Source organism: Choloepus didactylus, chromosome 19 (assembly GCF_015220235.1).
Source record: "Choloepus didactylus isolate mChoDid1 chromosome 19, mChoDid1.pri, whole genome shotgun sequence".
In the NCBI taxonomy this organism is placed as follows: domain Eukaryota; kingdom Metazoa; phylum Chordata; class Mammalia; order Pilosa; family Megalonychidae; genus Choloepus; species Choloepus didactylus.
In genome coordinates this window covers 35,053,590-35,315,869 of record NC_051325.1, presented here as the reverse complement: position 1 = coordinate 35,315,869, position 262,280 = coordinate 35,053,590, and the positions used below count along the sequence as shown (strand labels likewise).

At 45.3% G+C, this 262,280-nt stretch overlaps 8 protein-coding genes, 1 long non-coding RNA gene and 2 pseudogenes across 20 annotated transcripts in view; 3 read left to right on the top strand and 8 right to left on the bottom strand.

The window, feature by feature from the left end:
• Positions 1-12,620, bottom strand: part of MYLK2 (myosin light chain kinase 2) — a 12,746-nt gene extending 126 nt beyond the window's left edge. The window contains exons 1-11 of the mRNA XM_037811956.1: positions 12,569-12,620; positions 11,651-12,098; positions 10,503-10,804; positions 8,810-8,915; positions 8,186-8,279; positions 5,918-6,027; positions 5,692-5,833; positions 2,123-2,193; positions 1,912-2,040; positions 1,178-1,330; positions 948-1,080 (exon numbers count right to left, since the gene is read on the bottom strand). Of these exons, the coding sequence (XP_037667884.1) occupies positions 948-1,080; positions 1,178-1,330; positions 1,912-2,040; positions 2,123-2,193; positions 5,692-5,833; positions 5,918-6,027; positions 8,186-8,279; positions 8,810-8,915; positions 10,503-10,804; positions 11,651-12,098; positions 12,569-12,620 (1,740 nt within the window). The remainder of the gene's footprint in view (positions 1-947; positions 1,081-1,177; positions 1,331-1,911; positions 2,041-2,122; positions 2,194-5,691; positions 5,834-5,917; positions 6,028-8,185; positions 8,280-8,809; positions 8,916-10,502; positions 10,805-11,650; positions 12,099-12,568) is intronic.
• A 5,724-nt stretch (positions 12,621-18,344) lies between these two features.
• Positions 18,345-19,239, top strand: LOC119515276 (annotated as a pseudogene).
• Positions 19,240-32,254: 13,015 nt separating this feature from the next.
• TPX2 (TPX2 microtubule nucleation factor) lies at positions 32,255-80,793 on the bottom strand. 6 transcript variants are annotated; one of them, XM_037811953.1, is made up of 18 exons: positions 80,656-80,701; positions 77,947-78,050; positions 69,142-69,317; positions 67,354-67,476; positions 64,558-64,684; positions 56,373-56,501; positions 55,388-55,510; positions 53,745-53,866; positions 52,642-52,793; positions 51,450-51,621; positions 48,965-49,103; positions 48,052-48,268; positions 41,353-41,448; positions 40,062-40,238; positions 39,565-39,711; positions 35,447-35,558; positions 34,567-34,754; positions 32,255-32,770 (listed from the first exon to the last, which is right to left on the bottom strand). In XM_037811953.1, exons 3-18 carry the CDS (start codon positions 69,245-69,247, stop codon positions 32,663-32,665), a joined length of 2,238 nt encoding a protein of 745 aa, XP_037667881.1. In that variant the 5' UTR covers positions 69,248-69,317; positions 77,947-78,050; positions 80,656-80,701; the 3' UTR covers positions 32,255-32,662. The 6 variants fall into 6 exon arrangements, with proteins under 6 accessions (XP_037667881.1, XP_037667883.1, XP_037667882.1 ...); XM_037811955.1 differs by lacking the exons at positions 77,947-78,050; positions 80,656-80,701 and adding exons at positions 68,389-68,520; positions 75,773-75,893; XM_037811954.1 differs by lacking the exon at positions 77,947-78,050 and having other exon boundaries at positions 80,656-80,793.
• A 9,771-nt stretch (positions 80,794-90,564) lies between these two features.
• BCL2L1 (BCL2 like 1) lies at positions 90,565-139,703 on the top strand. Of its 4 annotated transcripts, none has more exons than XM_037811286.1 (3): positions 90,565-90,662; positions 92,200-92,875; positions 138,105-138,242. In XM_037811286.1, the coding sequence occupies exons 2-3, from the start codon at positions 92,312-92,314 to the stop codon at positions 138,240-138,242; spliced, it is 702 nt and encodes a 233-aa protein (XP_037667214.1). In that variant the 5' UTR covers positions 90,565-90,662; positions 92,200-92,311. The 4 variants fall into 4 exon arrangements, with proteins under 4 accessions (XP_037667214.1, XP_037667213.1, XP_037667212.1 ...); XM_037811285.1 differs by having other exon boundaries at positions 90,636-90,775; XM_037811284.1 differs by lacking the exon at positions 90,565-90,662 and adding an exon at positions 91,518-91,919.
• A 2,390-nt stretch (positions 139,704-142,093) lies between these two features.
• Positions 142,094-143,418, bottom strand: LOC119515714 (annotated as a pseudogene).
• An 8,122-nt stretch (positions 143,419-151,540) lies between these two features.
• On the bottom strand, positions 151,541-162,135 carry LOC119516079. Of its 3 annotated transcripts, none has more exons than XM_037812253.1 (5): positions 162,023-162,135; positions 160,833-160,914; positions 158,904-159,068; positions 155,204-155,335; positions 151,541-152,163 (listed from the first exon to the last, which is right to left on the bottom strand). In XM_037812253.1, exons 2-5 carry the CDS (start codon positions 160,912-160,914, stop codon positions 152,123-152,125), a joined length of 420 nt encoding a protein of 139 aa, XP_037668181.1. In that variant the 5' UTR covers positions 162,023-162,135; the 3' UTR covers positions 151,541-152,122. The 3 variants fall into 3 exon arrangements, with proteins under 3 accessions (XP_037668181.1, XP_037668179.1, XP_037668180.1); XM_037812251.1 differs by having other exon boundaries at positions 151,912-152,163; positions 155,204-155,427; positions 158,911-159,068; XM_037812252.1 differs by having other exon boundaries at positions 151,912-152,149; positions 162,023-162,128.
• A 22,872-nt stretch (positions 162,136-185,007) lies between these two features.
• Positions 185,008-186,248, bottom strand: ID1 (inhibitor of DNA binding 1, HLH protein). Its single transcript, XM_037811725.1, has 2 exons — positions 185,714-186,248; positions 185,008-185,451 (listed from the first exon to the last, which is right to left on the bottom strand). Exons 1-2 carry the CDS (start codon positions 186,134-186,136, stop codon positions 185,410-185,412), a joined length of 465 nt encoding a protein of 154 aa, XP_037667653.1. The 5' UTR covers positions 186,137-186,248; the 3' UTR covers positions 185,008-185,409.
• Positions 186,249-192,456: 6,208 nt separating this feature from the next.
• On the bottom strand, positions 192,457-194,938 carry LOC119515275 (SH3 and multiple ankyrin repeat domains protein 1-like). The gene is made up of 3 exons (XM_037811144.1): positions 194,752-194,938; positions 193,003-193,046; positions 192,457-192,772 (listed from the first exon to the last, which is right to left on the bottom strand). Exons 1-3 carry the CDS (start codon positions 194,936-194,938, stop codon positions 192,464-192,466), a joined length of 540 nt encoding a protein of 179 aa, XP_037667072.1. The 3' UTR covers positions 192,457-192,463.
• A 14,167-nt stretch (positions 194,939-209,105) lies between these two features.
• HM13 (histocompatibility minor 13) lies at positions 209,106-246,093 on the bottom strand. Of its 2 annotated transcripts, XM_037811024.1 has the most exons (13): positions 245,800-246,093; positions 237,177-237,275; positions 231,978-232,060; positions 226,639-226,727; positions 224,804-224,889; positions 224,604-224,729; positions 223,829-223,886; positions 220,813-220,896; positions 218,153-218,189; positions 216,589-216,691; positions 212,327-212,412; positions 210,240-210,443; positions 209,106-209,504 (listed from the first exon to the last, which is right to left on the bottom strand). In XM_037811024.1, exons 1-12 carry the CDS (start codon positions 245,980-245,982, stop codon positions 210,293-210,295), a joined length of 1,185 nt encoding a protein of 394 aa, XP_037666952.1. In that variant the 5' UTR covers positions 245,983-246,093; the 3' UTR covers positions 209,106-209,504; positions 210,240-210,292. The 2 variants fall into 2 exon arrangements, with proteins under 2 accessions (XP_037666952.1, XP_037666953.1); XM_037811025.1 differs by lacking the exon at positions 210,240-210,443.
• On the top strand, positions 226,645-236,226 carry LOC119515198. Its single transcript, XR_005212990.1, has 3 exons — positions 226,645-226,851; positions 227,588-227,677; positions 235,984-236,226. It is a non-coding gene; the product is annotated as an uncharacterized LOC119515198 (long non-coding RNA).
• A 12,782-nt stretch (positions 246,094-258,875) lies between the features above and the next one.
• Positions 258,876-259,630, bottom strand: LOC119515197 (charged multivesicular body protein 1b-like). Its single transcript, XM_037811026.1, has one exon. It carries the CDS (start codon positions 259,605-259,607, stop codon positions 259,008-259,010), a length of 600 nt encoding a protein of 199 aa, XP_037666954.1. The 5' UTR covers positions 259,608-259,630; the 3' UTR covers positions 258,876-259,007.
• Between the last annotated feature and the right edge of the window lie 2,650 nt (positions 259,631-262,280).

Sequence of the window (262,280 nt, the reverse complement as noted above, 5' to 3'; positions counted from 1 at the left end):
GTCCCAGTTAGCCCCAGGGCAGGCGACAAGCTGCGGAGGAGCTTAGTGTTTTCTTCATTCCAGGAGGGCGAGGGACAGTGCAGTGTCTAAAACGGCCACAGGAGGCGCCAAGCACTGCCTCGTCCAGGATGCCTTCATTCATTCAGCATACACGTAAGCCGGGCCTGGCCTGGGTGCCACGCTGCTCAAAACCCTCCAATGGCTACTTCTCCCCTCACCATGTCCTGCGGGTCCCTCCACAACCTGCCCCCCATTCCTCTCCAACTTCATCCTCCCACCCTCTCATTCACTGCCCTCCAAGCTGCCCTGCTGCCCACTTCCTGTTCCTCAAATCACCAACCAGACTCTGCCTCAGGGTCTTTGCACTGGCTGTTCCCTCTGCCTGGAACACTCTTCCCCCCAATACTGGCACAACTCCCTCACTTCTGTCAAGTCTTCGTGCACGCGCCCCTTCTCAGGAAACCCTACCCTGACCACCCTATTTAAAAGTGCAATCTCTCCCCAGGAACAGCTCACAGAAACTGTGACCCTTTGCAATAATTCCCTCCCACCCTCCACCCCATCCCCACCAAAAGTAAGTCCACAAAGACTGGGATCCTCGTCTCTTTTGTTCACCACTGTATCCCCAGTGCCTAGAAGTAATACAAGTTCAATAAATATTTGCAAAATGGAGGCAGGAAGCCTGTGATAGAGTCAGACACCTTTTCTTGAGCCCGAGCCCTAGAAACTCCAGCCCCAGGGGCCCCCGGCCTGGTTCTGGGGCACAGCAGAGGGGCTGGGAAGGCACTGCTCCAGAGCAGGAGCCAGCCCACAGCAACAAGAAGCCAATCTACCATTTTTCCAGACTGGGCCAGGCCTGGTCAGCAGGATGGGGCCTGGGATCAGGTGGCAGGACGCTTTCCCACCCTGCAGCCCCACCCTCTTCCCTACCCCGGTCCCAGTGGTACCTTCCAGCGCCTCTTCATGAGGTATTTCTTAAGCAAGATCTGGGACTTGAGGCGCCGGTTACAGCGCTTTGCTTTCTCCGCCAGGTTGTTGAGCCAGGGGTGGGCAAGGCACTGGGCAGCGTTCATCCGGGCCCTGCAGGAGGGGAGCAGCGTGCAATGGTGGGCGTGAGCTGAGGAGGCAGCAGAGTCCAGCCAGGCCCCCCGGGCCTGTGTCATGGGGTCAGCCTCACCTCTGGTCCTTGACGATGAGGTTGGAGACAAAGTCTTTGGCCTCGTCTGACACAGCCTCAAAGGTCTCTTCATCAAAGTACCAGTTGGCAGATAGGACATTGTTCAGTGTCTCCGTGTCATCATCTCCCAGGAAGGGGGAGAGCCCACTCAGCCTGGAACAGGGCAGAGGGCAGAGAGGTGAGACTGGAGATGTTGAGTCCCTTTGGGGGTCAGGTGATGGAAACCATATGCTGCAAAGACCCCCAGCCTCTCGAGTGGGACAGACCTGGGTTTGAATCTGGCTGGGTGACCTTGGGCAAGTCATTTCCCCTCTCTGAGACTCATTCTTCTCATCTGTAAAATGGGCATAACCATCCCAGCTTCCCAAGGTTACAGTGAAGATGAGGAATGACAAGTGTAAGGTACATGGTGAGTGCACCAAAAAATGCCCCCTTCCCCTCTGCCCCCACCCTGGGGTCATCAGAGATCTGTGTCCAGAGCCCTGGGCTAGGACACTTATGCTCTGGAGATACATGCATTTGGGGGCCTTGGTTTTTCCTCCTGTTAAAGGGTACAAATTTCCCCTTCCTTGGCTCTCCCTAGCACTCCCCCCACCCTACCTCCAGCAAACCCCTGACTGAGAGAACAGGGAGGCGGGACCAACTCTCCAGGACTCCAAGGCCAATCCCAGCCATGGCTGCTCACCCATGCCCCCCACCCCCACCTGTAAACACCACCTGCCCTCGGGGCTCACAGCATGTAGGTGATGACCCCCATACTCCACATGTCTGTCTTATCGGAGATTTGGTCGTAATTCACCACCTCAGGTGACAGGAACTCCGGGGTCCCAAAATTCACCTTCAGCTTCTCGTGGGGGTTGTACCTGGGAGTGAGGCCAAGAGTTCAGAGTGTCGCCCCTGGACCAGGCCAGGGCCTCTCCCTGCTCCCCACCACCCAGCTGGTACCTCCGTGCCAGGCCGAAGTCAATGATCTTCACCAAGTGGCCCGTGGTGTTGACACACAGGATGTTCTCTGGCTGAGGAGAAAGGGGGTGGCCTGGTGCCCCAGCTCACCCTTCATACCCTGCCCAGGTTCACCCAGGTCCCAGGCCCCCTGGGCAGAGGCCCAGGCTGCCCGAGTGCAGCCTCTCAAGGAGTATCTGGACCTTCCCACTCCAGGACAGACAGGAACCCAGGGCCCAGAGAGGGAGAAGGTCTCACAGTGGGGCCTTCATTTAAAGCCACAAAAAAACAAGGTTGTTCTGGCCTTTCTGAGGATGGGGAAACTGAGGCCTAGAGAGGAAAAGAGGTTCACCCCTGGGTGGGAGGCCAGTTCAAGGCCACCATCAGATACGAAGAGTTCCAGAGACCAGAGAAAGAGAATATTGGCTGAGGGCTGCTTGGCAGCAGGGGCTTCCCACTGTTACGAGTCCCCTCTAAAGTATTCTGTCTACCCCCCAGTGAGGGACAACGACAACAGCAACCCACAATCAGACCTCGTGTCAACCACTTTTCATGTGCTGGCTCAGTGGTCTTCCCAACAACCCTATGAGGCAGATATACTCACCATCCACCCCCATTTTGCAGTTGAGGAAACTGAGGCTCAGGCACAGAAGTGACTTGGCCACAGTCACCTAGCATGGCCTGGCTCTAGTGCCTGCCTCTTGTTGTCACCCTGCCTGCTGGCGAGCCAACAAGGACCCACAGTGCACTCTACAGCTGGGAGCTGGAGCAGCCGTTGTGCTGGTGGGTTGGTTCTTCCAGGGTGGGGACCACCTTCTTCTCACTTCCTTGCCCCCCTAGCCCACCCCGCCTCACACACATACCCCAGCAGATGCTCAGTCAAGACTCAGAGGAAACCTGTGCGCCTAAACACAGGTGAATTTGGGAATAAGGATTTTGCACCTCCGTTTCTTTGTCGTCGTATAACAGAAGGACACGGGACTAACTGAAGTTGCAGGGGGTACACAATTTATAGTTAATGATGGTTAAAAGGCAGGAGACTTCATGCAAGAACCTCGATTTCCAGCCCCTCTTGGAAAACCGTGTGGAAGTCCTGGCCTCACGGCCACGTGCTCGGATGAGTCGCCGCTGACCCCTGAGGTGGGGCCACAGCCCTCCAGGTGGCCCGTGCTCTCCACTAGCCCCTGTCCCAGCCTGTTTAACTCATTTCTGTTCCTATCTGGGCTCTGTGGGAATTTTATTTGAGGCTCTGAATGACCTTTCTGAAGTGACACATTCACTCAGAGCAGGACACCGATGACTTTAATAGCTCCACTTGATGTCCCACCAAGACAAGGGGAAGAAAAGAAGACCCCACATGTGAGGTCCTGAGAGCTTGGCAGCAGAGAGGCCCGTTAACTGGCCTCTCGGCCAGGGTTCCCCTGACCAACTTGACTATAAAATGCTTTTTTGGTGGAAAACTTATTACCATCCTGAAAAAACACATTTTTGGATACAGAGCTTAAGGTGGAGCTTCCTCCTAGGGCTTTGCATTTTAATTAGGGACTATGCTTTACCCCAAGGAAATTGGCTTTCATGGGGGAATGGCAGGCCCCCCACGCCACCAGGCAGGCACCGGCTACCCCACGCCCCCACCAGCTCTGTGAAGGGGCCGCCATCCACCCCCTTGTCCAAGCCAGCAACTCAGGAGTCACCCTTGGACCGCTCCTTTCCCTAACCTTCCACATCCAAATGACCAGCAAACCTGACTGGCTCTATTTTCAAAACATATCCGTCACCTGACCACGTCCCATTCCTTCCACCCTGGCCATCTTCTCCCTCCTGGATTACCGCACCAGCCTCTTTGATCCCCTGCTTCCACTTTTTCCCCATTTAAATCCATCCACTTACCCTCCTTGTTTTCTCCTGTCAGAACCGGGCCTGAGGCCTGGTAAGGGCCATGGGGGGGTGGTCTGTGGCCGCAGCACCACCCTGCCCTGCTCTGACCCTTGTTGACTTCTCCAGTTGCACCTTGTGCACTTTCCCCTTACTCTCGTGTACTTGCTAATTTACTTGGTGATTATTTTATGAATGTACCCCCCTCCTGCCCCACCCCCACGAATCTGCAGCTTCACATTCCCTGCCTTGCAGGCAGCAGGTACCTATTTACTAAATGAATGAATGAAAGTACTAGCCACTGGGCTCAGGGATCGGGCCTGCCCTCCTCAATGTTAACATCTCGTCTCCTCCATTAGACTTGCCACTTATCCCACAAGCATTAACACCTACCATAAGGGTGGCAACTGCCTGGCACTTGCAGTGCCCCTGCCTACTCTGTGCCATGGCAGATGGTGCTGAGCTCCGGTTGAGAGGAGTTGGTATAATCCATAAAATCTATTTGCTCTCTCTGACCCACTAATGTGCAAGGTACTGAGCAAGGTCAGAGAGGGACATAAATCTTCTCCTTTCCAAGATATCTTTGTCAGCATCTACCATGTGCATATTGCTGGGATGACACCAGAGGTATTTGCTTTTCTGACTCTGCCTCTCGAACATAAGTTCATTGCGGGCAGAGATTTTTTTTATCAGTTTTGTTCTTCCCTGGATCTCCACCACCTAGACTAGTGCTGTGCTGGTTTGGATGTATTATGTCCCTCAAAATGCCATATTCTTTGATGCAATCTTGTGGGGGCCGACGTATTAGTGTTGATTAGGTTGAAATCCTTTGACCGAGTGTTTCCATGGAGATGTGACTCAATCAACTGTGGGCAAGACCTTTGATTGGATAATTTCCATGGAGGTGTTACCCCACCCATTCGGGGTGGGTCTGAATTAAATCACTGGAGCCATATAAAAGAGCTGACAAACAGAAGGAACAGAGAGCAACTGAGAATGACATTTTGGAAGAGCTGCAGCTAAGAGGAGACAAAATGCCCCAAGAGCAACATTTGGAGAACGCCATTTTGAAACACAACCTGGGAGCAAGCAGACGTCAGCCACCTGCCTTCCCAGCTAACAGAGGTTTTCCAGACGCCAACAGCCTTTCTCCAGTGAAGGAACCTGTTATTGATGCCTTACCTTTGACAGTTTATGGCCTTAAGACTGTAACTTTGTAACCAAACAAATCCCCTTTATAAAAGCCAATCCATTTCTGGTATTTTGCAAAACGACAGCATTAGCAAACCAGAACAATTGCCAAGCATACAGCAGGCTCAACAGATATTTGTTGATTGCTGAATAAATGAACAGACATTGATTAGTGCCTTTCAGAGGCTAACACTGAGGTAGGTTTTTCTGCAACACTTAGCAACATCCATGCATCAGACACTGAGTGTGGGGCTCACAAGACTGGAAAAGACCCTTTAACAAGTGCTCAATACTAGACTAGAAGCTCCATTAGAGCCAGGACCACATCTCTTTTTTCCCCACTCTATTGTGTCCCTGGCTCCTGGCACTTAGTCATAAACCCTTTTTGAATCTATGGCTGGAAGGAGGGATGAGGAAGAGCAGAAGGGAGGAGTGTGGAAGGGACAATGGCTATAACCCTGGTGGGAGGCTGCTTCTGACCCACCCAGAGGCCCCAGCCCCAGTACCTTGAGGTCCAGGTGCAGGACCCTCATCTTGTGCATGAAGAGGATCCCGTCGCAGATCTGCCTGACAAACACCATGGTGTCCACCTCCGTCAGGTGATAGTCCTCATCCACAATCCGCTCGAAGAGCTCACCGCCCTCAATGCTGTGTGCACAGACCCCTCCACAGGCTTGCTTCTTGGGCCTGCTGGTACCCCCACCCAGCCCCCTGACCCCTGCCGGCACTCACTACTCCATGAACAGGACAATCTCACGCGAGGTCTCGATGGCTGTGTAGAGCTGGATCAGATTGCGGTGGTTCAGCTGGTTCATAACCTCGATCTCGAGCATCACCATTTCCTGGAGACCAAGCGAGTCAGGGGCACATTCTGAGCCCCATCACCCCCTGCCCTCCATCCTCTATACCTGTGGTGGGCCTCCCCAGACCCTGCCCAGCCTCCTCCTCACCAGTCCCCGTGTCACCCCCATCCCTTCCACCCCTGCAAGTCTGTTGTCCTCACCACCCCCAGGAGTGAGCCTTCTAACCCCGTGAGACCCTGTCCTTCCCCTACTTCAGCTCCTCTCTTCCTCCTGGGGCCTCCAGAACAGAGGCACACCCCTTGCCGGGGGAGGGTTCCCCCACTCCCTCGGCCCAGCCTTCCTGCTGGCACACCTTTCCGTTTCTCCTGACTGAAGACTGGGATGGCTGAGGGCTCCTCTCTCCCTGGGCATTCTCATCCCATCCCAGGAATTTACGTTCCACCCAAATATCACTGATTCCCAAATATATATACCTCCACCTCTGAACTCTCCCTGGATCTCACAGACTCCAATATATCCAACTGCCCACTTGCCATTTCCCTTGGATGTCTAACAGGCCTTGCAAATCTATCATGTGCAAAGTTAAACCCTCAATACCGCCCTTCCCTACAACTGAACCACCCTCAGCTTGACCTTCAGGAAAAGGACACCACGCTTCACCCAGGTGTGTGGGACACAAGTGTGGTGCTCTCTTGAGGCCTTGCATGCTCACTTCCTCACCCCCATATCCAATCCACCAGTAAAACCTTTGACACTACCCTCGAGCTGTGTTACCAACCCAGTCACCCCTCGCCTCCTCCACCACTGCCTTCTTAGTCTACGCCATCATTATTTGTCACTTTCAGAAAGTCTGCAAGCCAGTTGTCACATTGGTAGCTTGAAATTGGCTATGGTAGAAACATTTACACCAGGGAAACTGGCAATGCCACAAATCAGGCCTCCCCAGCCCTTCCAGAGCCAGCAGTCAGGTGCTGACCATCGTCTTCCTTGCTCCTGTCCCCCTCTCTATTCTGTTCCTCCATTCAGGTCTTACCTCACACACCTTCAGAGAGGCCCAATCTCACCGGCCCATTGAAAACGGGCCCCACCAGCTCCATGCTCCCTCCACCTTACCTGGCGTATTTTTCTTCCTAGCATTTCTCAGTACCTGACACCATGCTTTTTGTTTTGTTTTTTAGTTTTCTGTCCCTCCTCTCTCAGCTCCCTGAGGGCACCTGGCACAGTGCATAAAAGATGTCCCATAATCAATTAACCAAGAGCAGAGGCAAATTCACTTGGACAGCAAATCTGCATTATGCATCTACACTGAGTCAGTCCTGTGATAGAGGCCTTTCCTGGCCCGGTCAGGCGGAAAAGGCTGAGAAACACCTAGTCACATAGAGAAGACACACCTGACAAATGTGCCTAGAGTTACGTTAGGAAAATACAGGACCGCAGTGATCAGGAGCTCCTTCGGGATCTGGAGCACGTGCTGTGGCCTCTGCCTGGAATGCCCACAGCCTCACTCCCCCCTGCCCGCTGCCTCAGTGCAATGCGTTCCTGCAGGTACCTGCTGTTTCTGGCCCTCAGGCCTCCCTCCCTTATTTCCCTCCACCTGAAAGTCTTTTCCCTACCTTTTCCACTGGAAAACACCTCCTCATTCTTCAAAGCCCTCACTCAGTTGGCAGCTGGTCCAGGCTTCTGTGACCCCTCAGGCTGAGTCAGGAGCACCCTCCAATGGGCCCCACGCATTCCTGAGCTCCAGCTCTGATCACACTGGGTTGCTAGGTTATCATCACCTCTTCACACACCCGACTTCCTCACCCCAGGTGAGCCTCTGCCCACATTCATTCACTCCTTGCACAAATACTGCTGTTGGCCTTCTCTGAGCCAGGCCCCAGGCTGGGTGCTGAGGTAAAGTTCTAGACCGAGTTTTGTTTACCTTGGTGTCAGCTCCCTGAGGTAAGGAGCACGGTGCCCGGCACAGGGCCTGGCCCAGAGCCAGCACTCATCAGTGTTTGGTGAACTGAATCAAACAGAGGGCACGGATATCCCAAGGGGAAGTCCCCATGCCATGTTCCCTGCTGAGGAGGCTGGGTTATCAGACGGCAGGGCTGTCTGTCTGGGTGTCTTCGGTGCAACAAGGTGTGAGTGAAGGGAGGTAAGTACCACTCTAGGGAGCCCCCCCCCAACACAGCCAGCACCCACCCCTCACTACCTTGTCTTTGGGGGTCTGTTTCTTGATGACCTTGGCCGCCAGCTTGAGGCCTGTGGCTCTCTCTGTACAAGTACAGACTGCTCCAAACTTCCCACTGGAAAGAGAAGAGGGTGGGGATGAAGGGGCTCCAAAGGGCACTGGGGTGACAATGGGCCTGTGCTCTGTTCCTGTCTTGGCCCCAGACCCAGTGGGTGCCTCGAGATCCTCCTCTGTGAGATGGGGACCCTCACCCCAGTCAGCCCTGCCTCCCTCCTGGTGCTGCAAAGTGCACAACTGGGGCCATGGCTGAAGTCACGTTCTCTGAAGCACATGATGCGTGTGCACAGGAAGGGTAGAGTCATAGGAAGGACAGCCCAAGACAGGGCAGCCCCGTCACTCTGGCTTGTGGAGGCAGGGGAGGAAGGTACCCTCACACACAGGGAGGAAGGTATGTTAGGGGTACAAGCTGTGCCAAGGCTCCTTACACAGCAGGAACCACTCTGAGGTGGTCGGTATGGGGTGCCCAGGATCGAGGCAGACCGTGTAGGCTTGGGGGTGTCTTGGACTTTCACTGGGAAGCTGTGAGGCCCCAGGACTGTGTGCACGCCTGCCCCTGTGTCAGTGGCTTGGGGTCCCAGCTCTCACCCTCCCAGCGCCTCCTTGGAGTTGATGCTGAATTCACTGTTGACATTTCCCGTCCTCAGCTGCACAATGCGGTGGGGGAAGGGAGCAGGGGGTGGTGGGCAGTCATCTGGGGAGGCAGAGCAGGGTTGTACCAGTCAGAGCTGGGGGCTGCTGAGGACCCGCTGTGACCCACCCCCTCCTGCCTGGCCTGGGTCCCAGACAGGGAAGTTCACCAAGTGATACCTGGGGAGATGGCTGACCCCAGGACAGGGATTAGGGGGCCCAGTTTCCAATTATACAAAGTAGTCTTGGGGAACTTTCAGCCACTCTTGGAGGGAGATTCAGCTTCTCCCCTCAGAGCACTGAGGAAGGCTTATTGGACTTCTCAGGCCCTCCCACAGTTATAAGGATGAAGGCTGCCTCCCAAGCTACCTGCATTTCCATTAAAAAACAAAACAAAACAAAACAAAAAACAGTTTTAATGGTGGAATGCCAGATGCTGGGGTTGCTGTGTCTGAATGAAGGGCAGATGGTGGGAACAGTCTAGCATCCCACCTAACACCATCACGACACGGGCCAGACTTGGGGAAGGACCGTCCAACATGGGCATGGCCCATGGAGCTGGGCGGCGGGCAGGGGTGGAGATGTTTGGTGGGGAGAGACCACCACCTGGTGGCGGACATGGGGACAGCAGGCCCTGGCAGCTGGCAGGCTGAGTCATCGGGAATGGAAACCTCTTTATAAACAGCAAGAGGAGGCAGGGAAGCCACACTGGTGATAAATCAGACGGTCCTTGGAGGTTGCTCAGGTCCCATCACCCTGAGGATGTGATTTCTGGGCGGGGCAGGGCGGAGGTCCCTGCAGCTACTGGGGGGAGGAGGCAGGGCTCCTGGCACCGGCCCAGCCGCCAGGCCCAGCCACCCTGTCTGGATGGCACTGTGCCGCTCACCAAGCAGGCTGGCTTGTCTCCCAGGGCACCTCGGCCTGGAGGGAGGGGGTGTCAGGACACTCTGGGCTCTTCTGACCCCATCTCACCCCACCCAAGCCCAGGCGCTCTCCCTATTCACCTGCTTGCCAAGCTCGCTCATGCTCAATGGCTCCCCGCTGCACACCGAATAAACCACGGGCTCCTCATCTGGTCGTCAAGTTAACCCACTCCTCAGCCCTGCCCAATCTCACATGTCCAGCTTCCTTGGTCACACAGACACCTCTAGTCCTCAGCTCACAAACTCGCTATGGCTCCCACAACCCCCAGGATGTAGTTTAACTACCAAAGCGTGGCATTTGAGCCCCTCTACAGATTGACTCCAAATTCCTCTGTCTGGGGCATTTGTGTTGTTCCAGCGGTCAGGCTCCCCAAAGAACATGCCTGATTTTATTTTTATTTTTTATCCCATTGTAGCCAAAGTAGAAGAAATTGAAAAGTGAATTCTGGAGTCAGGCTGCCCTGGGTTCAAATCTTATCTCGGCTGCATTCTAGCCAGGGATTTTGGGGCACTCCATTTTCCCTTCTCTCTGGCTCTGTTTCCTGATTTATTAGAAGGGAATAGGAACTCCGATTTCCTGGGGTTGTGTGACGCTTAGATGAATTGGCCTGGAAGAGGCGCAGCTCAGGGCAGTTCAGCCCTCTGCATGGGGAGACTTGGGGCTGATGGCGCCTTCCCTCCTCCCCAGCCCCAGGGCACTCCCAGCTCCCCCCCTGCCCCTGGCCTACCCAAGATCTGGAAGCAGTCCTCCTCCCTGGCTGTGAGAGAGGGGGCCTGCCCCGCTGCCGATGTCTCGGAGGGAACAGCCTGGAACTCGATCCCTCTCGAGGTATCCCCTTGCACCTTAGCCTGGCCAGCCTGGCCTGGGGCTTTCTCTCCTGCTTCCTTCCGGCTCTCTGCCAGGATGTCCTTCCCTCCTTCTGCTGCCTTGGCTGGCCCCAGGTCCGTGGGTCCAGGGGTCACAGGCACCCCTTCAAAGATGAGCTCCAATGCCCCACTTGGGGGCTTCCCGGGCAGCAACTTCTCGGGGCTGGTAGGTGAGAACACAAGAAGTGAAGCCCTCAGCAGCCACAGCCCCGCGGCTGGGACAGGTCTCCATGCTTCTGGAGACTTATCTGCAGCCTGGAGCCAACACAAACCTGCCCCTCCACTCCCAAACACTGGGGCTCATTATCCAAACTCATTTTGTACAAAATCACCCCAAAGTGGCTGTGATCATAATCTTGATTAGCAAGGCACTCAGAGATCATAAATAACAATTAGTTGGATTGTTGATGCGGGTATTCAGCATATGGCTACATTTCGGGAGATTATGTAGCTCTTCATAAAGACGGTGGTGATATAATTTATATTAATAGATAATTATCAAACTGATACAATGAATATTATTGTGGTTTACAATATATCGTTAATGACCTCATTACTCTGTTTAACATTAAGATAAATATAGCTGATTATATAAGACTGGTGCAATGTTATGGTTATGAAAGTATTGGTTATACTCTACCAATATGGTTATCTATCATCTTTTCATATTATACCAATAATTATATCAAAAAGAAGGGTCATCCTTTCCTCCTGACATCTCGGCCCTGCCCTTTGCCAGACCCAAGCTCATAAAGGAAGGGTAACTCTGGACCCTGGATGTCTAGAGAAGAGGAGTTCAGCCTCAGTGGTCTTTGGGGACCTCTTCTGACATTCTAAGCTTCTAAGAACTACTGGAGGGTTAAGGTGGTGGGACTCATGACAGGGGTTGCTGAATGTCTAAATTACCCTCCCCAGAACTGAGTGTGATGCCTGGGACAGGGAAGCTAAGCACAACCCCTTGGGACAGAGCTGCAGGACTGCTCCCCACTCCCAAGCAGGGGGCATTCACCTCGAGATGATGGCAGGACAGCTAGGACTGTGCAGAAAGGCCGGGGAGCCCCTCCTGGCCGCTGCTTTACCGTCTCCTCCTTTCTTGCCCACCTTGGGCTCTCCAAGGACCTGGCTGCCTGAGGACCCCTGCTTGGTCTTGGGCTTCTTCACATTGGCCTCAGTTGTTGCGGTCTGCTGGGGCAGGGCTGCTGGTTGCCCAGCACTACCCTCTGCAGGCCCCCCACCCAGGTCACCCTCTCCCTCCGGGCCCTGGCCACTGGTTGAGGGTTGGGCCGGGATACCATCCACTTTCTCTGGGACAGGGGCTTTGGCATCTTTCTTCAGGGTGGAAGGATCAGGTTCTTTCTTTGGGTCTGGGGGGCCAGGGTCCATCTTTGGGTCTGGGGGGCCAGGGTCTTTCTCTGCAGCCGACGATCCCATGCCTGCTGCACCTTCAGGTGCCTTGTCTGCAAAGGAGGTGAGGCACCAGTCAGGATCCACCCTCCACACACCCACTCCCTCCCAAGCCAGGCTGGGCAAAGAGCAGCTCTGGGCCCAGGTCCCCATTCAGGCAACTACTTGCAAATGCTTGCCCTACAGAGTCTCTGGGGACCACTTAATGGAGTCCTAGAGATAGGCTGCCAGGGTCTGATCCTTTCCCACCACTATCCCACCTCTATCCCTTGCCAAGAGTGTTTAGATGAGCCCTCCTTAACCACCTGTGAAGGCGGCACATTTTCCCAGTCTCTCTGGCAAGGGCTTGGTGCAGGCCCTGGACCCAGCCCAACCCTGCCCAGAGAGGATTTTGATTTCTAGGTCCCCCGTACGCCATGCAGAAAGGACTCCAGCACAGAACTTCACTGAAGACTCTGCCCAGCACTGGATTCAAACACCCCTGCCCAAGCTCCTCCCTCCATCTCTTGCCCCAGCTTGGCACCTGTTGACAGGCTCTGGATTCCCAGCTCGACTGCTCCATTTTCTGCCGCCATGAGGTAGGGAAGCGTGTGCTTCTGCTTGTCTAACTTAAGTCCTTCAAGGTGCAGAAAGAAGAGTGAGATGTGTCAGGCTGTCGAATTCTTCCTCTTCTCTGGCTGTGGAGAGAGGAGGCCAGGGCTAGGTAGCTGAGGGGAGATACCTGGAGTAGAGAGGGTCAACCTGGTGGCCGTCTGTCTCACAGCGGCTGACCAGGAGCAGTCCTAGGGCACTTGTAAGGGACTGGGCCGGGTGGGCAGAGGTGGAGGCAGGGGCGCGGGCAGGGGAGGCGGGGACGGAGGAGAGGATCTCTTACACCAGGGGCCATGCAGCTCGGCCTGCCACCACCTGTCACTGTTGGCCCCCGTTCAGAGGACACAGCATTCTTCCCACAGCCCGACTGGGGGGAGTGGTGTTGGAACAGCAGGCAGAGACAAGGGAGGGGGCACCTGGGCCTGGGGGAGCAGCCCTTTTCCCAGGCCTTGCCCAGGATCCATGATTTGGTCAGGGTAAGGGAGGGGGCCTGGAAGAATGGGGGCTCTCAGACGGGGCTGAAGGGCTAGACTGCGCCCAGTCTGGGCCCCAGCTCTGCCTACCTGCCACGCCACATCTCTAGGGATCCCCCCAGAACCTCGTTAGAGCCAGTAAGCCCAAGGATGGTCACCCCAACCCCAGCACCCAGCTCTGTGCCCATGATCCCTGCCCCTGGCATCCGGATCTACTTGGATCATCTTTGGGTAAGAAATTGGCTCAGGGACATTTGCTCAATATCCATGGGCCTGAAAGCTTTTTCTTTTGAAAACGTCTCCTTCTTTGGGCTCCTCTCCAAGTGGCTGTGGGAGAGGGGCAGTGCTCTTGGATCCCTCTCCTGAGCCCATCAGGTTCTCTCCAATGGCCTGCCCAGAAGGAGGGGGTTGGTGGAGAGTGTTTTCCAAGGACCCTCCACACAATGATGACCCAAAGAGCAGTCCATCCCAGAGGTGCTCCAGCTGAGACAGGATGGGGAAAGCTGTGATCCAAAGGCCCTCCATCACCCGGGAGCTGTCTGCCCAGAACCCTTCTCTGAGGGGAACCTTGAGAACTAGCCAGAGCTGAGTGCATTGGAAATAGCCCTGGAGTGGGTGTGTGGGTTCAGGGCCCAACTCTTGCCATCCATCCAGGCTTCTGCTCCACCGCCCAACTCCTCTGACTCCCAAATGGGGAAAATTCACCACTGCCCTTGGAGGAGAGAAGGGAGGGGGGAAACAAAGCAAGAATGCGGCACATCTTAGCGGCTAAGTAGCTGTAAAGAAGATTGAGGAAGCTGTTAGTGAACTGATATGCCCTGACCTACCAAGTAAAACAAACAAACAAACAAAAAAACCCAAGGCATAGAACAGCATGTAGAGTATGCTGCTATTTGTGCCAAAGGGGAGAAATTAATCTATACATTTTCACTTGAATATAAATAAGAATTATTTGGTAGGAAATGCAAGAAACTGGGGAGCAGAAGTGGGGGAAGATGTCACTGTGTCCCCTTTTATGTTCCAACTTGAACCATGAACTATGTGAGTGTATTAACTATCCCAAATGGTGATTCTTTTTTTTTTTTTAAAGGGAGCAAATGTCTAGCCTTCTTGGTAGAGGCTAGTGAAGGCCAGAGTTGGCTCTCCTTCCCCAGGTCTTGACTACTTTGGCTCTGCCTGGCCCCCCTTCTCCTTCATTTCTCCCCTTTGAGGTCCAGTTGATCAGCCTGGAAGACCTGACCTCTTCCAGAAAGCAAAAATAATAGCTAATTAATGCTTATATAGCACTCGCCATGTGCCGGGCCCGTTCTAAGTGCTTTTATGTAGATTCACCCATGTGATCTTCCTAACAACCTAATGTGGTAAATACTATTACAGATGGGGAAACTGAGGCACAGGAAGTTTAAGTAACTTATCCAAAGTCATAAGGCTGGTAAGGGGCTGAGTAGGGATCTGAACCCAGGCTCTCCTGAGGAAAGAGGGCTTCTACACATTGAGCACCTGCTATTAGCTTTATCCATATGGTTTTAAGTAATCATCTTGATAACCCTGTGGGGAGCATACCCATTTCCTGGATGAAGATGTGAATGTTCAAAGGAGTGAGAGAGTTTGCCCAAAGTCACTCAGCGAGGCAGGAATTTGAGGCAGCAATGTCCTTCAAAACCCAAAGTACCGCCTTCCTTTCTACAAGGTCTCAGCCCAGGCCTCTCCCCCTCTCTCCGCTGGGTACCGTCTTCGTGGATCTTGTAGCATTCTACAGGTTGAAATGCCCCCTGTCCCTGTTTAACTTTGGGATCTCTTGGCCCTCTGTTTGGTCTTCCTCACAGCATATTCTGGTCTAGCTTGAAATGTTGGACACCCCTCCTCAGGCCTCCCTCAGTGCCCTGGGCTGGTGCCACTGATGATTGACATGGTCTGGGAGCCCCTCAAGGGCAGGAACTGTGTGATGATCATGTGCATACCCAGCACAGAATGTACCCGCCGATCAGTGTTTGACGAGTAAATAACTGAGTGAGTAGCAAGGCTCTGGACTGGGGTGTGTGGGATTACCATACTGTGATGGAGCTTGCTGACACCATTTGTCATTATTGAGGTGATCAATATCAGCCATTTATCAAGTGCCCAGGAAGGGATCAGGCCTGGCTATGCTAAGTGCTTTACCCAGCTCACTGGATTCTCACAAGGGACTCTTGAGGGCAAGTGTTAGACCATTTCCAAGGTCTGGAAGCATGCCCAGAGGATCAGTGCTTGTCCCCAAAGGCACACAGCTAGTGAGTGGGTTCAAACCACTCACATTCAAACCCAGAGCCACCTCCTGATGAGGTCAAAATCCAGGCCGGGACAACATAAGGGATTTTATTTGCTACTTTTGTTATCATTATACCTGCCAAATAATAACAACTAACATTTATCTAACTCTTACCAAAACACACCAGGCACTGGGGTAAGCAACTTCACAAGCGTTGTCCATTCAATCCTTACAACAATCCTACTGTGTAGAGGTTAGGAGAGCTGTCAGTGACTCTCTGTGACTAAGAGACATGTGGCTTGGGCAAATGCCTTCACTTGTTTCCTCACCTCAAAAATGAGCCCCTACATCACAGGGTAAAGAATGTAAAGCATTCAGAACAATGTGTGGACTCTTAGTGAATGCTATATAAATGTTAGCTATTTTGTCCCCATTTTACAGATGTAATAGGAAAACTGAGTCCCAGAGGCAAAGTCACAAGAGTTGGGATGAAACTCGAAAGTGAGGCTCATTGCCACTCTAACCACTGTGCTTGCTGCCTCCCTCTCACGGGGTAGCTGGGGCATTTAGTGAATACTGCACGGAGGTGGCTTATGGACACCCCAGGTAGAGGGCTCAGCCATTCTTGCTGCTGGGACGGAGGCTGGACTGGTTACGGATCCACAGGGTTGCCTGCAGCCTGCTTGCCTGCCTGCCTGCCTGGGGCTGAGCTCAGTTCCAGCCAGCTGCTCCCTGGGAGTCCCCAAGCTTCTTCCCCAATGCTCCCTTGGAAGCACAGAGGCGGGGCATGGGAAAGCCTCCTCCACCAAGCTAGGAACTGCCAGAGCCCCTGACCACCCTTAAGGAGGGGCTTCCCCACCCTGCACCAGCTGTGCAGCCATGCTCTTTGCCTCTATGGGGGCAGGGCAGGAAGTGGGATGCCAGTACCAATTAAACCTGCCAGGGGAATTAAGGTCAACAGGATGCAATTATGCCTGTTGGATTTAACAAGGCCAGCGAGAAAGGTTTCTTCAGCCAGAGTTCACGGCTCCTTAGGCCTCTTGCCCTGGGTGGCTCTGCCTTCCAGGAGCCTGGGCTCCCAGGCTCACCCATTCCTGGGAGAATTCCTTGGGAGCAGAGGGGTTAACTCCACCCAGGCACTGTTTCCCTGGCTCCTGGGAGGAAATTGATCCAGCCAAGAAGCTTTAAAAGGACCTTCTCAGAGGATTCATTCCCTGGCCTGACCCTCGCTCCTGCCTTGGCTGTGATGGAAAATCCAAAGGGGTTGAGCAATGACCTTTCTGACTCCAAAGAGAGAAGCCAACTCCCCTCACAAGTTTTCCTTTGGTCCTGATATGGGAGCCACTCAGGGCTGTAATAAGCAAGTCTCCTACCTTGGGCCCGAGCCCACAGCTTTGGCAGTGCCCTCTGGAGAGGCCTTAGGTAAAGCTGCTGCTCTTACCAGCCAAACACTTACTTTATTCCAAGGCTGGTAAGCAGGGATCTATGGGCATTCTGCATGGCAAATGGGATGTAGATTTCTCTGGAAGCCCAAATGACACATTATTTATAGTCCCAGAATTGTAGAATTTTGTTGCTAAGATTATTTAGTGAGTGTTTTACTCTGTGAAAAGAACTGATCACTTTGGAGGCATAGAGATGAAGTTGAGGGAGAGCTGTAAATCACCATACATTGCATCTCTTAATGAAATTTTATTGAGATATATACACAACATAGAAACCATCCGAGGTATACAAACACTGTTTCACAGTATCATCACATCACATATTGCACTTTAAGGAGAAAAAAGATTGCAAAATTGTTCACGAAGTGGGAAACTATTTGTTGTTAGAAATATTTAGAGAAAATGTCTGGAAGGATATAAATGGACATATTAACAGGTATGGGAGTGGAGAAAATTTTAATTTTTATTCTTCCAGATTTTCTGATTTTTTTTTTTTTTTTTTTTGCAATTAGCCTTTGTTACTTTTATCAGATTAAGAAATAATTCAAAACATTTCAATAAGGGCACAGATTTCTGCAATTCAAGGCTAAAAATGCTAAGAGCTCTATATGAGATATAAAGCAGCATGGAATTTTAGAGGCATATCAGGATGACTTTCCAGCTGAAGGTACAGCTGACCCCAGAAAGCTGACAATTCAGTTACTGCAGGGCTTCTCAATGCTTGAGCCCCAGGGAGTTTGGTTAAAAAGACACTTTCTAGGAATAAGGCCCCGGGAATCTGTAGCTATACCCAGCGTTTCAGGTGATTTTCATGCACACTCAATTTTGAGAACTGCTGAGTCCACCTAAAAACAACCCAAAAGCACCAGGAGGCCAGCTTTGAGGCAGTCTCCGAGCCCCAGTGGTGGGTCTGTGGAGCGCTTCAAGGGCCCATATCCCCACAGAGATGAGGGCCATATTCTCAACCCTGAGTGCATACTGGAAACAGCTGGAGAGCTTTTACAACTCCTGAAGCTTGAGCCCCTTCTGAGCTCAAAACAATTAAATTCAGAACATTTGGAGGTGGGGCCAGAAAACTGGCATTTTAAAATCTCACTGGAAGATTAAGATGTGCAGTTAGGGGTAGACTATATCCACTTTGTGCTCTGAGCTTGCTGCCATTCAGAACAGCTGCTGAATCCATTCAGAGAAGCTTCTGATTTCAGGGCAATGTGACTCGACTTCCCCACCCTGTAGCAGAGCCTCTTATGGACTTCAAAGCCAGTCCAAGCAAAACGGATGAAGTCCCTAATACTGAAATGTGGGAAAAAATAAATTCAGGTAGAAACAAAGAGAAAGAATTCAATACCAACATCCCAGAAGTACAAGAAATGTTGACAGATGTTCCACAAATTGAAAAAGAAACATAGTAGGTGGAATTCTGGAAGATGAAAGGATAAACACCACCAGGAATGGTGAAAGACCATTGGATCCTTACCAGAAATCCTGACATGTCCATCCAGTGAATTGTGTCTCTTCATGTCTAAGCCTTATTTTTCTAAGATGCCCGACTCGACCACAGTGACTGAAATCATGCTTACAAGATTTTCTGTTGTGTGGGAGCTCAGAGTCTTACATGTCATGCTCTTCCTACTAATGTACTTGGCAACTCTGACAGGGAATCTTCTCGTTGTCACAGTAACCACTTTTGATTGGAACCTTCACACCCCATGTATTTCTTTCTTAGGAATCTGTCTGTCCTGGATATGTGCTATATTTCTGTTACAATACCCAAGGCATGTGCCATTTTCCTCCATGACAACAAAGTGATCTCCATGGTAGGAACTGCAGCTCAGATCTTGCTTGTGATTTTCTCTGCTACAATTGCGCTCCTGCTCCTCCCATCATGGTCCATGACTACTATGTGGCCATCTGCCAGCTCCTCCACTACCCTGTGATCATGAACCCTCAGGTCTGTGTCCAGATGACTTGCCACAGTACTCAATTGTATGGTTTTTGAGGATTCCACACTGGCAACACATTCCAGCTGTCCTTCTGTCAGTCCAACATGGTCCATCAGTTCTTCTGTGATGTCCCCACTCTACTGTATCTCTCTTGCTCTGACACCTTAAGCAATGAAATTTCAATTTTTATCTCTGCAGTGCTGATCACTGGTGGCTGCTTTGCCTTTATTGTAATGTCTTATATTCGCCTATTTTCTACTGTACTTAAGCTTCCAACCAGAGGAAAGGCCTTTTCCACCTGTGTTCCTCACATCCTTGTGGTGACTGTATTTGTAAGCTTAGGTGCTGCTGTATATGTGAAGCCAACCTCCAATTCACCCATGAATCAGGACATGATCACCTCTGTGTTCTATTCTATAGTCCCTCCTTTCCTGAATCCTATTATCTATAGTCTTAGAAACAAGCAGATAAAGGAGGCTGTAAAGAGTTATTAGGAGAATTCTTTATTCAGGAAAAAGATATGATAGTTGTTTGAAGCCATTCCCATTTTGATGACATGGATTAAAATAAGATTCAAAATTAACTTTCCCATTTCCAACTTCAGTGACCTGAAATGACATCACAAAGCTGAATTCAATAGAAGACTCTGAGAAAGCTGTGGTTAGTGAAAGAGAGCAATGATAATGTACCTATTTTTTATATGGCAGTATAAACTTTAAATAATTATTTTTAACCCAATGTAATTATTAGTATTTACAAAATGAAAATTACTGCTATGTTGAGAAAGTTTGGGATTAAGATTGCAGGTTTACAGGCATTAAACTCCCCAAGGAGATAAAAAAATAGTGTTTTTTAATTTCTATTTCCACATATATTGCTTCTGATGCATCCTTTCAATATATTTAGATGATAAAATCATTAAGTTATGTATTTAAGTAGACTTTCTTAAGAGTGTCTCATTATGGCCCTTATACCTCTAATAATCATTGAATAGTCACAGTTCTCTATGGTGGATGACTAAATGGTTTGCAATATTAGATAATTTCCAAAACACAAGTAATCTTGCAGAGAAATTCACGAAAATATTAGTTTCAGTTTCTAGATATGTAAATTGAGTAAATGATTGCCATTAACTACAAGCAATACTCACACTTGTTAATTCTATAATTGCTATCACAAGGTGCTGATGTGATAAATGATCAAATATATTACTTTGCAAACTAAAAAAAAAAAAAAGGTGTGCAGTTAGGGTTGAGAGCCACTGCTCTGAGGTTGTCTCCCAGGACAGGAACTTCCCCTTCTGTTTCCTGGGAATGCACCTGGCAGGTGTTCCATCGTGACTGATTGTGTTGACCGTGTGCACAGTATCAGTACCTGGGACTCTGGGAATTCAGATGCCAGTTCCGAACAGACAGGGACCATGTCATGTTCAACTTTGTATCCCAAATACCTAGCAAATAGGGGTGCTGTTGATGTTCGTAGTGCTGACGTTCATTGTGTAGCTATCACGTTCTGGACACAGCTCTGAGCACTTTACAGTATTAACGCCTTTAATCTTCATAGCAACCTTATAAAGTAGATACAATGTTCATGCAACTTGCCCAAGTCTTCAGAGATGGGAAATGGTGGGACTAGAACTTAAACAAGTGGTCTGGCTCCAGAGCCCTCACTCTTAAATGCCCATTAAAAGATGGATTTCTGAGGGCTGAAGAATACTTAGACAATGTCTTATCAAGTTGGTAGCCCTGGGGCCTGACAATCAGTAGGTACTCTGTAAATGTTGAAGAATAAATGCTCCTACTCTGACAGGGCCCTGGGACCAGAGGAAAACAAGACCAGTGCCCCTCCTTTGCTGCTTCTTTTTCTCCCCCATCCCAGCCCAACTTCTGCAGCATAAACAGGGAAGCCAAAAATAGCCATCTAATGACGTCAGAGGAACAAGGTCATCTGAAAATTGTCCACAGACACTGGACACCTCCCTATAGGATCAAGTAGCAGGAGGGTACCCCAGGCAAAACAGCTGTTCCAAGAACAGGAAATGTCCTAGGAGCAGACTTGGAAGCACCACCATGTGAAGGTGGAGTGGGGGAACAAGTGCAAACACATAAAAGAGTAGAAGCAAGACCAAAGTGGGGAGCACAGATCCAGGAGTTAAGAGTAACTTGTCTGGACTAGAAATCACTTCCACCACACGATCCCAGGGAATGGCTCAAGAAGTGGGGAATGCATGTTCTGTCCTGTTGCACAGGACAACTTCCCAGCCTGCATTGTGCTATTTATAAAACTCCAGGCCCATTTGCTATAGTGGGTGACCCTAAGAACCAGGGGATGTGTAGCAAGCCTTGAGTGGCTGTCAGGAGACGAGGGCCCTGCCTAGGATGGTGAGGGGCATCCAAGTAAAGGATGAGGCGGTGGGCCTGGCTACAGTCCGGCTGGCACTTTAACCACCTTGGCTATCATTCAGGCTTGTGACTTAATTGTCTGGCAGCTACCACATCCCTGACAGGAACCCAAGCATCTGCCATGGTCCAAGGAGATGCCTGCTGTGCTGAGGGCAAGTAAAAGTGTGGAGAGAGGTGTAGTCTCCCAACCTCTGGGAAGCTTAGCTGGAGATTCCCACAGCAAGGTCAAGAGTTCAATGATGGCTCCAGTCTAAACTGCAGTGTTCACAAGACACTCGCTCCAAACTCCTGCTCCAGAGCCTTGCTGGCCCTGGGGCGTGACAAAAACAATCTTTTTCATCTTGAGGGTCTTTAATCAAGTGTCATTCAAATAGAAAAAGAGCCAGATCTTATCCTCCAGGAACTCAGTAGTTTCCTCACGTGTCATATGGCTTGTTGACAGGATATACAAAAGCATTCGTCCCTCCGCCTTCATTCTAGTCACGGAGTCTTGGTTAAGGAGAAAAATACCTACTCACCAAACTTGGCAGCTCTCCTCTGTGAAACACGAACACAAAGGTGCCTCTCAGAAAGCTCTGAAGGGGAGGAAAGTGTTCTGGTCCTCTAGATAGGTTTATGCTTAACCTGGGCACCGAGGTTCACAGGAGAGAAGGGCTTCTAGTTCCCTGCCCCTTGAGACCTTTGAGTTGGGAGACCTTTTGTCTATCAGAACTGACAGGGTTCTCACACTTGGGTGTGCTCACAACTCCCCAATGGGCTTGTTAAAACACATGTTGCTGGGCTCTGCTCCCAGAGTGTCTGGCTCAAGAGGTCAGAGGTGGGGCTCAAAAATTTTCACATCTAACAAGTCCAGGCAATGCCAGTCCACAGACCACACTTTGAGGACCATTGTCCTAGAGAAAAGTCCGACAGCCCAAGATGCTGGGCTTCCAAGTGGGCAATTCCTACTTTTTCATGAGGCCTCTGGGTATATGTGTGAGAAAACCACAGAAACACACTCAGATCCATGCATCAATACAATTGGCTGACTGCTCCGTGTTGCTTCCTTTTTTCTTTTCCTACTGATGTCCTAAAAAATTATGAGAGAGAGGCTAATATGCAAATAGAAAACATCCAATAAAGGAGGCCATTCTAAACTCAGTGAGCCTCAAGTGTAGAAGTCAACCTCCAACCAGTGGGAAGGGGGAGATTTCTACGAACTCTACTCAAGTCTATCCCTCGTCTTTCTTGCTTGCATAAACTCCATGGAACCTCCTCCCCAAGAAGTCTCCCTACTCGTTTCCGCTGGTGGTTGGCTAGCAGCTGCCGGCACTGGCCCCTGGGTTGTTGGCTGGCTGTGTCCTGTCAGGTTGTTAGCTTTGGGTAAACAGCAGGGGCTTTTGGCAATCCCTCGTGACACATACCCACTGACAATTAATACTGAATATGTGACTCAAGCATGGTCACAACTGAGACACACTGGCTGGCAGGGATGAATAAGGGCCCAATGTGACAGTCACCATTGCTGCCCAGAGGATCCTGTAGTCATTTTAAAGCTGGGGGGCGGGGGCAAAGTCTCCTCCACAGAGCTGGAGAGCTGCTGGAGATTCAAGGAGAGGGCCTTCAGAGAGAAACATTGTTCTAACTTTTAAGATGAGGAAATTGAGGCCCAGAGGGTTCAAATGACAAAGCTAGGAACAGGTCTCCCAATTCCCAAACAAAGGCTAATTCCCACTAAATAATTTTGTGCCCTTCCTGAACCCTGTGCCAGTTATCCAAAAACAATCCCAAATCCCCTTGACCATGAACACAGTAAAAACTTAACTGTGGCAGAGAAAAACAAGAGCAGCAAGGCAAGGCATCTGTTTTAATATGATGTCCTTAGACTGCCTCCAACAACAGAAGAACCACTTCCAAGATATCGTGGGAAAGCCAACGATAGGAGGGACTTCTCTGTGGTCGTCTGTAAGAATTCATTAAACATTCTGTGCAGTCTTTAACCAGTTCCAAGGTCAACAGAAACATCAAAAAATATGTGTGCACATCAGAGGACGACATTATTCAGGGATAAGTCCCCTGGAGTGATCTGGGCTGGATTTCCATTTCCAGAACAACCCTTGGAAAGTCCTCAACAAGATAGCACACTGGTCTCCAACATACTTCATTGAAGTACAAATGGAAATTCAGGGGGCAGGAGAGCTTGCTAGAGGTGCCCTCTTACAGCGATTGAGCAGCTGGCTATAGAAGAAATATAAATACTAAAGTAGGGTGGTTAGAACAGATTGCCTAGAAAAAAACGGGAAAAAATTCAAGCTAAAAGGAGCTTTATTAATCATTTTGTTCAATCTCCTTGTTTGGCAGATGTGGAAACTGAGGCCCAAAAAAGAGGAAGTAACTTGTCTTAAAGGTCATCCAATGTGTCAGAGACAGAAATGATTATGATCTCCTGCCCTTACCACCAATTCTTTCCAAAAGACACATCATAGCCCAGGTAGAGTTAAGAAAGACAAAGGGATTTTCCCCTTTCAAATCTGATCTGAAGACTCAGAAACAAAAATGTAGCATGTGAGTGTTTGAAAATGTAGAGTTCTAAGACTTTAAAATAATATAACTAGAAATACCTCCAGAAAGGCTTTGCTTTGTTAGGTGCCAATAAACTTTGCTGAGCATGAGTTCCAGTTAACATTGATATCACATCAGCCAAAGGTGTTTTCCATTTTGCAATGGAAATTTGGAGGGGTTTCCTTATAAGCTTATATTTTTAATTACAAAAGCTTGACTGACAAATAGTTTGAGAACAGCCATTAAAAGTTTAGAGACAGATGCAATATATTAAGGGGAAGCAAATACAGACAATTCTGTTCTATAAATAAGGTCCAGAAAAAATTCTGTTCTACAAATAAAATTCAGAAAAAACCTTTGCCAAAAAACAAAAACAAAAACAAAAACCCAAAACAAGACAACAAAAAAAACCTTTCAATGGGGAGCAAACTCAGAACAATGGGATAGTTAGTCTGCTGTTGTTAAAATTGGTATTTACAAGGTATGCAGTAACATTACGAAAACGTTCAAGTTACTACTATGCTAATGAAAAAACCAAAACACAAAAATATATATACAGAAAAACCCTTCTATGTATAAAAACAAACAAGTTTTATACAAGAACAAGTAATACAAAGAAACACTAAAATGCTCAAGATGGGTGATGGGATTACAGATTTTTTTTCTCTTTCCTCCTATTATTAAGTATTTTCCAAATTGTATGTAATGAACAATAAATCACAATTTAAAAAATGAAAACAAAAGCATTGCAAAACCCAACTGAGACTTCTGCATAAAGCAAGGTCAAAGTCACTTTCTTGTCACTTAGTTATCTGTGTGAGAGTATGCCCAAGTGCCTGTGAGTGGGGGAATATCAGTGCCAGGCTAGAGATTTTTCATCCTTCCTCACCACCAAGCAAATTTAAACAATGTTGCCCCAAACTGCTTTTTACATTACAAATTACAACCATTGACCATTCAGTATCTTCACCCACCAAAAACTACTTCTCCCAGTAGAAGACCCAAGAATACCAGTGCCAAAACAAGCTAGGCAACAGACTAGGCTACAATTCTTAGCACATTCACACACCTGCCTGTGATGCTTTGAGACACCAGTCCCATGACTACATGAGTTTCTGCAGATCAGACAGGCCAAATTATTATTTCCCCTTTGTCCGGTAAAACTTTAAGGAAAGGGGTGAAATAATGTCTACCTGATAAAACCAAATATTTTTCTAAGCCTTTCACTCTTGCCCTTCCAACTATGGTTTCTTCCAGTGAAATGTCAGCATTTGTCAAGACCTTTCAGGAAGTTGATACCTTCAGCACGTAAGTGTCATGTTTTGGTCTGAGCCAAGCCTCTTATTGTCTTGCAAGAAACTGTAAAAATCATCAGACATTTTCAATGTCAGCAACATCTACTATAGCACTGGAAAACAGAGTGGGAATGCAAGACAAAGGAAACAAGGAAAAGTGTGTTTTTGTCCCCAGGCTTCTTTTTGTTAAGGACTATACTGGCTTCAGCTGGATAACAAATTGTCCTGGAATTCTTGGCGTTGGAGCAAACATGTCAGTTCCCTGGTTACGCCTTTGTCACTGCTCAAAGCACCACACACTTTAACCTCCCTGCTCTTTCCATAGGCCTAGGCTTGTCCTGTATCCAGGAAACTTTATATGTTGTCTAAACTGAGCATCCCAGCAGGCTAAGAGGCAGGTGGCAGCTCAGGATTCAGAATGTTGACCAACTCTTACCTGGATCCACACCACCAAGCTGTAACTCAGCTGCCTGTGCAGAAATAGGAGCCCAGCCACATGGTTAACAACTTTTTTAACTGCTACTCTCAGCAATGAGGAACTTCCCCAGTAGACAAGATTCAGAGATACAGCCTATCTTCAAAGGGATTGAAAATGAAGCAATGTCAAAATTTATCTAGGGGGATACACAGGTTTAACTGGAAACTCAATCCAAAAAAACCCAAGGCTCAGCTGAGCCAGGAGGAGATGTTGCTGACCTGCCCTCGAGTCCTTGGGACCTGAGTCACTAGCCCAGGACATCAGGCAGAGGAACTAGACCCACTACAGGTCTGCCTCCACATCCCTAGATTCTCCTAAGAGGCTTCACACTTCAAACAGGGAGAAAGCCTGAACACACCCAAGGTGGCACCGGAACCATATCATTCAAATGCAAAGCACATGTGAAAAAAGCAAGGAACCAAGGATATAATATAATATTATTTGTGTAAAAATAAAAGGAGGGGGGTGGGCATATATATAGAGAGAAACCATCTCTGCAAGGAAATACCAGAAACTGGCAGCACTGGCTGCCTCTGAGGAGGGGAACTGAGCAGTTGGGGAAAAAAGGCATGAGGAAGACCTTTCTACTTTTGAACCATGTGAATGTATAACCTTTCTAAGAACAAATTAAAATGAAAAGCAAATGCAGAATATAGTGTTATTTACCTTTCTTTTCTTTTCTTTTCTTTTTTTACAGTGTTATTTAAAAAGATTTTGAAATGCTTTATAAATCTATGTATGCACATAGAAAAAATTCTAGAAGAATACACAAATGGTTAACAATGGGCTGCACGTAGGGAATGGTAGTAGGGGAAGTAAGGAGACTTTCATGTTTTATTTTGTTTTAATTGCTTCCAAAAGGCGGTACTACTTTCATAATCTTAAGAATTATGAAATATATATAATATATACATATGTATATATATTAAGACAATAACATTGAAAAAGAAAAAAAAAACATCTTTAAGAACTATAACCTCATCTCCAACAAGAATCTCTGAACTCCCACAGCACTTTATCTGTCCGTCTCATGTTAGTGAATTACATCCTATCTTGTATGATAATTATTTGTATACTGGTCTTATCCCTGTTAAACAACGGAACAATTGTAGCCAGTCTACCATTCAAGCTTCATTTAACAGGGAAAAACCTCTGTGGAAAAAGACAGCAATCATAAGGGTAATAATGCAATTACACAAGAACTCAATGATCAACCAAAGTAAGGGTGAACAGTAATCTTAAAAGTATATTAATTAGTACAGGAATATTAGCAATGGGAAACCATGACCCGGGCAAAACAACACTAAAAACAAAGTGTCCTTCCCAGAAATTGTGGGAATTCCAACAATCTGAATGTGTGCTTGTGTTAGGAGATTTGCAAAGTTGCCAAGCTAAGTGTGGCAGCCAGATTTCCTAGTAGAATTCAGTAAATTCCTATCAGAGGACACGTTATTTGTTTAGGAAAACTCCTTAGTGATCTTTGAGTGTTGAAAGATGATGTTGCCTCTAGGACATGGCCTGAAAGAATAAAGAATCTGAATTTCTGTGCAAAATAAAAAATGGAGCATTTGAGTTTCTGGGGAAAATAGGAGAGTATACTACAAAAATAAAGGTGATGTGAGGGTGGTTCAGAAAGAGAGGACTCAACATCAGGCAAGAAAGAGACTGTGGGCCTGAGGAGAAAAAGAGAGCCATTGGAAACACAGGTTTCTGTGTCTTAATTTTAAGCTATTTTCTCTGAAGTCATGTTACCCCTCTCTTTTGCCTCTAAAAGACTGTTACACACATTACTACCCTGAAGTGGGTGTGTATAGAGGGGCAAATGGAGTGGGATTGCATAGGTCCATACTTTTCAATAATACTCTTTCCAAACCCTCAACTTGGGTTAGATTTATTCTGCCTGAAACAACAAAAAGACAGATAAAATATATGAAGTGACAATGGAATAAGGGAATGAAAGACAGTGATCCTCGAGAAACAGGAAACGAATGAGGTGAGCCCTATGATAGCTACAACTCACTGCATTGAGGGAGTTTCCAGGAGGTTATGCAGGGAGGTGAACCCAGACAGAGTCCAGCAAACTCCCTGAGTTGAGGATATGGAGCTGAGTCTAGAAAGACCAAGGCTGCTTGAGTTTACAAAGCAGAGTCCCAGAGAGGAGAGAGCTGCAAATTAAGAGAGAATTCTGACGATCTGTAGAGAGCCTTCCTCAAGTATTCAGCTTAGTGCCAAAACAAAGCTCAAGAATACCTATAGGAAGACAAAAATATCCAGCACCCAACAAGGTAAAAGTCACAAAATCTGTCATTCAATCAAAGTGACCCCAGCTTAACTAATTTGTAGCCAGGAAGTGGTGATGCTGTTTGACTCCAAAATCTATGTTCCTAGAGCTTCTAGGTTATTTTAAGTTATGACTTATACCTGCTTTCCATATTATAAAATAATAATAGGTGACTAGTTAATGAAAAATCAATTTTCAGAGAATAAGATAGTGTGAAAAAACACAAGCTGTTGCATGGGCCAATTGTAAACTGGATTTTCTAGGAGCAATGACAACACCCCTTTGGAAATGTTACTCATAAGGTAAATGCAACTCCCTGGAAGCAGCTCAGAGGACCAAAGCCTCCCTGAGGACAGGGCCTAGGGCTTATTCACCCTGTTCCAGAGGAATGCTGGCACCAGCTTGTACCGCCTTGTACAATTAAATGTTCAAGAATTTTGTGAGCTGGTTGGTAAGCAGAGCTATTATTAAAAATGAAATTCTATAAACTCATAATTAAATAAACTATATTAGAAACAAAAGTTTTAAAAAAAGATTACTCAGCATTTAAAGAAGCAGGACAATATAATCCATAAAAAGGAGAAAAACCTATCAATCAAAACTGATCCAGAAGTGACACAGATGTTAGAATGAGTAGAGAAGGACATTAATATAGTTAAGTGGAGACATGGAAGATATTTTAAAAGATCCTACATAGAACTTCTAGAGATGAAAACTACAATTCCTGAGATGAAAACTACACTGGATGAGATTAACAGCAGATTAGATATTGCAGAATAAAATGTCAGCGAACTTGAAGACAGTAATAGAATATACACACAACTGGAGTTGCTGAAGGAAAAAAGAGAGGCGAACAGAAAAAAATATGTAAAGAAACAATGGTTGAAAACTTTCCACATTTGATGAAAACAATAAATCTACAGATCCAAAAGCTCAACAAACCACAAACAAGAAACATCAAGAAAAACTATACTAAGGTACATCATAATTACATTGCTCAAAATCAGAAATTTAAAAATCTTAAAAGGAGCTAGAAGGAAAAAAAAATACATGTTATATACAGAGGAAAAAATGATGATGGCAAATTTCTAGTCAAGAACAATCTAAGTAAGAAAACAGTGGTACAACAACTTTAAAATTGGAAAAAAACAAAACAAAACAAAACAAAAACACAAAACTCTCCTAGAATTCTATACCCAAGGAAAATATCTTTCCAAAACAAAGATGAAATTATGATTTTTTCAGACATATATCACCAACAGACCCATGCTATAAGATATATTATAGGAAGTCTTTCAGGCAGAAAGGAAATACCAGAAGGAAATATATGCATCCACAGTAAGGAATGAAAACCAGAAATGGTAACTTCATGGGTAAATAAGACTTTTTTTGTTATTAAACCTCTTTAAAAGATAAATGACTGTTTAAACAAACATAATAATGCATTGTGAGTTTTATAACTATATAAGTAAAATGCATGACAACAAAGGCATAAAAACTGGAAGGGGAAAAACAGAAGTATACTATTGTAAGGTTCTTAAACTATATGGGATGTTGTACAATTACCACTTGAATGTACACTATCTTAAGTTATAGATGTATATATACCATAAATCCTAAGGCAACTACTAAAATAACAAAATTATAGCTAAAAATCAAAGGAGATAAAAATATTTTTAAAATACTAAAATTCAATTCCCTTGTCCCTCTGACTTTTTACCACATGAAAAACCCCACCTTGGGATAAAGCCTCCTATCTGCTTTTTCTTTGGTTCCACCTGAACACTCATACACTGATGTCCAATTTCCGTAGCAGGGCAGATCCACAGCAAAGTTCACAATCCCCAGAGGGCCCTCAACACTGCCTAACAACTCTGCTCTACTTCTGGTCCTCAGTTTGCTCTCCCATTTGCCTATGACTGCTTCACCTCTTTCTCCACCATCTTCAAATTTCAGAACCATCACTCTACACTCTCATCTCCCACTCGAACAGAAAAACACTAACAGGAACTCTCTCAGTCTTCCATCTGCATTTTCACACGTGCTCCTCTGTCTCTTCCCTCTTGTTCCATGATAGAAGTTGACCCCTCTACGTCAGCGTCAGCACTTGTGATCCTCTCCAACTCAATGCATACCTTCCCATATGTTCTCTGTGCTTCTGAGTAATATTTATTAACGCAAGTTGGATCAGCTCATGGCTTCCCCCACCACCACCACACACATTACTTAAAGCCCTTCAGTGCTATCTAATTGTTCTTAGGCTAAAGACCAAAAATTTTAGCATAGCATGTAAAACCCTTCCTCTCTCTAGCTTCATCTTAAACTCATTCTCTCCTTCATGTTCTCCTCTCCAGCCACATTAGGCTTTCTTGGAACTTATCCTTCAGATTTCAGCTTAAGCATCACTGTCCCAGAGTACCCTTCCCTGACCCCCCATTTGGGTCAGGTTTCATTGTTACAAGCTTTCATAGGACTTTAGAGTTCTAATCTTGATTCATAACTATATTTATTTATTAGGGTAATTACATGGTTGATGTCTTACCTCCTAACAAGATGCTCAATGAGAGGAGGGACACTGATCTTCTGCTCAGTATTGTATTCCTGAGGCACAGTGCCTTCACATAGTAGATGTTCAATAAATACTTATGAAAGGAGAATAACAGCCCTGAGGAACCAAGAGCAATATATTAGGAGATGGGAAAATACGAAAAACCAGGTTATAATGTGAACAGTTTGAGGAGAACTGCCATTAAAAGGTAGGGAGGAAAGCTACATCACACAGACACAGAGAGGGGATCGAGAGATGAGCAGAAGTAGAAAAAACAAAGCAAGATGTGACCAGAACTGAAAGCTCCCAGTAATTCCTCAAAAGATGAGAATTTGGCTACAGCTAGATTTCTCATAATACAAGGGATGGAGAACTGTATATGTTGGGGCTGACACCTGGGTGTCCTCCTTAACTCTCATTCTCTACATCCAAACTGCTAGCAATTCTTCTCAATTATAACTTCAAAATACACTCGGAATCTAACCATTTTTCACTACCTCCACAGTTAACCACCCTAACCCAAATCACTACTACCTCTCATCTGGACAAGAACTGCCTCACCTTTGTTTCCAGCCTCACCCCCACTCCCAACACACACACACACACCCAGTTTATTCTCCACACAAAAGCCAGAGCAATATTTATTACCTGACATAACAGTACAGTTATTTCCTTATTTTCTGTCCCCCCTTCTAAAACATAAGTTCCATGGAGGCAAGGTCTTTTTCTGATCATTGATGTAATCCTGGAGATCAGAACAGTGCCCAGGTATACATAGTTAGCACCGAATAAATATCTGCTAAATGTACTAAATAGTTATGGAACTGTACACCTTTAGAAAATAAAGGAACTGCATTTTGAAAGACTTTGTGGGTCTTCAGGAGGGCTATGGATCTGCAAACCATACTTTGACAAACACTATCTTGCTTTGTTTCCCAACACTGACTCTACAATGGTTTGTATATAATATGAGATCCATAAATACTCAGAGCGAATAAACAAAATGAATATAAAATGGGTTTAATGTCATACATGGTGCCTAGTTCTGGCTTGGACAGGACATGGATGCTTTTGTATCTCCTAGCACAGAAGTAGATGATAAACAATGTCAACAATAAAATAAAATACACTATTTAACATGGTCCTAAGCAAATTCTGTGCCAGCCACAAGAAACAGAGATGACTAAGATAATTCTTGTCTCCAAGAAGCTTACATATCTGAGTCTCCACTAGTCTGTGAAAAGTATAAGTAACTCAGATACAGTATAACTGCTGTACTAGAGATACATACAAGAAACATTTGGGAGACATAAAGAAGGAAGTAACAATCCTTACCTGAAGAGGTGTGGTGGTCAAGGAAGAATTTTTTAAAAAGATTTTACTTTTAAGCTGCTTCTTACAAGGGAAAATGCATTTTGGGAAGAAGGTGCAGAGATATACAACATATGGTTGGGTGGTGACTGGGAGAAAGTTAGCAAGATATGGGAGGATATTCTGACAAAAGAGAGAAAAGAAGTTACACAGGACTTTCCTCAAAGAAGAGCTTGTGGTTTTAAAAGTTCCTGGACCCACCTCTCAAACTAACCGTTTCCCCAGTAAGATGTGTCTGTCCTCCAAACGGGCTTGATAAATTTAAAAATATCAAACAAAATCAGAGAGGGGAAGACAAATATATTTATTCCAGACAAGGTCACTGGAAGACTTTTTAAATAAATGCTGCACTGTTATCAGTAACAACAGAAGGGAAAATGTGCCTTAACAGTAGCTCTGCCCAAAGCTTGCCGAATGGCTGCTGTGAGGTTTCCCCATCAGTCCTTGAAGTCTTCTTCCTCATTAGTGCAGTTACTGAGGCTTCCTGGCATCTTAGCAAAGGGCTCCTGAACTCTAAATTCATTTTGTGCAGAGAAAAGAATGAATCTGATATACTGACTGTTCCTCATTTAAACCATGACTTAAACCCTATCTCAATATTTAACTAACTTTATTTTCTGATTAAAATAGAACAAAAAAGGGGGGGACAGGAGAGGAGGCAATTGCGTTTACACTGTATTGATACAGAGACTTTAAATTCTAGTCAGAGAGTTAAGACCTACATTAAAGTCCAACTGACAGTTTAAAGAAAATCACTACATGGAGTCTGGTATAGACCAACATGAGTTGAGTCTCATTATTAGCTTCAGTAATGTAAGAAAATCATTCTCAACAAAACTGGGTCCACAGTTGTCAAGTACGCTCTGTCAGGCATGAGTAGGCAAAAGAGTCTGAGAAATGGGTTCTTTTGGTGCCCCAGCAAAAAAAAATGAAGGCTCCTGGTTTGACATAAAGAGCAGCTCCTCTTCCCAGGTGGTGCCTGCAGCTCCCAGCTGAGTTTATCAGTGGAATCGAGTGGAGAACTTGGGAGATACAGGCACAGTCAAAGGCTGGTCACTTGACTTTACCTCCACACCCTGGTACTTGCGTATTGGATTTGCCTTATGCACCTGCAAAGAAAAGAAAGAAAAAGTTACCCCAATGGATATGTTTAAAGAACTACACTTCCAGTTTTTTAATTTCCTTTTTGAGAAAATGATCATGTAGTTTTACAGATCCCAGTCACTAATTTTTAAAAAAAGAAGGCAACATGGAAGAATGGAAAAGCTTATGAGCTTCAGACCCAAGTTAAGTTTCTATTCAGGTAATCGTATATGCTGAGTCCCTCATCTTCCACTAAAGAATGTCAAACCTATCACCAGCGTGACTATTAATTATTAGGAAATAATGGAGCTGAACTCAATTGCAGCAGAGAAGAGTCAAAGTCTTAAGTTTACTGTCTCTTAACAGTCACCAAATGCATGGATGGACAAGGAAAACAAGACTTGGGAAGGGATACTAGAAGGAGGCATGGTCCCATCCATCCTTCCAGGTAGTCTAAACTCTATCTTGGATCAAGTCAGATTAGTACAGAACTAACCAGCATTGACTAGGTTGTGCTTTAGGACACTGCCATCAGCCTACATTAAGAATTGCTATGAGAAACAGTCCCAAGGTGGGGCCAAACACAAGACGGCAGGTACTAAGTGTTGAAGACAGATCAAAGAAGTTGAGGCTAGAAAACCTGCTGATCTGGTGTCTGTGAAGTGTATCATCTTTTCATCTGGTCAGGAAATGGTAGCCTGGTTTTTGCCGAGAGGCCACTCCCTCAAAGAGTGTCCCTAGAGCCTTCCTGTGGGCACAATCACCTCTACCTAGAGTTGTATCAGCTGCTGGCCTAGACAAAACCTTGACGACTTAAATATTTCTATATTCACCCTTTTTTATTAATCATATGACATTCCATCTAAAATTGTCTTCTTCCTCATTGATGCAGTTAATGTGGCTTGCTGCCCTACTACTGAAAGGGGTCCTTAAGGTGAACAAGATTTCTTTTTAGATAACTAACATTTAATCATTATGCTAGTGTCAGCATGGAGGATCATCATTTGGATCCAAATACACTGTAACTCTAAGAAGTTTGGGTCAAGTATTAAGAGGAAAAGAAAAATACAGTTGCCACACAATTCTCATGTCCTCTTTACCTACCTATGTATTTTTGTCTACTTGTAAAACATATCATTTGAGAGAGAAAATAGATAAGTGGTTGCTTAGGGCTAGGGTGAAAGGGGAGAGGAGGTGATAGCTAAAGGGTATGAGGTTTCTTTTTGGGGTGATAAAATTGTTCCAGAATTGACTCTGGTGACAGTAGTAAGTGTCTGTGAATATACTAAAAACTATTGAATTGTTCACTTTAAATGAGTGAATTGTATGGTATATGAATTGTATCTCAATAAAACTGTTAAAAACAAACTAATCAAAGCGCTCGTTCTTTATAAGCCCAGAAGAAAATGATCAAAAATAAATAAGTAAAATAAAAGATGTCCTCTATATAAAGACCCCTGGAAAACAATCTCTCTGAATTCAATATCAAGGAAAAAAGTATTTTTTGGACAACTGGCTATAGAAGATAGAACAATTGTTCTATCTCATGAGCATTGTGAGTTTGATAACCTACAGGTTGTCTCCTTAAAAAGAACCAAAATTATGGCCCATACTAAGTAGATACATGGCTCATAATGCATACATCTTTAGCCCCATTCATGTTGTGACTCTGTCACCACCCTTGGTTTGTTGTGTTTACCCCCTTTCACTTCTTGTCTCTGATGCATCCTTACTGGTCACCTTAGAACCTTTCTGAAACAAGGCATGGTAAACCAAAACAGAGACAACTCTATGTCAGTCAGTGCTCATGCTGCCCAGTTACCAGTTCCTTCCGTAGCCTGGCCAGCTCTTCCTTCTTCTGCTCTTCTTCCTGTTGCCTGGCCTCCTCCAACTGCTGAACTTTCTGGGCTTCTACCTCAGCCATTCTTTTCTCCAGCTCCTGCCGCTCCTTGGCTCTTTTCTCAGTGGCCAGCTGAAAAGGTTCCTGAACTAGAGAACCAGAAAGGCCCTCTGAGTACAGAAACAGAGAGAATATTGGTTCACAACATTATGCAGGACCTGCATAAACCTAGCTCCCATGGAGCCAACAAGTGATACAGACGTGCATGACAACAAACAGGCTGAGCTCTAAGGAAGCCCTGTCAGGAGAAAGGTGGGATGGAGAAAACCACACACAAAGCATCACAGAATTTTAAAAAGGCCCCTAGGAATCATCTAGCATAATTAGGAGAAAAGCAAGGCCCACAGAGTTAAAGTACCCTGCTCAAACTGACAGTGATTTCGAGAAAGGTATAGAAGAATCCCAATTTTCTGACCTCACACTAGGTGCTGAAGGAATCAAAATGTTTTATATCCGAGGCTTGCTTCAGTGATGGACTCCAGAAAGACCTTATAGCTCTCGCTCCCTCACTTACTTGCTACTCTACAGGTGGGGAGAGCCTATAATGGTTATGAAATGCCAGCTGCCACTGCTAAGGCTCCTGTTATATGACTCTGGCCAGAATACATTCTACCACTCAATATAGCTTCTGTGTCAACAAAGACAAAAGACTGGGTCTAGGGAAAGAAATGCTATACTATCTTCTCAAGTCAAATGCTCTGACTGACACAAATTGTACTGACTCAACAGAGTCATGGACATTCCCCCTAGGAAGTCTGACAATTCCAACCCAATCCCCCAAGAGTACACCACATAATACTACCAGCAACTGTTTTTTTCTCTTTCTTAGGAACAAAGGGTTCCTGGCAGATGACAGTGTTTGGACGAGCCTTGAAGCAAGCTGCTTCTTTCTGCTGCTTCAGTTCCTCTTCCAGCTATAAGAAAGAAAGTCAGTCAGATAAATAACTATACAACTTTCCATTACTACCACCTCAATAACTCAAGTTCTAATATTTTTGAACTGCTTCATCAATAAAGATAGATGATTTAATGTGAACTCCAGTTAAAACTTCTCAAGCAAACTTTCTAACAAATAGATCAGACTAACACCATCTGAATCCACTGAGAACTAGAAAGTATCTTTAAGATACTTTTAAGACCCATCTTAAATCACACACAAAACAGCTAGACTTTATAAACCCTCTGAAGTGAATCTATACAATATCACCTATAAAATATACCTCTCCTCAAACCAAAATAACCTAACCAGAATTTAGTCAAGTCTGTAGATAAAACTATCCAGATAAGCAAACTGTGGTACATCTATACAATAGAATATTTCCCAGTGATAAAAAGAAATCAGTTATCAAGCAGCAAAAAGACATAGAGGAACCTTAAATGCATACTCCTAAGTGAAAGAGCCAGTCTGAACAGGTTACATATTGTATGTTTCTAACTATATGACATTCTGGAAAATGCAGAACTACAGAAACAGTAAAAAGAGCAGTGGTTACCAGGGGCTTGGGAGGAAGGGAGAGGGGAAAGGATGAGGACAGGGCATTTTTAGGACAGTGGAACTATTCTGTATGATACTGTATGATAGATACATGACATTATTCATTTGTCAAAACCCGTAGAACTGTACAACACAAAGAGTGAGTCCTAAGGTAAACTGTGAAATTTAGTTACTAATAATGTATCAGGACTGCTTCACCAAAGTAGTTGTTTAAGGCATGTAACCCACAGAGTACCACTACAAATACAAATAAGTGTTTGCTTGATATACTTCTAAGGTATGACACTGGTACAAAGAAATAACAACAGAGTGGTATATGGAAAAACTACCCATAACATATTAGAGACTATATTTAATAGGACTACCTTACCAGCACTACACTAATACTAGGCATGAATATTAGCAGCTGATAAGAGCTCTGGGATGTTTTATGTTAATTGTTTAAAATTGAGAGTGACTATTATTGTACAACTAAGTGAAGATAATTTGAGACACTGATTGTTTATCTTGGACAGAATATATGCCATGTGAAATTAGGAACCTCCACGTAGTAAGTCAAGCCCTGGATCTTGAGGCCTACTCTTGTGAAACTTAGGGCTGTAAATGGGAGGCTAAGCCTTCCTATAATTATTCCTAAGAGGCATCTCCAGAGAACCTCTTTTGTTGCTCAAATGTGGCCTTTCACTCTCTAAGCCCAATTCAGCAAATAAATCCATTAACTTCCTTTCTATGTGGGACATGTCTCCCAGGGAAGTGAATCTCCCTGGTGATGTGGGACACAACTCCCAGGAATGAGCCTGGCCCTGGCATTGAGGGATTAAGCCTTCTTGACCAAAAGGGGGAAAAGAAAGGTAACAAAATAAGGTTACAGTGGCTAAGAGATCTCAAGTAGAGTCAAGAGACTATCCTGGAGGTTAGTCTTATGCAAGCTCCAGCTAGACATCCCAAATGACCACAATATGCCAAGCCCTAACCAACAGTAGTCCCGAAATACCTAGGTCCCTATCTGAGAGTCTATAAAATTTCCACTCACTAAGTTTAACTCTCAGAAACTTAAATCCACCAGAGTGTCCCAATGCCAGATAAGTCCTAAAATCAGAGGCAATCGCCTCTTTAAGAACAACAACCAGATGCAGCACCCTTCTCCATAATGTCAACACCCCTTTTCAATATGAACGAGTTAGGGTGCTCACTGCCTAAACACCCCTGAAGATTGAAAAAGTGATTAAATGAAAGGAAGGGTCCTCAATAGACAAGATAGGATTTAACAAAGGATTACCAATACTGAATCTTTATATATATATTTTTCAGATGCTAGGGTATTACAATAGTTCGAAGAAAATAACTGAAATGGTGCAACTGTAACCCATAACATTCTTTGAAATTACCTATATAACTACTTGTTAAATTGTACTTTGAAAGTTATCACCTTTCTGTATATATGTTATATTTCGCGATAAGGAAATAACTGAAATTGTGGAACTGTAACCATATCATTCTTTGAAATTTGTTCTCTAACTACTTGCTAAATAGTACTCTGAAAGTTATCACTGTTATGTATATATGTTAAATTTCACAATTAAAAATGTATTTAAAAAAATTGCTTCATATACCAAACTAATGCAAAATAGTAATAATAGGGGAAACTGTGGGGTGGGGAAGAGGTATATGAGAACTCTCAGTACTTTCTGAGCAACTTTTCTGTAAACCTAAAATTAAAGTCTGTTAAAAAATTATTGGAGATTTGGGAATATCTGAATGCTGAGTATTCGTCAATAACAAGGAATCACTGTTAATTTTTTAAGTGTGATAATATGATAGTTATGTTTATTTTTTTTTAAATACTTATTTTCTAATGATACATGCTGAAGTATTTTTTGGATAATATAAAAATATCTAGGATTTTTTTCAAAATAATCCTGTGTAGGATTATTTTCAAAATATCCAGCATAGGCATAAGAAGTAAGATGTATAGAAGAAATAAAATTTTCTGTGTTTTGATCATTATAGAACCAGGTGATGGGTTCATGGAAGTTCATTATACTCCTCTCTCTAATTTTGTATATGTCTCAAAAACTTTAAAAAATCTTTTATTATGCAAAATAATCCATGCAGACGCTTTGTATCTTGGTCCTGAGAAAGGAAGATTCACTACTACTTCCAAAGCAACAGTCCTAAATTCTGCTAGAGAATAATGCCAACACAGGACCTCAGTTCAGTCATGTAGCAATCACATCGCTTGGGCTTCAAGAGGGGTGAGTTCCTACAAACAAGGATTAGTCCAGACCTCCTTCTGAACAGAGTTCAGAATCAGTGATTGTACTGGGCTGAATAGTGTCTCCCCAAAATCCATGTCCACTGGAAACAAGGAATGTGACTTTATTTGGAAATGAGGTCTTTGCAGATGGAATTAGCTAAGTGCAGTCATACTGGATTAGAATGAGCCCTAACTCCAATTAGCTTCATTATAAAAAGAGGACAGAACACACAGAGACAAACACACAGGGAGAAGGCCAATGTAATGATGGATGCAGAAAGATCAGAATCATGTGTCTACAAATCAAGGGATGACAAAGATTGTTGGTGACCTCCAAAAACTAGGAAGAGGTAAGAAACAATTCTTTCCCAAAGCCTTCAGAGGGAGCACAGCCCTGCTGATACCTCTTATTTCAGACTTCTAGCCTCCAGAACCATGAGAGAATAAATTTCTGTTTAAGCCATGCAATTTGTAGTCATTTGTTATGGTAGCCCCAGGAAATTAAAACAGATGACATAAAAATACTGACAAACTTTAAGGATTCAAGAGAATTATTTTCCAGATAGGTCAGACTTAGATCTCAATTAAACCAGCCAACAACTACTTAATTGCTTTTAATCACTGTCATCTATAAAGAGCAAAAAGCGCACCATGATGAGAAAACGCAAACCATTCTGAGAATCTGTTCTCACCAGACTGTTTCTCGTCAAAGCACCAACAGAAAGGAGCAAACATTTAATGAATGAGTCTAATAGACAGGATGGATGAGATCTTGAAGAGACTCTTGACTCAAAAATGCCTGTCCCTCTTTAGCGTTTCCCAGATGATTACTTAGAACAGGGGTTAGCAAACTTCAGCCTCAGGAAGAATCTGGTTTGCAATTTGCTTTTGTATGGCCTTTAAGTTAAGAATGGTTTTGACAGTTTTAAAGGGTCAAAAACACACAGACAGAATATGTGACAGAGACAATATGTAACCCACAAAATCTAAAAATTTACTATTTGGCCCTTTACAGAAAAATTTTGCTGATTCCTGATTCAGAAGTGAGAGTCTCTGAAATAATCCAATATGTGAGTTTCCAAATGAATTTTCAGTGTAATGCCTGCTCTAACAAACTAATCAACAAATCAAACAATTAATAATTTTGGCTACTCTCCTCATTCCCCACCTGGTACTTCCAAGTCTGTGCCTTCATAGCACCTCTTTTGTCAGTTTCCAAACTAAACGGCTCAATCTGGGTTACATTCTTCACCACCTTCTCTGGCAAGTTAATGGTGTCAAAATGAGGCAAGGGAAGAGCCTTGAACTTGGGAACCTAAATTGAAAAGAAAACATGAGATTTAAGATAATGCCTCTGTAGCCAGAAAGCAATCGCTGCTCCAGAATATTTCTATAAATGTGAAAAACAGGAAAGGCCAGTCAGTTTTCAAAGTGGTATTCCTTTTGGGGCTCAAAAGGAAATCCAGGTTTTCCTCCCTATAGTGCCAATAACTAAAATTCCTTATCCAGAATTGTTATTAAAATTATTTGCCCTATTTAGACTTGGTAGAGCTCTTAGAGAGATCAAACGAAGTCAGTGATATTATAGTTAAAAGTACTACAAAAAGATTATCTTTGAGAGATCAAAAAGCAGTATAGCCTATGTGTACAAATAGAAACACCTACTTCCCCTTTCTGCAGTTCTTTGATTTTCTTCTCCTTCTGCAGCTGACGTTCTTTGTCCCGGGAATCAAAGGAGAAAGGGCATATTTCCACAGTTCTTGCCTCTGGGATTTGGGGCTTAAAAGGCACCCCATAATGTGGCACAGGTTGAGCTCGTATTACCACTGGCTCCTCTTCTTCCTAAGGGAAAAAATGCAGTTTAGAAAAATGCAGTCTATCCTACATTCTCAGAACGTGGAATTAAGACATTATATGAGTGTTTGTCTTATAAAAAAAAACTCTTCAGCAAAAGGAAGAATGCAATAACAACAATAAACACCAAAAATCAAGACATTATATGAAGACAGTCATTAATTAAGGCAAGTCACTCAACCTATTAGGTGCCTTAGCTTCCTTTCCATCAAAGGGGATAATACCTAAGTCACAGTCACCTACCACCTGACAGGGGTCAGACCAACGTATAAGCTTATGGCAGAGCACTAACAAAACTATCCTTAAAGGATCTAAAGATTTTCACAGGGAAGTTTTAAAAACTAAAGAAGATCATTGTGAATAAAATGAAGAACAGGAGAAAGGCATGAAGACAAGCATATTACTTTAGCCTCTTGTTTGACCTGGCCTCCAGACTCCACTAAAACATGTGACTGGGAATTAATGGTTGACAATCCCAGAATAGGACTACGTAAATTGCTTGGGTTCAAACTGGTAACATAAGATTACTGGGTATTTTAGTTTCAAATGAACCTATAAAAAGGCTTATGCTTGGGATCTGCTATAAAATTACCCTAACTCTAGATATTTATAGATAAAATGGTAGGTGTAACAAGAAACTAGCCTGATCAATGACAGTTTATGTATTCCAATTTCATGAACCATCACCACAGAGTCACCTTTGCAACTCTGGGTTAATGGAGACAGTACAGGGCAAATGTAACTGCTTAGTATAAATTCTAAAAGTTCTTCTCTGAATAGTAACAATAACTTAAGCAAAATATGGTGCATGTAAAAAAGACAGGATTATTTTCAATGCTATAGAGATATACAAGCCTCCAATGCCTAACCCTCCCTCAGTTTCCAAAAGTTGCAACCAATTATCACTGAGAGCTTGAGGATTTACACCCTTATTATCTACTTTGCTCTCGGAAGAGCAAAATGATAATCAAATCTTCATATTCACGCTTAAAGACAACTCTAGACAAGAGTGGTTGGCTTTGAATCCAATAAATTTAAGAAAGGATAATGTTTAGATTGATATGCAGAAGGAAAAAGAAATTCCTTGCTCCCAGGAAATCACCTCATCTTCTTTGGTGAGCACACGGATTCTATTCTTCAAAGCAAAGGCTGGTGACTTGGGGACGGTGATTGGAAGTACCTTCTTTTCAGGAACACCCTGGAAAGAGTAAGCAACTCAATTAGACATCCCAGAACAACCCCTACAAGGCTATAAATTCCTTGTGGAATAGAATACTGATGCCTGGCACTGTATTGCCACACACACATAAATAAGTATGCATGTCTGCATGTGTATATTTAAGATTAAATGAATGAGCATGCAACCTGAAGATTAAACCCTCCCTTAAAGGGAAGTTCATATACTAGGATAAAAAAAAGCTGGTATATCTATTCTCTTAAACCTAACCCTATTCTACAATGAGAACTTATTCAAAAACATTACCCTCAAAAGTCAAAGGTCAAATAGGAAAATGTATTGGACAAAGGGTTGTTGAATTTCCCTTTGGCAAATAAATGGGCAAAGAACAAGCAGTTCTCTAAGATGTATAAGAGTCTCAATCTCATTAATAATTTTTTAAAAATGCAAATTAAAACAAGATATTTTTTACCTATAAGACTGAGTAATATTTGAAAGACTGATTAATACCAGTGTTGGCATATATGAAGACAAATGGGCACTCACATACTTTTTGGTAAGAGTTTAAAGTATAAATTGGTACAGGCTTTGGGAATTATCTATTAAATCTTAAATGGTTACACCTTTTCAACCAAAATAACTCTTCTAGTATTTAATCTCTTGCTTAATTTTATTTTATTTTTAGGCATATGTTCAATACAACATTTTTCAAAAGAGTAAAAAACAGCAAGTAACAATTAAGAAAGGATTCTTAAGTTGTGGTACAATAGAGTATCATACAGTCATTAAAAAGAACAGTTACTTTTTTAATTATTAATTTTTATTAATATTCAAAAGTAGCACAAGGAATACATTAATAGAGATTTGGTGGTAGTGATGGAGATCTTGTTTAGCTTTGTATTTTAGGGGGAGAAAATAAAATCAGAGGTTTGCTGGCTCAATTTGAATACTGAAGCTCACAGAAGAAGGATGATCATTGTTGAAATGGAACATGCTCTCCAGAGCGGGTTTTTAGTGACAGAAGATGAGCTATGGAGGGAGATTATGTGAAAACCCCCAAAGCTTGTCTATAATGGTTTGACTTGACAACTCTACCATTCACCTGTAAAATTGTTATTGTTATCTTAGATACTTTTGGTTATTAAATTGGATATTTTAGTTAAGCCATCTTGAGTTGACATTTAATAATTCATTTAGGAGTCATGCACAGAATATTATCTTGCTCACCAAATCCAAGATGAACCAAATTAGTTTTGTGCACTAAAAAGATCTTGATAAGAGTTTCTGTTCCTCTCCTTGCTACCTCCACCCTATCCTTCTTTCCTCCTCTTCTCCTCCCCTCATCTCTCTCCCTCTTCCTGTTTTCCTCTCCTCCTGTTACAGTCAGATGCAAGTCTCCTAGTCTTGCTTGTCCTCTCCAGCAAAGATAGATGCCTGGTCATGGTTTAAGGCTGTGGCTTTAAGCCTACTGGGTGCTGTCTCAAAACTGCAGAATGTGGGTGAGCCAGAATCTTTTTTTCCTTTAGTGCAATTGACGGTCTCTCAATTTAGGTGGCCTCTGATTAGATATCTTCCATGTACCCTCCCTTTAGAAGGAATTTTGCCTTTGTAAAGCCTGCACCAATAAAACCTTCAATGAAATAAAAAATCATGACCTTGCAGTGGTTAAGGCTATTTGTGGTAGGGCGACTATTTAGCCACAAGCTCTGAGATTCCCTAACACATGCCCATCTGGCCCAGAAGGTAGAGCCGCCAGACCCTGATCCTCCTTTGGCTATGGTACAGGCAATGCTATGTTTCCCACCACCCATTCTTGTGCATTCACGACTCATCAAGGGTGAAAAGGAGAGGAACAGAGAATTCACAGCTACAATGAAGCTAGAAGCAGCAGTAGGTAGGCAAAACTGTGTGGTACAGCATATGCACAGTTCATGCCTTCTCTTCACACCTCCAAATACAACAGGACTCCCTGTCAAACTCAAGCTTGGGAATGCAGGTTTCCGAGGAATACTTCCACCTGATGGTCCACCTCCCAGAACATTGCCTCTAGGAAAGAGCATCAGGCCAGACTGGGAAGGCACATGTTGCCTCAGATGAAGAACAGTTAATTTTTATTACTGACATAGAACAACAGTGTCCATAATTTGAGGGGACGGGGGCACCTGCTGAAACAGAGAATGATAATTTCGTGTGTTTTAAAAATGTATATATAATTAATCTAAGCATAGAAAGTAAAATCTGGAAAGAACACCAAACTCTAACTCTTATATCTCTTTGTGGGTAGTTTAAGAGAGGAATATAATTGTCCATATTCCACAATTCTAATACATTCAACTATTTATGAAGAATATTTCCTTCAAAGGTCCTAATGCACTGTCAACATTTCAAATTATTACAGATTGAATTATGTGTATCATACTGTGCACGTAATTCCAAATGAATACATTTTATTCAGAAAGCTATTTCGTAAGCATTTTCCGATTCTAAGAGCTGTTATACTCTACCACAAATTTGGCAATGAATCTTAACTACAAAGTGGTATCTCTTGGGCTATTGTTTTGAATGAAGTGTATGATCAAACCAATTTAATTTTTAAAAACAAAAATCAAAACTACACTGAGACATCCTCAAACTGTTTATTTATCATACTCAATCCACATCTGCCCCTCATCAGTTCTCTATTCTGCTTCCTTTCTAGCTCTTCTCTGCCATACTACAGGCCCATATCATCTGTTGGTTGCCTGTATCATTCCACTAGGCTCCTCACAGTCTTTTAGCTTCTCATCTTATTTGTCCAATTTATCTTCTATATACAGTCAGAATTATTTTTCTAAAGCACATCTGATCAAGTTACTTTCTGACTTAAAATTCTTCATTGGCTTCTACTGCCTACCTATAACAGTATTAACAAACAAGTTCCTTAGCATAAAATATAAGGAGCTTCATAATCTGGTACACTGTCTTATCCCTTGCCCCACCTTACACATCATCCTCCAACTACAATGAACTGCCAGCAACTCCTGAATGTACCACTGATTCTTATCTCAATACCTTCGCTTGCGCTCTGTCTCTGAAATGTCCCGACTACTTTGAAGTACTGAGTCCATCTTTTCAAACCTCCACTGAAGCATCTCTTGTTTTATAAAGCCTTTCAATAGATCTACAGAACTGACTCCACTCTCCCCTATATATAGGTCTACCATTGGATGGGGAGTGACAGTGGCAGACAGGTAAGCAGCACTCAGGCTCTGGGAGGCAGACTCTTCTGTTCTGCTATAGGAGCCCAAGACTAGAAGTTAAGAGACCCAAGTTCTAATCCCAGTTCTGACATCAACTTACAGAAACATTTCTATGGGGAAACTACATTCCCCTTTCAAAGCCTCCCTTTCTGAAAAATGAGAGGGAAGAACAGATATATCCAATACCTCCTTCTAGGCTTTCCTTCTCTAGGAGCAAGAGTTGAAGTGAAATCACTGAAAATTTTCGTAGGAAGAGCTGGAAACAACCAATGTCAAACTCAAAAACCATGTTTGCCAAAATAAACAATGATAACAGCACTACAGGGTAGAAAAGCATAATGCTTAGGAGATGGGCGGCTCAAATCCTGGTTCTTTCTCTTGCTAAACATCTCAATTTCTGTTCTCTCAGCTGAAAAACAGGGATAAGAACAGAACTTACCTCTTAGAGCTTTATATAAGTATTATCTATTATGTTGTCATTATTCATGGCAAGAAGTTCTGGTTTCCCATTTATATAGTTACTTAAAAATTCCCTTTAAAGTTACTTTAAGTTAAAAAAAAAAAGTGAGTTGATTTAAAAAATATATAAAAAATATATAAAATGAATATCGGTATATGAGATACAAAGATACAGTACAAATCAAGAGGGTGGTATGTGAATTAAAAAACAAAACAAAACAAAACAACAGAAACTTACAAGAGGGGAAAACCAGAAGCTTGGAAAAAAAGATGTTATTAAAAGTAAGGTGTCAAATTAACTCAAAAATTTTAAAAAGTAAGGTGCTGACCCTGAGTGAGTCTGAAGTATTTGGAGACTGTAATTGGTCACTAAGTTTCCCTGCACCTTTATACTTGCAATGAATTTGCTGCTTGGGTGAAGACAAGAGCCCAGCCTCCCTGAAATAAGGGGAGGCTGAGAAAGCAAACACAATGAAAAATCATGCCAGAATAGTGGACAAGGCAGTGCTTATATATAAGTTATTGTTTTCATACGGATGTGGATAAGAGAAATGCAAAAAGGGTTAAAATTAAATTAAATAAAAAAAAAAGTAAGGTGCCAAATGAATGTTACAGAAGCCTTGGGGAAGATATTTCTCTTCTCTGGGCCTCTGTCTTCTTATACGTAAAATGAAAACATTGAGGCCTTCTGGCTCCAAGATTCTGAGGTTTGCAAATAACCTACACTTCCCCTGCTGTATACAGAACACTGCTTTCTCAGTGGGTAGTGACAAAGAAAGAACAGCTGCAGGAGACTAACCACTTGGGTGAGGGAGGGGGAGGTTTCTTTAGAAGTTTATTTTGACAGCATTTGACCTAAGTACATGTGCCTCACAGCAAAAGAAAAAAGAAAAAAAAGCACTGTGAATAGAAGAGAGGTTTCATACACAGAGAGCTCTCAACTGAAAGAGGGAGTGGGGAGGGGAAAGAAGCATTATCTATTATCACACACTTTTTAAAAAAGTGTGGAAAATATAACTTCAGGTCACTTGTGACTTATGTAAGAAACCAGAATAAACAAAATTAGGAACCAAGTCCAGGGTATATATTGATACATAGTTTCACCTAAAACCAGCAACGCTAAAGGGAAGCAAAAAGACAGACAGAAAAACATGGACTTCTAGTACCTAGACACAAGTCAATTCAAATGGGTGGGAAGGCAGGGTTTCCCATCTGCATGGAAATATATCTTAAAAACACCTTCACCCGGCAGGTGAACTCACTGCCCTCCTCCCCCCATGGGACACAACTCCCAGGAGTGGAAATCTCCCTGTCAACATGGGATGTGACTCTCGGGCATGAGCCTGGAACTGGCATTGTGGGAGAGGATCTTCTTGACCAAAAAGGGGGAAGCGAAATGGAACAAAATAAAGTTTCAGTGGCTGAGAGATTTCAAACGGAGTCGAAAGGTCACTATGGAGGGGATTCTAACGTGCAAAATAGATGTCCCTCTTTAGTTTTTAGTATATTGGAATAGCTAGAAGGAAATACCTGTCGGACTGCAACCCAGTAGCCTTGATTCTTGAAGGCAATTGTATAACTATGTAGCTACATGGTGTGACTAAGAGTGAAAACCTTGTGGCTCACACTCCCTTTGTCCAATGTATGGACAGATGAGTAGAAAAATGGGGATAAAAACTAAATGAAGAATATGGTGGGGTGTGGGAATGGAGTGTTTTAAGTGTCCTTTTTTTAATTTAATGTTTATTTTTTTATTTTTAGAATGAGAAAAATGTTCAAAGGCTGATTTTGGTGATGAATGCACAACTATATGATGGTACAGTGAATTGTACTGTGATCGTACACTGTGGATGATTATAGGTTATGTGAATATACCTCAATAAAACTGTAAAACAACAACAACAACACCTTCACCACTTAAACAGGTGCTTTCTACTTTTATTTCTGATTGTGGCATCTCTTCCTGACAGCACGTTTTCTATAAAATAATGACTATGAGCCCATCAAACTAACAACCCACTTTTCTAGTTTCCAGTTATTCCCCTTTCTATATTTCTTTTCTCTAGCTAATCAATGTACTCACAATTCCCAGTAGCTGTCCCTTGTTTCCCACCTTCAGGCTCTTTCGCATGTTTCTCCTGCTGCCTGGAATGCTCTACCTCATCAATTCTGCAAATCCAAATTCTAGCACATATTAGAGAGGCAGTATAATGTGTTAACAGCCAGAGTACCTGGATTCTCATCCTTGTTCCACCATTTACTAGATGATAACTAAAGTTACTCATCTGAAGGAGTTGTGATTAAAATTCATGAGCTAATATAATATATATTTTTTAATCAACTGTAACAAAGGTACCCCACTAATGCAAAATGTTAATAATAGGGAAAATTGTGTGTGTGAGGAGGTGGTATACAGGAACTCTGCACTTTCTGCATGATTTTTTCCATAAACCTACAAGTGCTCTAATACAATTTTTTTTTTTTAATTAATGGGCTAATATTTGAAAAGTGTTTACAGGAGTGCCTGGAACATAGTAAAAGTATCAGCAATGATACTAAGGATTATTATTACTTCTACTACACAATGTCAAGGCTCAAGTCAAATGCTGCCTCCTCGACAAACCATTACCTGAACCTTCTATCTGGAAGAAATCATTCTCTCATCTGAACTCCTATCATGCATTTAATTGTCATCGCTCTCAGAACACTTCTGTCTCATTTTATTTTATTTACATACATTGTCTCCCCTAATGGACTTTGGTTTCTTGAGAGCACAATCTACTCCTGATACGTCTCTTTTCCACCTACAGCTCCTAACATGACTCTTTGCTCATAGTATCTACTCAGACATTTGTGAATGGACAGATACTTGGTCATGAACAAGACACTTCTGTCAGCAAGCACAGCCTTAACCACAATATCTTACCACAACATCTTCCAGGATCTTAGTAGGGCAGGGTCTGGAATGGAATTCAAAGTGTTCATCCTCTGATTTCTTCCTTGACTCTCGTTCCTGGATCCTTTTCTCAATTTCTAAATCAAAGCCAACAGGCTGAGTAGGTGGCTTCACAGCTGGTTTCTTAGGCAATATGGGCCCACCTTCAAGAATTCTAGGATCAATTTCACGTGCTTTGAATTTATATCTGTGAAGTGGGAGGTTAAATGACAATCACAAAAAAAATTTTTTAAAGAAAATGAAAACTATATAAAGTAGGCCAAAACAAGAAAAATACAAAACCAGAAAACCAGTAATCACTATGATTATACATCATGTATGGCAAAATTTCAACTCTCTCCACCGCCATTATCTCTACTACTACAGCAAAGAATTAATGAGACAGTCTTAATATTCACATCCCTTTAAAGATTAGAGGTTCTCTTCACACAATTTCTCCCTCTCAAAAGAAGCACAAAAAGGAATGGATAAAGGATATAGGAGATAGACTCCAGTCCTAATCACATTAACTTCCAGTTTCTTCCACTGATAATAGCGGTTAACAATCCCTTGGGTAACCATAAAGGGGTGGGTTCTACCTAAACTAATCTCAGAGGACACTTCCTAATGGTCTTCTTAAATGAAATTTTAAGTTTCTCTGCCCAACTTCTGCATTAATTTTGTTTTTGTTTTAACCAATACATACTGTAGAACATCTCTACATTCTCACCTTCAGTCCTTTAGTCATAGAGGCAGGGGCACACATGCAGAGCTTGCAGAGCCTGCAACTCAAATGCTGTAAATTTCCATGGAAAGAAAAATAGCAACTGTCCTCCCTTATAGAACTGAGAAGAAAATGATAGGTTCTTAGAACTCTTCCTCAAATATTCCCAGAGGGACTTACTGTTGTAGTTTCTCAAGTTCCTCAGCTTCCTGATCAGCTGCACTTTTGCAGGTCACAGGTCTTGCACGGTGTTTGGTTTGCAGTTTAGGAGTCTGTGGGTCTCTGCAGATCTTGGCCACAGCTTTGGAGGGTAAGAGGCCTGCAAACAGAGATCACTGACAATCACAGTCACCTAACTCCCCAAAGACCAGTTTACCTGTAAGTAGTGACTCAATCAAGCAGCCCAGAGATGGATAAACAAACCACAGAGTCGTTGGTCCTCTACATTCAGCTCAGCTCCTATCAGTCAGGCCTGGCAAAATTCAGTCCCTTCTTCCCTATCACTCTTTATTGAGGGGTATGGTGGTCTTTGGATAAACTTTCTATCACCTTCTGAACACAAACTCCAGTCACGTCTGATGGAGATGTACTTTTTTATTTTTGATGCCAACTATTTTGATTGTTATTGACAAATAAGATTTTTGCTTATCCCATCTTTAAAATAAGGCTTTTCTAAAGATGAAGTAATTATTACTAATTTTATCAACTCCCTAAATGCATCTACATCAAAGCATCAAGGCCACTTCTCAGAGAAAGTCAAATAGAGAAAAGAAAAATCTACATCAAAGCATCTATATTAAGACCACCACCACCACTCACAGAAAATAAATTACTGATTTACCTGGACAGGGGCAACCTAGTCAATTTGCATAATTATTTAGAATTATAAATTCCTCTAATTTAAATCTTATCATAAGACAATGGGAGGCAGAAAATCAAATCTATTTATTCTAGAAATAAGTCATGCTTCAAAGATACACATAACCAACATTTAGTTGTAATTGCACAATGTTTTTTTTAAAAATTACAGAACACTATTTTTCTTGATATTCACTGGGACCAGATTTTAAGAGCAGGGTATATCATGTATTACTTGCAAAGTTAAATTTATATCAAACTACAACCCAGAACCCATGAATCTCGAAGACAATTGTATAAAAATGTAGCTTATGAGGGGTGACAATGGGATTGGGAAAGCCATAAGGACCACACTCCACTTTGTCTAGTTTATGGACGGATGAGTAGAAAAATAGGGGAAGGAAACAAACAAACAGACAAAGGTACCCAGTGTTCTTTTTTACTTTAATTGTTCTTTTTCATTTTAATTATTATTCTTGTTATTTTTGTATGTGTGCTAATGAAGGTGTCAGGGATTGATTTAGGTGATGAATGTACAACTATGTAATGGTACTGTGAACAATCAAATGTACGATTTGTTTTGTATGACTGCGTGGTATGTGAATATATCTCAATAAAATGAAGATTAAAAAAAATAGATTGGGGTGATGAATGCATAACTACATGATGGTACTGTGAACAGTTGATTTACACCATGGATGATTGTATGGTATGTGAATATATCTCAATAAAACTGAATTTAATTAAAAAAAAAAAAAAAAAGACAACCCAATTAAAAAAAAAAAAAAAAAAGTTAAGTTTAACATTTAAATCATTTTGGCCAGTAGAACATAATGAGAATATTGAGAAATACTATACTTCAAGAAAGGTATCTGGCTAAATAATGCCTATTCAAAGGCTGAAAAAATTTAGGGTGCCTCAAAGGCAAAACAACTAGATTCTGCCTTATCTAGAAGCTAGCTTTATATTCTTGACAATGTATCTCCTCTGCTCCTCAAACTTCTTAACCTTCCCTCTGTAGTAGGTTCTTTTCACTAAGAATGAAGCTACTAAATTAGAATTTCTTCCTCTGCTCACCACTAAATCTAGAAATCCACCAGTATTTGCACGCATTCCTCTCAATCTTCTATGCTCACTTCAAAGAACAATCATCCACCTGTGCTAAGGGTCCTTATCCTACCTGCCTGCTCAGGGACTTAATCCCACTGGTTATCTCCTCTCTCTCCTATATCTTCAGCTTCTTTATCTCTGCCAGGTACTTCTCAGCATTCAGACATGCTGTACCTATCTCCTGCTCCTCTGCCCCTCACATATCCCTCCACACTCACAGTACTTACCATAATGTTTGTCTCTTTCATTGAATTAAAAACTTGATGTCAAGTAGCACCAAGTTCATTTTGTTCACTTGTATATCCCCTGCACTCAGCACAGTGCCTGGCTTGTAGTAGTAAAAAAAACTGCTAAATTGCTGAATAAAAAGCATACAATATTGAATGAAATGTCTTCATTCATTTTCTACTGGCAAGTAAATGCACTGTGACACTTTGAAACATGGTAAATACATCCTTAACATGTACTGACTCAGGTTACCTTGATCCCCCTTGCCAATTACTGATCAGAGGATCAAGATGGTTGGTGGGTATAAGTGGACAGATAGCTGCATGGTTTGAGAAAGGCTGAGCTACATATCAGCTGTATGCATATATTCTAGTTCAAAAGTTAGGATTTCAACTAAAGGCACAACCATGCCTAAGATTTAGAGCAAAGGGAATTCTAGGGTTATCTAAGATATTGACAGGGAACTTACTAATATCATCCTTCTTGCTCCTCAAGTGATATCTGTTAGGGGTTCGTTTATGGAAGGCTTCGACTTGCTGTGCAAGGGACACATACGAAGAAGCTGCTTCATCAAATGTTCTTTTCTTTCCTTGGGACAGGTTGAAGGGCTTAATAATGGTGCATCCCTTAGTCACTCGGGCCTGTAAACAAGAGAGGTTCCCCAAATGAAATGTCAGAAGAATTCAGATCTACCACAAGCCACAGAGGATCAAAGAAAAAGGGTCTGTGTAAAGCCAAGATTAGTCCTCTTAAGATTATCAGTCCTAGAAAAAGGGTTATCACCTTTCCATCTCTTAAAAAAAGGAACAAGAGATCTAGCACCTAACAAATTCAGTCTGCTCTACAATTACAAAAGGTGATTTTGCCAACATGTTTTAAAGGATTCAAGAGCAAGCTTTCTTAGAATTAGAAGGGAAAAAAAAATGCTGCAAAGGCATCCCGTTCCCAAACCCATTCAGAAAGAACAGCTGGGCTTCTAGGTTTGGAGCAGGTCAGACAGCTGCCTGAATCAGAATCTCTCTACAAATCCTCCCAAAAACGGACTGAAGAAGCCTACTCCTTGGTTCATTAATTTTGATGTAATTAGTATCTGACTGGAAACAAAGTCTTCAAGGGCTACATCTCAAAGAAAGAAGCACAATTCCAGAGTTTAAGACCGAAAAGAACTGACTTCAACTAATGATGATGCTGACTGAAAGGCAAGTAGAAAATACTAGCACTATAATTTTTATTTAGGATTATTACAGTTTTGTTAATGCTTTGGTAACCAAATTGTACAAAATTTGAGCGGTCTGCCCCAATGTCTGCTGTCCCATAAATCCTGTTACATCTGGCAGATAACTTTGCAGACATAGGTTTTTCTAAGAATGTTTTTTTAATAGCAGAAATGCCTATACCTACAATTTGTCATACATAATGCCATGTGTTTTATGTACAGTCTTATTTTAATTTTCCTAGCAACTTGATAAGATGGTTCCCAGAGAGTAGAGTGCTTTGTCCAAGATCACAAAGCTAATGGGGCAAAGTGAGGATTCAGATCTATCTTTACTCAAAAACATGCTCCTTTCAAATACACTATTAACAAGCAGAGACCACAAATGCTACATTTGAAATACCAACTGAAATAGTAATAATGGATTTACTTTAGTCTATCAACTTACAGGAGACGGAGGATGCTTTCGCAGTTCAGATGTAAAGTCCACTTCCTTATACTGCTCCTGGTTCTTAGGATGTTGTTTGATTCGCTCATCTGTGCAGAAGTGGAAGTCAACTACTTTGGTTACCTGACTGACTGATTTTTTCACAGGTTGCCCTGAGAAGCAGAATAAAACACACAAGTAAAACTAGAGATACAGAATATCAGTAAATCCCCTTTATTTCTATTTCCATAAATCTAACTTTGTTTGCTATTTACATCTAACCCAAAACTTGAAATAGTCCTCCGAGGCACTGATATTTGTGTCCAACTCACTGAATGTTACTGGGGTGAGGTCCTTTGGACAGATGCAAACTGTAAAGAGATAGTAGCACAGAGGAGAAGAATCCTACCTCCTAGATGTGGTTATCACTCTGGAAACAGAGTAACTGGAATATTTTTAATAGGAAAAACAATGGATTGACTTTAAAAGCACACCTAACAGTATCTCTAAGAAGGAAACCCTCCGAATTACAGGGGTGCTTTTCAACCTCTGTCCCCAGTAAGCAGGGATTTATAGCTTTGATGCCACCAATAACAACTCTATGCCAGAGCAAAGCAGAACTCCGGCCTCTTCAGCTCCCTCAGTCAGACTTTTCCTGCACAGCTACCACTGGATTTGATTCTGCTTTCTTTTTATCTGCTTATTGTCCTGCACAGTTGCTTTACCTTTCATCACAATTCTACTTCTTTCTTTTTGCAATACAAAGATAAGGGAAGAAAAAAGCAAAGAGTTAATTCTACTTGAAGAAATGAGAGAAGGCCTCATGGAGAAAGGCCTTAAATGATGAGTATGACGTCTACAGTCTGAGATGGAGAGGAACACCATGCTCTAAGAAAGGGCCAATGTATGTGAAATGTTCTCAGGAATGATCATTAGGATACAAATGCAACCCATATCCAGCCTTCTAAACAAACACATCTTTTTGTGCTGACTACTCATCTAGAAAGCCTTTTTTGCTTTAGAGCTTTCAAAAAACCCTACCAGGATTGTGAGAAGTACACCTCGCAAATCTGACCAAACCGGACTCCAGCCTGTTCCTGCCAGAGCAAGCTGACCAAGCTGACCTGCACCTGCAAGAGCAAGTTTCTTGAATTCTTCATTCTTTTTCCGCATCTCCACCACCTCCTGCTGCATTTTCATTCTCTTCTCCAACTCCTGCTCCTCAGTACTTTTCAGAACCTTTTGCCTAGGGGAAAAATCAGTCAAGGGGAAAAATCAGTCAAGGAGAAAAGAGAGAAAAATGGGGCTCAGTGATTTAAAAGAATCAAAAGGTATTATAGATTAGATTTTTAATGTGGTGATAAAATATCCATCAAAACCAAAAACTATTACCTAATAAATAGATGGTGACTTAATTAGATAACATGAAAAAAATTAAGGTGCACACTTTATACCAAAATATTAAAGAAATTTCAGAAAAATACAGCAAAAATAGACTACAGAAGACAATACAAAAGATTCACAGATCTGACTATATGATTAGCATCTATGCCACAAGATTAAACTAAAATATTAGTAAAATGGAGAAACTATTGCAACAAATATGGCAAAAGGTTAATAGATATAAAACATACAGTATGATAAACAGATGACAGACTTAGGAGTGAAGCCAACCAGAGTTCAAATCCCAACCCTATCATTTCATTTTTTACATATGTGATATTGAGAAAACATTCAACCTTTTATTCTCAGTTTTCTCCAATGTAAAATAGGGGAAATACTGCCAAGAACATTTGTGCCTATTATAACAGATGTTTCTGAAGTGCCTGACACATATAATAGTTCAATATAGAGTAGCCATTATTATTAATGAGAATATCACTAAAACCATTTATAGAAAAATGAAAAAAGAAACACAATTCACACAACAGGAAACATGGAAAAGTTTAAAATAACAATAACAATAATATAAACTTGTCAGCAATCAAATAAATAAAAGTTAAAATAATTTGATGCCATTTCATTTTATATCACCTAAATTTTAAACAATTTTAAAAGTAAAAAAAATCAATGCAGATGAGACTGAGGGAAAAAATACTGAGGGAGAAGAAAATGCTGATGGCATACATTGGTACATTCCTTTCAGAAATAATAGTGGCAATAAATATCAACAGCCATAAAGTCATTTATACCCTTTGGTCAAGGATTTTTTCTATCCTTATCCTAAGACTATCCAAAGAAAAGGCTCTGCCTACAAAGATGTTTACTGAAGTATTTCTTGTAATAGTGAAATGACATTTTCAACAGGAAATGGTTAAATATAGTTTGACAAAATATGGCTGCACACAAAAAGGATAAATATGAAGGTTTTGTAGCAGCATAGAAAAAAAGTGAAATGGTGTCATGTTGAGTGAATTAAGCAGAACCTAAAGGCCGTTTATACAATGAATATGAAAATATTATGTTTACTTGAATAAACATCAGAAGGGAGCTTGAAAAAATAAAAACTGTTAAATTTAGGTAATAAGAACCTTTATTAACTTTTTCCTTGTATATTTGTCTTAAATTTGCTTTAATAATGTATTTTTCCTAATGTTTCATACCTGAACACTGCCCCCCACCCCCACCCCCAAAGTATTAAACAATTTCCTCAAGCTTGTCACAGCTTTATGAGTTTTCCTGGGCATCATGTGTACCAACAGACTGCAGATGTACTCATTCGTAATTTTATTCTGGTCATTCTAAAGTTAAAATTCAGGAAACATACCTTATAGGTAGTGTACAAGGCATAGTATGTCTGCTCTTGGCTTTCTCTGAGGAAGGTTCTTTCTTTTGGGCACTATCTTGATGAGCACTGTCTTCTTCCTCTGGCTTCTTTTTGTTGTTAGAACTTGAGTTCAAAAGAACAAAAAATATCCTCTCAATTCCGTAAAGCATATCCCACACCACCCTCTTCTCCAAATCTACCACATGCCTTAAATTTTCTCATTCTTTAGGACAGCAACCATGTTTCAACCACAAGATTCTTCCAATAGTATCCTCAGACCATATATACCAAGGGCTACAATGATAAACTTTGAGAAAAATAACAGAAGTCAAGTAATAGTTATCCAGTGGTGGTGAGGAAGGAGAAGGAATAGGATTCCAACTTGCCCATCAACAAATGAACACATGTAAAGACAACTAGTTGTTTTCCCAATATATATTCCACCTTTCTTATTAACAGAACTCCAATTTTGCTTGGGGTGAGGTGGCAATGTACCAGTCTAAAAATACTATACTTGCTTCCACAAACTATATTGCAACTAGGGGATATTCAAGTGACAAAGTTTGGGCAAGTGAGATATAATCTAAGGGTTTTTGGAGAAGATTTCATTTTCCTGATAAGGGCGATGCTCCCTCTTCCTTTATCATACCCTCCTCCTCCTTCTCTTGAACATGGATGGGATACCGAGAGATACAGCAGCTATCTTGTGACAATATGGCAACAAGCACAAGGAAAAAGCTAAGAAACAGAGCAGCCATCTTGAGCAAAAAGCATGAAAAAAAAAGCTAAGAATCACAGAGATGCTAGCCCTAACACTGTTCAACAGCTAAACCAAAGCCAGTAATAAACTACTTTTTAGTCTTCTGTGAAACAAATAAATTATTGTCTAAATCCCTCTAGTCTAACAGACTATTACTTGCAGCAAAATACATGGGAGCAAACAAGGCTTAAATCTATGCCAAATGACAAAAGCTGTGCTACTTACAGTTTCATTTTTTTGGAGGCTGGAATTTCACTGATGATAGCAGGAGTAGCACATCTCTTGGCTTTCATTTTTGCATGGTGTTTTTGTTTTTGTTCCAAATCCTTCTGCGCAGAGAGCCTAATAGATCTTCTATGGTAGAATAATTAATAAAATTTGCCTGTTATGAATATATCTACTAAAGACATGTACACATTCCTCAGAAATGTAAAAGTATGTTAAACTACAAAGAGCTATCAAAAGTTTAGTGGTTATTTCCACTCTAAAACTTTAATCTCTTCCTGTCTTACCGACAGTTAATGAAATTTAATGATAAGATTTTGGTACTTAAATACATAGGTGTTTGTAAATTAGATCTCAATAAAATTGATTAAAATTCCAAAAAAAAAAAAGACAAAACAAAATGCACTGGCAATCACCTATTACAAATCCCCCCTATAGGGTAAGAATAAAACTCAAAAAAGATGAAATGACTTGACCCTATTACCCAGCTATCAGACTTGAAATTAGAGATCAGATCTCCTTCAAATTGACAAAGGTATTTATTTTCTTTTAATCTCTCCTGCTTCTTTTTTTTTTTTTTTTTGGTAAAATATTAAACATAGCAAAAATGTACAAAACAAAATTAGTTAGATGATTACCAAGTGAAAACTCATAAAATTACCATCTAGGACAAGAAATAAACACTGGCAGCAGCTAATATCTTGCCTTTTATAATAATCATTACCTTTTTAAAAACTTATTTACCATATAAGTATGCTTTTCATAAACATGGCACTTTAATTTTGAAGAAAAAGCTTTATATAATGTAATCAGGCTATACTGCAATTATTCTTTTCTGATTTATTTCACTCAACCTTATGTTTTTGAGATTCAACCACATTGATTCATGTAACTTTATTAATTCATTGATTTTCATTGCTAACAAAAGTTCTTCAAAGTGAGGGAAAAGGGCAACAGATTATAACTTCAGTCTACAGGAAGAAATGAAGAGCATCAGAAATGATAAACCATTTCAGTAAATACAAAAGACTCTATATATCTTTATTCTTTAAAAGACATATGATGATTAAAAGAACCACAGAGGTTTGATGGGTTGAGCCCTCTACCATAAGTTTTACCCTTGGGAAGACGGTTGCTGCAAAGGAGAGGCTAGGCCTCCCTGTATTTGTGCCTAAGAGTCTCCTCCTGAATGCCTCTTTGTTGCTCAGATGTGGCCCTCTCTCTCTGGCTAAGCCAACTTGAAAGGTGAAATCACTGCCCTCCCCCCTACGTGGGATCAGACACCCAGGGAAGTGAATCTCCCTGGCAACGTGGAATATGACTCCCAGGGAGGAATGTAGACCTGGCACCGTGGGACGGAGAACATCTTCTTGACCAAAAGGGGGATGTGAAAGGAAATGAAATAAGCTTCAGTGGCAGAGAGATTCCAAAAGGAGCCGAGAGGTCACTCTGGTGGGCACTCTTATGCACACTTTAGACAACCCTTTTTAGGTTCTAAAGAATTGGGGTAGCTGGTGGTGGATACCTGAAACTATCAAACTACAACCCAGAACCCATGAATCTCGAAGACAGTTGTATAAAAATGTAGCTTATGAGGGGTGACAATGGGATTGGGAAAGCCATAAGGACCAAACACCACTTTGTCTAGTTTATGGATGGATGTGTAGAAAAGTAGGGGAAGGAAACAAACAGACAAAGGTACCCAGTGTTCTTTTTTACTTCAATTGCTCTTTTTCACTCTAATTATTATTCTTGTTATTTTTGTGTGTGTGCTAATGAAGGTGTCAGGGATTGATTTAGGTGATGAATGTACAACTATGTAATGGTACTGTAAACAATCGAAAGTACAATTTGTTTTGTATGACTGCGTGGTATGTGAATATATCTCAATAAAATGATGATTAAAAAAAAAAAAAAAAAGAACCACAGAGGAAGAGGGGAAAGGGGACTATACTCTTACAAGGTTTCTATATTCTACCCAAAGTAAAGCAGTATTTAAGTAAAATGTGACAGTTAAAAGATGCATATTATAATCTCTGGAATAAAATTTAAAAGCTAATAGTTGCACGTGCAACAAAAGAAAAACAACAGATAAATGACTTCATTAAAATTAAAAACTTGTATACATCAAAAGAAATTATCAAGAAAGTGAAAGTATATCCCATTCTCCCTACAAAATGGGAGAAAATATTTGGAAACCATATACATATAATAAGGGTTTAATATCCAGAATTATAAAGAATTCAACAACAAAAAGACAAACAGCCCAATTTAAGATTTGTCAAAAGACATAAATAGACATTTTTCCATAGAAGATATACAAATGGCCAATAAGCACATGAAAATATGTTTAACAACATTATCCATTAGGGAAATACAAATCAAAACCACAATGAGATACCACTTTATACACACTAGAATGGCAATTATTAAAAAAATGGAAAATGAGAATTGGCAAAGATGAAGAGAAATAGGAACACTTGTACACTGTTGGTGGGAATGTAAAATGATGCAGTTGCTGCGAAAAACAGTTTGGCAGTTCCTCAAAAAGTTCAATATAGAATTACCATGTGACCCAGTAATTCTACATCTAGGTATATATCCGAAAGAATCGAAAGTGGGGGCTTAAACAGATATTTCAACACCAATATACGTTGCAGTTATGTACAAAATAACCAAAAGGTGGAAGCAACCCAAATGTCTATCAGCAGATGAATGAATAAACAAAATGTGGTATATAAATACAATGGAATATTACTTGCTCTAAGTTCTGACAGATGCCACTACTTGAATGAATCTTCTTGAAGACATCATGTTAAGAGAAATCATACACAAAGGGATAGATATTTTATGACTTCACTTATATTAAATACCTAGAGTATGCAAATTCATAAAGACAGAAAGTAGATTCCAGGTTACAAGGTGGGGGGGGACGGTTGGGGGGGGTGAAAGATGGAATGGGGAATTAATGCTTAATGAGTAGAGTTTCTGCCTGAGTGATGAAAAGGCTTTGTTAATAGATGGCAGTGATGGTAGCACAACATCCAAAATGGGAAATTTCATACTGTATGTATATCACCATAATAAAAAAAATTTTTAAATCAATAGATGAACTAAAATAAAACAGTAAAACATATTTGATTGATACAAAATATAGGAAAGGAAAATCAGGGAACAACAATAAGAACAACAACAAAAAAAACAAAACAGAAGAGACAAATAGAAAACAAAGAGCATAATGACAGTTCTAATCTAACCAAATCAGTAATTACATTAAGTGTAAATGGAGTAAACAAATAGAAGACAAAGATTATCAGATTAGTTCAAAAAGAAAGACTCAAAAAATGCTGCCTATGAAAGATAAACTTTTAAATCAAAGACAGAAATAGTTTGCAAGTAAAAGGATAGAAAAAGAAATACCATGCAAACAACCATAAGAGAGCTGAAGTAATAATAAAAATAAAAAGGGATATTTGATAATTGTAAAAGGGTCAGTATACCAGAAAAATATAATTATGACCTTACATCAGCCTAATAACAAGAATATAAAATACATGAAACAAAAACCAACAGAACTAAAGGGAGAAATAGACATATCTATAATCATATATGGTGATACTAACACATATCTCTCAGTGATTGCTATACAAAGACAAAAATTCAGTAAGGATATAGATCTAAAAGACACTACAAACATCTTAACCTAATTGGTTTTCATAGAACACTAAACCCAGGAATTGCAGAACACATTTTCTATTCAAGTGTGATAACCATTAAAGACAATGTGCAAAAGACAAAGAACGAGTCTCAACAGATTTCAAAAGATTGAATCTGACTACAAGAGAATTAAATCAGAAATCAATAACATTAAGATATCTAAAAAATATTTGTAACAAAAATTAACTCAAAATGGATCAAGGACCTAAATGTAAGAGCTAAACTACAAAACTCTTAAAAGAAAACATAGGTGTAAATCTTCTTGATCTTGGATGAGCAAAAGTTTCTTTGTGGTAACACAAAAGCATACAGAACAAAAGAAAAAGTAGATTAAATGGACTTCAAAAAACGTTGCCTCATTAAAACACTTTTAAAAAAATGAGTATGAAAGTCACAGACTGGGAGAAATATTTGCAATATATACATCTGAAAAGGATTATACAGCAACTAAATAAAAAAAGGCAGTAATGGAAAAACTGAGGAACAAAAAACCTACAACACATACAGGAAACAAAATGGTTTGTTACTTTGTTTCCAGTTATTACCTTAAATGTCAATAGATTAAACTCCCCTAATTTAGGTAGAGATTGGTAGATGGGATGAAAAAAACATGATCCATCTATATGCTGTCTACAAGAGACCAACTTTAGGTACAAACATACAAAGAGGATAAAAGTAAAAAGGCGATCTTTGTTGCCCAGCTGTGGCCCTTGTCTCTAGCTAAGCCAACCTGGGAGGTGAAATCACTGCCCTCCCCTCTACATGGGATCAGACACCCAGGAGAGTGAATCTCCCTGGCAACGTGAAATATGACTCCCGGGGAGGAATGTAGACCCGGCATCGTGGGATGGAGAACATCTTCTTGACCAAAAGGGGGATGTGAAAGGAAATGAAATAAGCTTCAGTGGCAGAGAGATTCCAAAATGAGCCGAGAGATCACTCTGGTGGGCACTCTTACGCACACTTTAGACAACCTTTTTTAGGTTCTAAAGAATTGGGGTAGCTGGTGGTGGATACCTGAAACTATTAAACTACAACCCAGAACCCATGAATCTCGAAGACAGTTGTATAAAAATGTAGCTTATGAGGGGTGACAGTGGGATTGGGAATGCCATAAGGACCAAACTCCACTTTGTCTAGTTTATGGATCGATGTGTAGAAAAGTAGGGGAAGCAAACAAACAGACAAAGGTACCTAGTGTTCTTTTTTACTTCAATTGCTCTTTTTTACTCTAATTATTATTCTTGTTATTTTTGTGTGTGTGCTAATGAAGGTGTCAGGGATTGATTTAGGTGATGAATGTACAACTATGTAATGGTACTGTAAACAATCGAAAGTACAATTTGTTTTGTATGATTGCGTGGTATGTGAATGTATCTCAATAAAATGATGATTAAAAAAAAAAAAAAAAAAAAAAGGAAATGAAATAAGCTTCAGAGCCAAGAGGTCACTCTGGTGGGCACTCTTACGCACATATAGACAACCTTTTTAGGTTCCAATGAACTGGGTAGGGTAGCTGACGGTAGATACCTGAAACTATCAAACTACAACTAAGAACCCATGAATCTTGAAGACAATTGTATAAAAATGTAGCTTATGAGGGGTGACAATGGGATTGGGAAAGCCATAAGGACCACACTCCCCTTTGTCTAGTTTGTGAATGGATGAGTAGAAAAATGGGGGAAGGGAAACAAACAAACAAACAAACAAACAAACAAAGGCACCCACTGTTCTTTTTTACGTTAATTGCTCTTTTTTACTTTAATTATTATTCTTGTTAATTTTGTGTGTGTGGTAATGAGGGTGTCAGGGATTGACTTTGGTGATGAATGCACAACTATGTAACGGCACTGTGAACAATCAAATGTATGATTTGTTTTGTATGACTGCATGGTATGTGAATATATCTCAATAAAATGAATTAAAAAAAAGTAAAAAGGCGAACCTGGGTGATTGCTGATTTTCCCACAAACATTGAGGACTGCCAATTTAGTGGGCGAAGCCCTCGCTATGGGGGCTTTCCTTTGTGAGGCTAGTTGTTGCAAGGGAGGGGCTAAACCCACTTTTAATTGTGCCTAGGAGTCCCCCCCAGAGAGTCTCTTTATTGCTCAGATGTGGCCTCTCTCTTTAAATCCACTTGGTAGGTGAACTCACTACTTCCAGGGGTGTAAATCCCCCTGGCAATGCAGAAAATGACTCCTGGAGATGAACCTGGACCCAGCACTGTGGGTTTGAGAGGATCTTCTTGACCAAAAGGGGAAAGAGACATGAAACAAAATAAGGTTCCAGTGGCTAAGAGATTTCAAATGGAGTTAAGAGGTCACTCTGAAGGGTATTCTTATGTTCTATATAGATACCACTTTTTAGTTTTTAGTGTGTTGGAATGGCTAGAGGGGAATACCTGAAGCTGTCGAACTGCAACCCAGTGACCTTGATTCTTGAAGACAACTGTATAACTATGTAGCTTGCACAGTGGGACTGTGTGACTGTGAAAACCTTATGGCTTGCACTTTCTTTAATCCAGTGTATGGACAGATGAGTGGGAAAACAGGGATAAAAATTAGTGAAGAATAGGGTGGGCGGGAGGGGATGGAAAGATTTGTGTTCTTTTTTGCTTCTGGTGATGAATGCACAAATGTATGATGGTGCTGTGAACAACTGATTGTACACTGTGGATGACTGTGGAGTGTGTGAATAAATCTCAAAACTATTTTTTTAAAAAAGTAAATGAACAATGGGGAGGAGGAGAGGAATGGGATGTTTTGGATGTTCTTTTTTATTTTAATTTTTATTTTATTTTTTGGAGTAATGAAAACATTCAAAGATTGTGGTGATGAATGCAAAACTATATAACAATATTGTGAACAACTGATTGTACATTTTGAATGATTGTATGTTATGTGATTATATCTTGATAAAATTGCATTAAAAAAAGTAAAAGGGTGAAGTATATGAAGTATATGAAAAGATGCTCAACATCATTAGCCATTAAAGAAATGCAAATTAAAACTACATGATACTGCTTCATATCCACTAAGATGGCTATTATGAGAAAAATGGAAAATAACAAGTGTTAGTGAGGATGCAGAGAAATAGGAACCCTCATACATTGCTGGTGAGGCCACTGTGGAAAACAGTTTGGTGGTGGTTCCTCAGAAAGATAAACATAGAATTACCATATGACCTGGCAATTCTACTCCTAAGAATATACCCAAAAGAGCTGAAAGCAGGGACTCAGACAGATACTTGTACACCAATGGTCATCACAGTATTATTCACAATAGTCAAAAGGTGAAAGCAACCCAGTGTCCTTCAACAGAAGAATGGACAAAAATATTTTTGTGTATCCATAAAATGGAATATTACTCACCCGTAAAAAGAAATGCAGCACTGGACATGCTACAACACAGATGAACCTTGAAGGCATCATGTTGAATGAAATAAGCCAGACACAAAGGGACAAATGTATGATTTCTCTTATATGAAATACTCAGAATAAGCAAATGCATAGAGAAAGAAAGCAGAATAATGGTTACCAGTAATGGGGGAAGGGGGAAATGGGGAGTTATTGCTAAATGGGTAGGAGTTGTGGTTTAAGATGATGAAAATATTCTAGAAATAGATAGAAGTGAAAGTTACACTGTATTGTCAATGTACTTACAACAAATTGTCCACTTAAAATGATTAAAATGATTTTTAAGTTTTATATATATATAACCACAATTATAAGTTAATAATTTACTAACAAAAAAGAACCTGCAAAATTTCAAAACAAATGTACTTTAAAATAGTTTAAAAATTTAAAAACATTTATGGCAAAGCACATGGATATTAAAAATAAATATAAAAATGACTTTTCCACCAAAAAAAAAGTTATACCTCAACAAAAAATCCATTTAAATTTAGACTAAAAATCATAAAAATTAGAAAGAAAGAATACAAAACACATGAAGAACATTTTGGTCCATTTCTTAAATTCAACATATGAAGTCAAGAGAACTGCTAGATGTCTTTAGGAAGAAACAGGGGATGAGATTCCAAAGGTTAAAACATATATTTGTGATGAAACAAACAGCTCCACAGGGAAATTATTATTGTATACTAAGGCCCTATTGACTGTTAAACTATTCTGTGTCAAATTGCATAATTCATCAAAACTATGTGAAAACGTAGTAGGGAATTTGATTATCTATATCTTCCTATTCTATCTGCTATTCCTTTCTAGATTAGGCATCTCTGGGCAGATCTGAGATAAATGGCATTAATGTTTTACTTATATTTTCCTAATGCAGTATATCAATTACAAAGTTCTATCACATGTCATCTTCTTTGACCCTTTCTTACAATAAACCTGACAGGCACGGTTATTCTGAGCAAACTGAAGTTTAGAGTGGTAGAAATACCTGGTTTAAAAGAAAACAAAACAGCACTGAAGTCTTCTGGCCTTTTGAGCCCTGAGACAGCTTACCTCTGAGGCTGACCTAGAGTATTTCCTGATGTGGCAACCTCAACTTCCAGGGAAGAACAAGCATTTGATGGGGTGGATTGTTCCAACAGGTTTTCTTTTTCTGCCTCCTTGTAGTAAGTCTTGTCAACTGTGGGAGACCAAAAAGCAGTCAGCACTAAAATCTCAGGGAAATGAATTGGGGAGACAGAATTCTAAATTGAAAATTTTATAAGCGCATACCCCCACACACACACAACCCCTCCCCCCAGCAGTGAAACCCTTAGTTTCAGTGAATATTAAACCTAAAATAAGTAGAAGACAGGAAATTATTAAGATCAGGATGAAAATCAATGAAATAGAGAACAGAAAAACAATAGAGAAAAATCAATGGACCCCATAGCCGGTTCTTAGATGAGATCAACTCTTAACACTGATATTTCTCTAGCCAGACTGACCAAGACAAAAAAGGGACAAAAGAGTGCCAGTATTAAGAACAAGAGATGTGAAATCATCATAGAATCTAGAGATACTAAAAGGATAAAAGGGGAATATTATTAAAATCTTTTTGCCTGTAATTTCAACAACGTAGGTGAAACGGACAAATTACTTAAAAGACAAACTAGCAAATCTCACTCAAGAAGTAGCAGATAATCTGAATAGTCTTATATCTATTAAAGAAATTGAATTTGTAGTTAAGAACCATCCTACAAAACAGTACTCCAGACACAGATGACTTCACTAATGAATTCAACCAAAAATTTAAGGAACATATAATATCAAGTTTACACAAATTCTTCCAAAATTGAAGAGGAGGGAATACTTCTCACCTCATTCTATGAGGCCAACATTACCCTGATAACAAAGCCAAATGAAGATATCACAAGAAAACTATAGACTGATATCCCTCATGAACACAGTTGCAAAAATTCTTGACAAAATTCAGTAAATTGAATCTAATGATATATAAAAAGAAAAACACATCATGACCAATTGGGGTTCATCCAATTTCATATGCAAGGTTGGCTTAACAATGGAAAATAAGTGTAATTCAACATATTAACAGATTGGGGAAAAAAAATCATGACATCTCAATTGATTTAGTAAAAGCATTTAACAAAATCCAAATATCCATCACTGATAAAAATTATCCACAAAGAGGAATAGAAGGGAACTTCCTTAACCACATAAAGGGTTATCTATGAAAAATTTAAAGTTAACATCATACTTAATGGTGAAAGCCTGAATTATTTTTTCTTAAGATCAGGAACAAGACAAGAATGTCTACTCTCCCCACCCCTACTCAATATAATACTAGAAGTTCTAGCCAGTACAAAAGGCAAGAAAAAGAAATAAAAGGCATATTTGCAGATGACATGATCATTTATGTAGAAATCTGACTGAAACTCTAAAAAATTACTAAAACTAATAAGTAAGTTTAGCAGGATGCAGGATACAAGATCAACATAAAACATATAACTGTATTTCTATATACTAGCAACTGAAATTAAAATAGAGGTATGAAAAGTGCTTTGAAAACACAGATAAGGGAAATAAATTATGGAAAAAAGGATATTTGAGCTGGACCTTGAATGATGAGTAGGAACTTAACAATTAGATAAGAGCACTTTAGGCAGAGAGGACAGCATTAATAGAGAGGTGAGAATACACAATAAGAAAGAATACAAAGGCTCCAAGGGGTCTGCACAGAAGTAATATACCTGGTCTTTACTACAAGATGGGCCAAGCAGAGGTCTCTGGTTTGGGGTTTATTGTTCTTTCTGATAACACAAGTCAGTGGATACAAAATAGTCTCAAAACTGAAAGCGGTTCAGCAACCTAGGTAATGTTACATGCCCTTTCAATTCAGGAAGAGAATGAAGACCATCACAAAAACAGAGAATTTACCAGTGTAATGAAAACTAATAAAGAAAAGCACTCAGGCCACAGGCAGATATTCTAAGCATGTCAGGTGAAACACGTCACACAGTTCTAACCCCTTGTGCAAGAAAGATGGATACAAAAGTTCAGAGTCCTTGTCCAGATCCCAGATTCAATGGGTTTCACCTGTACTCATGAATTAATCGAAACTCAGTCTAACAGTTCAAACTCTCAAACTAAACAAGTTCAATGAAAACATAGCTATTTTTCTGTAATGGTGTGACTGAAGCCAGTTTCAGATTTACCCATAATAATTTTTTTAATGTTCTAAACTAGATTGTGGGGATGGTCGCACAACTCTGTGAATATAACAAAAACCACTGAAATGCACAGTTTAAATAGGTGAATTGATGATATGCAAATGATATCTCAATAAATCAGTTTTTAAAAAATTCAATTTCAAGGACATTTATGACTCTTAAAGAATGCTTATCTTATATTCTGATCGAATAGACAATATTCTAAAACAAAACAAAACAAAACATATTTTGCAGATTGGGGAATCACAGTTTAAATGTTGATCTTTTAAAATCAGACACATGACTCAAAGAATTCTTGTACAACAGCAAGCAATACACTCTTCTCTACTGTTGTTTAGTTTCCCAACCAGATCCAGGTTAGGGTATGTTAAATCTTGTCATAAAAATAGTTATGTATCTGGTAATAAAATTTTATGTTAGCTTAAGTTCCAGATGATTAAAAAAAAAAAAAAAGAAAGTGTAGCACCTTGTTAGTTTCACATTCATCATGAGTTAGCCTATTTCACCAATAACTAACCAAGGGAACCAGACTGAGGTAATTTCCCCAGATTCCTCAAGCTCCTAATGTATTATCCCAACATTCTGCCAAGGAGGTTTTTTTTTTGATGTTCTTTCTTACCTGGTTTCAGAGGTGTGACAGTAGCTTTCTGAAGATTAGCCTTTCTCAGAGGAGTTCTCCCCTGAAAAAGCCCTCCTGTCCCATTCTTCCCAGGGAAGTTATTCTCTAAATTGGCCTTCTCATCTGTGAAAAGGTAAGATCCTCATTGTCCAAACAATCAGCAACAAAGCAATATAACAGTGCTATGCACTTAAAATGGGACCTGAAGCGCCCTCCAAGTACACTTCCAACTCATTTGGCAAGTACAAGCAAAGCAAAATACAATCAAAAGGAAATAAATACATATTACACATCAGAGACAGAGACTAAAAATTATCACAAAAAAACACTGGCAACATGGAACAATGTATTATAGAAAAGGAAAAGTACAGATTCTGCATTGTGAGTAGCTTATCTTTGCTTGATACATATTTAAGACCGTAGAAGCTTGAACTGGCCTTATCCACCACCTAAATACATCACGTTTCTCTTAAAGAAAACTGTAGCCACCAGGATCTGCAGGGCTTACATCTTATCATCTTACAGCAGTCCTTTTTCACAACAGAGGTGGTGAGAGGGGAGTGTGGGGTGTGAGAGTGGAACAGAGCTAGGCTCGCTCAAGGAATTTTATCTTAGGTTCTGCCATACCTGAAATGCAAGTGCAAAGCAGTGAAAGATGACATTATATTTTATCATAAAAACAGACTACTGACAGAACTTCAGCAGTAACAACTCTGTGCCTATACACTCTGATTGTAACTGCTTAAAGAGATGTGATTATTTGGGAGAAAACTGAAAAATAATATACTACTAAGGTTGTTTTGAAAACATAGTGGGATTTTTTTACTTTCAAACTGTATTTAACAGTATTGTTATACTAATATTTCCATTTTTTGTTTTAAAGAAAAACTTGGGAAAAGATTCTCAGACAACCCAGGCATTTTCTTGGGGTTCCAGGAGAGCAAAGGCAGGGAGAAGATCCTTGTAGGGCAGTTGGGTCTCTTACCCACCCATCCTCCCATGCAGACCCCTCCTTTCAAGATCCCCGCTGGATACCATTAAAGTTCTTTTCCAAGAGAGTAGCATTGGCCATCACATTTGGACACTGCATTTTAAGTAATAAGTTGGGCTGCAATGGACTCATTTTTGTCCCTCACCCTGGAATTTCTCTTAAGGAGGATGGGAGACCTGAGAAAGAATAAAATGAAGAGGCTCCAGCAACTCTAGCCTGACATATCACATGTTATTTCAAATAAAGGAAAAACATAACCACATCCATATTTATTGTTGGCCTGGTTTCAGAATTTGTGCGATATCATATGATCCAACTTTAGGCAATCCTATCTCAGTCTGGGGATTGGGTTCTGAGTAGCAAAATCCCTCTATTTAAAAAAAGATTGGGGGCTGGGAAGAGATTAAGGGGGTGAGAGGGAAATGACTACGATTATAAAAAAGGATAACACCTTGTGGGTGATGTTAAAACTTCAATATCTTGACTGATGGTGGATACACAAACCAAAACAGGTGATAAAATGGTACAAAACTTGACACATATACAAAAATTAGTACAAATGAAATGGGAAATCTGAATAAGATCAGTGGTTTCTATCAATGTCAATATTCTGGTTGTGATATTATACTCTAAACCTAATAACAGAGCAAGTTTTCATGTGGCTGCTGTCACTATGAACATGTCTCAGTCCCGTTTATATTTTAGATATTTTCTTGCAACCCTTTCTATTTTTTAAAGGTCCTCAACACAAAGGAAGCCACTGACCCTTAAAATGCCCAGAGAAAGCAGACACTTACCAAACCAGGAATCTATGTTTTGAGTATCTTCCTCATCATTCAAAGATGTGAAATTGATGAAGTTCGTGGGTGCATCATAGGAATAAGAGGTTTTGACTTGTGACATTGTCCCCTCCTTGGCACAGAAGAGCAGATTTATCCCAGTATTTCTATCACTTTTCTCAGCAGCTTGCCTTCTGAGGAAAGAAATGGTTCAGGCACTTGGTTATACATTAATCTAAGTAATTCCCTGGCAATTACTTTGGTTTTACTACTACATTTGCAATTTTGAAAACCACCTGGAAAATACGCCTTACTTTATCAAATCAAACTAAAAGTTAACTTCTTTTTTTTTGGGGGGGGGGGCTTGAGGACATTTCTTGAGGTGAATAAAGACCACGTTTGGAATTAGAGAAAGGCAAAGTCTGATGAGTACCTACAATGTACCACACACTGTGCTAGGTGTTTTACATTTCTTCTTTTATTATTTGTCCCAATCTACTGTTTCCTCAATGCTAACCTCTCTTCTACCTAATGTACTGCTTCTGCCTTGATAAATTTTCATGCCTACCAACCAATTCTTATTCAAAGCCCAATTCAAACCTCCATGAATGCTTTCCCAATTTCCACCCATCAGATATAATTGTTGCCTCTCCAAAGCCATACTGCTTTGTTTTTCTCCATTGCTTGTTTTATTTTAATCATTTTTAGGTATACAATTCAGCATAACCATCACCACTATTTCCACAACTACTTCACCATCTCAAACAGAAGCCCTGTACTCATTAAGCAATAACTTATCTTCCCCTCCCTTCAGTAGAGTAACCTCTACTCTATTTCTGTCTCTGAGTATTTTTTTACCTATTCTAGATACTTCATATAAATGGAGTCATACAATACGTGTCCTTTTATGTCTGGCTTATTTCACTTACCATGTTTTCAAGGTTCATCCACGTTGCAGCATTTATCAGAACTTCATAGCTTTTAATGGCAGAATAATATTCCATTGTGTACACAAACACACACACACACAGCATTTTGTTTATCCATTCATCTGTTGATGGACCCTTGCAGTGTTTTCACCTTTTGGCTATTGTGAATAATACTGTGATAAACTCTGATGTACAATTAATCTGTTTTCAATTCTTCTGGATATTTATCCAGGAATAAAATTGCCAGGTCAGGTCATATAGTAATTCTATGTTTAACTTCTCGAGGAATCACCAAACGTTTTCCACAGCAACTGCACCATTTTACAGTCCTACCAGCTATGCTTATGAGGGTTACAATTTCTCCACATCTTCACAAACATATGCTTTCTTTTTTTTTTTTTAATACTAGCCATCCTACTGGGTATGCAGTAGTATCTCGTGGTTTTGATTTGCATTTCCCTAATGACTAACGATTTTTAGCATCTTTTCATGCGCTTGTTGGCAATTTGTATATCTTCTTTGGAGAAATCACAGTGCTATAATATCATCCAATTTTATACATTAGTTAACTACGCAAGTGTCTCTCCCAGAAGACTCCAAGTTATTGAAGACAAAGATGGATTTACTCACCTGTGTATACCTCATCCATCAAAGTGCTTAGCATAGTACCTTATACATACGGTAAGAGTTTAATATATTTTTGCCCATACAGATTTTCTTTCCTTATTAATATTAATATTTTCATTAAAATATCACCCCTGGGCATGAAGAGAATGGCTCTGAAATACACATAAAAGGCAAAATAGGCAGAATAGGTAAAAGGAACGGGTCAAAGATATGGCCCATCTCTATTCCTATGTACAATGTTTTGCCCTATTCTTTGTGGAAACCTGTCTACACAAAGTGTAACCAAGTCACTCACCCGACTCCTGTCCTGTATGACTAGTAAGTGGAAGTGGTCTGAAAAATAATAAAGGCCACACTCACAAATTATTGGTGTATGAAACACACGAGCCATTTGTCTTCATAGAGGGAATCAATAACCTTAGAATTTTAACTATTACAAGTATTCTGTTATCTCGGAAGGAAAGTAGTTATCGGTAATTATTTGCATACACATTTACTAAAATTAAGTAGCTTTTCTAAAACCCTTATTTTTTATTATAAAAATACATGATGTGATTGTGCTGTTGTAATTTTGTAGCCCAGTTGGAAAGTTAACACCAAAGGTGATTTTTGTTTTTTTGCCTTGTAGAAAATCAATCAGTTTCATATCTAACTTGGCAATCTTATTTTTGCATTTTTTTGTGACTGATACATATACCCTGTACTTCAAATACTCTTTGATTCAGTTCTTTTGTTTCCAGCTGTCTCCCTCACTAGCGACTAAAATAAACTTTGACACCTGGTGATGGAGAAAAAAAAGATTACAAAAAAGCTTTTATAGAAAAAGCAAAAATATACTGTAAAGCCACACTATTCCAGAGTTATTCCCCCTCATATATATGTGAACTATTATTTTACTTTTTAAAATGGTCTCATTGACAACATTTTGAATCTGCTTCATATATTGTGAGAATTTTTCCATGTCAAGAAATACAGAGTCAATTACTGGCTGTACCATAAGTAAATTATTTTTACCCTATTTTTGGGCTTTTTCCAATAGTTTTACTTTAAAGATACTACTGATAAGAACACCCTGGTAGCTAAATTTCTGTACACATCCAAAATTCTTCCCTTAAAATCGACTGTTACAGGTGGAATGCTGGGTCAAAGGTTCTGGACACATACTGTGAAAACATTCCACAGAAGAGTAACACCCACTTCAAAGACCAGAGGAACATGCCAATTCCTCAAGCTTTTGCCAACTCTGAGCATTAACAGTCCTCAGTGCTCATATTCTCTCCTACCCCATACTCAGCTAAATCGTGAAATTAGTCACACCCAACTTACATTTTTACTCTGTGGTTTGGCCACATTTCATTAGTTTCTCTCAGCGGACTGGGATAATTCAGAAAATACTTCTGGGCCTTACATTATCTCAAAAACATTTGCCTTAACAAATATTTGGTTTACCTGGTGACATCAGTCTATATACCAGAGAACTTCATCATCCAATGGTTTCTCCTATGAACACTCTGCAGCCAGAACTCCTTTATAACTTTTATACCCTTATAACAATGCTCCAATTGAGGTACTAGCGTAGAAACACGACATTTCAGAGTTGGGAGGTATCTCAGAGAACAACTAACTTCTCCAGATTATAGACAAGGATTAAATAAAGCAAAAAGGGAGTTCTCCAAATTCACACATACTACTAAGACCACGGTAATAATAGCTACCAGGGGTGCTTATTACATGTCAGGCACCATGAAGCACTAGATGTGTACTGTTTCTAATGCTCACAATAATTATTACTTCCATCTTAGAGGAGGAAGCTGTAGGTAAAAGAGATTAACTGACTTGCCCAACATCCAGTTATGTAAGAGAGCCAGATCTAGAACCCAGTGAAATGCTCTTTCCACATCCTTCTGCCCTCTAATCCTGTGAAGTAGAGAATCATGTTAATGTAGTTAATTAGGTCCATTCCCCATAGTCTTTTGATCTGAATAGAGAGTTCTTTTTAATCTCCATTCTAAATTTTTCACTCTCTTTTATTTCTACTTTCATTAACTTGATGAGCTATTTATTAGTGATCTACTCACACTGCACACTTGCTAGGAGCCACAAGACATGGACTTGATGCTATCTGAGTAAATTTCCTACCAATATCCAAGGATGAGATGCTACATCCCAATAGAAGAAGTAGACAATCTTGTCCCAGGCACCAAGAAAATTAACATCTAGATAGGAGCTAAGGTCCTAGCACACTCAATATATAAGATAGTATATAATACTTAAATTATATAGTATGAACCATAAGTATAAAGAGAAATACAGATAACATGGCTGAAGTCAAATTGTGATTAAATACTTTTCATTGAAATTATCAGCAACAGTAAAAAGTACACAAAATGGAAATCTTCATAGCCACCTTCCAGACTTGGGGTAGCTATGGGAAAGTTCTGACCAATGAGAACAATGTAGTAACCTGCTGAGGAATTTGTAGGAAAGCTCTTATTTTCCTGATAGCATTTACCCCTACCCTTTCCCTCCACCCTTATTCCTGCCTTGAAGGCAGATATAATGGCTAGAGCTATAGTAGCCATTTGTGCACAAGTGGATGACCAAGAGAATTAACAGCGTTTTGCATAGACATTACTAAGCTACTGATCAAATACAAGCAACCACCTACCTCCACACTTCTTATGTGAGAAAAATAATATTATTTTTGCATAAGCCATTATAGTCACATTTTTTGTCCCTAAGAGCCAGAAACAACCCCAACTAACAGAGAAGTCAAGAATCCTAGCTCTGTCTCTGGCATTTGCCAGATGTACACAGCAATGGAGACAAGTCACTCCACCTCCCTGCCTACCTACTTCCCATGAACAAATGAGAAGGTATTTCAAGTGCTATGAAATACACTACTGTAAGGTATTATCGCACTACTTGACCTAAAGATACCAGTCCTCTCAGATCACATTTCTATTCAAAGGACCGTTAGGCATGCAAAGATTCCTCAATGACTATAGTTAAAATTCCCCTACTGCAAGGAGGAAGTTTTCCTTGCATTTTGAGAACAAAAAATGTTGAAAGGCATGGGAAAATTTTGGATTCCCATGATCTTAATGCTTAAGTCAGGTCACTGGGAACACTTCCCAGGCAGGAATGTAATGAAGACAACTAAAGCTGGGGGAGGGAAGAGGCAGGAATGCAGTATGCAGCAACCCCACTTAGCCTCCTAAAAACCATGATCCCACCAAAGCATGCTGCTGAAAACTAACTGGGAAGTGTCCAAATTAGATCTTGCCAAATGGAGAAAATTCTCTTACAGATGTATACGGGAGCACATGTGTAAGTACAAGAATGTTCACTGTACTACTGTTCATAAAAGCCAAAACACTGAAAACCCTAATTTCACCAACAGGAGATAGGTTGAATAAATTACGGCACAAACATAAAATGAAATATTAGGCAACTTTACTATTAAGGAACTGCGCGTATGTAGTGATATGTACAGAATGAGCTCCAAGATCTATTTAGTGGAAAAGCAAAATGCAGAATACCATGCTCTCATTGGCATTAAAAGGAGAGAGAAGGGGCGACATGCTCATATACACATTTGTATATACATACACAAATTGTGGAAGGAGACAAAGTAAGTTTAACAGCAGTTAAGTCTGGGAAGGGAGATCGGAAGTCTAAGTTGAGAGAAGATGTTTCACTATATGAACTTTTACATACTCTTTGAATGTTTTATTATATACAAATGAATACTTTTCTGTTTAACAAACTAAGACAAAAGCCAGACAGAAAAGGTCACAGATTGTATGATATATTTACAGGAAATACCCAGAAAGAGTAAATCCAGAGACAGAACATAGATGGTGGCTGTCAAGAGGCTGTGGGGAGGGGAAAATGGGGAGAAACTTCTTAATGGGTATAGGGTTTAATATTGGGAGTGATGGAAATCTTTTGGAACTAAATAGAAGTGGTGGTTGCATAACACAGTAAATGTACTAAATGCCACTGAATTGTTCACTTTTAAATGGCTAATCTTATGTTATGTGAATTTCACCTCAATAAATTTAAAATCCTATTCTAAATATAGAGAAAGGTCTGTGCTGAATTCTTCCATAAAATAAAATATCACCTCCTTAATTTCTCTTTCGTACTCTGTGTACTTTTACTTACAGAGTCGTTGTCATATATAAAATAAAGGTTAATCTGAACCTCCCCATAGATATTGCAGAGTAAAAGAGACTATAAAGAGGGTATTCAAGCATCGGAAGGAGGGATGTCCTGTAAGATGTAGAATTTTATTTGACTGGTGAAAGGAAAAGGCATGGGTACAAACTTAAGTATTACTTAACCTTTAGGGGAAATTTTAAAACCAAATACTCTTTTCCTAACATGACCTCTTTTTAAGAAGACTTTTGTGATCTCTTTTGATCCAATATGGCCAACTCAGGATGGTATCTCCCTCTCTCTCTAGCTCCCTGAAAAAAAGGGAACAAATAAACAAATATATATCCACTGAGAAACCTGACTCTTCTCAATGAAGGATGATAGCACAAGAACTTAAAGAAAATCAAAAGTTACTATTAGGTTATGACAGGTTCACCCCACAAATAATATTATTAGGATGTGAAACCATCAAAAATTAAAGTCCACAGGACATAAGTGGGAAATGGAACAAGCCAGGGCCAAAGCCAACTGTTTAAATGAGCCCCAGGCATGGTGGGAACTGGATGCCTTCCTGCACCCCTTAATCAAGATAGAATTTCTGTCAACAAGTCTCACTTAAAAAAAAAAAAAGGCACATGCGTCAACCACATTCCCCCAAACAAATCAAACTGCCAAGCAAGAGAATCAGCTTCACATGTCAAAATTATCTGAATCTGCCACATTTCAGACTGCTGCAAAACTAGAAACATTCTGGGTGGAGGATCAGCTATTTCTGACAAAAAGTCCTGCAATAAACCTAAGGAAAAAGCCTCTCCAAAATGTTATATATAAACTAGTTAGGTTACTTATAAAACTCCCTGTTAAATACAATCTATCATACAGTCCATTTTTATTTCCAAGAAACAAAGCTTGGATGGAAGGATACATACCTTAAGAATGCACAGTTGAACAAGGAATCCAGACAATTAGGATAGAGGATGAACCTTGCTGTAATGGACATAAACAGAGGGCACTACGAAAGTGCACAGAAGGGGAATAGGGCAAGGAAGGGTCAGAGAAGGCTTCCTGGTGGAAGTGACATCTGAAAGATACAGATAGACCCACTGGATTCTATAGACTCAGGATGAATTCTGATTTTTTCTGCTGACTTATCTCTGGGGAAGAGATAAGTGGAAAAGGAAAATGAATAGGGGAAAAGTACACAAAAAAGACTGTAGAAGAAGCAATGTAACCTGTGTCCACACTCATCTGAAATTAACCTCCCATTGCCTCCTGTCTCTCTTCACTCTCAAACCAAAAATAACTAGCCTTGACAAGCTCTATAAATCAAAAGGTGCAGGTTCAGAGGGGGTGAGGGAAAGCTGCAAGAGGGGACATTCAAAGCTGGGCTGAAACAGTGAACTAGCAACTTCTAAGCAAAACAAAGACTGGTGTGATAGATGCTATAGAGCACCTCACTATCTAGTTTGTGAGCTGTTTCTTGCCTATTTCTAGTAGAGGGAAAATCATGATAAACAAATCGGTAAAGTAATGCAATAAACAGAGTAAGTCAAGACTTTATTTGAATGTAGCTACTCAAAAAACTTTTTCTCTTCTGGACTTAAGAGTCATGTTCTAAGACTATTCTGTTTTAAAGTGCAATTTTTCAATGGTCACCCAAAAATGAAAACTTCCTATAAACCATGGCCAAGTTAAAGTTTTCAGAAGTAGGTAAAGACTGGTATTAAGACATTAGAAGCATATTAAGAGTCTGTAAACAGTCCAGGGAGAGTTAAGATGGTCCCATCCAAGGCAGTGCCATTTCCCCAGGGACACCCTCTTCTACATTCACAAGGGGTAAGAGATCCGATTACAGTACCACAAGTTAAATAGAGTTGAGTTATTTTCATCTTACCCAGGGAGAAAACACCTATAATTTTTTTTCTTGTACATAAGAGATTAGCAGGAGTCAGTAAATGGCAACATAATCCAGCATGCACTCTTAACTGTTAATCACAGTCACAAACTAAGTCTGATGGAAGTTTAATGGACTTTGTGTTTCCACATTCATGTCTGTCAACTTCTATGCTGAAATCGGATCTGTTTACAGAAACAGATCTATGAAGCTTCCAAATTGGATCAATTTAAAATCCAATGACAATCCCTCAGTGTCCAAACACTCACAAGTCAGCACAGGACACATGGACACTTGTTCTAATTTATCACTGTCTGGAAACCTTAAGCAAATATATTCTTCTATCATTGCTCTCCCAAACTTGTGAGTTTTATATTGCCCTTTTTAAGGATTACAAACTCAGTTCTGTTTTGTGTTTATCCATAGAACTCAACAAACAATAATCCACTCTTATATGACTAATAGGACCTGGATAGAAATCAAAGATGCCATCATTCACTACTGTGGAGATTAATATCCTTCAAAAGCTTTTTAGCCATAGTTAATCTGAGAGGTAGGAAATACACACACACACAGACATACATATAACCCCAAGAACCTAGTAAAAGTGTTTACTTGTCAGGTGGTGGGGAGGGAGGGTAGACAAGGACAGGGTTGCAGAAGAGTTAACTATAAATCTTTTTATATTGTTTTGATTTTTGCACCATATGAATGTATTACCCAGTCAAAAATTATATGTTAGTGCCTACATGAATATACATTTTAGTGGGTATGTAAACTAGCATAGTTTGCTCATAAGGCAATTTAACATTATATATCAAAAGAAGACGCATTCTTTTTGACCCAGTGATTTCACTGGGTAAAATATTATGGTAGGATCAACTGCAGAACACCATATAGCCATTAAAATTGTTGAAAATTTTAATGACAAGGAAAAAAAGGTAATGTTTCATGTATGGTTTTATTAAACAAAATGATAGGCATGGAATAACATTGGAAAGAAATCTATCAAAACATTAGCCATGGTTTATCTGAGAGGTAGGAAAGTAGGCAATTTTCTTCTTTTTGCTTTTCTATATTAAAACAATTTCTTTCCAAACATGTGTTACTTTAAAGATAAATTAAAATTACTTTAAACACTTATGAAGCTGGTAAATTAAAGTTCCCATTATTCCTTTTTAATGTAATTCACCATGGACACAGCCTTACCTGTGGTTTAATTGATCTATTCACAGTTTTCAAGTGCAAGGCTCGACTCAGAGTTGCAATATATTCTTTCACCTCTCTTCTGAAATCTGGCAGGTGCTTCAGAACTTGGAAGCAGAAAGGTAATGAAACAGGTTCAAGCTTTCTGATGTAAAAAGTTTAACAGAAAATAGGAAGGGGCTATAAAAGACAAAGGATACCCACTCTCAAAACCAAAAGATGCTTCTGAGAGCTAAGACCTAAAAAGCGTGGATCCCCCAACATGCCAAACTTCTTAAGAGACTGTTGTTTAAAAGTGTTAAGTTTTTTAGTATATATTTGCTGTCTCTTGTCTGTGATATCACATGTTTCTACTTTAAAGCAACTTTCCCAAACTTGCAATTTAGAAAGAGTGACACTTCTACCCATTCAAACATCAGGACAAATAGCAGATGCACTTAAAACATGACCAAACTTTTTATTACCTTCTTTTATTCAAAAAAGATTTTCAAAAATAACCTCCTTGATACAATTTACACCTTTCTCACTAATCTTTAATTTCCCCCTTTATCAAGTTTTCCTGTACAAACAAAAGCAAAACCCCTTCCCAGTTATCTATCTTTATCCTTTTTTTCCACAGATTACCTTGGGTTGCTGATCTCTGTACCTCAAACGCAGATCTATCCATGAGAACACTTGGACTATTCAATCTCCCTGTTTTCAATTCTGCCTACCTTTACCCATGGCAAAGAAAAAAATTAAGTTTGTGGAAGGGCATTTATATTTCCCCTTCTCCTTTCTTCTCCAGCAATCCAAATAGAATTGCAGAAGACCCCCAGGAAAGTCTGAAGAAAAAAAATACATAGGAAATGTAGAAGAAGCTTGAACTTCTCCTGATACCTAAACAAGAAATAAAGGCCCTCCCTACACAATCCCTTCTTTGGAGTAGCTTAATTGCAACTACAGAATACATTAATTTTATTAAGATAGGAAGACACAGATTTAAACATACAGCTGGCCAAAATAACCCAATTTTATTTAAATAATTTGAAAGCATAAACAAGTTTACCCAACCTAATCAAATACAACCTAGTTGTTATTTAAGCCTTTTTCATATCTGCAATTTTGTAGTAATCAATTTAAATAGTGTCCTCCTGCTTTCCAATTTGACAGATATTTAGTGTGTAAATTCTTAGGTGTCAGCACAGTTCTAGTCTCTGCCTAACTGAACCCTGTCTATTAAGAGCCATATCACATCCCACTTGCTTCAAAGCCATCCTTGACTATTTTAAGCTTCATTGTCTTCCAGATGTCTAAATTACCAGGGCACTTACAATTAATAAAAAACAGGAGAACACTCAGATGCTGTCCTCTTTGGTTCCGACTGTTACTTTTCAATTGTGTGTCATATCTCTTTTCACCTGTAATACCCAACACTAATCTGAGCACAGAGTACAACCCTGAAGGTCAATTAATTGGCTCAGCAAGCTGAGAGCCACAAAAATTTTGATCCTAGGAGTCACAACTTAATACTGAACTGACACACCAAACAATACTACTCTGAACCAAGCAAAGGTACCCAACTTTGATTTGGGGGTAGTTTGACAACAGATGAGATACTCTCAGACCACAACACAAAAATATCTTTATCACAGCAGCAAATAATCCTATTTTTCACAACATCTGATGAGTGAGAGAAATCCAAAGGACGTCAAGACAAGGTAAGGCTGAACCAGGGAGTACACCAAGGGATGACTTTGAAACAAAATCAGGGAGTCAAAATCTCCTTCTGTCTTAAAAGCAGCAGGACTGATTTGGGAGAATCTTTGGTACTAACCTACTAGAAAATTGTATGTCAGAAAAAGAAAACAGTTTTTCAAGAAAATAGGAGGCAAACCAATCCTAAAATAGTATAGCCTAGTTCACACTTTTCCTTCCCCCTCCAATATATAAATGCTCTAGAAAAGGAACATAGAAAGACAGTAATACCTAGTGATGCGTTGGAAAGCAGGAGAGCTGGGTAAATATGGATGAAATAAAATAAATTTAAATTCCAGGTAGAACGATGAGTGGAATTGAACTTTCCCTCCATTATGTTCTTACAGCACAGCACCTCATTTATCTTTTTTTTTTTATCTTATGCAGTAGTTTTGAAAAGTAGTCGTTTGTGACCTCATCTGTTTTCCTCTACTAAATGCCACACTTGAGGGCGGAGCTGCTATTTCGCCCATTTCTCGATATTTACCTGGATTCTGAGACTCAGTTTCCTCTACTGTAATATGTGGCTAAGAACAGTACTTACTTCATTGGCTTGGTGCCAAAATTAAATGAGAAAATGCACGAAAAATGCTTAATCCAGGAAATGCTTATTGCGTACTAACATGGTAATAATTGTTGTTGTTGCCGCTATTAGCCGATGGTCTCCGGCAACTTCTTCCCTCCCTCCTACTTCCCCACGGCCGGCCTCCACTTCTACCTCCAGGTACAACCCGCTAAACTCGGTCGATAGACTTCACGGGAAAATCCTGTCACCAAGAGAGGGATACTCCAAAGTCCCGCTCCCACGGCGACCGCCACCCCCACCCCCCCGCCTCCGCCAACAACCGCCTTAGAAGCGCGGGCCTGGTGGCGCGAAACGCGCTAGAGGCTGGGAAGCGACCTCGGGCCGTTCGGGAACCGGAGAGAAGAGAGCCCCACGCCCCATTTGCTCCCCCTTTCCTTCACACTGCTCACCTCCTCTCGCCTTAGCTCCAACAACCAAGCGCCCGCAGGACCAGCCGCGGGACACATTCAGTACCGTTGAATATTTGAACCTATGCTCTCCAGTCGAATGCGCCAATCAGAGCGCCCGGAATCAGCAATCCCAGCCTCCCGATTGGCTCTAGAGAGCGCAGCGGCTCCGGAAGTGAGGATGAGAGAACCAGCCAACAAATGGCCCTGGAGGCTCCTGGGAAATGTAGTCTCATGGGCCTGCGTGAGCCAATTGGAACAGCTCTTGGGAGGAAAGTACTGCAAAGCCCAGAATGCCGTGCTCCAAACTATTTGGGTAAGGTGATACCAAATAAAGAGGTGGGGGAGTCTATTTAGATAACAGAATTGAGCGCATCTTGGATCTTTCCAAAACTTTTACGTAAGAAAACTTTTTTTTTAAATTATTCTCCCTGGAGTTGTGCATTGTGCCTTTTAATGTACATAAGGATTCATTTTGTTTTAACATGGAGTCCCCTCCATGCAACATAGATTCGCCTTCATAGATTCCCTCCCAATCGAGCAGGAGCTGTTCAAATTCTTCATCCAGTCACCGCCCAGGTTTTAGGGGCCTAAAGCCCGCGGTTTCTGTGCTCGTCGTGTGGCAGTCGCTTTACGTCTTTCTCGTTTAATCCCAGCTACATAGCTGGCCTTATTATCCCCATTCTGGGAGAGAAAACAAAGGCTCAGAAAAGTTAAGTAAACTTGTCTAAAATCACATTAGTGGAAAAGATGTGATTTGAATTAAGAACGTCTGTTCTTACGTATCATCAGTAATCGATTAGAAAATATTAAAAACAATTAGAAAAACAACAAAAAGATCCCCGTTCGTAATAGTTTAGAAAAGCCTAGGACCTTCTCGGAAAATTAGAAATTGTAAAACTTTTAATGAATAACTCTGCAAAAATAATTAAACCTTGTTAATGGATGGGGAGATCTAATATAGTAAAGATGTTAATTCTCTAAATTAGAGGTTCAGGGCAATTCCAGTGAAAATCCCAATAGGTTTGGAATGGAACTTGTCAAGTACATTCTAAAATTCATGTGGAAGGAGAAAAGCACAAGAATTCAAAAGCATCTGAGTTTTGAAAAATAATAAGGGGGAATTGCCATACCACGTCTCATAAACATTTTAACATATGAAATTATAGTAATTTTTAAAGTATGGTTAATTAACACCATAGGAATGCAATCACCAAAATCTAGAGAGGAAAACTGCAGGACAAAGGATCTAGTTTCTTCAAAAAATAAACTGCAATGTTTATTTTTTTAAGAGTCCTTAAATTTTAGGGATACATATCAAAATATTAGGGATTTTGCTTCAAAAGAATAGGGAGTATGGAGAGGAGGCAGATAGGTGGGAGTACAGATGAAACAAGATTAGCCACCAGTTAATTGTTGAAGCTGAAAGATGAGTTCATGAAGAACCATATACTTTTGTATATGTTTGAAATTTTCCACAATTAAAAAGTTTTTTTATTAGAAATGAGAAAAAAAATCAATAGAAGGGTTTAAGAGTCCAGAAACAGATCCATGTATATCAGAATTTAGTAAATACTAAGAGTAGAATTTCAAATCAGATGGAAAGAGACAAATAATGGAAGTGGGACATTTGTTTTCCATTTGGGGAACATATTATGTTAGATTTTTATCCCACACCATTTACAAAAACACATTTCAGATGAATTAAAACTCTAAAGATATTTTTTAAATTAAAGTTTAAAAGTTTTGGAAGAACATGTTCATGACATTGGGATAAGAAATTTTTAAGTAAGATACCCAAACTAAGACATAAGGGAAAAGACTGACCAAGCCAAAATTTTAAAATTCTGTTTGACAAAAGAAAAATTAAAAAAAAGATGAGGTGAAATATTTCCAATACATACAACAAAGAATTACAACCTAGGATGTATACAAAACAAAACAAAGCAAAAATCTCCAATGAATCAGTGAGAAAAGGACAAAAACTCAATAGAAAAACATAGAAACTATAAGCAAGTCATAGAGGAAAAAACAAAACTGGCCATCAAACACATGGTCAGCCTCACTAGTAATAGTGAAATCTAAACAAGAAGTACCATTTTTCACCTATCATAATGATCAAAATGAAAAGTGTGGTGTTGTCAAGAATTGTAAGGTAGCTCAGTGGGTGGGGGTACAGATGGGTTCAGCCACCTTGGAGAGGAACTTGGCAACATCTATTAAAATGTCAAACGTATATGCCCTGTGACCCAGGACATCCAGTTCTAGGTTTAGCTTCAAGAGACCTACTCATCCATGTTCACACGGAGGTGCAGTCACTGCAGCATTCACTCTACAAGTGTTCATTGAGTTGTTACTGCGTGCCACTCAGCTGTACTGAGTGTGGGGATATGGCAGTGAAACAACAGACAAAAATCTCTGTCCTCATGAAGCTGCCATTCTAGTGGCAAGATCAATAAGTAAATGATGTAATATATTAAGAGGTGATAAATGCAAAGGCATTTGCTCATCAAGCCCTAAAGGGTAGATGGCAACAAGAGAAGGAAGGCAGGGGCTGGACAGAGACTGTGAGGTAGTGGAAGGGCAGGGGTCTGCCTAGTCTGCAGTGGCCCCACTTGCAGGAGATACATCATCCAACAACCAGGCATGTGCAGGGCCATAGAGTAACCAGACCTGGGTCAAAGGTGTGGGAGTGTAAGGGGACTTGCTTTATATTAGGAGCGAAGGGGCAGCAGAGCTGTGAGTTCAGGATCTAGCAGGCAGAAGATGCTCAGGGAATCAACGAATGAATGAATGAATGAGGTGATGCCAGGAGGCCATGATGTGTGCAAAAACTCTGCAAGTCCTTCCAAATTAACAAGAGGTTAGGGATCCCTCTCCTGTCATTCCTCCTACATCCATTACTTTCTAGCTGAGGGTCAAGTCCCCATTCTTTGTGAATGGGGAACTATGAAGTCTGAAATCACCAAAGCAGAATTTTAGAACTGGAAAAAAGCACAGACACAACTGGTCCACTCTGTCCACAAATTTCAGTCATTGCTGTTTTGGCCTTATCCATGTGAAGAGGGTTTGCAATTTTAAATAGGATAGTTTGGGGTATTTGGGCAAAGACCTAAAGGAAGTGAAAGAGTGAGTCATGCAGATACCTGAAGGAAGAGTGTTGAAAGCCAAGATACTTTAATATTTGAGATAGTTTCTACTTTTTTAAATGTTTTAAAATTACAAAAATAATGCACGCTTATGACAGAATGAGATGCTGTACACTTGGACACAGATCCATCTGGGTTCATATACGCATGTGAAGTAAAAAGTGAAAATGCCCTATGCCTCTCACCCCATCCTATTGCCAATCCTACTCCTCAGATACAACTGCTGTTAAAAGATGAGTGTGACAGTGGGATTGGGGGGGGGAAATACAATCAATGCCAACTAGAGACTATAATTAATAGAAACATTGTATTATGCTTCCTTTAATATAACTAAGGCAATATACCAAAGCTAAATGCATGTGGCGGCGGGGAGGGGTACAGGAAGGATATGGGACTCCTGGCGTTGGTGATGTTGTGACTCTTTACTCTACTTTAGGTTATTGCTGTCTTTCCTTTTGCTGCTTTCTAGCTGTCATGTTTTTGTTGTTGTTTTTCTCTCTCTCTCTTTTTGTCTTTCTACCTTCTTTGACCCTTCCTCCTTCTTTGTAGAAGAAATGGAGATGTCCTTACATAGATAGTGGCAATGGTGCTAAATACATAAATACGTGACTATGCAGGGAACCAGCAATTGTTTACTTAGGATGGAATGTATGGTGTGTGAACAAAACCATCTTAAAAGAAAGGGGTTGATGAAGAAACCTGAGGGCACTGTATTGAGTGAAATAAGACAGACACATAAGGACAAATATTGCAGGGTCTCACTGATATGAACTAATTATAATATGTAAACTCATAGACATGAACTATAAATTACCAGGATATAGAATGGGGCTAAAGAATGGGGAGCAGACTGTTCAACTGTTCAACTGAGCAGACTGTTCAACTAGGGTGAACCTAAACATTTGGAAATGGACAGGGGTGATGGTAGCATGTTGTGAGAATAACTAACAGTGCTGAAAGGTGTGTGAAGGTGGTAGAAAGGGTAAGCTCAGAGTCACGTATGTCACCAGAAGGAAAGTTGGAGGATAAAAGATGAGAATGTATAAAATACTGAATCTTGTGGTGGACAATGTCCATAATTAACTATGCAAATATTAGAAATCTCTCTCACAAACTAGAATAAATGTATGACACTATAAATAGAAGTTAATAATAAAGAGGCATATAGGAAAAATACATGTACCTATTGCAAACTATATACTACAGTTAAGATTCTTTCATCAACAGTAACAAATGTACTATACCAAAACTATGAATCAGTAATAGAGGGGGGGGTGGTTAGGGATATGGTAGGATTTGAGTTATCCTTTTTTATCTTTATTTCTTTTCTGGAGTAATGAAAGTGTTCTAAACATTGAAAAAAATTAATTGTGGTGATGGATGCACAGCTGTATGATGGTATCATGGACAACTGATTATACACTTTGGATCTTTGGATAGTTGTATGGTATGTGAACAATCTCAATAAAAAATATATATATAAAATTCAAAAAAAGATGACTGTATGTATCTTTCAGAGATCCTCTAAATGCAAACAGAGTTCCTTCATATATCTGTACCTATATATACACATGCATATATGTATATGTATTTTTATGTTTGTTAGATAGTTTATATATATTTATATGTTTTTTAAATTTCTCATTTCAAAAGTAATGCTTTCTAAAAAAAAAAGTAATGCTTTCTTATTTTCTGTATTTAAAAAATACAAGAAATAGTAAAGAAGAAAAAAATCTATAACCTATTGTACCAGTTTGGATATATTGTGTCCCCCAGAAAAAGCCATGTTCTTTAATGCAGTCTTGTGGGGGGCAGATATGTTAGTGTTGATTAGGTTGGAACCTTCTGATTGAGTGTTTCCGTGGAGATGTGACCGCCCCAACTGTGAGTGACACATTTGATTAGGGTGTGACCTCTTGATTGAATATTTCCATAGAAATGTGGCCTTGCCCATTCAGGGTAGGGCTTGGTTAGTTCACTGGAGTCCTATAAAAAGAGCTCACAAACAGAGGGACCTTAGAGAAACTGAGAGTGACAGTTTGGAGAGGAGCTGCTGCTAAAAGAGACATTTTGGAGAACGCCATTTTGAAACACAATCTGGGAACAAAGGAAGAAGATGTCAGCCACATGCCTTCCCAGGTAACAGAGGTTTTCTGGACGCTAACAGCCATCCTTCAGTGAAGCATTAGTAAACCAGATCACCTATCCTTTAGAAGAGACACTCCGCTATTAACATTTTAGTATATTTCTTTCCAGTCTTTTAAAAATTGATTTATTAGATATTGAATAAATACATACATATGTAGATATGTATGATGTATACATGTGTATGTATCTATGTGTGTATGTATATATATAAAACGTATGAAAGGTTAAAAGAATAATGAGGCAATAAATGTCTGTGTATATATACCACCCAGTTTAATAAGAAGAAAATTGCATTTTCTTTTAAGTCCCAATTTCATCTTGTTCCTCAGATTCACCCCAACCTCCCCCTGTTATGTGCAATGGCTATCTTGAATTTTGTGTTTATTATTCCCTTACATTTCTTTATAGTTTTGCCACATCAGTACATTAGTTAGTTATTGCCGCAAAACAAATTACTCCAAAATTTAGCAGCTTATGGTTGTGCCTAAGAGCCTCCTCCTGAATGCCTCTTTGTTGCTCAGATGTGGCCCTCTCTCTCTAGCTAAGCCAACTTGGCAGATGAAATCACTGCCTGCCCCCCTACGTGGGATCTGACACCCAGGGGAGTGAATCTCCCTGGCAAAGTGGAATATGACTTCCAGGGAGGAATCTAGATCCGGCATTGTGGGATGGAGAACATCTTCTTGACCAAAAGGGGGATGTGAAAGGAAACAAAATAAGCTTCAGTGGCAGAGAGATTCCAAAAGGAGCCGAGAGATCACTCTGGTGGGCACTCTTACGCACAATATAGACAACCCTTTTTAGGTTCTAAAGAATTGAAATAGCTAGCAGTAAATACCTGAAACTATCAAATTACAACCCAGAACCCATGAATCTTGAAGACGATTGTATAAAAATGTAGCTTATGAAGGGTGACAATGTGATTGGGAAAGCCATATGGACCACACTTCCCTTTTTCTAGTTTATGGATGGATAAATAGAAAAATGGGGGAAGGAAAACAAAACAAAACAACAACAACAACAAAAACAACAAAAAAGGCACTCAGTGTTCTTTTTTACTTTAACTGTTCTTTTTCACTTTAATTTTTATTCTTATTATTTTTGTGTGTGTGGTAATGAAAATGTCAAAAATTAATTTGGGTGATGAATGCACAACTATATAATGGTACTGTAAACAACTGAGTGTACGCTTTGTTTTGTATGACTGCATGGTATGTGAATATATCTCAATAAAATGAATAAAAAAAATTCAGCGGCTTAAACTATAAACATCTATTCTCATACAGTTTCCAAGAGTCGGGAATCTGGCTTAACTGGGTAGTTCTGGCTCAGAGATTCAAATTAAGATTGTAATCAAGCTGTCATCTATAGTCACCCAAAGGCCTCACTGGGGCAGGAGGATCCTCACCTGGCTAGGGGCAGGATGCTTCAGTTCCTTACCACATGCGCCTCTCCATAGGGCTGGTCACAACAGAGCAGCTGGTTTCCCCCAGAGTGAGTGATCCAAGGGCTGCGGTGGGGGCCACAGAGGTAGAAATGCAAAGACAGAGCTGCAACCTTTTATAGCCTAGTCTTGGAGGTGACATACCGTTCTCTCTCCCATTTGTCTTTGGTCCCACAGAAGTATCTGATGCAGTGTGGAAGGGGACTACCCATGGCTGGCTCCACCAGTGCCTATTTAGTGTCCTGCACGTGCAGTTCCACCTTTACACTCAGACTCCTCTCCCACCCCAATCTATTCCGCAAGCTCACACATTGTTCAGGCTGCTGTGCCTTACCTCAGGCAGTGCCTTCTGCCTGACATGCCCTTATCTCCTTTCTCTATCACACAAAACTCTGTCCTCTCAAGAGCCAGCTCAATAGAGCACAGGTCTCTGGGCAGAGGTGATGTGCCCTCTTCTGAACTTCCAGAGAACACTTTGACTTCTCTTTATGTTTCAAAAACATAAATCAGACTGTGTCCTGCCTCAGTGAAAAAGCCTCCCCTAAAACAGAATAGAAAGTTCAGAAATTGTCCTAAACACACTTGGGAACGAGTTTATGTTAATGGAGGTGTTGCAAATGAGTGGGGAAAAGATGATGGGATTGTATGTGGTACTAGGAAAACTAACAGGGTAGTTATTTGGAAAAAAATTTTGGATCCATTCCTCAAGCTTTATGCCAAAGCAAATTTATGATGGAGCAAGGTTTTCAATACAAAATATGAAACCATTTAAAAACTAGAAGAAAATATGGAGATTTATTTTTATAATATTGAACTGAAGAAGGTCTTTCTAAGTATGACAGAGACCTCAAGCCACAAAGCCTCTCAGTTTTTACCTATCTGGCAAGGATCAAGAAGTTTAGTGACACACTGTGTAGGTCAGGGTGTGAGGAAATAGGCACTCTCATATTTTACTGATGAGAGAGTAAATTGGTACAACTGTTACACAGAGCAGTTTGCCAACATCCATTTTAAAAAACACATATTACTCAGTAATTCCACTGCCAGGAATTTACCGTATGGATAAATATATGCAGAATAGTGAATGGACAAGTTATAGCATTATTTGTAATAGGAAAATATTGGAAACTACCTATAAGTTCGCAAATAGGGGAACTGGGCAAATAAATTATGGCATGTCCTTATAAAGTTGTGCATTAATTTTAAAAATTGAGGCAACTTCAAAATGTGGAGCTCAGCAAAAACATCAAGGTGCAGAAGTGTTTAAAGAATGCTACCACATGAATATGCTCATGTATATAGCAACCATCTCTGACAGGCTACATGGGAAAGGGATTAAGAGTGATGGCTTCTCCTTGCTCCCTAACTAAGCCACCTCAGCAGGTGAACTCACTGCCCTCCTTGTTATGTGAGACCTGACTCCACGGGGGTGTAAATCTCTCTGGCAACGCAGGATATGACTCCTGGGGATGAATCCGGACCCGACATCGTGGGATTGAGAATATCTTCTTGACCAAAAGGGGGATGCAAAATGAAACGAAATGAAGTTTCAGTGACTTGAGAGATTCCAAATGGAGTCAAGAGGTCACTCTGGTGGGCATTCTTATGCACTATATAGATAACACCTTTTAGGTTTTAATGTACTGGAATAGCTAGAAGTAAATATCTAAAACTTTCAAACCCCAACCCAGTAGTCTGGACTGTTGAAAACGATTGTATAACAATGTAGCTTACAAGGGGTGACAATGTGATTGTGAAAACCTTGTGGATTGCACTCCCTTTATCTATGGTATGGATGGATGAGTAGAAAAATGGGGACAAAAACTAAATGAAAAATAGGGTGGGATGGGGGGGATGATTGGGGCGTTCTTTTTTACTTTTATTTTTTATTCTTATTCTGATTCCTTCCGCTGTAAAGAAAATGTTCAAAATTAGATTGGGGTGATGAATGCATAACTATATGATGGTACTGTGAACAGCTGATTGTACACCAAGCATGATTGTATGGTACGTGAACGTATTTCAATAAAACTGAATTTAATTAAAAAAAAAAAAGTGATGGCTTCTGTGAGAGGAACCGAGGATTGGAAAGCAGAGGTGCGAAAGAGACTTACTTTTTTATTCTATACGCTTTTGTATATTTTTAATATTCAGTGTTCTTGTATACCTAATTTTTTTCCTGTATACCTATTTTTAATCACTTAAATTAACAAAATAAAACACCTTTCAATGCTTAGACTCAAGCCCAACTCATTCCACGGTCAACTTTCCAACCTTCTTTCACACCCATCTCTCCGTTCTTCAGCAGCTTCCAGTCACATGCTTCTCTCTTAATTTCTGCAACTGCCAAGATCTTCCTTCTTCAGGACATTTGCACATGCTGTTCCCTCTGGTGAGGTTGATGTTGTAAGGCTTTTCCTATAAGTTGGCACTTTCTTATCCTTCAAGTCTTGGGCTCAATGTCATCCCTTCAAAGAGGCCATCCCTTGCCACCCTATATTAGTAATAGTCCAATGCCTTTCTCCCTCCCTGGGCAGGACAGGGTAGGGCTTAAGTCCCTGACCACCTAGTCAAACGGAGCACTTCTTTCTTAACCTTCTTTATCACAATATCCTGCTTTATTTCCTTCATGGCACTGGTTATTATTCAAAATTAACTTGTGTTTTTTCTTGTTTGTTTACTCGCTCTCTCCACCTCTAGGGTGTAAGTCTCCCTGAAAGCAGGGACCAGGCCTGTCTTGTTCTTAACTCTTTCTTCAGCAAACACAACCATAAATATTCGTTAACTGAATTTATGCAGCATATGCTGTGGACCATACACTGTTTTACGGACTTTACAAATAATAATTCTCTTAATCCTCACGTTAACCTCACGAGGGAGGTTGGTACTACTACTCGTTTTACAGTTGAGGAATCTGAAGCACAGAGCAGTTGAGAAACTTGTCCACGTGGCAGAGTCGGAATTCCGGAGGCAAGGTTCTTAGCCACAATGCAACGCTTTTCGATATATAAATTAACAGATGGATGAAAGGGACTGAACGAAACGAAAAAAAGGTGATTCTTTGCGTCTCCGTATCCCCCGCTCTGCCGCAGTGGGGCGTTCTCTCCCAGGTCTTGACGCCAACCGCTCAAGGCGCGCACTCCCTTTGCGTCTCGGGTTCGCGCGCGCTGCCGCGGCACCGGAAGTGACTGAGCTTGCAAGTTCCCGGGTCTCTTCAGGGGAAACTGAGGCCGGCTCGTTCGGAAGAGACGGCGCGTGGAGTCAGCCAGGTAGGCCGGTCTGGGTCCGCGCCGCGGAACTCGGCCGCGAAGAGCCCTCGTATCTGGAAACTACGGGGCCGACCGAGGTGAATGTGGCCCCCCACAGTTCGCGGGGCTCGCAGGTGAGAGCGCCGCCTCCCCTGTGCGTGACAGGCGCTGCGCCCAATGGGAGCCCTCGCCGTCCCCCTTCCGTGCTCATTGAGCTCGCTGATTGGCTACAACGGGACGGGCCGCCGGGGGCGAGACCCCTCCTCCCAAAAAGGTCTAGGGGGCGCCCCTGAGGGAGGGCGGTTGCCTGGCAACGGGGCGGTGGCCGGGTGGGTACCCGGCCTAGCGCGCCGGGGGAGCCTCCCACCCCGGGCATCGGAAAGGTGCAGCCCCTGGCTTTCCGAGCCTTCCCAGGGGCGCCAGGAAGCCGCCTTGGGCATGTCCCGAGGAAAACGTCTCGGCTGTGGGGGGCCTCGAGCGGGCCGCGACCCCTCTCCCTGATCCGAGGAGAGGCCCAGCGCCTCACCCGCATCCCGTCTTTGTGCGGGGAGCTGGCGGCCATTGTGTCCCGGCGGGGAATGGAGGACCGGGCAATCCCCCACCGCCACCGCCACGTCCAGGGCTTTTGGGGAATTCAGAGCAAACCAGCGGCGTTTGTGGGGGGGTCCCTGGCTTTCACCATCCCGGAAAGGCCGGGGGATGGCCTTTCCGAAGCCAGATCGCAGATCCGAAACGGTTTTCTCTTCCCTCCGTCTCTCATCGAAACCCTGAGCCCCATTGAGAAGTCACTTCAGGGTTTCGGAAGCCTCACCCTGGGCTGGTCCTTAAAAAAAAATCTATCTATATATATATAGATAAATATCTTTATGGAAAAAAAAAAAAAAAACAAAAAAACCTAAACCTTATACCAGCCACCTCCAAGAGAGTTCTCCTGGCTCCCGGTAGGAGGCGGAGAGCCAAGGGGCGTGCAAGAGCGAGGGGGCTGGGCTCCAGGGTTGCAGGAGTCCGCGGCTGCAGAGCGGCCGCCCTCGATCCGGGCGATGGAGGAGGAAGCAAGCGAGTGGGCCGGTTCCTGAGCTTCGCAATTCCGGTCTCGCCTTCAGGGCTCCCAGCCTGTGGGATCGCATGATCCCTGCGGCTGGAGCTGCTTTTTTTGCCAGCCACCGCGAGGCCGGCTGAGTTACCGGCATCTCGGCTGCCACCTCCTCTCCCGACTTGTGATACAAAAGATCTCTCGGGGGCTGCACCTGCCTGCCGCTGCCTGAGACAGATTTGAATGTAGGTGGTGGTGGTGGAGGGGGGTTGCCCATCGGGGGTGACTTTCCGAGCAAAGCATTTCGGAGAAAAGGGGGTGGCTGGGGAAGGAGGCCAGTGTGATGATTCAGAGCCCACTGGTGCTTCCAGTTTGACTTCATTGAAATCTCTTGGAAGCTGGACCCAGACCTTCATGAGAACCACAAAGCAACCAGTTCTGGTACCTGGAAAGGCCAATGGGTTACTGCAGGGTAGGTGTTATATATATTAATTTTATTTCCTGAAGTTCTTTCTCTCTCTTCAGAACCTTATCTTGGCTTTGGATCCCAGAAGAGAACCACTAAACAGAGACCAGACTCAGTGAGTGAGCAGGTGTTTTGGACAATGGACTGGTGGAACCCATCCCTATTATAAAAATGTCTCAGAGCAACCGGGAGCTGGTGGTTGACTTTCTCACCTATAAGCTTTCCCAGAAAGGATACAGCTGGAGTCAGTTTAGTGATGTGGAGGAGAACAGGACTGAGGCCTCAGAAGGGACTGATTCAGAGATGGAGACCCCCAGTGCCATCAATGGCAACCCCTCCTGGCATCTGGCAGACAGCCCTGCAGTGAATGGAGCTACTGGCCACAGCAGCAGCTTGGATGCCCGGGAGGTAATCCCCATGGCAGCAGTGAAGCAAGCGCTGAGGGAGGCCGGCGATGAGTTTGAACTGCGGTACCGGCGGGCATTCAGCGACTTGACATCCCAGCTCCACATTACCCCAGAGACAGCATATCAGAGCTTTGAGCAGGTAGTGAATGAACTCTTCCGGGATGGGGTGAACTGGGGTCGCATTGTGGCCTTTTTCTCCTTTGGTGGGGCACTGTGCGTGGAAAGCGTAGACAAGGAGATGCAGGTATTGGTGAGTCGGATCACAAGTTGGATGGCCACTTACCTGAATGACCACCTAGAGCCTTGGATCCAGGAGAACGGCGGCTGGGTAAGGACCACGCCCCTTATATGTCCCTTTTCCTTGGTCTCTGGTCAGAGAGATCCATGTATCTCTCTCTGTTGTGCTGGGTGATTGTTGGAAACGTTGACTGTGAAGAGGTGACCTCATTTCACCTTAAGGGGTTAACTGGAACCCAGTTCTTGAAGGACCAGGCATCTTTCATTTTGGTCATCCTCATAACCCTACTCTTTCATACCGTGTTCCAGTTTCTCAGTGAAGTAAAACGTAGCCTGTGTGTTCGTTTGACCCAAACCTGTGTATGGGAAGTTAGTTAGTCTAGGGTTCCCTCACCCTGACACAATGGTCCTCAATTAAAGGGGTGATGAGCATAATGTCTGGAGAAGATAGTGAGCATCAGTGACCCACAGCCCCTCCATCCTTTCTCCCCAGCTGTGTCAATCCTATTCTGAGCTTCCCTCCCCCAAATCAAGTTCCCTTTATTTTGGAGTTTGCATGCGTAGTACTTGCTCTCAGAACAGAGAGTATGGCTGGGTAGGAGTTTGCACTGGCTTGGATAGCTGAGGAGTGTCTAATTTTTGGGCAGCGTAGGTTGTGCGAGTCTGTTTGCGCTGCACCCCTACGTTCACTTTCCCCAAAGTATGTAACTTTGTGCATGGCTGGCCTGTTTGCGGAGCTCTTGCTGTGTCACGCATTGAGCCTCTGAGCCTTGGGACTTTGCACCTCACTGCCTGAGGTCGGTTGGGAGCTCCACCTGCTCTGCCTGTTGCTTTCCGGCCAGGGCCCTGGGGCCTCTTCGCAGAGCACTGCTTGCTGGCAAAGCAAGAACCTAGCCTTTGGGGCTCTGTGGGGCATTGAGATTCGGTGACAGGCTTCCAAACCAAACTGACTCGTGTGAGTCCCAGCCCTGTCACTTAACTAGCTGTGTGACCTTGGACGGGCTGGTTTACTTTCTTGAACCTTTATTTTTTCTGCTAAAATATGTAGGAAGCCTTCCTTGCTTTGTAGAGTATGTAAATCTTGGAGATAATGTAGCACAGTGCCTAACACCAGCAAGTTTACTTTGGTAGGTATTGTTGGTCCCAAACACATTTTCTGGGCCCAGAAGTCATGCCTTACTCCTTTCTCAGAGAGGGAGAATTCTCCAGCCTGTCACCAAGTCAGGATGACGTAGTGGTGAGGGCTTCTCTACCAGTGGTCAGTGTAGGCAGTTTTTATTCTTCTGTAGAGAACTCAGACCTGTTTCCTTGCTTATTGCCTGTCTAGGGAAGGTGCTTGAGCTCCCATGAGCTCTGCTATCCCCTCAGAATCTCCAGGAAATTGAGCAGGCTGTGGAAAATAAGTCATCTATTGAAGGAGCTGAGGTGGAAGGGGCCATGCACCATGGACTCGGGAATGTCAGGAATGCAATTGTCCATAGGCTGGGCCTAGGGCGTGGCAGGCACTTCATTCTACCACTGGGCAGGAGACCTCCAGAGAGTTTGCCCTGGAACTCCACCCCCTTTCTCATTTCCCATTTCTTTGGAACTCTTCCTTCCTACAGCTCTTCTAAAATGCAAAGGGGTCAAGTCAATAGAGGTCAGATGACTTGGGTGGGTATAGAGGGGATGGAGGTGGAGGGCTCTCTGGAGCTGAAGCTGACCAGACTTGAAAGCCATTCTGTAAATGAACTCCCTGGGGGGATAAATGATTAAATAGTTCCTGTTGGTTTGTCAATGACCTCTCTACTTCCCTCCTGCTTTGATTCTCTTTTGGGGCAAATATTTGTTCAGCTGATTACAGGAGGGCAGGATTCCAGAGCTTCAGGCACACCCTCTGAGACATCTACAAGTAGGGACTCAGGCCATTTGCCCGCTCTGCCTGACTATTGCCTTTGGCCAATGGTCCTAATACCAGGTGTTTCGTTGCTAGCCATAAACAATGGGCAGTATGGGAGAGGTGCCTGGTCTGACAGCCAGCCCTGCAGGAGGCTACCCTAACTGGAGAATTGCTAGCTGCCCAGTGTTGCACATAGAAATAGAAAGAGGTCTTAAACCCAGTAGCGCTGGGAAAGTTTGGTAGATTTCCACTGGATTGAAATTCCATTTTCCATGTCTTTGCTCAAGAACTTTCAGATCCTGCTAGACAGCATACCCTATCACTTCCTCTTGGTGAATGGGGGTGGGGGAGTAAGTTGTGTGCAGAAGAGCCAGTTAAGTCAAAACCATTTCTGGGCATGCATTCTCCCCAAGGCCAGGAGGTAAAAAACAGTTGACTCGGGATCCTTTGAGCCTGGGTAGAAGGTACCTGCCCACTTCCCTCTCAGGTACCATCCTGTTCTGAGCCAGCACAGACTGGCTGCCACAGTGGCATCCTATAACCTTCCTGGAGGCCGCAGCTGGGGGATCCTTTCATGTAGGAGTTATGAGCTGCTCCTCCCTGGGTTATGCTCTCTTTAACATCCCTTCAGGAAAGGGGAAGGAAATTAACCTTCATTGAGTACCTCTTATGTTTTCAGCAGCAGCTACCATGTGGTGGGCACCGTGCTAGGTGCTGGCCATAGCCAGACATGTTACCTTCCCTCACAGAGATAATATGTTATTCCATATATTCTGCATAATAACTTTCCAAGGTAGGTGGTTTTATTCCTATTTTACATGTGAAGCTTTTAGTGGCTCAGTGGCTGGCCACAGATATGCCTCAGGCAGTTCAGTGTCTAAGTTAGAATTTATACCTAGGTCTGCCTGCCTCCAAAGCTTAAACTCTTTCCATCCACATAAGGTTGTCCAGGAAGTAATAAAGTGAAGCAGACAGACTGACACAGAAAACCAGAGATGCTGTTGGGCCAAACAGAACATGTCTGTGAAGGTACACACTGGGCTGCGTGTTCCAGTAGCTGCAGGAAGAACAGCACCTTTGCTGGCATTAGCGGATTCCCCAAAAAGCTTGTGTATTGCTTCATATTCTGGCACTGGTAAACCTCAGACATTGCAGGTGTCAAGTGGATAATAGGGTTTTTCCCAGTCAAAATGGGCTTTTTTTTTTAATTGCCAAAACTTCCTCAGGCCCTACCAATAGATGACAGTGGTATATATATGGGGAGAAGGTGACCTCCAAGTTATCTCTACTTAATTGTGGAGTGATGCTCCAAGGACTGGAATTCCAGACTCATAGCTACACTACTACTGCCTGCCTGAAGTCACCTGGCCAGACGCTGAACCTGTTTGTCTGTCCTGTCCATCTGTCTCTTCCACCTGTAAAATGGAATAATAATAGCCAGCTGCCAGAGCAGGACTCGAGTAAAGATCTAGAACAAAAGCCCTTCCCATGCCTTAATTGTAGGGTGGGAGCACCTCTTAATGAATGGGCTGCCTACCTCAGGGAACTGAACTTTGCCACCTGGAGTTATTCCACAAGAAACAAAGCCAGCCCCTGAGATATACACCTAGAATGGTTCAGGGTGATGGTGTGAACTTCCCCCAAAGGGACAGAAGTGTTACTGGGGCTTTCCATTGGGAGTGAGGACAGTTAGGGAAGAAGGACACAGGTGCTCCAGACTCTTCTGGGAAAACTGTCCTTAGGGAAACCCCTTAGCCTGATGGAAAAATCATTGTTAATAACAATGAACAGTGTGCAGAGGGAGAAACCTGAAGTTGGCCTTTGCCAGGCTGCGTGGCTCTGTTGTCTCCTAGTTTTTGTGGCTTCTTCAGCTGAAGCACCTCAGCTCCCCTTGCAGATCTTAGCAGCTGTTGGCAATTCTGTGGTTTTCATGGGGAAACCCCATTAGAAACCCCAAATGTGGAAATTTTTAGTAATCTCATTCAGGTCGCAAAATGAGGTAGAAGTGTCTCAGGGGCTCCCCCTCAAAACACCCAGTTCTTCTGAGTATACATTTTAGGTTGCTAAATGTAAGGTTTAAGAAATTCGGTCACCATCACTGGGTTTTCCAGACTTCCTAGGACTAATTTCCCCAGTAGCCCCATGTAGCATTTCAGTCTCTGGTTGAAAATTACCTAAGTATTTTTTCAAGGGACCCCAGTGGGACCTGGAGGGTTTTTTTTGACTTTTATATGGGCAGTCACCTGATTTGCTTGGGTTGTATGGAGCAGCAATGATTAGCTGTTCCTTCCTTCAGCAGGTGTCTGTCCTGAGGCCAGTAGACTTGAGTGTCCCACTCTGTGCTGGCCTGCTTGTTTTTTCCAGCATTCTCAGCCTTCCGTTGTGGGGCTTTCTTTTAGCAACGTGGTTTTGTCTGGGTTTAGCATGGGTAGATTTAAGGGTAATTCCTAGTGAGCTGCTCTTCTACAGAAACATAGTCTCCCACTACCTTAATGAGTGGTGTCCCTGCCCCCACCCTCACCCTCCAACCTATGGACTCCCTCTCTTCCCTTTGAAGGAATCGCTCTGCTTCTGGATCCTCTTCTCTTCTGTCCCTCCAGCCAACAGTCTGTCTTTCCCATTCCCATTTGGAAGATCTGAGTCAGATATCCCACTGGGTCTTTTTGTTTAGTCCAGGGAAGAGAAGAGCTAGGAGAATATGACCACTATCTTCAAATATCTGAAGGAAGAGCCTTTTTTCATTTATCCACTGAACTTGGATAAATGAGAGTAAATTAAGAGTGGTAGAGTTGAATGTAAAGAAGACAATTCTGAAAGAATTTACTATCTACCAGGTTTATGAGCTTTCTGAGGGTTGAGTCCTCATCTCCTCTATATTTGTTTATTCAGCACTTGATAGAGGTATTGGGCATAGCAGGTTACCAAATGACAAATATACCCACTAATTTTCTGAAGAAACAGACACTTATCAAACCAGAATGACTGTAATAGGGGTTGCCCTTTGCCTAATAATTCATTCACTGATTCAGAAAATCTTTATTGAGCTCCTACTATGTGCCAGGCACTGTCCTAGGTACTGGGAACACAACAGTAAACAAAACTACATTTTTATCCTTGTGGAGAGCTCTTATTCTAGTGGGGAGAGACAGATAAATACATATAACATATTTTAGGTGATAGTAAATGCTTTGAGCAAAATAAAACAGGGTGGAGCATAGGGCTTGCCTGGCAAGGGAGAAAGGGCTGCAATTTTAAAAGAGTTATCAGAGAAGTTACCACCAGAGGTGATATTTGAGCCAAGACCTGAAAGAGATGAAGGTAGCAAGCCACATGGGTGCCTGTAAAAAGAGAGTTTCAAGCAGAGGAAATGAATTGAGGAGGGATTGTGCTTCTTGGTGTGTTTAAGGACGAGCAGGAAAGCAAGGGAAAGAGTGAGAGGAGGTGAGGGGAGAGAAGTAACTGGGGGCCAGATCACACAGGGTCTTACAGACCATGATGAGGTCTTAGCTTTTGTTGAGTGAGAAGGAGGCCAAGAGAAGGTTTTGAGCAGGGGTGATGTAGTCTGAATTCTGCATGGGTGGCAGCAGGGAATTCAGTGAGGAGGCTGGTGCATCCACCAGGTGGGAAAGAATAGTAGCTTGGACTAGGAGGTGGAGGTGTTAGAGAGATTGGAGAATAAGAACCCACTTTGCACATGGATTATTGATGGGTCCAACCACCTTGGAAGTCACATTTTTTAACTACTTGGAGGTCATAGAATCAGGGCTGAACAAGCTAGATATTCTTCAGGAATAGTTCTCTCCAAATGTGGTATCCTGATGAGTGGTCCTCTTCCACTCTAGGAATATTTCTGTCTAAATAATTATAACTTGTATGGGTTCAAATCCTGGGTCTCTTATGTCTGGCTGTGTGACCTTGGGCAAGCTCTTTGACCTCTCTGAACCTCGGGGCAAATATCTTCCTTCACTAGGTTGTGGCAGAGAACCAATGAAGTATGCCTGAGATGTATAGAACCTGGCACATATGGTATCATAATTCTTTTTATCATGTTTGCCACAGACCTCACATTGGAGACCCATGCACTGAATCTTCACATCTGTCCTCCTTTTTCCAGACACCATAGTCTGCACATCCTCATGGCAGACTCCAGCAGCGTGTCTGTCATGGTAGGCACTCCACAGTGTCTGTGTACCATGGTGGTGCAAGCATTGGACTTGGAGTCAGGATCTTACTTCTACTGTTGGTCTGCTCTTGACTCACTGTCTCACCTGGGCCACATCACTTCATCCCTGGACCCCAGTTTCCCCATCTGTAAGATGGAGGGTTGGGAGGAGACAGTCTAGAATCCTAGTCTTCACTGGCCTTCGACCTTGTGGCAAATTCACCATTATGGCATATTTCACATTAGTTACAGTTTAGGATGGCTCTTTCCTGTTGAAAGATGTAGCACTTTTAATTGCAAAAATTAACCAACCCTGATGTTAACATGGGATAGTTCACCACTGACCCCACAGTAGTAACACTCCACATTTGTGCACAACTTTACAGCTTACAAAGCACTTTCATACCCACCTAGCCTTTTGATCCTCATAGTTGCCCAGGGAGGTGAGCAGGAGGGAAATCTTCATTTCCCAGGAGGAAAATCAGGCTGAGAAAGGTGAAGCATCTTGCCCAAGGCCACATCAGGAGGGAGAGGCAAGGTTTGGACTTTCAAATCTGGACCTGACCACTTACTTGCAGTGAGACCTTGGGCAAGTCTTTTAACCTCTGTGCCTGAGTTTTCTTATCTGTAAATGGCTATAATTGTGCTCACCTGGTAGAGCTGTTCTGAAGAATCAGTGAGTTGATTCATGTTTTAGGGTTTCCAGAATAGTGTCTGTGCCCATCAGCAGCAGCAGGGCTTCTTTAGTCACATCATCTGGCTTCCCATTTATTACATATTGATTTTTGCAAGCAGTAGAAAGAACTGCCTTTGGGCTTTTCTGCTACTTGGTTTCATCCCTGATGAAACTCTCAGACCAAGTCTGGAGCCTTATAGCATGCTCCAAGCTACAGGGCTTTTGGGGCAGACTCCAGAGCTCCCCTCGGAACTGAAGGTTTTTCTCTTGCTCTTCAGGAAATGCCATTGCAGTGACTTCCATGGGCTGCTTCCTGTCCCAGCCCTGCAGCCGGATTCCTGCCGGCAAGAATGTGGAAACTGGAAAGTAATGTCCCTAGAGCCCCCCAGCCACCCATCCCCCCAAAAAGACTACTTTTTTTGGGCCCTGTCCCTCCCTTTCCTCTTGTCGATTACTTTCTTTGCTCCCTCCCCCTTCCCCTAGCTTCTCCTTCTAGCCTGTGTTCATCGCTTTAAGATTTAAAAAATGCCTTTCCTCTTAGTTCTGTCAGACCTTTCCCCCCACCCCGCTAGGCTGTGGGGGTGGGGGGACTGTCAGTCTGAACTCCTGTGTTTTCCCCTTAGTTCTGTCATTCAGCAGCAGTTTCAGTCATGGGCTTCCCCTACAGGGGCAGTAAACCTGTCTCTTGCAGTGCCCTGTGTCATCCATTAACCCTGAGTTCCCCCAGGGTCCCCACCTCCCTCCTGCACAGGACAGAGACTCCTAAGAGAGATCTTAGAGGTTTGGCACATATAAATCCTGTCTCTTGGAGATTGATGACAGGGTGGAGGGAAGTAGAGTCTGCCCCCCCTGCCCCCCAGTCACCTTCCAGGAGGAGGTTGAAAACCTTGTTGGACAATCATCTGAGGAATGGGAGCTGGCCTGGGAGGGGATTGGAACGCACTCAACTATGCCTCAGATCCTTTGTTCCGCTCTTGAAAGGGAAACATTCCCCTCCCTCCTCCCTGGCCACACACACGTGCCTTTGTTCCCCTGAGTCAGGCAGGCCGGGAACACAGTGTCCCTTCCAGGGAGCCTGACTTGCCTCCCTAGAGGCTAGTCCCCTGGTCAGCGGACTGGGATTTTCTCTCAGGAGCCCCCAGCCTTGTGTCCTTTTCCTAGAAGAGTCCTTTCTCTCAGAAGCCTAGAACGTGCCTATAAACAGCCACCTGGGAACTTCCTTGGAATAATTCCATGGGATGCCCACGTCCCCAGATTAAGTAGTCCCTCCCTCTTATTCCACTTGGTGATTAATATTATTGTTAACAAAACTATTAATAGCAACTAACATTTGAGTGCTTGCTCTGTTCCAGGCATTGTTCAAAGTGCTTTACATGTATTAATTTATTCCATTTCTGTAGCACCACCCTGAAGATACTGTTATTATCCCCATTTTACAAATGAAGAAATGGTGGTTCAGAGGTAGCACAGTGAGTAAGTGGCAGAGCCCAGGCGAGTAGCTTCCAAGCATCTACTTTTAAACACCATACATATTTCCCCTCCCCCCAGTATCAATGATGTTGATACTTATCCAGTGCTTACTGTCTGACAGCCTTTTATCTACATCATCCGTGTGTCACTGTCCCAACCACCTTCTCATGATAGAAATCTGAGACTTGGGAAGGTTCATAGTGGGCAGGAGGCAGAGTCAGGATTTGAACCCAGGTCTGTCTTACTCCAAAGCCTGTGCTCTTAACCTCTTTCTCTATTCCTTCTGAAAAACCTTACAGGGTAGGTTTTATTATATTCATTTTATGGTTGAGAAAACTGAAGCTCAGAAAAAAGTGAAATGCCCAGGACCTCACAGGCTAGTACCAGGTAGTACCAGGAGGAGCTGGGATTCAAACTCAGTGTTGTTTGACTTCAAAACACTACACTTTTATCTCCTTAGTAGTCTGTAGCATAATGATAATTCCTTTTATATGCATGATGACATTTTCTAATTTACCAGTCTCCTTTATAAACATAATTTCACAGTGAGGTAGGTGAAAAGAGTATGTTCAGTCCAATTTCCAGGGAGGAAACTAAGGCAAGGGGGGCTTGCCACATGGTAAGTAGCAGAGGCAGACTTATAACCTGCATTCTGGCTTCTTAACCTGGTGTTATTGGGTACAGCTTGCCTCCCCTGTGGCTGGGTTCATTGCTGGTAGCCATCCTCAAAGTTCTGTTTCATTTGTTAAATCAGCAAATACTGATGAATGCATTGTATGTATTAGGTGCTGGGGATACTGCGGATGCTGTGGTGAGTGAGACTGGGTCCCATCCCTCAAGACTGAAGTCTCATCCCATGCTCCACACCTTTTGTCTTGCTGGTGTCAACCCTCAGACATCTGCTTCAGGCTGTGTTCATCACCCTCCATCCTTTTAGCTCCCAGACACTTCAGATGAGGTTCATTGTAGTTAGTATGAATTGATCACCTTTGACATACCCCCAGACAAAACTCTGGACTCGAATTTTGAAACTTAGCTTGACTCCTTGCTGTCTGCAGAACACTAGGTAAATTGGCTTCAATTTACCTCATCCATAAATCTGAGATAATAATACCAACCTATCAGAGTAAGCAAGGCTTAAATTAGAAAATGAAATTCAAAAGAGTTATTAGTAATCATAACAGATACTATGTGTTGCGTGCTTGCTGTGTGCCAGGCGCTGTGTTTAGGCCCTTGACATAATCATCTCATTTGATTCTCACAACTACTCTAGTGTGAAGATGGAGAAGCCAGGGATCAGAGAGGCTCTATTCTGTGTCCATAGATGCACAACTTGTAAGTGACACAGCTGGGTCTTGCATTCAGGTGTGTCTGGCACCAAGGCCTACCTTTGAGCCACCGCTTCGCAGGCTACACTGGCTTTTTGGGGAAGGGCTCAACCAGGGTCTATTCAATAAGCACAAGCGGTTATTATTATTAGATGCAGGTTGGGCTACAAAAAAAAAAACATATCTCTCTCCTAAGGGGGCAAACTTATTTGAAGCCATATGAATAGACCCAAAATTTTTGGTAAATGACTCGAAGCAAGCTGTGCCAAATCTGTGATATAGACCCCAGAAGCGGAAGAAGCTAGCGTTAGCCCTCAGGTGCCCTGGGTTCTGCTAAACATGCCCACCTCCACCATCAGCTGCCCATTTGGTTACTCAGCCCAGAGGCCTCCACCTCAGCCTGCACCTTTTCCCTGGCCATCTTCATCACCAACCTAGACCCTCCTCTGCACCAACTGTGGAAGGGGTCAGGAAGTGGAGAGCTCACTGGGGACTGGAATAATCATAGTTTTCTCAGTAACATGGCTTTGCACGATTCACACTGAGGCTCAGTTTCCTCACCTGTAAAGTGATGATATTAATAGTCTCTTCCTTACACATTTGCTGTGTTTCCTCTGCCTGTATCACGCTTCCCCTAGAACTGATCAGAGCTGTCTCCTTATTCAGAACTCACTAAATGTCACCTCCCCAGTGGCCACCCATGTTTCCCTGTTTACTGTTTGTCTCCTCCAATAAACTGTAAGTTCCCATAGTATAAGGGCCTTTTTCTTTCATCCCAGCATCTAGCAGAATGCTTGGCACATAGGAGATACTTGGAAAATATCTGTTGAATAAGTGAATGACAGACTGTGGAGACCACCAAGCACAGTGCCTGATATACAGTATGCTCAGTCAATGTTAGGCATTACTATTAGCTGTTAGGAAGATGTGGACCTTGAAGGCTTTAGATAGGTGAAAAGAATGTGGCAAGAACAGGCTTGAGGGGGCGAGAACCACCCAGGTAGATCTGGAAGGTGGAATGTGTGTGACACATTTGGGAGACAGTGAGGAGGCAGACTGGCTAGAGCAGAAGAGGGTCTGGGTTGGTGATACAGCTGGTCAGGGAAAGGGGATGGGTGGCTGAGAGTGGAGGCTTTCTGGCAAAGGGTTGGAGATGGCTGATGGAGGTGGGCCCAATGGGTGGATGCCCAGAGCACCCATGGGATGTAGCCAGGTCTCCAGTAACCCCTGGGAAAGAGAATCGCTTGCCAGCCAATGCTCAGCAGTCAGAGCTGCGAGGAGATAAAAGCACCTATGACCTGTGGATCAGGTAGGCTGTCCTGGTTATTTTGGGGATTGGTGCCAGGTGCAGATTCAAAGGCGTGATTGAAGTTGTTTGGCAACTCTGGCCTCAGCAGGGTAAACATCACCTGTCTCCTGCCACCTGAGGCAACAATGCCAGGAAGGTACCCTGGGCAGGCCCAAAGAGACCCAGCTTTCTTGCTGCTCTGGTGGGGCAAGAAACACCTCCTCAGGAGAGGCCACTCCTTCCCTGCCCCACAGCTCCCATTCTGAAGGGCTCAGGTGGCAATAAGGTGCCTCCTGCCCAAAAGGCCCACATGGTTCTGGCCCATGGAAGGCAGGGGCAGAACAGCCGGAGCCGTTGACAGCTGGGCCTGGCTTGGGGGAGGGGTCAGTCTGGGAGCAGGTGCAGATTTCAGGGAGGGCGGGGCCTGAAGGGAAGTAAGGATCCTGGGAGGCTCTAAAATTTCCCTCCCCATCCCCCATCCCCCAGCCACAGCTGGCTTCTTCAGGAACCTGATGACCTAGTTACAATGCTTAGAAATTGTTAGCTTAGCTTTGCAGTTAGGAGCTGTGCCAGTCTCTCCTGTATGAAGCTTCTCGGGCGCGAAATGTACCCTGGCATTCCCCAGAGGGGGCTGCATGTGAAGGACGTGCACCATATCACATGTACAGGCTTCTTGCCCAAGAGAGGAAAGAACCAATCGGGCCTCTTCCCTTCCTCCTTTGTGTGCCTCTCCCATCCCTGGGAGACAAGTCTTCCCCACCCCCACTCCTCTCTCTCTCTCTCTCTCTCTCTCTCTCTCTCTCTCTCTCTCTCGCTCTCTCGCTCTCTCGCTCTCTCGCTCTAGGGGTTGGGGGATGGCAAATGGAGGTCACAAACGTCTTCCCTTGAGGTTCAATAGAAAGAAGGAGAGAATTCTCTCACCCTAGGGATGACTTGAATATACTTAACTATTCCCTCCCTACTGCCCCATCTCAGTGTGATGTTAAGACCTGACAGAAGGGAGTGCAGGAGAATCTGTTGGGGGCTCTGGAGGCCCCAGCCCTATCAGGCAGCTGCCACTCCTGGTGTCTGCCCGCCTGACTCTCCAGTGCCTCTCTGGGAGAAATTCCGTCACTGTTGCGAGTCAGGTATAAAATTTGACAAACCATTTTTGAATCTCACTTGCTAAATATGTATCCTTGGGCAAATTGCTTAATCTCCCCCCAGTTTCCTCATCTATGAAAAGAGGATAATAATATATAGGGCCTTTTTTGAAAATAAGTGATAAGATACATGGAGCACTTAGCGTGGAGCCTGGCATATAGTAATTACTTGGTATGATAGCTACTGTTATTGCTATTATTATCGAGTTGCTGTGATCTCCATTGAAGCTACTCTCCAAGAGCAGATGGTAGGCCTGCAGAATATGTGAATGTCCTTTGGACCAAGGACTTAGAGATTTTTAAGGTTCGTGAAGCTTGGGACCTTGATTCACAATATGCTCCCCACCTCCCCCATAAGAGCCCCAAGTCCTGCCTTGCATGCAGTAGGGGTTTGCCGGTGTTGCCAGTAGGCATTTGGCAATGGGGCCAATTTTCTTCAGTCTTTGCCAAGTGTCTCCAAGAAGGCAGGGACCTCCTTGTCTGCCTTATTCACTGCTGTATCCCTAGACCCTACCACAGAACCTGGCACATAGAACGTGCTCAGTAATTATTTGTTGATTGAGTGGAAGGAATATTTAAAATGCTTAGGAGCATGCCTAAACCACAGTAGGTGCTTGATATATGTTTGAAGGATCAAATGATGCTTCGTGGGGGCTCTGGAGTTTTTCTAAGATGGCCCCACTCCTTGTTTGCTGCATGGACATCAGCCTCTTGCCCAAGCATTGCCTGTTGCCTCGTCTGTGGAAGAGAGATAACACCCGCCTGTCTTTCTCGTGGGCTAGCAGGGAGGCTCAAGTAGACGATAGATGAAAAAGCACTTTGAGAACTATAAATGTTTGGTCTTGTTGCTGTTTCTTCACTCAGGTCACAGCCACAGCTGTGTCATTCATTCATTCATACATTTATTAACAAACTAGCATTTTTTGTGGAATCAAGATCCTAGCTCTAATTGCTTATCTGGTTTCTTGAACTTTGACGAGTTACTTCTCTAAGCTTGGACATCTATAAAGTGAAAATAATACTCATTTTACAGGGTTGTTGGGAAGAAGACTAAGATGCGAGGGGCTCTGAACTTATTGAGTGTGGAAACAGTGCCTTATTTACTGTTACCAGCCACTTCTGAACCTAGACCTAGAACCTGGTGTCTGAGTTTTAGCGACCGAGTTAATGGATGGATAAATGGCGTATATGAAGTGTACCTGCACAGTGCCTGGCACAGAGTAAAATGGTGGGTCTTTCCCTTTCCTCTCGCTGTGAGGTTTCATCATTCATTGATTCAATCATTGGGTTCCTCTGCAGTCAAATTACAGGCATTGCCATTCCTCTGTGTGACTCAGATGGGTAGTAGAAATGAGTAGTACATCTCAGGACAACCTCATCTGTGTAGGCTGAATTGCCAAGTGGGAGCTCTGACGCAGCCAGGATCAGTGGTGCTTAAACATGAAACCCAGTGCACAGAGGGCCTCACCCCATGCTCACCCCTAATTCAGAAAAAGAACACCACCCCCTTATTCTATCCACTCTCTGTTTGCTACCCAGCAAGAAAAATTTCCCTTTGCTCACAGCACCCACATTCAGATGGAACCTTAGGGGTTACCACATCAGGGAAGTTTCCAAGGAGTCACTCAGAAATGGCTCTTTCAGAGCAGGTCCAGGGAGGGAGCCCAAGTCTTATGGCTCAGGGTCTCCTGGGACCCAGGCAAGCAGCAGGTGCAGGCATGAGACCCTGGGCTGGCAGCTGAATGATGAAACTGAGAGATGTCTAGGACCAGACAAGAAGTCAACCCAGAGGAAACTGCCTGCCTGTCCATGCAGGTGTCTGGGCACCTGGGGGGAGTTTCTGGGTCTGATTTAGTGGTAGACAATGGGGTTCCAAATTAGTACCCCCAAGCCACAGTAAGGGGAACGTGTGGAACTCTAGAGCAAAGCCTGCAGTTGACACCCAGGCCTTAAACCCAGGCCAGCACTTTTGAACCCTTCTCATACCCCTTCAGGGGTCCCTGCTGTGTGTTGGGAACTATGTTGGGGGCTTTTTACCAGAATGGGATCATTTTGATGTTTGAAATGTGGGCTCTGGAGGGGGCAGAATTGGGCTCCTTGACATACTTAGGGTTTGGTTGATCCTGGTCACATTCCTTCCCCTTCCTGAGCCCCAGTTCCTCTGTCTGAAAAATAGGGATGATAATAAAAGTAATATAATAATAATAATAATACCTGCCTTATAGGGTTTTGTAAGGATGAAATGAGGTCATATGTGTCAAGCTTAGCACAAATGTCATGGTAATTTTAATAATAGCTAACATTTATTGAGCACTCATACTCAGGAGTTTCATATGTGTTAATCCAATGAACTCTCAAAACAGTACCATCGAGTTGTGTAGTCTTATTATCCCTATTTGACAGAGAAGAAAAGTGAGGCATAGAGAAGTTAAGGAATTTGTCCAAAGGTACATGGGTAGTAAGAGGTAAAGCCAGGGTTTGAATCTAGGCAGTCTGACTCCACACGTCCAACGTCTGGATAAGAAGGGGCCCAATAAACGTTGCTGCCATTGCTATCATATCAAGCATTGTAGCTGTGTATGGTTTTTTGTCTATCTGCTGAATTCTGGATTCAGTGAATACCAGAAACCCATCTTAATCACATTGCATCCCCAGAGACCGACAGAGTACTCATAGTACTCATTAATATTTGCTTAATGGCTGGGAATATTCCCTCTCTTCATTAATCAATCAGTAGCTCTTTATCGACCATTTCCTGTAGGCTAGGCTTGAGCCAAGTCCTGGGAGGGATGCAAAGTATAGCAGTGCCTCTGTAAATTGGGCGTGGGCGGCAGGGAGAGAGGGCAGGGCACATTCCAGAGCATTATATCATTGGCAGAAACTTCCACACAGGAGGCAGAAACAATACAGCAGCTTGGGGATGATGCTTTCCAAGCTGGGATTCCCACCCCTCCCTGAGTGGGCCACTCCCTCCATCGCCTACAGAACCAGGTGACACAGATTCCCTACTCCTGCCCAGGGCAAGAACCATTCCTGTCTCTTCAGTGGCTCTCTTATGAGGAGGATACATCTTTCTTGTTCAGGCAACCAGTTAATAGGAGCCTAGAATTTTAGAAAAAGGTTAGAAGTTTGGAACTGGGAAGGGACCTTAGAAAATCACTCTTGTCCCTGTACTGCAGCCAAAGTGGTCCTTGAAAAACCAAATTCAAATCTTAATCACATTCTTGTTTACAGTCTCCCAGTGGCTTCCCACTATGCTTGGGAGTAAAACCTTACCAAGGCTTCTAAGGCCTGTGTGATCTGGTCACTGGCCTCTCTATCACTCATCCTCTCCCTCACTCTGCTCAGTGCTCCCTGAATACTTAATACTGCCAGGTACATTTCCTAAGAACAAGGACATTCACTTATGTAACCTGTTACCAAGTTTAAGAAATTTAATATTAATATAAAGCTTACAGTCTATATTCTGATTTTTCATACATCCCAATAATGTCCTCTTGAGCCATTTTTCCTCCATTGATAGATCCCAATCAGAATCATGTGTTGTATTTAATTGTCATTGTCTCTTTAGTTGCTCGTTTTTTTTAAATTGTGGAAACATAAACACACACACACACAACATGAACTTTCCCATCTCAACCACTCCCAAGCATTCCATTTAGTGGGAATATTCATACTTACCATGTTGCAGTCCCTCACCACCTGCCATTACTAAAACTTTCCCATCTCCCCAAACAGAAATTCTGTGCATTAACTCCCCATTCCCCCTGCCGCTCACTCCTGGCAACCTATCTCTGTGAGCTTGCATATTATCTTATATCTTCTTTGTAGTTACCATGGGGCTTAAATTTAACATCCTAAATTTACAACACTCTGGTTTGCCCAACACCAACTTAACTTCAATGGTATATATAAACTATGTTCTTATACCCCTCCATCCTCTCCACCTTTATGTCGTTCTTGTCATAAATTACATATTTATGCATTATGAGTCCAAAACCACTGATTTATCATTACATTTTATGCATTCGCTTTTTAGATCCTGTAGAAAGTAAAAAGTGGAGTTATGTACCAAAAATACAATAGTATTGGCATTTACATTTATCCATGCCGTTACCCTTACTGAAAGTCCCTATTTCCTCATGTGACTTCTATCTATTGTCTAGTGTTCTTTCAGCCTGCAGAACTCTCTTTAGCATCTCTTATAAGGCCAATCTAGTGGTGATAAACTACCTCAGCTTTTATCTGGGAATGTCTTAATCTCTTTCATTTTTGAAAGACAGTTTTTGCCAGATTTAGAAACCTTAGTTGGCACTTTTTTGCTTTTTCAGCCCTTTAAATCTGTTATCCCACTGTTATCTTGCCTCCCTGGTTTATGAAGAGAAATCAGCACTTAATCTTATTGAGACTCCCTTGTATGTGAAGTTTTGCTTCTCTCTTGTGACTTTTGGAATTCTCTTTGTCTTAGGCATTTGACAATTTGATTGTAATATGGCACAGTGTGAGTCTATTTGGGTTTATCCTGTTTGGAATTCATTGAGCATCTTAGATGTGTTTATTTGTGTCTTATTAAATTTGAGAAGTCTTCAGCCATTATTTCTTGCATATTTTCTCTGATCCTGTCTGTGCTGGTTTGAATGTATTATGTCCCCCAGAAAAATCCATATTCTTTGATGCAATCTTGTGGGGCAGACATATTAGTGGGGATTAAGTTGGAAAGTTTGGATTAGGTTGTTTGCATGGAAATGCGCCCCACCCAACTGTAGGTGATGACTCTTGATTAGATAATTTCCATGGAGGTGTTACCCCACCCATTCTGGGTGGGTCTAAATTAAATCACTGGAGCCATATAAATGAGCTGACAAACAGAAGGAACTCAGAGTGCAGCTGAAAGTGACATTTTGAAGAGGAGCTACAGCAAAGAGGGACACTTTGAAGAATGCATAGGAGCTGAGAGAGGGACTGCAGTTTACAGAGACATTTTGGAGATGGCCTTTGAAAGCAGACTTTTGCTCTGGAGAAGTTAAGAGAGGACAAACGCCCAAGAGCAACTGAGAGTGACATTTTGAACCCGAGAAGGCTTCAGCTAGGAGAAAGCTGGGAGAAATGGGAGAAAGCCATTTTGAAACTAGAACTCTGGAGCAGATGCCAGCCACATGCCTTCCCAGCTAACAGAGGTTTTCCAGACGCCATTGGCCATACTCCAGTGAAGGTACCCGATTGTTGATGCGTTACCTTGGACACTTTATGGCCTTAAGACTGTAACTGTGTAACCAAATAAAGCCCCTTTTATAAAAGCCAATCCATTTCTGGTGTTTTGCATTCCAGCAGCATTAGCAAACTAGAACACTGTCTCTCTTTCTTCCCCTTCTGGGGTTCCTACAGTTCATTAATTGGTACAGGTTCCTCAGTCTTTGTTTGCTTTTCTTCATTCTTTCTGCTCCTCAGACTGGGTGACTTCAATTGTCTTATCTTCAAGTTCACTGATTCTTTCTTCTCCCAGCTCCAATCTGCTGTTGATCTTACTAGGGAATTTTTAATTTCTGTTACTGTAATTTTAAGCTCTGTTTGGTTCCTTTTCATAATTTCCACCTCTCCATGGATATTCTCTTTGTGTTCATCTGTTGTTTTCCCAATTTTCTTTAGTTCTTTGTCCATGTTTTCCTTTAACTCTTTGAGCATAGTGAGTATTTTTAAAAAATCTTTGTCTTTTATTTCCCAGGTCTGGTCCTCCTCATTGATGGTTTCTAATGCTTTAATTTTTAACTTTGCTTGGGCCTCATTTCCTGTTTCTTTCTTTGTTATGTAATCTTTTGTTGAAACCTGGATGTTTTTATATTTTAATGTGTTATCACTGGAATTTAGACTCGGAGGAGTCTGTTTCTTAAGCTTGTATCCAGCTAGTGTTAGGACAGAGCTTTCCTTGAATGCCAGGAGCTAACAAAATAATTATTATTATTACAATAAGGAAAAGAGGAAGGACTAAAAATAAACACCTTTCCCAATCTTTGCAGATTGACCCGTGGGAGTGCTCTTCTTCAGAACTTATCCATATAATGAGTTTAGAGAATAGCTGGTGGCCAAAATGTAGGGGCCACCCTGATCCTTTCTGCTCAGGGGACTTGTCTTGGGCATGCATACACATAGCTTAGGAATTCCCTTTTTATACAGACATGAATGGCCCCTCTTCCCTAGGGGACAGTTTCCTCACAGACCCATCCCGGGCATTGCACCATATGACCTATGGCTAGCAATCCCTTGCCCCAGGCAGCCACTTGACTATTCTCCAGAGCTTCTGTAGGAGAGCCCTATGAACTGCCTTCTATATGCAGGACAAGTTCTGGGACAATAGGCATCCAAAGAATGTCTTGGTTCAGCCCCTCAGGCCATCACCAGAGAGATCAGGTCAGACATGCATGCTCCCAGTATGTGCACAATGGTTACTCTCCTCCTTCCGGAACTGGGACCAGGGATCCACACTTGGAGCAGTCAGCTGGTGGGCCAGACAGGACACCACAAGATCCAACCACTTTTAAGTGGCTTTTTTCTTGATTTGGAGCTCACCCTGTTACAGCAGTCCTTTAACTATTTTCTATAGCTTTGAGAAAGATGTTTCTGCCAATTCTTTCTTATTCAAAGCCTCTGTGGGGAAATGGAGCCCTAAAGCACCTCATTCCACCCTACCTGTAATATTTTTGATACTTAACTGTAATTGTTATGGCGAGCTGTTTGGAACATCATTTTTTCATACTTCCTGGTAGTATATAAACGAAAACTGAACTAATTCTTATTTTTAATTTAAACTTTGCTGTGTTTTACAAAGGGTTGGAGGCAATTCAGGAAAATCCATAAAACGAAGAGGATAAAGTAGCTGAGGGAGTCAGGTGAAAGGAAAATATGGATATGTAAAGAAGACCCAGGACTAAAAATAGTTTACACAGACATATACCTGACAAGTCCCTTTTAACTGAGCAATGCTTCCCTACCATTCTTTATGATTGATTATGCCCAGAATCTTGAAAATTATGATCTTTTAAAAATCTAATTACACATGTATACACATGACCGTGGGATTGTCCCAGATTGCCTCCAATAATCCAAGATTTGCTGGCTGTCTTCCTGCCTCATCAGCTGGGCTCCTCAACTCAGGTGCCATGATCTCTTCTTCCTTTCCCCCTGCCACAGGGGCCAGTCCAGCCCTCTCCATACCCAGCCAATTATTTTTCAAGAAACCCTTTTTTCCCAGAAGGTAAGATGTACATGAAAAGAGATCTTATGAAAGCCAACAGTAAATGCTAAATGCCAATTAAGGGCACAGAAGAGGCAAGATTTGAGCTGATTCTTACCACAGAGGCAAAGAGAAGATGGTCTGGTGCTCCCAGAGGGGTCCGTGTGAGCTAAGATGTGTGGGCTGGGACGGACTCCCAAGAAGAGACCCATGAGCAGTGGCATTCCAGTTTGGAGTATGTGTGGGGTCTCTTTTACTAGATAATGGAGTCAGAAAGGTCAACTAGAGCCAACTTCATAGTAGTCTTGAGTGCTAGGGAAAGATTTGGAGGCCCTCCTCAGCAATCCTGATATCCCAATAGATGAGTCATTGCCAGGCAGGGATGCTCATCCTGGCCACCCACCTGTCCCCAGGTGGCAGTGGCAGTATCCAAAAGGTCAGCCAGAACTTTGAACTGACAGTGAGCACTAGAGTAAGTGTGGAACCATTGTCAGTTTAGCCTTTAACCATCTCAGGTGCATTCATTCATTGGTGATTCAGCAGATATTTATTGAGCACCAACTATAGGCCAGGCCCTGTGCTAAGGACTGGGGGTGCTGTGGTGAACAAGACAGTTAAGGACACTGCTCTCATTGTGCTCGTTTTAGTGGGGGAGACATCCAGCCCACAAAACAAATAAATGAGATGATTTCAGATAGTGGGCTAAGTGCTGTAAAGAAAATGAAACTGGATAATGGAGTATCTAAGGAAGCAACTCATACAGGTTGGTCGGGGAAGTAGATTGAGGAGAAAAAGCCAGCCTGGGCATGAGTGGAGCAAAGATTTTGCAGACAGAACTGCAAGGCAGGACTGAACCTCATTCAGGTGCTCAGCTCTGACACTGGTGGACCCAATCTGTGCCTTTGTTTCCCTTTGTGTTATAGGTGAAGATGATCTTTCTCATCTTCCTCACAGAAATCTGAAGGGAATAATGGTGACTACTATTTATTGAGCACCTGTCCCATGCCAGCACTCGACCTGCATTTTCTTGTTTAATTCCCCCACCCAGCCTGTGTAGCAAGTGGTCTGTTAGCCCCCACTTTCATTTCCAGTGAGGAAACTGAGGTTCAGAGAGATGATGTCACATGCAGCTTGTCCATGGTGTAACCTGGATTCAGACCCAGTTTGGTCTGGGTCCAATGCCAGGCTTATTTCCACTGCCCTACTCTCAAAATAAATGAAGCATTGTTGGCTCAAGACATGCAGAAAGCTGTTTAGCAAGAGGAAAGTTAAGGAAGCATCTTGGAATGAGGGTCTTAAAGGACCCCTACTGTCCTCCCAACTGAGAGACCTCTTTCTGCTCATCTGCAGGAGGATGCTGCCTGAGCCTGGGGTTACTGTAGGCCTTTGCCAGAGTCATGTTCAGACTTAACCAGCTGAGTATCCCCCAGTTTCCTGCATTTACCATCTCAGCTGCTGGTCAGGAGGTTTGGGAAGGTGACATCATCTAGCTGAATCAGCTGCTGCTTCTAGACATATTAACGGGAACTGAAAGTCATTGCCCTTCCTTCCCACTCTACAGATCTCTTCAGACCCAGTCTGGGGTATGAGTATTACACCTGTCCACAGGGGTCATGCCTGGAACAGAGCCCCTTGCTTTTAAAGAGTTAGAAGGTATGTTTTCTAGGGAATGGCTGTCCTGAAACCTTCCTCAGTGGAGGGAACAGAATGCCCTTTAGAGACAGAAGGATTCACTGGAGGGTCCTGGTCCCTCTCCTCCACCTTCATTTAGCTGTGTGACCTTGGCAGGAACTCCTGACACTTCTTTTCCTCTTTGCCTAAGTCCAAGGCTCAGGCCCAGCAATGTAGGATGGGGGCAAACAAACATTATTTATGGACTTTGACGTTAAGGAATTTACAGTCTGATCAAGGGGACAGAAAGAGAGCTTACATTTCAGAGCAGATCAGCCACCTCACTATGATCTATTGGAGATCCCCTCCCTTGACCTGTGACCAAAAAAGAAAAAAAATTTAAAAAAAAATAAGTGAAATACTTGAAAAAGAAAGAACATCAAAAAGAGAGAAATAAGAAGATGGCTCAATGCTACGCAAGTAGGACACAGTTTACTTGAGTAGGACACAGTTTACTTGCTCTGTGATTTTGCCTTTTTCAGCTTCACTGTTTTCCTGCATAAAATGATGTCATGAGCACTTGCGGCTCCCTGGCTCTTTGGGTACTACATGAGCTAACACTTGTAGAGCATTCAGAAGTGCACCCAGCACCCAATAAATGCTCAGTGGATGGTAGCCATGAAGACAAGTTTTCGAAGACAGATAGCAATTGGATAAGGGTGGTTTGGGGAGGCTTCCTGGAAAAAGAAGGCTTAGAACTGGACCTTGGAGCCTAGACCTTGGATGAATGCTGGCTGGAAGCAGCCTGTTCCAGTGGGAAGAAGACAGGTTTTGGATGCCAGCTATCTGCCATGTAATCTTTTACAAGTAACTTTACCTCTCAGCCTCATCTTTCTTCTATGTAAAATGGAGCTACTGCTTACCTACCTCACAAGCCTGCTGGGAGGATCATTGAGGTGCTATATTGATAAATGGAAACCACTGAGTAGAGGGCCCAGCATGTGCTTTTGCCCTTTCTTATTTAGGTAGGGGAAATAGACTCAGCAAAGGCTGGAAAGTAGGATATGAGAGGGCACAGCTATTGCTCCTTCCCTCTCACATCTGCTTCATCTCTCATTTGGACAACTATACCCAAAGTCCTGCTCCTTGGTCTCCCTGCTTCTGCCCTTGTCCCCCTTTAGTCTGTTACCCACGTAGCAACCTGTGATCCTTCTAAAATGTTGGTCAGATCCTGTCATTCCTCTGTTCAAAACCCTCCAGTGGCTCTTCATTCATGATAATAAAAGCCAAACTGCATATATACACTGTGGGGATAGATGATGGGGAGACCTTGGTGGGGCAGCAGTGGCAAGGACAGTCACCTAGAAATAGTTTCTCTGGAGTCCACTGAACTTGAACTCCAACTGCCCAGAACCAGCCCTGCTCCAGCTCCCGTGTCCCTGAGTGTGCACATGTGTACACAAGCAAGTGATGACACAGTGGTGATGCTGTGCATGCAGCACATTGCATAATAGGGAAGAATATTGACCATTGCCTCAGGGCTACTGAAGGTCATCAGGGTTAAGAAAGCCAAGGGCACTCGCGCCTTTGTCCCTTCTGAATCTGAGTCATTTCCTGAGGAATGTTGTTCATTCATTCATTAACAAATGTTCATTGAGTACCTGCCATAGTCCAGGCACTGAGCTAGAGGTTGGGCATACCAAGTGAACAAACCAAAGTCCCTTTTCTCATTAAGTAGGCATTCCAGTGGGGGAGACAGATCCTAAGTAAATTAACATGTCAGATGGTCTTTAGTGCTATTGGGAAAAATAAACCACGGTAAACGGGGCTAGGGGTGGGAAAAGTTTGCTATTTTAGGTGGGATGGTCAGGAAGGTCACTCTGATAAGGTGGCATTGGATCTAATTTGAGTAAGGGCATAATCCTTGCAGATATTTGGGGGAAGAGTGTTGTAGCAGAGGGGCAAAAAGTACAAAAAAGAATCCCCAGCATGTTTAAAGTACAGCAAGAAGGCTGGAGTAGGGTAAATAGGAAAGCGGTAGCCAGGGGCCAGGTCTCTTAGGCATCGTAGGCCACTGAAAGGACCCTGCTTTTGTTCTGTGGGCAGTGGAAAGGCAGTGGAGGATTTTTGAGCCAAGAAGTGACAGGATCTGACTTAGGTTTTAGACGAATCTCTACAATCACTGTGGGGAGAACAAACTATAGGGGCAAGGGTGGGAGTAAGAGGCCAGGGAGCAGGTCAGGCAGGCAATGATGGTGGTTTATATGAGGGTGGAGGTGAGGCAGAAGTGGTGAGCAGTGGTCAGAACTTTGATATAATTTGAAGGTCGGGTCAACTGGACTTGCTGATGACTGGATATTGGCTGTGGACAAGAGAGAGACACGTCCAAGTTTTTGACCGGAGCAACTGGAAGTTGCTTGCTGCCATTTAATGAAATAGGGGAGACAGCCATGGCCAGCAGTGGTTTTCTGTGAGGGCTGTGGAGTCAGACTGCCTGCCTGCAAGGCCTAGTTTGCTTGCTGTTTGACTTGGGGCGAGTGTTTAATTTTACCAAGCTCAGTTTCCTTAAATGTAAACCTATTGCCTAGGGACCTAGGCAGGGTTTTGTGAAAACTAAATGGGGATTATTTGCATGAAGAATTGAAGACAGTGCCTGGCACATAGTCAGTCTTCGGTAACTGTAACCTCTGATCATTATTACTATTGCTGTAAGGCAGGGAATCCTAGGGCCTAACAGGTCTCCTAAAAGCAGGCAGCAGGTCCCACCCCACCCCACCTCCACCATCCCTCAAGGAGCCCACCCTTGGAAAGGAGCTCAGACACCATCTGTCCTGTAGAGAAAAGCCACAGGGAGACAGCTTTTGGGGGGCATTAGATAGATGAGTCCTTTTCAAGAAACCTAATCTCATTCTCAGCAGGTGCTAATCCCACCAGCCTCCCTTGGTATCTGAGCCCAGCCCACCCACTGCCGTCCCCACCCCCACCCTGAATCCCACATCCTACTCATCAACTCCAGGCTGCCTCCCTCAACTTCCTTACCAGATGGAGGGGCTCAGAAAGAAAGAGACCCACCATCTGACTGGGCCCAGGCACTCACATCTATCAGGTCACTAAGGGCTGCAGGTGCCACCTGTTCTGAGCACCCCCCCACACACACACACACACATACACACATGCACAGGTGCCAGTTCCTGGGCATGCGCTTGATCCAGGACGATCCAGGCTGGAGCCAGCTGGAGCCAGGGATTCCCACTGTGCCCAGCTGCCGCCTGCCCTCCCACCCACAGGCAGAGAAATAGTCTTAACCCTTTGCACCCTGCACACATAGCCAGAGTTAGTGACTGCAGTTCTGGCTTGGAGTATCATAGTATCATACTGTTCCAGTACACCTTCTTTTCTTTTCTTTTTTTCTTTTTTTATCGTAAGTATTACAGAGGATATCTAATGTGTATGTACAGTTTCAAAAATAGGAAAATGATCACTTGTAAACTCATCACCCAGTTTAAAAGGAATCAGTTTTGAGTACCTTAGAAACCCCCATGTGTCCCTTCCAATCACAGCCACTCCTAACCATTCTCCTGAGTTTTGTCTTATCGTTCCCTTGCTTTTTAAAACATAGTTACTGCGTACGTATATATCCCTAAACAATATAAAATATTCTTTTTCATTCTCTTAAACTTCTTTTAAGTATCATGCCTGTGTATTCATCTGCAGCTTGCTTTTTTTCATTCAACTTTGTGAGATCTATTCACATTATGTGTATCTGTAGTTCATTCGTTTTCACATCTCTTTGTATGATTGTCTCAAGTTATGTATCCATTCTACTGGTCAGTGGTTATTTGAGTTGTTCCCTTATTCTTGCTATTTCAGACAGTACCATTAGGAACATTCTGTATGTGTCCCCTACACATATTCAAGTTTGTCAAGGGCAGCGATTCCCAAACTTTAGCTTTAGAATCATCTGGTGGGCTTGTTAAAACTTAGATTGCTGGTCTCTACCCAAAAGTGTCTGATTCAGTAGGTCTGGCATGGGACCTTGAGATTTATCATTTCGAAAAGTATTCAGGTGATGCTGCTGCTACTGGTCCTGGGACCACGCTTTGAGAATCATTGCTATAGGGTATGCAGGAGTGGAATTGCTTGATCTTAAAGTAATAATGCCAGATTGTTTTTCTATAAATTTGCACAGCCATTAGCGGTATATGAGTTTCCATTGCTTTGCATCTTTGCTATGACATGATACGGTCAGACTTTTAAATTTTTATGGAACTGACAGGTATGAGATGGTATCTTGTGGTTTTAATTTGCCTTTCTCAGGTTACAGATGGAGTTGAGAAGCTTTTCTTACATCTATTGACCATTCATGTTTCTTCTTTTGTGAAATACTTGTTCAAGTCTTTTTCTCCTTTTTCTTCTGATTGGGATTTTTCTTACAAATTTGTAGGGGTTCTTTATATTCTGAATTCTAATCTTTTGTCTACATGTGTTGCAAATAGAGTCTCTCAGTTTATAGTTTGTCTTTTTTTTATTGTTTTGTTTGTAGTTTATCTTTTCATTTTCTTTATGTGATATCTTTTGATGACTAGAATTTCTTTTATGATTTACACCTTTACATCTTGTTGAAGAAATTCTTCCTTATCCTGTGGTCCTAAAGACATTTTCTTCTAGAAGTTTTAAGTTTTGCCATACACATTTAAGTCTTTAGTAAGTCTGGAATTGACTCTCATGTCATCTTAGTATTTTTGTTGGTGGAACACCATTATTTCTGTAGGTTTTTAAAGTCTGCAAATCTGAATTATTTATAATTTGAGTTGTACCTAGAGCTTATTATATCCGCTGCATTAATATTTCATATTGAACAAAGGTGCCCTCTTTAGGAAAGAGTCTTGATCACAACTTTCTGCATTTAAAACCCTTCCAAGATTTTTGTTGGATTTTTTTTTTTTAGGCATAATAATGGTATTGTGGTTATGTTTGTTTTCCCCTTCAAGATTCCTTATTTTTTAGAAGTATATACTTAACTATGTCTGGGATATGCTTCATAATAATACAGGGTGAGGGAAATTGGTTGGAGAACAGACAAAATAAGATCGGTACCCAGCTGTTGAAACTGAGTGATGGATACTTGGTAGTTCATTTTACCATTCTGCCTGCTTTCGTATATGCTAAAACATTTTCATAATAAAAAGTTTAAAAAATTTGAGGAATGTGAGGTAGAGCATCTTATGTTTTGTTAGCCATTTGTACAACTCCCAGAGTTCATTGGGTCTTCATCTACTTCAAGGAGTTTCTGATAGAGTGGTTTTAGCTTGCAAGGAGAAGATTAATCAGACAAATCATTAAGGAAAATAGGATAAGAGGGAGTGGTAGAGGGCTTAGGGGAGGAAAAGGAGGGAGGGAGGGAGGCTCTCAGGCCTGGTCACCAGTCCTTCCTCTGGAGTCTGACTGATCCACTCTCTCCAGGACTAGGTTTCCTCCCTTCCCTTTCTCTTTCAGGATCATTATAGGATCACTTTTAACTAGAATCTTCTTTCCCTCTTATTCTACCTGGACAGACTTAACCCAGAGGATAGAGGAACCTCATCATGGGTCCTGGCCTCTAAGGACAAAGGGTCAGAGATTGTGGCAACCATAAACCATAGCACTGTTGTTCACACAGAAGTAGTGTTATTTTGACATCACAGGATACAAATACCTAGATACCAAAGTTGTCACTTTCCTCTCATATTGTAATCCCTGGCCAAAGAGTCTGTCTCTGGAGAGATGTAACCATTTCCTCATGGATCTTTCTTTCCCTCCCTCCCTCTCTTTCAGTCTCATTTATGCTTCTCCCCTTTAAAATTTTATTTATTTTTTGAATATGTGATATACTCTATGGTTCAAAATTCAAAAGGAACAAATGTCTCTCTCCCACCCCTGCCTCCCAGCCACCCAGTTCCCTTCCTGAGAGAATAGACATTATAGATGAAGCAAATGCATATATGCTTCCCCCATTTGTACACAAATGATTGTGCGCTATGCACAGTTTGGTACCTTGATTTTTTTCATTTATCGGTATCTCTTGGAGATCATTCCATATCATCCATAAAGAGCTTTCTCATTCGTTTTAGTCCCTATGGTCATCAGTCTTATACTTGGCTTAACCAGTTCCCATTGGTGGACATTTGGGTTTTTTTTCCTACTCTTTTGCGATTATAATAGTGGTACTCAGTGAATAACCTTGTATGTTTGTAATTTGACACATGTGTCAATACATTGTATCTCTGGGGGATAAATCCCTAGAAGTGAAATTGCTGGGTCAAAGGGTGTGTACACTTGTGATTTTGATAGGTATTGCCAGCCTGGTCCTATAGCGGTGACATCAGGTTACAGGAACATCTTTTTCTTTGTGTGCCCCTTCCACTGGGGTCTGGGTCAGGATAGGGTTTGGTTCAGCACATGTATTGAGTGCCTTCTAGTGCCAGGCCTTGGATACAAAGATAATGCTCTCCTGTATCAAGAGACTTTGTTACTCTGTGCCAAGCACAGGCACATTATCTCATGGTCATCCTCACAACTATCTGACAGGGTTTTTAGATGAGAAAACTAAAGCTCAGAAAGGCTCTTAAAGAGCCACCCTTGACTGCCTCTCAGAAGGAATAACATACATTCTTTAGTCTAACACAGATGAGGAATTAGCCTCAGGGAGGGTTATTGACCACAAGAACATAACTGGGAAGCTGTGGAGTCCCGGCAGGAACCCATATATGTCTGATCTGAGGCCTGTGGTCTGTACTGAGACTCCTTCTGTCCTCCCATGGAGTTTCCAAATCTAACTAGGATTCCATCAGAGAACTTTCTCATTCTAGAGCTCCATTCACTATAGAGAGCCTTAAATCACTGATTCTTCGTATGCATCTGTCGTTGGCCATCAGAGGAACTCTTTGGCTTGACCCATCTAGAATAATAACCTTATGACAATATAGTTGCTGCCATTTATTGAGTACCTACCACATGCAAGATGCTGCAAGATACTCTGTTGTATCTTTAATCGTCACAATAATCCTGCTTGGAAAACATTGTCCAGATTAGAAAACTGAGGGTAGAACAAGTTAAGTAGTAGTCCCAAGGTCAAATTTAATAAAGACAGAATCCAAATCCAATCTATTGAACTCAAAAGCCCTCACTCTCTTTGGTGTCCAGTTGCTTCATGGACTTCCCTTGCCTCCCTCCCCCTCTTGCATTTTCCCGTATTGGTTGATGCCCTCTCTGGAGGATGACTGCTTTGCAGGATAGGGCTGTACCTTCCCTTTACCCCTTATCCCTCACCTCTACCCCCAGTGCTTAGCACAGTGTACCCTAAGGAGTGGGCTGCCACATGATGCCTGAGAGTTGGCAGATGATCATTGGTGATGCCCCCCACTGTTACCACCTCAGAAAGGACCCATCTCTCAGTTGTGGAACAGGTACTTTTTGAACACCTGTCATATACTTACCACTCCAGTGGGGAGAGAAGAAAAGCACAAAGTATAGGCCTAGTTCCCGACGACTTAAATCACGAGACTGAAAGTGCCAAAGTAAATGGAAAAGACTACAAATGTTAGAGGATTTCAGAGGAAAGAGGAAGCATAATATAATCATAATAACTAGCAAACATTTATTGAGCCCTATGAATTAGATCTTATTATACCCATTTATAAACATGGAACCTGACACTCAGAGATTAAGTACCAGCCCAAGATTGTACAGCAAATAAACGGCGGAGTTGGGACTCAGAACCCCTACACTCCACGGCCTCTTGGGGAGAGTGCTGTGGGCTCTGTGTTGGGTGGCCTGGAGGCTCCAGGTAAAGGGAGTCTGGGAGGACAGACCAAGTGTGGACAGGAAGAGAGAGGGCAAGATTTTGTAGGACAAAAGGTAGAGAAGTGGTACTGGAATATCCCCAAGATATTATGGCTGGCGCCTTCCATTCTCCTTTCGAATGGGTAGGGAAACCCAGGCTGTTAGATCACAGAGCAGTAACACAGGACACTTAAGTTTCCGTGTTTTTTTCTCAATACCATGCAGAACTTTCAAAGTACCATTTTTCCATGAAGGAGGAAAAAAAGCCTCCCTCTAAATGCCAGTTAGTTTACAATTAGAACAACTGTTTAGTTTGGGGAAGCTTTTTTCCAAATAGAATCTTGTTTTGCTTGCTCTCTTTCTTCCTTTCTTCTTTCTTTCCTTTTTTTTTTTTCCTGTGTGTGTTTTTGTTTGTTTATTTTAAATTATTAGTAAGGATAATATATTAGAGGAAGGAAGAGAAAAAGCTTCAGAAGAAAAGAGATTAAAAATTTGATAGTCTCTGAAATCTAGGGAGGTCCCCAAAGCTGGGAAATCATTTGTAGGCCAGCCCCCTTGCCTCTCCCAGCCAGTTCACCACCTGCCCTGCCCTCCTCACAACAGGCCTTCAGAAGGCCCAGCCTTCCCTTGGCAGCTGCATCTGGTGAACACCAACGGAAATCCCTGGTATTTTTCTTTGCATGCCACCAACCATGGAGATGTAGGTCAGGCATTGCTGACCTGGCAGTTACAACAGCTCTAGCTTTACCCCCTGCACCTGCAGCCACACTTGCTAAGGCCCATGGGGATGGGAAAAAGGATTGTCCTCTCCAAACAGGGATGGAATCCCCCAGGGCCCATGTGGGCGGAGCTGATGGGGACTGGGGAAGGTGCTGGAAGAGACTATCTGGAGCCTGTGGACTGGGAGGATGGCTCTTTCTCTTCCCTCCTTACCACCCAGTGCCTGGCATGACCACTGACAGGATTGGCAGTGCCTCCACTCAGCTCAGCTTAGAGTCTTAGTCACTGACAGGAGGCTGGGAAGGTCCCAATTGGGGCCCCAGCCTGCACCTGAACCCCCACGCCTGTCTTGTGTTTACGGGATTGAAGCTGCCACCCTTTGGGACCTAGCCTTGTTTTCATTTCTGTTCTCAGCTGTCTGGTCTCCACAGACCTCACCTACAGGTTTGTACATGCCCGTCCCCCACGATGCAGCCACACGAGGCTCTTCCAGCCTGGCATGTTCCTCCTTTGGCCTTTGTTCTCTCAGCAGAGCTGCCAGCTCTGGGCCTGACCCAAGGGAAGGCTTTCCTGGCTCCTAAGGCAGGCTCTGTTATTCCAACCCAGCTGCACCTTTCCCAGGATTCAGAATCTTTGTCCACACTCTGTGGGGAAGGCTGTGGGTCCAAGGGATTGGATAGGGCATGGCATGGGCACTCTGGCCTGGCCTGCAACTGACTGGCTGCCTCTGGGCTAAGCTTTCTTCCACCCTTGGCTTCTCCTGTGTTAAGGGTATTGATCGGTACATGTACCATTGAGCTTCATGATAACTTGTGATATACAAGTTATATCTTGTGATAAATGTGATATACAGATGAACACATTTTTATTTTAATAGTCAATGTATTTATTTTTATGTTGAGTTCTGTTTATAGCAAGTGTTCCGGTTTGCTAATGTTACTGTTTTGCAAAACACCAGAAATGGATTGGCTTTTTATAAAAGCCATAAAGTGTCCAAACTAAGGCACAACAATAGGGTACCTTCACTGAAGGATGGCCATTGGTGTCCGGAAAACCTCTGTTAGCTCAGAAGGCATGTGGCTGGCATCTCCTTGCTCCCAGGTTGTGTTTCAAAATGGCGTTCTTCAATATGTTGCTCTTGGGGCATTTTGTCCTCTCTTAGCTGCAGTTCCTCTTCAAAATATCACTCTCAGTTGCTCTGAGTTCCTTCTGTTTGTCAGCTTTTATATGAATCCAGTGATTTAATCAAGGCCCAAGCTGAATGGGTGGGGCCACACCTCCATGAAAATTTTCTAACCAGAGTCATCGCGTACAGTTGGGTGGGTCCATCTCCATGGAAACAACCTAATCAGAAGGTCCCAATCTAATCAACACTAATACGTCTGCCCCCACAAGATTGCATCCAAGATAATGGTGTTTTGGGGAACATAATACATCCAAACCAGCACAGCAAGTAGTACTGGTTTTCTTTTTATTGAAGTATTAATAAGTTGCCTATTCATTTAGCAAATACTCTCTTAAGTGTCTACTATGTGCCAAGCACCATTCTCGATACTGGGGATACCTGTCTTCGGGGAGTTTACATTCTAAGAGATCACAGAGCACTCTGTGTTATGTGTTTCTGTTGTTGTTTAGTTTTGTTAATAGAGGTGGAGGCATGTAAGCATAGTTCTGCATGACTTGCATGAATCACATAACAGTCTATGGTAAGAACATTCCAGGCCACAGGAACAAGTACAGAGGCCCCAAGATGGGGAGGTTGTTGTTGGCATGTTTGAAGAGCAGAGGAGATGAGCATGGCTAAAACAGGGTGAGTGGGGAGAAAGTGGTAGAAGATGAAGGTATGTGCAAGCCATGGTGAAACACTGGCTCTTCCTCTGAGGGAGATGGGAATGCAGAGGACAGAAAGGATCTGGCTTTTGGAAGGATATAGAGTGGTAAGGTAAGAAGCTGGGAGACCAGGGTTATGTAATCCAGGCAAGAAATGATGTTGGCTTGGACCAAATGTTAGTGGTGGAAATGGTGGAATTCTGGATAGATTTTGGATATTGATCCAATGGAATTTGCTGACAGATGAGAGCTAGGGAGGTTGTAAGGATGACTCCAAGGTGTTGACTTTAGCATCTGGAAAGATGAAGCCCCCAAATATTAGAAAGGCAAAAGATGCAGAAAGAGTGGTGTGCTGGTTTGAATGTATTGTGTCCCCCAGAGAAAGCCATATTCTTTGATGCAGTCTTGTGGGGCAGACATAATGGTGGGGATTAAGTTGGAATGTTTGGATTCGGAGATACGCCCCACCCAACTGTAGATGATAACTGATGGGATACTCCTATGGAGGTGTGACCCCACCCATTCAGGGTGGGCCTTGATCAGTGGAGCCATATAAAACATGCTGACTCAAAGAGACTGGACGGAGTGCAGCTGTGAGTGATGTTATTTGAAGAGGAGCAAGCTTGCTAGAGAGGAATGTCCTGGGAGAAGCCATTTTGAAACCAGAACTTTGGAGCAGACGCCAGCCATGTGCCTTCCCAGCTAACAGAGGTTTTCCAGACGCTATTTGCCATCCTCCAGTGAAGGTACCCGATTACTGATGTGTTACCTTGGACACTTTATGGCCTTAAGACTGTAACTGTATAGCCAAATAAACCCCCTTTTTATAAAAGCCAATCCATCTCTGGTGTTTTGCATTCCGCAGCATTAGCAAACTAGGACAAGTGGGTAATGGGGTGGGGGTGGGGGTGGTTAAAGCATTTTTAATACATTTATTTAAATTTTTTAAAGTGAGTCAGCTGATGGAAAAATATTAAGTAGATAATAAGATGGTACATGGATAAGGCCAAAACAGTGATGACTGAAGTCGTGGACTGGGTGGACCAGCTGTGTCTGTACTTCTTTCCAGTTCTAAAATTCTGCTTTTGTGACTTCAGACCTCATAATCCTCCATTCACAAAGAATGGGAGCTTGACACTCAGCCTTGAATGTAATGGATGCAGAAGGAATGACAGGAGAGGGATCCCTGAACCAGGCTTACCCCTTGTTAATTTTGAAGGATTACAGGGATTCTGGCACACATCCAGGCCTCCTGGAATTGCTTCATTCATTCATTCATTCATTCATTCATTCCCTGAGCACCTTCTGCCTACTAGGCCCTAGACATGTAACTGCTGCCCCTTTCCTCCTAATATAAAGCACATTCTCCAATACCATCACACCCCCAACCCAGGCCTGGCTACTCCATGGCCCTGCACATGGGTGATGTATCTGCTGCAAGTGGAGCTGCTGCAGTCTAGACAGACCCCAGTCCTCCCGTTGCCTCACCATCTCCATCCAGCCCCTGCCTTCCATCTCTTATTGCCACCCACCCTTTGGGACATGGAGAGTAACAGAGGGCAGCAGGAATAGTTTTGTCCCTTTCTTCATCTGGATCTCCATAGTTATCAAGATTGAAAAAGATCCTCAAGGGCCTCTTGGCCCTGCCTTTTGTAGATGGGAGAGGGCTAGAGAGGCACATAATTTCCATATTTCGCATCTGATCCATCAGCAAATCTTTTCAGTTCTGCTTTAAAAATAAATTCCGAATCTGATTGCTTCTCACCACCATCCTAAGCTCCCATCCTATTTGGTGACTGTATCAGCTCCTCACCAAACCTGCTTCTCCCCTTGCCTCCTGGAAGTCCCCATCAGGCAGCCAGAGGGACCCTGATAAAACCAAAGTCAGATCATGCCCTTCCCTTGTTCAGAACCCATGGCACTCATAGGAAAAGCCCAAGTCCTGAAATGGCCAGCCTGCAAGGCCCTGCATGATCTGGCTCGTGCCCATCTCCACACCTCATTGCCTGCCAATCTCCCCTCATTCACTCAGCTTCAGCCACACTATTGTCTTTCCCAAACATGTTCCTGCCTCAGGGCCTTTGTACTTGCTGTTCTCTCTACCTTTCTTCAGATCATTGCAATGCCCATGTCCTCATTTCATTCAGGTCTCAATCAAAGGTCATCTCCTCAAGAAACTTGCCCTGACGATAGATTCTAATCCTACACTCTTATGTGTCTCTATCTCCTTTCTCACATTTTCCTTTAGCACTTACCACCATCTGACACATTTGTTTATTGCCTGTCTCTTCCAATTAGATTATAAACTCATGTAGGCAAGAATTTTCATCTGACTTATTCATGACTTTATCCCCAGCACTTAGCACAGTGCCTGGCACTTAGTGGACACTTAATAAAGATTTGTTGAATGAGTGATTGTCCAGAGCTAAGCAGGGCAATTTGTCTGGTTCTTCCTGCAACCCCCAGAGCAACCTGGCTCATATGGGGTCATCTACTGTCTGAGAGAACTCAGCTAACAGCTCCACCAAAGCTAGTTGGCATTACTTTTGGTTCTAGATAATGACCAGAAAGAGGGAGGGAGAGACTCACCCTACACAGACTGGTTTGCAAGGACCAAGTGGTTGTTGAGGGTGAGCACAGAGCAGCCATCAGCATGCCCTTCCCTTTCCTACCCCTTGAGGCACCCAGGGATCCAGAGTCCCTGCTCTTAGAGTCATCTCTGACTTCCTTGACAGCCTTGGGACTCCGGGGCCCAGGCTGAGGTGACCAGAAATATGCAAAGGTTTGGCCACTACCCTTGGCCAGCAGTTTGGTGCACTCCAGAGTTGGCATCCTATTAAGTCTGTGTGTCTATTCACAGTTAAGTGGAGAAAGCAGGTGGGGCCAGCTGCCTTCCATGGATCTTTCCAGTCTCCACTTCAATTTTACCTCCTCCCCCAACTAGACTCCCTCCTGTCCTATCTGGCCATAACTCTCTGTTCTTTCCTACAGCACTTCTGGTGTTCATGTGTCATCAGTTAAACTATATCTGTCTTTCCTGTCAGTTTGCAGGCTCCATGAGGGCAGAAACCACTGTCTTTTCTTGCTCACATTTCAGCCCCAGGACCTTAGCAGTGGCAGATTCTCAGTAAATATTAGATGGATGGGTAGGTAAAGAGTGGGGAGTGGGGAAGGTGGAAAAGTAGGAAAGAAGGAAGGAAGAGAGGAAAGAAAGTTTCTCTTCACCTGTCCTATTTCATTGGCAAATTCAATATGCTATGGAGTCAGACACCCTTACTCAGTAACTGGGGACCTCAGGCAGAGTCTCATCACCTCTCCGAATCTCAATTTCCTTATTGGTAAATAGGGACGACCCCTACTTGTAAAATTTTGTGAGATTTCAAGAGAGGCTAGGTAAATATTAGCTGTTATTTTCTGTTTATAGCTACAAATGATGAAGGACATGAGAAGCACAAATGGGGCTACTCATTTTTAGCAGTTAAAAAAATAACAGCTAACATTTATTGAGCACTTACCATGGACTATTTAATTCTTGCTGCAAGCCTGTGAAGTTAGTATATCTGTTCTCATTTTACAGACAGTAAAACTGGGGCTTTGGGAGGTGTGAGAGGTCTTACCCCGGCTCCCACAGCCAGGCAGCTGCAGAGCAGGGACTGGAACCCATGTTTTCTGACTCCAGGGGTCAAGAGGCCTGCCACTAGCCCCTGTGGGTAGCCTTGGGGTGTCCCTTCACCTCAGGATCTCAGTTTCCCCATTTGTTCAGAGAGGAGTTGGTCTGGAGATCTTTGTGGCCTGCAAATTGTGACATTAAGATTTCTGGGCGGCCCACATGCTGCTTCTAGTCAGGTGAGATGTTTCTGGGTCTCCTGAGGGAGGAGGGTTGTCTTCTGCAATTTTCTTGGTGTTCTGGGTGTTGGCTGTGAACTGCAAGCCTCTGGGCAGCCTCCCTGGGCCTCAGCTGCAAATAGAATCTCCAGCTCTCCTGGTGCCATCTCAGATGTCTTGTTATTCTGCACCTTGATGGGGGGAGGGGAGGGGGCGGGGATGAAAAGAGAAGAAGTCTAGAAGGAACCGGAATGTAGGAAATACAACCCTGCAGGAGCCTTCAGCTCTGAGTTTTTGGTTACACGGGGAGTGCATTCACACATACGGGGAAAGGGGGTGGTGTGTGGGGTGTGTTGCAGGGATTTGCTCCCATCCCCAAATCCTCTGGAGCTCTTGCCTTCTGCTCTGGAATTCCAAACATTTCCGATCAGATAAAGGTGGCTGAAAATATCCGGGACTTGTCTGGACTAGTCGGAGACGTGCTGGGTGAGGAGGTTGAGGCCACAGGGGCAGAGCCCGGCAAGGTCTGGCCCCACTGAAGAGCTCTTGCCCTGGGTCATAGATGTGCCCATTGCCCTCTTCTCCTGGAATCCTGTTGGCTTGAGGACAAGGCTTAGCAGATTTCAAGATGGAGGAGGATCAGACCCTTTTGAGGCAACAAGTCCTTTCTACTTCAGAATGTCACCTCTCACCTTACATACTAATTACTGGATTCTTTGGGCTCCACACATCCTAGATACCCCCCTGAGAGAGAGAACCCAGGTAGACACTCATTTGTACTTTCATCCTTCCCACACTGCAGCACTGGTAGGAGCCCTTTGGGATGGTCCTCTTCATTTTATGGATGGAGAAACTGAGTCCCAGATAGAATGGACTCACCCCAAGCAAGTCAGTGATAGAGCTGGGAATGAAACCCATATTTACTGACTCTCAGCCAATGTTCTTTTCTCCACAGCATTCAGCACCTATAGATCAGCAACAGATGAGGGAGTGGAGATAGCTTTGGACAGAAAGGAGAGGGAGAGGCTTCTTTGGCCCTGGAGCACTTGGGGATAAAGACCCCAGAAAGAAGCAGTTTTAGGGAGGGAGTTGGCCCCAGAGACCAAGCCCCTGTTCATTGTAGGTTGCCACCACAGTCCCTCCTGCCTGCTGCCTCTGCACAATGCAGAAAATGCCATTTCCTTCTTCCTCTTCCTGAGCCTGGGAGAACTTGGTTTCTAGGGAATACCAGGCACTCTGTCCAATCCCTGGTGTTTTGGGAACTCCTTCTAGTTTGCCAGGCAGTGAGGAAAGGGATGGAGAGAGAGGGAATTGGCCTTTCTTCTCGTCCTTCCTCACTGGCCACCAATCAGTCATACTCATTAGCACCTTCTCTGGACCCAGTACTGAGCTGGTCCAAGGGGACAGCCCACAGTCAAATGAGGGAGGAAGTGAGCAGCTCGCCAAACTGTGGCAAGTGAGGTAAAGGAGAGTTGGGGGAGATGGGGACGCCTCCTTGAAGGAGTGGCCTGTGAGTTAACAACTAAGAGGTGAGCAGGTGAGAGCTCAGCAGAGGGCCGAGCATGGGCAAAGGTCCTGAGGTTGAACAGAATGTGGCATGTGAAGAATGAAGCAGCCTGGCCCTAGACAAGGCTGAGGAAACCTGGAGGGTCTTGCAGACCATGGAGAAGGATCCAAGACTCTAATAATAGTTGACAGTAGGTGACATTTACTCCAAGTCTTCTATGTGCCAGGCACGTTTCTAAAAGTTTTGCGTATATTACTACTGAACCCGCACAGTGCTTTGTTTTTTGTTTTTTTTCTTTTTTAATGATTTAAGGTTCTTTATTTTAAAATAAACTTTAAAATTTTCAGATGTGAAATTATTTTTTATAAGTTCATTCAGCAGTTTCAGGCAATTTTTTTTTTCTCTAGGCCAAGCAAATCTGCTATACCGGGATTTTTTTAAGTGTTGTTGTAGGTTTACAGCAACATCATGCAGGAAGTACATAGTTCCCATATACCCCCCTCGCAAACACAGTTTTCCTCATTATTAACATTTTGCATTATTGTTTTACCTTAGTTACAGTTGATGAAACAATGTTATTATAATTATGCTATTAACTTTAGCTCACTGTTTACATTGTGTTGTGCAGTTCTCTGGGTTTGTGTGTGCGGTAACTTATATACAACCTAAAATTTCCTCTTTTTTCTTTTTTCACATATACAGTTCAGTGGTGTTAATTACTTACACAGAGTTGTGCCCCCATCCCCATCATCCATTCCTAAAACTTTTCCAACACCCCAAACAGAAACTCCATTCCAATTAAACAGTAACTCCCTATTCCTCTTTTCCTACTTGGCCCTGGTAACCTGTATTCTAGTTCTCATAGTATTCTTTTGAAATAAGTACCTTTTTTTTAAATCCATTTTACAGATAAGGACCAAAGCCAAACAGCTTAATGTAGCTGTAAGACTTAGCCTGTACCTGCCTCCTCTGTGTTTTGGCAGCCCAGTTTGGAGGGGAAATAGAAGTTAATTTGTCACTAGCCTTGACCTCACCCAGACCAGTACTTCCATTTCACAATGAGGAAACTGAGAGGAGCAGGAGGACCTGGTCCAGGGCCTGGAGCAAGACTGGCAAAGGCTCCTCTGCCCGTGTCCTAACTCTTGGGATAGAGTTGGAGGAGAGCAGTAGAGGAGAGAGGACCAGAACTAAAGTCAGCTGGTGGGGGAAGTCAGAGGGAGAGAGACGTTGGCTCCCCAACAGGGAAAAGTTTTCCAAGAGTGCTGTCCAAAGAGGGAATGCTCTGCCCCAGAGAAGAGTGACCTAATCACAAGCCTGTGAGTAGAGAACCATAGATGGGTGAGAGGTGCCCTAGAGATGACTGTGAACTCCCACGGGTCTGGACCCTCTGGTGTGACCTTGGCATTCCACCTTTCTGAACCCCATCTGTGACATGGGGATGTTAGGGGTGAGCTTGAATACACATGCAAGGTTGGATGGGTTTGTCATCCTGGACATTGAGAAGGAGTTCTGTAGCCATCTACTTGTGAAAGAATAGGGAGTCACCAGGGACGGGATGAGAAAGGGCTGAGACGATGGGAAGCCTCAGAATCCCAGGGAATGTGCAGACATAATGTGTAGCAGCTGCCCAGGAGTGGTTAAGAGCTTGGGCTGTGCAGCCAGACTGCCTTGATTCAAATCCTGACTCTGTCACTTATGAACTCTGTGACCTTGCGAAAGCAACTTGACTTCTCTGTACCTGTTTTCCTGAACTGTAACCCAGAGAGCACTCACTTTTTGGGGTTATTGTGAGGATTCAGTGAATTAATAGACACCGGGTTCCTAGTGCAGTGCCTGGTACATGGCAAGTGCTCGGTAAATATCAGCTGCTTTATCACTGTCATTGTGAGGAAAGGAGGTCATTAGCGTCCAAATGAGCATCTGTGCCCCCAACAAATGTGCTTCCGAATTAGTTCCCTCTGCCCCCAAGCCCAGGATCCTGGCTCTGAGCTGGGGAGCCCACACTTGCACTTCTGGGCCTGACAGCTTTCTCGATTCCCCAGCGGAGGTGTTATCTCCTCCTGACACAACCACTTCCTTTTCTGAGAAATGAGCACATCTGTCAGGCTTAGCTTCTTAGAACTAATGGTTGGGGGTTGGTGGGAGGGGGTAAGGAGAGGCTGGCAGCTGCCAGGGGCAGAGTTAGAGGAAGATGACCACAAAGTTAGCTGTGAGGTGCCTCGAAATATTCCCTAAAGTCCAGATAGCTTGAGCCTTTATGTCAGCTTGTTTCTACCAAGTGCTTTCACCCCCTGATCTAAATCACTTCCTTATGAGGTCAAAACAAGAAACTGAGGCTCAGAAGTAAAGAGGTTTGCTATGGCTCCAGCCACAGCTGGCTGGCTGGACTGAGGTGTTGATCCCTGTGCAGTCTGCCCTCCCATCTCTTTGCTCCTGCCTGCCTGAGCTGCTTCTCCTAGTCATCCACTTCCAGGCCAACAGCTCCCTCGGGAAAGCCAAAGGAAGTGGATTTCAACCACAAACCTCACTTCTTCTTCCGAGTTGCCGCCTGCAGCTCCCTGCTAGGAGAGTGATAAGGCCTCTCCATTTGCCCCATCCCCCTTCCTGCCATCTCCCAGGGATCTACTAACAAATTCAGCAGGCATTTATCAGCCTCTCTCTCAGGGAAACTGAGGCCAAGAGCAGAAAATGACTCTGCTAGTGACTCATGGCCTGCCTGTACAGGACCATGATGAGGCTAGGGCAAGGTACAGTCCTGATGTCCCTGGCACTTTCCCTGGGCCGCTAGGAGCCCCTTCCTTTTCTCCACCTACCTCTTTCCCAAAATAACCCAGCAGGAAGGAAGTGGTGGGCCTGGCCCCTCCACAGTCACCCAAGAGGAAGGAAAGGCCGTCTGGCACTGGTGCTTGTTCTCCACTGAAGCCAGGACGGAAGGGTTTCACTTTCCCTCCTGGTCTTCGTCACATCCTTTTCCTGTGACATCCAGTTCCCCTCAGCTGGCTGGGGGCCAGAGTGCATTCATTCAGCTGGTGGCCTCAGGCCACCTTCCCCTCCTGGAGGGACCAGGGCTGTAGCTCTGGCCCAGGATATGGCTTTGCTGCCCATATTGCTGGGACTTGAAACTGGCTTCACCACCTACTCATTTTGGGCATGTCTCTTGGTATCTCTTGCACCTCAGTTTACCTGGGGTTAGTGTGAGGACCTCCTTCAGTCACAGAAGTACGTGCACCTGACCCATGATGGGGCTCAAGAAGTATTGTCCCTTTGAAGCCAAGCAGAGTGCTGCATCGAGGCGAGGAGTGAGGGCAGGAGGCACATTGTGGGTCTTGGCAACCCAGCCAGGGCACCAGTTCACTCTGTGACCTTGGACAAGTCATGTCCTGACTTGTCTGGGCCTCAGATCTATCATCTCTATGATGAGCTAACAAAAGTACCCACCCCACAGAGCATGGAAACAGTTAAATGAACTAATCCACAAAAAGGGCCCAGAACAGTGCCCTGCAGATAAGGGCTCAGTAAATATCAGCTGCTGCTGCTGCTGCTGCTGCTGCTGCTGCTGCTGCTGCTGCTGCTGCTGCTGCTGCTGCTGCTAAAGAGGTCAAACTTCTGTGAGAAGAGCTAGCAAGGACTGAGAGGGCAGGATCAACATTGGAATGGGTGAGAGGCCAGAACCCAGACTAATCTTAATCCCACTACTTCCTAGAAGGGGATCTTGAATAAATTCTGAAGCCTCCATTTTCACATCTGTAAAATGGGGCTATTTTAGATAAATGTTAGGAGGATTAAATGAAATTATTTGTTTATTTAAAGTAGATTTGTTTAAAATGGCAGCTGCTGTGTTTCAGCTACAGCACCAAGATTCTGGAGATACAGTGACAAAATGCACACACTCTAGTCAGGGAGACAAGACAAAAAATAACCACTTGAATTATTGTTGTACATATTATAGGGGAGTATGGCCTGATCAGGGTAAAGTGCTTTAGCTCAGTGCCCAGCACAGGTAAAACATTTAAGTTCAAGAAGGGTCACCTGCCAAAATAACAATTATTATTATTACTTAACAATTGAGGATACTATGGGCCAGAGAGGTGACGTAACCTGCTCAAAGTCACACTGCTAACAAGAGGCAAGGAAATATGGGAAGGTGAGAGAGGAGAGGATAAAAATCGGAGGACTGATCAGACTCAAGCAGGGACTTCAGCCCCCAGCAGGGTGGGTGGTCAGCTGACCCTTCCGCAGGACATTGTCTTGTCACCTTTCCCCTGACTTCTCACAGCATCATAGGCTGCGGCAGGACAATCGGCATGTTTTTTGTTTGGGCTACCTCTGGGCAGAGATGGGGCTGAAGTCAGCCTCTGCGGGTCTGGGTGATCCCCAGCCTTCAGACCTGGGTCCAACTCAGCCCTGCCTGCACTGAGCCCCCAGACTGATGGGGAAGCTCAGTGTGCAGACAGAAGAGGACTTCAGTCTAGGGACGCTCACCTCTCCTTCCTGACTCAGGGCCTTTACACTTGTTCCCTCTGCTGGAGCATGTGCTCGCCTCACATCTCTGATCCTCCCATAGCCGCTGCTTTCTTGTCATGGAGGCCTCAGCTCAGACCTCACTTCCTCCAAGAGGCCTTCCCTGACCATTCCTACAGTCCCCCATTTATTCTTTTTCATCTCCTCATGACTTATTTTCTTGAAAACCCCATCACCTCTGAAATTGTCTTGTTTTTTATTATCCTCTTTCTGCTTTCGACTAGAACAGTGTTTCTTAACCTTTTTTTCCTCATCACCTCCCCCCCCAAGGAGCCTTTTAAACTGTCCCCATGAACTTTGAATACCATTGCTATGGTGTGTGCCTATGTGGCCCTGAGGCCATAGTGGATAGTACAAACCACTATAATATCCAAAATATTTTTTTGCTTTCCCCCAAAAAACAGTTTTTGCCCCATCAGAGGTGATACCACTCCTGATGAGAATGCATGGACTAGAACATGAGCTCCATGAAAGCAGGGGCCTTGTTTATCTTGTTCACTGCTGTATCTGTAGAGCCAGGCTTGGAGCATAGCAGGTGCTCAGTAAATATTTATGATATGAATGAAAATCCAGGGACCCTGGAAGCACAAAACATTCATCCCAGAGTTGGAGGAGTGGTGGGCAGGGAAGGCTTCTTGGAACAGGAGACCTCAAAGCAGGCAGGAAGCACTCTGGAGAATGGAGGGCAGGGCACCTCCACCTCTAGGTGTGTGTGGCTCAGATTTTTAGAGGCTCCAAAACATTCAACACGGTCCCCAGCATTGGCTTCTCCTGGGACTCTGGTTCTTGTCTCACAACTTTGAAGGGCTCCCATTCCAAGTGAGGAGCCCCAGCTTTCCAGTCCAAGCTCTCCCACAAACTGGTTATATGAAATTGTAGAATGGGCAGGGGATTGCCTTGCTGACATGAGGTCTCTGCCTGGCTAGGAATCCATGACTCTGTCTTGGAGGTCATTAGCCATTGCCTGCTCCCAGTGGCCCTGGTCACAGCTACAAAGAGAAACTTCCTCCACTTTGTTCTAACCCAAACTGAGGATGCGGACAGGGTCTTGTACCTGGGTCTCCAGGAAACCTCTGTGACATTAGAGACGTCACTGAAACCCACCCTTTTACCTCATCCCCCTGCCCACCAGGCCGGGCCTGGCTAACACCAGCAAGAGCCACCCTAGGAGCAGGGGAGGCTTATCTCTACTTTTCCAGACCAGGCCGCTCTGCTGTGCAATCCTGTTTATCCAGAGCAGCCGCCCACTGAGAAAATGGCTGTGTTTGTTTCCAAGTGTGTCGTGTGAACCATGGGCTAAATATACCCACACCACTGCCTCTCAGGCACCCGCCCTGGAACAGCACGCCTCATTTTGCCCATACTCTCTCTGCAAAAGCAATCCCCAGAATCCATGTCCCTTGGAAATCCTACGCCCATCCCCACACCCCCTCCCCAGAAGGAGCTCCTGGGGATGAAGGTTGTCCTGGCCAGAAATGCAGGAGGGGGGCTGGGGGCAGGGTAGAGCCTTGTTCTCTGTAGCACGGAAATGAGAATGTTCCCTCCACCCTGGAATGACTGCTCCTGGACAGTGAGTTCTTTGTGCCCTTGCAAGGACAGGGCCTGTTTACTCCAGCCCAGCCCCAGAGCCGAAAATTCCCTGCGGCTGCCAGACATTTACTTCAGGAACGTTCCCATCGAAGAAGCCAGGCCTCTCCCACTTTGGCTTCAACCCCAGTGTCCCTGGGTTCTTGTGGGACATTTGGCCCCTTTCAATAAGCAGGATCTTCTGGCTGTGGCCTTGCTTCTCCCATGCTCCCCAGAGCCTGGAACTCTCCCCATCAGGGATAAGGCTTTTTTGTGACTCCACCTGGGCCTGCTTCACTCGGGACCAGAAAAATTAAACCTCCCAAAAGAATTTTCTTGTCTGGCAAGACACTCTAAGGCTGATGAGGATGGAGGGGAAAGAGTCAGGGAGGCATATCCACTCCAGCCACTTCCCTCCTCTCCCCAGACCCAAGGCTCCACCTCAATCCTGCCCCACCTCAGCTCCCCGCCTCACATCCCTTTTCCTCAGAATCCTTTTAGCACTTACTGACAGGACAGGTACCAACTCCACCCCCTCCAGGTAAGGGAAGTGTCCTGCTGTAGCAGCAGTCACTCTGGAGCCAGGCATTCCAGGGTTCTAATCCTGGCTCTGCCACTTGTTAACTGGGTGACCCCAGCCATGGTTTTGCCTACTCTGAACCTCAGTCCCTCCATCTGTCAGTGGGGCTCAAATCTCTACCTCTCAGGATTCTGATGAAGATGAAATAGGATGACAATGCCAGGCACTTAGTGGATACTCAATGCATTCATTCTACTCATGTATTTTATTGAGCACCAATTATGTGCCAGACACTGTTCTGGGCACTAGATATATAAGAACAAGACAGAGTCTGTGTCTTCATCAAGATACATCTAGTGCCAAAGACAAATTTTTAAAAAACCACAAGAATATAGACTCTAGTTATGAAAGCTGCTGAAAAGAAAAGTAAAGCAAAGTAAAGTGATGACAGGCAGAGAGAAATGGAGAGCAGGTACTATTTTAGATGAAGTGGTCAGGGAAGGGGTCTCTGAGGAAAGTCATGAATGAAGTGAGGAGTGAGGGCAGGTGCTCCAGGCAGCAGGAACAAGTTCCCAAGGCACGAGAGTTTGGAGAACCAAGGCCAGTGAGACTGGAGTGCAGTGTGCAAGGAGGGGAGGCGGGGAGAAGGACAGAGAGGCGATGGAGGCCAGAGCACCCCAGGCCGTGCTGGCTGTGTGTTGTGCGTGGTAAGAGTGAGGATTTTATTCCAAGTGTGAGGGGCAGCCTTGGCGGGGTGGGGGGGGGAGTGTTGAGAGCAGGAGGCGATGTGGTACCAATAGAGGGTCTTTCCCCATCTGCCTGTTTTCCCTTGCATCCTTTCCCCCAACTAGATTTTAAGCTTTGTTGTAAGGACTCTGGCTTATGTGTCACTGCTCCCCCCCAATGGCTTAATGAATGTTGAGGATTCTTTCAGTCAAGTCAGCTCTGTGCACGTGGCACTCTGCTAGGAACCAGGGATATGAAAATAAATGACGTTGGCCTTCCAAGCGCAGAGGAATGCTGTTGGAGGACTTTGAGTACAGGAGTGCCATGATCTGATCTATGTCTTTAAAAATCTTTGCATGGAGCACGGACTAGCATGGGGAGGGGCAGACAAGACTAGAAGTGGGGCCAGGCAGGTATCACAAGGGGAAATTGGCTGGGTGGGGCCGGTGGCAGTGCAAGCCCAGTATGTGGGAACTCTTGTATAGAGGCAAGATCGGGGCTTTGGAACCAGCCAGTGATCCATTCACTCCACAGACACATATTGAGCCCTTATGCTAGGTGCGGGGTACCAAGTTTGCATTCCTTTTCCATCACTGACAGAGCTGGGTGACCTTAATTAAGTGCCTCAGCCTGCAGAGGCTCAGCTTCCTGGTCTGAAAACGGGGAGACAGCCCACGTGGCCGGGAGAATTAAAGAACAAAGTGGGTGCGAAGCTTACTCATTAAAGGGCATTCCTAGCTTCCCTCTCCCTAGGCACAGGCTGGCTGCCTTGGGCTGGGTCATTTAGCCTACAGCCTCTGCTTCCCTTTATCACATGCTTCCCTCCTGACCTAGCTTCAGGGCAGAGGGCTGCCACTCACCTCCTTGGGAGCCCAGAATCGGGCCCCCTGGGGTGGGGGCAGGGACAGGGCTTCCCCATACACCCATCAGGGAGGCCTCCCAGTCCTGCATTGCTGCGACACTCTGTACTCTGCCCTGCGCTTTCCACCCATCAGCCTGCCCTGGTCATAGGCTGCTTCCAGAGACCTACTCTGCCCTTGGAAATTTATCCCTATCCCTTCCCCTTCCCTCTAGCACATCAGGGCCACAACTCTCAGCCTCAACTCTAAGCTCTTCTCATAGTTTCTAGGCTTCATCTTCCACCTCCCTGTCCCCTCCTGCCTCTGCTTCAGTCACCTGCCTTCTGTCAGTTCCCTGATCCTGCCAATCTCTTCCTCACCTCGGGTTTCTGCAGTGAGTAAGCCACTTCCTAGCTGTCTGACCTTGAACAAGACTCTGTCCCTTTCTATACTTGTTTCTCAGCAATAAAATGGGGTGGTCATCCCCAGCTGTGGGTCAAGAAAGAGGGCAGCCCTTAACCCTTTATCTGGCACGAGTGGGTATTGATGGTACAGTTTTTCCAATTGCCAAGGCCATTGCATACTGATGGCCCCCTTTACCCACCCTACTGCATTGCTGTCAGAGGACTCCAACAGCATTTCCCCTTCTCTCTCCCTGCAGGACACTTTCGTGGAACTCTACGGGAATAATGCAGCAGCCGAGAGCCGGAAGGGCCAAGAGCGCTTCAACCGCTGGTTCCTGACGGGCATGACTGTGGCTGGTGTGGTTCTGCTGGGCTCGCTCTTTAGTCGGAAATGACCAGACACTGACCACCCACTCACCCTTCCTCCCCCGACCCTGCACCTAACATCCAGCCACCATTGCCACCAGGAGAACCACTACATGCAGCCCACGCCCAACCACCCACCACAGGGTTGGGCTATACCTGGTCCCCCCCAACTAGTTTTCCAGAACCTGCCACTCTTCTGTGAGAGCCACCTATCCCCACATCTCAGTTCTCCTGGCCTCAAAACCCACAAAGTTTTTCCAACATCTGCCCCACAGAAGCTGGCGGGTGTGGGGGAGTTTGTGGCTGGGGGCAGGAGGGCCTTGCCTGACTGGTGAGACCCTTACCCCTTAGCTTCTCTGAGAGTATTTCCTGCCTGGGAGCTAGCAAGTTTTCTGCACCTCTTCCCCAGAAAGAGAGACTAGATTGCCTTTGTTTTGATGTTTGTGGCCTCAGAATTGATCATTTCCCATCCCATTCTGGACCTGGGTTCCCCTTCCTTCCATCCCCATTTCCAAGAGCCACCTAGGGGCCACTTTTGACTAATTAGGGATTCAGGCTACTTGGGATAATGAGGCAAGGACCAGGACCCCCTCTCCACCTCTAGCCTGGCCAAAGCCATCAAACCATCCCAAGGACCCCCTCCTGGGGGAGGGAGGCCCTGGAACTGCAGGAAGCACCCCTTGCCAAAGCAAGGGGGGGCCTTGCAGTTTATTACCACTCCCAGTCCCTTCCCCTCTCCTCACTCCCATGACCATAACTGAGGGACCAACTGGGCCCAAGACAGGTGCCCCAGAGCTGTTTATGGCCTCAGCTGCCTCACTTCCTGCAAGGAGATCAGCCTGTGGCATCTTTGCCTTGGACCAGTGCCCATGGGGCCCAAGGGTTCAGGGGCTTTGGCCCAGAGGTGAAGGGGAGGTGCAGAGAGCAGCTAGGGTCTTCCCTACCTCAGGCAGGAAGGGTAAGAAGGGGAGTTTGGTGCACAGGGTGAGGGTAGGGCTGGCTGGAGCTCACCAGTCCTGCCTGGCGGGTCAGATTTGAGCCCCACCTGCATTCAGCCTGGTCAGCCGTGCTGCCAAGGCCAGAGTGGCCCACTTCAGGCCTCCCTCTCTCCTCTGCTCCACCTATGGCCTGTGTCATCCCTGGGGGTCCTGGCCCAGCCCTGGCCTCCCCCAGCTCTCTGCTGTACATATTCAAGACTAGTTTTTAATCCTTGTGAAGATGATATACTATTTTTGTTAAGCGTGTCTGTAATTTATGTGTGCGGAGCTGCTGGCTTGCTGTGCGCGTGCACGTGGAGAGCTGGTGCCCAGAGATCGGACGGCCTGACGCTCCCTCCCCTGCCCTGGCCCAGGGAAGCCGGCTGGGGGTCCTGGCTCCTGAGGGCCACCTGTCCCTTCCCCCACCCTGCCCCACACTTGTTCCAGCTCCTTGAAATAGTCTGTGTGAAGGTGAAAGTGCAGTTCAGTAATAAACTGTGTTGACTCAGTGAACAAAGGGTCTGGGCTCTTTTGTGCTCTGGGATGGGGGGAGGAGGGGCTGCTTGGCCAGCAGAGTCTGCAGGGAGCTGGGTACTGGTGTTGGCTCTACTGCCTCAGGGTAGGACTCGGGGCAAATCCCTTCCCTGCTCCAGGCCTGAATTTCTCCACTTGTACTTGGGGATTCTGTTGAGCAACTGCTGTGTTCCAGGCACTGTGCTTGGGTGCTGGGCTACAGTGTGAACAGGACAGACCCGTCCCTGCCCTCCGGAGCTGACATTCTAGTAAGAGAAACATTATTCAGATAGCCACTGGCCGGTGTTTACTGAGCTGGCTCTGCATAGAAACAGTCCTAGGCACTGGGGGAGAAAAAAAACAGCGCTCTTGCCTTTGTGGAGCTTCCATTTTAGTGGAGGAAACAAACATCATGATCACTCTGGCTGTTGGGGGGCAAAGGCAGAAACAGGACGACTTCCAGGAAGCAGTCTTCTGGCAAGGCATGAAGGACTTAGTGGGGAAGGGGAGGGGCCAGATCTGAGATCACATTTTAAGGCAGATCCAGCAGGATTTCCTAATGAATTAGAGAGGGCTCTAGAGAAAAAGGAGTCAAGGATGATTCAGGTTTTTGGTTTAGTAATGCCATTATAATTACAAAAATGAAGCACATGTCTAGGCCAGTGCAACCCAAGGGGCTCATGGTGCCCCAAAAGCATTTAATATGGGACCTGAGTTTGTCTGGGAGTTAGGAATCTGGGAAGACTTCCTGAAGGAAGTGGCATGGCAGCCAGGACTACAAGAGTACGTGATAGTTACCTGAAAGAAGGGACAGGATCAGTGGTCCTGGCAAAATAGTGAAAAGTCTTTGAGCCAAGAGGAAAGGAGTCTTCGTCAGGCTGAAGGAAAGTTGGTATCTGGAACTGAGGGTGGGGGGGCTCCTGGGTCAACAGATGTTGCCAAAGAGGTGGGTGGGGATAGAGGGCTGATCTTGGTCCTGAGGGCAGCAGACAGCCAGAGGAAGGATTTAAGTTAGGGAGTGATATGCCCCCTTAGAGCTCCCAAAGCTCCTTCTGGCAGTTGTGTGGAAAAGGTCCTGGAGGGGGAGCAGAGAAGAAACTCCTCCTTCTTCAGAGGAAGCCATAGTTGGGTTAGCGTGCTGGTTGAGTCTAAGTGTGTATCCTGGATCACCATTTCCGGTCTTATGACCTTGGGCAAGTTACCTAACCTCTACGTGTTCCTCCACCCTCACCCTCCACCCCGGCTTTCCCCTCTATAAAATGGGAATTATAATAGTACGCGTCCCACGCGATTGTGCTCATGATTGAATGAGATAACAGCTTGAGGGAGGACTGAGTGTTGACGGAGGGCGGGGCCGGGATGACCCCGCGTCGGGCAAGCTCCCCAGGAAGGGCGAGAAGGTGCTTACTTGCGGAGTTCCACGTAGCTCCCTCCCGAGGTCCGGGAGGGGTCGAGGAACGCGGTCAAGGATTCCAGGGGCGGTAGCTCCGGTTGGGGGACCCGCCTTGAGGCGGTTCCCGCTTCGGGCGCTCCGCCCCGCCCGCCTTCAGGAGCGGGTTTGACTGCCTCCTGGTGGCCGTGCGGGGGATGCAACCTGAAAGCCACCCCTCACGCCACGCAGGCGTCTCTGCTTTCCCCGGGATGCTCGGGTCCTCTGCCCTGCTCACCAGGATCTCTACACTTCCAACCGGATTCAGAGCTCGCCCCGGCTCTCCCAAGGCTCAAGGTCGCCATTCTCTTCAGTTCAACACTGAAGTCTCCAGCCTCCCACCCACCCCTCCTCCGACTCTAGCTACTCGGGTCCCTTCCCCAGATTTTCGATATCCTTCCAGAAACGTCTTTTCACATACAGGCAAATACACGGATTTAAATATATTTCGAACCTCCCCTTCTTTATACAAGTGGTGGCATATTAGACGTTGCAGCTGGCATACTATTAAAATATATCTTATAGACGTTTCCGTCTTCATACATACATAGTTTCCTCACTTTTCAAAAACTTATTTATTATGGGAAATTTCAAATATAAAAATTAAAAAAATAGTGTTTAAACCCTCATGTATTCATTGTGCAGCTTCAACAAGTATCAACTATTTTACTTTTTTCTGGCTGTGTAGTATTCCACAGCATTTTCAACCAGACTGCTAACTCAGTGATCTCCACCTTATACGTGTCACAGCACACACATAAAATACTGGAATTGCACACTGAGGGAAAGCTGGAAGACTGTCTACATGGGTCTTGGGGAAAAAATCATTTTGTATCTTTATAAATTTATGATAAGAAAAATGAAGTACAATGGGTAGGGAAGATATGAATTCTAAACTTTAATTCAAACACCCAAATAAAATGAATTCAAACTAACACTTGAGAAACTTGATCTTGCTCCTGTGAATCACAACTTTTTCTTTTTTTTTTTTTACAGACAGCACATAGTGCCAATTTTGTCTGCAGATATTAAAGTACACCAGCTCAAGTTCACAAGTTTCACCTTTGTGCAGAATTCAGGTATGCTAGAGTGATCTTAGCATGCTTAGACATGGCATACTTGTTCTGATAGTCACATGCTTTGTAAGCCCACTATCCACCCTGACTATCTTCTTAGCCAGGTGCTGCATAACAGGAAGAAGAGATTCTTCAGTCTATGACAGGCAATGCTGTAAGCTCGTGTCCATTCACCATTATCCATTTTCAGAGCCAAGCAAAAAGCTCCTGCTGCAACCTGAGAAGGAGGGAAGTACATCATGTCGTAGTTCAACATAGTTCCCTCAACTATTTTGCCAAAGTATGTTGCTCATCATAAACCTCTCCAATCCTGGATGGTCTCCAAAGGAAGTGCTGGGATGGAGGGCAACCCAGACCAAAGTTTAAAGCTCTTGGATTTTTCATTTCCATCCGTCTGGTCTGGTGCTTAGTATAAGTGTGATCAGTCACAAAGACAAAGTTGCCAGTTTCTGGAGGGTACATTTCTTCATATTTGCTCGCAGTAAACGTGCAGTGACACCAACTAGCTGCAACGTCTTTTTGGGCACACAATAATTCGAGATGAACCAAGCTACCAGAGTCTCCTACAGCAACCTGAATTTCATTTGAACCTGCACTAGCCAATTAGGATGGCTCGCACGTTTTGTGACTTCCCCACCCAATACGTATTTTGGTCTGCCTGCTTACTCTTCCTCAAGTAGTCTCAGATAAACATAGATATCTTTCACATATCACTACAAATGTTTTGTAGTGCAGCTCCACCTTCTGCATCCACATCATGTACTGCAAGAATTACATCAGAGAAAGCCTGACACAGATAATCTTCTGCAGGGTACATCGAGATGTTTCCATCGGGCTTGGAGAGGTTGTTAGCTGCCAAAACAGGCTCAGGTGAAAGCTTTTCTTCTTTAACAGGCTCTGGTTCTTGTTCTGGTTCTGGTTCTGGCTCTAACACAGACACAGGCACAGGCAAAGGCGCGTTTTCCAGGTGTTTGGGTAGTTCCTCAGCAGTAACTTCCAGCAGCTGAAGTTTTTGCTTCCTTTCTCAGAGGCATTCTGACCCGTGGCTGGTCACTTTGTTACGAAGGTCACCAAGAGCTGCTCTTGGCCTCAGCCCCCGCCTGGAGGCTGCGGCAGTGGTCACAGGCGGTGCCCCCTCTGTGCCTGCTGTACTGTTCTTGGTCTTACTTCCAGCGTTCATTTCCGTGATGCTGGTGACTCAGAGCGCCATGGCCTCCTCTCCACCAGGCAGCAGTTCAGTGGGGAGAAGCAAAACTCGGGAGTCCCCAATGAGCCGGGACCAGAAGCTACCGCAGAGCAACAGCTGTTCCTCTGCCGCCCGCCTGAACACCACTTCTCAATTACAGCAGAGGTTTCAGGATAGAAACGGGTCACACAGTTTCTGATCAGGGCTTATCAATGATGATGTCTTCAAATTCTTGGTAGCCAGCATTGACAAGTCACTTGGTAAACTCAAGTAGGTGATAAAAAGAAATTGTAAATCATCCCAAGTCTTACCATTGAAATCATATTTAAACATTCTAATTGTTCCTCCCTTTCTTTAATTGGCAAATATAAGTTGACATTTCTTGTAATCAAGTGGATTTTAAATCCAAATGAACTTTTCATTTTAGGTATTTTAAAATAATGGTGAGCAGAAGAAAGGAAGGAAGGGAAAAAGGAGGGGAAGATAGAAGGGGAAGGGAATCCTAAGCCAGTCAATATTACTTATAAACATGCATGCCAAAGTTCTAAATACAATATTAACAAATTGATTCTAACAACATATTAAGAAAATAATGCATCATAACAAAGTAGGATTTACTTCAGGTAAACAAGGTTGACTCAATATTAGGAACAATGTAATTCATTGTTTTGAAAACAATAAAAAATATATAAGATTAATAAAAATATAATAAAATATATGATATAAAAATAAACCATCCCATTTCAGTAGGTTCAAGCATGAATAATTAGCTTGAACAATTCCATTATAAAGAGTCTTACGAATTCCTACAAAATGTACATGGCTCTTCTACAAATTTTAACAAGTCAATCTTAAAACTTGAGCAAGTCATTCTTCAAACACTAAGGTACTGAGAGCATGGACATAAAGTAACAAAAATGTTTTCTGGAAATAAAATAAAAAAGTGTATAATTGAAAGCAGGGACTCAAATAGATATTTGCACACCTATGTTCATAGCGGCATTATTCACAATTGCCAAAAGCAACCCAAGTGTCCATCAACTGATAAATGAATGTATAGATAAAATGTGGTATATATATGCAATGGAATATTATTCAATTATAAAAAGGAATGAAGTTCTGATACATGTGGCAATATGGATGAACCTGGAAGACATCATGCTGAGAGAAATAAGCCAGGCAGAAAAGGACAAATATTGTCTGATGTCACTGATATGAAACAATTAGAATAAGCAAATTCAAAGAGTCAGAATCTAGAATATGGGTTACCAGGGGACAGGGTGGGGATAGAGAATAGGGAGTTAAGCCTTAAAATGTGCAGAGTTTCTATTTGGGATGATGGAGAAATTTTGGTAGTGGATGGTGGTGATGGTAGCACAACACTGTAAATGTAATTAACAGCAATGAATTATATATTTGAAAGTGGTGAAAAGGGGAACTATTAGGTTGTATATATGTTTACTAGAATAAAATTTTTTAAAAAATCCATGGACCTGCACAACACAGTGAAACCTACGTTAAATCATGGACTATAGTTAATAGTACAATTGTAACAAATGTTCCACATCAGTGCAAGGTGTTCATAATAGGATGGTATATGGGAATCCTGTATTTTCTGCTTGATTATTCTGTAAACCCACAATTTCACCAATTAAAAAAAGAAAAACAAAAGACTGTAAATATAACACAGTGACCTAACCAACAAGATGGCTTGTAAACTTGTTGCTGAGTGGTAAGTAACCAGCCCCTCACTGGAAAGGCATGGCTCAATTGTACTGATATAAAAAACAAACAACAATAACAAAAAATTGTTCCCTCTCCTGTTGCATTGTAAAAATAATAGTAAATAAAAAATAATAATGAGGCCCTAATTTGCAAACCATTTGTGTGGCCAGGACATTCCCCTGCAAATAGATGACTATCCCTAAAAGGGAGAATCAGACTCACCTGGGCTTTGTGTCAAGCTCCCTGGGTATCTGGAAACAAACTCCTCCAGTGGTTCTCCGGGCCTTTTTCTTTTATCTCATGGTTTAAAATTTCATTTTTAAACTCTAATTGGGGTTGGCATCATTTAATATATTTGAAAGCCATCTGTACTTTTAAGTTAATGAATGGATGCAATGACAAATGAAGGCTGCTAATAGTACATGAAGACAACCAGGCATCCTGTGTCTCCCGGAAAAAGAACACAGCACTACCCATGAAATATTCTTGCCAAAACATTAAATATGAATCTGATCAAGCCTTTAAATCTAACCACTGCACCCTATATAAAAAATACAGGAGACAGGGATGACACAATAAATGACACATGAGCAGGCAATCAACAAAAGGCAGAGTTTGGGAAACTCCTCAGGACAAATGACCCCATTTCTTCAAAGTAAATGCAAGGGGGAAAGGGAGAGAGAGTGAGGGAGATTATGGATTACAAGAGGTTTAAGGTCTTTAAAAATATGAATGATAGAAATAAGAAAAAAGTCAGAGTTCCACCATTGAAATACTGTTAACATTTTGACATATATTCTTCCAGTGTTATTAATGCAGTTGTGATAATACAGTAGAAACAAATTCGTGTCCTTTTTTATTGCTGTTGTTTACCATGAAAAAATAAGCATTTGGGGAGTTTCTTTTTGGAGTGATGAAAATGTTCTAAAATTGATTGTGGTAATAGTTGCACAATTCTATGAAATACTAAAACCATTGATTTTATACAATAGGTGAATTGTATGCCATGTGAATTGGATCTCAATAAAGCTGTCATAAAGTTTAAAAATTAATTTTTTAAAAAAGAGAGATTTAAGACTTAGATAAACCACCAACTTCCACTTCTGGGAAAATGGAAGGGATATACATTTCCCTATTTCTCTGAATAAGTACAACTAAAAATCATGGACATTAGATATGAAACAAGAAGATTCTGAAAGATGGAGAGAAGGCAGACTGGCTAGGGACCTCAGAACCTACGAAATGACACAATGGTAAATTTCCTGGATTTTCTTTTTGCCTCCTGTGTCCCAGAATTGGAGCCAAAGAAGCTGGCAATCTGGAAAAGCCAATGGGCAAAGACTATTTAAAAAAAAAAAAACAAAACCCTGTACTCTCTAGCCAAAGAACCAGGAAAGGAACAACTGAGCAAGACAGAAAACTTTTAGACAATAATCTCTCTATTCCAGCCAAACACCATAGGAAAAACAGTGGCCTCATCCACATCAGCAATGGTCAAATGGGGAACCCATACTTCCACCCTTGTGAGTCTGTAATGAGGGCCCCAACATCCCACTGGGGTAGGGCAGTGTCCGAGAAGGCAAAGAAGAGAGCCAGGACTTTCATTCCTGCTGGCCAGTAATCAGCCCTCTTCTTTGATGTCAAGGAAGACAACATGGAAAGCCTGGAATTCCACCCTTCCCACCTGGCAGTAACAGGCCCTCCTTCATCTCCCCACTGGGATGGTGTCAGAAAATGCCTTGTGGAGAGTCAGGATGTTCACCACTGCCCGGTGATAATGGAACCATCCCCATCATAGTGTCAGTGGAGACCATCTGGGAGCTGGAATTCACATCTCCACCCAACAGTAATGAGGAGCTCCCCCACCTTGGGTGTCAACAGAGGCCAAGTGTTGTACCTGGACTTCTACCTTCACCTGGTAGTAATGAGGCAGCACCCCTACCAATTCCCTTGCTAGAGAAGTGTCAGGAAAAGCCTTATGAAAACAAAAGGTTTAAATAAGATCCAGGGTCTCCTCATATAATACAACAATATTCAGGTTACAATACAAAATCACTCATCATCAAGAACCAGAAAGATCTCAAACCGAATGAAAAAAAGACAATCAATAAATACCGAACTAAGACGACAGATTTTATAATTATTTGACAAGGAGTACAAAGCAGCCGTGATGACAATGTTTCATTGAGCAGTTATGAACACACTTGAAACAAATGAAAAAACAGAAAACCTCTGAAAAGTAGTCAAAAGTCTCAGCAAAGAAACAGAAAGTATAAAAAGAATAAAATGGAAACATGCAAGCTGAAAAATACAACAACTGAAGTTCAAAACTCAACAGATTGGTTCAACAGCAGAGAGAACAGAGGAAAGAAAGTGAACTGGAAGATACAACAATAGAAATTCTCAATCTGAGCAACAGAGAGAAAATAAACTGAAAAAAAAATAAACAGAGCATCAAAGACCTGAGGGACTATAACAAAAGTTATAATATTGATATCAGAGTTCTGGAAAGAGAGGAGAAAGAGGGAGGGACATGAAAACTACTTGAAGAAATAATGATGAAAACTTCCCAAATTTGGCAAGAGGCATAAAACTACAGTTCAGAAATAGAGCAAATCTCAAAGAGGAAAAACCCAAAGAAAGCTATACCAAGACTCAAAATAATTATCATTTTAACCCATAGTTTTTGGTGGAAGTGATGCTATGTGTCTTCTGAAGTTAGAACACCAAAATGCACTTCCCCCTTGCTCTCTTGGGACATGCACTCTTGGAATCCAGCCACCATACTTAAAGGGAGCCCAAACTAGCTCATGCAGAAACTACATGGGGATGCCACAGGGAGATGTGTCAGCTGACAACTCAACTGGGTTCCCAGCAGAGGCCCAGTTTCAACATCAGATATGGGAGTGCAGACACCTCCAGATGATTATGGTCATAGTCTTTGAGTATTTCCAGCTCAGACCTCAGACCTTATAGAATAGAGGCAAGTGGTTCTCACTGAGCCCTGCCTGAATTCCCGACTTGCAGAATTCGTGAACATAATAAAATGATTGTTTTATGCCACTACTTTTTGGGGTAGTTTGGAACATTGTGGGACTGGCTGTGGCCAGTGGAATGTGGGAGAAGTTTTCAGTGTATAGTTCAGAGCCTAGGTTTTAAAGACCATTGTGTTTCCACTCATTCCTTCTCCCCCTCGGAGTGCCTGATTTCTGCCATCAGAAGAACATGTCCTAAGTGCCTACCTGTCCCAGAACAAAGAGGCACATGGAATAAACCTGAACCAACTCATAGCCTCAAGCTAAATCTGGCCCATCCCAGAGAGCTGCAGCTAACCCTCTGACCCATGAAAGATAAAAATAAATGCTCAAACTGTAAGTCACTGAGGTTTGGGATCATTTGTTACACAGCATTATGGTAGGAAAAAACGTTTACTAGTACAATATCCAGTTTTCCCTTGGGTCACTTTTGACAATTTTCTGTATTACTCACAACAATATGATTTCTTAGTAATCTGTAATCTAAACAAATTTTACTGCCTACATATTTCAACATTTTCAGTTATGTACAAATGGCTACTCTCAGAGTCAGTATACAAACACCGGAGTTGGAACATACTAATAAACATTTCTGTAATTCTTACCCATTAGCTTCTGTGGTGGTTTGGAGCTATGTACCCCAGAAAAAATATGTTCTTAAACTTAATCCGTTCCTGTGGCTGTGAAACCATTGTAAGTATGAACTTTTGATGAGTTTACTTCAGTTCAGGTGTGGCCCAACTCATTAAGGAGAGGTCTTAATTCTATCATTGGAGTCCTTTTTAAGAAATCCAGACAGAGAGAAAGCCATAAATTAGGGAGCAGCCAGAAGCAAAAATCCAATGGAATACGGAAGAGCAGGGAGAGGCCAAAAGAGGGTGCCATGTGCATTGCCACGTGACGTAAAGGAGCCCAGGGCCAAGGACCCAGTACATCAGTATTCGGAAAGACAGTATCGCCTTGATGATGCCTTGATTTGGACTTCCTACCCTCAAAACCATGAGCCAATAAATTACTATTATTTAAGCCAACCCATTGCATGGTATTTGCTTTATAAACAAGGAAACGAAAACAGCTTCTGATTGGCTGCGTCCATGCCTGCACCCCCTCCCACCCCCAACAGGCTGGGGGATGGGGATGGGGGCCAGGGCTCCTATATGCTCCGTCTCCTGGTCTCCAGCATCTCCCCCCGCAAGGCAGTGACTGATAAATAAATGGATCCCTCACGTCAAACAGAAGCCATGGCCAAGGCAGCCTCCCTCAGATTGAAAATCAAATGGACATTCAAGGTTTCCCATACTCTGGCCCTGATATACTCTCCCTGTTCCTTCCTTCCCTGCTTTCCCCAAAACTTGTCTCTTCAGTAGAGGCAGCAGAGCCTCCAGGAACCTGTGTGGGTCCCCTTCTCCCACACCTACCCTGGCCCATCTCTTCCTTTCTGTGCCAGCCCAGTGGCCTCCTTCATTTCCTCTGTCGTACCATGGGCCTCGCTGCCACAGGGCCTTGGCACATGCTTTTCTCACTGCCTAGGATGCTGCTCCACCACCCCCTTCTCCCGGTTTATATAGCCTTCATATCTCAGGTGAGAGGGCACTTCCCCAGGGAGGGCATCCCCGACTTCCCTAGACAGGGTCAGCCCCCCTTTATGCACTGTCCAAGCTCCATGCAGCTCCCCTTCCAAGCACCCATTTGTACTCTAATTATTAGGGTAACCATCTAATTAAGGTGTCTCCACCTTCCAGACTTTCAGATTCATGAGAACCAGAACATCTGTCTCATTCACTCTGTTCCCCAGAGCCCGGTACATGGTGGGTGCACAGCAAGTATTTGTTGATTGAGTGAATATTATTGTCCCAAATGCTCTGCCAAATCCCTCCGTTGCATCTGAGGAAGACACGGAGGTATGCTGCTCAGATCTTCTGCAAGAGAGCCTGCTGTGAGGAGGGCAGGCGTAAGACCACCTCCAGCGGCCGCACTTTGGAATCTGCTGCAGCACCCCCCTGGGTTGCTCCCGTTCAAGGACTGAGCACAGTGGGGGTACAAGAGATGTGTCTTTTCTGCCTAATGGGGACTCCTCTAATGGGCATGCTTTGCTCTGGGGCTCTCCATTGGCCTGGCCAAGACTTTCTCCAAGAATCTGTGCCAGTTATCGACTGATTGCCTCTCAGCCCCAGATTCACACTTTGGTACCTGCTCTGCAAGGACAAACTGGGCTGTAAGCATGTTCTCCTGACGGGAAGCGTGATGCTCAGCGTTGCCAGGAGAGGACACTGAGGAGGAAGGGGGAGGGGTTGTCTCTTTCTGGTTCTGGGGTGTGTGTGTGTGTATGTGTGTGTGTGTGTGTGTGTGTGTGTATGTGTGTGTTTGCTCCTGCTGTATGGTTAGTCAGTAGTGTAGTGTGTGAGGACATCTGCTGGTGATGTGCCTCAGCCACAAGCCCAGAGCTCATAGCCCCTCAGCAACCTTGCAGCCCCCAGGCCCAGGAACCACCTGCCTGCAGCCTCCTTTTGCAGACACTACGCGCTTTAGGCCTCAACCTGCCCAGGCCAACCGAGGCTGCCCCAGTTCCACCCACCTGCCGGCCTCGGCTGGCTTGGGCCTCCAGGAATTGTTTTCCTGCTTTGACCTTTGTCTCTGGACCTCCTCTGTCCCAGAGACATCCCAGCAAACGTCTCTGCTGCAACCATACCTTCTCCAGTGGGGTCTGAACCCCAGCCTGGCGAGGGCACCTCCTTCCAAGTTTATCCTTCCATGGCTACTCTCCGTACCGTGCCCTTTGAAGTTCTTTTCACATCTTTATAGTTACTCTCTTCACAGCTTAGTAACGCCTTATATTAAATGTCCCCGTTTAAATAACTGTGTGCTTTCTGCCTCTTCACTGGACGCAGGCTGACACTGAAGTCGGGGGCTCCTTCCTTCCCTCTCCTTCCCAGGCACTACCCCCAAGAATTCCTTCTTGGCAGCTGCTCCTCAGAGGACCCAAACCGACAGTTTCCCACAACACTTAGAACAAAACCCCAAGAGGCCCTACACAGTCTGCTCCCCACCCTGAGCCCACCCCTTCAACACACACCTCTCCAGCCTCGTCTCCTGCTTCTCTCCAAGTCTTTCTGCCACAGACACAACGGCCTCCTCCAAGTTCCACAAACACACGACTGGAATCCCCCCTCAGGCCCTTCGCCGTTGCTGGCCTGTCTTCAACACAGGGCTGGTGCCTCATTTCATCCCGACCTTTACTCAAATGCCACCGTCTCTAATAGGACTTCATCCACGCTCCCCTCCATTTCCCCTTTAATTCTGTCCCTTTACCCCACTGTGTTCTGCTTCTTCATAGCACTTACCGCCATATGACATATTTTATATTGTACTTATTTTTTTATTTTCATTTTTCCTTCCCCATTGAAATGTCTCCTCTGTGAGGCCAGGGACTCTGTCGGTTGGGTTCATTGCTGCATCCCCAGGGTCTAGATGAATTCCTGACACACAGCAGGTCCTCAGTAAATATCTGCTAAATGACTGGATGAAGGCATGTCTGCCTTTGCTCAAACCATCCCTCCAGCTGGAAGGCCTTCCCCTCCCTTTCCCGCCTTTCTTAATCCCACCTATCCTTTCAGGCTCACCCTAGCCCCACTCCGCCAGGACCACTACTCAGCCCTCCCTAACTAGATGGGCTCCAAGCCCCTGGAAAGTGGCTTATCTTGCCCCTCACCTACCACACTGGCAAATTTGAGGTGCCAGGTAAAGTCTGAGGTGGCAATTAAAAGCAGAAGAGAACAGGCCCAGCTTTATTGGGGTAAAGGGGAGGGGAGGGGCTACCAGAGGCCCGGGGGCCAAGGTGGGGCCGCTTGGGGTGCAGCATCACTTCTTCCACTCCTTCTTGTCATAGTCCCACCGAGAGGCCAGGCCTTGCACGGGGTTGCCCTTCATGTCCAGGATGCGCTGCAGCTGCTTGGCCTTCCACTCGTCCGTCAGGGTGATGGGCTTCTTGGGGAACACTGCAGGGAGGGGACTGGGTGAGAACGGGGTGGCTCAGGACTCTGCTGGGCCTATCCCCTCCCTCTGACAGCCACAGGGCTGGGGTGCCCGACACTGAGGAGACCCCTTCCCCTTGCCCCTCCCCCCACCAGCCTCCTTCCTAAAGAACGGCTCCATGGGGCTCTGCGTTCCGATCCCAGCCCTGCCTTAGACTCACCGTGGGACCTCTCTGAGCCTCAGTTTCCTCATCACCTCTGTGCCCAGTGCTAATAGAGTACTGATTTGAAGTCTGCCTGGGTCCAAATCCCAGCTCCACCACTCCCCTGTTGTGTGACCCTGAATGAGTCACTTCACTTCTCTGAGCTTTGGTTTCCTTATCTGTCAAAAAACAGGTTCTATCCACTACAGTTATGGGGATTCAATTAGAGCATTTATAAAGCAATTAGCACAATGTTGGACAGATAATAAGAGCTACCCACTCGCTGAAGGGTCCAGGATGAGATAGTTTCTTCTGCTTTATGAGGAGATGAAGGGTAGGGAGGAAGTGTTCACTTTAAAAATCTGGAGAATACTAAAGGGAGCCCTACCGACAGAGAAACAGAGAAAGGAAAAAGAGATAAAGAGAATTTTAACAGACATATATAGAACCTTACATCCCAAATCACCAGGACACTCATTTTTCTCTAGTGATCACGGATCTTTCTCCAGAAGGGACCATAAGCTGGGACATAAAACAAGCCTCAATAAATTAAAAAAAAAAAATTTGAATATATTCAAAGCACATTCTCCAACCACAATGGAATACAAATAGAAGTCAATAATTTTTTGAATTGTAACCCCACTATTTACTTCCTACATGATATAAAATACACAAACTCTAATGACAAACCAGTGGTTTTGAACTCAATGTAAAATATGTAATTTTAGACAACTATATAAAGGTGGGGGAATGGAGGAGTATAGGAACATAGTTTATGTGTTCTATTGAAGTGAAGGTGGTATCAAAGAAAAACAAGATTGTTATGGATTTAAGAGGCTTATTTTAAGCCCCACAGTAAACACAAAGAAATTATCAGACAATATGACCATAGAGATGAAAAGTAGAATATGGGTTAAGAGAAATGGGGGAAGGGGCAATGGGGAGTTAAGAAATGAGTGTAGGGTTGCTGTTTGAGGTGAAGGGAAATTTCTAGTAATTGATGGTGGGAAAGAGCATTGCAACATTCTAAATGTGATTAATCCCACTAATGGAAGGCTAGGGAGGGGGTGGAATGGGAAGATTTAGGCTGCATATATGTTTCCACAATTGAAAAATAAAAAATAAAAAAGACATCTAAATAGATGACAATTGAATGCCAAGGATGAACTTGGATGGGATCGGAGGATGGAGGACAGGAGGCTCAAAGGGACACAGTTGAGACATAGGAAAAGGAAATATAGAATGTAAGCTTTGTATCATTATTGAATCTCTTGTACTTCTTAGCTGCGCTTAATGGGATTGCATAAAAGAATGTTCTTGTTCATGGGAAGTGTATATGTGAATTATAGTGTTTGCTCAAGGATGTGTGCAGCTTGCTCTCATATGTTCAGAAGACAGAGCAATAGATGATGGACGATAGATAGGGAGGGAGGGAGGGAGGGAAAGAAATAGCGATGTGACAGCATGTTAAAGTTGGTGGATTGGGGTATCGGGGGAGGGGGGTCAGGGTATGGTGGAGTTCTGAGTATAGGGTTTGTATTGTTTTTGCAACTGTTCCTATAACTTTGAATTTATTTCAAAAGAAAAAAAATCTGGAGAGGGCATAGTTAACTCAAAGGCTAAAGCACTATTGGAGGCATTTTAGGTGCCTTGATGTGTGGGTCAGGGAAAGCCTAGGGGAGGGTCTCAACACCACCTCATGTTACTCCCTGGCCCACCTGCCCTTGAGGCTGTGTCAGCTTGCGTTCCTGACCTTCATCCCTGACACTTCCCATCCGGGGTGAAGGAAAGACCTTTACTGGGCTAGGCTAGAATTTTCCCAAATCTTCTCTCATTTTACCCTCATGCAAGGTAGGAAATCCTCTCACACTTTTGCGGAAGAAACAAGCAGAGGTCACTAGAGGTGGAGTCAATTGAGGCAGAGAGTGTCAGCTCTCTCCCAGTATCCTCTCCCCTTCTTCCAGAGCAGTGGTTCTCAAATCTGAGTGGGCATCAGAAGCACCTGAAGGGTATTTAAATCATGGATGTCTGGGCTTCACCCCCAGGGTATCCGACTCAGTAGATCTGAAGGGGGGGACATGAGAACTTGCATTTCTGACAAGTTCCCAGGTCATGCAGTTGGTACAGGGACCACACTTTGAGAACCACTCTTTTATACTAATTAAAAGAAGTCTCAGAAGCACACATGACAACCACCCAGCTAAAAACTACATTTCCCAGCTTCCCTTGCAGCCAGATATGATCATGTGATCATGCTCTAGCCAACAGAATGTGAGAAGTGACTCAACTTCTGGGCCTTAAAAAGGGTGTCCTCCCTGTTCCATTTCCTCTTCTCTTTGGCTAGAATGTAGGTTTGATATCAGGAGCTTGTGTGTCAAGATGGAAACTGCATGTTAGGATGACAGAGCAATGAGACAGAAGGAAACTGACATTGGTGAATCCTCTTACTAGTCTGGATTGCTTTTCAGGCCTTTTTTTGTGAGAAAAGAATAAACCTCTATCTTGTTTAAGCTCTTGTGTTTTAGGGACTTTTTGTTACAGGAGCTGAAAGGATACACTGAAAAACACATGGTGAGCGACAGCAATCAGAAACAGGACCGTGCACGTCTGGGTGCCAGGCACTGGCCTAAGGGCCCGTACAGCCTTCTCTCATTAAATCCTTTCAAGAACCCTGAAATGTGGGCACTTTATTCCCATTTTACAGATGAGGAAATTGCAGTCCAGAAAGGTGGCATCCCTGCACTCCAACCCAGGCAGCTGTGCTCTGCCTTTCACCCCTTAGCCCTAGGGGACCAGAAAGCTTCCCTGAAGAGCTTGGCTGTGGCCACAGGGGCACGGCCCAGGCCTGCTGCCAGATGGAGCGTGGCCCACTCACCATAGACCCGCTGCCACCAAATCAGGAGAGCTGAGACTCCAAAGAAGAAGAAGACACAGCCCATCACCGTCTTCCACTCGTTGGAGGGACGGTTCATCTCTGCAAAGGTCTCGTGGTACTGCAGCCGGTACACTGGAGGCAGGTGGGCGCAGAGAGGGGGCCTCAGGTGCATCCACTCCGGGGATCCCGGGCCAACTCTTGGTCCCAGGGAGCCTTGGCCTCTCCTTCCCCACAGCAGATGCAGTTCATTAAACAAATTCTTAGTGAGCACCTACTATGTGCAAAGCATAGCCAGGAGCTCAGAACACAGCAGTGAATAAGCCAGACAAAAATTCCTGCCGTTGTGGGACCCCCAGCTGGAGGGAGAGACAGATAGCAAATGCTTTGGGCAAACTGCAGGCAGGGGCTACTGCAAAGAGGGTGGTTAGGGGAGGTCTCTGAGAGGAGGCGACATTGGAGCTGAGGCCTGCAGAAACAAAAGGAGGGAGTCATGTACAAACAGGGAGAAGAATGTTCCAGGGAGAAGGAAGGAACAGTGAGTGCAAAGGCCCTGAGGCAGGAAAGGGTGGGGAAGGGGTGGTATGAAGGCCAGTGTGGCTGGAGTGGAGTGAGCAAAAGGAGCAGAGCAGATGAGGGGTCAGCAGGAGCCAGATCTCAGACTACCTGGCAGCCATGCTGAGGAGTTTGGATTTCATTCTAAGTGAACTGGTGAGGATGGGTTTTAGGCAAGGAAGTGGCAAGATTGTGTCTTTATTTGGCTCAAACTCTTATCAGGATTCTGTGTTCCTGATCTTCACTTCCCTCATTCTATAATGCTTTTATTCATCTGTTTTCTTATTTTCTGGTTATCTTTCCTACTCAACTATAAGCTTCAGGGGAATAAGTACTCTGCTGTTATAGTCCCAGCACCCAGAACAATGCTTGCCTCTCAGTAGGCTCTAAATCAGTATTTCTAGAATGAATGAATGAACACATGCATCCCTCAAAAGGATCAGAGTTCAGGGCGAGAAGCATTCTAGGCTCAGGAAACCACTAAAGCAAAGGCCCAAAGGTGGGAAAGTGTATAGTGCATTCAAGGCAGGAATGGAAACAAGTAAAGCTGGGGTGTGTGTGTGGGGGGGGGGGGGTTCCTAGTGAAGGGTGAGTGGGAGGGCATTCAGGCACGAGAATGACAGGGGGCGGGGTGGGAGGCACAGGACGTGCCTGTGTGGAGAACAGCAAGGACAACCCGAGCTGCTGAGGCAGGGGGTGCAGGGCCTGGCCTGGGAGGCTGGACTTGACGCTGTGCGGATCCAGAGGCTGTGGCCCTGAGGCTGTTCTCCTGGGCCACATTCCCGGCTCCTGGCTCCCCATTCGTCCTGTCCTTCAAGGCCTGGCCCCAGTGCCATCTCCTCCAGGAAGCCTGCCTGAACTGCCTCATTTGTCAGAGATTCACTCCCTCAGCCGAGCTCCTCCCAGAAAAATTGTCTCTCATGGTGCCCGTGACCTGGCTATTTCACCACCCTATGTCACCTGCCTAATCCCACAGGTTCTGGAGTGGCACCCCCACCGCTGGGCCTCTGAGCCCTGACGCAAGTCGCTTCAGTGAAGTATCGGTTCTCCTCACCCGTGAAAGGGAGAAATGCCAACCTCCTAGGGCTGGTGCGACATCAAGTCACAGTTCCTGGCACCTGATAAGTACTCAATAAACAGCGGCTGGTTGTATTATCATTACCCTAAAACAACTGCCCCACCTCCTTACCAGGCTCTACCTCCTCCCTCCTGACCAGTCTCTTCCCTGGGCCTCTTGTCTGCTGCCTTCCCATCCAGCCAGCAGCCAGGAGGGCTCCTTCTTAAGCCACTTGGGCTTGAAGCCAACAAATGGAGGCTTAAGAAAATAGGGTCGGGCTTTTTTCAGGTAAGATGTCCAGACAGCCCAGGGCTGGCAGAGCTGCCTGACAGTGCCGCTGAGCTCTTAGCTCCAATGGTGTCGAGTGAACAAGTGGGGTGCAGACGGGAGGAAGAGGGGGGCCACTACTGGGGAGGGGAAGCAAGGAGCCGCTTCTCCAGGCAGGCACATGGTAGACTCTGGAAAAGCACCCGAGAACCTCGGCCCAGGGGCTGGGTGGGAGGGAGACTGACTTTTCCTTTTATTCTTTTATGTGGTTTTAAAAATGTTACCCTTTCTCACTACACTAAATAAAAATCCAAGCTGGCAGCAGAATTCTTTGGGGAGAGGCTCTTTGGTTTTAGCAAGGTGCCCTGATGGGCAGTTCAAATTGAGAAGGTATCAACCAGTCGAAGGAGTGTGAATTTCCACAGAGGGTGGGAGCCGTGGGTGTGAGGAGGCCCCAAGGATCAGAGAGAAGAGGAGAAACTGTGGAAGGAGGGTGGGGGAGAGGGAGAAGCCAAGCCAAGAGTAGGTGAGGCCAAGGGTGGATGCATGGCCATGTCTGGTGTCTGAGGCTCTACTAACTCACCAAGCGTCTCACCAAGTCTTCAGTATACACACAGTGTAGTAGCTAAGGGTGAGACCCTGGCCCCAGGCTGTGTAGGTTCAAATCCCACCTCCTCCACTTTCTGGCTGTGCTACCATCTGCAAGTGACTTCACTTCTCTGAGCCTCAGTTTCCTCAATCGTGAAGTGAGGCTAATGAGAGGACTTACCTCCACAGCAGTGCCTGCTGCATGGAAAGTGCACAGTAAAAATTAAGGAGTATACTTATTACCGCCTTGCTTTGTACGTGTGGCATTTGAGGGAAATTAAAAGAACAAGAGCAGTAACCAGTTTTGAAGTGGATGGAGAGAGGAGGCCACGATGTCAGAGAGAGAGAACTGAGAGGAAAGAAAAGACCAGGAGAGAGGGTTGGAAATGCAAGCTCATGAGGGCAAGGACGGAGCCAGGCTTGTTTACAGCCATACTCCCTGAGCCTGGCATGGTAGCTGGCACTCAGGAAAGAGTTGTTGAATGAAAGGATGTGAGAATCATGAGCCTCTCCCCACCAGAGGATACCCTGACATGCTGGAGGTCAGGCTGGGATCTCCCCATTTGTGGAATGGAAATACAATGCTCCAAATGTCAAAGGGTCAGCCCAGGGCACTTCTGTGAGCAGGTCCTGGGGACACACATCCCTCCTGCCTCCCAGGGTTAGGCCCCTGTTCCCTTGACCATCTCACCTGCTTTGCTCTGCTCCAGAGGCACCCAGGCCCCACCACGCTTTCCTGCCTGCACACCCATCTCACACTGGTTCCACTGCCTGGCAGCACCCTCCTCCTCAAACCTTCAAGGCCAGCTGGAACGTGCCCTCCTCTAGGAAGCCTGACAGGATTCCATCCCTCTTTCCTTCGGGTCCTCAAAAACCCTTGAACACACATCACCCTGGTTGCATATCCTGTATCCCAGTTATTGGAGTCTGTGCTGGTTTCCCCCACTGAACTGGGGGTGCCCCAAGAAGTCATCTGGGTGATTCACCTCTGTGTCCCCAGCATCTCCCAGCATTGGCTATGCACAAATAGGAGCCTCAGAATGTTTGGTGAGTGAATGAAAGAATGAATGCATGAAGAGATGAATGAATTCACCCCCTCATATGTGCATCCAAGGGGTTGAGGGTTTCTGGCTGTTTTGGGGGGCCTCTTCCCTGCCCCATTACTCCCTGATGGGCCCTTCTTTTCAGAGTCATCCCCAGCCCTCTGTCCTGAGCCAGCCCCACCCCCAGACCTACAGGCCACCTTCTCGGCATGGCTCAGCTGGGTCCAGCTGCCCTTCTCCTTCTCCTTCAGGGCCCGCTGCTCAGCGCTCAGCTCTGTGCAGAAGGGCTCATCTGGCATGGGGTAGGAGCGCTGGGCGTGGTAGCTGGTGTAGGGGGGCATCTTCCCCTCGCTGCGGGCTGCAGGCACAAGGGAGGGAGCTGAGTCCAGGCTGCCCCCTGACCCCCCCCCCCCCCACCATTCTGATCACAACATTAAAGAGAGCTGCATTCACTGAGCGCTCACTGGCTGCCACGCCATTCCAAGGCCTTTGGGTATGTTCATTTGTTGACTCCATCTCCCTCTGAGCCAGGTGATACTGTTATCTACATTTGCCAATGAAGAAACTGGGCAGCTAAGTGATTTACCAAAATTCACAAAGCAAGAAGGGCCAGGGCTAAGCCTCCAAGGGCCCTGCAGGTGCCCAGAGTGCCCAGAACAAAGCTGGGCACTGGGAGGGGGAGGTTTCATTAAAGGTTCCCCTGCTACCACCAATTTAGAAGGCTGAGCCCTCAATCTTGGAGTGTGTCCTTATGAAGCTTATTACTGCAAAGGAGAGGCTAAGCCTACTTAACATTGTGCCTAAGAGTCACCCCAGAGAACCTCTTTTGTTGCTCAGATGTGGCTTCTCTAAGCCAACTCTGCAGGTGAACTCATTGCCCTCCCCCTTACATGGGAATGACTCCCAGGGGTGTAAATCTCCCTGGCAATGTGGGACATGACTCCCGGGGATGAGCCTGGACCCGGCATTGTGGGACTGAGAAAGCCTTCTTGGACCGAAAGGGGGAAGAGAAATGAAACAAAATAAAGTTTCAGTGGCTGAGAGATTTCAAATGGAGTCAAGAGATCATTTTGGAGGTTATTCTTATGCATTATATAGATATCCGTTTTTAGTTTTTAGTATATTAGAATAGCTAGAAGGAAATACCTGAAACTATTAAACTGCAACCCAGTAGCCTTGATTCTTTTGAACACGAATGTATAACTATATAGCTTACATGGTGCAACCGTGTGATTGTAGAAAATCTTGTGGCTTACATTCCCTTTATCCAGTGTATGGACAGATGAGTAGAAAAATGGGGACATAAAGTAAATGAATAATGGGGGAGGGGGGATAGGGGGATGGGTTGTTCAGTGTGTTCTTTTTTACTTTTATTTTTATTCTTATTTTTATTATTTTTTTTGAAGTAATGAAAATGTTCAAAAATTGACTGTGGTGATGAATGCACAACTATATGATGGTCCTGTGAACAACTGATTGTACACTGTGGATGAGTGTATGGCATGTGACTATATCACAATAAAATTACAAGAAAAAACAAGGTTCCCCTGCTTATTGACACCAGAGGAGGCATCAGCATCTTTGAGGGCAGCATTGGAAATGCTTGGCAAGGAATCTTGGCTCTTCTCTGGGCCTCAGTTTGTTCATCTGAGAAATGGAGATAACAGCACAGCACCCACTTCACAGGGTGGTTGTGAAGTCTAGGTAAAATGTGTCATCACAGCAATGATAAATGTTATCATTGTTTTTGTTCTCCTGAGGATCAGGAAGGCTCTTCTGCTATCTGGCTGAAGTCTCTCCTGCTTTTGGCCTCTTTCTTCTGACTAGTACTGACACTATGTTCTAGAAAGGCAGATTCAGAGTCCAAGGTTCTGTCAGCACCGTCTGCCTCAGGACACAAGGGCTTTGGGGACCTGTGGTTTTGGGGTCAGGCCCTGAGGAAGCTTGGAATGGAAGAGGCCACTGTCTGCTCGCCCTGCAGGCTCCATTTCCTGGAGGAACTTGGCCCAGGTCCAGAAGTGGAATCGATCGTGAGAGGTGGTTTGGGGGCAGGCACAGGGCAGCACTGAGGGGGCGGGGAGCAGCCTGCTGGCAGGAGTGGAACAAAAGGGCCAAGACTTACCAGTGCCTCCTGCGCTGTGTGTCCCTCGCACTTCCAGTCCTCCTTTCCTCAACGCCAGGCTCCAGGTGGCTCTGGAGAGCATCTGTGTGTATGAATGTGTGTGTGTGTGTGTGTGTGTGTGAGTCCTGCCTCCCAATTTCCCAATTCCTTCCGCCCCCACCTCTCAGGGCCTAGACGGAGAAACCCAAGCCTCTTTCCCCAGGTGGGCCAGGGATGGGGGTGTGGGGAGGTTGGGCAGAAGATTTCAAGGTCACCTTCCTGCCCCTGACCTTTCTAATTTTGTCTGATATCCTCATGGGGGAGGTGGGTGGCTGGGACATTGGGACCCCCTCCTGGGACTTCAATTCAACATCTGAAAAGTGGGAGAAGGCCTAACTCTTGGGGCAGAATCTGGGCAGATTGGGGCTGGGGGCCTGAGTTCTGACAGCTCAGACTGGCCAGGCTGGGGGACCCCCCCCTCAGCTGCATGCCCCCAGAGGAAACTAGGTGGAAGGAGTCGGGGTAGACAGAGAGGAGGCAGCCCTGAGACGGACTCCCTTCCCTGAAGGGCCATCTGCTCTGCTAAGGTCTCTGCCCAGATGGCCTGGCCCCCACCTTTCCCCCTAATTGGCTGCCTACGTGCTCCCAGAGCCTGCTCTCCAGGATCTGGTAGGGGCAGGGGCCCGGCTGAGCCAGCCGCCACCCCAGGGAAGTCTCAGGGTCTGGCATCCCAATGGGGGAGGATGAGCTTCAGAGGAGAGCAGGGACCGACTGGGTCAGAGGAGACAGAGGAGCAGCATCTGGGGAAAGGAGGGGGCCATCCCATTTCTGGAAGGGGGGGCACATCTGAGGAGAGGGGTGGATGCCCAGTGACTAGAGGGGGGGGCATACCATATGTGATAAGTGGGAGGGGTGCCCCATACCCGGGGGACTCCCTGTAGGTGACAAGTGGGTGGGAGAGCCCTGCATATCGGGAGAGGGGCAGGGAAAGGGTAACCTACATTTAGGGGAGGAGTCGGTGCCCCATATGACGACAGACAATTCTCGAAGATCCCCAGCTTTGACCTCCCCAAAGCACAACCCCCCCAATCCCCCGCTTGGGGCAGGGACCACATGGAGTTTGATAGGGGGGCAGAAGCGGGGCTCCAGGCCATGCCACCCACTCACCCACCCGGGCTCGGGCCGTCGGACCCTCCCACCCATTCACTCACCTCGCGGGCTCGAGGGCAGCGGGAGCGCGATCCAAGTCTGCCGAGCGGGTAACGGAGAGTCGGAGAATCGGCTGCGCAGGGACCTGAGCGCTGGCGCCCGCCCCCGGGCCCGCCCCTCGGCCCTTCCCGGGGCCGCCCCCGCGTGGGAACGTCCCGCCACAGCGGGGCGTGGGAGCGCCCAGCCCGCGTCCCTAGGGGCACCCAGGCGCACAGCCTGTGGGGAGAGACTGCAGAGCGACTCCTGCCTCAATTTCCCCATCCACGGAGGTCCTTCTTGCCTCTGGAAACCCTCAGCTGACAGCACCCCGAAGCCCGGTCAGCTGTGCCCCCGCTAACCGTGTGTCCTGGGCTGGCCCAGTCCTCCGAGGTGGCCCGCCCCAGGAGCAGAATCTTCCTGCCTGCATACCTTTGTTCACTGCTGCTCCCTCCGCCAGAAATGCTCTTTTCCGGCTTTTGCAGACCCAAGTCTTGCTAACCTTGAAGCCCAGGCTCAATACCTCCTCCTCCAGGAAGCCTTCGGGGATCTGGAGCTGGCCAGTGGTGTACGGCCCTCTCTTGCCTCCTATACCCAGTGAAAGGCAGTGAAAAAAGTTTCCCTCTGGGATTCAAGTCTTAGCTGTGTGACCACCAACAAATGATCTGACCTCTCTGAGCGTCTGGTTTTTTTTCCCCCTGTGGAAGGGAGCTAATGATAGTCCTATCTCACAGGGCTATTGTAAAGATTGAATAAGTTGATAAAAAAGCATAGGCACATTTATTTTTATTGAGGCTATTATAGCTGGCATTTATTATTATTTATCAGGCTAAATGTTTCAGGATATTGAGATGAACAAAATCAGACACAGTCTCTTGCCCTTATGGGAGCAGTCTGTGCAAAGGCTCAGAGGCAGGAAAAACACAGGGTGTGTTCAAAGAACACAAGGAAGGCTACTTTGGCCAGAGTGTAATGGGTGAGGGGAAGCCTGGACAAGGGGGAGAGGTGGGGACAAGCTGAACCACCAAGCAGGGGCTCACTGGCCAAGGCGAGGGTCTTAGATTTTATTCTGAAGACACGAGAAGCTACTGGAAGGTTAAGTAGGGGAGTGATATAGTTAAATGGAGCAGAGCAAGAGTTCAAGAAATGTGACCTGGAATTGTTAGTATGCTGATGGTAGACTGATGTGTGAAGGGTGCTGGCTCCCTCTGTGGTCTCTGCTTTCAAGATCTCAGGGCTCTGGGCACTCAGCTCTCATCCATCAGGGTCCCTGTGAGGCCAGAGGAACCGCCTCCAGCCAGTGTCTGGAGAGAGGGGGCTTACTCACCCAGGCAGATGAGCCTGGAAGGGCAGGGACTCAGCAGAAGGGGCTGGAGGGACCCTAGCAGGAGGCACGTCACCTCCATCCTGGACATCAGCAGAGACAGAAACAAAGCTCTGAGAAGGCTGCATGGGGTCTCCTGGATTTCCAAGAGACCCGGCTCCCAGGAAAAGCCACACACGCTCCAGCGCCATCTGGTGGTCACTCCTAGAAGCTGCTCCTCCCCCTTCCCCACGGCCAAGGAAATTCATGATTTGGGCCCCCAAGAGAACAATGCCTCTTGGATCCTGACCAGGTTGTCCTGAAAAGTAGTCCTAGGCACAGATGACAGGGGAAGACCCTCTTTCAGGCAAACTAGGGGAAAGCATGCCTTGAGTCTTGCCAGACCTTGGAGGGAAAGGATGGTCACCCCTTGGAGGTGAGGAGGGTGTGGCTGCACCAGAGTGTGTGACCAGCTGCGTGGGATTTACTGCTGTCACGCTGGGTGGCCAAGAGGTGCCATTTCTGGATCTAAGTTTCTCCACCCTTTCATGTCTCCCAAGGGAAGGCATTTGGGGAACATGTTCTTCCCTGTCCTTTCTCAACCCCTCCCCTGTGGGAACTTCAGCCCCCAGATGTGAGCAGTGCTGTGACAGAGAACATCTGTTGGAGCAGTCTGTCCCCAGGGCTATGGGTGAAGGGGTGGAGGCAGGCCCCGGGTGGCTCAAATCACTGTTGACATTGGACAGCACGGCCGCCTGCAGCACGAGATGCACGCAGTTCCTGTGTTAGGCCGGCAGGTACCTTGGGGAGCTAGCTGCACCGGCTAAGACGTTGGAGGGTTTACGGACAAGCCGTCTTTGGGGCTGACCCCTCTGGCTGTCATTCATGGCCCTCTAGTCCCACCCCCAAGGTGTTAATCCCCCCTCGCACTACCCACGAGCTCTCTAGTATTCCTCGCCCGGCCACCTGCCTTGTCACTCACACTGTGTTACCTAAGTCCGGGTGTCTTCTCTCTCCTTCCCTGGCCTCGAGGCTACCCTGAAAGGCTCCTTCTCGATCTCTCTGTCTGGCCCCTGTCCCTCACTCTGGCACTGCCTTCAAAAAGCACGCTAAGCCCCCACCCTGGCCCCAGCCATGCTCTTTCGGTCATCTCTAGTCCGGTTCCCTCACGACAGCGCCTTACCCAGCCCTGGCCCTGCCCTTCGCGTTGTCCATCCCGAGCTCCAGCTCGGCCACCTCACGCCCCAGCCGTGCCCCAACCCTGCCTGTCACTCAAGCCTCGCCTCTGCGGGTCACACCCCTTTCCCCAGATCCGCCAGGGATGTCCTGCCCTGTCACCTCGGCCACGCATCACAGGTCTGCTTATGCTTTCTTTTGCTAGCCTCGCCCCCACAGTTCCAGCATCTTCTGATGCCGCACCTTCCCTCTCTGTCACCCAGTCCCGCCGCTCGATCCCACACCCCCAGTCTTAACGCTCCCATAAGTTACACCTTTCTCGCTCTTGCTAGTCCTGTGCGTCACTCTGGGTGCAGCCCGTCCCCGCTGCTCTCAGTCCCCTGAGCCCCGACATTGATAGCTACTGCCGGTGGAGGTGGCGAAGGCATCCCCAGCGGGGAGCAGCACTGTGAGGTTGGCACACTGTGGCCTGGGAAGCACGCAGGAGGCCCGACGGCTCTCGGAGCTCCCTCAGTGAGGAGCAGGATGGGGATCGGGGAGCGGGAGGTTGGTTAAAACTTGCTGGATCCTCAGGCACCGGTGTCGGTGAATAAAAATCATAATGCCTTCCTGGGACTCACCTGGGAAAATACATACAAATGACGCAAATGTACCCCATAGCTAATATCACAGGCTGTGAAGCCCGGCGCTGGGGTGGCCCACCTCGGGGACTGTAGTCCCAGATCTGTCCTCTGCAGGTTTAAATCCCTCACCCCCACCCCCTGAGGCCCCCGCATGGCCCTGATTTCCACATGTGTATAATGGAAGTCACACCTCATCCCAGCATAGGAACTGTGAGGATGAGTTCAGGGGTCCGAATGGGGATTCTCGGAGAAGTAGCCATATCAGTGACATGCCAAGCTTTGAGGAGGCTACAGGGTACAGAGGGTGTCACCCTGAGGCCCAGCTCCATGCCTCTCTGACCAGTGGCATAGCCACCTGGGAATAATCTAACTCAGGAAAGGGACTGAGGTGATGGGATTCTGGGGGTGCAAGGGGTCAAATCAGCCCTGGGATAAGCACTGGACCCTTCAGCTCCCTCTCCAGGGCTCCGCCTTAACCTGGAATGGTCTGTAGCTTCTGCTCCAGGTCTTCCAGGGCCTTCTGCACAGCTGCTGGCAGAACTGGGGGCACAGAGCAGGGCGTGAGGATGATGGACCCTCCCCAGCCCTGCCTGAGCCCAGAGGCCTGAACCCCTGTCTTCTCCCTGGGACACTGTGGGACACAGCTATGATGTGCATGGGGAAAAGTCTTCCAATGTGGTGGAGGCTGGGGCTTTGTGGAGATGGCCTCATGGCCCCTTTGAGCCTCTCTAACTCCCACTGACCTCCTCATAAACTGCTTAGGCTGACATTCAAGTTTGCCCCCTGCCCCAAACCTCGAAACACAGCTCTCCCTATAAACCTCTCCTCCTCTCCCACCATGCCCCAGCCATGCTGGCCTTCTTTGTTTCTTAGAGCACACGCCACTTTTGTCCCCTTGCTGGAAGGCTCTTTTCTCAAGAGCCAGACTTATTTATTCCCACTCGCCTGTTTCCGTGTGAAAGGCTTTACTGGAGCATCATGTCTGGCCCCTCACCCACAGATCTAAGCCATAATCTGCAATCAACTTTCTCAGAAACCGTGGCAATTTGCATTTTCAAAGATGGCTTCAATAATACATCCCATCCCACATGCTCATTTTATGATGTGACACTCCTCTCTTCATGTGGTTGTATCTCTGGCCCCATTCCTGGAAGCTGGGTGTACCTGTGCAACAGCCTTAAACAATAGAATATGGTAGAAGTGATGCTATGTGACTGCCAAAGCTGCATCATAAAAATGCCGTGTACTTTCTTGGAACACTCTCTGCTGGAACCCAGCCAGCATGTTGTAAGGAAGGCAATCTAGCCCATTTGTTCTGGCTGACAGCCCATCTTAGGTGTCAGCCTACACCCAGCACCAACTTCCCGAGGTGTACACCTCCAGATGATTCCAGACAGGGAGCAGAGACAAGCTGCCCCTGCTGTGCCCTTTCTGAATTCCTGAACCACAGAATCCATGAGCATAAGAAGGTTGTTTTGCGTTCCACATTTTCAGGAGTTTTGTTATGCAGCAGTAATAACTGGAACAGTAATGAAGTGTTATTTTGATTTAAATATGCCTGACTCCTCTTCATCTGGCTCTCGGTTGTTTCAGAACTTGGGCAAGGAAGAGGGTGTTATATATTGATGCTCCCAAACCCTACCATTGTCCTTCAAATTTTAGCTCAAATTTCGTCTCAGGGAGACTTTCCTTGACCCCTATGGAAAGTGCCTTTCCGAATCAGGCTGATTTATTTCCTTTCCTGCACTTCTCATTATCTGACATTATTTATTTACATCTTTACTTGTGCAGGATTCCTGTCGGGTATCCCTGCAAGGCCCTTTCTGACCATCTTATAAACAGCAATCCTCCCATAATTTCTATCTCCTTTATCCGGCTTCATTTTCATTTGTAGCACTTACCATAGCCCACTGTATTATATATTTACCTGTTTATTAGTTTATCTCTTTCTCTTCCACAAGAATGTCAGTTCCACAACGGCAGGGACTTTGTCTTGTTCACAGCTGCACCCTCAGGGCTTAGAATGGTGCTGACCATGGTGGGTACTCAGTGAACTGAATTAATACATTTGAGTCCCAGCAGGATCCAGTCTCACTCAGCACCAGAATCATCTCTTCCGGGAAGCCTGGAAGAACCCAGCGGCTGATGCTTCCCTGGGTAGTGCTCAGTGAGCAAACATCTGGCTGAGGAGAGAACCCAGCTCCCCTCCTCTGAAGTGGAGCTCAATACCAAGGTTCAGGGGTTGAATTGTGTCCCCCAAAAATACATGTTTAAGACCCAATTGCTGGTCCTGTGAATGTGACCTTATCTGGAAATAGAGTCTTTGGAGATGTTATTAGTTAAGATGAGGCCTAAACGGATTAGGATGGGCCCCTACCCAACATGGTTGGTGTCCTTATAAGAAGAGGCAATGTGGACACAGACGCTGGGGAGAAGGGCGGGCAAAGATGTGGGAGGTAGAGGGATGTGTCTACAAGCCAAGGACTGCCGAGCCTCACCACCACCGGAAGCCAGGAAAGAGGCACAGAACAGATTTTTCCCTGGAGACTTCAGAGGGAGGGTAACCCTTCAATTCCTTGATTTTTGACTTCCAGCCTCCAAAACCTTGAGATAAATTTGTTGTTTTTAAATCATCCAGAAGGCGATACATTGTTTCGGCAGCCCCAGGAAACTAGGCACCAAGACATGGTCTGTTTCCTGTGAGTGCAGATTTGGGGGTCCCAGAATTGTCTTAAAGTAGATCAAGCACAGGCTTTTGTAGGCCAGGCAGGTAGTTGATTTGGCAATATGTTCTCCCCAAATAACTTAGTGGGTTCCCAGTGTATTTTCCTCTGGTTGACTCTATGTCAAAGAAACCACAGCTGCAGATCTGGGCTGAGAAAAACAGCAAAGGGCATCCAACCCACAAAACATTGTGACTTTTTCTGAAAACTTCTAGAGCTACAGGCTCGGGATCCACCTTCCAAGGTATCACACAGGTGAAAGTTTATGATGCTTTGCCACAGCATAACAAGGGTCACAAGCTTTCAAGCCTGCAATATGTGTTTCCTTGCCATCTGTCACCTGCCCACTAATAAGCCAATAACATCTATTTTATTTTTTGCGATGGCACAGCACCTCAATCCCAAGTACTAATTTCTGCTTTGTTAGGGTATAGACTGAACTGCCATAACAAAGACACTGCCCCAAACAATGCACAGAACAAGACAGCTGTTTGTTGTTGTTGTTGTTATTATTATTATTATTATTTATAAAAGTCCAGAGGTGAGTGGGTGTTCCAGGGCAGATAGGTAGCTCTACTCCAAAGAGTTATCTAGGAAACCCAGAACTTTTATTTTGCTGAACCCCCATCTCCTTAGGCAGTGCTTTTCAAACCATCTGTCTTGAAGGAATAGGGTTTTGGGATTTTTGAGTTTTGTTTGTGTTTGTTTGGTTTTACTTTTTGTTTTTGTTTTAATTTCCAATCCCTCACAAGATATTTTTGTGAAGTACAAAACGAACAAACAAACCAATTACTAAAAAATAATCATGCTACATACAGCAACATTGGTGAAAAACAATAATTATGCTGAGTGAAAAAAGCCAGACCCCAAAGAGAATAAAATTCTGGAAAATGCAGACTAATCTAAAATGACAGAAATTAGAGCAGTGGTTGCCTGGGGATTGGGAAGTGATTGCAAAAGGCCACCGGAAAACCTTTGAGGGTGTTCATCAAATTGTACACATAAAAATGTGCAATTTATTGTGTATCAATTATACTTCAATAAACCCATGGGGAAGGGGAGAGCAAAAATCTTGATCATGTGCTTGATCATTGCACCAATGTCAAATTGCCATAAAAGTTCCTGAATGCAAACTCTCAGTTTCTGTCTTCACCTTGTTATGGACTAGTAACAAACAGCTTATACAGCCACACCAGTCATAGACCACATTTTCAGTAACACCGCCCCAGGCATTGTCCACATCCACATGCTTGAAACTGACTCAAAAGCACCACCATCATGCTCCAGTCCATAGGAAGGCAGAAGACAAGGGAAGGGGCAAACACCCAGCTCCATCTGAAAGGAGGTGACCCAGAAGTTATACACAAAGCTTCCATTCACATCCCATTGGCCAGAACTTAGGCACACGGCCACATTCAGCTACATCATCACTCAGTCACATTCATCTATGTTGTTGCCTTATAGTGTGTTCCTTTCAATTGCTGAGAAGTACTCCATTTATGGATGTTAATCCATTCCCCAGTTGGGGTACATATGGGTTGTTTCCAGTTTTGGCAATTACAAATAAAGCTGCTAGAAACACTCACGTACAGGTTTTTATGTAAACACAGGTTTTCATTTCAGTTGGGTAAATACATAGGAGTGAGTAGGAATGCTGTATGTAACTGTATGTTTAACTTTATAAGAAACTTCCAAACTGTTTTTGAAAGTGCCTACACTATTTTGCATTCCCACCAGCAATGTACAAGAATTCCAGTTGCTCCACATTCTTATCAACATTTGGTATTGGTGTGTGTCTAGTTTTTTTGTTTGTTTTTTAAGTCTTTCTAATAGATGGGTAGTGGTTTCTCATTGTGAACTTCATTTGCATTTCTTTAATAACTAACGATGTAGAGCATATTTTCATGAGCTTATTTACCATTTATAGATCTCTGGTGAAGAGTTTGCAAATTTTTTGACCATTTAAAAATTGAGCTGTCATTTTGAATGGAACTCTATGGCATTATCAACAAAGGATGCTCAAATGGACTACCTGAGAGAACGTATATTTGGAGAAGGCAAATCATGATTGTAATTTTAATTTAAAATTAGCTATCATTGTGTGTCACAGTTGGACTTATTTTAATTAAAATAATAGTGTAGAATTGACTGGTTTCAAAGTTATTTGAATACCTCTTGCAATAAGTAGACATTAAAAATTTTTAAATGGAAAAAAAAATTGAGTTGTTTGTTTTCTTTTTTGCCTTGAGAATTCTTTATATATTCTGGATACAAGGTCCTTGTCAGGCATATGATTTGCAAATATTTTCTCCAAGTCTGGGCTTATCTTTCCATGTACCTAACAGTATTTTTCACAGGGCAGAAGTTTACAATTTTGATGCAGTTTAATTTCTCAAAAATTTTAATAGATCATGCTTTGGGTGTGATTCAAAGAAATCTTTGCCTAACCCAAGTTCACAAGATTTTCCCTTGTGCTTTTTTCTAGAAGTTTTATAGTTTTATGTTTAATATTTAGGTTTATGGTCCATTTTGAGTTAATTTTTTAGTAAGGTGTGAGATTTAGGTTCAGATTTATTTTTTGACATATGGATACCTCATTGTTTTAGCACCATGATTGAAAAGACTAACCTTTTTTCATTTAGTTGTCTTGCACCCTTATCAAAAATCAATTGGCAGTATGGTGATTCCTCAGAAAATTAAGTATAGAATTACCATATGATCGGCAATACCACTTCTAGGTATATACCCAAAAGAATTGAAAGCAGGGACTTGAACAGATATTTGCACACCAATGTTCACAGCAGCATTATTCACAATCACCGAAAGGTGGAAGCAACCCAACTGTCCATCAACAGATGAATAAATAAACAAAATGTGTTATATACATACAGTGGAATATTATTAGGCCATAAAAAGGAATTAAGTTCTTATGCATGCTATAACATGGATGAACCCTGAAGACATCATGTTGAGTGAAATAAGCCAGACACAAAGGGACACATATGGTATGACCTACTAATATGACGTTAGTAAAATAAGCATATTCATGAAGTCAGAAACTAGAATAAAGATTAAGAATGGGGAGTTAATGTTAAATTGGTATGGAGTTTCTATTTGGGGTGATGGAAAAGTTCTGGCAATGAATGATGCTGATGGAGGCACAACTTTGTGTATATAATTAACACTAGTGAATTATATATTCAAAAAGAGAAATTTTAGGTTGTATGTAAATTACCAATGAATAAAAAAAATAGAACTGTGCAATACAATGTAAACAGTGTGCTAAACTTCATAGCATAATTATAATATTGTTTCATGAATTGTAACAAAAGTACCACACTATACAAAATGTTAATGATAGGGAACACTGCATGAGAGAGGGGTATATGGGAACTTTGTACTTCTTGCATGATGTTTCTGTAAGCCTACAACTGTTCTAATAAAAAAAAACTAAAAAGGAAAAAAGAAAACCATCGGCGCTGTGGCCGGGTGTCCTCGTGAGAGCCACAAGGTCTTTAAACCTGGGAAGTCATCCCTGATGCACCACCGTGATGCCCAGGGGATATATGGCAGCCTGCAAATCCAACTACTTCCTTAAGCTCATCAACTTTTGGAAGATTATCCAAAACGCCTCCTTGTGGGAGCAGACAATGTGGGCTCCGAGCAGGTGCAGCAGATCCTCATGTTCGTCCGTGGGGAGGCCGTGGTGCCCAGCCCGGGAGAAAGTGTGGCCTCCTGTCCGAGAGAGTGTGGGTTTTGCTGTTCACCAAGGACCAGGCACATGCTGCTGGCCAACAAGGTGCCAGCTGCCGCCCGTGCTGGTGCCACTGCCCCTTGCGAAGTCACCGGGCCTGCCCAGAACCCTGGTCCAGGGCTGAGAAGATTCCTTCTTCTAGGCTTGAGACACTTAGATCTCCAGGGGCGCCCTGAGTGACGATGGCCCTGCAGCTGACTGGGAGCCAGCGGAGCCGCACTGCTGGGCATGCTGAGCCTCTCTGGCTCCTCCTTCCCCGGAGTCCTTGACATCCCAGAGGAAACACTGCCCCCTCACTTCCTGGAGGGGTTCTCCAATGTGGTCAACCTATGTCTGCAGATTCGTTACCCAATTATTGCATCAGTACCCCATTCTATCATCAGTGGGTAAACGCGAGTTTTGCCTTAATATGTGGAGACTTAGTACAACTTGTTGAAAAGGTCAAGGCTTTCCTGGCTGATCTATCTGCATTTGTGGCTCCTGTGGCCACTGACGCCACCGCTGCTCCTGCTGTAGCCCCAGCCAAGGCAGAAGCAAAGGAAGAGTCAGAGGAGTCAGATGATGATACGGAGTTTGGTCTCTTTAGCTAATCACCAAAAGCAGCCAACTCAGCTAGCTTTATTTGTGAAACAAGAGAATAAAAGTTTACTTACTTCTCTTTAAAAAAAATCAATTTGCCACATTCATATGGGTCCGTTTCTGGACTCTATTCTGTTCCCTTTGTATGTGTGTCCGTCGTTTCACCAATACCATACTGGATGATTATTGTAGCTTTATCAGCGATGTTAAAATCAGGTAGTGTGAGTTCTCCAACTTTGCTCTTTTTTTTTTTTTTCAAAATCACTTTGGCTATTCAGGTTATTTTACCTTTCCATGCAAATTTTACAATCAGTTTGTCTATATTTATCAAAAAAAAAAATCCTACTGTGATTTTGATTGGGGTTGTACTGAATTTGTAGTTCAATTTAGGGAAGACTGAGATACATGTATTTCTCCTATCGGTTCTGTTTGCCTGGATCACTCTGGCTGATAGAGTCAGTCTACCTAGAGGTTTGTCAATTTTATTGATCTTTTCAAAGAATCAACTTTTGGTTTAATTTACTTTTCTCTCAATTGTTTTCCTGTATCATTGATTTCTGCTCTTTATTATTTCTTTCTACTGCTTTGGGTTTAATTTGCTCTTCTTTTTCTAGTTTCTGAAGGTGGAAGCTTGTATTATTGATTTGAAATCTTTCTTCTTTTAAAATGTAAGCAACTTAATGATACAAAATTAGCTCTTAGCTCTGTTTCAGCTGCATCTCACAAACTGTGAAATATTGCATTTTCATTTTCCCTCAGTTCAAAATATTTTCTAACTTTTCTTGAGATTTCCTCTCTGATCCATGGGTTATTTAGAAGTGTATTGTTTAGTTTCCAAATATTTGGGATTTTCCAGATATCCTTCAGTTCTTGGTTTCTAGTTTAATTCCATCATAACTGGAGGACACACTTTGTACAATTTAAAATTTTAAACATTTGCTGAAGTTTTTTTATGGTCCAGAATATGGACTATTTTGGTGACTGTTCCATGTGCACTTTAAAAGAATGTGTACGGAGCTGTTGTTGGATAGAGTTTCCTATAAATGTCAATTAGGTCAAATTGGTGGGTGTTGTTCAGGTCTACTAAATCCTTGCTGATTGTCTGTCCTATCAATTATTGAAAGAGGAGTATTGACATTTCCATGGATAATTGTGACTTTGTTTCTTTCTTCTTCCAGGTCTGTCAGTTTTTGCTTTATGTATTAGGACCTGTGTTGATAAGGGTGTACACATTTAGGATTGTCATGCCTTCTTGGAGAATTACATAATGTCCCTCTTTATACCTGGTAATTTCCTTGTTTTTAAGTTTAATTTGCCTATTATTAACACAGCCATTCCAACTTTTTTTTTTAATTAGTATTTCCAGGGTATATCGTTTTCCATCCTTCTTTTTTTAAAATTCAATTTTATTGAGATATATTCACATGCTATGCAGTCATACAAAGCGTACAATCAGTTGTTCACAGTACCATTATATAGTTGTGCGTTCATCACCAAAATTAGTTTTTGAACATTTTCATTACCACACATACAAAAGTAATAAGAATAAAAGTTAAAGTGAAAAAGAACAATTAAAGTCCTTCTTCTTTTAAGCCACCTATATAATTATACTAAAAGTGGGTTTCCTGTAAACAGCATATAGCTTATGCTATGTTTATTTATTTTTACTCCAATTCAATGATCACTGTCTTTTAATTGGTATGTTTATGGAATAATTGGCATTTTATGACATTACTAACAGTAAATTTGAGTCTACTATTTGATTATTTTTTTCTGATTGCCTCCTTTATCCCACCTTTGTTATTCCTGTCCTAAATTCTTCAAGATTGTTTGAATATTCTTAGTATTGCATTTTAATTTACTTATTGGCTTTTTGGTTATATATCTTTGAATTAATCTTCTCTAGAGTCTGTGATTCCCTAGGGATTGCAAGATACATACCTAACTTTTGGCAGTCCATTTAGTGTTAATAATTTACCACTTCTAGTAAAACATAGAAGCCTTGCAATCATATAGGTGCCTTGATCCTCCCCGCTAGTTGTAATAATTGTCATATATATTATAGCTACATACATTGAACTCTCCCAGAAAATGATTTTTACTATCTATAGTCATACATATTTTAAAGAACCTAACAACAGGTAAAACACAGAAACACATATTTATCTTTTCTGTTGCTCTTTCTTTATTCCTTAAGTTCCAGGTTCTCTCTGGGGTCATTTCCCTTATTTATTTATTTAGCATTTATTTTAACGAAGAGCTACTGGTGATAAATTCTCTTAGTTTCCTTCACTAAGAATGTCTTTATTTTGCTTCCATGCCTAAAGGATATTTTTGCTAGATACAGAATTCTGGGTGGACAGCTCTTTTACTTTCAGCACTACTGTCTTCTAGCTTCCATGGTTTCTAATGAGAAATCTGCAGTCATTTGAATTGATTGATCCTCTATATAGTCAAGTGTTATTTTTCTCTGGCTGCTTTCAAGATTTTTTATTTATCTTTGGTCTTCAGCAATTTGATTATGAGGTGTCTGGGCATGGTTGTCTTTGAGTTTATCCTGTTTGGAGTTTGTTGAGCTTCTTGACTCTATAAATTAAAGTTTTTTCACCAAATTTGAGAAATTTTCAGCCTTAAATTTTTTTTCCTGCACCAATTAGGGGCTCCAATGTCATGAATATTAAATCTTTTGTTTTTATCCCAGATGTCCCTGAGTCTCTGTATACTTTTAAAAAAATAGTTTTTTTCTCTGTTCTTAAGATTGGTTCATTCTATTGCTCTAGCTTCAAGTTCACTGAGTCTTTCCTCTGTCACCTCCCCTCTGCTGTTGAGACTATCCAATGAAATTTTAAATTTTCAGATATTATATTTCTTGGTTCTAAAATTTTCACTTAGCCATTTGATTCTTTTTATATAACTTATTTTTCTCTGCTGGGAACTTCCATTTTTCCATTCATTTCTAAAGTTTCCCTCTTCATGTCATGGAGGATGATTATAATAGCTGCTATGAAGTCCTTGTCTCACAATTCCAACAGCTGGGTTTTGTCATAGTTGGCATCTGCTGATTGTCTTTTCCCTTGAGAATTGGATGGATTTTCCTTGTTTAGTAATTTTGCATTGTATCCTGGACATTTAAAATATCATCTATGAGATGCTGGGTCCTATTAAAATCCTCTGGAGAATTTTTTTATAGCAGGAAAATCTGGTTAGATTCAAACTGCCCATTCTGTGTCACTTTCTGTGAGCAGTGGTTCCAATATCAATTTTCTTTGCAAAGCCTTTGCTCTGTGGTCTGGATCTACTGGTTGCAGAAGCTAGTCTGGGACTTGGGTGGTGGTTTATCTGGTGGTTCAATCCTCAAAGCCTTTGTCATGCTTTCTTTAGATGTGTTCCATGCAGGCACAGTTTGTTATTGAGTCCAGGACCTGTGTTGGTTTATACATGGAATTAAGAGAGTCCCTTTATCCACTCTCTCCTCTCCAGGATTTTCTCTACATTCACTGGCTCCCAGGGGCCCTTTTTCCTGGTCCTCTGGGCAGAAATATGGGCTTCTCTCAGAGTTTTACCTGCCAGTACTGTCTCACAATTCCATGCAACTGGGCCTGCCCTCAGGGCAAAGCAGCAAGAGAAAAGAGAGAAAAAGGAGGATTTGCCCTATGCTAAGGGGCCCATGGGGGGCCCTTTCCTAGTTCTCAGATCCAGAGGGATGGGTTTTCTCTTGGGGTTTTCTCTCAAAGGCACTGGAAACAGCAAAGCAGTGCTGGGACAAAGACTGCTGTGGGCAAGGCCAGGAAAGAACAAAGACTAAAACATAATAATAACAACAAGGATTCTCCTCTCATTCTCCAGCTCACAGGGGCCCATTTTCCTGATCCTCTGGCTAGCATGATACATGTTATTTTGGAGTTTTTGCTGCCCATGTCAACTGTGCAGTTTCCTGAATCAGATCAGAGCCAGAAGATGAAGGAAGGAAAAAAAAACAGGAAACTTACCACTGCCGTACAGTCTGTTCTTCAAATTTCTATTTCCCTCCCCAACTTGCTTGCTATGATTTACTTTTCAGAGTCCTTAAATAGTTGCTTTCTGTATTTGTCCAGAGTTTTTGGTTGAAATCCGTGGGAGAGAGAGGCTGCAGTTGATGGACTCCATCTTGGTCTTTGTGCTCTTTCTCTCTCTCTCCCTTTCTCTCTCTTTCATTTTTTTTTTTATTTTGCGATAATTTTAGACTTGAAGAGCTGCAGAAATATAGTTTCTGTATGCCCTTCATTCAACTTCCCCTTTTGTTAACATCTTGCATGTTTGATGGAACACTTATCAAAACTAAGAAATTAAACTTGGTGTATTACTGTTAACTAAAGTACAAAAGTTACTCGGATTGTGTATCTTCCCCTTAAGGTCCTTCTTCTGTCCTGGCAACCAATCCAGGATCCCACCTTAAGGTTTGTTGTCATGTCTCCTTGGTCTCCTCCAAACCGCCACAGTTCTCGTCTTTCCTGGTTTTTTGTGACCTTGACACTTCTGAAGAAGACTGATCAATTATTTTGTAGAACTTCTTGTCAATTTGGATTTTCTGAGGTTTTCTCATGATCAATTTGAGGTTGTATATTATTGGGAAAAATTTCAAGTGAGGGCAAGGCTTTCTCGGTGCCTCCTATCAGAAGTACATGATGTGGAAATGTAGTCCTTGATCACCTGTCTAAGGTGAAGTCTGCTGGGTTTTTTCACTGTAAACTTACTATTTTACCCTTTGTAATTACTAAATATATTGAGGGAGATCTTTGAAACTATCAGAATTTCCTGTTTCTTCTTAAACTTTCTCCCACTGAATTTAACTTCCCTTAGTGAATTGTTATCTTTATAGTCGGTGCTTAATCAGTTAGTCTCCTGATAATATGGGGATGATGAACTGGATTCCAAAAGAGCACTTGCCAGCCATGTACCCAGGAACTAGTTATTTCCTCTTGGAGCCTCAGCTTTCTCATTCATAAAGTGGGGAAATTACGGATCTGGCCTTATTAGGTCGTGGAGGTGTTGAAATAAGATACTGTCAGCAAAACGCAAGTTCGGGGCTTGGCATTTAGTAGGTGTCTTGGGATGGTGCTGTCATTGTTTAGGGACTGAATTGTGGGAGAGAGGGTTCTATGTGCAGGTTAGGAGGGGGCCTTTGGTGGTGGGGTGGTGTTTTGAGGGTCCTGGCTGGTCTTAGCAGAATCCTTGCTAGTGTCTGTGATCAGGAAGCTGCAGGTGGGAGGCAGGGTTGGCTCTTGAGGTCAAGAAGGGGACCCTGGGAGAGTTCCCAAACTGGACTAGCGTTTTGGAGAGGTGACTTCAGTTGAAGGAGGCTTTGAAGACATCACCAGGAGGAACTTGGATGAAGTCCAGAGGCTGGAACCCAGAAAGGAGGTCATGGCAGGTGGGCACTTATGGGGATAGGAAAGTAGGGGGCTAATGCCATGGTAGTTTTGCTGACCAGTCATGCTCAGTACCCACCTCCAGGGCTGGGGACTGGGATAGCAAGGGATGGCAGGGCCCTAGGCTTCCTCTTTCCTATGCCAGGTTGTCTGCAGGATTATCCCAGAAACTCCTCTCTGCTGGTGAATGGAGCTGGACTGCAGCGTGGGGTGTGCATCCATCTATTCATCCACTCTCCCATTTATTCAACAAATATTTACTGAGCACCAATTATGTGCCAGGCTCTGTGCTAGGTGGTGAGGATACAGGAGAGAACAAAGCAGCACATGGAGTCCCCATACTATTATGTCTCCTTCCCATACTAGTGAAAGGAGACATTATAAACAAGTAAAGAAACAAACAGGATTGCAGTGGTTAGATATTGTTACATAACAGACTACTCCAAAATGTAGTGGTTTAAAACAACCACCATTTTATTATACCTCACGGATTCTGTGGGTCAGGAATTTGGGCAGGACTTGCTTGGATGTCCTCCTGTTCCCTGAGGCATCAGCTGGCGTCAAGCAGTGGGGCTCAGCTGGCCGACGGGCTAGTGTGGGGGAGCCCCGACAGCTCTGCTCCCCTGTGGATGACGGAAGCTGAGCTGAGCTGCAACTTGCTGTTCTCCGCAGTGCCCACATGTGCCTGCATGTGTCTCTCCAGCCTGGCGGTCTCAGGGTGGTCGGCTTACTCGGAGGCTGCTGCCCCCAGAGCGAGCGCCCCCGGACAGCCGGGTGGAAGCTGTAGACCCTGTATGACCTGGCCTCAGAAATCAGCAGCATCGCTTTTGCCATAATCTTTTGTTTAAAGCAAAAGACTTTTGTTTAAAGCCTTCCTAGTTTCAGGGAGAGGGGACCATAGACCCCCCTCTCGATGGCAGGAGTGGCGAGGAATTTGTGGCCATCAAACAAAAACTGTTCCAAGGATAATAATCTGTTCTAAGCACAACAGGTCGTCAGAGGTAAAATAACTTGCTGCAGGACAATCACAGATGTGAATGATGCTAAGAAAGAAACAAACAAGCGGTCGAACGAGAATGAAGGGAGAAAGGCTGGTCGGGGAGGACGGCTATGAGGAGGTGACATTTGGGCTGAGACCTGTAAGACAAGATTTGCGGGATGTAGACTCTCAGGCAATGAACACAGCACATGCCAAAAAGGTCCCAGGCAGCACAGAGGAAACGGAAGGAGACCAGAGTGGGAGGGTGGTGATGGGGGGTGGGGGTGGGGGCAGACACTAGAGCTTCCGGTGCCTTATTGACTGTGGTAAAGCATTAGAATTGTATTCTGAGAGCAACTGGAAGCCACAGGAAGCTTTTAAGCAGCTAAGTGGTACGATCTGCCCGTATTAGAAAGATCTGTGGCTCCATGTGGAGAATGTGGGGGGACAAGCGTGGCAGCGGGGAGATGGTTGAGGGGACTGCTGCAGTGATCCAGTGTGAGATGGGGGGCACCATGGGAGGGCCACGGGGACGGCAGACACACATGGATTTGGGATGGATTTAGGAGTTAGAATTGCAGGACCGTGAGATGGAGTGAAGGTAAGTATTTGCCCACAGCAAAGTGTTTCCCCTTTGCCAATAATTCTAAAACTAGCCCAGAAGGCAATTTTAAAGATAACAATAGTCTTGCTAATCCTCAAAATGGGACGGAAATATGTTCTCATTCTCTACCTCCAAAATCATGTCCAGGGCTGTGACCTTAGCTTTAACCCTGGGCAAGTCACTCGTCCAATCTGGGCTTCCCTTTTCTTCTCTCTACAATGAGAGAGTTAGGTTAAGCGCTTCAGAAGGCTCCCAGTTCTGATCCTCCCATTTAATCAAAATTGGCTGCAGAACAACCTAGTAGAATTTAAAGCATATATACCCTGTGATGCAGCCATTTTGCTCCCTCTTACATCTGTTTAGCAGGAGACATGTACCAGGATGTGCAGAGATGCACTGTTTACAACAGCAAAACCACAAAACCACCCGAATCTCTATCAACAGGAGATCGGGTAAATAAATCACATAGTGGAATACCACACAGCAGTGCAAGTGAGTGAACTAACATCAATATGGATGAGTCACATGTAATTCACATTGTATTAGAAAAGCAAGTGAGAGAGAATTGCATACAGTATGATGCTATTTGTATAAAAGTCAAAACCAGGTAAAGCTGAGCAATAGATTGTTGTTTAAGGACAAATCCCAGAACACACACAGAAACAACCGAGAAAGAAAAAATGACTGATTAACACAACGTTCTGGATAGTGGTAACGTCTTGCAGGGAAGAACAGGATTTGATCCAGGAGGGACACACAGAGACTTCAAAAGACCTGATAATATTTTATTTCTTAAGTAGGGTGGCTTATGCTTCAGCATCCATTTTATTATCATCTTTAAAATGTTATCTTGAAACTGTATAATTCGTGGTATATACTCTTTTATATGTATAAAACATTTCACAGTTTTTATACAATTTTCAAGAATCGAGCCCAAGATCTCCTTTTATGAGTGAGGGAATGAGGCTCAGAGGGGAGTCACCCAGCAAGGAAGAGGAAAGAGGATGCAGAAAGACACTCTCCTAATAACGCTTGCAGCGCTGGATGTAGTTCCCATAATTTCCGCCAGAGGTTGCCAAACCACCAGTCTTCGCCGCCGGGAGGGCCCAGGCCGCGAGTCTCTCCCGCGCGAGCGTAGCTAGGGCTCTGCCCGGGAGGGGTCGCCGGTGGCCCGGGGAAAGCCGGAGCGTGCAGGTGCGTAAAAGCGCTCGGCTGCTCTGGAGAGCTCTAGTCAACTCAGCTCTTCTGGCCGCTCAGAGATCGAGGTGTCTCAAGCAGAAGACAACAGCACCTGTAGACACGATCCTGGTCCGCCTCCTGCAGCCGTGCCTTCAGGCTCGGACCCTCCTTCGGGGCCTCCGTATATACAGGGATGAATCTAGGTTTTGTGGAGCCTCTAAGAAAACTGCAAAATTTGCAAAAACGTATCAGGAGCTTTCTTAAGCTTTATAAATTTCAGAGTAAATCCGCCTCTGATTCTTTGTTTATTCAGTCTCTCTTCTTCCACTAAGCTCCAAGAGGGCGAGGACGTTCGTGTGAATTGCTGGCTCCTGCAGCCCTGTTCCTATAAAGCCCCATAGCAGCTTTACAACCTTGTTGAATAAACCATTTGGGGCTGGTACGATATTCAGACAGTTGACCGATGCCTGGCCTGGGGCTTGAGGAGTGGATGTGTTCAGGATGCTATCACTGAATGCTCCGAACAGTGACTGTAATACCTATATTTTAAAGCTGGGGGCGTTGAGGGTAGGGGAGGTGATGCAGGTGGCCTAATCAGAAGTGGCACTGGACCTTGAACTCAGGTTCTGCCTTCCATCGCCCCCTCTTGGCCCACAGCCACCCTCCTCCCCCCAACCCTGCTTTGCACAAGGCCTGATGCAATCCTCCACAGGCTCAGGCACCCCTCTCAGGGGCAGCTCCAGGAAGGAGGTTTTGCAAGAGTCGGGGCAGGAAACGCAGGCCCAGGGCGGTTCCTGGGAAGATAAGGGCCCTCCTGCCTCTGATGTACCTCCTGAGGCACCTTCCGGCCTTCTGGTTTCCTCTCTTCCCATCCCTTCCTTTCCCTTTTCCTTGCCCCTGCCCCCTCCCCCCTTTCCTTCCCTTCCCTTTCCCGGACAGCGGCGCCCAGATACTCCGGCCCAGCCTCGCCTAGCCCTGGGCCATGACTCACCTCCTTTCACTGCTGGCAGCCACGCTGGGATCCGAGGCCCCACCTGCCATGGGGAGACAGTGCTGTGTGACTGCGGGCCGCAAAGGGGAGAGGGACCTCAGGCTGGCAGTTCCCGGGGCTCAATAACAGTAGCTGGCAGGAAGAAATCTTCCAAGGCTGAGCCTCAGACCCAGGAGGCAAAGTGTGGGGGCTCCAGCGGCACCCCCTATCAAGCCACCTTTGAGGTCTGGTGTAATTGGCTGGTGTAAAGTTGGTTCTGTGTGAAGCAGCCTTGACCCCTGGGGGCGGGGGGCGGGGTGTTCAGAACTCAGGGCCTGGAATCTCTTCAGTCTCCAGGATGGAATCAAACCTTTCCAGAGTTTGGTGTCACCCCCGATACCCCGATTTGTGCCTGGCCGTGTGACCTGTCCTCTCCCAACCAAGTCACACAGGACCTGGCCCAGGACCTCTTAGAAGTCGAGAGATCCTGGGCCACTTCCACCTTTTGAGGCTCTAGTTAGATTTAAAACTAAGAAATGTCAAAACTTGGGTTGCAAAACTTGTAATAGATTATTAGGTGTCTTGCATTTATCCAATTGATACTTTCAACACACAAAAATAGAATGCATGGGTATGATTTCAGTTAGAGAGAAGGTGAAAGGCTGAATTGGACACCCTGTGGGAACACAAGTCATTAGCCTGATTTCTGGAAAGCCCTCCAGTTGATGTCCCAGTGTGGCCTCGGGTGGGTCACGTCACCTCTCTGAAGCCTCTCTTTCCTCATCTGAAAGGTGGGAGTAGCACCGGGGCCCACCCACTCTATAGGGCTGTTGAGAAAATCATCCTAGTAAGGCTGAAAGCATTTCCACCATTTCCTAAATGTCTGCCTCGAGCCAGTCATGGTGCTGAGCTCCTGATGTGCACCGGTGCAGGTGACCCTTAGGGCCGAGGCTGACTTTATTCTAAGCCCTTTTTCCAGGAGAGAAAACCTAGGCTCAGAGAGGTGAAGTGATGAGAGTCAAGGCTGTTTCCGAGACCGTGTTCTCCCGCCACCCGACTAAAGTGTTAGCTGCTCTTTATTATTAAAATGAGCACATAGCACCACCCACCGCCTATAGGGTTCTGAGGGCGAGTAAATGAATTGATAGTTTAATGAGCTCAGTACAGTGCCTGGCACATAATAAACACTCTGTACGTTTTTGTTAAATAAAATTTAAAAAGCCTTTGTCTCAGACCCACAGCCTGGAGAGGCAGGGTCCAGTGCTCAAGACACTGCCCTCCTGGTGTCTCTCCCGCCCGCCACCCTATCTCTTAGCAGCGCCCTGTCCAGAAGGGGTTAAGGCGCTAATGATTTCCCAAGCCGCGGTTGAAAGGAGCAGGGTTTTGTGTGCTTGACACACACTCACACATCGGCCCCTTTTCCCCCACCCTCCCCCTGCGAGTCCCGGAGCCTCTTGTGCAAGCCGCCGGCGCCCGCCGGTTCCCAGGCCCGGCTGCAGCTGCGGGCGGAGGGGCAGGGCGGGGGCGGCGCGCTGTTTGTGTAGCGCGGCCGTGCCAAAGGCGGCGGGCCCCAGACAGCGCGGCGCCTCCGTACACCTGGGGATGCTCAGGTTAAATAGCTCCGCATTCCTCGGGCCCAGCTGATGGAAACGCTCCCAGGCCGCCGCGGAGCCGGCCTCCAGATGGGCTGGGGCCGGGCCAAAGGGGAAAAAGAGGGAAACGTGGAACTCAGAATGCGCCCGAACGGCGGGGGAGGTGGCGGAGGCCCCCGGCGCAGCCCCTTCCTCCGGTGGAAAGAGGCCCCGTTGTGTGTAGGAGGACATGCAGGGGGACGCGCCCAAGTCCCCGTGGGTGGGCTTGCAGACTGGGACCCACACGGGGGGGAGAGTGGGTGCACACGTGTGCGTCCGAGGACACTCCAAGGACACACAGGCGACAATTAATGGCAATAATAATTAATAAATAGCTGTTAACACTATGTTTCAGGCACTGGGACACAGGTGAAAATTAATAGTAATAATACATAGATACATCACTATTAACCCCCAACGTGCCAGACAGTGTGCTAAGATCTTTACTCTATTTCATTTATTATATACAGTAATCCTGTGAGATTAGTACCTTTTAAAATGGAGAGAGTTTATCAAACAACATATTCTACCTACAAATACTTTGTTCTTAGAGGGGATGACATCTGGCATAAGTTTAGGGCTCAATAAATGGTATTCTTTCATTTTTATTATTTTGGTCACTATCTCTCTGAGCTTCAGTTTTATCTGTTGTAAAATGGGATCAGAATCTGGCTTTTAACTTCACAGGGATCCATGAAACCCTTTATGTAAAAATTTCAGCATAATATTTATTTATTTATTTGCTATTTATTTTTATTTGCTATTTATTTATTTATTTGACAAAATATATTAATAGGCCCTGCCCTCCCTGGGACAGGTTCTTTGCCCTTTCTGGGACTCAGTTTCCCCCTGTGAAATACAGAGTTGACCTGGTGGAGATATTTGAGGGGTAGTGTTCCCAAGGTCTAACACTTGCCCAGAGTTGGTACTTCAACTTTAAAGGGTTTCCTGGCCCATTAGTCATCCCTTCTCCCCAGACCCAGAGGCCCAGGAATGCCAACCAATGTATGGGACCATTACAAACATAGAAACTGGCCCCCAGACATACAGACCCATGTGTCTGGCTAGACCCACGCAGAGATGCCCACAATGCATTTCAGCACAATCCTCAAGCCCAAGTAGCTGAAGATTGCACACTTATCTGCAGAACACATATGCCCACATTTGCCCTTCCACATACATCCCCACGAGGATCCTCATCCACCCCACCCCACCCCCAAGCCTGTACATGAACAGATGACCCAGCCCCTGTGGGGAGCTACCAGTTCACTCATGTCACACACACAGGCCCAGACACCTAGACACCTATTTGCACACCCCCATTAAGTATGAACACACACACATGTCCAGGCAGATAGGCTGTTGCCAACACCTTTTTCCAGCTCAAGGAGCTGGGGACATGGCCTACCCACCCCTACTCAAGAGCCCACACAGGAACCCCAGGGAAAGAGGTGCATGTGAGCTGCTGGCAGAGCCAGGCCAGGGTGAGGAGGCCCAGCCTGGACCGGAGCAGGTGGCCCAGCAGCTGTGCTTAACCTGGCCCTGCCAAGTTGCTCACACACTTGGATAAGCCTGGAACCCCAGGGCTAAGCCTGTTCAGGTCTGGTATCCAGGGCAAGGTGGCTTGTCTGGGTAGGTGCCTCCCACCGGGGAATGGGGTGACAGTAGCCCTGCCTCGACAAGCTGGGCCTCACTTCCCCCATCTTGGCAAGGAAGCTGGTGGTCCAATGACCTAGTTCTCAAACTTAAATGGCTTGATGAATACTTTCCAGCCCCTGAGGGGGCAATGGCAGGTTGATCTGCATTTTTACAACCTCCCCAGGTGACCCAAGGACCACTTTGAAAAACCTTGGAGGTCTAGAGGATTTAATTTTATGACATGGATGGGATGGATGCAGAGAAATGGCCAGGGAAGGGGGAAAGAATAGACTTTAAGGACACCGGAAATGCTCACCCAGGTCGGTAAAAGTCCAGATGTGGCCCTCCAGTTCCCAGAGTCCCCAGCATCAGCAGCAAACCAGGTTAGGGGCCAAGCCACACCCCCCCCAGGCCCCTTCCCTCAACCCAAGAAGCCACTGAAACTTTACTGTTTCTAAAATATTTGTTTAATAACAAAAAAGCACCCCCACAGAACTATTGTAAAACAATATTCTAAGTCAGTGATCATTGTAATATACAATACAAGCAATATGTTTCCTCAGAAATCTGAGAAGCACCAAATGTGACCATTTAAAAAAATGTCTGCTTTTCAAAAAATAGAAACACACGGGGTGGGAACCTCTCCCCCGCCCCAAATTCTGAGACGCCGGCGGCTGGCAGGCGTGGAGGTAGAGTCGTTTTCCCCTTCTCCAGTCCCCCAGCCCTCCGCCTGATCAAGCAAGCGCCCGATGGCTGCGGATCTCAGATTCTCGGCCACCTCCCAGCTCCGGCAAGACGCTTAGGGGTACAAGAGAGCATATTTCCTCTCGCCCCCAAGGCGGCGATTCAGCGACACAAGATGCGATCGTCCGACGGAACACATGCAGCCTGTGAAAACGAGAGAGAGAAGAGGTGAGGGGACCGGGTTGGAGAAGTCGAGGCTGCAATCGCGGCAGGACCCGCCACCCCCTCAACTCTCAGGGGTACGCGGGGGGAGGGGGCGCGTTTTTACAGGTCTCTTCGCGCCAAATATGCACAGCCAGGTGCTCGAAAAATGATAAGATCACAGGGGCGCGCCCCCACCCTTTCTCTCCGGGCCTCAGTTTCCCCATCTGCAGAAGATAGTCTAGTGTTCAAACTCGGGCCTCACCTCGGCTGCCAAGGCGCTGATCTCGCCATTGAGAGTGCTCAGCGGAGCTCGGGAGGGCAGTCCCCGGCCTCCGGGGGTCCCGACGGCGGATTCCGAGTTCAGCTCTAACTGCAGGTCCCAGATGTAGTCGATGACGTGCTGAAGGATCTCCACCTTGCTCACCTTGCGGTTCTGGGGCAAGGTGGGCACCAACTCCTTGAGGCGCGAGTAGCAGCCGTTCATGTCGTAGAGCAGCACGTTCACCTGCTGGTCATCGAGCAGAGCCGGCAGGCGCGTGCCAGCTCCGCCGGCGCAGCGGGAGATGGCCACGCTCTGCTCGGACAGGCAGCGCACCACCTCGCCTGCGCCGCCCGCCGACTTGCCCGCCTTCAGCGAGCAGCTGGGGCCCGCAGCCGCCGCAGCACTGCCACTGGCGACCTTCATGATTCTGGAGTCGACTGAGGGAGAAGAGGGAGAGCGGAGGACGGACGCACGCCAGATAGGCAGGAACACTTACACAGAAACAGACGGCGAGTGCAGAACGCGTGAAAAGCTGTCCACCGCCTAGATTTTATAGACTCTGTGGCCCCTCCTATGGGGCGGGCTCAGAACGTTTAAAAGCAGCCAATGGGAGGCCTGAAGGCGTGGCCTTGCGGGCTACTGGGTCCCGCCTCCTGCTCAACTCCTGCACTTTCCCGTGCAAGTTAAAGGGGACCTGGAGCCCTTCTCAAACCAGAGGGGGTGGGACGGCACGGGTCAGAGGCGTTAATGGAGACCATGGCTTCCTTGGGTTCCTCTGGAAAGAGGCAAGCGAGGTTAAATCGGTATTGCTGATAATGATAAGGACCCTGGCGATCATTTTCCCATGTTCATTTTCTCACCTCTCTAGCTCCATTTTACAGATGAGGGAAACTGAGGCCCGGACTCAGAAGCGGCTAGCTTTAGGTCACCTAGCGTTCCCAGAACTAGAGCCCAAGTTTCCGGACTCTCTTGGAAGTTTATATCTCTGACCCTGATCTCCCAAAGATCTGGGCCGAAGTTTAAAGCGGGTCCCCCTTTGCACGCTGCTTCCCGGGGCTGGTCTCCCTTCCCCAATTCCCAGAGACCGGTGCTGGTTAAAGTCCCCCGGGTCGGGAGGGCTTACCCAAGTCCCTCGGGGTAGGAACAATTAATTCAGGAAAGTTTTCCTCTAGGGTTGGGAAGACTTTTCCTCCGGGACCTGAACTAGATAAAAAAAAAAATAGCGCACAGTGGAGTGGGGGCTGCATCCTCGGATTCTACTCTGAATTTGCAGTCCTTGCAAAAATGCCCCAAATCTGCAGCAACTCGTGATTTTCATTTTTTTTCCCTCTCCCTTTTATGGCTGGGATTTTGTTTTTCTCAAAGACCTCGGAGCAGGGTCTCCCTCCCACGGCGCGGCAGCTGCGAAGCTCGAGTCTTACCCCCCTTTCCCGGGCCGGCCTGTGTCAGCGGCTAAACAAGCGCCTCAGACCGTTAGACGCCAGGCCCGTGACGTCATCCATTCATAAAACCCGGACAGGCTGTCAGGCTGGCGCCGCGCGGGCGGTCGCCATGGATACGACAAACCCGGCTTTGCCAGTCACCTGCGAACCTCGGGCCCCAGGCCTGGGAATGCGCTCTTAGAGGGCGAGGCCGTCAGGCTGGGGTCACCTCACCTCCCCGCCCCACACATGCGAGTCTCCCCACTCGGGCCCACTGCTTGGACCACTTGGAAAGATTCTGCTGGACCTCTCCACAAGTCCCTTCTGCCTGGGGAAGGAGGCCCGAGTCCCAGTTCCAGCTCTGGGTGAATTTAGGTGAGTCGAGGATCCTTTCTAAGCCCTAATATCTTCCTGGTATTTAGAAAATAATAATCATTAAAGTGATCATTTATTGCGTTCTTACTTCATGCTAGGCATTGTGTGAACGTTTGCCTTTGTCTTCTCCTGTAATCCTCTCCACAACCCCAAAGAGAGGAACTGTGTGGTCTCAGACAAAGAAGTCAACTAGCTCAAAAAGCCTCTCAGAAATCACAGCTACTGTCAAGTCTGCATTATAAATAAAAAGCCCATTATTGTAATGCAGCCCCTGAGGTGTCTGATGGATCACAAGCAATCTGACTCCAGAACCCTAGACATGCCACAGACAGGGAAACTGAGGTTTAGAGTAGTCATACAAGGCCACACAGAGTTAGCAGGGACAAAATCTTGTCCTCACATAGGAGAGGGGGACATTGTGTTCTCCCCTCCCCCCAGCAATTTAATCACTGGGTATCAGCAGGTTCTGTTTTCCAACAGTCTTGGGGAAGCGGATAATAAACCAGGCCCCTACCACCACCTCAGGGAGGCCAGAAAACTTATTTGTGGGACCAACTTCAAAGGAAAGAGACATCATCAATGAATTAGCTGTACTTCCCACTCTTTTACTACACACTTAAAAACTCTACAATTTTACAGACCTTGTTTAGCAATCCTCTAAGGATGGAAGAGAACATTTGCTGCATAAAATTGTTGCTCAAGATTGGAGGGACACTCGTCAGCCAGAGGAAATTAGAATATTAATTCATTATCAACTGTTTGTTAATTGAAAAAGCAACCCCATTTCCATAAATTGATTCCAGAGTAACCTAAACACCCAGGCACAAAGACGTCTGCTCACGGATGTTTATTGTGGTTACTGTTTGCAAGAGGGGAAGTTGAAATAACCTAAATGCCCATCAACAGTGGTATTATATAAACTATGAATGGAGCATCAGTTGCCTATGCAGCAGGTGGAAAGTATGGCTCCAAGAGATACCTAGATGCTACTGCTAGGTAGGGAAAGTAAGTGACAGACTGGAGGCCCCCGGAAGGACCTCTTATATGTAAAGAAAAGCAAACATACTGCTCCTGAGTACATGTGGGTCTGGAAATGAATACAAAAAAAACATGAGAGGATCAAGATGCAGCAGAAAAGAATCCAAACACAATTCTCTGTGATTCCTCTTTGAAGTTCTAGGGCAGACACAACTTATCTATGGTGAAAGAAATTAGAATGGTGTTTGCCTCTGGGAGTGGAGTGTGGGAGTTGCCAAGAAGGAGTGTGAGGACCTTTCTGGAAGGATGGAAATGTTCCTTATCATGATGAGGTGTGGGTTACACAAGTGTATGGATTAGTCAAAATTCATTGACTTACACGCTTTTGTGCATTTCATTGTATGTAAATTGCACCTCAGTAAAAATACTAAAAGGAAAAAAAGATGAGAGGATAGCCTGTCAGATAGATAGATGGACTGATAGATAAAATGATACAGCAAATGTGGCAAAATGTTAAAAGTGTTGAATCTGGGTATCTTGGGGAATAGGGGTAGGCTGTAGTTCTCTGCATGAGATTTGTATTATTTTTGTATCTATGCAGTAAGTTTGAAAATATTTTAAAATAAAATGTTAAAAAAAAAGACGGGAGGATAAACATGAAACTGCTAACGGGTTACTATGTGAAGGGGGGGTGGAGGGAGGAGGAGACCAATATGAAACAGGGATTTCACTTTTGTCTTCTCATAGGTATTTCATTCTTGTTTTTTAAAAAACAGTTGTATTGAGATATGATTGACATGTAAAAACTGCACATATTTAAACTGTCCAATTTGATACGTTTTGACGTATGCATACACCCATTAAATCATCACAATTAAGAGAAAGAACACATCCTCTGTCACCCCACCCCCACCCCTTTGTAATCCCTGCTCGCACCAAGTTCCTAAACAACCACTGACCTTCTTTCTCTATAGATTAGTTTGCATTTTCTACAATTTTACATAAAAGGAATCATACAATGTGTACACTTTTTTGTAGCCTTTTCAACCTAGCTTCTTTCAGTCAAGAGTCATCCATTTTGTTACATGTATCAATAGTTCATTCCTTTTTATTGCTAAGTAGTATTCCATTGTATGCATATCCCACAGTTTGTTTATCCATTCAACTATTGAAGGACATGTGGGTTATTGCTAGTGTTTAGTTAGTACAAAGAAAGCTGCTATGAACACTTGTATCATCATGTGCTTTTATTTCTCTCGGGTGCATACCCAGGAGTCACATGACCAGGTCATATGGTAGATGTTTGTATAACTTGATAAGAAACTGCCAAACTGTATTCCAAAGTGGTTGAACCATTTTACATTCCCCCCAGCAGTGTATGAGAATTCCAGTTCTCCCACATCCTCACCAACAGTTGGTATGGTCAGTCTTTTTTAGCCGTTCTAATACATGGGTTGTGGTATCTCATTGTAATTTTAATTTGTATTTCTCTATTGACTAAAGATGTTGAGTATCTTTTTGTGTACTTCTCTTTCATCTATGTATCTTCTTTGGTGAAATGCCATTCACTTATTTTGTCATTTAAAAAAGAAACTTTATTTTTAGATAATTATAGAGTCAAATGGAGTTGTAAGAAATAATACAGAATGCTCCTTTCTATCTTTCACCCAGTATTCCCTTATGGTCATGTCTTGCGTAACTGCAATACAATATCACATGCTACTCCTTTATCTTTTGCCCATTTTTTAATTGGGTCGTTTATTTTCTTATGATTGGGCTTTGAGAGTTCTTTATATATTCTGAATACAAGTTTTTTTTATCAGATACATAATATACAAATATTTTCTCTCAATTTGTGCTTAGACTTTCCATTCTTTTAACAGCATCTTTTGAAAAGCACGAGGTTTTAATTTTGAAGTCCAGTTTATCTATTTTTTATTTTACGGATCATGATTTTGTTGCTATATGTAAGAAATCTTTGCCCAATCCAAGTTCACAAAGATTTTCTCCTGTGCTTTCTAGAAGTTCTATAGTTTTAGGTTTTACATTTAGGTCTATGACCCTTTACACATGGGTAATTCTTGAATCTATTTTTAAACAGAAGTGTTCATGTACTACTTAGTGTAATAAAAAGCCCACTCCAAATGTTTTTATACCTCCCTCTGGGTTTGACTATTGGTCAGGATGAGGTAGAATGCCAAGGATACTTTGCAGACAAATGGGAGAAAAAGAAAGTTGAGGGACAATTAGGACTGCCAGTGCTTAAGTGCTGGGATCTGCATCAAACATTTATGAGCATCCATCCCTTGCTAGGCCCTGTGCTAGGCATTTGGGCCATGGGGAAGAATTACTCTCACATCAGAACTACATTATCAAACTTCCTGCTTGATGCCTTAAAAACACAAAGGAGTTCTACCTTGGAGGCAATCAGGGAGGCTTCCTGGAACAGGTGATATCCTTTGGGCATTTTATATAGGAAACACACAAGGAGAAATGGCTTAAATGAAGGTGTTTTTTGTTTTTTGTTTTGTTTTTTTTGAGGGCAGGGTACAGGTCAGGTGGCAGGACAAATGTAAAGCTTTGATGGATTGGGGAGAAACAGTTGGCCTGGAAGGGTGGAAAGGCTGGACCGGGATCCAACAGCTCAGGATTCAAATCCTTCCTGTTCTGTATGACCTGGAATAGGATCTTTCACTTCTCTGAGTCTCTGCATCCTCATTGGCAAAATGATAAAAATTCCTATCTTCCCTTGCGGGTTATTGAGAGAAGTCATTCAGATTAGGCTTTTAATAAAGCACCTACTATGGCCTTGGCACACAGAAGGTGCACAGTAAACATGGATTCTAATAGCATCTATTCAATCCCAGGCAGGCCCCTAGGACCCAATTGGTGGCAGTTTTGCTTCCAGGTCTTTAGTGAGCCCTGGGGGACAAGTTTACAGACACCCTGAAACATTCCCTTTCCTGTGTTCCCTTCAAACTTCCCAACTGAAATAATGACACCCCCCCCCCCGCCACCCACACACACACACACACCCATCCCAGGCCTGTGGGGAAAACAGCTTCATTTCAGTCCAGAAGATGTTCAGTTTTCTCAGGTGCTGTTTTTTCTCTCTTAAATTTTTAAGGCCTGACAAGGAGTTTAAATAAGATAGCTTGTTAATCTTGTTGCCAAACGGCATTTTTCTGGCCCTCTCCTTGGTAGTGTGAATGGAGTGAGCATTTTCCTCCCAGCCGGAACTGCCCAGGTCAGCTCAGGAAAACAGACCCCTTTTGATGGCCAGGAAGTCGGGAGGGCTCCTTAAACAAAACCCCCACCATGTAACCCAGGATTCATGCCACTAGTCTCTTAGGAAGCCCTTCTCACATACTTTGCACCTTTTGATTCTCTGAGCTGCTCCCTGGGACTGGCAGCAGCTGTATTATAATAATGGCCCATTGCACAGAGTGAAGAAGGGGCCAACTCTCACACTTTCAAATCCCGGTGCCGCACTGACAGCTGTGCCTCAGTTTCCTAATCTGTAAACTGGTAATGCCCATCCCCCTCCATAGCGGGGGTTGTAAGAGTGAAATAAGCCAAGGGCAGTCCGCAGCCACCTGGTTGATGAGAGGGGAACAACTTTTCCTGATTATTTCTGTCTCCACCTCGCCCCTCCTGCCTGCGGCCGTGTGGAGTCTGCTGTGGCCTCTGGGCTCAAGGCAATGGCTCACGTTTACTAGGTGCTCACTCTTTTAGGCCTGGTTCCAAGTATTAGGGTGAGTTGGTGAGCTCAGGAGGGCAGGGTCCAGGGCTGGCATGCCTGTTCGGGGCTGCCTCCCAGGGCCCCAGGCAGTGCCCAGCACACACTGAGCCACTCAGTAAGTATTTGTTGAATGAGGAAAAAACAAAACAAAACAACACAACTAACCATGAAATAGGCAGTAATATATTCTTACGGTTGAGGCCACTGAGGCCCAGAAAGATTGAGTTACTTGCTTTAGATCACACAGCTGGGAGGTGGCATTGAACCCAGGCGGTCTGGCTCCTGAGGTGGGGGGCTGTGTGGGGCTGGGGGCTTGCGTGCCAGCGTGTAGACCGCAGAGTGCATCCTCGGCGACGCGTGTCCAGGTCGGGCACGTTCCCTAGCGCCCGGGAGTCCTGGCCTGTAGGCTCCCCGGCGGTCCAACCCCCACCCTGCGTGCCACGTGACCCGCTCGGGCCCGGCAGCTGCTCCCCCAGATGTGCCCGCTGCGCAGCGCGGTCTTCCAGCCGCCAGGCCGGCGCCTTTGGGCTGGGACCGCCGGAGCTGCGGGGGAGAGACCTTTGGCTCTGGCTGTCCCTGCTCTCCCCACCCCTCGGTAACAGGAGGCCACAAGCGCCGCCCCCACCCCTACCCCAGCACTGTGAGCCCAGCAAACACTGTGCCTCTGCCCATGGATCTGAGAATAAAATCCGAACCCCCATGCTCCCACCCCCACCCCCCTCCCCTGTGACCCCGGCCCCCCCACCAACAGCATCTCCTGCCGTGGCCCTCACCTGCCACCTGGCGCTCTTGCCTCCCGACCTTTGGTTTCCCCGACCTAGAATCCTCACTAGTCAGATCTTTGCAAGACTAGCTGCTTCTCATCCTTCAGGGCTGTCAGATGTCAGCTCCTCAGAGGCCTTCTCAGACACCCGCCCCCCCCCCTCACTTTTTCTCACCTTCCTGGTCTTAATTATTCATTGAATTTATTACCATCTGAAATGGTCTTTGTTTTCTTCTTCTTGTCCATCTTCCTCATCCCACCCCCAGGCCAAGCGGTGTGCTCTGCGAGAGCAGGGACCAATGCTCCTTTTGTCACTGCTGGGTCCCTAGAGGTGAGCACAGGTCCTGGCCCAGAGAGGGTAAGTGACTTGCCCAAGGTCACCCAGCACAGTACTTGGAATAGGGTAATATTTAGAGTAATATCTGTTGAAATAATGAATTTGTTGCTTTTTGGGCCTCAGTCTCCTCATGCAAAATGGTTACAAAATTTGAACATAAACCACAGAGTTGTGACACTTCAGTATTTAGCACATGGTAAGCACACAGGGAGCCAGAATAGGTATTTTTTGTTTCCTTTCAGAGGTCTCATTTTTCTATGCCCCAACCCCAGCAGGGGGCTATGGATGAACACATGGGGCTGGGGGAGCTTCAAGCTTTCTGCCTTTAACAGGCTGTGAGACTCCTGCCAAGTTCATTTTCTGTTCTGGACCTCAGTTTCCCCATCTGCAAAGTGGGAACTGCTGCAGCCCTTCATCCCATGGGCTCAATGCTGGATCCTGGGTTGTTTTAGGGAGTGGGGACCCAGGCCTGGATCCACTTTTCGCCTCCCATCCTGTTTTCCAAAGAGGCCCCAGAACAATGGACGGGAGGCTGGAGCCGGCCAGTCTGGGCCCCTCCCCGGGTCCCCAGCAAATCCAGCAGGGGGAGGGCCTTCCTGTGGACAGACAGAGTTCCACTGCTGCCCTCAGGGTCTCCGGTGGCAAAGGGGAAGGGGGCAGAATCAGGGCTCAGGGCTGGGGGAGCTCCCACCTCAGGCCACTCAGCACAGTCTAAGCCTTGCAGGGCCATACACTGTTACACACCCCCCCAGGACAACACACAAAGGCACATACCTACAGAACCAACACAGCACATATATGCACAACTGACGCTGTGACACAAGTACATCTAACCGACAGCAATGCACCAATACACACACCCAACAGAACAACATGTCAAAACACACAACACAGCAACACTCCATTATATGCAAGCAACACACCAACCTCAATGCACACAACCAACACACCCACAAAAATACACCCGAGGAGGCAACATACCAAAGCACCCAGTCGTCACACCAAGTAACATGCCAACACAATCCCCTCAACAAATGCAACACACAGATACATATGCCCTACACACAAGTATTCACCCAACAGAACACTTACAACTATACCAGTATTGCTTTTTTAGAATCCCTAGCCCCCTCAAGATGCTGATCCACAATGTACACATCCTTAGAGAAAACAACCAACACGCAGATGGAATCCACCAGCTTCCCCTAAGCACCGCCCCCCCATGCACGTGCCCAATCAACAGGCATCTTACACAATTTCAAAGACCCTAAACTGCCTCCCACCCGAGTCTTTTGGGATGTAGACAGGCCCCCTCCCCCAACACACATACAATTCAGAATCCTGCCTAAGTCCCACAGACACACAACCACCCTAGCCCAGATCTCCACCTCTCACGCCCACGATTGCAGCCGGGGGCCCTACCCAGGGCGGAGGCGGAGGCGTGAGAGCTCTCCTGACCCCGGCAGCCTGAGGGAGGCTGACGCCCGGGAGAGCCCGGCAGAGACCGACCACGCCTCAGCCGCAAGGTCCACGCAGGACCCGTGAGGTGCGATGAGGGAGACTGCAGCAAGAGGCCTTCGGGCGGGGGGCCTCGGAGGCTTCCGCGCATGCCCACCGGGGACGGACAGGAGGGCCCAGAGGCCCCCCCTCCCAGTAGTAGCGCCCCGTCCCCCGCGTGGCGCCCCGCCCCGCCCTTGGCTTCCTGACTCACCTATCTCTAGCACACCTGGCTACCCCCCTCCCCTGCCCCGGCCCGGAACCCGGAACCCGGCTGAGAGCGCATCTCTGGGTCCCTCCCAGCTCCCAGCGCAGAAACCCAGGGCGGGCCCCCACGCAACAATGAGTACCCTGTCACCAGGGGGCGGCACCCCCAGCCGCTCCCTCACCTCAGGCAGGGGAGAGGGTCTACAATCTCCAAATCCTGTGACTCATGAAAATCTCTTCTTAAATCTTCTTTTAAAAAGTCTTATTATTTTTTGCTGATGCGAAAGCAGTGAGGTGCTGGTTAAAAGGAAGTTAAGAAGTCCCAGAAACACTTTAGGAGCAAAGAGACTCTTCCTGGGGAGACAGCAGAATGAGGCCTCCCAGAGAACCAAAGAGCCCTGGGTTCAATCCTGGCTCCACTGCTCCTCAGCAGTGAGACTGCAAATCCCTGCATTTCCTCTGCCTCCATTTCCCCGTCTGTGCAAGTGGGCATGGTGGGAGTCCCCATCTCTGAGGATTAACCCAGTTGAGTCACATAAGACCTTACAACAGTGCCTGGCACAGTCAGCGTTTGACAGACACTAGTTGTTAATATTATTACTGTCGCTATTCCCCTCTCCTAGAGGTAACCCCTGTTAGGTAATTGGGTATATGCTCCACCACTGAACTAAAGAACTTTAGTCATTAAATGCCAACCAGTCATCCCATCCATAATTAGTGTGTTCCTAGTATGTGCAAGGAAAGAACAAATGCAGATTGGTGCTCCAGATCAGATGGGGGAGAAGCAGATGGGAATAAGCGGCACCAGCCATGTGGTTGGTTTGTGGCTGCTGTGGCTGCATGCTGGGGGCACAGAGATGCCGCTGATAGGTGGGCAGATGCCAGCATAAGGGGCACTTTGTAGGAACTGGACAAAGGAGCTCACAGTCTGGCAGGGAGAGGAACAGTAAGCAATCACCTCCCAAGTGTGTGCCAGGGAAGCAAAGGGCTGTGGGAGGCGTGGCTCTAGAGAAACTCCTGGTCCAGCTAGGGGAGGTCAGGGAGGCCTTCCCACAAGAGGCAGTGATCTCAGCTGAGATGAAAAAAGATGAGGAAGTGTGAGGCAGATGTCCTGAGACCCAATGTTTGCACATCTGGGATGGATGCCATTCTAAACTGTAAGAACCTTTAAAGTCTTTAATATAACTTTAATATAAAATATTGGTGAGGCTGTGGGAAAACAGCAACTTGCATCCACTGCTGGTGGGTGGGTGAACTGGTATGATCACCTGGGAGCTCAATTTGGCAACACTGAGTAAAAGTGAACATTTGAACAACCTATGACCCAGCAATTCACTCCCACAGACATACCCTAAAGTCCTGTGCACAAGATGCAGAAGACCTGGGCAAGAAAGAGCATGGGAGCAGTGTCTAAAATAGCAACAAACTGAAAAGTCCCCACTTGTCCATCAACAAGAGGCCTGGGAAATAAAATGACGATGGAATAATACACAGCACTTAACAGGAATGAACTACACCTATTTGCATTCTTCCAGTATGTACAAAAATATGATCTTGCTTAGGGAAAATGCAGAATGATTTAAAAAATGTGTAAAATTTAAAATACACAAACAATTCTATATGTTGTTCATGAATACATTTATTTGTAGTAGAAGCATAACAAAAACATGGTTTAGAAGAAAATATACCCAAAACTAATTGTGGGAGAGGGGTGGCAAATAGTGTCAGAGAAAAGGGAAAGGAGCACTGGTTCAAAGAAGGGTTAGTGCTATCTGTAGAGCTTTATTCTTTAAAAAAGTGTTTGTGTGTAGGGAAGCAAATCGGGCAAACTGTCGACAGATCTGGGTGGGGGGAATATGGTATTTGTAACAAAATCACTATATTTCTCTAATTTTTAAATTCCACAAAATAAAAAGGCTAGCAACGAGGGAAGGAACATTCCAGGCAGAAGGGCCAGTGCAGGCCAAGTTTTGGGGCAGGGGACCCCAAAGTGTTGGGCGTTGGGGGGAGGTGGCGGGGTGGGGTGGGCAGCGGGCAGCTTTGGGTATTGGCCCTTGGAAGGGGCGGGGATGAGCGCCGCGGCCGTCCTTTGCCCGGGCTAGCAGCCTTAGGCCGTGGCTTTGTGCCGGGGTGGGGGAGAGGAGGGTCCCCGAACCCGGGGCTTTGTCTGGAGTACACACCCGTTTGAAAGGGTTTCCTGGGCTCGGGACCCCGCCTCTTGGGGGACGCCCGGGGCTGGATCCGCCGCGCCGCCCCTGATCCCCGCGCTCGACCCGTGGGAACCGAGCCGGACGCGCAGGGACGGAGACGGGGACCCCGGGAACCGCCCCAGGGGACCCGCGCACAGATAGGGCGGGGGCCGGGGGCGGTGGCAGATGGGTGCGAGGCCGCCCCAGGGCCGGGCGACAAAGGCTGAGGGCAGATGTTCGTGGCCAGATGTTCGCGGGAGAAGGGGGGGGCCTGGGAAAAAACATTCTTCTTTCTCGCCGCCCTCCCCCTTGCGGCTGCTTAGGGCGGGGGAGGAAGGTGCGGCTCGTGTGGCCACCTCCAGGGACAACTGGGAGGGGGGAGCCGGGGTCCGGATCTAGGGGTTTCCCGGGTGGAAGCATTTTACCTCCAGCGCCCCCATCCCCACAACCCTCCTATCCCCTGAATGCAAAGTACCAGGAAGACGTCTCAGGAATCCGGCCTGAACGCCCCCTCCCACGTGAGCCGCCTCCCCTCGCGTTAGTGCGGTACGTCGCCGGTTGCCTGATGTAAACCTCTGTCTGCACCAGCATCTCTGCTTCAACAACACTAGAAGGAACAGCAGCAGCTTCTCCATTATTATGGAGAAAAATAAATTAGGAAAGGGAGATGGGGGTGCCGGGGGTGGGGTGGGTTGCAATCTTAAATGGGAAGCAGGGGTCCGCAAAAGCCTCTTGGAGAAGAAGGTATTTCAGTAAAGAACCCTCACCTCCTTCGGCTGCTGGGGTGTTCTAGGCGTGTTCCAGGAGGCCAGTGCGGCTGCAGCTGAGCGAGCAAGGAGGAGGGTGTGGGAGGTAAGTTCAGGGAGGTATCACAGTGAGGACTTTGGCTTTTACTCTGGTGAGACAGAAGCCATGGGAAGGTTCTGAGCAGAGGAGGCTCTGACTTCCTCATCACACTGACTCTTAACAACTCGGACCCGACTTATCCCTGCTTTGTGTGTGAGACCTGGCCTTTCTGGTCTTGGGCTTTGTGTTTCTCCATTTGTACAATGATGGCAGTTGGTTTAGTTCAGAGTTTCTTAACTTCGAGGCCCCTGGGTGGGTTTCAGACTTGGGAGATGGATGCATTTCTCTGAGGGAAAGGATCCACAGCTTCTAACAGATTACTAAAGGGATCCGGGAGGGATGTCCAGGGGTGTTCGTAACAGCCATATTTTTAAGAATAAATGACTGGAAACAACCTAAATGTTCATCAAAAGAAAAATGGCTAAATAAAATATGAAATACCTTGGGGCTCTCAGAAATCATGAGACAGCAATTCTACTTTCTGGAATTTATCCTAAGGACATACTCAAACATGTGAAATTATGTTAGGTACAGGAACAGCAAGCACCGGATGTCCATCCATAGGGGATTGATTGAAAAAATGATGTTTTATCCATTCAGCGGAAAACCAGGCAGCTGTAAAAGAGGGCGGAGGAAACTCTCTGCCTCCTGGGATGCTGAGATCTCCGAGGTATGTTGATAAGTGGAAAAAACAAAACAAAACAAAACAAAACAAGAGTTGCAGAGTAGTGCACATATACCATCACCACTTTTATTAACAAAAGAAGAAAAATAAAGAAAAGATTATATAGGTATTTGCTTGCATCTGCCCACTCTTCCTAGGAAACTAGTCAGAGGGGCTGCCTCTGAGGGGGGAAGAAGGGAGACTTGCATCTTCTGAATTGGGCACCATGAGCATGCACTGTCTATCCAGAAGAGGATATGAAATGAAAAGCTAACGGGGAGAGGTCTGGACTCAGAAAAAGTTAAGGGAGTGCACTATATCCTTGGGGACTAACCCCCACTCTGAGATTCTGTGGTTGGGAGATGTCTGAATGACAAGTGTGAAACTCCCCTGGGTGCTCACAGGGCACTGGAAGTAGGACAGGAGGGTTGAAAGTATTGAAATCCTTGTCACTGGGACAGGAGGATTTCTAGCATTTTTTTTTTTTTTTCTTTAACAGCTTTACTGAGATATAATTCCCACATCATACAGTTCATCCATTTGAGGTGTACAATTCAGTGGTTTTTAGTATATTCGGAGTTGTGCAACTATTACCACAATCTTAGAACATGTTCCTCACCCCAAAAGAAACCCCATACCCATTAGCAGTCATTCCCCATTTTCTCACCCCCCCCCCCCACCAGCCAAGCCCTCTGGCAACTAGGCAACTATTAGTTTACTTTTTGTCTCTATAGATTTGCCTATTCTGGACATTTCATGTAAATGGAATCATAAGATATGTGGTGTTTTGTGATTGTATTCTTTCACTTAGCATGTTTTCCAGGTTCATCTAGGATTTACCTTTTACATATGCATAGAAAAATGTGCATTTAATTGGAAAGTGAGATCACTAAGATTGAAGGTGGACCTCACCCTTTCTGTTTTATTTGCTTCTGTATCATTTGCTTTTTCATAATAATATATTCCTTGTATTAAAGCTGATTAAAATGGTAACATATATTCATTATAGAGCATTTGAAAATGTAGGTCAGCACCAAACAAAACAAAAATCATTCTCAATCCCACCCCTACGCCCATAAACGCATAGAGAAAACCCCTGTTTGAATATTTAAGTGCAGAAGTGCGGCTGGATTTGGGGGAGGTGCAGGAGAGGTGGTGATTCCTGCACTGGGGAGCAGCAGCGGGGAACCCATGGTTTCCAGGATTCCATTTGAGGAGGCAATGATTTTGATTTTCTGCAATTGATAAATGTCCCCTGCTCCCATTAGTCAGTCACTTAACACAAGGTGGGATTGTGTATTTACTTGGGAAGTCATTTAGCTCACGGGCATTTTAATTCCTAAGGGCCATAAACCAAAGTGGAACAACAATTCCAGCATCACTCTGTTAAGAGCAAGCAATGTGGGAAAAGTTTGAAACCAGCCAGAGAATAGTGCCTGGCAAACAATAAGTGCTTAATAGAATGTAACAGATGATTAAGCAAACTCCAAGACCCAGAGAATAAAGATTTGTGCTCAAAATAATGGATGTTCCCTTCCTCCCTCGGGGCCTCTCTCCCTCCCTCCCTTTCTTCCTCAGTTATTTCATTCATTCAGTCCTCAGTTATTAAGCACCTACTGTGTGCCAGCCTCTGGCCAAATTCTAGGGAGACAGAGATGAGTGATATTTAGGTGTCTTTCCTTTCCTAGCTTCCTTAGGGACTTTAATGTGGCTTTTTCCAGGATCATTATTTAATTCGATAATTGTAATAATGATAATAATAATAGTAATGAAAATGAATATAACGTAGTGATATAGCGTTCAGCACGTGTGGGGAGGCAAAACTGGATTTAAATCCTGGCCTTGCCATTTCTGGGACTGTGGTACTTTGGGCAGGCAACTGACCTCTAGGCCTCAGTTTTATCTTCTGCCAATGAATCCAACAGTGCCACCCTGTATAGTTGTGGTGGGGACACACTGGGACCAGCGATGTCATGTGCTCTACCTTGCTGGTCCAGCATAAGCCCTCAAGAAACAGAGGGGACTCCTGAGAGTTCATTACTGATACCGATCAAAAGTGGTGGGTTCTCTGCCAGATGCACTCAAATGACCAATTCCTGAGACACCAGGCTTTCAGAGAGAAAAGTGTTTAGTGCTAGAAGTGAAGCAGGAGATCAGACAGCCTATCAGCCTAAAAATTTTTCTCCTCAAACTGCAGCACTAACTCTGATGGTTTTATAGAACCAAGAGATGGGCAGGTTTTAGGATGAGCACAAAGGCTCGAGATGAAGAGGTTAGAGATGTTCTCATTATTGAGTATGCACAGATTGATTACATGCTTAGTCACAGAACTTATTTAAGAAAATGGCAGCTCTAGTATGGTGATGGGCAGGATTTCCAGTATTATAGTGAGGTATAGGTTGCTTACAAGTTAAAGTTTAAGCTACTACACATGTCAGGTGGGCCAAGTTTGTATAGATCCAGTTCTGTGTAGAAAGATAGCTTTGGAATTGGGGTGGGTTAGTTCTGGGCTTACTATATGCCTTTCATTAATAAATATTCGGGTCTGTCTGTAGTGATCACAATACTCTAAAGTTGAAAAACAGGATAAGAGGGTACAAGTGAGGGTCAGTCACAAGGTTTTTACAAGCACAAGGTAAAGGTTATAAAGTTGCACAATCATTATCAAAGATCGGACAGCTGGATGATAGTTTAGCAATTTCAAGTATTTCCCTGTCTATTCGAATACACTAGAAAGTAAAACGACGTATCTGTATGATGCTTCAGTTACCGTAATCATTTCTTAAATCCTAACTTCTCGGTTCCATTACTAACCCCACCTCCACTTGTCCTGCTGTCCACAGTTCCAGCCTCTTACCTGTCGGAACCCTCCCAGCCTCACTGTGACTCAGGTACCCGTCACCTCTATTTTGCAGATGAGGAAACCGAGGATGCAGGCTACTAAGGATGGACAAGGAGACCGAGGGGGTGGGTGCTCTGTCTCCCAGGCCAGACGCAAGTCGGACGAGGGGCTGGAAGGAAGGGGCTCCTGTCTTCCTCCTCCCTCCCTTCCCTGGGAAAATCCAACAGGTGGTGGGGCCGGGGCGCTGGGGGCCATTGTGTGGGGGCTGGGAGGGCCGGGAGGGCTGGGAGGGCCCCTGTGTCTGGGGGAAGATGGATGCCTTCATTTCCATGTGAATCCTGGGAACCGGTGCCGGGCTGGGGGTGGGCCGGACAGGGGGCTCAGACCCGGACCACACAGCGGCTGGGAAGGGGGTCCCCACAGAATCCTGAGGGACCCATTTTTTTTGGGGGGAAACAACAGATAATAGGATTTCCCTTTTTGTTTAATTTCTTATTACAGGCCATCTCCATCCTGTGGGGCTTAAAGAGACACAAATTGAGAACAACAACAAAAAAATTTTAAGGGAAAAAAACCCTTTCTTTCTCTCTCAGTTGCAACTTTTCCACAGATTGCACTGCAGATTGGGCCTTAACAGTTCAAGTTGAGCCTTTCAGAGCGGGTGTGCATATCAGCATCTCTGTGGGGAATTTTCCAGCAGCACTTTTCTCCCCCTATTCCTTGAATGGCTCTTCCATTCGTGCAAGTATTTCCTAAGTACATCCAAGGTGATTAGTGAATAGCTGTGGAGCAAATCAGGGGAAAGTTTTAGGCTTAAATAACAAAGAAATCATCAATTTGGCCAGAGCAGAGAGGACCGGCCTGGGTTTAGGAAAGAGGCTGGAAGTAGAGAGGAGAGTAATGGTAATCAGAGTAACAACCACCAACCGCCCACCCCAGGGGGTGTGAGCCAGGTGCGGTTCTAGTTCTTCTCTCACATGGACCCCATGAGGCAGGTCCTGTTATCCCCATTTTACAGATGAGGAAACTGAGGCTCTGAGGTAGTTTGCCCGGGCCACACAGCGAGAGAACAGGACAGTCAAGAGTTGCAAACGCTGTTTCCTACCCCCAGGGTTTGTGCTCTTCCCGGAGCTTCTCCCTGAGGCCCGAGGAGAGGGAGCCACGGGAAGGCCGGTGGAGACCCGAAGACTGGGAGTGACGCAGGGAGAGGGGAGCCGTGGCCCACAGAATGAGACCCAGGACCCACACCCACACCCCTGGGCAGACAGAAGGGCCGAAGGCACACCCGCACAAGCTTGCACAAGCAAAGTCGTTATAAAACCCCTTACAGCCCAAACATTCCCAGAGGCACACATGCTCACCGTCTCCCTCTCTCCCTGATACACACACACACACACACACACACACGTGCGCCCACACTCACCTCAGTGCTCACAAATGTCCTCACAAATAATCCTAAACACACCAGCATAGACGCAAACACGTAAGCATGTGTTCACAAACACAACCAGGTAGAAACGCACCTACAACACTGCCCTGGTAAGATTACCACACCCTCACACTTCCCCACATGCTTGTACAAATCCATGCGCTCCCCCAGATTCTCACGAGAACACATACTCTCTCACACAAGGATTGCGATCACACACAACCTGACAAGCCAAAAAGACCCAGGTCAAGCAGAAAGGGGCTCGGCCCCAACCCCCAACTCCACATCTCAGCCTCTGGCTTTCCAGCCTTGGCCCCCTGGGGTTTCCCTATGCCCCCTACCCCCACCACCTGTGACACGTGTGTCCCTGGTGTGCCGCATGTGCCCCTACCTCCCCTGCCCCTCGTGCCTGGGGTGACCCAGGAAGGGATGGGCACCCAGCTCCTGGCAGCAAGGGAGGGCACCTCCCAGGGCTGACTGGACAGGCAGGTGGAGGCTTTGGGTGAGGATGCTGGGCTCCTGCCCACCCCACTCCCATCCCAGGGCTGGTCCCGGGGGGTGGGGGGCACAGGGATCTCAGGCAGGCCACTCCACAGCCTCGGAGAGGCAGGGGGAGGAGGGGAGGAAGGGCCCATCACAGACCCTAGCGGGTCATCGGCCGGCAGGGGTCTGCCTTCACATGCAGATAGCCTGTTTGTCTCACCTGTTCTGCTTTAAAATGACAAAGAGGCGGGATGTTATCTGCATATCAGATGACAACTGACCGAAATGAGGAGGAGGAAGAGGTTGTTAATGGTGGAAACAAAACAGGTTCAAAGAAGTATGCTCAATAGATCCTATTTGGGTTAAAAAAAAATTACATCATAAGCACAGAAAAAAAAAAAAAGCCCGTATCTACATTAAGGTGTTAATAGCAGTGAAGAGTGGGACTATGCAGTGGGAATATCTCCTACTTTTTGTATATATTCTGATTTTCTACAAGGCATGTATGCAGCTTTGTGATATAAAAGTTTTTTTTTTTTTTTTTTTTTTTTTTTAATAAATGAGTATTTAATGACATGAGAAGTGACAAGGGAGAGGGGCCCAGTCAGGCTGGGCATGGGGTGGTGGCCCAATATGAGCCCAGGACTTGGGAAGGCTCCTGATTGCTGGACAGGTCCCTTTTCTTCTCTGTATCTTTATTTCCAAATCTGTATAATGGGGACTCAGCACATAGGAGGCGATGAGAACATGAAGGATGTGCTGTGTACTGCATGCAGGCATGTGAGACAGTGCTGGGCATACAGTGCTCAGAAATGGCAGTTGCCACTGTTGTTATTCCATGGAGGTTCTTCCCAGGGCGGATTGGATATCTGGGTGCCTGCAGGGAGGGGTACACACGAGTACCCCAGGCTGTCACCTGTGCAGGCTCACATGCCAAGTCTGAGGCACGTTGCACTTGTGTGTGGGGCATCACAGTTGCGTGGACCAGTGCATGCAAACAGGCCTGTTTCTCTGAAAACACGCTGAGGTTGGGGAAATGTGCTATCCTCAGTTCTCTATGCCCAGCACCCTCATTCCTCTGGTCCCTTTCAGTTGAAAGCTGCTGGGAATTTAGGCTTCTTCCAGCCAGACGGGACCCAGGCACCAAGAGGAGGCCTAGCACATTTTTAAGGGTGGGAGGGGCATGTGTTGAACATCTCCCAAGGAAGAGGAAACTGGGAAGTGGAGGCAGGACACCTGGGTTGGTGGCCTTGCTCTGCTGCTGAGGGACATCTGGATGGTCCTTTTAGGGCCACTCTGAGTCCTCAGTCTCTCCTCCATCCACCCCCATGGCCCTTACCCCTTTATCATTTAGAGTGCCTGGAGGACTATCCCTGGCTTCCTGTTCTCCAGTTCTAAATGATTGGAAAGGGTTATATCACTTCCTTGCTCAGAATCCTTCCCTGTCTCCCCACTGCCTTCAGAATAAAGCCTGAGTGACTTGGCCTGGCCCAGGAGGCCTGTGGGATCTGCTTGCTTCTCCACATCGCTCACTCTTCCTCACTCCTCTCTCTCATTCAAATCTCATCTTTGCCATTTCTTAGCTCTTGTGACCCTGGACAGGTTTCAGACCCTCTGCGTTTTAGATAATAGCTGATATTTCTTTTTTCTAGGGCTGGATTTATTTTTATTTTTAAATTGTATTTATTTTTGAAAAATATGTTCACCTGACTCAAAATTAAAAAGACAAAATATACAAAATATTACATATACAGCAAAAAGCTTTTTGCAAGCTATGATTCCTTTGTATGTTCCTTGACCCCAGTTTAGCCAAATAGCATCTCTCCTTTTTTATATCTTGGAGACTGTTCCTTAAATAATCATCTATTGAGGATGTGAGTTCCATGGATTATTTCGCTTAATCCTCACAGCCTCCCATGAGGTAGATAAGGAAACTGAGGCTCAGAGACATGAAGCCACTTGCCCAAATCCACACAGCTGGTAAACAGCAGATCCAAGATGTTGCTGCCTGCTGAGTACAGGTCCCCACGACTGTGTCCAGCCTTTCTATTCATTCAACAAACACTGAGTGCCCCCTGTTTCAGGTACTGGGCTGGGTGCTGGGGCTACAGCAGTGAAGAGGAAAAGAAAAGTTCAGCTCTCGCAGAGTTTACATCCCAGTGGGAACAGCCAGTAAGCAAGGGAAGTGCTACTGTTCGCCCCATTTGCTGGGTGAGAAAACGGAGGAACAGAGAAGGAAAGAGACTGCATTGAGGTCACACAGCGGTAAGAAAAGAGCTGGAGTAATCAGTTCTGTAACACCGGATGTGAAACTGAGGCACAGAAAAGTGAACTGACAGGAGCGTAAGTTGTCAAGAGGGCGGATTCGGACGCTCACGCAAGCCTGCTGGGTCCGGCGGGCCCATAGGCTGGGCCGCTGCTGGGCTCCTCCCTCCGGCCCGGCCCCTCCTCTCGCCGGCGGCCCCCTCCCCTCGCGTCCGCATTGCTGGCAGCCGAGGCCGGCCGTTTCCTGCCTGCGTCGGTGGGCGGGCGGGCGGCCCATCTGGCGGCCCCCACGGGGCAGCGCGGGGAGGCGGCCCAGACTCGCTGGAGCCAGGCGCTTGCCCGGGCCCCCCTGCCCGCCTGGAGAGCCCAGGTGTGGCCACTGCGGAGGTGGGGGGTGGCGCTTTCCTTCCCGCTCGCTTGGCCCTTCCTGACGCACGCGGGCAGGATGCAGCCTCCTCCAACCCGCCTCAGCCTCCCACGCCCCCGCCTGGAATAATGGGGGGTGGCGGGGGGCGGTGGGGGGAATGGGCGCAGCGGCGCCTCTGATCCCCACTCCTTGTGAGACCTCAGGCAAGTCTTGCCCTTTTGGCGGGGGTGGGTGGGAAGAGGAGACGGCACACACTCAGTTCCCCATTTGTGTAAGGATGACTGAACTCCGAACTTCGCCATCTCTCAGGCCCTTGCCTTGCCTCTCAGAGACTCCAGATTCTGTGGGAGCTGAGGCCCGTTTCCTACCTTACTTATGTCCTAGCTTTTGACTTGACTTAATCAGTTTATGCAGCCATTTCAAGTCTGTCTCCCAACCAGGCAGGGCAGCTCAGAGAGCGCGGGCATCTGGCTGCCTGTGTTCCCTGCTGTGTCCCCAGTGCCTTGGCCAGCATCTGACTCATAGCTGCTGCTGAGGCCTGATGGAGCATCTCAAGGCTCTCCCCCCCACCCCACCCAAGATGGAAAGTTAGACCTCAGGGAGGGAGGTTCTCACCCATTTCCCAGCTGAGGAAACAGTGGCCAGAACTGCTGTCACACTGGGGAACTCAGCCCTGCTCTGTCAGATTCTAAGGTTGTCCCCCACTTCGCTCTCACCTTCCAATGCTGCACCCAAGAAAGAAAACCAGGAATCTAGCATTCCAATTTACGTCAACTGCAGTGTTCGGACATCAAGGATTTGGAAACTTTGCACCCTGGGTTCAAACCTCCCATAGTATTTACTTATGCCTCAGTTTCCTTATCTGTAAAAATGATGGGACCCACCTCATAGGGTTCTTAGGAAGATTAAATAAGTAAATACTTCTAAAATACATTGTATAATGACAGACATGTTAAATACAAAGTGTTTTGGGTCAGCAGGGCTGGGCTCCCCCCCACCATGGAGGGTCCCCCCTTCTTATTAGTCAGGGGAGACTGAGGCACATAAAAGAACACTTAGCAAATCAGGGGCAGAACATGGGGGGTTTGAAGCAGTCCCAAGGACCCACCCTCACCCTTGACTCCCTTGCATGCAGGCCTAATCCATGTCCGGCCTGCTGCCATTTTTCCATGGGACTCTGGCAGTGGCGGTTCACATCTGGAGTCTAGACTCGGAGGCTCTGCGGGCCGGGCCTACCGCCCGGGCTGAACCACCACTGCCCGCTGTTTGCTCAGCTGAAGTTGGTTAATTGGAATTAGAGTGGCCTCTGCGGCACTGGCTGGCCGGGCGGGCGGGCCCTGGATGGCTGCTGCTGAGGTCTGTGGAACATCTGGCCAGGCCAGGATGGTCATTAGGTGGCAGGCGCCTGGCGCCACCGCCACCTCAGCCTCTGCCGGGGGCCGGCAGTGACTCAATGGGGCCTTTGTGGGCCCTGGGCCACAGAGCCAGCTACGCTGTGTGCCTGGGCCGCCCACCCCATCTGCCTCCCTCAGAGGGGCCTTGTTCCAGGACCACACGGCCTCCCCTCTGGAGGCAACTACAGCCAGCAGAGTGCTGAAAAGCCTCTGAAAGGGACTCCCGGACCAAGAGGAACCTTTGAGATTTCCTACCCTTCCTTTCCTTTTTATAGAATCCTGGGCCCAGAGGTGGGTGGCTGGCTCAGAGGCACTCAGCACACCAGCCACAGCGACTCAGGCCCAGGGGTCTGGAGGGGGTCGCACAATCCTCAGGAACTTGGAGTCCCACTGGATTGCTTGAGGTCAAATTAATGTCCACTAGCAAGTTGGCCTAAGTTCCTTCATTTGCAATAAGGGGTTGGGGGAGTGGTTACAACTGTACCCCCAGACTAGAAATCTGAGAATTAAATAGAACCCTGTATTGAGGTAATTGCACATCTAACAGCTCAACCCCTATCGGCTAGCGAGAGTCTTACAATGTTCTTGATTCTCCACTCATACTCGTCCTGTGGCTGCTCCAAACTGTCTGGAAGCTGCTGCTATTTTCACCTGGGCAACAGAGAGCCCTGGGGTGGGAGTTAGGGCCCAAGTCTCAGGCCAGTGGCGACCTCTCTCACTGTTTCCCCAGCAGTTCTGCACTAGGCAGGTCAATGAGGGTTGTGCCCACCCTCACCTGCTCCACTGGGGGCTCTCCTGCAGTAACTCCTGGGGAAACCCTGGCCCTGGGATCTCCAGTTCTCTGCTGCAGCCTCTCTGAATTGTCAGACCCAATGCCTGCCTTGTGCCTGTAGAGAAACAGGTGACGGCACAATTCGTTCCCTCCCTGCCCCTGACTCTTCAGGGGGCCTGGCCTTTGGGCTCTGACTGGCCCAGTTGGGGAGAGGGTGGCTCCCAGATTCAGGATCTCTCTGGTCCTGTGGTACTCATTTTGGGAAGAACTGTGGGAATGGACAGAATGGAAGATGGGGCCTTGATCTCCAGGGTAACCCAGAGCCCAGGCCCCCTCCAGCTGAAGCCACATGGACATCGGGTCCAGGGAAGCTGGCTCTTGCCAGCCTGGAAATAAAATCCAAACTCTTCCCTGGGGCCATATCTCTGGCTTGACTGCTACTGGCTGCCTTGCGGAGTCAGCCCGGCCTTTTGGTTCTCCCTGCCTCGTTGCCAGGGTAGGTGGGGGGCACGGTGAGCACCTGCCCAACACCCTTACTGCCCCCTGCCCGTGTTCAGAGGAGGATGGTGGGGGAAAAACCCAATGGCTGGGAAGAGGAGGGCTCATGGGCCCCTCTGCTGGCCAATGGGCTTGCCTGGGGCACTGAGCTGGCACACTGGCCAGGCACCCAGGTGGACGGAGGGGCCTAGAGGTCAGGACCTTACCACAGGTTGGGATACCCCACTTTCCCCAAGTCTCTGGGTGGGAGGACGAGATCAGTAAACTCAGTGCAAGATGCTGGTGCTCACGCAGAGCACCCTTCCAGGAGCATGGCCCACCCGGCAATGGAGGAGTTTTTAATGCGAGGCAAAATCTGTCCACAATACAAAATCTAAAAATCAGACACCCCCACCCCCACCCTGATGCCCGGAGATTGGGGTTAGGGGATTTCTTTCCCTGCAAGGGATGGGGAGGGGCAGAGGAAGGTGGGAGAAGGGGAGGGGGAGAAGCCACTGTGGCCCTGCCCCAGCAGGGTCGCCCACTCCCAAAGCCACCCTCGGCTCCTGCACCCTCTGCCGGTGCCCGCCTGTGTCAGTCCATCCCCCGCTGTCTGGTCTGGCCCTCAGAGGGTCAGGCAGCAGCCGCATCATTTCTCCTTCTTCTCCAGCCCTTTCGATGCCTCTGTGCCCTCTTTGGATTCTGTCACTGCTGCCGGATCCTTAGGATTTGACTCCTCATAACTGGGACCCAAAAAATAAAATAAAAACAACACATTTAGAGGAGGGGGAGAGCCAAACCCCTGGGATCCCCATGGACACAGGAGGGAACATCAGCCCCACATCTTCCAGCACTTGACCAGGCCCCACTGGGTGTCCTCCTCAGACAGGCGGCTCTGCCTTCTCTGTGCCTGACGGTGCCAAGGGGCACCAAGAGCAACGGCAAGTGGAGGAGAGGTTGGGCCCGGGTTTGTGCTGGAGGAAGTGGAAGGGGGCGGCCAGCGGAGGCTATGGTGGCTGGGCTGCTCCCAGGGCACACGGCAGGCAGCTCAGCCCCAGGGTTGGGAGTGGAGGGGGCACTCTACTGGCAAGTGACAAGGAGCCGTTCTGGAAGGCTGACACTCTGGATTAGCTATTACCATGGGCTTCACTTATTGAGCAAGTGAGTTCATGCCAAGGTCAATACATTTCCTGACCAGAGAAAACCCACTGAGAAATGAACACAGAGAGGTTCAGAAAGAGGAAAGTGACTTGCCCAAGGTTATATATATACAGCGAGCAGGGAGGATAACTGCTGTTCAACAGGGGCTGTTTATACCACTTGCTCGTGTAAGCTCCATGTCACTGATGCGGCATGGAGGTTCCCGGCCCCAGGGCTGAGGGCAGTTGCTGTCCGGCGGCTGTGGCGGAGCTGCCTCCTGCTGCCCACCCCGGTGGTGTTCCCTGCCCTGTACACTGGAGCTTGAGTGTCGGCCCTACCTTGGGCCCTGGGGCAGGTGGGGGGAAGCAGGCAGGTGGGCACCCGCCAGGCATTAGATGGCGCTGGGATTCTGCGGGCGCCGGCGGCGAGGGCCAGCTAGCTTCTGCTGCATGGAGTCGGCCAGGCTGGCTGGGGAGCCCGAGACTGTGGGGAAGTGGGTGAGCCTCGGGGTGTGAGGCAGGATTTCCGCTGAGGACTCGTAGCTGTGTGAGAGACAGACAGAAAGACAGAAAAAAAGAGATGGAAGGGGCAAAACTAAGGGGAGGACAGAGTTAGACTTCCTTTCCAAGGAGGAGGGAACAGAACTATTGTCTCTGCACTTTCAGGCTTTGTGGAAAGAAGCTGGTATCACAAAAAGATGCACCTCTATGAAGGAAGACGATGCAGCTGTGCAGAAGAACAAGGATGCTCTAGCTGTATCTGTGCTGCTCTAAATATCTCTAAATATAAATATCTCTACGTATTTCTAAGACAGACTATTCTATGAGGAAAACAAGACACAGGATACTCTATGAGCGTTCCCCTCTGTGGGAACATATACGTGCATTATTTGCTTGTAGGTGCACAGATGCCTCGGGCTGTCTATGTAACAGAGGCTGCCTCCGTGGGGGGGCCATGAGGGTGCTCCCTCTCACAGCTAGGGAATTTTGAACCATGTGACTGTGTTATCCATTAAAAAATAAACACAAGAATATAAAAAGGGAAAAGTAAAAAAGAAGATGAGGTGGAGAATCAGGGAAGAGAGATGGACAGAAAGAGAAAAGAGACTTCCTGCTTTCTCACCTCAACCTGAAAACCTTCTGGGTGGGGGAGGCAGAATCGGGGGGGGGGGGGTAGGGTGTCTACAAGGCAGGACATTTAGAAAAACTAGCACCCCGTGAGGGGGCACCATCTGCCCTGGCTGCCAGAGCTTGCCAGAGGAGCACACAACAGGACTGGGACCAGGGAGGTGACTCCAAGGAGAGGGAGAAAGGGGCCTGAGGCTGGATGAGAGCCAGAGGGAGAGTGAGGGCGAAGTACTGAGCTCAGGGGACCACGCTCCATCCTGGCTCCCTAGGCTCCCTACGGCTGTCCCAAAGGTCATCCACCCTCCTTGCCCCCACTTGCTTCAGAAGCCACAGGGCTTTGCCACACCAGAAGAAATGGGCGAGGGGGTTGGGAGCCTGTGGCTTCTAGGCAGGGCAGAGGCAGGCGTGGGGGAGGGGTGAGTCACAGGTTCCCCTGCAGGCACCCAGGTGCAGGGGAGGCCCTGGCGGCTGCTCGAGGGACAACTTGGAGGCCAGGCAGGTGGAGCTGGGTGGAAGGCCCCGGAGTGGGCAGTTTCAACTGCAGCTGGCAGCTATTTCTGGGTCCCTGGTGGGTGGGGTCAGTGGTGCCATGGAGCAGACACCTGTCGGAGTCACGCAGGCTTTGGGGTTTGGGTGGGGCTGTGCACAGGGTGTGGCAGGTGTGGACATGGCTGTGGGGAAGGGGCATGGGTGTGAGCAAGATACAAACTGAGTGAGAGAGAAACTAGCTGTGGGTTACAGCCATAGAGACAGGTGTGGGGCCCTAAACATGGGAAACTGAGTCCCTGAGTGGGGAAGGGGTGTGCCTGAGGTCCCATGGCTGGTTGGGGCTGAACAGGGACTGACACTTGATTTCTAATCTGGGGCACTTTCCACCATACTAGGCACCTCCACATGCCCCTTTCCATTGACCACAAGATGGGACAGAGGGTGTGGAGGGAGAAGGACATGCCTGAAACCACACAGTGGCACTGCTGGGAAGGGAACCCAGGGCTCCTGCCAGTGGGGCAGCTGGGAGAGAAATCCACACTAGGCAATCCCTCTCAGGACCCAGCTGGCATTTAAAGGTAGGAGCTGCCTTGAGATCCCCAAGGACTTGCCCTCCCCTGGCTCCAGCCCAGGGAAAGGTTTCCTTGGTGCCCATCGGCCAGGCACCCATGGGCTGGCAGAAAGGGCAAGGGGTGGGGTGGGTGGCAGGAACAACGTTCCCATGGACAAGTGTACGAACACCTCCGCAGGCCCCACTAGCTGCCGGCAGGTGCACCTGCACCCGTGTGAACGTGTGTCCCCGCCCTTACCTGAACATCTCCGTCACTTCCCCCTTGGCGAGCGCCACCAGGACGGGAAAGCCGATACAGGCAGGCACCAGGTACAGGAGTGCAGGCTGTGAGAGGACACAGGCTGGTCAGGCAGTGGTGGGCAGGGCCACACCCACCACTCCAACCCTCTCCTGGGTGCAGCTCCCATCCTGGCTTGACAGAGGGAGAGTCACTGGCCCAAGTTCACAGAGAAAGTGAGGGGCTGGGCCTGAACCCAGGGCTCCTGGTCCCAGAGCAAGAAAGAAAACAAATTGTTCATTCTTGACTCCCAGGCCAAGAATGAAACAAATCACAATGACAAAGGTCTACATCAAAACCTGTGGGAGGAAATGCAAGACACCCAAAGAAACTCAGATGTGCAGGGCTTCAACCAGGGGCCCTGGTTCCCAGGGGCATCTGAATCACCTCAGACATTAGGTTAAAACATGAACCTCCTGGGTCCTAGCCCTTCACACCTGGCTCCCCAGGTCCAGGGTGCCAGAAATCTGCATTTTAAACAAATGTACCAGGAAATACTGTTGTAAGGATGACCATGATGATGATGACCTCCAGTGGCCCATATGAAGGTCACCCAGCTGGTCCTGGCTCTGCCAGGATTCACACCCAGCTAGTCTGGCCCCAGAGCCTGTCTGGAGAGCCCTGATTGCAGCTGGATTTGGAGAAAAGGACAGTGATCTAACACTTCCTGCTTCTGGTGCACCTACTGTGGCAGGTGCTGTGCTCAGCACTCCTAGGGAGTATTCCATCCTGACTCCATGTCCCCTATGACCATCCTCCTTTTGTAGATGCAGAATGCTGACAAAGGACAAAATCTAGATGTTAAACTGGGATTTGAACCCAAGCATGCTGGACTCTAAAGCTGTTCTTTTCCCTCCAGCATCTGAAAGTCAGACATCACTCTACTGCCCACCCCTCCACCACCCCAACGCTCTGACTCCTGCCTCCTTCTCCAACCTCATCTGACAGCCCTGCTCTGGCCACAGTGGCCTCCTTTCAGTCTCCCTGTCACTTCCAGCCAAGGAGCTTTCCACATGAAATTTCTGCTGCTTGGGATGCTCTTTTCTTTCCCACCTTTGCCCAGTTACCCCTCCTTATCCTTCAGTCCTCAGCTCAGATGTTACTTCCGCAAGGAACCTTCATTCGCATGGAGTCAGATCCCCTTTGTGCACTTGGCCACTCAGAGCCCCGTGCAACTCTCCCGAGCAGAACTCCCTGGCAGTTTGTAATGGAACTTCTCTGTGCCACTTCAGACTAGAGTCCCTTTCTTTGCTACGCTGTGAACTCCGTGAGGGCAGGGTTCACATCTGTCTTGTCCACTGCTTATCTCCAGTGCTCAGAGGAGAGTCTTGGAAAGCCTAAGTGAATGGCTCCTTATGGATGCCCAAAGTTAAGGGGGTGCTTAGAGACACCTGGGGTGGGTGTCAGAGAACAGTTGTTGCCTCACATGGACAAGAGAATGTCCCTCTCCCCACCCACTTGAGCCTGACCGTGAGACCATTTCTTGGCACCCACTATGGGTGGGCTGTAAACCACTTCATATATGTTATCCCTGAATCTAAGTAACACCGTAAGTATTAAGATCCGGGTTTTACCAATGACTTCACTGAGGTCTGCAGAGGGGAAGTGTCTTGCCCAAGTTACACAGGGCACTGTGAGCGGCTGGGCTGGGCTCTGACCCCGGGCAGCTGTACTTCTCCCACTGAATTGGGCCTCTGCTATGAGCTAGGCTTTGGGCCAAGAATGAAACAAATCACAATGTCAAAGGTCTACACCAAAATCCGTGGGAGGCAGCCAAAGTAGTACTCAGAGGAAAATTTATAATCTTAGGTATATTTATGAGAAAACAGGAGAGAACTGAAATATCTAAGCTTTCAAATCAAGAAGCTAGAAAAAGAACAAAATAACCGTCCCACCCCCCAAAAAGAAATAGAAAGAAAATAAAATAAGCAAAGGCAGGAACTAATGGAACAGAAAATGAAACACAAGTTTGTTAAAATTTAATTTCTGAAAAGCAGATCTCCTCATACCCATTTTCTAGATGAGGAGGCTGAGGCCCAGTGGGGAGTGAAGGGCCTGGTGTAAGTCACATGACAGTCAGGATCTGGACCCAGCCTCTTCTGTCTCTAAGCCCAGTGCAGCTTCCTCACCAAGGCCAAGTTGGGCAAAATGGAGAGCTTTCCTGGGGGTGGGGTGGGGGTGGGTGGAAGCTTAGTACCCCATCCCCAGTCTAACTCAAAGGCTGGCAGCTATTGAAGGGCCCCCATCGCCAACATGAAGTGCTGCTTTGAGATTATCAGAGAGCTGAAAGTCTCTATTCCTTTCTCTCCTCTTAAGGTGCCAGGGGACCTTTCCAAAGAAAGTCAGTGCTAAGGTGAAGCTGGAATATATAGGGGTGGTGAGCTGGGGTTCAGGACTTCTGATTTCCCATCCCACCTTGGCCTTGCTGCTTCCCTCTCTGAACCATGAGGGGACCCTACTCCTGATCATCTCCAAGGCCTTTCTGGGGGGGGTCCTAGCCCTCTGGCTTGGGTGGGTTTTTGACAGAGGCCAAATGAGTAAAGGTCCCACCAGGGGAGTTGGCATTTTACTCAGGGCAAATGCTGGCACTGGGACTGTCTGTGTCTTGGAGAGGGAGGGGGACCCCCTGGAACATGTTCCCCTCGGATCCTGGATCCTCTTCCCAAGAAGGGTTTTCAGGAAGATTCCTACCTGGATGACCATGGAGATGGGTTGGGCTGCTGCTTGGGGTTAGGAGTCAGAAGTTCAGGGCTCCAACTGGGGCTTGCCTGACTTGCTGTAGGACTGGGGGCATTTTCCTTTTCCCTCTGGGTTGAGGAAAGGGCCAGCTCTCCTAACCTCTCCCAGTGGTGCCAGAGCACCAAATGGGATCATCTTAAGTCCAGCCAGGGCTGAAGGCAAGCCTGCCACCTGCTGGCCGCCAGGGGAACGGCTCGGGGCTTGGAATCAGATAGGGACTGCGAGCTGGTACCTCCAAAAGGCCTCTAAGCCCACCCCCCCCAATCCAAGGCCAGTTGCACTTGTAACTCCTTGCCAAGTGCATGCCAGTCTCAGCACGCAGAGCCCGAGACAGAACGCATTATTCACTGAGGCTGTTTGCAACAGTGACTGAGGCGATGCCCCACTTAGCAGCTGGAGGACCTTGGGCCAGTTACCTAACTTGTGTCTCCTTACCCTTCTGTAAAACAAGAATACAACTGGTATCTATCTCACAAGGGTGCTGTGAGTACCAAACAAGTTAGTGAGCAAAGGGTTTAGCACAGTGCCTGGCACAAAGTATGCACTCAACAAACAGCTCTTATGACTAATTCAAAGGCAGCTCCTCTGTGCCTTGTGCCCTTGGGGGAAGGTGGAAGGGGAAGAAGTGGATGACAGCAAGGATGGGGGCTAACAGCAATAACAATAATAGCTAATACTAATTTTGTCTGGCACTTATATTAATTCACTTCATCCTCAAACAACCCCAAGGTGTCTGTCTGGCACCTGAACTTGTTTCCTAATCCATTCAGAAGAACTTCATGAAGTATGGAGCTCAGGGCCCAGCACACAGGAAGCACTTAACAAACAGTAGTGTTTATTATTTCCAGCAGAGAGCAATCCTGCCCACCAGCTGCTTTCCACTCCTAGTCTTCCCCTCTCCAGGTGATACTGATAGCTCCCAGCCCACCATCTGTCCTCCTGAATCCTGTTTCAGTCAGTGGCAGCTCAGCATCCATCTTGGTGGGGAAAGGAGACAGAGCCTGGTCCATTTGTAAGGTGAGGGTAAAGGGACCCAGCACCTTATCACTTATCTGGTACAGCAGGCTCTCTGGGTTGAATCCTGTAACATCCATGCCCAATCCCCTTCTTGTCTGCCCCCCACAACCCAGTCTGAGACCAAATCGTCTCTTTCTTTGACTCTCCTGAAGCTGGGGTGGCCAAGGAAGACTCATGAGACATGGACAAAAAGTCTGCTGTGGGGGTTCTGGGAAAGTTTTTGCCTTCCTGATAAGGGCAACAGGCATGGCTGGTACTGCTTCTCCTTGCATGAATGTGGATGTGCTGCCTGGAGCAGTGGCAGTCATCTTGCAGCAGCCAACAGAATCACAGACACACTTCCTCTGACACCCTGAGCAGCACCTGCTTCTGGACTACTCACACGTGAGCAGACAGATAAAGTCTGTATAGGTCCTACCACTCGCAGTGGAATTACTCTTGATAGACATTGGTTCAGGCCTGCTCACCTGGGCATGCTTGAAGATGTGCATGATGAAGATGGTAAGGCCCAGGCCGAAGATGTAGGCTGCAAAGCTGGTGTAGAAGTAGGTGTGGGTATTCTTCTTCAAGCTGCACAGAAGGTGTGTGTGGGGGGGAAAGAGGGTTAGTTGTGGGGAGTGGGCAGCAACATCCTTCTGAGGATAGGAGTTGAGGACTCTGGAGGCTGCAGAGGGTGACTGAGAGCCCTGGACGGGGAGTCCAGAGGTGGGTGTGCATGCTGCTACTGCCCCCAGCCATGTGTCTCTGGACAAGTGACTTCCCTTCTCTTAGCTTCAGCACAGCCATGTGCAAAGTGGGAAACCAGAGTCCTGCGCTGCAAGGACAGTGAGGGTTAGCTTGTTGTGAAGGCTAGGGTACAACTTCTCCCTGTGGAAATACTGCAGATTCTAGAACTAGCTCTGAACAGAGGGGCTTGCTTATCCTGCGAGCCTGAGCCAGGCCTGGGATTTTGCCTCTGAGGGGCTGGCAGCTAAACCTGGGTCTCCAGCAAGTGGCCCTGGGAACTCTTGTGGACTTCTATTTGTATTATCTCTGAATGGCCAGGAACAGAGCTGGCTGTACCTCTCCTTACAAACAGGTCAGGTTCCTTCAAAAGACTGCCTGTAAGGCCTTGTGTCCATAAGGTCCACCATGGCACTACACAAATAACCCAGATGTATGCAAGTGGACAAAGGTAAGTTTCACATGCAAACTGGATTTTGATGATACTGATGGGTTTCTCGTGACCACTGTCAGCACTATGACTGTTTCTGCAATTATCGGGCCTAAGGAGATTAAGAAATGTTCATAAACCACTTCAAAGTGAAGAGCACAAACACAGCAAGCCCTCCACTGCAATGGCTGAGCATAAGATGACGGGGCCTGGTCTCTGGCGCCACCTGCTGGCAGCAGGCCCAGTTGCTCTGGCACATTAGCCAGGATGCTCAAGCCGGCCCCCTGCCCTCTCCATTCCGCTCCCTTTCTAGAAGAGACTGAAAAAAAAATCCGAGTATGGAGAGGGTGTGGAACAGCTAGAGCAGCTGGGACACGGTGACCTGACCCTGGGCTGATAACAAATGGTGATGATGACCAGAGCAGCTGGGTTTCCTGGAGTGCCTCTGGGGTCAGCTTGCGCTTAGCACTATCTCTGCACGTTCTCTCCAGATTTTCCTGGTAATCCTGAAGTAGAAACTCTTGTTTACCACAAATTTAAGAATGAGAAACCTGAAGCTCAGAAAATCAGGCCATTTGCCCAGGTTATGTATAAGGAAGAACTACAGGTGCTACCAGGCCCTGCTGTCTTTCAATCTCTTCTTGGTCTGTGATTCTCAACTTTATTTTTGCCCACAGTCTCTTTTTTTAGTGGATGAACACTTAGAACCTCCAAATAAAAAATACAGAATCGCTCTGGCTGCCATGGGGGTGGAGGGTCTGGCCTCCCAAGGTAGCTCCTCTGAGCTCCTGCAGGTCTGCTCTGGGAAGCCTCTGCTGGGGTGGGCCCCCCACTCACTGAGCCCGTGGGTGAAGGACCACAGTTCCCGAACAGCTTACCTGATGTCAAAACGCAGCAACAAGGCAATGAAGATCCCTGCAGGGAAAAAGCAAAGGTTAGATGGTGGCAGGGAGGGAGTGGGATAGTGAGCACCCTGACTGGGGCCTAGGGCGGTCATGGGAGCCAACGGTGTGGCCAACACTGCCAAGTGACCAGCAGACCACCTAGAACAATGAGAGGGCCCCATGATTTTGCTTTGGCCTGGGACCACACTGACCCAGCACTTGACAGCATGATACTGTACCATACTGAGTCCATCCACTCCAATGCTGGTCCCAAATGTTTATCAAGTGCCTACTAGGTACCAGGCAATAAAGGGGTGAGCAAAATCACTGCTCTCACAGAGCTCAGCCTCAGGGACTGGGGTAGAGACATTAATCAAATATAAACAAAAATAAGTGTAAGAACCTAACTGTGAAAGAGCACTTCCTGTTTCATGGGAAGGCATAACAGGGAGGAGACCCAGGCTGAGGGTGAGGGCAGAAAGGAAGGAGGGCTTCTTTGAGGAAGCGACACTTGCAAGGGAGAGGGAGGAGGAGGTGCAAAGACACTGAGGAAAGATGGCGTCAGGGTGTGACCAGGATGGGGGAGGCCAGTGAGGCTGCAGCCCAGAGTGATGCGAGGACTGGATGGGTCACAGGGGCCCCACAGCCCACCAGGAGGAGTTGAGTCTTTATCCTAAGAAGACACACCCATGTTCTAAGCAGGAGGACAGCCTGAACAGATTTTGGAAAAGACCCCTGTGGTGGCGACATGGGGGATGGGTTGGAGGGAGAAAGAGCAGAAGTGAGGTGGCGGCTCTGCAGGAGCTCGGGAAAGAGGATGGCTAACCCTGTCCCCTTGCACTCCAAAATCCAGCCCAGGCACCCCAGAAGCCAAAGACGCTCCCAGACCCAGCCGGACAGTCCACCCTCTAGATGTGCATACTTGTCCTATCTGTGTGTGTGTCTCCCTCAAGTATAATTCAGCTGACAGCGGGTTCTCAAGAACCAAAACATTCCGTGCTAATCAGAATTACTGACTGCAACACACGATTAATCTTAACGAGGGAAATGCGTTTGTCCTCAGGGCGAGCAAGCAGAGAGTGGGGAGTGGTGCGGTGGGGCAGCAAATGCTGCCTCTTGTGGAAACAAAGCCGGGAACTCGGTGCCCCCCCAGTGGCTGAATTCTGTAACCGTTCTTCAGCTAATCCAGGGGTCAGAGCTCCGCCAAGGGCTCTCACTCCCAATACCGTATCTGGTCTTCAAAACAATGTCATGCAACCCATTCTTCTTTGAAGACCATCGCCAAGGAGCTGTGAGGGCTCAATCTACTTACATTTATTGTGATTTACACAGACAGAGACTGGTGTAGAAATGTCCTGAGTGTGTCTCAAGGCCAGAACTATGACCGATGAGGACACCAAGGGAGTTTGTGTGGGTGCCTGTGACAGCCCATCCCCTGCAGAGTGTGCCAAATGCATTATAGGACTATTTCTTCTGCCTGCTGAGGCTGCCTCCTGGGGAAGCAAGTTATGGAAACAGCATGGCTCCCGACCCCCACCCCCAAGGCCTCAGGTAAGCTGAACTCTTCTCTCTGAACCACAGTTTCTTCATCTGTAAAATGGAAATACCCTCTACTCTACTGGGTGAGCATGACACATGGTAGCTGCTGTGATTTTTATCTGATGGTTTTTGGGCTGTCAGACATGGTCATGTTGCTTGTTGGTGTGCGAATTTACATAAGACTCTCGCTTCTCTGTACCTCAGTTTCCTCACTGGTAGAACAAGGAACCTCTGCTTCACCAACATACGTATCATAAAATGAAAGTACCACACACAGAACTGTGTGTTATTGGTGGAATTGCTATTACTTTCTACAGTGGAAAGTGGCTTCTAATTGGCTTCAAACTTTTTTAAACAAGCACTAAGGATACTGCTAACCCTCTGGTTCTAAGACTCTAGAACCAGTAGAACAAGTATGTGCCTTGGGTGTTCACTGCCCTTGCCCCTGGGCCCAGGTGTGCAGACACAGCGTCAGCTGCTCCTCAGCTGCCCTAGGAGCCGCAGCTCAGCTTTGCCCTTAGGTGTCTGGCTGGGGAGGCAAGGCTGTGGACCGTCAGGACAGGGGTCCATGGTCAGGATGGCGGACAGGCGTGGTGAGCTCCCACATGGAGGTGCATGTGTCCAAAGGCCAGTTGGAGCATGTGTCCTTGTGCCTTTGTCCCAGGCGCATATTCTCCCTGGGGATCTCTTGGCAAAGGAGAGGAGGGCGGAGGGACCTTGGGCAGTTCCAGCACATGTGTAACACTTGTGAAAACTGGGAAGGGGTGTGGGGGGTGAAAGGCCTCAGGTTCTCAGGTTCTCTCATGGCTAGCACCGAATGTGCACCTTCACAGGCTGTGCCTCAGCCTGCCATTACACATTTATTTGTGTAGTTCTCGATTAATGTGAGTTCACTCAGACCAGAAGCTCTGCAAAGAACCTGATACATGACAGCCATTCCATAACCGTGTGTTGAGGCTGAATCCTTCACTCAACCCTGGGTTGACTCGGGATGGGGCTTTGGAATCACCCAGCCTAACCCTCTTCCCTTTCCCCATAGGTAAGGCTTCTGTTTCGTGGTACCCCGTTCCCCCCACCCCGTGCCCTGTGTTGTGGCCTCCACACCAGCAGGTCACCTGGAATGACGATATCTCCGAGTCCCAGCATGGCAAAGTTGTCTGCTTCGAGGCCCTTCTCCAGTAGATCCTGGGGAAACACCACTGCAGAGGGAAGGGGAGTGAGGAGCAGCCCGAGTCCCGCTCACTGCCCTGCACCCTACCCTGCTGCATGACACTCACACATCATATTTCTGGGTGGGGAGGATGGGGAGGAATCCGAAGTCATCTACAGCAAAGGTTTTATGCCTTTACTGAGATCCAGTTCACATACCATACAATTTTAATGCCTTTTTACACCTACAGAACCCTCTGATTAAATGGAATCGACTCCAAAGTCTAGTACAATAAATAGACAAAAGAGCCCCATGTAGTGCTGACATCTAAGTGGTTTCCTTCTCCCCACAGCAGGGGTGTGGACAGAGGCAGGGTGAGCCCAGGCTATAGGCTCTTTCTGTGTCTGCAGAGGGAGAAAACGACATGCACCTGCACATTCCTCACTTAAAGCCCCTCACTCAGAAATCTTGCGGCTGGCTTGCTGGGACAACTACAGATTAGGGAGAAATGCCTCCCTGTGCGCCCAGTTATGACAAAAGGCAGTTGAAACTGGATTTCAGCCGTATGTCCTTGTGAGCAGAAGAATGTGGCAGCTATGAGTGGGCTTCAGCACCAGACTGCTTGGGTCAGAGTCCTGGCTCTGCTGTGTGACTCTGCCCAGGTTACTTAACTACTCTTAGTTTTCTCCCTGTAAAATGGGTGAACAGTAAAACTGATGCCCTCGGGTTGTGGTGAGGATTAGATGATTCGCATACATTGTTAACTGCCATTCATTCCTTCTTTACTAACCTGGCCCTGATTTTCACCGGGGCAGCCTTCCCAGGCAACAGATTGCTCTAAGGCTAAGCCAATAGGGACAATCCTGCTCCCCGAATTTTTAACTTTCTTGTGGCTATAAGCAGTCATGAGACCCAGTGCTGGCCAATGGTAAATAAGCAGCAGACTATGGGATGATGGGTAAACTTTTGCTTCCCTAGTAAATGCAGATGTTCTTGCCCTGCCCATTGCTTTCTGCCTGGAATGCACAGGGTACAATGATTTGTTCATTTCTTCATTCAGTCCTCTCAATCCTAGTCCCGTTCGGTTGTGAATGGCACAGAATACTGTCTCCGTTTTACCCATGTGAAGCCCTGAGAGGCTAATTCTCCACCCCAAAGCCACACAGCCACCAAATGGCAGAGCTGCGATTCAAGCCTGGGTGTCCTGGCCTTGGCGTATATGCACCTAACCACTTGGCAATTCCACATCTGAGCTCTAGTCCTGGCAGAAGGCAATGGTCCTTTTCCCTAACCCAGAAAACCAGATTCCAAGGTCAAATATGCCAGCGTAATTTCTGTGCTCAGCACCCTCCCACGGCTCACCCATGGCCTACTGGGCAGTGTCCAAGTGCCTTGGCATGACATCCTTGGCTTCCCCAAATCGGGCTTCTTCCTGCCTCTTTTTCTAGCCTCTTCCCTGCTGCTCCTCTAGATTCAGTCACACTCCCTCCCTCTCTCCCAGGGCTCTCCATGCATTTTCCTGCCTCTGCTCTTTGCTGAAACTGAACCCTCTCTTTCAAAAGCCCATACTGCCCAGGAAACTCTTATTCATCCTTTCTGACCCGGGAAAGCTTCCCTTGACACATTAGCAGGGTTCTCCAGGCTCTCACACCCCCGCTCCTCCCTCAGAGCATGCTGGGGATAACTGCTGTTCTTGCTTGCCCAGCATCCCATTCTCCTGTGGTGGAGAACTGCAACTCAAATAATCTTCCCCCAGCCACTGGAAAGGGCAGTGGCCCAGACTTGTCCACCTGAACCCTCCATCTCCACGTCAGAGGGAGGCTCAGGACCCAGGCCAGTTCCCTCAGACTGATTCAAGCCAAAGCTGGAAGAAACTTGCTTTCCTCTGGGGTCCCTGAGCTGGGACCACAGAATTTCGGAGCAGGCTGTGGCCATGAGCTCCCCCACCTGCTCATGGAGGAAACCTGTCTGTGGTAGTGGGGCACGAGACCACGAGAAAGATGGCCATTTCTTGACTCTGAGGCCAACGCCAGCCCAATGGCCCAATAAGGAGCCAACGCATCCTAGGGCGCTTCCTGCCAGCTGTCCTCTGGCAGGACCCTTCCTCTTCCTCCATGTCCCCTTCTTTGAGCTCTGTGCCCCCAGGAGTTGACTCAATTAGCTTAAGGCTCAACCTCTAATCTAAGCTCCTCATGCTTTCCCAGCCCCCTTGCTGATGATGGGTTTGGACTTGGGCCTGTGACCCCATTTTGGCTGAAGAGATGTGAGGGAGGCCGCAGAGGGGTTTGGGGGAAAAACATTCCTCCCTGGTGAAAACAGACAAAGAAAAAGTGTTCCCTTTCTGCCTCTGGACATAGCTGTGGGAAGAGTTAATGCGGGAACCTGTGGCAGCCACCAGGGGATCAGGAGGGGAGGAGTTTTGGGGACGGGAGAACGTACTGAGAATGGTGGAGTGGGAGGACAGAAGTAACCCTGGATGGCCCACCCTAAGCCGCTCCACCACTGGGCCTGTTGTTGTGAGAGAGAACACAACTTTCTCGTTTAAAGCTGCCGGTAGTTGAATTTTCTAATACTTATAAGCAACAGATACAGTTGAATAATAAAACCAGAGCAGCATAAAAGGTGAGGGACACACCCAATACTTAGAGAAAGGGGGTTTTCAGGTGTCAGTGGGAGTCTTCTCTTCTGGAAAGTCCCTGCATTCACACACACCCCCCCCCCCCCCGCCCCCCGCACACACACAGGCTAGGTGAGACAGGCCTGCTCTGTGCTTGTTCCCATAGGCTCGTCCCATATTACTCTGCACTGGGACCAAGTGGCCCCAAGCATGAAGCCAGGCTGGAGGGTAAAGGAGAGCTTGGAGGAGGAAGAGGTGTGTGGGGAAGGGATAAAGGAGAAGTACTGACCCAAACAGGGACCATAAGGGGGTGGGTCAGTTATGGTAGGGAGCAGTGGGGCCCCATGGTGGGGTGGTCACTCACATTTTATTGGTGCCTCAAAGGACTTGGCCACTGTCACCATCACGTTGGTGCCAAATACCTAGAAGGAGAAGGCAGGAGTCTGGAGGGAGGTGAGGGGCCACGTAGGAAGGAATGGCTGTCCCTGGGCTCCTAGGTGTGCTACTGCCTGAGACCCACAGCCAGTGGAGCTCCAGAGAAGACAGGAAGTTGAGGTTAGGTGGCCTGTGATCCTGACAATATGGACACCTCCGGCAACAAAGAGGGGCGATTTGAAGGAGTCTGGAAGGGCCTCTGAGTGGCCCATGCCAGGAGTCTGTGGTTGTTCAGGGCTCTGCCCCTCCCAAGACATACAAAGTCCCCCATCACCTCCCGCTCACGGGGAGAAGAGGCCACCTGGGGCCAGGGAGAGGCTGTCTGAGTGAGACCAACTTTGGTCCCACGTCGCGGAGTGAGCATGAGGGTCCATCGGTCAGAGCATGCTCTCAGCAGCTGCTCCTTCCTCACTACCAACGCCCTCGCTGCCCACCACCCCTGCCCAAACCTCTCTGATGTTAACGTGCTTGCCAGGGAGACACGGGAGGAAGTCCCTCTGCTAGGGCTGCTGTGAGGTGGCACAAAGGCATTGGCACCTGGCAGGCTCTCTGCGAACGGCAGCATCTGCTCTCTCTGGCCCCATTCATAGGTGAGGGGAGCAGGGTGTGGCTCCATCAGACTACATATTGCTTCTGGGCCCACAGAGAAAGGTGGGTAGGAGGGCAAGGGTGCCCCGTGGCCTGCACATCCCCACCCGACTCACCCAGAAGACGTCGTAGATGAAGAGCCCGCCCAGCAGGATGCAGCCGGTGCTGACATTGTTCAGGTGCAGCAGCTCTACCCCATTGAGCGAGAAGGCCAGGCCAAAGACGTTGTTGGCAATCCAGTGCTGGGGAAAAGCGGGCATGAGGCCAACTGGCTCCTGGCAGCCCCCAACCCCCTGCCTGGGCCCCAGCTTCTCACCTTCCTCAGCAGGTACCAGACGCCGACGACGCTGCTCAGGCCCAGGCACACCAGGTCCTTGGTGTCAAACTCATAATTGACGATCTCTGGGCAGAAAGGTCGGGTCAGTTCACTCCCAGGGTGGGGCCGCCCTTCCCTCCCCCTGCCAGTCCCTGGGTGCAGGAGGGCATGGCTGTGCCCGTAGGTTGGGGGAGTGGGGGTGGGGACCCAGCCTTGGCTGCCCCAGGCTGGTGGGAGTCTCAGGATGGGGCGAGCTCACTGGAGCCACTGCCAGTCCCTCCAATTTCCTAGAGGAGGGAACGGAGGCCCATAGGGAATACAGGCCTGGTGAAGGGTCAGTGGGAGGTGGTCCACGGTGTTGGAAGCACAGGCTCTGGGATCAGACAGACCTGGTTTGAATCCGGGCTCTGCTACTTGTAGCTGGGTGACCTTGGGGAAGGCAGTTCCCTCTCTGAGCTCCAGTTTCCTCATCTGTAAAAAGGGGACACAGCACCTACCTCATAGGGCTGCTGTGGGGAGTAAATGAGTTGGTCCTTACAAAGTGCTCAGCGCAGGGCCTGGCACATGGCGGAGCTCAATCACTGCCAGCTGCCACTGAGCCCAGGACTTTAGCAAGGCCCCAGTTCATTTTGGAATCTTTCTACTTTGCCACCAAAGGAATTAGGAAGGTTACTGGCAGCCCTAGTTCACTGGTAGAGGAGGAAGAGGAGGGTGAGAGACGCAGGCCAGAGGAGGCCTGGAGAAAAGGCAGGAGTCCCTGAGGCTGCCCTTGTAGGAAGTCCCCTAGCAGACATCCTGCCTCAGACCCACCTGTGATCGCATCTAAATTTCCAAATAAGGAAGCCATGAGAAGTGGTGGCGCTTGCCCAGGGTCACACAGTGAAGCTACTTTTCAGGAAGCTACTTTTCAGACTGCTGGTCACCCCCCAATTTATGTTCTCTACTTTTAGCTGGACACGAGGCTGACTAGCTAACAGCCACATTTTCCAGCTTCCCCTGTAGCTAACTGGGCCTGCAAGGTGGGTGCCTCTATGTTCCTGCTGGCCTGGATATGGAGTGATGATGTGCGATCCTGGGCCCCGAGGGCCACCCCCAACTACTGCAGAACAAGAGACTGAAGGAGCTGGGACCCTAAAGACTCTTTGGGGCAAGCTTAGACTTTTATTGGGCACAGATGCACTAGAGATGCAAAATGGAATCACATACTATCACTGCTCTCTAGGGACAAGGCAGAAGAGCGCTAAGCATAGTAAGACAGCCACATGTTTGCTAGCTTAGACTTTTACATGACAGAGAAAAGTCTCTGATAATTCTGTCATGGCATTCAAACCCATACCCTAATAGTCCACAGAGCCCAGGCTTTCCCCAATTCCCCATGGGTTTTCAAATTTTTTTTTTTAAAGCCAAGAAACCCCCTTTTCAAATCTTATGTGGGATAGTAATCACACTAAAAATAATCACGGTAAAAACAGTCATAACAGCCTACACTTCCTGAGCGCTTCTGATGAGCCAGGCAGTGCCTTCCACTCATCATCCACTCGTTGCTCCTAACAACACGCATGTGCCTATGAGGGAGGAACTAGACCATCGGATCCTTTTTACAGATGAAACACCACCACCACCAAAAACCTGTGAGGCTCAGAGAGGTAAGGGCCTTTATCCAGAGCCCCACATCTAGGTAGTGGCAGAGCTGGGATGCAAACCAGACAACATGATTCCAGAGCCCACCTTTTCATCACCTGCTCTCCTGGAGAGTCCCAGTATTGGAGAGACAAAGGGGAATGGAGGGAAAGACAAGCAGAGCATCTACCAGGGGAATGTGGGGCAGCACTGACCTTCCTTGTTCTCCCCAGAGCCCTGCGTGAAGAGCAGCTGGTACTGTTGATTTGGGAAGTTGGCTGGAAAAAACTTATTCATGAAGGGGCTGGAAGGAAAGACAAAGCAAGTTGGCAAACAGAACCCCTGTGGGCAATCACAGCCCCAACCCCAGCCCAGCCAGGCACCATTTACTGTTGATAGCCCCTGCAACCTCAAGGCTGCCCTGATGGGTAGGTATTATTGTTCCTATCTTACAGATATGGAAATGGAGGCCCTAAGGGAAGTGACTTGCCCAAGGTCACACAGGAAGTCAACATGAGTTGAAACTAAACCCAGGTTTCTGGACTCCTAGTCAAGTGTCTTCTGTACTGCCTCTTGGTTATCACCAAGGAAATGCAAAACAGGTAGACAGCCTTTCATGCAAAAGGCAGTCTTTAGGAGCACAATGGATTCGAAAATCTGGCCCATGGATCACCTGTGTGAGAGTCCCTTAAGCTACTAATCAAGAATGCATGTTCCTAGACCCCCTTCTGGACTTACCAAGTCAGATGACCTGACAGTCACCTCCTGCCCCTCATGATCTGTCATACACTCAAATTTGAAAACCACTGCTCTTCAGCAACAGGTCTGAGTTTTTTTTTACAATCCCAGCTGGACTTGGTCGGCCAGATGAATCATGGCCTCCAGTGCTCCCAGTGGAGCACCCTCACATTCACCCCTTCCATGAGGCCAGTGTTGCTCACGACCGCTTCATCTTATCTTTGGAAGCATTCTCTGATCACCCGGCATGCCCCACTTCCTGGCCAGGCAGGGATGGAGACTTTCTTTTCTGGGCTCTTCTTCGGAGCAAGATGAGCAAATGGGGACTTTGGGCCTAGCCCCGAAGTCTGCTCTGCCATGCACTAACTGTGGGGCCCTGGGCAAGCCACTTCATCTTCCTGAGCTTGTCTTCTCACCTGTTTGCAGGGATAATAACATCACCTGACTCAAAGAGCTGCTACAAAGATACGAGGGACAGCAGGTGAAACACTTAGCCCAGCACTGGACTTGCAGCTGGTATGTAAGAATTGGGAGCTTCTGTTATCATGGTGCGCTCATCCAGTGTCCAAGCTTGAGAGTATTTTTACATCAGATCATACTGATAATGATGAATGAGGCAGGCAAATTCAGGTATGGTCTTCCCAGACTTGGACAGGTAAACTGAGGCAAGCCAAGGAGATACCCAGGTCATAGTGGTAAAGGCAGGCTCTTTCTAAGACCTTGGGGCTCAGAGTAAGAAGACAGATTTAAAAAACATCCCTGGGCTCTGGTTTCCCTACTTGTGAAACAGCCAATCCCTGCCCCCTTGCAGGGCTGGGGTGTAAGTGGACGAGAGGGCTTTGAGCACGGTGATGTGGTCGGCACAAGGATTGAATAGGCAGTGGGCTTCCAGAGAAGGGTTCCAAGAAGGCCGGAGGCAGAAGCTGGGCTGGAAGAGGCTGGAAGCTACTTTCAGTTCAGTTTGCTGATTCACTTTTTTTGGGGGTGGGGAGGGGTGGATCTGAAGCCATAAAGTGTGTGTGTGTGAATAAGGGTTGAGTCCGAGAGAAGTCCGAAGGAACTAAGTCCTTCACCCCAGCCAGACCACTTCCTTAGGAGCTTGGAGCTTAGCTTTCCCAACAAGCAGAGTGCAGCAGTCAGGAGCATGGACTCTGGAACCAGACTTCCTGGATTCAAATCCTGGTTCTGCCACTTATTAGCTGTGTGGCCTTGGGGAAGTTACCTAAGTGCTCTGTGCAACTGTTTCCTCATCTAGAAAACCACAGTAACAATGATTATTTAAGAGGATTGAGTGCTAGACACATTGTAAACTAAATAAGGTTGGTCTGATTATGGATTCAATTTCAAGTAAGAAGTCACTCAGCTGATGTCTTTGTTACCCTGAGAGAAGAGGAGCTGCTGGAAAACATGGTGAAAGAGCCTAGTGACCTGGCTGGTGTGAGTCTGTGAGCTCCGGGACAGGGGCCCTGTCTCATTAGCTTCTTGCCTCACGCCAGGCCTGGTTCCAAGGAAGTGCTTGCTGAACAGCTTTGGAAGCAGGCAGGGAGGTTCTTTCTGGCCGTGCTGGCTCATGTCAAACCTAAAGGTCATTGCTTCCTGCTGAGAAACCACATCCTGGTGCCCTTCTTGCCTGGGAGTGGAAGGCAAGGGTCGATAAAACTGATGACGTGGCCACCTCCTCCTGGGGTGGCAAATTTTGGCATCTTGGGTCTTTTTTTCCTCTAAAGGTCAGCTGGGTGGGGCAAGAGCTCAAAGGCGGTAAAAATAAGTGAGGCTCCCTTGGCACGGAGGAAGTCTAGGGTTTGGGCTTGGGCTTGAGCCTTGGTGACTGTACACAGAGAAGGCAAGATGTGGGCCCTGCCTTCCCCCAGTATCCCAAGCTGTGGTGTCTTCCCAGAGAGGCTTGCAGTGGGGTGGAGGAGAGATCCTGAGAGCGCTTCACAGCCTTTCTGCTAGCCTACTCTCCTTCTGCCCTCTCTTCCCCTTCACTTTCCAAACCTGGAAAGAACACTGGCTGTGGAGTCAGATCTGGGCTTAAAAGCTCGCTCTGCCTTCACCAGCTATGAATTCTGGTGGTAATATTTATAACCCCTTAAGCCTCAACTTTCTAGACTCGAACCTTTAGATCTTGTCTGGATCCTGTGGAAAGGCTGATGCTTAAGTTTGTGGCTACAAATAGCTCACCAAAATTCTAACAAGACTGCAGAATTTTCATTGAGAATGTATTTAAGAAAACTCAGTTTAATTAACTGAAGAAGAAAATAATTTATTTTTTGGACCAACTTTCTAAACAGCATGATTAAATTATTGCCCCTCCCTTCTTTTACTGAAATTATTTTCATTGAACTCAATTCTTTTCCATATAAATTTTACAATAAAGATCTCACTCATCCAACAGTTCTGGCCCCTGCTGGATTATTCACAGGATAGTTTCAACCACAGCAAGTGCTCCTTCTGTCTATGGCCATCCATTATTTTCACAAGGTCTCATTTTTCCTGGTCTTATTTTATGCTCTAAATTTTATCAAGAAAATGACTGTTCTGTTAATGTTTAGTCACTAACAAATTTTACTATGTATAGTTTCAGCTGCTGTTGATTTTATTTTCTGTTGACAATTTCTATCAGTAAAAATAATGATTTGGCTAAAGATGGATAGACAACTATTTCTTGGCTAATCCATGAGAAATTTGGGACAATGCCCCTCAGTCACTGTTCTAAAAAGCAAAACAAATGTATTTGGTGTCAAAATGATAGAGGGTCAAGATGCCCTGTGTGGGCAGCTGGATAGAAATAAGATCTCTCTTGCAGGGCTGTTGAGGAAATAAATGAAATAATCAGTTCTTCAGTACGAGGCCCGGCAGTGACTTTCAAAATGCACTGGATTCTCTCATTCTGAAGTGGGGGGTGGGCTATGGGGAGAACTGGGGGGTCTCAGGCCCCTGGTAGATGGTGGAATGGGCTGGAGTTGGGGGGAGGCTCATCGACACAGAGAAAGGAGGACCCAGTGCCTGGAAGGGACGGCTCGCTCCCTCCCACCCCTCCACCATGACAGGAGGGTCTGTCCTGCCAGGAGGGGTGACTGGGTCTGCCATTCTTGTTGGTGCCTTTGCTTCTCAGGATGGGTAGAGGGGCTGGACTAGAACTTGTCCAAGGTGGCTAGAATAAGATTTTGTGGGTCAAAGGTAGCATGCAGTTGAAGACAACACTGAACTCAGTCAGTGAACCAGAGTTCAAGTCCCAGCCATTTGTCACTGGGCCACCACTCAACTCCCTGTGAGCCTGGCGCTGTGCTCTCGACACGTTACCCTGGGGCTCATTCGATCCTTAGCACACCCCTCCTAGGAGGTGCTCGTGGTATCTCCATCTTGTAGGTGAAGAAACTGATGCTCAGAGAGACTGAGTAACTTACATAAACTATAGAGCTAGCAGAGCCAAGTCTGGAGCCGGGGCCGGCCGCCTCCTGAGCCTGTGCTCTTTCCTATTACCTTGCCCACACACCCAGAGGAATGAGGCCCAGCTCCCCTGGCCTTCAGTGCCGTCTGTGAGCAGAGCCTGCCTTGCATTTCTAACCCTCTCTTCAACTGCTCTGGGACGACCCTAAATGTGCCCTCAATGCACACACACCTCCCAGCACCTGACCTTCCCCACCGCTGCCACCTCTTCCAGGTTTCCTACCCTTCCAAGCTGTGTTCCAGTCATGTTCCCTCCTTCTTGGGGAGCCTGCTCTGGGCTACTGGCCTCCTCCCAGTCTATTAAGTGCTTCTCAGCCCGAGACTGCACCATCTCCAGGGGACAGATGGAAACATGTCAGGATGTTTTTGTGGTCACAACCTGGGGGTAGGGGTGGGGGCACAACTGCCAATGGGTGAGCAGGGCTGGGGATGCCAAATGACCTGCACTGCCCACACACTCCTGCACAGCGGGTAACTGGCCTGGCCCAAATGTCAACAGCAGCCCCCTGAGGACCGGGGGCCTGGACTGCCCATCCCCACTGGGCTGACAGGGTTTCTTCATGAGCATGTGGCAATCTGGAGCAGCATGGCAGTGGGAAGAGCATGGGCTTTGGGGCCACACAGACCTGGGTTCAAATCTTGGCTCTGCTGCGTGTGAGCGGTGTGATCCTAGCAATTGTCATCACCTCTCTGAGCATTAGTTTCCCTGACTGTAACACAGGATTCAAGGCAAAAGCTAAACTTATGGATTACCTGGCAGCTTAACACAGAAAGTAATGGCAGCAGCTAACAGTTATTGAACATATGTAAGTGCCAGCCACTGGGCTAAGAGCTTTCCACATAACCTCAGGAGAAAGGTATCATTTCCCTTCACTTTCAGGTAAGGAAATTGAGGCCAGAGAGATTAAGTATCTTGCTCAAGGTCACAGGGCTATTAAGTGGCAGAGTCTGGACTTGAAGCCAGGTAGTCAAATTCAGGAGCCTGCACTCTTAACTTCTGATTATCAAGTAAAAGCACATGTGAAGAGCCTTGCCCCTTGTGCTTGGTGCCCAGCAGGCAGCCACAACGGGGAGGTGGCCTCGATACCACTCATCTCAGCACTTAACAACTAACATGGACACTGCTGTCCCTAAGAACTCCTGCCGGACACTCTGCTGATTCTCTAAGGCAAATGTGGTCCAGAGAGGTTACAGCTTTCGTCTTAGGCACTCACAGTGCGATACGGGGGAAAGATTCTCTTGGGTTTTATAGCCAGGATTCAAACCTGGCTCTGTATGACGCTAAAGGTCATGTTCTCATCCAAGACCCTGAACTGGCTCCTGAGAAAACTGCTTCAAATGCTGCAGAGAGATGCCTTCTGACCTGATGGTGTGGGACAGGGCCAGGATTCCCAGCACGAAGAAATACATGGACAGCAAGAGGTTGATGTACTCCTGGGAGAATATCTGAGATAGAAACAAAAAGAGAAACAGGAAGTCAGGGTTGCTGGTAGCTACAGGGAAACCGGAGTCCCCGCTTCTCTTCTAGAGGTTGGTTTCACTCCTCTGGAGTTGGGGGGCAGTGTCAGGAAGAATCTCAAGAGCGTACTAGGGGCCTTCTAGTTTCTGTGGCCAGAAGAACTTTTTTTCTGGGGAAAAAGGGGGAATCTCAAGCCCCCACATGCATCTCCCAAAGGAGTCTGGAGGGTTACACTTGGTGGCTCCACAGCTGGAAGAGAGGCAAAATTATGTCTGTGCCTAAATGGGATCCTGGGGCAGGGGTGAGTCTGCAGGATACAGCTCCGGAGAACTATCTGAGTCTAAGAACTCACTCTTCCCAGGTTCTTTTTCCCTGTTCAGAAATTCACTGAGCCCCGCTTCTGAGTGGCCACTAAGGCCTTGCCTGCTGGCTACAGTTCTCTGTGCCCCACTCCCTTCTCCATGTCACGCCTCCTGGACAACTTCCCCCATGAAGTTATCACCGCAGCCCTGACAGCTGCTTCTTCATGTTCAACTATTGTTAGGCGAGACTGAGAAACATCCCCTTTCACAGTGCTCCAAAGCTAATTGCCACATGTGGTTAATTCTGGGCTTTGGGAAGGCTATGCCATACGCTCCATGTTCATCATATCACCCACTGAATCTGTGATTGTGATGGCCTCTAATGGGAGGGAATAATGTGTTGTTGTGTGGGGCACAGGGATACTGGGTACTCTGAAGTAGGGCTATTATGGGATCTGTTTAAAGGCCTGTCTGATCACGTTGCTCCTCTGCTTAAAGCCTCTAAACAGTTTCCCTCTGCTCTCACAAGCTGAAGGCCCACACCTCATCTTGGCTTCTTGGGCCCTCCTTGACCTCCGCTGACCTGTCAGCCGTGGCTCACACCACAGTGCTCTTGTTCTCCAGGTTGTGGCCACACTGGCCTTCCGCAGGGCCTTGTTTGTGCACATGCTCTTCTGCTGCCTGGGATGTTCTCCCCTCTCCCTTCCTCACCTAGGCTGCCCCTACTCGTCCTCCTTCAGCTCCTAGCTCACAGCAGCTGTCCTCAGCCTACCTCCCTCATTAATTTGGTTCATGTTTACTGAGTGCCTACTACGTGCTGGGCTAAACACCAAATACGCGGCAAGGAACGAGGCAGACAAAGTCCGTGCCCCCTGGGGCTCATGTGTCAGTGAGGGAGAGAGTCTCAGAAGAAACAAATACACGGTATGCCATCAAGTGGTGACGGGGACAAAGCAGGAAAGCAAAGCAAAGCAAATGAGTGAAGGAGGCAGTGCTATTTTAGATGTGTGGCCAGGGAAAGCCTCCTGCTAAGAGGACACCAGAGGAGAACCCTAACCACAGTAAGCAGGCAGGCCATGTGGCTATGCAGGGCAAGTGCATCTGAGGCAGAGGGAAGGGCGGGTGCAAATGTCCTGAGATGGGTGCATTTTATGTGTGCAGGGAAGAGTGAGGGCCTGTGGGTTTGGAGCTGAGTGAGCCCGGGGAGAGTGCCTGGAGATGAGGCTGGGAGGTAAGAGGGAGCTGGACTCTGCAGTGCCTGAAGACCATGAAAAGGGCTTTTGATTTTATCTGAGACAGGCTGGTACTAGAGGGCTGAGGGCAGGGCTGTGACATGAGCTGATGGCTCAAGAGGATCCTTTGCTGCTGTGTGGAAGAAAAGACTCTGTGGCAGGGCAAGCAGAGAGTTAGCGTGAAGAGCACTGCATGATCCAGCAGTGGAGGATGGAGCCCTGGACTGGGGGATGCTGGGGAAGTGGTGAGCAGTGGTCGGATTCCCAACTGGTTCTGGAACTGGACTGGCAGGATATGCAGAGTGGGATAGGAGGGCTGAAATAGCAGGAAGAAGGATGACTGGTGGGGTCTCTGGCTGACAGCGAGGTGGATGGAGGTGTGGCTGTCTAGGTTTGGGGCTCGGCAGAAGCAGGGGTTCACTCCTGGCTGCTGGTTCTGTGGGTTTTAGTTATTTATTTATTTTGGCTCTGTGGGGTTTTATTGGACCTCGCCTTCATAGCACTTGTTAGAGTGTAACATTACATTTATCTGTGTGGTTATTTGATTGGTGTCTGTCCCCACCACCTAATAAGATGCTCACTGACGGCAGGGACAGGCCATCTGTACCTCTCATCATGATGTCCCCAGCACTCAGCACAGGGCCTGGTGTATAGCAGTCATTCAATAAATATTTATAGAATAACTGAATGGATGAACAAATCAATGGCCTATAATGTAAATGCAATAAAAAAAAAAGACCTGTGAACATATTTCAGAGGCATATGGTTTATGTTTTATTTATGAAGATGTGGTTTTCTATGTAGGCACTTGGGAAAATTTTCTCTCTGGCCATACCTTTGAGCTTCTGGTTGGTTTTGACTGTGTGAATTGTGTGTGAAGTCTCCCTTTCCTTTATGCTTTGGCTGCTAAAAAAATCAGTCATACCTATGGCCCACTTTTGGCAAGGGCTCAAGCCTTCAGGACATGGTGTTTGGGTATGGGCCTCATTCAAGACTTCATTTCCTTAATCCTATTTTAATTTTCTTCACCCCAATTTCTTCCCTTATTTTTCTTATACTCTTCGACTGAAATTTTTATTTATTTTATACAAACACACACTCCCCCTTCCTGGATTTAATTTTTATAAGCTTCCTCAAAGCCATCAGTTTTAAATGAGGTGGGATAAAGTAAACGCAATGATTTTGAGAAATGTTACAGACTCCAGTGCCCCAACTAGGAGAAGGAGAGAAGGGTGCTGGGTAAGAGGCCTGGGGTGAGCCTTTTTTCTGTTAAACCAGCCAACCAGCTGTCGGTCTGGCGTTCAGGAGGAGCCTGGGGCTGCACTGTCCAGGCAGCTGCCTTTCAGAAATCTCAACCTGGACTCGCCAGAGGCACAGAGAAGAGGCACACCCTGCCCCCTGGCACAAGGCAGGCTGGGGCCTGGGGCTTTGTTGAACAAGAGAGCTGGGGTTTACCTGCCTGGACAGGAGGACAGGCTGGGCAACAGGCACCCAGTGCCTTAAATAAAAATGCTCACACCCTTTGCGGCCAGAAATTCCTTTTTGGGGAATATAGCCTCAGGAAAGAATCCTAAACTCTAAAAATGTTAGACGGTCTTGCGGCAAGGGACTGGGTATGTATTCCTGGCACAGTAGAGATTTGAGAAATAGCTTCCAAAAGCCAAGTTAGCAGCAGTAGACTAGATGTATATGGAGCAAAAGAGCGATCTCAAAAGTGTAGGAGATGGGAAAAGGAAACAGAGGGAGATTGTAAAGCACAGCCTCTCTTTATGGAAACTAGACTCTCACTCATACACACAGATGGGCTTACACCATTTATTTTACAAGGAGACACACACATCTAATTTAAGTACATAAACCAAATGCATTACAGCAGGTGCCTCTGGCAGAGAGAGAAATGAGGCGGGAAATGGAGGTGGGGATTATGGGTGAAGGGTGAGGAAAAAATAAGGAGGGAGCACCTGGCATGGACTAACGATGGTATGCTATGAACCAAGACGTTTGATAAATTCAGCTCTGCACCCAAGGTCCAGGATAAACATCCAACAGTGAACAACCAATGTTATTTGAGTTACTCTTACTTAGAGTAAAAATCAGAATGACACTTTCTGTTTTATGGGAAAGGATGCTGTATGTAAATCCCACAGTGGTATAACTGTGGGAATATTCTGAACCATCAGAGTACTTCTAATCCAACAACAGTGAGGGAGTAAGGGAGTGCTGGGACAGGCAACGGGCATTTAAACCACGTTTTTCACTCACTTGCAGACTGGTAGAAACTAAAAGTTTTGATGCTATCCAATGCAAATGAGAGTATAGGGAAACAGTGCGCTCATAACTGCTAGTGGAATGCAAACTGGTACAATCTTTTTGCAGGACCACATGCCACTATCTACCCAAACGACAAATGGAGATGCTACTTGACCTGGAGATCTCACTGCATATATACCTGAAAACATGCCATGATATTTGCATGAAGATGTTCACAGCTGCTCTGCTGTGACATCCCAACACTGGATACACCTCATATCCCTCAGCAGTAATCCACAAAACAGGATCATGAGCAGCTGTTAAAAAGAGTGAGGCAGATCTGTGTTGATACAGAAAGATCTCCACATATGAGATGTTTGATATCTACATGTTTTTAAATTTTAACATAAATGTAGATATCTATGTGCATAATGGAAAGATTCATGAGAGACTATATTTGGAGAGGATATGGCTCATTTGAACCTTTAACCATGTACATGTATTTTTAAAATGTAAATTAAAAAGTAATCCTTGAAGAATTTTTATGACCACGAAAAGTGTTCATTATATACTATTAAAAAAAAAAACAAGATATGACACTATAGTTTTGATTATAATTATGTCAAAAATAGGTTTAAAAGCCTGAAAGGAGATATGCCAAAATGTTAACAGTGATTATCTCATGCTACTTTTACCACTAGGAAATAGTACAAGTTATATTTTCAAAAAATGTTTGAGGAGAATCTGCAGAAAATGAGAAAATGCTTATGATGTTATCAAAGTGACGTGAAAGAAGCAGCTACAAAACTGAATACACTAGGTGGTCACAGCTACGGAGAAACCATGCATGGGAAAAACAGTGGAAGGACACACCTCCAAAAGGACACTGTGATTGTCTCTGGTAGGGGGATTTTGGATGATTGCTGTTTTTCTCTTTTTACTTTTCTGTGTTTTCCAGGTTTTCAACACTAAGCCTGCATAACTTTTACTGGGAAAATAAACCTCGGTAAATTAAAAAAAACAATTAGTACGGTAGAGGTATGTTTGGACACAGGCTACACCCATCCCAACAGAAACAGTACAATGAATCCAAAACTGGCATCACAAAATCAGAACAAAACAGAAACTGGTGGGAAAGAGTCCCAGACATTCACAGTGATTGACTCTGAGTAGTGGGTCCAGGGGTTTATTATGATTATTTTTTCCCTGTTCTTTGTTTTCTATAAATGAACATGCAAGCCTCCTGTAATGGGAAAAGTAAAACAAAATAAAATGAACTTACTGAAACCAAATGACACAACAAGTGGCAAAAGACTTACTTTGAAAAAGAGGTAGAGTCCCAAGAGCGTGCAGCTGGCGATGATGGGGAACCGGGCGGCGTCCCGGCTGGTGATGGTTTCGGGCATGTCTGAGGCATTCTAGAGAGGAGAAGGGCCAAATGAGCAGGGGAGTGGTTCTGACTTCCACGGGCTGGGAACTGGGGGGAGCCTGATGCCCTGTGGTGCCCTCATCTCCTTCTCCCTCTCTGCCTTGGTTCAGTTAGATGCCTCAGAGGTCCCCACAGGTTTTCCTGCTTCTGGGCTTGTGCTCGTGCCCACCCATCCTGGACCAAGAGGCTCTGACCTTGCCACACTGCCACCGAGGCGGTCTGGGTCCCGACTAGAACAGCCCTGGGAGTACCCAGAGCACTGTGCCCATCTCCGGAGAAGAGCTATCACAGAAGCAGTTGTGCTATGGGATAATAGAAAGAAAAAACCTGGAAACTGGTGACAATATGACACAGTCCTAGCCCTCATGAGGAGAATTATTTTCAATTTTCTTAGGGATTAGCTAAGAGGTAAATATCATTAGTCTTTTAACTGGTAGGTAATGAATATTATTAGTGGAAATAAACCAACAACAAATAAAACCTGACTAGGCTGAACCTGCACAGGGAAGAATACCAGTTGACAGGAGAAGCAAATCTTTACAAAACTCAAATAAAATTCAAACAATTGAATTTATAATGGCAGACACCATAGTTGGCAAGAATATGACGTGGGTAAAGAGCGGACAATAGAAGATAAATATTTACATGGTGTGCCGGTTTGAGTGTATTGTGTCCCCCAAATGCCATTATCTTTGTGGTCTTGTGTGGGGCAGAAGTTTTGGTGCTGGTTGGATTTGCTTGGAGTGTGCCCCACCCAGCTGTCCGTGATAATTTTGATGAGATGTTCCCATGGAGGCGTGGCCCCGCCCATTCGGGGTGGGCCTTGATCGGTGGAGCTATATAAATGAGCTGACTCAAAGAGGAAAGGGAGTGCAGCTGGGAGTGATGTTTTGAAGAGGAGCAAGCTTGCTAGAGAGGAACGTCCTGGGAGAAAGCCATTTTGAGGCCGGAGCTTTGGAGCAGATGCCAGCTGCCTTCCTAGCTAACAGAGGTTTTCCGGAGGCCACTGGCCATCCTCCGGTGAGGGTACCCGATTGCTGATGTGTTACCTTGGACGCTTTGTGGCCTTAAGACTGTAATTGTGTAGTGAAATAAACCCCCGTTTTATAAAAGCTTATCCATCTCTGGTGTTTTGCATTCTGCAGCATTAGCAAACTAGAACACATGGAAAAAACCCTAATGCAATAAAAATAATTTCAGTATTAGAAAACTGGAAAAAATGGGAAATGAAGTTAATAGTGCAACACAGGAATGAAATCAGCTTCACAGAATTCATGCCAAAAGATTTCTAATGAAAATTCATCAAGGGTAGTGTGATTCTGGTTCAAATCTGTATTAAAAAACACAGTCAAAAGCTTTCAGGATCAATGTCCTCTTTCTGGTAGGCAAAATCCTCAGTTGTCAAGGACTCAGCTCAAATGTCACCGCCATGAAGCCCTTCCAGATTTCCCCCGGGGACTGCACCAAGCGCAATTCCCACTGCATTTTATGTTTCTAATTCTATTTTATATCATAGCTACCAAAAGTCCTAGCAATGCCATTCCAGACCTCTGCTCATGCCAAAGAGAATTTCTCTCCCCAGTTGCCACAGGCTCACCGTAGCGCCTAAGATCCCAACATTACCTCTTCCCTTCTGAGAGGTAAGGGGCTGGCGTCCCTGGGAGCTGTATCACTTTCAGCTGGGGAGGTTCACTAATATTGTGACTCAAAGTTGGCTCTGAAAAACCAGCAGGAAAAAACCTGCAAGGGGGAAATAGGAAAGGACAGATTTTGGCTTAGGGATGCCGTGTTGCCCCAGGGTGGAAAGCTGCCAAGGGGAAGGAGAAGGCGCACAGGGCAGCAGGACCAGGAAATGATCACGAGAAGATCAAGGTGTGGGGAACTGGGAATTGCAGCCACCACTGGTTTGAGCACAAACTGGTCCAGCCTTTTAGGAGGCATTTTGGCAGGAGGCATCACATAGGGCACATAACCAAGGCCATAAAGATACCCTCACAGGCCAGGAGCCAGCAATGGGAAGAACCTTCAGGTTCGCTCTTACTAAGAGACTCAAATTAAAGTACACTGAGATTCCACTTTTCATCTATCAGAAAGGCAAAAATCTACACTTTGGTCACATACTAAGTTGGTGAGGCTGCAGGAAAAGAAGTCTTCTCCTCCACTGCTGTCAGGAGGGTGGCTGGTCTTCCTGTGGACAGCAATTTGGCAACATATGTCAAAGTCACAAATGCACAGACACTTTGACCAAGCAATTCCACTTCTGGGAGTTTTCCTACAGATATAATTCACACACATACAAAATGATGCATGTAAAGTACACTCAAGGTTATTCATTTAGTTCTGTTAATGGCTTGCTGGGTGACTGAGGTAAGTCATTTGCTCTCTAAGCCTCAGTTTACTCACCAGTAAAAATGGGATGACAACCTCTAGCTACTTATCTCTAAATGGGCCAAGAGGTTCAAACCAAATGAGATAAGGGATGTGAAAGGGCCTGGCACACTCTAATGAGCTGTCACTGTCTGAGGGGCTATGATTATTAGGTAGAGGCAAACGGGGAGGCCCTGAATCAAAACCCAACATGTATGTTGGAAGCAGTCCAGGCACAGGGCTGGAAGGCAGATCCTCTCTTCTGGAGCCACCAGAGGCAGCTCTGTGAGTCACTCTCTGGCAGCTTTGCTGGGAGGTGGAGGTGGGGTGAGCAAGCAACACTGCCACTGAGAGGCAGGGTTTCCTTCCTTTCCTCTTCTGTCCCGGTCCCTGGTTTCTGCTTTAGGCAACAGTGTGCTGTGTGACTTGGGTCATTTCCTCACCCATGTGCACCGTCATAATTCAATACATTTCCTGTGTAGCAGTACTGTGGGTACAAAGATGAATTCAACAGCTCCTGACCTCAAAGAGTTTGCAGGCAGGAAGACCAAGACCTTGACATGTAAACAGAATGTTATGATACAGGTCACATGTGACAAAAGAGACATGTATACTGATGTGATACAAGGTGAAGAGAGGGCATCTGACTTCTAGTTCTACTTCTCCCCAGCTGTGGGACCTTGGGAAACTTATTCTCTCAGAGCCTTGATTTCCTCAGCTGTAAAATGGGTTGCAATGATTCTATAATTTTTGCCCTGTGATTTAGCACTGTGCCTTGAGTAACCACTCAAGCTGTATAAGCTATGTGTATTATTCTCAGGTACAAGGAAATCATGTGATAGCAGACAAGACATGACTTTTCTGCCAAGTTAGGGCAGATGTCATTCAAGCAAGGCCTTGAAGGCCAACACAGGGTCTGGTATACTGTGAGAGAGCCAGATAAATGCTGATTGCTGACTAAGCTGAGGAGTTTGCTTTATACACAAGAAAGAGAAGTGTGGACCACAGAGATGTAGGGGTGTAACAGTACACACAGGACTCTGTGGTTTCACCTACAACCAATTTCGGCTCATTTCCACATATTCCTTTCAAGTCAGCGGAGTACCCTGGGTGGAAAGAGGCTGAATAGTATTTGATCACAAATCAAGGTTGGACAGATGCTTTACCATATAGAGGAATCTGCTCTCCTCTGTGGGTTACTGTTATAAATATCCCTTGCTGCAATGTTGAGTCAGAGCGGGACACTTTTGAAATCTGACTGAAACAGAGTAATAACATTACTGAGAGTTTTCTATGTGCCAAACACTGTTCCAGGTGCTTTATAGGATTTCACTCTCACAACCACCTCAAGTATGTACTGTCAATAGTTCTGTTTTACAGATGAGGAAACAGAGGCTCAGAGAGGTGAAATAACTTGCTTGAAGGTCACACAACTGGCAAGTGGCAGTCAGGATTCAAACTGAGGCAGTCTGGATCCAGAGCCCAAATTCTTGGTTCCTACTCCCTAAATTACCTACACTTTTCTATCTGAAAATTGCTGTTGGATATACAAAGTGAGCTAGGATCTACCAATTCAATTTGGATTTTTTTAACCTGACATATTTATGCAAACGCAAAAGGTCCTGAAACACCAAATGTAATTAGGGAGGGAAAAAAGGCTGACACGTATAGCAGAAACAAATTTAGCTTCCAACAACACTCTGGATGTTCAGGTATCAGGGTGGAAGCAAAAGCAGTTAGGGGAGACAGAAACGCTCAGCTGTAAGCCAATGGCTAGGTTTGCACTCTGGGAGTACTGCTTTCAGGTCCTGCCCTAGAAATAATCTGGAATTTGTCGACCATTCTATTGCTATGTTGCCCCAGTTGGAGACCCCAGGTCTCCTTCCTTCACCACCATATTCACTGACTTAACTTTCCACAATTCTGCTTCCTAAACATCTCCTGAACCATCTTCTCCCCCCTCCCTTCAGCTACCACTGCTGTCTTCACCGTATCACTGTACCAGCCTCTTTGCTGTTCTCCCTCCTGCCGTTTACCAATCCTGCAAAGTGCTTTTTCTAAAACCTAAACCTGATCGTATCACATGCCAGCTTTAAAACCTCCAGAAAATGAACTGACTACTATGTAGCCATTAAACAAGACTGAGGTCATTGCTGGTGGGAGAGTAAGCTGATACAACTTGTATGGTGGGCAATCTGGTAAAATTTATCTAAGCAAAGAATGTCTTTGATCCAGCAAATCAATTTTGAGGAATTTATCCTACCAATACACAGACAAGTGTGAAATGATGAATGTTGGTCCAGAGACTATACTTTTGAGAATTGCTGCTTTAAACAAACCGTGGGGTACAGGTGGGATATGGTACAGATGTTATAAAAGAAGACACTATATGTACTGACATGATTTGACCTCCAACATATATTAGGTGAAAAACGCAAGGTGCAAAGAGTGTATACTATACATAACAAAATATAACAGTTATATAACTAAAATGGGGTGGGGCAGGGAGCAAATTCTTATTTATTTGTAAAGACAGAATCTCTTTGTAACACGAACTGCCTTAAGAGGGAAACTGGGTAGTTGGGGTGGGAGGGAGATTTTCACTGTGAACCCTTTTGTACCTTTCAAGTCTGTATAATGGACATGCATTATCTACCCTCCCTGCCATAAAAGAATGAGTTAGATCTTTAAGTTTTGATATAGAAAAATGACCAAGACATATTGTTAAAAAAAAAAAGTTGCAGACAAATACGTACCGAGTAATCCCATTTTTATAAAAATAAAATTACATATGTATATATACACAGGCACATATATGTTTGTAGATTACACATGTTCTGAAAGTTATACCTCAAACAACTAATTGGGCTACTTCTAGAGGGGAGGCTTTTCCTTTATACTTCTGCACTATTTGCTATTTTTTTTTTTTAAACAGGTGTGTAGTATTTTGTAACTACCAAAACAACAGTTGCTTTACCTTCAGGATTCTGTTCCTCAGAAAGGCCTCAGGCTCCTTAAGCATCTTGCCACCACATCCAAGCCCCGATACGCGGCCCACGTCACACCACTCACTGCCTCCCTGAACACACCTTGTGGTCCCATGCCTCCTTCTTCCCCTATTCTGTTTGCTGAAGTCTTACCCATCCCTGCAAAGACAACTGCTGCCTCCTTTAGGCATATCAATATTCATTCTAGTTGGCTGGTCACATGTCTTCTCTCCCTGGTGACTGTGAGCTCTGTGAGGGCAAGGCATGGTCTCCTTGTCCCTGTACCCCTGGTGCCGGGCTCAGGGCCTGGCACAGAGCAGGCACCCAGTCCTGTTGGCTGAGGGGTTCCTCTGAGTTCCAGGTCAAGGGACTTTGGACCAATCTGATGTGCAGCTACTGTGAGGGCCAGGATTTTCTCCCTTCTGGGAAGAGTGATTGAGCGAGTGATTTTTCTGTTCCTCCTGATTTATCTGTGCAGAGTTATAGAACTGTGAGAGAGATATGTCTCTGGCAGGGCTGGGCAGTGTGCTAAGATGGCATCTGCCAAGATCGCTTCTTCTCAATACAGTCCTGGATGCTCTTCTCCTGAGGATTTCACAATTAGCCCTGCCTGTTATGGACACCTACTGAGTAGGACTCAGCTCCAGGGAGAATTCTGCCTCGACATGTCCTCTCTCAGAAGGACCAGAGGGAATTCTGCTCCCATATGCCCTCCCTGTTGGCTTTGGGGTCTAACACCGATGGGAAATCAAACCTCCTGGGTCTCAGCACTAACTTTTCTCTTTCCTTGTCAAACAACCAGGGAGACTTGTTTCAGTACAGACAAGGGAGCTGCTTGACCTGTCCTTTCCTTAGGCCTGAATGCCACAAGTGTGGGTCTTTTAAGGTACCTGATATCAGGGAGAAAGCCCTGGACTTGGACTAGGTACACCTCATTCTGCCCCAATTGGCAGAAGGATCTTGGAAAGTTATTTCTTTGACCCCCAGTTTCTTTCTCTGTACAATTGGGATACTAAAACTGGCTCTGCTTACTATGCTCAGTTGCTGTGAGGATCAAAGGCCAGAAGAGTATTCCGTAAGTTTTAAAAATGAGCATCAGGGCTTTTGGTGGTGGGAGGCTATTAAGAGACAGGCTCTGTTTGCAACCTCATGTGCAGCCTTCCATCTCCCAAGACAGGAGATGCCTGGGAGGTACCTAGAGGCTACAATGGATCTTGCAGTGCATCTCATGCTCCCTTCTATGCATACTCTCTGCTCCAGGCACAGTAGACCTTCCATTATCTCCGAACTGCCTTGTACCTTCTTGCCTCGGCACCTCTGCTTACCTGGTTTCCTCTGCTTAGAAGTCTTCTGGCTGAGATTCTACCCGGTACCAAGGCTCAAGCCCATCTCCAACACAAAGCATCTTTGCCTGCCCCTGATATCCTTAATCTTTCTCCCTAAAATTCATGGCACTACTATTACATCATAGATCTAGTTATTCTTTCCTCACCCAAACTCCTAAATTCCTGGGTAACAGGGCTCGGACACACTCATCTTTGCAGCATCCCTCTACCTCAGGCAATAGTGGGTGTTTAGGAAATTCTGTTGCCTGGAAGGTGTTTTCTGAAGAGATTACTGATCTATGTACAGAGGTGCCAAGGAGAATTACTCAGATAGTTCTGGGAGCCACTCAGATCAAGCTGCCCAGTCTTATGCCATGCTGCCCTTCATTCTCTCTGTCCTGGCCTATTTCAGAACTTCTCCTTGCCCCAAGTGACAGACATGGAATGAAGGCTTAAGGCCACTTGAATCCTGCTTAGAAGGGGCACAACAGAAGGGAGAACAGGGTTACCACCAAGTCTCTTGGCCTACACCCTGCCATCTTTGTGTCTGACCACCAAGTGAGCAGGTTCTCTGCTCTTGGGGAAGGAAGGTGGCAGGCCTCAGCCATTGCTCAAACTAGGCAATGTTTCCAGAACCCAGGCTTTAGCAGTTTCAAAAGTGGCAGTTGCTCTGTGGGCCTGCCCTCTTTGGGTAATACAGCTTCCGCTTGGGTCTGAAGCTCTGGTTAGGGGTGGAGCATCTGAACAGGAGGTTGTGGAGGAGGGGACAAGTTTCCAGGAAGTGGGAAGCCATTGGTACACTGGACTAAAGATGGCTTAACATAGGGAAGAAGTGGGGGAGCCAGGGAGTAGAACATACTGAAGTTTTAGGTGTCCAGGAACAGGTGACAAGGAAGGCTAGGGATAAGGTCTGGCCCAGTCTCACAAGAGAGGTCAAAAGCAGCTCAGTGACTCAGCGGCTAGGTCCAATTTGGTGGAAGGATTCTCTTAGGTAGAATGAGGAGAAAGGGCACATTGAGGCAGAGTCAGTGGCTGAAGTGGGAATGAAGGATTAGGAACAGGGTCTGGGCTCAGGGTGGGGCAAGAGGCTGGTCCAAGGTTGGGGAGTGGTCAGGGGAAACTAGCACACTCAGGGGATCTGTGCTTGGTTAAAAGGAAAAGGCACCAAGGGCCAGGCTTTGAGAAGCTGGCTTACTGGAATTGGTTCTAGAAGGCGATGTAAAAAACTAGGGTCTGAGCTTGGACTATATTGCTGGGTGAGTTTTTTTGAGGTAAGGGCAAGGGCATGATCTGAGGGTTCTGGGGCAGCACACAACAGGCCCGATTCCAGCTAGACAAGAGTCAGGGTTGGATATGGATGTCAGAGTAGGCCCTTGGGGTGGGGTGACGCAGGGTTCCTAAGTGAGGAGTAACAAGAGACCATTCAGGAGCTCGCAGAGACCAGTGTCCCATCAGGTACAGATCTGGTTGACTCAGAGCCGGGGGTGGGGCTGGTCTGGCTGGGTCCAATAGGTTCAGAACAATCAGTGCCCCACTCCCCGGGTGAGGGTCAGCTGACAGTGTTCCCAGCCACATGCCTGATGCATAGAGGGGTGTGTCAGGATCCAGGTTGGGGGATAGAAGCCAATCCTAATTTGGAGAAGGTGTCATGACCCGGTTGGGGGGTCAGTGCCGTTTCTGGGGATCAAAGATCAGCTTCGGGATGCGGGCCCGAGCGAGGGGCGGTGGTGATGAATGCCAGGAAGGGCCGGTGTCTGAGGGGGAGGAAGGGTATAGGTCCGAGTCAACCCCGAGGTGAGAGGTGGAAAGCGCCCACCTTTGCCGCTGACCCTACCTTGCCGCGGGCGCAGCGCACGGAGCGGAGAGCGCCGAAAAAGATGGGCAGCAGCGCCATGAGGAGGAGACTGCCGTAGGCCAGCGCGATGCCCTCGGGAGTGGAGGGCGGCCGCGTAGTGCCGTTGGTCTGGCTGCCTGCCTCGGCGCTGCCGTTATGCGGGTCGCTGACGGCCGGGTCCATGGCGAGGCTGCGCTCAGGGTCCGACTCCAGGTCCGGGCTCTGCAGGAGAGACCGACAGAGAGACCGGCGCTGCAGGGAAAGCCACGTTCTCCTACAGCAACAGGAAGTGACGTGCCCCCCACGCCGGCCTGAGCCGTGCACGCACGTACGCACACGCGCGCGCGTTCCCGTTCACCCCGCCCCCGCCCTCTAGAGGTGACGGAGGGCCGGGCAGAGCGTTGCTAGGCAACTTGCTAATCGCCGGGAAAGAACACTGGACCACTGCTCTGAGCATCCATCCCGAGGGACACCTGAGGACCCTGTCCTCCGGTCCCAGTCCGCCTCCTCAATCACAGGCTGCCCCACTCCCACAAATCCTCATTCTAGAGAATTTGTTTATTCCATGCATGCATTCGCCCAATATTCAATCCTTTATTCACGCCGTATATATTTATTGAGGTTTGCACTATAAGCAAGGTCTTGTCCTAGGCTCTGTGGACCCTGGGACGAACAGTACAGGCACATGTCTGTTCCTGCATTCATTGCAGCGGTGGGGCGAGGGAGAAGACAATACATAGAATGAACAAAATAAATAAGTAAAATATAAAGTCTATAGGATGTTAGTATATAGCTATTTGTTATATAGCATGTTAAATGGATTTAAATACTTCTTGTAGAAACCCACTTCAGGTACAAAGACACAACGAGGTTGAAAGTATAAGGGTCCAGGAAGATATTTCATGAAAACAGTAATCAACAGAGAGCTGGAGAGGCTAGATTATTGTCAGATGAAATAGACCATAAGTCAAAAAAGATTACAAGAAATAAAAAAGATATTAAATATTGATAAATGGTTCACTCCAGCAAGTGGATATAATGATTATAAACATATGCACCTCAAAACAGAGCCCCAACATATATGAAGCAAAAATTGACAGACTTGGAGGGAGAAATAGATAGTTGTGCACTAAAATTGGAGACTTCAATATACCAGTTTCAATACTTGATAGAACATATAAAAAGAAGATCAGTAAGGAAACAGAATGCTTCAACAACACTATTAACCAATTATAGCTAATGGACATACATAGAACACTCCACCCAACAACAGCAGAATATACATTCTTCTCAAGTGCACATGGAACATTTCCCAGGGTAGACCACATCTTAGGCCATAAATAAAATCTTAATAAATTTTAAAATATTGAGATCATAGAAAGTATCTTCTCAGATCACAATGAATAAAGGTAGACATCAGTAACAGAAAAAAAACTGGAAAATAAACAAATATGTGGAAAGTTAAACAGCACACTATTAAACAACCAGTGGGTCAATCAAGAAATCACAAAAAAATTTAGGAAATATCTTGAGATGAATGAAAAGGAAAAGGAAAACGTATGGGATACAGTGAAGGCAGTATTCAGAGGGAAATTTATAGCATTTTTAATGCCTATATTAAAAAAGAAGAAAGATCACAAATCAATAACCTAAATTCACACCTAAAGAAACTAGAACAGAAAGAGCAAACTACACTCAAAGTTAGTAGAGGGAAGGAAATAGTAAAGATTAGAGCACAGATAAATGAAATAGAGAAAAGAAAAACAATAGAGAGAATCAACAAAATCAAATGTCCTGGCCCGCGGGACGATCAACTGAGGCTCTGACTCCTGCGAGGGAAGAATGGTATGGGACAAAAGACACGAGGAATGACAGCAAGACAGGTTTCTGATCAAGCTGCAAAATTTTATTGAAGAGGCAGGGTATATATAGTCTAAGGGTGGAGGGAGTGGCTAGTAACAACAAGTGGCGGTCTGGGATTGGTGGCTGCTGTTGCTGGGGTGGATGGCCAATGGGCGGCTACTGTTTAGGCGCGAACTAGCTACTGCTTAGGCGGGAACTACTGTTACTTCCTTGAAGAAGGCTAATTATAGCTTAGGCTGTTTTTGCATCAGCCCTGGCGGCCATGTTGCATGTTACCGGTATCGCTGAAGGTGAATATTATATATGCTACCTTAATTGTCCCCAACAATCAAAAGTTGGTTTTTTGAAAAGATCAGTAAAATCAACAAACCCTTAGCTAGACTGACAAAGAAAAAGAAAGAGGGGACATAAATAACTAAAAATCAGTAATGAAAGTGGGGACATTAATACTGACCTTACAGGAATAAAAGGTTTATGAGAGTGTGCTATGAACAAATACATGCCAACAAAATAGAAAGCCTAGATGAAACATTACCTAGTAACATATAAATTACCTAATCTGATTTAAGAAGAAATAGAAAGTCCAGGACCGGATGATTTCACAGCTGAATTCCACCAAACATTTGAAGAAGATGCCGCATCAATCCTTCTTAAACTCTTCCAAAAAATAGAGACAGGATTTCTTTGTAACTCACTGTATGAGGCTAACATTACCCTGATACCAACACCAGATAAAGACAGCATGAGAAAAGAAAATTACAGACAAGGATCCCTTATGACTATAGATGCAAAAATTCTCATCAAAATAACCACTAGCATATTCAAAGACTCTATTTCCAAATAAGGTGACAGTCACAGCAGTGGGATTTTCTTGGAGGACACAATTCATTCTGTAACAGGCTATAAAGAAAAATTTCAGTCAAGTGGGGAAATTTGAATATGGAGTATTGATTAGCTAGTATTACTGCATCAGTGAAGAATCTCTTGGGTGTGTGAGGGTCTTGTGGTCTGGTGGACTTTGCTGTTCAAGGCGTGGTCCTCAATTGGCAGCATCAGCAGCACCCGGGACCTGAAAGAAATCCAGAATCTCAGCCTTCACCCTGGACCAGCTGAATCAATATCTGCTTTTTAACACCATCTCCAGGGGATTCACATGCACATTTTAATTTGAAAAAATGCTAATAGAGAGGATATCTTTATTTGTAGAAGGTATACTTCTATCTCAAGCTTTTTTCACTTGGTTGTTTCAGAAATAGGACTGCAGGTGGGGGCCACCAATAGATCAGCTGCCAGGAGCCCAGATGACCCCATGTCCTTGGTCCCTGTGAGAGAATGGGCGGGAAAGCAGTAAAACTCTGGATAAATATTTACTGTTCTTATAGTCTGCAGGGGCCACAGGGCCTTTAAATATAGGTACCAACAAATATTTGTAGATGAATGAACATATTGTTCCCTCCCCCTAACCTTTTTCTTACCCCTAGTTAACCCCTCCTTATCCCTCAGAGCTTGAGTCAAATGTCATCTCCTCAGGGAGAGACCAAAAGAACCACAGGGAACTCCTCCACGGTTAGTAGGGTGCAGCTGGTAGTAAGCGCAGCAGGGGTTTTACTAAGATAAAAGAAACATGGAGAAACACATTCTATGTCCTTCGATGCTGGGTCTACATTCCTCCCCGGGAATCATATTCCATGTTGCCAGGGAGATTTACTCCCATGGGTGTCAGATCCCATGTGGGGGCGAGGGCAGTGATTTTACCTGCCAGGTTGGCTTAGCTAGAGAGAGAGGGGGCCACATCTGAGCAACAAAGAGGCATTCGAGAGGAGGCTCTTAGGCACAATTATAGGCAGGCCTAGCCTCTCCTTTGCAGCAACGGTCTTCCCAAGGGCAAGTCCTGTGGTAGAGGGCTCAGCCCATCAAACCACCAGTCCCCTATGTCTGTAAGCACATCAGCAACCATTGAGGTGGGGGAGCCCAACACCCCTAAATTCTCCACCAGCTCCTCAAGGGGGCTCTGCATATTTTTTTCATTTTTTTATTAACTCTTTTTTTTAATTAACTATATCAAAAAAATTTTTTAAAAAGATATACAATCAAAAAACATTTCAAATAAACCATAAAAGGGAGTAAGAAAAAGACAACTAACCTAAAATAACTACTTTACTTCCAACATGTTCCTACTCTACCCCAAGAAGATAACCTAATATAGCAACATTTCTGTGAACTTGTTCATACCATACCCATCAGAAATTAACAAACCATAGTCATTCCTGGGCACTCCCAGAACATTAAATTTACCCATGATAGCTTACCTGTTCTTATTGGGTTATCGTTCCCTCTTCATTAATTGCTCTCTATTGCTAGTTCCCCTACATTCTACATTATAAACCATTTATTTTAGGAGTGTGTTGTTTAACCTCCAGATGTTTATGAATTTTCTAAGTCTCTGATGGTTATTGGCTTCTAATTGTATTCCATCGTGGTCAGAGAATGTGCTTTGAATAATTTCAATTTTTTAAAATTTATTGAGGCTTGTTTTATGACCCAGCATATGGTCTATTCTGGAGAAAGTTCCTCGATCACTAAAGAAGAATGTGTATCCTGGTGATTTGGGATGTAATGTTCTATATATGTCTGTTAAATCAAATTCATTTATCAGATTGTTTAGGCTTTCAATTTCCTTATTGATCTTCTGTCTGGTTGATCTATCTATAGGAGAGAGTGATGTGTTGAAGTCTCCCACAATTATTGTGGTAACATCCATTACCTCCTTTAGCTTTGTCAGTGTTTGTCTCATGTATTCTGTGGCACCATGATTGGGTGGATAAACATTTATGGTTGTTATTTCTTCTTGCTGGATTGCCCCTTTTATTAGTATGTAGTGGCCTTCTTTGTTTCTCATAACAGCCTTGCATTTAAAGTCTATTTTATCTGAGATTAATATTGCTACTCCTGCTTTCTTTTGGCTGTAGCTTGCTTGAAATATTTTTTCCCATCCTTTCACTTTCAATTTCTTTGTGTCCTTGTGTCTAAGATGAGTCTCTTGTATGCAACATATTGATGGTTCATATTTTTTCCATTCTGTCAACCTATACCTTTTAATTGGGGAGTTTAATCCATTTACATTCAATGTTATTACTGTGAAGGCATTTCTTGAATCAGCCATCCTATCCTTTGGTTTATGTTTGTCAGATATATTTTTTCCCTCTCTCTCTTATTTTCCTTTAATGAACCAATATTGAATCTCTTTAGTACTGAACCTTTCTCCATATATCTCTCTCTCCTTTCTTTGTTTCTCTGTTGGTAGGGCTCCCTTTAGTATCTGAAGTAGGGCAGGTCTTTTATTAGCAAAGTCTCTCAGCATTTGTTTCTCTGTGAAAAATTTAAGCTCTCCCTCAAATTTGAAGGAGAATTTTGCTGGATAAAGTATTTTTGGTTGGAAATTTTTCTCTATCAGGATTTTAAATATGTCATGCCACTGCCTTCTTGCCTCCATGGTGGCCACTGAGTAGTCACCACTTAGTCTTATGTTGTTTCCTTTGTATGTGGTGAATTGCTTTGCTCTTGCTGCTTTCAGAACTTGCTCCTTCTCTTCAGTATTTGACAGTCTGATCAGAATATGCCTTGAAGTGGGTTTATTTGGATTTATTCTATTTGGAGTTTGCTGGGCATTTATGCTTTGTGTATTTATATTGTGTAGAAGGTTTGGGAAGTTTTCCCCAACAATTTCTTTGAATACTCTTTCTAGAACTTTACCCTTCTCTTCCCGTTTTAGGACACCAATGAGTCTTATATTTGGACATTTTATTTTATCTATCGTATCACTGAGGTCCATTTTGATTTTTTCAATTTTTTTCCCCATTCTTTCTTTTGTTCTTTCATTTTCTGTTCTGTGGTCCTCAAGGTCACTTATTCGTTGTTCAGCTTCCTCTAGTCTTGTACTATGAGTATCCAGAATCTTTTTAATTTGGTCAACAGTTTCTTTTATTTCCATAAGATCATCTATTTTTTTATTTACTCTTGCAATTTCTTCTTTATGCTCTTCTAGGGTCTTCTTCATGTCCTTTATATCTTGTGCCATGCTCTTCTTGTCTGTCTTTAGTTCTTTGATTAATTGCTCCAAGTACTATGACTCCTCTGATCTTTTGATTTGGGTGTTTGGGTTTGGGTTATCCATATCGTCTGTTTTTTTTTGGATGCTTTAAAATTTTCTGTTGTTTTTGGCCTCTTGACATTTGCTTTACTTGATAGGGTTGTTTTAGGATATGTAAGATTATTCAAAGACTAATCTCTAATTTGTCAGATCTACAGCTTGGTGGCATACACTTTCTCTAACTAACCAGCAGATGGTATCCACGAGTCACCTATTCCCAAGTTAGTTCTTCCCAATTTTGTCTTTGTGGTGTGTGAGGGTTTGATTCTTGTGGGGTTCAATTGGTGCACCAAGTTTGGGTGTGTTGTTGATGCTGTCCACCCTGAATGTGGGGCATGTGTCTGAGTGGTTAGGGAGGGAGGGCAGCTTTAATAATCAAACCTCCCAGGTGTTCCTGGAGATTTAAGGCTGTTGCAAGAGTCTAAACCTTCATTTCAGTCTCGCCACAGATTGTCTCTGCCATTGACCCACAAGTCCTTGGTATTGGTGTATGGTCCCTGGGATTTCCAAGTGGGTCCCTCTTCCAAGCCATGCCCTTCCAGAGCCTCTGCTGAGGGAAGGTTGTGCTATGTCACAAGTGCGTGTCGTCCCTCAAGGGAAGTTCTGGGCTGCCGGGCCGTGTAGGTGCGTTCCCAGCCTGCTCTAAGGATGACTGTATAGGGCGTGTTAATTTCCCCCTTTTTGCACAGCTCCACCTTTCCAGCTCTGGGACAATTAGCCGTGGGTGCATGGAAGGCTATTGTCCACGCCTGATATTGTGGTGTGTGCATGTATTGCTGGAAACACTTCCTGTCACACTCGGTTTATTGGTGTGGCTCTGGGCTGTGGCGTGGGTGCCGGGCAGGAACATTTCCAGCCCGCTGGGAAGATGGCTGCAAGGGGCGTGGTTAGTTTCCCCTTTTGGCTCATCTCTGCCTGCCTTGCTCTGAGACAATCAGCAGCGGGTGCGCAAAAGGCTTTCACGCCAGATATTGAGGCGTTCACACAGCCCATTCCTGCCACGCTTCACTGTGCGGTTCTCGCTGTTGTATCTACAGCCACTTTTGGGTTTTTAAAAAAAGAACTAGTCCACCTCCAAATGCCAACCCACAGTTTCCCCACACCACAGCATGGCTGCCGGATATTCAGCAGGCTTACTCATTCGTTTCAGAGCGCAGACTCCCGTTTTCACCAAGTGCATGGTCCCTGTGGATTTAGCAGACCTTGTCCAGCTGGTGCATCACTGGAACTGGTGCTCTGGATCACTTTCTGGTTTTTATCTAGTATTTTTCACGGAGGTGTTTTCTTGGCCTGTCTCTCCTAGCCACTGTCTTAGGTTCTCCATGGTCACTATCTTGAGTCATGTTCCCTAGAAGCAGGAGGAAGGGACTGATTGAGGGAAGGAAAGAGGTAAAAGGCTAAGTGAGGATGTGGTCTCAGCTGGAGACTTGCTGCAGCCTGATCCAAGGGGCTCTGGCGCACAAACTGCATGCACCAGGGAGTTGGGCCCACCTTGAGGCAAGGAGTCCAGCCTTTTGTACCCCTGTGTCTGTCAGTCATGGCCACAGTCTAGAAGTGTAGGGAGTAGTTAGTTGGCTGTTTGACCAAGGGCAATTCTCCTGTGAGTGGTTTTCAGCTAATATTCACAACAGCTGGGGGACAGGTACACTATGTCCAGTATAAAAGGCATTACAACCACCCCAACCCTCATGAACATGTATAGATCTTTTAAACAAGATTCTTGTAAATTAAAGGTACATATCACCTAGCAACATTGCAAATCCAGGAATGATATTTGCATATTAAAGGTTATCAAGCACTTTAAAATTGTTGCCGATAGAGGGATGGGGATAGGAGTGGGATCTGGGAATTAAAATATTAATTTTAATTAATTTTGCTTGTGTACATAATGAAAAAATATGCACATAAATGAAATAAAACAGGGACCTTGCAATAAACAGTGAAGGTAGTCTGCCATGAAGAAATGAGTGATTAACTCATACCTCTGTTCCTGACATTCACAAAAAAAAGAAAATAAAAGATCTCCAAGGATGTTAAGAAAGAGTTGGCATTTCAGAGTTCCTTTTTTTCTTTGTAGGTCTAGGGACAGAGGCTGGGATTTGCAAAGGGACTGGCTAGTGCTGTTTTGACAGTGAGTCAGTTTCTCTGTTGGCAAGGGCTGGAAGCCCAGCTTGAGGCACTTTAGGCGAAAGAGGGAATATACTGGCTCTTGAACTCCAGGAAGAGGTGAAGAACCAAACCTTTGGGCAGGACAGGCAAGCTGGGCCTCAGGAGACTCAGAAGCCAGGGCTTCTACATTGCCAGAATTCTCTCTCTGCATCTCCTCTCTGCTTTTCTCTGCTTACTGTTTTTATTCCCTTTCTCTGCAAATCTCAGGGCTCCAAATGGCATGAGTCCTATGAGCTGAGTTTAGCATGTTATGCTTTGCCACAAGAGGTCTCAGGTTCATGGGCTTCCTTGGCTCAGTGTGGTCAGAGGATTCTTCAGGGTGTCCAGCTCTACTGTCAAAAGGCCTCTGAGCGGCCATTATACAGTCCAAGTCTGGGGTCAGTGAGGATATCCATAAATTCAGGCCAAGCCAAAGGATGTAGAAGGTTAGCCTCATAATGTCCTCGGGGTGGAAAAGTCTTTACTAAGCCATGGCATTACTCCTAAGGAGGAACTGTCATCACATGGGAAGACACCTTGGCAATCTGCCTGAGGGGAATGTGAGACCCAAAAGCCTGGGTTGGCAGGTGCCAAAGAAATAGAAATGGCAAGTCTGCTTTGCATTAGGAACGCACAAGAGTTTGAGGGTGGGAGAGAATAAGACAGACAGAAATGAAGGAGAAGAAGAAGCAGGGAGAGGAGCAGGGAGATGGAGGGAAACCAGGGCACCATGTGGGGAGATGGGACAAATTCCTGCCGGTGAAGTCCAAATGCCTTGTTTGGGAGGCTCTGACCTGTGTGCTTCTGCTCGTCTACTCTTTCCCAGGCTCACCTAACGCCCCTGGTGAGTGGGGCTTTGTGTATATCAAGGGTTTTCCCATCTGGTTCAACACTGGGGAGTGAGCAGAACTATAAACTGGGCAGAAAGGATTCTGGAGTCAGAGGATATCATGAGCACTCTGGCTGCTAAGTGGGAAAAGGATTGGCCAGAACTAGAGCACAAGTAAATAAATAGACTAAAGCAAAGATGTTGGTGGCTTTGACTAAGGTAGGGTTGATCAAGATTGAGAGAAGTGGCTATGAATTAGATACATTTAGGAAACAGAATCCATAGGACTTGCTGATGGGGTGTGAGGGAGGAGGAGGTATGAAGACTGAGTCCTGGGTTTCTGAATTGGACAACTGGGTGATGGGGATGCTATTTATTACATGGTGAAGATAGGTGGGGGAGGGGCATCAGGATTGGGTGGGAAGTGAAGGTTATTGGAAGTTTGAGTTTGATTTTTAAAAATTGAGATCTAATTCACATACCATAAAATTCACTCTACAATTCAGTGGTTTTCAGAGTATTCATAAGATTGTGCAACCATCACAACTGTCTAATTCTAGAATATTTTCATCACTCTAGAAAGGAACCCTGTACCCATTAGCAGTCATTCTGCATCACCCCCTCCCTTAAGCTCCTGGCAACCACTAATCTTCTTTCTGTCTCTATGGATTTGCCCACTCTGGACATCTCATATAAATATAATCATATAATATGTGACCTTTTGCATGTGGCTTCTTCACTTGGCATAATGGTTTCAAGATTCATCCATGTTGTAGGATGTTTCAGTACTTTATTCCTTTTTATGACTGAATAGTAATCCATTATTAACATTCCATCTTAATACTAAATCTTCCAGTCCATGAACATGGGATGTCTTTCCATTTATATTTCACTCTTCTTTAATTTCTTTCAATGATTTTTGTAGTTTTCAGTGTACAAGTCTTGTGCTTCTTTTATTAAATTTATGGAATTGTTTTCTAAATTTTATTTTGGATTGTTCATCACTAGTGTATAGAAATATGATTGATTTTTGTATATTGATCTTGAATTCTGCAACCTTGCAGTTTATTAACCCTAATAGTCTTTTTGTGGACAGTTCACTTTTGACAAAATGTCTATCATAAACACAGGTTAAATAGAAATGTTCCATCCACCAATAGAGTACCAGGCAGTTGTTAAAAAGAACAATGCGGACTCAAATGTGCAGACATGGAAAGATAACTAAGTTACATTACGTAAGGAAAAAAAACACACACACACAGACAAGCGTGTCCAGTATGTCAACATTTGTTTTAAAAAAGTTGGGGAGGTCTATATCTGAATCTATGCATATGTTTTTGGTAAGATATGTAAGACCCTCTGGGGTGTGGGACACATGAGTAGAGATTGGAGTGGGAAGGAGGCTTTTTTTTCTTGCTTTTTAAATTTGAAAACATTTTAAACATAGAAGAGGAGAGAAAATAATGAAACAAGCACTTACGTAATCTACCACCTAAATGAACAATGCTAACATTTTTTCATTCTTGCTTAAGGTTTTTTTTGTTGTTGTTGTAAACAAAGGAAATACAATATTATAGAAGATCCTTTTTATAGCCCTCCCCAGCCCATTTACCTTTCTCCTTTTTGAGAGACAACAATATAATGAATTTGGTGCTTAATCTTCCAATGCATTTTTAAATACTTCTATGCACATTATGTATCCATAAACAATATATAGCATTGCACTGTGTGATTAAAATGGTATGTATCATACTGCACATTATATCATTTTGCAACTTGGATTTTCATTTTGTGATGCTTTTGATGTCAGCTACATGTATATAATACATATTATATATATTTTATATATTATATATCCATATTAAAATATATATTTCATTCACTTGAACTGCTCTGTGGTGTTCCATCATGTGAATAAACTATACTTTATTTTATTCACCCATTGCTTATTGATGGACTTCTGGGTTTTAAAATTTTGCTACTATAAACCATGGTAGATTAAACAATTATGTCTTCTTTTTTTAATGTTCTGGTTACTTAAAAATGTTTATTTTACTTTATTATTGTGGTAACATATATATGCAACATAAAATTTCCCATTTTAACCACTTTCAATCACACAATTTAGTGGAATTAATTACATTCACAATGTTGTGCTACCATCCCTACCATCCATTACCAAAACTCTTCAATCACTCTAAATAGAAACTTTGCACCCACTAAGCATTAACCCCCCAACCTCCAGTCCCTGGTAACCTGTAACTACTTTTTATATCTATGCAATTGTGTAGTCTAGTTATTTCTTTTCTTTTCTTTTTTTTTTTTTTTTTGCAGTTTAAAATTATTTATTTGATAAATTTCTGTGATTTACATTTCAGCATTTCAACAACTGCAAAAGTGAGGAAATAATTCATGGGCCTAGTGTGCTCCTGAAAATAATATTTATGGTTCATAAAAATGTACATTCAGCTAGTTTGAAATGAACATATTTTGAGAAAGTTCAAGCATATACAAACATTGTTTAATCTCACAAAATATATTAATTTTTTAGGGAATATTTGCACTATAAAAGGGTCTTCAATTTACCAAAGGATTCAATGCTAAACTATTTTTAAGTTGTAACTACTTGTTTCCAGCTAAAGACTCTTTCTGAACCCACACATGGCTGCTTCTGTTACAACCAAGGGGTGAGAGATTTCTAGAGAAAAGATGGTGGGCAGACAACCAAGAGGTGTAAAATGTGAGAATCATTTCTCATCTGCTTGTTAATAACTTTTTTCTTAAACACACTCATTCACACTGGAAAATATATTATAATGATGAATATTTGGTTACAAATTTTTCAAATGACTCACAAGAATTCCTATATTTTGGAACATAGGAATTCTCTTTTGGAGAAATCTTGCAGTGAGAGAAAAGAGTTAAAAAACCCGTAAGTCTTTAACTTGAGAGAAATATACTTGCCAATGCAAAAGCAAGTCACTGTTCTCCGTATTTTGAGGCTACTGCTGCACTTTTCAGCCAGAGAGCACACAGCTATACCCAGGAAAACGAAAGGAAGTACAGGTGGGCTCTAGCCTTTTAGTTAAGCTTGCTCTCCAATCTCACCTCTTTCCCTCTTCCCAGACTTCCAACTGGCTGGCTGTATATTTAAGTTATTGGCACAGGTTAAGTCAAATATTTCAACTTACATTCCCAAGGTTCTCTAAGAGTTGTCGCTTAAGACCAATAAATAATGCAAGTAATTAGAACTTAAAATACAGTTCTAATTTTATTTCTACTTTTGGTTGTCAAAAATAAAACAAAACCTACAAACACATAGACCCAGGGTTTTCCCAAACCAATGAACAGTTCTTTGGCAGTGTCAGAGTGATTATTATGACTCCCATGCTACTTAACATGCTTTATAAGAAGCCTAAGTAAAACACAAGGTAGAAATAGGAAAATAACTAGAAACGTGTTAGAGAGCCTGGTTAAGTCTTTTTAAAAACTCTATTTAAACAGCAAACAAAAATGGGAGAACAATTTTTCCCATAAACGAAGTTGGCATTTTTTCCAGTTTTGCAAAGGCAATTATTACATGAAAAACTTATAGAAGGTAAACAATAGGATTATTATGCAAAACAAGTTAGGAGAACAAATAGTCAATTGTAGTCTCACTTTGATGGCAAAAAGGAAGTAAAAAAAAAGGCAACAGAATACACAGACATAGCACTGTCCATTAAATATGTTGAACGAGGTGTTTATAGCCCTGTAATCAAACTAAGTAATTATTCTCCCCTCTTTAATTTTTATGCATTACCTGCCAATTACAGGTATTAGCAGTCACACTAAATTAAAAAAAAAATCCTTCGATTTGATTAATTCTCCGCAGAAAATCGCGTACACGGGAACTAGAGTTTAAAGGAAATTTTTGAGAAAGATTCATATACACCAAATTAACTAGTTCTGTCAAAGGCAGCTATAAAAATACACACCATCACAAGCTATACAGAACTATAAAATTCAGTTAAGAATGGAGAAAGCCGGGCATTTTTTATTGTATCTGGTGAGCGCCGTAAACCCAAAGATAGAAGCATCTTAAATAGAGAGCATTTCAGTATTCAGGTATGTTCAATCTCTAGTGTATCGTATCTCCGTAATATACAGAGGGCAAAGGCGGCTCTCTGTATACCTGAAGGTGGCTGCGGCCGGGAAGCCGCAGGGTGGGTTCCGTCATCACACTTGATCCCGCAGGCGGGCGAGTCTCTGCGACAGCTCATCCTGCTCGGCCGAGGCCACGCTCGTGCCCACCGAGCCGGTCTGCCCCTGCGGCAGCTCCATGTTGAGGTCGAGGCCGGCCTCGTCTGCCATTCCCTGGAGCAGCATATCCACTTGGCCCTGGGGAGTGGCCAGCGTCGTCGTGCTGCTCATCGTGTCTTCCATCTGCTGCGCCTGCACGTCCAGCGTCTCAAACTGGTGCTCGAATTTGTCCATCAGGGCGGAGAGCTTCTCCAGGTTCATGGTCTTCAACGGCGCGTCCATCGACTTGACCACGCCGGCCATGGACTTGGTCACCTCGCCCATCGTCACCGCCGTCTGGACTCGGGCGGCCACCGCGTCCACCCGCGCACTCGTCCTCAGGAAATTCACCGCCTGGTTCTTCTGGCGGATGGCGTTTTCCGCGCGTATCCTTGCCACTTCCATGTTGCCTTTCTGAATGGCCTTTTTAATCTTGGCCTTTTCGGCCTTTTCCTCTTTGTCGCATTTCTTGGCACTCCTGCTCAGCTCTTTGGCCGCGAACTTCAGGTTGAACAGGTGTTTTTCCATGTTGGACATGGTCGGTCGGCTCTTCGGGTCTGCGGCTGGGCCGGGGTCTGCGCGGCAGAGACGCAGGAGGACGGAGTTCTAGTTATTTCATATAAGAGGAATCATATAATATCTTTCCTTTGGTGTCTGGTTTATTTCACTCAATGTGACGTCTTCAAGGTCCATCCATTTGTAGCATGTATCAGAACTGCACTCCTTTTTAATGGCCAAATAATAGTCCATTGTGTGTATGTATCGCATTTTGTTTATCCATTCATCTGTTGATGGACACTTGGGTTGCTTCCACCTGTTGGCTTTTGTGAATAACACTGCTATGAACATTGGTGTGAAAATATGTGTAAAAGTCCCCTGCTTTCAGTTCTTTTGCGTATATAACTAGAAGCGGGATTCCTAGGTCATATGGTAATTCTATGTTCAACTTTTTGAGGAACTGCCAAACTGTTTTCCACAGAGGCTGCACCATTTCACATTCCCATCAACAATGTACCAGGGTTCCTATTTCTCCATATCCTTGTTGACAGTTATTTTCCATTTTTTAAATAACAGCCATTTTAGTGGGTGTGTGCTTATGTTTTCTTTAGAACATAAGGGAGAGTTCCACCTTGTATATTTCAAAATAATAGTTTTAAAGTTTTATTATTCACATTTAGGTATTTATTCCACCTAAAATGTGTGTGTGTGTGTGTGTGTGGAGGGTTTGAAGTATGGATCTAATTTTAATGCATTTTCCATACAGGAAGCCCAGCAGAACTTATGCAGCTCATTTTTTTCCTCTCTTGATTTGTAATGCACCTTTGCATGATTGGGATAGTTTTGGGGTAATCTTTTCTGCTCCACTGAGCCATTTGTCTAAGCCTATTCCAGTGCTTCAGATTTTGAATGCTATAGTTTTACAGTAAGTCTTAATATCTTGTGGGACAAAATCACCCTTGTTGTTCTTTTCCAGAATTATATAGAATATTCACAGACCTCTCCTTTTCCATATTATTTTCAGAGTCAGTTTGATAAATTCCACCCAAAAATATTCTGCTAGAATTTCTATTGAATTGCATTGAATTTATAGAATAAGTTAGGGGAGAGAAACGGGGTCTTTATAATGTTGAGTCTCCCCATCCTGGAATATTGTATATCTTCTTTTATACCCTTCAATAATATTTAATTTTGTACATGAAATCTTGTTCACATTTTTAAAATTTATTCCTAAGTACTGTATAATTTTTACTGCTGTTATAAATGGGATTTTTCCCTATTACATTTCCTAATAATTATTACAAGTTTACAATAACCGCGGTAAGTATAACAACACTTTTGTTCTGTTTAAAGATTTTTCCACGAGAAAGCATTCCTTTTTAAGTTAAAAAATGCATTTTTAAAAGTTCTGGTTTGTATACGTTGAGCTTGTAAAGCCCTGATTAATGCAAGTGGATATGCAGTTCCCAAGAAGAAGTCAGGGTGAGAGAGATGATGCATGAGAGTCATCAGCATGTAGAAGATACTTAAGGCCATGCTTATAGATGAAATCACGGAGGCAGAGCATGTGGAGAAGAGAAGGGGGCAGGGCTGAGTCCTGCAGACATGAGGAGTGCGTGGAGGATCCCACTCCATCTCCATCTTTTTCTCTCTCCATGCCAAGTTCTGTTTCTTTGGGAGGAAGTTGCTCCCCTTGCCCTAGAGCCTACTCCTGCCAGCAGAGGGCAGCCTAGGCCAGTTAACTGCCTTGGCTTGGCTGTTGTGGATTTGATCAGGATGGGCCTGGGGACATTGGCTATGGGAAGGCCACTGCCGGCTTGTGGAAAAGCAGCTGGTCTGCTCTGATACTCAAATGGCCACAGAAATTGGGAGCCGTCCATGTCCAAGGCTGCTGCCCCATCCAGCCTCCTCATGTCTCCTCAGGCTATTTTAACAGCTTCCAATTGGTCTCCTGGAGTCCTCTCTACATCACACCTCTTTCCTTGAAACTCTTCAATGGCTCCTCATTGCCCTCAAGATAATTTCAGGCTCCTCACTATGGCCTTCGGGGTCCTGCCTGAGCTGCCCCTGCCTAACTGTCTAGCTCATCCATTATCACTCTCCTCTGCATCAAGCTCTTTTCTGTCTCAGGCCTTTTGCACAGGCTGTCCCCCCACCTGGTCTTTGCTCTCCCTGTTTTTTGTTAAGCTAGCTCCTTCTCAGAGGTCTCAACCTAAATGTCACCTTCTCTGACCACCCTTTCTATTCTTTATCTCAGTCACCTAAAAAAAAAAAAATCCTCATGGCATATAGCATTTATGTACCAGGACGATTTGATTACATTTGTTTTCCTCTCTATATTTTCTCCTTCCCTTTCATGATCTCTTGTCTAGGGGATGTTTGTACTTTGGTCCCAGATGCTTCTAAGACTTCTTTCTGGTTTCCATTTTCTATATGCTTGAATATTATAGAGCAGCTTTACAAACTGCTAGTTTTGTAGGCCCAATCCTGCTCACTGATTTGTTTTGTCTGATCTTCTCTAAGGTTTAAAAACTTCTTACTTGGTTGTTCATGTTAAAAGAGAGCTCTTTCAGAATAAACATTTGGATAATTGGCTTCTCCTGAACATATAGATGATCTGGCAATCTTGGCCCTGCATTTCCATGGATTGGGAACTAATATTTATTGAGTACCTATTAATGTCAGTGCTTTCTCATGGGTAGTTGTCGTACA

What these genes read in the sequence shown, in the direction of transcription:
- TPX2 (XM_037811954.1), bottom strand. Translation starts at nt 69,247, where the DNA reads ATGTCACAAGTCAAAACCTCTTATTCCTATGATGCACCCACGAACTTC. An exon ending in CCTTGTACACTACCTATAAG is followed by an intron (nt 53,867 to 55,387) that starts GTATGTTTCCTG and finishes TTTTTCCCCTAG; the next exon opens with GCAAAAGGTTCTGAAAAGTA. An exon ending in GAAAGCATCCTCCGTCTCCT is followed by an intron (nt 51,622 to 52,641) that starts GTAAGTTGATAG and finishes TCTTGTTTACAG; the next exon opens with GCCCGAGTGACTAAGGGATG.
- BCL2L1 (XM_037811287.1), top strand. Translation starts at nt 92,312, where the DNA reads ATGTCTCAGAGCAACCGGGAGCTGGTGGTTGACTTTCTCACCTATAAG. An exon ending in TCCAGGAGAACGGCGGCTGG is followed by an intron (nt 92,876 to 138,104) that starts GTAAGGACCACG and finishes CTCTCCCTGCAG; the next exon opens with GACACTTTCGTGGAACTCTA.
- LOC119516079 (XM_037812251.1), bottom strand. Translation starts at nt 160,914, where the DNA reads ATGCTCTCCAGAGCCACCTGGAGCCTGGCGTTGAGGAAAGGAGGACTG. An exon ending in AGCTGAGCCATGCCGAGAAG is followed by an intron (nt 155,428 to 158,910) that starts GTGGCCTGTAGG and finishes GCTGTGGGGAAG; the next exon opens with GAGAGGCCAAGGCTCCCTGG. An exon ending in TTGGTGGCAGCGGGTCTATG is followed by an intron (nt 152,164 to 155,203) that starts GTGAGTGGGCCA and finishes GTTCTCACCCAG; the next exon opens with TCCCCTCCCTGCAGTGTTCC.
- ID1 (XM_037811725.1), bottom strand. Translation starts at nt 186,136, where the DNA reads ATGAAGGTCGCCAGTGGCAGTGCTGCGGCGGCTGCGGGCCCCAGCTGC. An exon ending in TCAGCGCCTTGGCAGCCGAG is followed by an intron (nt 185,452 to 185,713) that starts GTGAGGCCCGAG and finishes TCGTTTTCACAG; the next exon opens with GCTGCATGTGTTCCGTCGGA.
- LOC119515275 (XM_037811144.1), bottom strand. Translation starts at nt 194,938, where the DNA reads ATGCGCGGAAGCCTCCGAGGCCCCCCGCCCGAAGGCCTCTTGCTGCAG. An exon ending in CGCCTCCGCCTCCGCCCTGG is followed by an intron (nt 193,047 to 194,751) that starts GTAGGGCCCCCG and finishes TGAGGATTCTAG; the next exon opens with GTCGGGGAAACCAAAGGTCG. An exon ending in GCAAGAGCGCCAGGTGGCAG is followed by an intron (nt 192,773 to 193,002) that starts GTGAGGGCCACG and finishes TCTCCCCCGCAG; the next exon opens with CTCCGGCGGTCCCAGCCCAA.
- HM13 (XM_037811024.1), bottom strand. Translation starts at nt 245,982, where the DNA reads ATGGACCCGGCCGTCAGCGACCCGCATAACGGCAGCGCCGAGGCAGGC. An exon ending in TTGCTGCGTTTTGACATCAG is followed by an intron (nt 216,692 to 218,152) that starts GTAAGCTGTTCG and finishes CCTTCTGTGCAG; the next exon opens with CTTGAAGAAGAATACCCACA. An exon ending in GAAGTGACGGAGATGTTCAG is followed by an intron (nt 210,444 to 212,326) that starts GTAAGGGCGGGG and finishes TCTCTCACACAG; the next exon opens with CTACGAGTCCTCAGCGGAAA.
- LOC119515197 (XM_037811026.1), bottom strand. Translation starts at nt 259,607, where the DNA reads ATGTCCAACATGGAAAAACACCTGTTCAACCTGAAGTTCGCGGCCAAA.